Genomic DNA, 288,358 nt, shown 5'->3' with positions numbered 1-288,358 from the left:
CTCACCTAACTCTGTAATCACCTTACCCCCTTCCCACCTGCCCCCAGGTCCATCCAGCCTCCACCTGAAGGCTATCCTTTTTTTGTCTTTCTCTCTTTTCTTGTCTTTCTCCCTCCACCAAGGCCCATATGCAACTTACCCTTTCCACCAGCCCTCACCATGCTGTCACAACCAGAGCATCCCTGGCTCAGGCCTCCTGCTGTATTGGGCTCACATTGCCCCTCCCCTGTCACCATTTGACCAGCTGATGAACAGAGGGAAGCAAGCCCATACTACTCCCCATCGGAAAACTGTGCCCATCAGGCAAGGGGCTGTGAACTCTCCCACAGCACTGTGCCAACATCAGGAGGCAGACACTGACTGCCCAGTCCAACCTCAGTCACCTCACCAAACCAGTGACCAGTGAGACAGGGTTGCCCTGCCTATTGCTGTCTGCCCACCCAGACAAAATGATGAAAGCTATTGTGCCCATAGACAAGCAAGCAGCAAAGCACTCCTGGCCTGCCAGCCCTGACATATCAAAACAAAGCAAGGAAGTAGGATGAAACAAACATATGATCAATAAATGAAGAAAATAATAACTGTCTCAGAGACAGCAGAAATATCAAAACATATTAAAAAAAAAAAAAAAAGCAGGACAAGACAGCTCCAGCAAATGACCAAAATAAAAAATCAGATGACCTTCTGGTAGAAGAAAATTCAGTGGAACTACCTGATATGGAATTCAAAAGACTAATATTTAGGCCTCTCCAAGAGATTAGGAAAGAGATCAAGAAAAATGCAGACAAAACAAAGGAAAACATATACAGTTCTTGGAAAACTCAAGCAAAACCAATGAAAACATAACCAAATCAAGGAAAACACAGACAAAGCAATAGAAGAATCCACTAAAATAATACAAGAACAAAATGTCAAAATAAATACGCAGTTTGAAATCGTACAAAAACAGCAACTAGGAATCTAAAAGATGAACAAAATTTCAGAAATGGATAACCCAATAGAAGGTTTGAGGAGCAAATCTGAAACAATGGAAGACAAAATCAATGAGACTGAAGACAAATATAAGGGCTCCACTTTGAGAAAAAATAAGAGAAAAGAATGAAGAAAACCTAAAAATTATGTGGGATACAATCAAGAGCAAAAATTTTGAACTTGATCAGAGTTTCAGAACAGGCAGAGAAAATGGAAAACATAGAGAAAATTGCTGAAGATTTGCTGACAGAAAACTTCCCAAATATCATGAAAGATGAAAAGCTGACCATTTAAAAAGCTCAACAAACCCCATATAGGATAGACTTCAAAAGAAGTTACCAAGACATGTCATAATCATACTTGCCAAAATCAAAGACAAAGAAAGAATCCTGAGAGCAGCTTGAAAAAAATAAAAAGTCACTTAAAAAGGGAAAACAATAAGACTAATTTCTGATTGCTTGGCAGAAACTATGCAGGCAAGGAGGCAATGGGATGGCATATAGAAAACCTTGGGCAGGGGGGGTCTGACAAACCAGAATAATATACCTGTAAAACTCTCTCTCAAAGAGGATGGCAAAGTTAGGACATTGCCAGATAAACAGAAATTAAGAGAATTTATAAAAACTAAACCAAACTTACAAGAAATACTAAAGGGAGTCCTTTGGTTAATGAACCAACAACATAAGACAACAACCAGATACTAGGACACAGGACAGCATCAGCCAGATACAAACCTAGATAAAGGAGTCTCAGTAATAAAACAAAGCTAAAAGACTAAAACGGAAACAGCGACGTCAATCTGTACGTGATAACAAAGTCAAAAAAATGGGGGGGGGAATGGTGTAGGTGTAGAACTTTCAAATGGAGAGGAAGTCAAGACAATATCAAGTAATAGAAGACTGATTCAAACTTAGGAAGATAAGGTAAATTTCAAGGTAACTACAAAGAAAGTTAAAAAAAACCACTCATCAGGAAAAAAAAGAAAACAAAGCCTCAGTAGCATAAAATCTATAAAAATGAAAGAAAAGAAGATTCACAAACAAAAGGAACTCAGCACAGGAAGTTAAGCAGAACAATGAAAATTTCAGCACCAATAATAAATAAAACAATATGATAGCAATAAACTCATAGGGTCACTATGAGTTGGAAGCAACTGTACGGAAATGGGATTTTTTAAATTTTTACTTGTAGATAATCACACTGAATGTAAATGGTTTAAATGCACCTGTAAAGAAACAGATAGTGGCAGAATGGGTAAAAAAATCTTGAGCCATTACTATGCTGTCTACAGAAGAAACACCTTATACACAAAGATATAGATATATTAAAAATCAAAGGATGGAAAAATGTATATCAAGCAAACAGTAACCAAAAAGGGTAGAAGTGGCAATACTAATCTCAGACAAAATAGGCTTTAAGGCAAAATCAACCATAAAAGACAAAAAAAGGACATCATATAATGATTAAAGGGACAACCCACCAAGAAGACATAACCTGAATAATTATCTACACACTCAATTACAGGGCTCCAAAATACATAAAACAAAGTCTAACAGCACTGAAAAGAGAAGCAGATGGTTCCACAATGATAGTAGTGGAGACTTGAACATACCACTGTTGGTAAAGGACAGGACATCTACAAAGAAACTCAACAAAGATACAGAAAATCTAAAGACCATAATCAACCATCTTGACCCAAAGATATATATAGAGCACTCCAGCCAAGGGCACCAAAGTACACATTCTTTTCCAATGGAACATTCTCCAGAATGGACCACGTTTTAAGCCAAAGAGCAACCCTCAACAAAATCCAAAGCATCAAAATAATACAAAGCATTCTCTGTAATCACAACATCATAAAAGGAGAAATCAATAACAGAAAAGCAAGGGAAAAAAAATCAAATACATGAAAACAAAATAACACCTTGTTTAAAAACAACTGGGTAATAGAAGAAAGCAAAGAGGGAATCAAAATTCTTAGAATTAAATAAGAATGAAAACACATTATACCAAAACCTTTGGGACACAGCAAACACAGTGATCAGAGGTCAATTTATAGCGATAAACACACATCTCAAAAAAGAACAGGCCAAAATCAGAATGTTAGCACTATAACTTGAACAAATAGAAAGAGAACAGCCCATAGGCACCAAAAAAAAGGGAATAATAAACATTAGAGTAGAAATAATTGAAATAGAGAACAGAAAAATAATAGCATCAGCAAGACCAAGAGTTGCTTCTTTGAAAAGATCAACAAAATGGACAAACTACTGACCAAACCGACCAAACAAAAACAGGAGAGGAAGCAAATAACCCACAAAGGAAATCAGATGGGGGACATTACAACAGGCCCAAATGAAATAAAAAGAATCAATACGGTATACTATGAAAAACTATACTCCTCCAAATTTGAGAACCAGAGGAATGAACAAATTATTAGAAGCACGCTTTATCTATCCAAACTAATATAAGCTGAGATAGAAAGCCTACACAGACACATAACAAGAGAAGAGATTGAAGAGGAAAAAACAAAGCAAATACAACCCCTCCCCACCCCCTACCCCCCAAAAAAAGCCCTGGCCTCATTGGCTTCACTGGAGAATTCTATCAAACGTTCAAAGAAGAGCTCACACTGGTATCTCTCAAAGTATTTCAGAACACAGAAAAGGAAAGAATTCTCCCAAATTCGTTCTATGAAACCAGCATAATCCTGATACTAAAGTCAGGCAAAGGCACCACGATAAAGTTACAGATCAATATCTCTCATGAATATAGATTAAAAAATTATCAACAAAATTTTAGCCAATATAATTCAGTATGGTATCACAAAAATGATACACGACAACCAACTGGGATTTATAGCACATATGCAACATTTGAAAATCAATCAATGTACTCTACCACATAAATAAAACAAAAGAAAAAAATCTCATGATCATCTCAATTGACACAGAAAAGGCATATGATAAAGTCCAGCAGCCTTTCCTGATTAAAAAAAAAAAAAAAACTCTTGAATAAAATAGGAACAGAAAGGAAATTTCTCAGCACAATAACAGGCACCAAGAGTCAACATATTTCTCAATGGAGAGAGGCTGAAAGCATTCCTCCTGATATCAGGAACAAGACAAGGCTACTCTTTATCACCACTCTTATTTAGCATTGTGCTGGAAGTACTAGCTAGAGCCACAAGGCAAGAAAAAGAAATAAAAGGTATCCAAATTGGAAAAAAAGAAGTAAAACTATCCCTATTCGTAGATGATATGATCCTATAAATAGAGAACCCCAAAGATTCAGCACAGTAGCAAGATACAAGATCAACATACAAAAATCAGTTGGAGTCCTATATGCCAGCAAAGACAACTTTCAAAAGTAAATCAGGAAAACAATACCGTTTATAATTGCCCCCTAAAATGTAAATACTTAGAAATAAATCTAACTAGGGATGTAAAAGATCTATACAGGGAAAACTATAAGAAACCAAAAGGACCTACATAAATGAAAAACATACCATACTCATGGATAGGAAGATTTAACATTGTGAAAATGTCAGTCTCACCCAAAGTAAACTGCAGGTATAACAAGATCTTGATCCAAATACCAATAGCGTTTTTTAAAGAGATGGAAAAACTAATTGGCAACTTTATATGGAAAAAGACACCAGATAAGTGAAGCATTAAGGAAGAAAAAGAACAAAGTAGGAAGCCTCACATGACCAGATCTTAGAACCTACTGTACAACCACGGTAGTTAAAACAGCCTGGTACTGGTACAACAACAGACACATAGACCAATGGAACAAAATCGAGAAACCAGATATAAATCCATCCACCTATGTTCAGCTGATCTTTGACAAAGGGCCAAAGATCATTAAATGACAAAAAGACAGCCTCTTTAAAAAATAGTGCTTGCAAAACTGGATGTCCATCTGTAAAAAAAATGAAACAGGGTCATACCTCACACCATACACAAAAACAACTCAAAATGGATCAAAGACCTAAATATAAAACCTAAAACAATAAAGATCATGGAAGAAAAAATAAGGACAACTCTAGGGGCCCTATGAAAAAAAAAACTAAACCTAGTGCCATCAAGTTGATTCCAACTTATAGCGACTCTATAAGACAGAGTAGAACTGCCCCATAGAGTTTCCAAGTAGCACCTGGTGGATTTGAACCGCCAACCCTTTGGTTAGCAGCCATAGCACTTAGCCACTACACCACCAGGGTTTCCAGGGGCCCTATACATGTCATAAATACAATACAAACCATAACTAACAATGCACAAACAGCATAAGAAAAACCAGATAACTGGGAGCTCTTAAAAATTAAACACTTATGCTCAACAGAAGACTTCACCAAAAGAGTAAAAAGAGAACATACAGACTGGGAAAAATGGTTTTGGCTACTACATATCCGACAAGTGTCTAATCTCCAGGATCTGTAGAATACTTCAAAACCAAAACAAAAAAAGACAAATGACCCAATTAAAAAATGGGCAAAGGATATGAACAGACACTTCACCAAAGAAGACATTCAGGCAGCTAACAGACACATGAGGAAATGCTCCCTATCACTAGCCATTACAAAAATACAAATCAAAAGTACAATGAGATGCTATCTCACCCCAGCATTACTCGCACTAATCAAAAAACAGAAAATAACAAATGTTGGAGAGATTGCAGGGAGTCTGGGACTCTTATGCAAGGCTGAGGAGAATGTAGAATGGTACAACCACACTGGAAAATGATATGGTGCTTCCTTAAAAAGCTAGAAATAGAAATACCGCACAATCCAGCAACCCCACTACTAGGAATATATCCTAGTGAAATAAGAGCTGGAAGAAAATGGACATATCCACACCCATGTTCATTGCAGCATTATTCACAATAGCAAAAAGATATACACAATCTACGTGCCCACTAACAGATGAATGGATAAACATATTGTGGTACATACATACCATGGAATACTGCTCAATGATAAAGAACAATGATGAATTTGCCAAACATTTCAGAATGTGGATGAATCTGGAGGGCAAAATGCTGAATGAAATAAGTCAATCACAAAAGGACAAATATAAGACCACTATTATAAAAACCCAAGAAAACGTTTACACACAGAAAGAAAAAAAGCTTTGATGCTCATGAGGGAGAGGAGGGGTAGGGCAGGGATATCACTAACTAGATAGTAGACAAGTGTTAACTTTGGTAAAGGGAAAGGCAACACAACATAAGGGAACTCAGCACAACTTGACCAAGGCAAAGTTGTAGAAGCTTCCTGGACACATTCAAACACCTTATGGGATCACGTTACTGGGGTTGAGGGCTGGGGACCATGGGGGGACATCTACATCAATTAGCATAACATAGTTCATTAAGAAAATATTCTACATCCTACTTTGGTGAGTAGCATCTGGGGTCTTAAAAGGTTGTGAGTGGCTATTTAACATACACCTATTGATCCCATCACATTCAGAGAAAAGGAGAATAAAGAAAACCAAGACACAAGGAAAATATCTATCCAAAGGACTAGTGGCCATATGAACCACAGCCTCCAACAGCCTGAGCCCAGAAGAACTAGATGGTGCTTGGCTACCACCACCCATCCCTCTGACAGGGATCACAATAGAGAGTTTTGGACAGAGTGGGAGAAAAATGTAGAACAAAATTCAAATTCACAAAAAAAGACCAGACTTACTGGTCTGACAGAGACTGGAGGAACCCCCAAGATTATGGCTCTCAGACACCCTGCTAACTCAGATCTGAAACCAGTCCCAAAGTCCAGCTTTCAGCCAAAGACTAGACAGGCCTATAAAACAAACGATAATACACGTGAGAAATGTGCTCCTTAGTTCAATCAAGTATATGAGAATAAATGGGCAACACCTGCCCAAAAATAAAGATGAGAAAGCAGGAAGCACAGGAAAACTGGATGAAAGACAGGGAGAACCTGGGGTGGATAGGGAAAGGGGGAGAGTGCTGACGCAGTGAAGGGATTGCAACCAATGTCACAAAACAATTTGTGTATAAAATTTTTGAATGAAAAACTAATTCAAGTCATAAACTTTCACCTAAAACACAATAAAATAAAAGAAAATTAAACATGAAATGTAATATATGAGGCATTGAAATGTGTAGTCTAAAGTGGAAGCACGGGGTGGGGGAGCAGAATATAAAAGGAATAGAATCTAGAAAAATGATAAATTAAATATAAATAAATAGGAGGAAGAAAATGTTAAATATAAAATAAAATTACATATGCAATATAGGAAATCAACAGTCAAACATTGATTCTTTGAAAATATTAATAAAATTGATAACCAATTAGTACGACTAATAAAAAAAGGAGAAAACAGAAATTAACAATATTACATATGAAAAAGAAGACATCACTGGAGATCCTGCAGAAAAACCCACAAAAAAAATGTGTGAGACATCTAAAAAAAGAGAATACTATGATCAAACTTGTGCCAAAAAAATAATATCAATGAGATGTATAAATTATTTAATAAACACAGTAATACAACTTACCAAAATTGATAGAAAGAGAAATTATAAATCTGAATGCACTTATGTCTAACAAAGAAATTCTGTCAATTATTAAAAATCTCACAACTAAAACCCTTAGCCCAAATGGTTTCAACAGTGAATTCTTCCAAATTTAAAGAAGGAATGCCGATAATACTTAAACTCATCTGAGATAGAAAAAGAGATAACCCCTTCCCAACTTTTTTTTTAATAAGGGCAACATAATTTGGATACACAAACTGACAAAGAACTGAATATAGATGCAAAAATGCTTAAAATATTACTAAATGTTACCCAGATGAATATTAAAAGATAATTCATTATTTATAAGTAGTTTCAATCTGGTATTTTTAGGTTGGTTTAACATTTGAAATTCAATCTATATGATTCCACATATTGATAATGTTTTAGGAATATTCACTCAGACCTTGAAATTAAAATTCTGAGGATTTATTCAGCATAAAGATTCTTTTGAATGAAGGAAACTACTAACTCAGATCAATGAAAACATGATGATTTCAGTGAGAGTCTCAGAACAAAGGCTAATATACGGTTAAGGCAAGAAATTACAACAAAACCATGATTGGTTAGTTTTCAGTTGAGGCCCCAAGTGGGAAAAGGGCTTTTATTGGGTACACGTATACAAATGGGCTACAGGATCAGTTACAGGAGCTAATCACAAAAATTTAGGTGGGCACAGAGGTTACAAATTATAGTTATAGGATGCTTATTATATACATTTACAGAGTAGGTTACAGAAGTGTCTGATTTGATGGGAAACACCCCTTGGGGCTGTCATATTTGATATAAAACATCTTTCAAGGATTGCCTGATATCAGGGCTTTGCAATAAGCTTGGTGCCAGGGCTCCCTCCTTAGATACATTCCTTCCACCTTTCATTTTGACCACAGAGTAAACATTCTCCTAGTAACCCACAGTTGCTAGGCAGATAAGAGACCTGAAAGTCAGGCATTGTTAACTTCAGCTCTTAATTCTGCTGAATGTAGCCAAAACATAGATTTTAGTTTATCATTTTACTGTGGTCAAAAGTTTGCCAGAAAATTTCTAAAATAGAAAATAAAGAGAAAAATCATAAGATCACCCAACAGATGAAGAAAATGCCTTTGATAAAATTTGACTCCCATCCATGATAGAAGAGCTAGTCAAGATTTTTGGAAGTCCTAGCAAGTACAATAAGGCAAGGGGAATAAAGGCATAACGATTGGAAAGAGAGAAATAAAAGTGATATTATTTCCAAGCAACTGGAATGCACATACATTGCAGGTCAAAATATAAATCAGTACAACCACTTTGGAAAACTCTCTGGTAACGTTTACCAATGCTGAATATATGCATATTACGCAACTCAACAATTCCACTCCTAGGTGTATACCCAATAAGAATGGGAAACACCCCTTGGGGCTGTCATATTTGATATGAAATCATCTTTCAAGGATTGCCCTATACCAGGTCTTTGCAATAAGTTTGGTGCCAGGACTCCCTCCTTAGATACATTCCTCCCACCTTTCATCTTGACAACAGAGTAAACATATGTTCTTCAAACGACACATACAAAAATATTCACAGCACAATTTTAATAATTTAAATGCCCATTGATATTAGAATGTAAAAATAAATTGTGGTATATTCATGCAATGGAATACTGTACAGAAATTAGAATAAACTAACTGAAATTGCACCACAATATAGATAAATCTCACAAATACAATGTAGATGAAAAAACACAGACAAGGAGAGCACATACTTTATGATTCCAGGTATACAAAGATCAAACACATGAAAAACTAATCTGTGATGTTAGAAGACTGCCATTGGGGTAATAGTGAATAGATAATCACAAATATTAAAACAGTAACTTCACAAGAGGGAAAACATGTCAGTCACCACCTTAACCAAACCCTACACTTGGTTACAACATCATGGACTCTCCTGATGTGATTGAGAAGGAAACACTTACGTGGTTTTTCACCAAAAATGCAAAACCTGAATGTAGTCATAAAGAAAAATCAAACTCAAGGGAATATTCTTAATATTACGTGTTGTAAAAATAACAAGCTCAAAAAAGACAAAGAACAGGTGAGGAACTGTTAAAACAAGAACAAAAAAGACACGAGAATTAAATGCAATAAAGCTTATAGATTGAACACTGGACTGGGAGCATGTGAGAAGAGGCAAAAAAGGACATTTCTGGGCCAACTGAAAATTTGAACATGGGCTATGGATCAGATAATAGTACTGCATCAATGTTGAATATTCTGATTTTGATAATTGTACTGTAATTATATGAGACATTGTCCATTTTCTTAAGAAACACAGGCTGAAGTATGTAGAGGAAAGGAAGCATGATGTCTCCAAGACATCATTAGAAAAAATATTTGTGTATACACACACACACAAGTATGCATATATATCTGTATCTATGTCTATGTCTATCTATACAGATACAAACATATATGTATGTATGCAGAGAAAAAGATAAACCAAGTGGGAGAAAATATGCACAATTTCTAAATCTGCATAAAAGACATAATAGGAGTTTCTCAGATACTTCTTGTAACTCTCCTGTGGGTTTTAAGCTATATCAATTACATATAAATGAGAGAAAGTATACATAATTTCTCAATATGCATAAAAGATATAATAGGAGTTTCTCGGATTCTTCTCCTAACTTTCCTGTAAGTTTTAAATTATATCAAATAAAAAAGTTATTTTAAAGAAGGCTAAGATCTGTAGACTAGGCTTTCTTCATCATCCAAAGATTTCTGTGGTTGGGGAAACCAGGTTTCAGAGAAGTCTTAAAGGTCCACGAATTTGACCATTCAGGATCCAACGATGATAGTGTTTGAGGAGGCTAACTCATGTTAACTAAGATCATAAGAAACTGATACATCAAGTAGAACGCCGATTTATTAACTTAACAACAACAAAAAATGATACTGCCAAATTGGATGTAAAGCTTGTGTGAACATAGCTGTTACATTTTTCTTTTTGGCAGATGGAGATGAAAAGCCACTTAGTTATCAGGAGACTGCTTTGTGAGCACTGGTTCAGAGCATGCAGAGTTAGATGAGCGCATCAGCTGTTTAATGTTCAGGCCCTGAAAGTCCGATGTAGCTATTTCCACAGAGATTCTTCTTACCCAGGATATATTTTCCTTCTAAACCGTTCTTTTTGCCTAGAGCTGATCATATACATAATGTATGATTTTACAGTTTCAGGGGCGTCTTGTTCAGATCCAACCTACAAATTTAACGTATATATTTAGACTCCTTGTCCAGTCTGGAAAATCAGGATTTTTTTCCATGTTTGCTATTATACTGCTTTTTAACACAAGCAGAAAATAGTAAAGTCAAATGTGAAAGCTTGAAATAATCAGATTTTTTTTGTAAGATATTTTCACCAAATACAGAATTCTGAGTTAACTTTTTTCTTTTTGCCCTTTAAAATTTTTGTTTATCTTCTGATTTCCAGTGCTTCCAATGAGTCATCAGCCACCATTCATACTGTTGTTCCTCTGTATAGAAAGTATTTTTCTTCTCTGATTGTTTTCAAGATAGTCACATTATTTAAATTACATTTCATCATCTATTAAGTAAATTATCCTTGTATATGAGAGTGAACATGTGAAATCAGGGATATTCCTAAAAAAAAATTAATTATGGCTTCCATATTATACTCGATTCATATTTCAAAAATAGTTCTAATGATACTTCACATTGTTTATACATGATAATCACAGAGCATTGATATGCGTGTTATGTTTAAATTGTCAACATAACAGCAACATACTTTTCTGTGATACTGTGCAATTTCCTGAATCGTTGATTGGGCAAATCCTAAAGATTTAGTTTATATACTCCCAGTTGAAGCACTGCTGTTCATCTGCAAACTACAGACCCAGTGTCTATCAAGAATTATACCAAATTCAAATATATTAAGTGATGAGAAATACTACAAGTTCCTAGCATAGCGTTACATGTCAAATGTTAACACTCATGTGCTCTTGCCAGATAGGTATTTAATGGTGTTCCACAGGAAATATAATTCCTGTTGAGTATCTATCTGTAACTTGGACTCTAAGCAAGATGTAAGTCTGCCTGTCTACAAGGTCTATTTCTGGATTCTCTATTCAATACCATTGATTTTTAGGCAAATATCACATTCATTTCATTACTGTAACTTTATAAGCAAGCCTTGAAATTAGCTTGTGTAAGTCCTTCAATTTTGGTTTTATTTTTCATAATAATTTTGCCTATTTTAAATTCTTTGCATTTAGAATTTAAAATCAGGTTGAGAATTTTTACAAAGGAGCCTGATATTTTTATTAGGATTCCATCAAATCCATAGATCAACTTGGAGAATATTGCCACGTGTAGCAATGCTGAGTTCCAATCTGTGAACATGGTATATCTCTACATTATTTAGATTTTATTCTCTTAGCATCAGCTAATTATTCTACAGGTCTTGTAAATATTTTGTTAAGTAATGTGTTCCTAAGTTCTACATGTTTTTTGATTTTATCACAAATATCATTTCTTAAATTTTTTACTTTCAAATATTTGTGGCTAGTACACTGAAAAACAATTGAATTTTAAAAGTAGACTTTGCATTCTATGACATTCATTTACCAGTTTTAGTAGCTTCTTTTTTTTTTTTTTGATTAGTCAGAATTTTCTTTGCAGGCAATCATGTTTTCAAATAAAGACAGCTGATTTTTCCCTTTCAATCTCTGTATAATTTCTCTCTTGTCTCTCCCTCCCTCTGTTGCATTTCATAGTGTGCTACTTAGTACATGGGTTGGTTAATTTGTTGTTAAACAGCCAGACAGTAAATATTTTTAGGTAACTATATGGTGTCTGTTGAACCTTCTAAACTCTACCATCGAAGCAAAAAAGCTGCCATAGACAATACTGGTATGGCTATGTTCCTATAAGGTTTATTTACAAAAATATGTGGCTGGCCTATAGGCCTGAGTTTGCGGGCTGTGACCTGGGACTTCCCGTACAACTTTGACTAGAAGCAGTGAAAATGGACATACTTGCTCTATTCTGATCTTAACGGAAATACGTCCAGTCCTTCTCCCATGAAGTGTGATTTTAGTTGTAGCTTTTTTTTATAGGTAGGTGATAGGCAGACAGATCAATAAATATAGATTTTTTAAATCAATGTTTTCCAGTCCATAAAAATGCAGATATCTCCATTTATTTAGGCTTCCGTTACTTTATGTGGAGTATTTTCCATAAATAAGTGTTGAATTTTGTCAAGTATCTCTTCTTCATCTATTGAGATGATCTTTCTTGTGTGTGTGTATGAGTTTTCCTCCTTTATTTGGCTAATACGGCAAATAACATTAATAGATCCTTGAAGATTAAACCAACTTTGCATTGCTGGGATAAATTCCAATTGGTCATGATTTATTTTTTAATATATTGCTGGATTTGGCTTCATTGTTGTTGTTGTTGTTGTTGTTGTTGTTGTTAGGTGCTATCGAGTCGGTTCTAACTCATAGTGACCCTATGCACAACAGAACGAAATACTGCCCATTCCTGTGCCATTCTTACAATCGTGGTTATGCTTGAGCTCATTGTTGCAGCCACTGTGTCAATCCACCTCGTTGAGGGTCTTCCTCTTTTCCATTGACCCTGTACTTTGCCAAGCATGATGTCCTTCCCCAGGGACTCATCCCTCCTGACAACATGCCCAAAGTATGTAAGACACAGTCTCACCATCCTTGCTTCTAAGGAGCGTTCTGGTTGTACTTCTTCTAAGACAGATTTGTTCGTTCTTTTGGCAGCCCATGGTATACTCAATATTCTTCACCAACACCACAGTTCAAAGGCATCAATTCTTCTTTGGTCTTCCTTATTAATTGTCCAGCTTTCATATGCATGTCATGCGATTGAAAATACCACGGCTTGGGTCAGGCGCACCTTAGTCTTCAAGGTGACATCTTTGCTCTTCAACACTTTAAAGAGGTCCTTTGCAGCAGATTTACCCAATGCAATGCATCTTTTGATTTCTTGACTGCTGCTTGCATGGCTGTTGATTGCGGATCCAAGTAAAATGAAATCCTTGACAACTTCAATCTTTTCTCCGTTTATCATGATGTTGCTCATTGGTCCAGTTGTGAGGATTTTTGTTTTCTTTATGTTGAGGTGTAATCCATACTGAAGGCCGTGGTCTTTGATCTTCATTAGTAAGTGCTTCAAGTCTTTTTCATTTTCAGCAAGCAAGGCTGTGTCATCTGTATAATGCAGGTTGTTAACGAGTCCTCCTCCAATCCTAATGCTCTGTTCTTCTTCATATAGTCCAGCTTCTCATATTATTTGTTCAGCATACAGATTGAATAGGTATGGTAAAAGAATACAACCCTGACACACACCTTTCCTGACTTTAAACCAATCAGTATCCCCTTGTTCTGTCCGAACAACTGCTTCTTGATCTATGTAAAGGTTCCTCACTAGCACAATTAAGTGTCCCGGAATTCCCATTCTTCACAATGTTATCCGTAATTTGTTATGATCCACACAGTTGAATGCTTTGCATAGTCAATAAAACACAGGTAAACATCCTTCTGGTATTCACTGCATTCAGCCAGGATCCATCTGACATCAGCAATGATATCCCTGGTTCCACATCCTCTTCTCAAACCAGCCTGAATTTCTGGCAGTTCCCTTTCAATATACTGCAGCAGCCATTTTTGAATGATCTTCAGCAAAATTTTGCTTGTGTGTGATATTAATGATATTGTTCTATAATTTCCACATTCAGTTGGATCAGTTTCCTTGGGAACGGCCATGAATATGGATCTCTTCCAGTCAGTTGGCCAGGAAGCTGTCTCCCATATTTCTTGGCATAGATGAGTGAGCACCTCCAGCACTACATCTGTTTGAAACATCTCAGTTGATATTCCATCAATTCCTGGAGACTTGTTTTTCACCAATGCCTTCAGAACAGCTTAGACTTCTTCCTTCAGTACCATCGGTTCCTGATTATATGCTACCCCTTGAAATGGTTGAACATCGACTAATTCTTTTTGGTATAATGACTCTGTGTATTCCTTCCATTTTCTTTTGATGCTTCCTGTGTCGTTTAATATTTTCCCCAAAGAATCCTTCACTATTGCAACTCGAGGCTTGAATTTTTTCTTCAGTTCTTTCAGCTTGAGAAATGCCGAGCGTGTTCTTCCTTTTTGGTTTTCCATCTCCAGCTCTTTGCATGTGTCATTATAATACTTTGTTTTCTCAAGCTGCCCTTTGAAATCTTCTGTTCAGTTCTTTTATTTCATTGATTCTTCCTTTTGCTTTAGCTGCTTGACGTTCAAGAGAAAGTTTCAGAGTCTCCTCTGACATCCATCTTGGTCTTTTCTTCCCTGTCTTTTAAATGACCTCTTGCTTTCTTCATATATGATGTCCTTGATGTCATTCCATAACTTGTCTGGTCTTCAGTCACTAGTGTTCAGTGTGTCAAATCTGTTTTCAGATGGTCTTTAAATTCAGGTGGGATATACTCAAGGTCATATTTTGGCTCTCGTGGACTTGCTCTGATTTTCTTCAGTTTCAGCTTGAACTTGCATATGAGCAATTGATGGTCTGTTCCACTGTCAGCCCCTGGCCTTGTTCTGACTGATGATATTGAGCTTTTCCATTATCTCTTTCCATAGATGTAGTCAATTTGATTTCTGTGTGTTCCATCTGGTAAAATCCATGTGTATAGTCGCCTTTTATGTTGGTGAAAGAAGGTATTTGCAATGAAGAAGTCGTTGGTCTTGCAAAATTCTATCATTTGACCTCTGGCATTGTTTCTATCACCAAGGCTGTATTTTCCAACTACTGATCCTTCTTCTTTGTTTCCAACTTTTGCATTCCAATCACCAGTAATTATCAACATTTCTGTCAATTTGTTGTACTCTGGGGGTTTGCGTGTTGCTGTCATGCTGGAAGCTATACCACTGGTATTTGGATACTAGTAGGGTCACCCATGGAGGACAGGTTTCAGCTGAGCTTCCAGACTAAGACAGACTAGGAAGAAGGACCCAGTAGTCTAATTCTGAAAAGCATTCGCCAGTGAAAACCTTATGAATAGCAGCGGAACATTGTCTGATATAGTGCTGGAAGATCAGCCCTCCAAGGTTGGAAGACACTCAGAAGATGACTGGTAAGAGCTGCCTCCTCATAGTAGAGTCAACCTTAATGATATGGATGGAGTAAAGCTTTTGGGACCTTCATTTGCTGATGTGGCGTGACTCAAAATGAGAAGAAACAGCTGCAAACATCCATCATGACTTCATAATACTTGGTTAATAATTTTTGCACCTAAGTTCATAAAGGCTATCAGACTCTACTTTTCTTGTAATGATCACTGAAGCCATCTAGTACTAGAATTTTTTTCACGGGAATTTTTTTTTTTTTTTTTTTACAAATTGAATTAAATTATTACATGTAATGCTATTCATTTAAAAATTTTTCTTTTCTTAATTCACAACTGCTTATTTGTGTCTTCTAAGGAATTTTTTTCCAATTCATCTAAATATTTTTCAAAGTATTGGTATTAAAATATCATAATATTTCTTTATTAAAATCATATCTGTAGAGATGCATCTATTTTATTCCTGCTATTGGTAATTGATTTCTTTCTATTTTTCTTGATCATTCCAGCTAAAGATGTATCAATTTTATTGATTTTTTTCAAATAACAGATTTTGTTTTTACTGCTTTTCTATATTTCTTTTATACTTTATTAGCTTCCAAATTCATCCATATTTTGTCCTTTATTCCATTTATTTTGGCTTTAATTAACATCTCTTTTTATAGCTTCTTTAAGAAGATACTTAGATCATTGATTTTAGACTTTTCTTCTTTTCTGGTAAGGTATTTGAGTCTATACTTTTCTTCTAAACAATGTCTTCAGCTGAATCATAAATTTTTTATTTTGTGTTTTTACTTTCACTGAATACCAACTGAGATGTTTCAACAAACAGATGCAGCACTGGAAGTACTCACTCATCTATGCCAAAAAATTTGGAAGACAGCTACCTGGCCAACTGACTGGAAGAGATCTGTATTTATGCCTATTCCCAAGAAAGGTGGTCCCACCAAATGTGGGAATTATTGAACAATATCATTAACATCAAATGCAAGTAAAATTTTGCAAAGACCATTCAAAAGCAGCTGTAGCAGTATATAGACAGGGAACTGCCAGAAATTCAGGCTGGTTTGAGAAGAGGATGTGGAACCAGGGATATCATTGCTGAAGTCAGATGGATCCTGGCTGAAAGCAGAGAATACCAGAAGGATGTTTACCTGTGTTTTATTTGCTATGCAAAGGCATCTGACTGTGTGGATCATAACAAATTATGGATAATATTGCAAAGAATGGGAATTCCAGAACACATAATTGTGCTCCTGAGGAATCTGTAGAGATCAAGAAGCAGTCATTCAAACAGAACAAGGAGAAATTGTGTGATTTAAAGTCAGAAAAGGTGTGCATCAGGGTTATATCTTTTTACCATACCTATTCAATCAGTCTGTACGCTGAGCAAATAATATGAGAAGCTGGACTATACGAAGAAGAACGAGGCATCAGGATTGGAGGAAGGCTCATTAACAACGTGCGTTATGCAGATATCACAACCTTGCTTGCTAAAGTGAAGAGGACTTGAAGCACTTACTAATGAAGATCAAAGACCACGGCCTTCAGTATGGATTACACCTTAATATAAAGAAAACAAAAATCCTCACAACTGGACCAGTAAGGAACATCAGGATAAACAGAGAAAACATTGAAGTTGTCAAAGATTTCATTTTACTTGTATCCACGATCAATACCCCTGGAGGTGGCAGTCGAGAAACCAAAAAACACATTGCATTAGACAAATCTGCTACAAAAGACCTCTTTAAAGTGTTAAAAAGCAAAGATGTCATCTTGAAGACTAAGGGGTGCTTGACACAACCCATGGTGTTTTCAATCACCTCCTATATGTGTGAAAGCTGGACAATGGATAAGGAAGACCAAAGCAGAATTGATGCCTGTGAATTGTGGTGTTGGAGAAGAATATTGAATATACCATGGGCTGCCACAAGAATGAACAAATCTGTCTTGGAGGAAGCACAACCAGAATGCTCCTTAGAAGTAAGGATGGCGAGACTTCGTTTCACATACTTTGGACATGTTATCAGGAGGGCTCAAATCCTGGAGAAGGACATCATGCTTGGTAAAGTAGAGGGTTAGAGAAAAAGAGGAAGACCCTCAATGAGATGGATTGACACAGTGGCTGCAACAATGGACTTAAGCATAACAACAATTGTGAGGATGGCACAGGACTGGGCAATGTTTCCTTTGTGGTACATAGGGTCGCTATGAATTGGAACCAACTCGATGGCACCTATAAAAACAACAACAATTTCATTAAGTGAAAATGTCATTAAGTAAAATATTTTCTAATATTCATTTTTTTTTCCAAGGGTTTTAAAAGGATGCACTTGGGTTTTCCAATATTTGGGGATTATCTAAATAATTTTATCATTGAGTTCAAAGTTAACCCAGCTTTGGCTAGAGAGTATACTCTATTAGATTGAAATATGTTTAAAGTTATTGAAAATTGGTTTGTTGCCCAATGTATGGTCAATTTTAGCGGATGTTCTATATGCGGTTGAAAATACATGTATTCTGCTGCTGTTGGGTGGAGTGTGTGTGAGCCCTGCGAGTTGTTTGATTTAGAGTTTCCTGCTAGTTGTTCTTCGTCTGGTCTCATGGAGTTTCATCCTGCACATGCACACATAATTGCTCAGCAACAGATTCCCAAACACCTGTGAGTATTTTAGTAGCTCTGTTTCCTTGTAGTTTCTTGCTTTTTGGTACTCTGTCCTGAAAATTCTAGCTGTCTCATCCTCTCAAAGTCCTGGTCTTTCTCTCCTGAAGGCTCCCTGTGCTACAGTTCGGAAAGTGACTTCAGGCAGAAATCCAGAGATATCATAGAGCTCACCTCATTTGTTTCCCTTTTCTTATAGTTTACAGTTCTGAACTGTCTGTTGTCCAATCTCTGAAATGAGTCATTTTATATTTGGTCCAATTTTTTAGTTGTTTATAGTGTAGTGCAGGACCAATACCAGTTACTCCATCCTGTTAGAAGACTTCTATAAATATTCATATGCATGATAATGGTAACTCTACATAAATCAGGGTCTTACCAGTACCAGGAAGGTTATACATCTTCTTTCTGTTATACAGCTCTGTCTAAGAAGTCACAAACTATGTGCTTAGGCTTTCGCAATATTTAAGATTATTTTCCTCCTCGCTACTAGTTACAGCTGACCTATATATATATATGTATTTTTTTTTCTGGCTGATTATTTCCTAATGGTTTCTTTCAAACCTGTTCATTTCCTTTTCTACCTCTAGTTTAAATATACTCATCTTGGACAATTGCCAAATCTCCTAACCAGTGTTCTTTATTCATCTCTTTGTTTTCCATCCACATCACAAGTAATTTTAAAATTAACATTCTTCAGACACCACTTCCATCATGGTACTGCCATTTTCAGTCTGCTCAACAATGCTGAGTGATTTTGTGACCTATTACTTCAAATATCGAAGCCCTAGTGGAGCTTTTTTTTTTAGTGGAGCAGTGGTTAAGATCTCAGCTGCTAACCAAAAGGTCGGCAGGTCAGGTCCATCAGCCACTCCTTGGAAACTCTATGGGACAGTTCTACACTGTTTGGTTTGGTTACTTCAAATATCATCTGCCTCTCTCTTCACAGAAAGTATACATGTAGAGCTTAAAATATCAAGCAGGGCTAGTAGCCATTTATTTATTCACTCATTCATTCAATTAATGATCACTTCCATATTCCAAGTAACACAACACAGTCTGGTAGGGAACCCCCAAAATAAATACTGTCAAAAAATTTGATTGTACAAAGATAAAAATATCCAGAGTGAATTTCTCCTTCCTACATTGGGTATTCAGTGGAAGCTTCATAGCATTCATGGCTATGTTTAATCTTAAAATATGAGTAGCACTGCAAAGTGCATTCCAGGTAGAGAAAATAGCATGGAAACAGGGACATGTAAGGGAGATATACAATAATATATGTGGAAAGCTAAAGAAAGTTTTTATGTTGTATTAACATAAAATCAAAGACAGAGGGTAATAGGACATATGGCCAGAGATGAAGGCAGGGACACGTTCAAGGAAGGAATTGTTTATCCATTTACAGAGCTTGGAATTTAGCACGTTGCTTACAGATTTTTAAGTAAGGAAGTGGCATGTTCAGATTTTTTTTTTTTTTTTTTAAGAAAAAATCTCTCTGGACATGTTGAAGATAAATTTTTGTGGGATAGGAATGAAAGCAGGAAAATTGTTAAGTGAAAGCCTAGACAAGTGTGATGGCTAAGGTTGTGTGTCAACTTGGCTGAGCCATAATTCTCAGTAGTTTGGCAGTTATGTAATGATGTAATTTGGCAGTTATGTAATGATGTAATTTGGCAGTTATATAAGGACGTAGTCATCCACTGTCCTCACTCATTCCCGCCATTGCCCAATGGGCTCATGAACGGAGTGGCCATGGTGGCAGGGAAGGAGGTTACAGATGGGCTCAGCAACATGGATTTCCATTTACTAAGGCTGACTTGGTTACAACCAGTGCCGAATACTCAATCTGCCAGCAGCAAAGACCAACACTGAGTCCCCTGTATGGCACTATTCCTCAAGGTGATCAGCCAGGAGCCTGGCGGAAGGTTGATTACATTGGACTCCTCCCATCATGGAAAGGGCAGTGTTTCATCCTTACTGAGATAGCCACTTACTCTGGATTTGTCTTCCCTGCACACAACGTCTCTGCCAAAACTACCATTTGTGAACTCACAAAATGTCTTATTCACTGTCATGGTACAGACATGGCATTGCCTTGGATCAAAGGACTTACATTACAGAAAATGAAGTACAGTAATTGGCTCATGTTTATGGAATCCACTGGTCTTACCATGTTCCCCATCATCCTGAAGCAGCCACCTTGATAGGTCGATGGAATAGCCTTCTAAAGACACAATTATGGCACCACCTTGAGAAAACACTTTGCAGGGTTGGGGCAATGTTCTCCAGGAGGCTGGGTATGCTCTAAGCCAGCATCCAATATCTGGTGCTGTTTCTTTCACAGCCAGGATTCATGGCTCCAGGAATCAAGGGGTGGAGATGGAAGTGACACTACTCACTATCACCCCTAGTGACCCGCTTCCTGTCCCTGTGACCCTATGCTCTGTGGGTCTAGAGGTCTTTGTTGCAAAAGGAGGAAGGCTCCCACTTAAAGGCACATCACTGATTCCGTTGAACTTAAAGTTAAGAATGATAGCTGTCCACTTTGGGTTCCTCATGCCCCTGGGTCAACAGGCAAAGAAGGGAGTTACCATATTGACTGATTGATTGATCCTGAATGCCATGGGGAAATCAGATTGATGTTGCATAATAAAGGTAAAAAGATTATTTCTGGAATATAGGAGATCTCTTAGGGCGTCAATTAGTACTACCATGCCCTGTGATTAAAGTCAATGGAAAACTATAGCAACACAATTCCGCATGACTACTAATGGCCCAGGCCCTTCAGGAATAAAAGTTTGGGTTAGTCCACTTCGCAAACAACCACAACCAGCTGAGGTGCTTGCTGAGGGTAAAGGGAATACAGAATAAGTGGCAGAAGAAGGTAGTTCTATATATCAGCTACAACCATGTGACCAGTTGCAGAAATGAGAACTGTAATTGTTATGAGTATTTCTTCCTTGTATGTGCATATCAAATATTTTTGTTTTCTTCACTTATAAAATATAAGATGTAAACATGGCTAGTGTGTTTTTGGTTGTACACATTAGTTGTATTATGTTAGGTGAAAATATGACTTTGAAGTAGTTTTTATTTAGAGATTGTATATGGTTTTTTTTATATATATGGTTTAAGGAGATGCCAAGTAGGCAAGGGGTGGTCTGTGATGCTTAAGATTGCTTGTCAGCTTGGCTCGTCCATGATTCTCAGTCCTTGGGCAGTTATGTAATTACATAGTCATCCTCCATAATGTGATGTGATCAGCCAATCAGTTGTAAGGGGAATTTCTTCAGAGGTGTGGCCTGCATCCAGTGTATATATGTAGACTCTGGCAAGGCTTCTTGCTTACTCTGGATTCTGCATCTTGCTCATCATCATCTGACTTCCCTTTCTTGGACTTGAGCCAGTGGTCTGCCATATCACTTGCTGATCTTGGGATTCATCAGCCTCTGCAGCCTGTGAGCCAGAAGCCTGCTGTTTTACTTGCCAATCTTGGGTTCATCAGCTCTTGAAGTTACATGAGTCAGGAGAAGCCTCCAACCTGACATCTGACCCATGGACTTATGACTTGCCAGCCTCTACAACTACGTGAGTCATTTGAGATAGGCAGTGTCTCTCTCTCTCTCTCTTTCTCCCTCTCTCATTTTCTCTCTCTCTCAGCTGGTCCATGATTCTGGACCATATATATATATATGCACTTCACTGGTTTTGCTTCTCTAGAGAACCCAGCCTAAGATACTGATGAAAGGTCTGAACTATGCTAGTTATAATGAAGATAGAGTGGAGGAGTGTTGGTAAACTCGGCAATATTTAGTAATGTATAAGCTATGAGAGGTGAAGGAATGGCTGAAGTATCAAGGTTGAATTCCACTTTTCTAGATTTGCTGGCAAGTGGGTTACTATGTCAATTACTTAAGATAGAGAAGAAAAAAGGAGAAACATATTGGTGTTATTAAAAAAAATGATTAATCCAGGTTTGTATATCTGGAAATCTGAGGTACCCATGAGACAGTCAGTTGATTATATCAAATATATTTAGATGTGAGTCCAGAGTATACTGATAAAGACTTGAAAGCCGTCAATCCTATAGTAGATATCTGAAACCATCAAAAAAAACAAAAAGTTTCTGTCGAGTTGATTCTAATTCACGGTGACCCCATGGGTGAGAGAGTAGAGCTGCTCCATAGGGTTTTCAATGGCTGATTTTTCGGAAGTAGGTTCCCGGCCTTTTTTCTGAGGTTGTTCTGGGTGGACTCAAATGGCCAATCTTCTGGTTAGCAGCTGAGAGAGGTAAATGTTTGTGTCCCAGATGAAACCACGAGAGTGGGTGAAATACCCAAGAGACAATGTGTGGAGGGAAAGAGACGGCTGTCCGCATTTGGGGACCAGGCAAAGGAATGGAAGCATAGTGTTTCAGCTGAAATAAATATAACTTGGCCATAAAACATTACTCGTATTTTTATATTATCCTGGGGAATATAAGGGATATAAAATTTGTACTTATTTAATTAAGGTGACCTCCCATTGTCTTTATCTCAGGATGTGGTAGATGCCTGATCCATAAACAACCTTGTAATGTCAGGGAGCTAAGGTGCAACTTTTACCTTTTGAATTTTCTAGGCGGGAATCAGATACCAATGCACACTGTATCCATCCCAGAATTTGTAAGGCCAGGTCACAAATTCTTAGTGGTATCGATAAAGCCTTGCTCTCTTGACTTGAGGTGGAGTAGGGAGGGCCCTACTCCCCAGCCCCTTGGGAGAGGTTGTGACTGGAAGCATATTAACGACTCTCTGAAAACTATTCTCAGTCTCTCCTCTGTTAATGCTTTTTTATGTCCTGAACATGGGTGAGGGCTTTATAAGCCATCTGATTGCCGCTTGTCGTCCATTGGAATTGGCTCTATATCTCCTTTGTTATATGAAATCTACTGTCATTTGATGCCTCTATCAAAATTTCTGCCACAGCATCAGAGTATTCACATGTCTGTCTCTTCCCCAAGAGCATGAACTCGTAAATGACAGAGGTGGTGTCTTTTATAACCCCAGTATTTAGCACGAGGTGAGGATTGAGAAAACAATGATGTTGCAATAAACCTCCGGGAGGGAAGGCCTTGCATTCTAGTTATGATATCTAGTACTCTGTGAGGTGGATTCAAAGTCATCATGACAAAAGCATATTTAATTAATGGGGTAGAAAGAGAACAATTATTGCCTCTCAAGTTCGGAAGAAGATTAAATTGTGTTTAGAGAGACATTTTTGAATTCAACGATTTGAAGCTGATGATGATTCCTTATAGAAAACTCTATATTGCAGAGATTTATGAATGGACATTAGAAAAAGGTATGTGAGCTCAGAGTTGATAAGGTTGATTGTAATAGTTACACTAGACTGAGGGCAATTCATTGATCTTTAAGGCATAATTTCATAATTCAAACTTGAATATAGGTTTTTTACCACAAAAGAATATTTTTTTACAGATTTTTTAAAAAAGTAAATTTTAATTTTCTTCAAAACAAAATTTTATAGTGATGCTTACACATATAGGAATTTGTGTACCTTTGAATGAATACTTTGAAATGTTGGCCATGTCTCAGGAAAAGTATTAGAGGGGTGTGGGGAGCATTATTTGATCAAGAATTAAACAAATATTACTCCTGAATTCAATACCCTTCAAATTTTTTTTCACTGCTATATAAAATGATGCAACCTACTTTCAAAACTAAAATCTGAAATTACAATATCTTATTCAAGCGACCGGCATAGTTCATTTTTCATTCTGATGGATATCTCATTTATTAGGCACAGAATTCACTGTGCTCCAGTGCCAAGAATTACTAAGCAACAGAACATATGTAGGCGGATGTGATGTTTGCATATTCACACAATATGACATTTACACCAAGATCAGAAGTATATTATTGCTGAAAGGGAGGAACAGTAACAGAACTAGAGGTGGTAATATTCTTTTATTTTATAAGGTACCATTCACAAAAGTATCTCTGTGATCTTAACAAATAACCCTTTGCTATAGAAAACAAGCAAATTCAGAGGGACATTCACAACTCCCCATATGTAGTTTCTCCTAAATGCCAGGCAGGAAAACATGCTGCTTGAAGCATTTTTATCCTTCTATAGTATAACACCTAGTATGGCATGAATACAGGAATTGCCTATCAGCCTGAGCAGAATACTAACTGTCTTAGAGCATCAAAATTAGGAAATATTCTAGAGTATTCTACTCAATACATTTCCCTAGGGACCCTGAAACTTGGCAACTTCCTCTGAGAGTCAGCTACTTCTGTTCTCGGGCTGTCTCTATGCTGAATACAAGAACCAAAGATGAGATCAAGGTTGACTATCTGAAAAAAAGTGACTATTCCTCACAGGAAAAACAAAATGTTCCTGAGGCCAAACAATACGAGAGTCAGACTCATTCAAATTGATGTGTGGTTTGAGGCAGTGACCCCAACAAGGTGTCTCTTTGCATCAAACTGCTCACCTGCTCAATTCAGTTGTACAATTTCAACTTTTAACACAACTCACACATAGACTAAGTGAATCAAAAAATGTTTTCAGAGGAAAACTCTGAGAACACCTCACTGAGCAAGATAGGCCATTCATATTCAAGTGCCTTAGTGAAACATAATATTTCACAAGGTTAAAATTCTGAGTTTAATAGGAGGTACGTTTATCTTAAAACATGGAATTTTTCTTCATATAAAAAAACCCAGTGCCATCGAGTTGCTTCATATTCTTGCCTAAATATCCTTACCTAGTAGCTTCCATAGTTTTTTTTGATGGGCATCATTAAATTTCTAGAGAAAAGATTCTCTAACCATATTCTTCTGTAATGAATGTATTCACTAAGCTTGTTTTTAACAGAGCAAAAGGTTCTCAAAGAACTGGACGCCGTCTGCCTTCCCATTGAAGAGTCTGCAGTGGTTTTCACAATTTGCGTAAATATTTAAATATGCCAGCTGCAGACTCTTAGGGTACCCTTTCCTATTCATGACACTCAGAATCGCTGCAACAAACTGTTATTTGAGGGCAGCTGCAAAAGTAATTCTTGTTCCTATTCAGGAAGATCCGAGATTCATTATAGGCTACTACCCTGGATTACAAAATGTGTGTTGTTGTTCGCCACCAAGTGGATTCTGACTCATAGTTACCCTATAGGACAGAGTAGAACTGCTCCATAACGTTTCCTAGGATGTAAATCTTTATGGTAGCAGATTGCCAGGTCTTTTTTTCCCCAGAGTGTCTAGTGGGTTGAAATCACAGACCTCTTCGGTTAGCAGCCAAGTACTTAACCATTGCACAATCAGGGCTCCTTAAAAAAAAAAAAAAAATTTCTATGTCCTAAACTAGTATTTACAAAAGAAACAAGAAAATAGAAAGTAAGCAAAGAACTGCCGATATATTTGATTTTTTAAGAAGCGTCATGTGTTTTCAAATCACAATAGTCTGTTAAAAACAGCCCCACCTGTAGATATCTTCACCAGTATGGCAGGAATATGGTTGCTATTGTCACATGAACTGTCACAACAGTTTGTTAGAATGCAGCTCCATGTATTGTTCCTGTGTGCTCTTTGCCACCTGAAACAATTTCTGCAACTGGAAGTAGTGGACCTGTCTTACCCTCTTCTAAATTTATATGGACCTAATGGTTCAGTGTTAAAACAGCAAAGATCCCACCTTGAAGACTAAGGTGTGCCTGACACAAGCCATGGTGTTTCTAATTGCCTCATACACATGCAAAATTGGACAATGAATAAAGAAGACCAAAGAAGAACTGACGTCTTTGAATTATGGTGTTGCCAAAGAATATTGAATATACCACGGGCTGCCAAAAGAACAAACAAATCTGTCTTGGAAGAAGTATAGCCAGAATGCTCCTTAGAAGCGAGGATGGTGAGACTACGTCTCACGTACTTTGGGCATGTTATCATGAGGAGTCAGTCCCTGGAGAAGTACATTGTGCTTGGTAAAGTAGAGGGTCAGTGAAAAAGAGGAAGACCCTCAATGAGATGGACTGACACAGTGGCAGCAACAATGGGCTCAAGCATAGCAACGAATGTGAGGATGGAGCAGGACTGGGCAGTTTCGTCCTGTTGTACGTTGGGTCACTATGAGCTGGAACTGACTGAATGGCACCTAACATCAACAACAATGGTTCAGTGGTAGAATTATCATCTTCCATGCAAGTGACCTGGGTTCTAATCCCAGTTTTGATTTCCTGCCAATACACTTTCTACACAGTGGAGGCTTGTGTGTTGCTATGATGCTGAACAGGTTTCCACAGAGCTTCTGAACCAATACAAACTAGGAAGGAAGTCCTGGTATTTAATTCTGTTGCACATGGAGGTCCCCATGAGTCAAGATCAGCTCCACTGCAGCTAAGGACAACAATGCAAGTCCAACATAAAAGAATTTGATTTTCAGAGTATTTCAAAATAGCAAACTAAGCAAATTTCAAAGAAAGGTGTCAACAGTCAAATGGGATCTGTGGAGTTCATCCTGTGAATAAAGCAGAAGTACACAGAGATAACTCTCAGAAAAAAAAAAACGTTTCCGTTTTACTTTTAAATCTTCAGAGAAGATTTTTAATAATACACGTTTTTAAAAAGACCCTGAGTTCTACTGAGTAGGGAAAGAATTCTACTTAAAGACTATTTGTAGTAAAGTCACCTGTATTACTGATGCCTTGGCTTCGAGAGATTTCAAAGTTGGGGTTCAGTTATCTGCATTTCAGCAAGTTCTATTGCCATTGTGTTGCACTATAAGTCTTGAGAAAAACTGGATAAAGACTTGAAAAACCAGAAATTAAAATAATCGTTTAAGATATTTTATGGACAATCAGGTGATTTTAGATTCAATAGAACTCATCATCATAGCTGCCCTTTTATTTCTTTACCATTCCCTTCCCATGAAACCTTACCTGTTCTGAATCCCATTCCTCAGGGCCCTTCCTTCTGCAGAGCAATGGTCCCCATAGTCCTTGGACCAGAAGCACCAGCTCACCTGGAACTTGTTAGAAATGCAGGGTTTCTAAATCAATAGGTCTAGAATGGGTCCAGAGAATTTGCATTTCTAAAAATTTGGTTGCTTCTGGCTCTGGAAAAACAATCTGAGAATCCTGATAGTGATCACTGGTGTCAACTCAATTTGCCTGAAGCAAAGCAGGTGACAGTGACCCCATGGCCAGAGGATTTGAAAAGCAGTAGGAATGATATTTAAGCTCCTTCCTTTGTTAAATTTTTAACTCACTCTCATTACAAATATTTTTCGATTAACTGCAACAGGCCTTACTACCTTCTCTGTCTCTTTTTTACTCTTTAGCTAGACTTTCTATGAACACAGCAAACCTTTGACATCAGAAGGAAATTCAGTTTGGTATTATAGCACCTCACTTTCTCCAAGATGACTCATCTAACACCTTCACTTTTAAAAGTAAAAGAGATTCCCGAAAAGCAAGACAGAAGATACAAAGTAGAAAATCCATGTGGTCAAGATGACTCACTTCACTTAAAGGAGAGTACTGTAGGTTCTTGTTGTTAAATTGTTGTTATGTGCCATCCAGTCAGTTCCAACTCATAGGACCCTATGTACAGCAGAATGAAACACTGCCCAGCCCTGCACCATCCTCACAATTGTTATGCTTGAGCCCATTGTTGCAGCCATTGTGTTAATCCATCCTGTTAAGGGTCTTCCTCTTTTTCACTGACCCTCTACTTTACCAAGCACGATGTTCTTCTCCAGGGACTGATCCCTCCTGATAACATGTCCAAAGGATGTGAGACTAAGTCTCATCATCCTCATTTCTACAGAGCTTTCTGGCTGTACTTCTTCCAAGACAAATTTGTTTGTTCTTTAGGCAGTCCATGGTATATTCAATATTCTTTGCCAACACCTGTAATTCAAAGGTGTCAATTCTTCTTTGGTCTTCCTTATTCATTGTTTGGCTTTTGCATGCTTTTGAGGTGATTGAAAACACCATGGTTTGGGTCAGGTTCAACTTATTCCTCAAAGTGACGTCTTTGCTTTTTAACACTTTAAAGAGGTCTTTTGCAGCAGATTTGCCCAATGCAATCCATCCTTTGATTTCTTGACTGCTGCTTCCATGGGTGTTGATTATGGATCCAAGTAAAATGAAATTGAGATATTTCAACAAATGAATGCAGTGCTCAAAGTGCCTACTTGCCTATCTCATCTATGCCAAGAAATTTCGAAGACAGCTACGTGGCCAACGACTGGAAGAAAGCTACATTTACGTCCATTCCAAAGAAAGGTAATCCAACAGAACGCGGAAATCATCAAACGATATCATTAATGCCACACACAAGTAAAATTTTGCTGAAGATCATTCAAAGCGGTTGCAGCAGTACATCGACTGGGAAGTGCCAGAAATTCAAGCCAGATTCAGAAGAGGACGTGGAACCAGGGATATCATTGCTGATGTCAAATGGATCCTGGCTGAAAGCAGAGAATACCAGAAAGATGTTTACCTGTGTTTTATTGACTATGCAAAGGTATTCAACTGTGTGGATTGTAACAAATTATGGATAATATTGTGAAGAACGGGAATTCCAGAGCACTTAATTGTGCTCATGAGGAACCTGTACATAGAATAAGAGGTAGCCATTTGAACAGAAAAAGGGTATACTCAGCGGTTTAAAGTCAGGAAAGGTATGTGTCAGGTTGTGTATTTTCACCATACTTATGCTGAGCAAATAATCTGAGAAGCTGGGCTATATGAAGAAGAATGCAGCATGAGGATTGGAGGAAGACTCAGTAACAACCTGTGATATGCAGATGACACAACCTTGCTTGCTGAAAGTGAAGAGGACTTGAAGCACTTAATGATGAATATCAAAGACCACAGTAAGCACTTTGAGCACTGCATTCATTTGTTGAAATATCTCAAGTTCATTTTACTTGGATCCATAATCAACACCCATGGAAGCAGCAGTCAAGAAATCAAAAGATGGATTGCATTGGGCAAATCTGCTGCAAAAGATCTCTTTAAAGTGTTAAAAAGCAAAGACATCACTTTGAGGAATAAGTTGAACCTGACCTAAACCATGGTGTTTTCAATCACCTCATAAGCATGCAAAAGCCAGACAATGAATAAGAAAGACCAAAGAAGAATTGATGCCTTTGAATTACGGTTTTGGCAAAGAATAAGACAGGAGCTGCTGAAGGGCCAGGGCAATAACCATAACTCACCCAACATTTTCATTATTTATTGTTCAGGTTCTGTTCTGGCACTAACTTAATTTAATTCTCATATCACTCCCATGAAAGTCAACAATTATCTTTATGCTCACTTTATAAAAAAGATGAGGTAAATAAAGCACCAAGATTAAATTATTAGCCAACAATCACATAGCAAAAAGAGCAGAGGGGAGATTGGAACCTATAGAGTTGTGCTCCAGAGTCTATGTACCTAACCACTCACTACCTCTTCTGTTGTGGCAGCTTCGCTATTCACTGCTTTTATCATCCTGAGTAAGGCAGTTAGCCCAGGGGAGAGGGAGGTGTTGGAGGAAGGACAAGATAGGATAATGCTTGTTCTATATTAAAAAAATAAAAAAAGATAGTGTGAGACTATCTCTATATCTATCTAGCTGTCTTAGTCATCTAGGGCTTCTATAACAGAAATACCACAAGTGGATGGCTTTACCAGAGAAATTTATTCCCTTAAAGTTTAGTAGGCTACAAGTCCAAATTCAGGGCATCATTTCCAGGGGAAGGCTTTCTCTGTCAGCTCTGGAGGAAGGTCCTTGTCATCAGTCTTCTCCTGGACTAGGAGCTTCCCTGCACAGGAACCCCAGGTCCAAAGGGCACGCTCTGCTCCCAGCACTGCTTTCTTGGTTGTATGAAGTCCCAAACTCTCTGCTTGCTTCCCTTTACTTTTGTCTCTTATAAGATAAGAGGTGGTGCAGGCCACACCCCAGGGAAACTCCCTTTACATTGGACCAGAGATGTGACCTTAGTAAGGGTGTTACAATCCCACCCTAATCCTCTTTAACATAAAATGACAATCACAAAACAAGGGGCAACCACAAAATACTGGGGAATGTGGCCTAACCAAGTTGACACATATTTTTGGGAGATACAACTCAGTCCATGACTCTATCTATCTATCTGTCTATCTATCTATCTGTCTATCTATCTGTCTATCTATCTATCTATCTATCTGTCTATCATCTATCTATCACCTACCTACCTACCTACCTACCCAACTACCTATCTATCTATCTATCTATCTATCTACCTACCCACCTACCCCTCTCTTTCTATCAATACCACATGATACTGAAGTGCACTTGATTTTTTTCTTCTGGATTTTTATCATTTCTATCTTAAAAATCATGCCTGGGGAAAAAAAAAATAAAGTTTTTTCCAGAAACTTTGTTAAATCTTTTTGAATACACATATTCAGAACTGTTACAAAAACAAATTAAGAGATTTCTTTTTGTATCTCTCCCTGCCCCCCCCCACCCCCCCAGTGGAGTTATCTAGAGCCAAACAGATTCATAGCCATTGTGATTGTCAGCCAACAGCATACAGACTCCATGGGAAAGAAAACCATCCAAAGAACACAAGCTTCTGTTTGTTGAATTAAAAGAACAGTTCTATTAGCTTTGTGGTAGTGAGAATTAATAAACATTTGGTTCTGCTCTAACATTCATCCAGTGTAAAGCCACACTACAAAGCCTATGATTTTTTTTAACAATACATTCTAAAACTTTTGTTTGGCAAATTAAATGTGAACATTCCAACCATCAGGACAAAACATTTCAGTTAGAAATAAAAATGTAATAAATTAATATGTTAAGAATTCTGAATATTAAGAACTTCCTTGGATGTTCTGGATAATTCTCAATGCATATGGGAAAGAAAAGTCATTTGTGGGGGAAGCTGCTCTTATTTGGAGAATGTGGAATTCTTAAGGGATCAAAAAAAGAAAAAACAGTTGCTTTGGCTTCATTTGTCCTTTTATGTAGATCTATCTCTGCTTGTTTATTTATCTCGCTATCCCGAGTAAACCTATAAAAACCAAACCCACTGCCGTCGAGTTTTTGTAAGTCAAAAGATTAGTTGATACTATAGGTTTAAGTAAACCTATAGTATCAACTAACCTTTTGACTTAAAAAATTGTTTAGTGTTGTTATATCAAAATAAACCTTTGATTTTCTTTTTTTTTTTTTTTAATTGAGAAGGAGGAGTTACAGATTTGAAAATTATTCAGGTCAAAGTTCTTTCCACCATACTCCACACTTAAAAAAAAAAAAAAACTCTTTAAAAAAAATGCTTTCCTGAAGAATAATCATGCCATCCCTACTGTTTACTCCCTTTCAATGATGGGATGATTAACTTTTGGGTGAGAATATAGCTTCAGCTTCTTATTTTATTAACAGAATGACAACCCAACCAGTGCTCTTCTGGTCTTCAAAATTTTGGAACTGTATTAAGCCAGTATCATATAATACCAGGATCTCAGGAATTAGAATGATCTTAAATTCATACCACTTAACTTCTAAATAAGGCCTTCTGGAGGAAAGCAATATTTGAAAAGAATCTAGTAGATGTACTTATTTTCAGTTCTAATCTTGTATCACATAAAAATAAATGGAAGCCTTCTTATTTGAACTTCATTAGGTTTTCTCATATAATAAATTACCCTCCCCGAGTTGTACCCTTAAGTGCTCTGACCTTAAATTCGCCAAAGCTCCTTATTAAAAGAATCACATGACAATCACTTCTGCATTTATTTTAAAACTGCTGCAGGGACAATATTCATTGCGTAACTCTGTATCTCCTACATAAAATCCAAAATGATAAATTTGTCTTTAAAATCAGTTCTTCATTGACGAATTAGAAACTTCTCATATTTCTTTTTTTGCCACAGTTACTAGGAAACTCAGAGGCAAAACTAACACTCGGTGAAGGCAAATACATGAGACTTTTTTTTTTTTTCTCAAAGTTAGCATAATAATTTGCTTCCTTGATAACAACTTAATCCTTCTTCCTCACCTTTGGCATACCTGCCTTCGTTTTAAGTCTTCTCAAAATTCTTGTGAGAAAAAAGTGCACACATTAAGCCAAAATCAGTTTTCTTTTATGTTTTATGTGAAATTGCATGTAGGACTTTTAAAAGAAGTTTTGCGTGTCAAATTTCTTAAGCTGTTGTGATAGAATTTGAAAAATACATTTTTCCTCTTTATTTTATTTTTATTTAGGGGTATAATCAATAAACAAGCCCTCACTATCAATCTCCAAAATACATAGTCATATTTCATCTTCAAACCTAAACACCTCCGGTGATGAATTACAGTCATTAGCAAGATGATTGTCTGTGCAGAAACTTCAGACCACTCGGAAATGACTAAGCAGCTGACAGAAAAGGTGGGAGGGTGCAGAGGAGGTTCTGTTCCAATTAATTTCTAGTTCTCAAATGTAAATATTTCTAAACCTAGGCAAGTCAGCTTGACATTTTCTGATGGATTGAATTATGTCCCCTCAAAAATATGTGTTATAAATTCTAGCCTCCATGCCTGTGGTTATAATCTCACTTGGGAATGGGCTGTCTTTGTTTGTTAATGAGGCAGGATTAGCTAGGGTATATCTTGAGTCAATCTCTTTTGAGATCTAAAAGAGATTGAACAAGGGTCAGATAGAGACCAAGACACATGAACATCTCCAAGGAATCAGGAAGCAAAAACTGAAGAGACAAGGACCTTCCTCCAAAGTCAACATAAAGAAAGCCTTCTCCTACAAGCCAGCTCTGAATTTGGACTTCTGGCCTCCCAAACCGTGAGAAAATAAATTTCTATTTGTTAAAGCCATCCACTTACGTTATTTCTGAAATAGCAGCACTAGATTACTAAGTAAGACAGATCGCATAAAACTAAATTAGAAAAATGTTTCCAAGATCTTTTCTATTTCAAAATCAGGAGACAGAAGAATTTTCTCTCTAGTACCCAGCATGGGACACTCTCTCATCATCCAGTGCAGGGACAGATCCAATCCTGAATCGTTTAAAAAGGATGCTTTTTTATACACATTAATATTATATTATTTATGGAAAAGATGCCTCATCCTAATTAAGTTTTCATTAGTGACCAGAGTCTTAGAGGGGATTCATTATGAAATGCTGTCCTAAGAAAATACCAGGACCATGAGTAAGAAAATTAACTTAGTGAGACTTTCTACATTGTCTCCAACCAGAGTCCTCAAGATTTCTGGCCATAGAAGGAGGGTTAGGTAATATATCAAAGCATGGCATGGTCTTCTGCCTGGAATTAATTTTTTCTGATTCCTTTTAAACTTTTTGCCTTTGAATATTTAGCTAAAATCTAATCTTCCCCAGCCGATTTTCTCGCTCTGTTTCTGCTAGTTCGATAGTGCTCAAACTTTAGTGAGCATGAGAATCACCACTGAGAGCTTCTGGAACAAATCACAGGGCGCCACCCCAGAGTTTTGATTCAGTATGTCTTAATGGAATCTGAGATTTTGCATTTCTCACAAGCTCCAGGTTATACTGATGTTGTGGGTCGGGAACACTTGAGAATCAACGTTGAAAAGTATCAACTCCCTCACAGAAATGCCAGAAATTCTTACCTGACTTCCCAGAGAAGAATTGCAGATTACTTCAGTGGCCCTCAAATGGAGCTGGCAATTTTCTGTTATTTACAGTAGATACTTGGAGCCCTGGTGGCATAGTGGTTAAGAGCTTAGCTACTAACAGGAAGGTCAGCAGTTCAAATCTACCAGCCACTCCTTGGAAAACCTATGGGGTAATTCTACTGTGTCCTACAAAGGGTCACTATGAGTCGGAATCAACTTGATGGCATTTTTTTTTTTTAAATTGGAAGACTTGATCATTTTCTACATATGGCTAAGGGTTGCGAAATAGGAGAAGCGCATCCAAAGGCCATTTGAAGTTTTTTAGTTCTCGCTGTTCTGCAGTGTCCTGGTTCCCTCTCAAGTGGCAGTGTCTCCTGTGACCTCTTAGATAAAAATAATATATCAGGATCTATCTCTTACCTGTCACTAGCCTCTATTTCCCTCTCCCTTTTCTTTTTTTTTGACCCCTCTGTCAACCTAAAGAAAGTTAAAATATTATACAATCTCATGAGAATTTAATTCAAATAAAACCTGTGTATATGTAAGTCTGCATGCTCCAGGCCCATGTAAACATATAAAATTCTGAAAGGAAACATACCAAACTTCTCAAGTACGGGAGTGAAAAAAAGAAGGTGTACTTTTTTATCAATACCTTCCTAAGTCTCTTTCTACGTATTGTTAATTATATTTTTGTACTTTTCTTTTTATACTTTTTAATATATTTCAACCCCAAATTTCAACATGAGAAAAATCAAATAACAGCTGAGATTTTCTGATATTTTCTCATATTTATTAAATATCGCTGTTGTTAGCTATAGTCGAATCAGCCCCATGGTGACTCCAGGAACAATGAAACGGAACACCGCTTGTTCCTGTACTATCCCCATGATTGGTTAAGGATCAGAATGTTGTAATTTATAGTGTTTCATTGACTGATTTTTGGAAATAGATTGCCAGACCTTTCCTCCTAATCTGTTTTAATCTGCATGCTCTGCTTAAATTTGTTCAGCATCATAGCAACATGCAAGCCTCCACTGACAGATGGGTGGTAATTATGCATGGGGCGCATTGGCCAGAAATCAAACCTAGGCATCCTAAATGAAAGGAAAGAATTTTACCACTGAACCACCACTGCCCCCATGGTTTCAAGAACATTACTAGGCGCTGGGGGGAAAGGGGAAATTGTGGGCAGGTATATTGAACAAAATCAAAGACATATAGAAAGATAGCTGCCTTGGAAAGACACAAAAAAAAATGTCTTGGAGGGCCAGTGAGGAAAGAGATCACTTCACTTCTGATTAGAAATTTGTTAGGGGTTATAAAGCAATTAGTTCTTGAGATAGCTTTTCAATAAGAAATAGAATATTGACAAGTGGAAATGGGTAATGACAGACAGAATCAGATGGAATACATTCCATACTGAGAAAAATATCTGTGAAAATTGAAAAAAAAAATCACCCCACTCAAATAACCTGTGTTATTTAGAATTCATGAAAGTCAGGTAGAGGAGATGCTCTCTAGCAGTGCACTCCAACAGAGTATTTTCCAGTGATGCTGAACATCTAAGCTCAACCTAATCATAAGATATGTTAGCCTGGGTCCTCCAAGAAGCAGATGCCAAGATGGGATTCAATATACAAAGCTTTTATTAGGGTAAAATAATAATAATAATACAGAGAAAGTTGGAGAAGGCTGGGAGAGCTGTCAGGACACAATGCATTTCTGACCCCAGTAAAGGAGAGAGGGAGGGAAGGTCATGTAGAAGCATCCTAGATTGCCATGCAACCCCGAGGAGAAATTAGCAAGGCCATCAGGGAGCCATCAAGTTAAAGTTAAATATCAGAGGATGGGCCTGCCTTTTCATCCCTGCCATATTCTACTATTGGCTGGAAGAAACCCATACAAAGTCTCAGCAGTGATGCAGTGATGGAATCCAGAGCCATGAAGCTGGGCCCCTCTAGCTGAAGTTCTATTAGGTACCCTCTTATGACCACCACACTAAGCTACCAAATCATCACATCCAATGATCCAGGAAGACAAGTCAACATTCCCACACTGCCCTTATCACATGGGCTCAGTGTTTTTCAAGGAAAGTCAATATTTGGGATTAGAGGATCTGAGTTCAAGTCCTTTGGTCAGTATAATAGAACTAGTAATAAAAATTAACTTTCACAGGTGTAATATAAGGATCAAATGAGACAATGCCTATGAAAAGAGTTTCACAAACTGCAAAGTTCTACACAATGGTTTTTAGAAGTTGTATACTTCACTGGGCTGCCCACTGGGTAATGCATTTTCATACTTTACATTCACTTTGGCCTTGCAAGTGGAAGTAAGCTTAGTCTACTTCTCAGAGGGTAGAGACAGGCTCCTCATCAACCACTCAAGAGCTCTAGAACTTGCTTAATGAAGGTAAATCATACTGATAAGACTGTGACTTATCCTCTGGCAATGGCACATAGTGATGGGCTTTGAGTAACTCATACTTGGGAGGCAACATAGAAGAGGAAATAAAGCAAACCGTCTTCTCTGGGCTCAAGGTTATAAGTCTTCAGCTTCTGACAGCTGCCCTCGTAATTCTCTAATCTGATTTCTTTCTCAACCTTCCAACCTCCATGGAATTCTTGGGTTGGGTTTACTGTTTAGCTGAACACCCATAGCCACCATTTTCTTTACAGCTCCACCTAACTTCCCGACTCATCCACCAACTGCCAGGCTTGTTCCATTTACTTGGATTTCTAGACTTTATCCTTGGCCAACTTCCTGCATGGCAGCTTCCTTTATTTTCTATACTCGTAATGGCAGTTTATAATCATTCCCTTGAAGCCACTGAAGAAATTGAACTGATAGGACCTGAAAATCTTTTCTGCTGCAAGGCACTAGATGCAGTTGGAAATAGAGATAAGTATTGTATATTTTTATTACAAGACAAGAATTATGCAGAAATAATTTCCACATTTGTTATCAATAAGCATTTTTAACCAAAGGTAATTAGTTCAAACTAAATCACAAGTGTTAGGTCATTTAAGTGAGGCGGATGTTAAATTATCAAAATGATAGCAGCTGGTTTGCCATTGCCAAATTAACAGGAAGTTCAATGCAAGGTTCCAGAAGCAAGAGCTGTTCAGCAGGTTGGAAAGAAATCAATTAAAAACTAGAAGGAACAGCTCTGGGTGGAATTAGAGGAACCAGCTGATCCCAAAACCTGAATAGAAAGTAGAATTAAGATGATTATAAAAGCAGATGACTTTTTGGTGTGGATCATCTGCTACTAATGAGCTATGTAAACTCATCTGTCATGTCTCAACTGGATCAATTCAACAACAGGTTTCCTTGCCAATGATCTTAACCATCCTGAACCCTATAGCCAACGATGTCTTTCTACACGCAAATCTGATCATACCGCTGCCTGGCCTAAAGCCCTTTAGAGGCACTTTATCATCCTCAGGATAGAAATCAAGTTTCTTAATTTGGCCCAGAAAATGCTTCATGGTATGGTACCTGCCTCTCTCGTTAACATTACTCCTTTCCATCTCCCAAATCCCTCATAAATTCTTTCTTCTCACGTATATTTGTTACAGTACACAATTTATAGTAAAAATAACTTATACTTTGAATTGTGGCACCTGGGGTCCTAAATGCCAACAAGCGGCCATCTAAGATACATCAATTGGTCTCAACCCACCTGGAGCAAAGGCAAAGGAAGAACACCAAGGTCACACAACAACTAAGAACCCAAGAGACAGAAAGGGCCACGTGAACCAGAGACCTACATTATCCTGAGACCAGAAGAACTAGTTGGTGCCCGGCCACAATCGATGTCTGCCCTGTCAGGGAGCACAACAGACAACTCCTGGGGGAGCAGGAGACCAATGGGATACAGACCCCAAACTCTCATAAAAAGACCATACCCAATGGTATGACTGCAACTAGAGGAATCCCAGAGACAATGCTCCCCAGAACTTCTGATGCCACAGGACAGGAACCATCCCCGAAGACAACTCATCAGGCATGAAAAGGACTGGTCAGTGGGGGGGAGAGAGATGCTGATGAAGAGTGAGCTAATTAAATCAGGTGGACACTGGAGAGTGTGTTGACAACTCTTGACTGGAGGGGGGATGGGAAGATAGAGAGAGAGGGAAGATGGCAAAATTGGCACGAAACGAGAGACTGAAAGGGCTGACTCAATAGGGGGAGAGCAAGCGGGAGAAGGGAGTAAGACGTATGTAAACCTACATGTGACAGACTGATTGGAATGGTAAATGTTCACTTGAAGCTTAATAAAAATTAATTAAAAAAAAATAACTTATAGTCTCAAATCCTGGTTCTTCCATACATTTAACTTCTGGCAAGCTACTTAACCACTGTAAGATACACTTCCTTATCTTTGAAAATGGGTTCAATGTGACGATAATACTTACCATGGATATTTTTGAAGAGGATTAAAGATAACATGAGGGTCTAACATTGTATTTAATAAATAGCAGTTATTGTTATGCCCTCTAACCAATAGCCATATAAGAACTGTAATTGCTCAATAATCCACACACTCATGACATACATGTAAGCACTTACCTGTTCTCTGCCTTACTAATCCATTTTTTTATTTAGCCTAGGAGTTACTTTTTTGAGGAAGATCTCTTTGATGTCTCTTTTGCTCCCGTAGTGCTCACTCTGTGCTGATCTTCATACAATGCATGTCACACTATATTTTCATAACTGGTTTACATGTATGTCTCTCCCTTGTGGCTGAAGCTCTGTACCATGACTTTCTTCTAAAGAACCTCAGTGTCCATTGACTCCTAAGTTCATAGTAAAAGTAATATCAAAGTATCAGAGAGAAGATGTCAACAGTGATTTAATCCTAAAATAGAGTCAGGAAGTGGGTATGGAATCCAAACCTTTTTTTCCCTTCCTGGGCTTTATTAGTATTTGAATAAAAAGTCCCCAGATGTATCCTTCCTCTACTAACCAGAGGGTACAGAAGACTTGTAGACCATGGAAGATGCTGGCAGAGGCCATGTCCACTCAAAGCTCAAGGTGGTTTGTTATTGTTGTGTGCTATCGCCATGATTCCAATTCATAGCTACCCTATAGAACAGAGCAGAAATGTCCACAGGACTTCCTAGGCTGAAGTCCTTATGGGATCAGACTGCCATATCTTTTCTCCCTCAGAGTGGCCAGTGAGTTCTAACTACTGACCTTTTAGTTAGCAGCCAAGTGCTTAGCCACTGTACCACCAGGGCTCAATGCTGGTCTAGGCAGTTGAAATTATAGGTAGATTTTGTGGGGCAAGAGTTTCAATAACCCAAGGAAAGAAAAGTAATATCAAGAGAACCTCGTGAGGCCAATCTTGGTATGCCGTAAACTGGGGTTTGACTAAACCACCAGACAAAATTTCTAAATTTCATACTATTTTTGTCTTTCCTTATCAGCAAATTAGAATATGAACTTAATACCTGCAATAATTAATTAATTGTGCTGCATTCACCTTTGCAGCCTCAGAGCTAGAGCCTTGTGACCTCATATGCAAATTTATGCAAACTGAAATCCTTAGAGTGTTTCTTAGAGATGCTCCAAGCCCCAGCTACAATTCTTAATTCTGGTGGTATCCCTGAGGAGTTACTAATCTGTTCAGAAGAAGGGCTAGGGGTTAAGTCACTAGGCCTGGAAAAGTCTGCAACATGTACTGTCAAGCCTATTCTCTTTCCATATTATTTCTCAGGGAGGGGAGCTGAAGTGGACAGGAGGGGTATAGATAGTACATTTTATATCTGTGCGGTGTGATAAGGAGACATGGTAGCAGAAAAGAGGCCAGTAGCAGGAGCAGCACCATTGGCCCAGGAAATGACATGATGAGAACAAACAGAAATCAGCAGCTGGTGAACAGAATGTGTCTGTACATGGCACGGGACCGGAGATGTCTGACGGACGGCATGAAAACAGCATCTGAAACCCAGCTCTGCATCCTTTTCTGTGCCAACAAATGAACTACTAAATTCATGGAACCAAGATGTTCAAGCCCACCACTGCATCAATGGTTTGGATGAGGAGATCAATTTAGGTTAAAAGGTTAGACAGGAAACTCTTTTCTCCTTACGCTACTCAAAGGCCAATAATATTTAAGATGTGACACCAAATTGCTTATTCATTTATTCTACAAACAGTTATTGAGAACCTATTATGTGCCAGACACTGTGCTTGGCACTGGAGACATAAAGGTAAATAAGATACAATCCCTGTTGTATAGTCTTGTAGAAGATACCAATATGAAAACAGATAAGTGAAGTCTAGTCTCACAGAACGATACCACAGAATCACAGTATCACTATAATGACAGTATAGAAATACAAGGCAGAGCTGGGTATAACAATGATTATTAATAAGTAGTCAGTGATAGGGATGACTTAAATAGTCTTTCTAAAGTGGGCAAGGCTTTGAGTCTTGACAAGTAAGTAGTGCTAAACCTCTGGATGAGGCTGAGAAAGCCATGAGTGAGAATATGGGGAGATAGACACAGAATCATGTATTGGGGAACTACGTTCAAAAAAGCTTATATTTACTCCACACCTAGCTCCTTCAGTTTCTAATGTGAATTCTCAAATTGCTCTTAGATATTATATTTCCTCTCTTTTTCTGTCCTAAATGCTGCTGCACAAAAGCCACAACTTTTACGTGAAATGGAAACTAAAAAATAGGCCTTAGACTTGCCAAAGAAATCTGAAACTCTTTTTGAATAAACAAACACACTATTTCATATTAGCTTAGTATTCAGTCTGTGTCAGATATTTTGTGCTTGTTTATGATGCTGAGCTATTACTTTCTTGTTATGCTTGTGGTATTATTTTGGGTCTCCAAACATAATAAGCCTTGGATATAATTACCATGGCTTCAGCTACATTTCCAGTTTTTTCAAAAGCCAGTTCAAGTGTGTGTTCATTGTAAGGAACTGGTTAAAAATGAATGATGAATTTTAGATGAGTGAATTAACTGTAAGTGGACTGAATTATTGAACAAAGGAATGCATGAAAAAAAATAAGATTCAAATCATATCACGTATATTATCAAAAGTGACCCCAGGAGAGAGAAAATCTAAACAGGCCAATTATCATATAAAAATATAAAAATGCTGTTCTATGAAAGATATCCATAATTCATACAGAGAGGGCTAATTTTCCTAATACATAAAGAGCTTCTGAAAAACAATACAAAAAAGACAAACACCCCCATAGGAAAATAGGCAAAGAAGTCTTCTTCCTTCCTCCTTTCTCTGGTTTTTCCTACTGTTATCTGCTAAGGAGGTCTACAAGCAATAATTTCAAATAAAAAAGAACAAGTAGCTTCCAGATCTCAGTTTCTAAATGTCATTCTGCACTAAAGGAACCAAGACTCCTTAGAGAAATGACTGATTCAAGGATTACAGCTGGGAAAATATGAGTCTGGAACATCTTTCTGTGCCAGAAAGTAAGAAAATACTAAAAAAAATGATGGAGAAATATCAAGAGAATACAGAAGTTAGCTTGGAGAGCTCCCATAGGTAGTCTTGAATAATTTGAGCATCCAAATAAACAATGATAGTCATGAATAACAGCCCTTCAAGTAAAATAGCAATTCATGAATTCATATTGTTATAAATATTGTGTCAACTTGGCTTATCTATAAGCATATTTCCCAGAATTCCTTCAACTAAGTTAGCATGAGCCAGAAAAGATATTTTGCATGAGATTTGAAAGGCAGAGCAATATTTCTTTATGCTCAGAAGGTTAGTACAAAGAACACGGTGCTGTTGCCGGCCGCTCACATTGTTGCTTAGTTGTTGGTTCCTCTTGTTGTTAGAGGCTAGCAACCAGAACTGTAGCCCCCGCAGCTCCTACCAGAACTTTTGCTTCAGTTTATCAGATGACTGGGCCAGGTGCATGTTTAGATCCAGGGCAAAAGGCATTGGTTTCTCCTGCAGGACACCTCTTAATAGAAGTTAGAGGTCCCGGAGGTGATAGGAGACTGAAGCGGGCTCCAGGCTATCCTCATGAGCTCCAGTTTATCCTGATTTCCAGCTCCAGACACAGAAACAAGTACCTCACAAGACTGTGTAACCATCTCCCACAATGGCATAGGTGATATCCAAACAAATAAATTCCATAGTTGTGTTTATCTGCTCAATCCCTGATTGATACAAACACAGGTTGAGTGGATGGATGGACGGACGGACGGACGGGCAGATGGGAGGATGGATGGATGGATGGATGGATGGATAAATGAATGAATGAATGAGGAATAAGGGAGCCATTTACTTTTTAGTAAAAATCTCAGTGTCTTCCCACAAAATACTTAACTATTTATTAATGAGCACAAAATCCTTGTTATTAAGCTATGGTGAACAAGTGAAAAAAATGTAACATGATCAGTAACGGGACAAATTGACATTGTGTATCTCCTGATGTGATGCAATGAAAAAATATGACTTATGAAGTAATCTTACTGAAAATGAATATATCATGAGAAAAATTTTGGCAAATTCAAGATAAGGGACATTTTATAACTTAACTGGCCTGTAGTCTCCCAAAATGTCAGGGGCATGAAAGACAACGAAAAGACTGAGGAATTACTCAAAATTAAAGGGGACTAAAGAGACATGATGATCAAATAAAATGCATATGCTGTGAGGACAACAGGCAAAACCTGAACATACCTTGAGAATTAGATATTAATAATGGAACTATCTTAACCTCTTGATTTTGTACTGCAGCTATGCAAGAGGGTGCTTTTGTTTTCAGAAATTACACTCTTAAAGGGTATCATGCTTGTATCTCATTCTCAAATGATCCAGCATATATCTTAATATATGTTGCTGTTAGGTGGCATCAAGATGGTTCCAACTCATAGCAACCTTAGGTACAACAGAACAAAACAGTGCTTGGTTCTGCACCATCTTCACAATTGTTGTTATACTTGACCCCATTGTTGCAGTCATTGTGTTAATCCATCTCCTTGAGGGTCTTCCTCTTTTTCACTGACCCTCCACTTTACCAAGCATGATATCCTTCTCTAGGGACTGGTCCCTCCTAATAACATGTCCAAAGTATGTGAGATGAAGACTCGCCACCCTCCCTTCTAAGGAGCATTCTGTCTGTACTTCTTCCAAGACAGATTTGTTCATTCTTTTTGCAATCTGTGGTATATTCAATATTCTTCAGAAAGCCGTAACTCAAACGCATCATTTCTTCTTCAGTCTTCCTTATTCATTGCCCATCTTTTGCATGCATATGAAGTGATTGAAAACGTCATGGATTGGGTCAGGCACACCTTAGTCCTTAAAATCACTTTAAAGAGGTCTTTTGTAGTAGATTTGTCCAATGTAATGCGTCTTGACTGCTGTTCCCATGGGTGTTGATTGTGGATCCAAGTAAAATGAAATCCTTGACAACTTTCAATCTTTTCTCCGTTTATCATGATGTTGCTTATTGGTTCAGTTGTGAGGATTTTTGTTTTCTTTATATTGAGAAGTAATCCTTACTGAAGGCAGTAGTCTTTGGTCCTCATCAGTAAGTGCTTCAAGTCCTCTTCACTTTCAGCAAGCAAGGTTGTGTCACCTGCACAAGGCAGATTGTTAATGAATCTTCCTCCAGTCCTGATGCCCAGTTCTTCACATAGTCCAGCTCCTCGGATTATTTGCTGAGCATACAGATTACATAAGTATGGTAAAAGGCTGCAACCCTGATGCACACCTTTCCTGACTTTAAACCACTCAGTATTCCCTCATTCTGTTAGAACGACTGCCTCTAGGACTGTGCACACGTTCCTCATGAGCACTATTAAGTGCTCCAGAATTCCCATTCTTCTCAATGTTATCCATAATTTATGATCCACACAGTTGAATGCTTTTGCATAATCAATAAAACACAGGTGAACATCTTTTCTGGTATTCTCTGCTTTCAGTCAGGATTCATTGGACATCAGCAATTATGTTCTTTGTTCCCATGTCCGCATCTGAATCCGGCTTGAATTTCTGGCAGTTCCATGTCGATGCACTGTTGCAACTGCTTTTGAATGATTTTCAGGAAAATTTTACTTGTATGTGATATTAATGATATTGTTGGGTAATTTCTGCATTAGGTTGGATCATATTTCTTTGGAACTGGCATAAACATGGACCTCTTCCAGTCAGTTGGCCAGGTAGCCATCTTCCAATTTTCTAGGCATAAATGAGTGAGCACTTCAGCACTGCATCTATTTGTTGAAACATCTCAGTTGGTATTCTGTCAATTCCTGGAGCCTTGTTTTTCACTAGTGTCTTCGGTGCAGCTTGGACTTCTTCCTTCAGTATCATTGTTCTTGATCATATGTGATCTCCTGATACAGTTGAATTGAGTGGCCAATATCAATCAAATACCAGTTGACCAATTCTTTTTGGTGCAGTGATTCTGTGTATTCCTTCCATCTTCTTTTGATACTTCCTGTGTCATTCAGTGTTTTGCCCATAGAATCCTTCAATACTGCAACTCGAGGCTTGAATGTTTCTTCAAGTTTTTCAGCTTGAGAAATGCTGAGTGTGTTTTTCCCTTTTGGTTTTTCCAACTCCAGGTCTTTACACATGTCATTGTAACATTTTAGTATCCAAGTAAAATGAAACCCTTGACAACTTCAATCTTTTCTCTGTTTAACACTATATTGCTTGTATTCTTATTTTCTGGAGTTTTTACTTTCTTTTCCCTGAATTTCTTTTGCACAATTTTGCTTGTCTATCTCTCAGGTGTCATCAAGACCTAGCCTGTCAGAAAGGCATAATGGTAAGGCTTTATTATTTTTGCAGCAGAAAACAATTGTCCCAGTTATAATTAAAAAAAAAAAAAAAGATATATTTAGGGAAGAATTAAAACCCAGTGCCGTCTAGTCGATTCTGACTCATAGCAACCCTACAGGACAGATTAGAATTGCCCCATAGAGTTTCCGAGGAGTGCCTGGTGGATTCGAACTGTTGACCTCTTGGTTAGCAGCTGTAGCACTTAACCACTATAAAAAAAAATTAAAAAAATAGGCATCAAATAAAAATGCTCTATGTTAGGAAACATGTTTTCCCTCTGAGTTTCCTGTAAATTATTATAAAGTTTATTTAAGGGTTTTTTTGTTTGTTTTATTTTATATGTTTCTCTAAATCGTGAAAGGATACATATGAATATGCCTAAGAAATACAAGATTTAAAATCACCATCATTTTATGAAGGGTCTAGAAATTAAATTATTTTTCAGATAAGAGAAAAATCCCAGAAAGAAAATTAAAACTACAACTTCTTAAATGCCCTGACAGATAAATTGTACACAAAGCCATCGGGGCAGCTAAACCTGCTTGAACACCACAGCTGCAAAAAAAAAAAAAAGCCTTAACACCCTTTCTTGCTCCAGGTCAGTGGTCAACAATTTACAAAAATAGTAACCAACTTCCATATTCAATTTGAATACTTGAAATAAAGACACAGGGACCTCTTCATTCACCAACCCCTTTCCCTTCACTTATAAACTCTATTTTCTGGTTTCCAAACAGTTCCTTTGTCAACAACATTTCTGTATACCTGGGATTCTGGAAGCTAGCAATAGAATAAAAGCAAAAGAAAGGTCTCAGCGGAACTGTATTCAGAGCAGAGGTGCTAAAAATAATCTTGCTGTTTTATCTTGGCCTTCTCCTTTTCATTTAGAGATATACCCAGAAAATTTGCTGCCTAAAAGGATGTAACAGTTCAAAACCTACCAATCCCGGCAAAAACTGCATTTTGATCTCTGAGTGCCACCTTCTTCCTTTAAAAATTTTTATAGGCTTATTTTCCCCGTGACAGTTTCACTGCATTTGTTGGGTTGTAAAGCATGTAAAGCTCAGCAATAAAATGACTGCAATCTGTACAAGTAATAGCAAGCATGTCTCATAAACAAGATAAGTTGTGCCTTGCCAATATTGCTACACTTCATAAATATGAGCTCAAGTCTGTTTTGTGTTTTCTAGATCAGTAGCATAGTTTTATTTTAATTAAACACAACATATAAAATATTCATTTATGAAACAAACATCATTGTTTTTAAAAGATGATATTAAATTAAATTATACTGCTCTCGCCATAAAGCCAGGCACAAAAGAACCATTCTGAATTTTAAGTGGATTGATACAGTTCAAGTGTCCATCAATAAAAAGTATATTAGGAACACAGTAATGCTACCATGAATAAATGAGCTATTTTTATTTCCTGATAATTTAAGTGCTTATATGAACTCATTCCAATTTCTAAACACCAGGCATTTCAGCTGTGGTGGTAATTAAGAAGCTATAATATCTACAGACGAAAGGTAGCTGCTGTGAGAGCCATTTCATACAGCAGCTTTTAAGGGTTTCACTTTATCAATGACCTAATTTGTTGTCACATTTTATTAGATCAGATCCGGATAACTTTGATAAGGCAAACGAAGGGTCCTTCAAGGTGATTCCTATACAAGACCTTGCTCCCTAAAAGAAAGAGCACAGAACTAGACATGGATTTTGTTCTTTGCTCGGCTACTAAGTAGTTATGAATCAGTGGCCTCTTTGTAGTCTCAGGGGACGGCACTAAATTAACCTCTAACTTGCACATTGCATCACTGACTCCCAAAGAGAGGTGGAGCCAGGTTTTGTGAGGCCTGATTTATATAAATTAGGGGAGGGGGGGTAAGAAAAAGAGTATGATATTACAAATACAAAATTAGGTATGAAAGGGAGTATTAGAATGATAAAAGGAAGCACAGTACATACTGGAGCCCTTTGAGATTTCTTTAGGCCAATTACCACAAACCCTTCTGTAGATATGCTTTTGGATTACAATCTTTCTTCTCCTCCCCACCTAGAATACTCTACAATCCTGCACTCAAAGGGCCAGTGCAAGTTGGGGGCCTGAAGCTTCAGTCTCATGAACATAACAGTCAACCTACCACTGTTTATAAAAGACCAGAAGTCCTTATCATACATTATGAGTTTGTCAGAATGATTTTACCTGCCTTTTTTTTTTTTTTTTTCTACTCTTACGATTTCCTATATGCTCCATGAAGGTTTCCCTAGCCCATTATTTTTTATTGATTCCCCTTCTGAAATCCATAGTACTTACAATCTCCACGATGCAACTTATCACTTACAAGCATGACAAGCTGTCTTAAATTGTTCACCATTGTTTCTCAAGCATTGTCTTTTCAATAAGAAGAAACTTAAGGTGTATGTTTTCGTATTATACCCCACTGTAACAAAGATAGGAGTCCCTGGGTGGCGCAAAGGGTTAAGCGCTAGGTGCCTACTAACCAAAAGAAAGTTGGTGGTTTGAATACACCCAGAGGCATGGCAGAACAAATTCCTGGTGATCTACTTCCCAAAGATCACAGCCACTGAAAATCCCATGGAGCACAGTTCCACTCTGACACACATGGGGCCGCCACGAGTCAGAATCGGCTCCAGGACAACTTGTTCGTTTTGGTAATAAGAATGGCCTTTACTACCAAGTTGTTGTTGTTAGCCGCCATTGAGTTGGCTCCAACGCATGGTGACCCCATGGACAACAGAGTGAAAAGTGGTTCAGTTCTGTACCATCTTTACAACCTGGTATGTTGGAGTCCATTGTTGTAGCCACTGTGCCTTTCGAGTATCTTCAGACCTAGGGGGCTGATCATCCAGCACTATATCAGACAATTCTGTTGTGACTGAGAGGGTTTATTGGCTAATTTTTGGAAGTATGTCACCAGACCTTCCTGGTCTGTTGTAGTCTGGAAGCTCCTCTGAAACCTGTTCACTGTGGGTGACCCCACTGAGATTTGAAATCCTGGTGGCATAGCTTTTAGCATCACAGGAACTTGTAAGCCACACCATATGACAAAATAACAAATGGGTAGCAGCTACTATCAGCTAGTTGATCTTAAAAACTAGTTGATTTATTTTTCAACTTAGAGAAAACCTCACGTGTATTGATGGTACCGGTTATTTCAACTGAAATATCTTCCAAACTCAATACCTTTCAAGTACATTTCAACTTCTCATTTCTATGAAGAACAAAAATGCAGAATAGTATCCTAGATGCATATCATAGAAAATTGAAAGTTTGGAAAACAACCAATAATTTTTTTGCTTTACCATGCTGTAATGGACCAAGGTGCCTTTGAGCACTGAAGGAATGTTTCTTTTGGGGTATGTCACATTGACAAAAGCTGTTTCAAACACTCAGTTTCAATGCCATTGTAGATCCCACTTGCACATAATACAATTAACTCACATTTCATGTGGAAAACTTTCCCATACCTTAAGGGTTCATCTTGGGTGGACACATTTTTAGGGAGGAAATAAGGAGATGAAGAGTTCCTTTATGCTATTACAAATTCAACCTCTTTGCTATAAAGGATGTTTTTAAGGCCTTTAAATGGTTTATTTTCAATGTACTTAAAGAAAACTATATGTTTACTTGTTTGTTTACTAATTTGATATTTATGTAGCTGAGGCAAATTTTCTTTTAAAACTACAAATAAATGCATCTTCTCAGATGTAAGCCTATTGTTTCCCTTGCTTTGGTTATAAAAGATGGCCTTGGGGGAATAAACTGGAGCTGGTGATGAAATAAGGATATTCAGAAATATTCCTGCATATGGCATGAGTAGGAAATTGGGCATATGAAAAAGCAGAAAAAGAGAAGAAGGGTTAAAGGACAATCATGATATATGAAAGAAGGTGAATGTCCAGTGAAGGAGTGTACATCAGTCAGACATTCCTGGTGACAGAGACAGCCAGTGGGTCCTTTTATATCAGATTTGTTTATATTCACATTTTAACTTATTTGCTGGATAGTGGCTATGATACTATTCCCTCCACATCTGCCATTCCTATCCCCTCTCAGACATATACACCAAACCTTCAGTAAAATCTACTATACATATAAAAATCTTGTATAAATGTTGTTTGAGGGAAAACAAAGAAAAGGGTCAAGATTTTATGTCTTAATCATTATGGAGAAAAGAGCAGCCATTGGAAATGAGAACAAATAAGATTGAAAGTTTAGCAGGAAAAAAACTGAAAATAGATTTGATTGGGAGAATATATGCAGCTTAGAGTTTGGAAATCCTGAGGAGAGCATTTTATCTAAATCTCAAAGAGGGTCTGAGAGAAGGTTTTATTTTGCAAAGAAGGTTGCATCAAAATTTCCCTTCTCACTTGCTCTTCTAACAATGTGGCATTGACATTTTTCCGTTGAGAGGTACCAGTCTTTGTTCTCTCTCTTTGAAATTTAATAACTAACTTCTAACAAATAGAATGTGGCAGAAGTAATCCTGTGTGATTTCCAAGGCTAGGTCATGAGAGGCAATACAGTTTCTCTCTGGCTTTCTCTCTTTCTGGACACTTATCATTGGAATACTGCCACTATGGTATGTGGAAGCTCAGGCTACATGGAGAAGCCACACATAGATGTTTCCCCCAACACCACCATCTTAGGACTCAGCTGGCAGCCCGCACCAAACACCAGTCATGTGTGTGGCAAGCCTTCAGGTGATTCCAGTCCTCAGCCATCAAGTCATTCCAGTTAAGGACCCAAACATCATGGAATAGATAAGCCTTACTTGCTGTGCCCTGTCCACATTGCTAACCCACAGAATCTATATGCATAATAAATAATTGATTTATACCAGTAAGTTTTATGCTAATGCTTTATACAGCCATGGTAACCGGAACAGAGGATTATCTCAAACCAGGTAACATTACATTCATTCTCTAATGGTCATTCAAGTTTACTAACAAAGTCTGCTCCATCTTCAGAGACACCAGAAATGGAATTGAAAGGATTTGCAAAATGGTATAATGGTGGGTGTTAAAAAGAGTGAGCATTGCTTCTTGAGATGTAAAATATTCATAATGTTAACAAGATGGGACCTGGAAGTAGTGCAAGCCGTGCATGGTGGGTGGATAGGTAGGAGGGAAACTGTAATTTTATCTGTATTTATCTGTTCACTCAGTTAACAAATATGCAACTAAGACAGAGAAGCAAGAAGACAGATTTAACTGTCTTTATTTATCTGATTCGTCTTTGAGGAACAGTTTTCCAAATAACAGTAAAGTATGATGAAATCAGTTAACTTAAAAATGCTAAAAAAAGCTTATTAAATTATCATTTAATATAAAACTAATGTATTTATAATATATAAAAAAGAAAAGGTTGTAAGTTATGTTTATAACTAATATGAAAGGGTTAGTAACCTTAACATATAAAGGGCACACCCAAATTTTCACAAAGTAATTAGAAACAGAGAAAAATGGCTAAAGACTATGAACATGTAATTTACTGCAAATGATAACAACAGATATACAAAAACAAAACAAAACAAAAAATTTACTCTCACTGGTAAGCAAAGAAAGCCAGATTAAAACAATGAGAAAAAAAAAGGTTTACCTATGAGAGAAATATGTGATGGGCTAGTCCTCTCATGTAATAAAGACGGGAGCCAAAAGGGATCAATATTTCCAGAAAGGTAGCAATTTGGAAATTTTCCTTAAACACACCTATAACTCTTGGCAAGTAATAATGCTTGTGGAAATCAATACTAAGGAAAGAGAAAAAGATGTTCATTGAAGCATTTAAAATATATCTGTGCTATGCAAAAGCTGGCATGGCCAAGGGACTGCCCCCTGGTGTGATGGAGCTCATCCTAACACATTGGACCAAAGCATCGGAATGAACTCTTCATGTGAGTTGACTGGAAGCAAGAGCAAGCCGATTGGATTTATAAGTCTGAACACTAAAAGAACAAATTTCTCCAAACACAGAGATGAAGCTATGAAGAAATAAAGTTTCCCCGACAGGGCCTTTCTTCTCTTCTGAGTCCAAGGCTTCCGGATATGTTAGTGATAATATACATTTAAATTAAAAAGCCTGATTTGACATCTAAAAAGAAGAATTTTTTTCTTTTTTAATAACAGGAAGTGAGTGAACAGATCCAAGGAGACTGCACCCATCCTGATTTAAGTGGTTATTTGGCTTAAATAAATCTCTTCTTTTTCAAGTATATGTAAATAGAAAAAACAATAACCATGGCAATACATTACCAATACCAGTGGCCATCAAGTCAATTCTAAGTCCTGAAGACCCAAAGTGTATCAGAGTAAAACTGTGTTCTATAGGGTTTTCAATGGCTGGTTTTTCAGAAGTAGATCACTAGGCTTTTATTCCAAGGTACCTCTAAGTGAACTGGATCCTGCAACCTTTCGGTTAGCAGTGGAGTATATTAACTATTTGCACTACCCAGGGACTCATACCAAACAGTTGCTTTTGAGTCGATTTCGACTCATGGCAACCCTATAGGGCAGAGTAGAACTGCCCCGTAGAGTTTCCAAGGAGTGGCTCGAAAATTCAAACTGCCAACCTTTTGATTAGCAGCCTAGCTCTTAATCATTGTGCCACCAGGGCTCCATATTAAAAAAATAGGAGCCTCTAAAAACAAATCAGAAAGAAAGAAAAAGCATTTTCCTTGTAAAATAAACTTTCATATTGTGAATGTATAAATTCAATGATGAAAATTTAGAAAATACAGGCCAAAAAAAAAAAAAAAAGTAAACTTCACCATCTGTCCCCACCATCTCCAGAAAAAACCTGTTATCATTTTCATGAATATTAGAAGTCTTGAATAAACTAATTGCAAAACAGAGTAAAATTTTGTAAAGCATCTATATAGCGGTCACAACATTTTGAGAAGAAAATAGATTTCTTAGATATAGCACTAAACTTAATAAAGTTGAATGATTAGAGAGAGACTTAACCCAAGAGAGAATGTATCTTTTTCCTAGTATCCTGGAGTAATCATAATTGTTTTCCTACATTTCAATAGAAAGAAACATAAATGTATTCCCAAAAAGCAGAAGAGTACAGCTCATGTTCTCTTAACAAAATACAATAAACCTAAAAATTAATAATTTTTAAAAATATGTAATACAGATTATGTATTATTCTTTCAATCAATACATATTTTCTGAACACCTTTTGTAAGAGCCACTATACAGTCTCTGTTGTCATGGTTTTGGAGGGGAAAGATTATGCACAAATGATTTTTTTTCAATTATTTTAGTTTTCTCGCATAGAAGACCCTTGCCCTCCTTAAGCAAGAAATCAATCTTCAAGCCCAACTGTTGTCTTGAGTGAGTGTTGTTGCGTTATCTCTAATCTTTTATCTCCACCGCAGTTCTCCAACCCTTCAGCAATTTAACAGCAAAACTTTGAGGAATTCGTTCATAGAGTTCACCTGAAATGATACAAGTTATTTCTTTCCTTCATTAAGGTCTTGTTGGAGTCAGGATGAAGGAAAACATCATGTAGGATGGGAAAAGTAAAAGCCTACACATTTTCAGATGCCAGAAGATTTATGAAAAGGAAACCAAAAGCATGAAAATGAGCTTAAAAAAAAAAAAAGAGGAAAAGTTGCTCTTGTCCTCAGGCTTTGGTCTAGGAAAGGAGGTGAGTTAGAGAAGTGAGGACAACACCAAGAGCAGCAGAAGCTCACACTCTCACCTTTGGGACTCTGAGAAGAGGCCTGTTTGCATGCTGCCTTGTAACAATCTCGGCACAGATATATTATTATATGCGTAGTCTGGAAAAAGACTCTTCTGAGGCTTAGCTCTTCCCAGCTGCCTTTGATTCCTATGTGGTAAAGACAGAGCTCAGATCCTGGCTTAAAGACCTTACCAAAGAGGTCTGCTTATGGTAGGCAACACGACTCTGAGCAAAGACTGAAATGACCACCCAAGCCAAAGCCAGAAGGGGTAGACCCAGACCAACTTGAAATTAGTCAGCATTGATGTGGGTTACAGTGGGGTCAACTCAGTCAGACAGTGGTCCTGGAAGCATTCTGTCTGAGCCAAAAGGAGAAAACCACAACATTCAGTAGGACTTGCTTCAATTTGGAACGGTCCCCTCAAATGCATGCCTACAAATTTTTACATGGCATCAAACTCCTTATCAATTTTAAGGATTCCTAGGATCAAAAACACTTATACAAACAATGTCCTTCCTCTTGTTCTACATTGTTGTTCTCTGTAGTTAAGTGTCTTAGTCTGAGTCCTCTAGAGGAGCAAACTAGTGAAATGTATATAGACATATATACAGAGAGAAATTTACATCAAGGAAATGGCTTACGCAATTGTGAAGGAAGAAATGCTCACGAAATTCACAAATTCATGGGTCAGACAACAGGCTGTAGACCTCTGCTGGTGCACATGGTTGCAGCAGCTGACATACCAACTATCTGCAGGTCAGGTGGCGGGCTGGAGGCTTCTGTTGGCTTACGTCCGAAGAACCATAGGTCAGGTGATGAGAAGAGTACAGAGTCAAGAAAAGACAGCGAGCTTTGCCAAAACATTCATTTATGTACTGATTGCAGACCACACCCCCAAGGAAACTCCCCTTTAACTGATTGGCTGTGCACATCAGATCACAAAATGGAAGGTGATTACATGATGTCTGCCAAACCACTGAAGATCATAGCCTAACCAAGTTGGCACATAACACTAACCATCGCCATAGGTATGGCTGTACAGTGAGGTTATTTGGGGCTGTATGAAAAGTTTGAAAAATTTCTGACTAGTATTTTGCGTGCGGAAAATGAAAACAAGTAAGGGAGAGCTAGAGAGAGTGAGAGAGAACAAGTGTTAACAAAGTACTGATCTAATTTCTTTCTGCTTTTCATTGTGATAATATTTTAGATATGAAAATCATAGCACACAGCTGGAGATAGATTTTAGCAATACAAATCAGAGAATAAACCTATTCTCAAAATCAGGCAAGCAGAATCATGGCTAGTATTCTATTTTTGGTTGTTGTTGTTAGGTACCGTCGAATTGGTTCTGACTCATAACAACCCTATGTACAACAGAATGAAACACTGCCCAGTCCTGAGCCATCCTCACAATGGTTGCTATGTTTGAGCCTCTTATTGCAGCTGCTGTGTCAATCCATCTCATTAAGGGTCTACTTCTTTTTTGCTGACCCTCTACTTTACCAAGCATGATGTCCTCCAACATGGGACATATTTACACTATTGCATAATTATATAGTATAATAATGGTGTGTGCTTGCCAAAGGGAGGACTAACAAAGAAAGGTACTAATAAAGAAATGTACTTGCCTCAATATCTGTGCAATAGCATGGAGCCAGATCATAAAAATAAATTGTAAGCATTCACTTGACATTAAAATGACTTAGAGTCTACTTACCAATAAAGAATTTTATTATTATTATTGTTTTCACAGTCACATTTGAGCTGGATTAAATAATAACATTGACAATATGCTATGGCTAATGACCAAAGAGAGACCAATGCATCAATCAGATAATATCAAATGGTAAAATATGTTGAACTTAAATTGTTTTTTCCTTCCCTAAATTAATGAATCGACATCAGTGAGTAAAAACAACCTTTCCATTTCTAACTTCTGCAATCATGGTTGAATGGTTAAAATAATAAGCCTATAATATCATTTGATACTTCCTAGTGTCAATTTAAATCATGTTGGTTTTAAGGTTTATCAGTGCGTAGCACACACTGGGTACTCTAATAAATAATATTAATACTGTGCAATGGAATAACGTCTTTAGAGTTACAAAACACTTTTTTATACCACATCACCTTGTATTTTCCTAACAACGTGCCGTGTTATGAACAAAAGTACACCCTTCACATTGCAATCATGTAAAGACTTAAGTTTGCAATTCAGTCTACAAAAGGATACCATTTATTATAGATACATAAATAGAATTCATGTATTGGCATTTGTTCTTGATATTTGACAACCATGACATAAAAGCCAGCATACACAATATCTTCCTCAAATTAGTGGTAAAATTGATATAGTTGAGAATATGAATAAATAAACAATACAGAACTTCCATACTGAAATTTTAATGAATCCAAACATCAGACTTCTCTCTCATAATAAAGCTTTTTGGTATTCCATACACTCAATTAGCTCATAGTCACGGACTATGTGACCAAATTACATGCAAGAATGAATGGGCAGGATGATATCCACTGTAATTATGATTTAATACACTTGAAAGACTGTGCCTGCAGATTCTCATACGGAATAAGGTGATGACAAAAAAGCTGTATATTATAGCAAAGAAAATGTATATGGTATGATCTAAAAAATATTTGTAATAAACTAGAAACTTGATGAAAAATAACTATTCTATGTGTTCTAGTACTTTCATGGTTTTGGTACCTCATTTAGTCTCTGTGTGTGGTCCAAGTGAGACCCAGAGGATGAGTTTTCCTGACTCCAAGGCCTTTGACATTCCTCCTGACCCACCTGACCTCTCATAAACCACTCCCCCCCCCCAAAAAAAACCCAAACCCGTTGCCATCCAGTCGATTCTGACTCACAGCAACCCTATCGGACACTACTTCCCAACGGATTTATTAAAATCTATTACAGACAAAAAAAAAAAAAAATTTTTTTTTTTTTTTTTTTATTACGGACACAGCGTTTGTCATCTCCAGCTCTACTATGTCTGTATTCAGAGGACTATGTTTTGATAATATTTCTGATACTGTTTTTGTTTTTGTTTTGCAGCAGACCTTTTTAACACTGGCCTATAGAAGCCGAAGACGGCATCATTTTTATAACCCTTACATTACAGAACTGATTTCTAAAAATTATGTGAAGAATGAAACTTGGATTTGAGACCCTTCTATCACCATCTCATATCTCCATAGCGTTCTATGATTTTAAAACGTTTTTGTCTGTATTTTCAAATTAATCTTCACCACAAATATGATTTGAATTATGAAAATATGCATTTTCAAGAAAGATAAAAGAAATTTCACCCAGTTTAGAGAAGACTAATAAGTATTTAATTTCTGTCTTCCATTCATAAAACACCTTTGGAAAGAAAAAGAGTTGTCTGATCCCTGCTACCTCACTGGAAGAATGAAAAAAGTGATAGTAATGAAGTATAGATTGAAGCAGAATAATAGGTTTAGCCTACTTAAAAACTACATAATGATAAAAACTACAAACTTCCTGTGTTTACTTCTTTAAAAATTACATTCAAAAAGCATTTATAATTCCAAAGATAGGTTAAAAAAATAAATTTATTAATTTCAGAAATCTTAAATACTATATCCCATAAACAACCCTCTCTGATGTGTTCATTAAATGTATCTTATAGCAATGAATATTATCATATTCTACTTTTTTTTTAATTGAAAAAATTTGCTCTCAGGTGAGTTTATCATTCTTTCATCCAATATTTATTTACATCCTATTATGTAGCAGGTGCTGAGCTACAATATTTGTACATAATTTTATTTTAATTTTTAACCACTTTGATGATTTGGCTGCATGTAAATTTTTGGCTAATGAGAGGCTTGTGTTCCTCGCTGGCTTGCTTCTGCTATACATGACTTTTAAGCAAGGTAGCTATTGGTGGTACTCTCTGTGAGAAAATAACTCTGGTGAGAGCTTTAGCATTCTCCGTCACTTGGTCAGGCATAGAAATCTCCCATCAGTGCCTTTCTTTTACCTTCAATTTGCCAGAACTGTTCAGTGATCTGCGGCAGAGTTGGGAAAAATGTCCTATCTCTGCTAGAGCATTATCCCAATGCCCCAAAAGAGCTACATCTATCCCCCTATGTCTCAGAGTACCCTTAAATACAATGAGACCAGCTCGTTTCTACTTACTATCCTTCTTCTTGTGGGGCTTAACATAGTTCCTTGGGATAAACGGGAACATAAGCCATATCCTGTAGCCAGTGCTGTCGAGTTGACAAGCCGTAGTGATCACCATTATCACCTTCTACTCCCTTTCTCTCCCCTAAAGCTCTCGGCACCAACCTTCTTCACCCTCCTTTCTCTATAACCAAAATCCCCCATGCATATCAATTCTGGCAAATAAACTCTAAGTAGAATCATACAACATCTCCATTGTTTTAGATCAATGGAGGGAAAGGGAGAGAGAGAATGACGGAAAGAAGAATGAGACTCAGAATGGCAGAGAAAACACTACAAACAACTGCATAGAGCTGGAGAGTCATAGGAATATAAGGAATAACAGAAAGGGAGGGAAGAAGGAAAAGAGCTATGAAGAAGGGAAGAGGAGAAAGACAAACGGAGAAAATAAAAGAGAATTAGAATGAGAGAGGGAGGCTGTGTAGGTATGAGAAAGAAAAAAGACGCTACAGCAAAAATGACAGAGATAGAAATTTCTACAAGACTCCTGAAAAAAATCTTTCAAAGACAAGAGACTTCTTTAACATTGACCATGTGTCAATTTTTCATTCTTCTGTGGGAAAATATGTTATGACTACTATTCCTAAAGCAATTCAAAGCCAGACTTGAAACATTCCTTCTCCAAAATAAAAAGTTAGACCTATTGCTACAAAGGACAGGGATATAAATGGCTTACGGAATTCTTATGAAAACATTCTATGTATGCAGAAATTATGCTTGTTTGCTGTTTAACTTTTCTATTAGGAAATAGAAGGAAAAAGTTTCCCCAAACCAAATACCTTGAGTAAGAGTGGAACACTTCATTTTCCAACACTTAATTTTGGGGAATTCAGAATATCGAAATCTTTTGGGAAAAGAAGAAAACTCAGTACCAAAGGACCGAAAAGAATGGTAGGTTACATGCAAATATGTTTAATGGTAGGTTACATGCAAATATGTTTAAGGTGACAGGAGAAAAGCCAATTGACTGATCTTTGTATCTCAGTGTGCAGAAACTTTCATTTAATTGTTCTTAAAAAGAATCACTTAAGGACTAGTAAAGAGAAGAGACAATACAAATTTTTGCAAGGTTCTTAAAACAAATGCTGGCTGGCTGCCTGGTTAGCCAACTGGATGGATGGATGAATGATAGATGGGTGGATGTATGGATGGATGGATAGACTTTCTATTTCCCTTTTGCAATATTATATGACATTAGGTGAACAAGACTGCTGATACAGGAAGAGAAGAATCAAAGATAATCCTTAATCATGGCCTTGAGAAAATTGGTAGTAATAATATAATTTACTAACTTTAGGAAATTGAGGGACAAGCAAGTTGAGAGGTATAAAAATCAAGAGTTTTGTTTTGACAGGGTTAAGTTTTACATTCCTTTCAAATATCTAGGAGGACTGATCAAGTAGGCTGCTGAATATGTAAGCGTGGAGTTCAGGAGTCCCTGACCCATAACTAGTGTTTAACATCTTCTGATGTGTGATGTCACTTGGGTAGAAAGTACGGATGGAGAAGAAGATCCCTGGAGAACTACATATTTATAGAACAGGAAAAACAACAACAGGAAAGTATGGTATCCTAAGTCCAAGAAGGCATTTCAAAAAGGGGAGGGTGCTCAGCTGTGTAGAAGATTGCTGCTGAAGGATCAAGAAGATATGACCAGAAAAGTGAGACCCTTGAGTTTTACAACACAAAACTATTGATGGCCTTCACGTGCACAGTCTCAGTAGAGCTTAATAGAAACGTACTCGTGATATATTAAAAGGATACTTTTAATGGTGACTTAGCATGTCATTGTATCCAGTTTATGTCATATAAAGATTTATTTAATAAATATTGTATAATTACATATTTAGGTTGTATCCATTTTTTTCACTATTACAAATAGCATAATTCTGAATCTCCTTATGCATCTGGGATTATAGTTCTGATCACTTCCTCCTGATAAATTCATAGTTGATAAATTTTTAATTCAAAGATAACAAACATTGTAAAGGCTTTGAATATATATCTCCAATTTCCCTTCTTTCCGTGCAGATCAGTTAAAAATATAATTCTTAATCTGATGGTAAGGTGTAAATGACCTAAAAATTATTCATCTTTAATGAAGTTAAAGTGGAGGTCTCCTACAACACAACTCATTTCTATATGCTTATTTTGAAGCAGTAATCCCTGTTAAAAGCATTTTTTCTTTATACTGAAATTAGAGCCAGATTTATTCAGATTAATTTACATGTAGAAAGATTTGGAAAGAAAACTGATAATTTAATCCTGTAGTTTCAGTTATTACAAAAAATCAAAAACCCATTGCCATTGAGTCGATTCTGATCACAGCGACCCTATAGGACAGAGTAGAACAGCCCCCATAAGGTTTCCAAGGAGCTGCTGGTGGAATCGAACTGCCAGCCTTTTGGTTACCAGGCATAGCTCTTAATCACTGTGCCACCATATCTATATTCTGTGCTTCCCTTACCAAATAAAGGTGAGCTCTAAGCAAAGCCTATGCATTCTAAATTATTTGAGTTATTAGGTAAATCTACAATCAAAGATATTCAAATAACATTCTGATATATATATATATATATATATCATGGTCAGGGTAAAAAAAAATCCTTTATGTTTATTTACATTTCACAGAGCAATGACAGAGCTAAATTCAAATATCCTCAATGCTTAGCATATTGCCTGGCACTTAATGGGTGCTCAATAAATATTTGTTGCATGAATTAAAAGCCAATTCTGGGGAAAATAAAATAGATTAACATTATATTCTCACCTGTGAATGTAATGTTAGAAGAGCCCATTTCATGAAGTAGCCCAAGAGGCAAAAGTAAAATAATTACTTTTAAGATTCTGATGAATTTGAAAATAAAGTATAAAAGTCTGAATTAGGTTTTGTGTTGGTCTCTCTGTCATGAAAGAATAGCACCTCACTTTCCATAATGAACCTACAAAAAGCATTTTTTCTCCAAAGGAGTAAGTATTCTTTAGACACCAAATTAAACACTCGTGTTTTATCTTTAATGTGTGTGTATTCAAATAAATGTAAGTTTCCAGTAATACCCACAATTTAATCTCTCTTATCACAAATGTTCATCCAACATGAGCATGTTTCAGGCTGGTCAAAATCAACACCTCTATTAAACAGTATTTCCCTCCAATCAATATTTTTCTCATTCAAACATTTACTTTCAGCAATCCTAAAACTCCAGAGATCTAAATATAGGCAACCTCAACTTGAAAAAATTCACAGCTAAAACTAACATATACTCTCTGCCAATCTGTGCACCAGCTGTGGATTAAAATGTGCTGAAAAGCAGAACATTTTGTCTCTCTTCAATGATCAAATAGTCTCTTGCAACATACACAACTCTCCATTTAACGGGGTGGGGGAAGGGAGAGAAGAAACTGGGTACTTTTGTTTTGAGGGATCCGGAAGGCACTGAAATCTACTTAATTTATAGTTGTCGCCTCATTCTTTAAACAAAAAACCTGTGTGAGTATTAAATAGGAGCAGGGAGAGAGGTGGTAACTGAATTAAACTCTTGGAAGTAGAGTAACTTCTGACTTTTTCAAATTACTTTCAGATTTGTTTCCTGTTTATTTTCTGGCAAATGTTTAAAAATATCTGTCCAAATAAGGTCATGTTTACAGAGACTGTAAGAAATTCCATATAACTGCATAGTTCCAAGGTGCAAGCATTAACAAAGAGTTCAATTAATTATTTTAAGTCTTTTGAAAAATGCAGAATGCATTTTTACGTTAATATAGCATTTACCAAAATAAATTCTTTTAATATTTGTAGCATACAATTGTTCAAGCTTTTTCTAGAAGCACGTATTACGTATTCATTTATTCCTTGTAGATGGCCTCAACATCTGTACGGGAATTACCTAGCAGAAAGCAAACAAAACAAACAAAAAAACAAATCCATTGCGGTCAAGTCTATTCTGACTCGTAGTGACCCTATAGGACAGTGCAGAACTGCACCACAGGGTTTCCAAGGAGTGGCTGGTGGATTTGAACTGCTGACATTTTGGTTAACAGCCATAGCTCTTAACCACTATGCCACCAGGCTTACCTAGCAGAGGATGCCTTATTTACAAAGATGGGATGCTAACCTGACCTGCATAACAGACCAACGTGAAGCATAGCATCGAAAGGAAAAATAAAATTCTTAAACAGCAGACTGCAAATAATTCATGCCAAATGTTCTCCCAGTGGTTTGTAGAATGGTTATATTTTAGTAGAGAGTTTTGGGTAGTAGTGGCAGAACAATTTGTTTTACTTAGTTCGCTCCCTAAGGTATAAGTTCTGTTGTCTTCTAACCGCAAGGCAAAACAGAGGAACAATTGCAATCCTAATCAGAGCTTGTCTTTATTTTATTTTAATGAGCTTTAACTTAAATACTTCACCATAATTGTATGAAGACAAAGTGAATGTATGTTAATTAGACTGCCAAATTTAGAATTATTATTCACTGAGAGTCAAAATGAAAATCTTACACTAAACAAAAAGATTTTAAAGGAAAAATATTTGCATGTATACATATATCATTATACTTAAATATGTAAATGTTTTAATATATGTTTAGATATTGTCTTAACAAAAGGGGAAGATAGACACTGAATAACACATAGATCTATAAAATATGCAATTTAAAAAGTAAAATTATGAAAAATCAAAGCAATATATGTAATATCTTTTTTATGTTTAAATAGGACTTCATAATTTAGGGAGTCCTGGTGGGGCAATGGTTAAGAGCTATGGCTGCTAACCAAAAGGTCGCAGTTTGAATCCAACAGCCACTCCTTGGAAACCCTGTGGGGCAGTTCTACTCTGTCCTACAGGGTCACCATGAGTCGGACTTGTCTTGACAGCAACAGGTTTGGGGCTGTTTTGCTTTGTTTTTGATTTTTATACTTTAGAAACACTTTAACTTCCATTATCTCATTATGAACTTCACTACCACCTTCTGAGACACAAAAAGACAGATACTATTATTAATTTCTAGATAAGAAGACAGATATAGAATTAATGATTTTCACAGTCTCAAAACCAATCTCTGGCTAATTTTTTTTCCCTTTTTTTAAACTTCAAACTGACACATGCCTACATACCCACCCACCCACTCATTGAATTACAATCACATAGCCAAATAAAAAATAAAAACCCATTGCTGAGTTGATTCTGACTCAAAGTGACCCTATAGCACAGAGCAGGACTGCCCCATAGAATTTCCAAGAAGCAGCTGGTGGATTAGAACTACAGACCTTTTGGTTAATGGCCAAACGAACGCCTAACCCTGTGCCACCAGGGCTCCTAATAAAAAATAAAATAAACCAAAAAATTATATATGCATTAAAGTAAAATGACATAGGCAATCGGCTCATTTAAAGGCATGAAAAAAAGAAACAAATGATTATAGTTAAAAAAGTGGCTGTCTCCCTCCCTTCCTAACGCACACACACACACACACACACACACACACACACAAAAAGACCTAATCAGAACTCTAAATGTGGATTTCATACAAACAAGGCAAAGCCAAGGAAGTTAAAAGCAGTACAGAATAGGTTAAGGACAACCCATAATCAGCCCAATCAGTTGACATTGATTGACCTTTTAGAAATGATTAGAGTTTTTGTCACTAAGTTTCATAGTGGTTTTTTTTTTTTTAGCCAACTCAAAATTTTTTATACTTGCAAAATGATACCACATTGAACACACTATATCACACTACCTTACACATTAAAAAAAAAAAAAAGAGGCTTTCATTTATGCTAGTCCTTTGATGGGAAAAACCATGCAACATCCACCTTAATGAAACAGTATCAAAAAAGATTAGACAGTCTTTGAAATTCAGCATCAGAACCCTTCTGAAACTACCAGTTGCATTTTTTTTTTTTTTAACTATTAGGTACCGCACAGAAACGGGAGCAAACGTTGTTATTAATTCCAGAGGATACAGGGTCTCAGATTTGGTCTGAAAATAAGAACTGGACAAATGTTGAGCTCAATTACATAGCTGTCTATAGTATCTGGGGTTATGAAAGTCCCTTTCGCTCTCACATTTTTTTCTTTTTTTATCTTACAGCACCTCCTGGTCTCTTGATTCCCCAATAGACCTAGAAATCTGAACGTCACTGAGGAAGTGTCAATGTTATCCACGTACACATTAACACACCTAACACACCTAGTTCTTATCAGCTATCAACACCTCAACTTAAATTCATGTAACCAAAGAGCCTAATCAGTTACCTGGCAGCAACCTGAGAGAATAAAACAGAGCGATTGAACATTTTCTTTGCGTGAGAAATGTAATAGATATGCTTTCTTGTGAGGCAGGAAGAGCATAAGTGGGACAATAAGAGTAAAAAGGACAAAACATGGGGCTAAACATGGAAAGAATGGATAACCTTTTCAGCTTGCTGAAAAACTGCAGGTTTAGGCTCACTCTTGGTCCTAAACCAATTGCTACGATCTTTGAAATAAACCAACAGATTTAGTATTTGGTTTCTTGAATTTTCACCAAATCCCAGCATCCCCTGTACCGCAAGTAGAAGCCTATGGAGTTGCCATGGAAGCTGTTGAAGTGTTATCACTGTCAAGGTCTCTCTATCCATTTCCTAGCGCTGCAGTAACAAAGTACTAGAAAATGAATCGCTTAAAAGAACAGAAATGTATTGCCTTACAGTTCTGGAGTCTGAGATCAGGGTGTCAGCTGTGTTGATTTCTGAGGGCTCTGAGGGAGAATCTGTTCCATGCTTCTCTCCTGGCTCTGGAGACAGCTGGCAAACTTTTGATTCCCTTGTCTTGTAGATGCATCACTCGAATCTCTGCCTCTGTCTTCACATGGCCACCTTCCCTCTGTGTTTCTCTGGGTCCCTTCTTTTATAAGGACAATAGTCATACTGGATTAGGGTCCACTCTACTCCAGTATGACTCCATGTTAAAGATACCATCTTTCAAAGGCTATTTCCAAACAAGGTCACATTACCAAGTACCAAGGGTTAGGACTTCAACCTAATTTGGAGGGCCACAATTCAATCCATAACAGTCTCTAACACATATCAGGCATCAGGAGAATATTGCCAAAGTGTAATATCTGCCTCAATTTTCCTGCCTGGAATTATTTATCTGAAGCCCAGAATATTATGTCCACCACAACTGGGTGCTAGGTAAAGAGAAAAACAAGATAGGAGTAACTTCATCACCAAATATTTCCAGAGACAAGGAGTTTCACCTGTGAGCAGAGAGGCAGGGGCCTGAGAAAACAGGTGATAATTGGGGGATTTCAAGAGCCAAAGGGGTGGGTGGAAGAGAGGGGGGCACCACAGCCTGTAGTCCAGACAGAGACCCTGGAAGTACACTCCTATAGAAGAGAAAGAGAAATGTGAAAATTCTTCCCAATGGAGTCTTTTTGTTTCTTTGTTTCTGTTAACATACACATGGAACTATACTTCACCTGAGATCCTACCACCTAGAGATAATCACTAATATAATTTTCATATATTTCCTTCCAATCTGTTTTTTTTCTCTGCATATATATTTATAGATGAAAATATAGAGATAGTTTTGCATCATATGGTACATGGTTGCGTAACCCTTTTTATTGCTCAGTGATGTGTTGTGAATATTTTCTTAGTCATCCAAATTCTGTAACATGATTTAAAGGTCATAGGATTGAGTACGCCACCAGGTCATGCTCCTGACCCATACAAACTCACAGACAGACTTACATTGTCTAGTTCTTAAAGTCTCCTCCTTTGAACACTTGCACACTCTGGGTCCTGGCTCTTGCTGGAGTGAACCAGCCCTGATCTGAGCCCCTAGTAGGACACCACCACTCGTCTGACTTTCAGTATTATATACACTGCCTACACCTCCCTCGTTGCTAGAGAATGCCTTTGAGACTGGCCCCATCTGGAAAAAAATTTAAAAAATTAAATAAAATCTAATGAATTGTCCATAACCTTTTAATTGTTCCTTGAACTGCCTGGCCACCTCTGCCTGAGAGTCAGCTTCTATAGCCCCTTGTTCCTCAGTTCTGTTCTCCTCCTTGCTGGTTCATACCAGCACATGTTATTTCTGAGCCTTTGTCTATGGTGAGAAGGGCACCTAGGGAGTGTTAATAAAAATAAATGCCCAGCATGTTATAACTTGCCTGATGACCCCTATGTGGCACGTGGGTTTTATTTTGGCTGTGCAGCACCTGAGGTCGACCTCCACACTTACAGAGAGGATCTGCTTTAGAATTTTGTCATATTCATTCAACAGTTACGCACTGAGCACTCCTATGTGTCAATTGCTGTGTGACATGGTCCCGGCTAGAAACCAGTGAGGGAGGTTGAAAAAAAATAAGAAAACAGACAAATAAATATAATAACTACTATCAAGGAACCTCAGCTGCTAACTGAAAGGTTGGCTATTCAAACCCACCAGACGCACCATGGGAGAAAGATGTGGCAGTCTGCTCCTGTAAAAATCATTATAGCGTTTGAAACACTATGGGGCAGTTCTACTCTGTCCTGTCGGGTTGTTATGAGTTGGGATTGACTCAAGAGTATGGAACAACAACAACAACATCAAGGAACCAAAACAAGAGGCTGAGATTAAGGATATTTAGGGGACCAAATAAAGAGGGAAGTCAGGATACACTACCCCGAGGCAGTTTCCTGCACTTTGGGGAGCACCTGATATAGTACAGACTAGGACCTGCAGGATTTCTGCCTCACATCCCTCTTCAGCCCCACCAGTGCTGTCAGTGTCCATTCTGTGTTCCTTCTCATTAAAATGTGCCCGCTGCCACTCACCCAAAGTGTTTAAATGCCTGTAGAGAATGAGTTAAAGGATGAAACATGATAAAATGCATCCTTCTTCTCAGCCTGCAGCAGTTCAATACATAAATTATGTCTTTGATCCTGGCAACTCTGGCAACTAAAAGGATGTTTGAAACAGAAAAACAGGAAATGCCACAGAGGAATGTGCCTCTTTGTTACTTTGGAGAAAAATCTTCCCATCAGAGGCAGCAGTGAAATACACCAGAGTTTAAGATCAGCCAAACATTGGTTGGAATTCCAAGCCTGCCTCTTGCTTACTATGGGAATTAAGCCCAATTACTTAACCGCACTGAGCCTCAGTTTTCTCATCTATAAAATGATAGTGCAATACATCTTGCAGCATAATTCTAAGAATTTACATAATATATATAAAGTATTTAGCACGGTGCCCTCATTTAGTCCAAAATCAAGCCAAATTTCTTGCCTTTAAATCTATTCCAATCCACAGGAACCCTACAGGATAGACTAGAACTGCCCCATAGGGTTCCAAGGAGCAGCTGATTGATTTGAACTGTCAAGCTCTTAACCACTATGCCACCAGGTATCCCCTCACATAGTAAAACAAAGTGCTGGACAACCTGTGATGTATGTATGAGTTGATATCCCCATTTTATCTGCACATTATCTTCATATGCCCAAGACGATCAGAGAAATTAAATAACTTTCTCAGAGTTAGAATGGAGGCCAGAATTTAACTCCAAAACTCTAGCTCTTAACTATGTTTGGCACTCTGGAGGGACTTAAATGTGGAATGGCATCTTAATAGGTCCATAGCCAGATACTCAGGTATGAGGCCATTTAAAGTAACACTTGGCAAGTAGAATATTATGTGGTGCCAGACCTGCTTTAAAATTAAGAACCATGGCAGAGGGGGGCTGGGAGCACTCACTTGTGAGCAACTGTCAAAACTCAGGCAGAGTGAGCTCAAGGAACGGCAGAGAGCAGGAAGAGTAGGGAAGGTGAGACACAGAGCAATAGGGGTTGGTGAGATGAATCTGCTATTGAAGGTCCCCAAGGAGCACACACACTCACCAGACACCAATGAAGAGACCTAGACCAGATAGCATTTCACAAATATCTTACCTCTTATGGTGGGAAAGAAGTTTTATATCAAAAGATTGGCCCCAAAATGGCAATGCCCTAAACACCAACCTAGACTTTATATAGATCAGGAATATTTTCATAGATGAAAGAACTGGCACAAGAAAGACAGAATGTGTGTGCTGGGGTGGGGGTGGTGGGGAGCAGGAGTGGAACCAAGTGACTACTTACAGTGTTTAGTAAAAGAGTAGAAGCACTGGACTGGAATATCCAAGGTTCTTTCCAGTATGAACTCACCTTTAATAATGAGGATTTTTTTCACCCGTATCACTGTTTCCTCCATGCCCATTTGCCTTCTACTCTCTTCCCTATGATGGATTCTGGTTACTCAAGCTTTTCAGTATGGATTGAATTGTGTCCCCCCGCCCCCTCCCCCCCCAAAAAAAGTGGTTAAATTCTAACCCCTGTGTCTATATATATGACCCTGGTGTAGAGGTTAAGAGCTACGGCTGCTAACCAAGAGGTTGGCTGTTCAAATCCACCAGCTGCTCCTTGGGAGCCCTATGGTGGCAGTTCTACTCTGTCCTTATAGGATCTCTATGAATTGAAATTGACTTGACGGCAATGGGTTTGTTTGTTTCTATGGGTATGGAAATAGAAATTTTTCTTCTGTTATGTTAATGAGGTCACATCATTATAGGGTGGGCCCTAAACCTAATCACTTCCAAGTGATAAAAAGACTAGAATAGACACAAAGACACATACATAGGGGGGTGAGGAAAGTGGACCACAGAGACAGATGCTTCTACAAGAATGCCAAGGATTGCTGCCAGCTAGCAGAAGCTGGAATAAACAAGGGGGGCCCTCCCCTAGAACCACACCCTGAATTTGGACCTCTAGCCTCCTAAACTGTGAAAAAATAAATACCTCTCCTTAAGGCCACCCACTCATGGTATTTCTGTTACAGCAGCACTAGATAATTAAGACACATTTGATGTGGCAGCTCACCCATGTCGTCCCCCTGGAGAGGAAGGACCTGTAACGGTCATGATAATAGCTACTGCTACCACTATAGCAAAAAGTCCATTGCTACCACCAGTATTGTTGCTACTACTGATACTGTCTTTGATGATGCTACTACTGTCACTGCTACTACTTCTAATATTATTGTTATTACTATTACTACTAGTATTGCGCTATTATTATCAGCATCTAGAAAGCATCTGTGATGTGTTAGGTATTATTCTCGGCCATGTAAATACATTCTTTCTCAATTATTTAATAACACTACAATGTAGATATTATCATGTGTGTTAACAGACCAAGACACTTAGAGTGGTTAAGTTGCTTGACCAAAACCATTCAGTTATTAAATGTTTGAACCATATTCCAATCTAGTCATGCAAATTTTAAAATCCATGCTGTATCTCCCCTGCCATATTGTAACCCGTCAAGGAGTTCTCCAAAATGTTCATTTTAATTGGATTTTTATTTTAATATATTCTGTTTATAGGGTAACTCATTGTTTAATTATTTTTAATTTGAAAGAGTTACAACTTTACAGAAAATTTAGGAGTACAGGACAAGAACGTCTCTGAGAAATTCTACAGTAATTTGCCAACCTAGTGCCTCCTCGGCATTTAAAAATATTTTTTATAAATAATGGCATTCTCTTACATAACCACGATGCAACCACCAAAATAAGAAAATTAACATTGTTACAGTATTACCATTTAATCTTTAGATCTCATTCAAGTTTTGCCAATTGTCCCTATAAAGTACTTTTAAAGCAAAAGGAATTAGTTCAGAATTATGCATTGCATTTAGCTGTCATATCCTTTTATTCTCCTTCACAGTGGAACTGTTCCTTAGTCTTTCCTTGAGTTTCATGACCTTGATGCTTTTGAAGAGTTGGAAGCCAATATTTTGTAGAATGTTACTTGATTGGGGTTTGTCTGATATTTTCTCATGATTAAATTGAAGTTATTTATCTTGGATGGGAATATCAAAAGAGCGATGCTAGATACTTTCTAACGGCATCCTATTAGGTGTCACACAGCCTGGATTTTTCCCATAATTGATGACGTTCACTTTGATCATTTGATTAAGGTACTGTCTGCCAGGCTTCTCCTCTGTAATTTCCCCTTTGTAATTAATATTTTGTAGGAAGGTACTTGAAAAACCATGAAAATTTTCCATTTTCTTCAAACTGTAATTAGTGAATTAATATATGCATTTATTCATACCTGTATGAATTTATGGGTTGTTAACTGAAAGGTTGGCAGTTCAAACCCACCAGCCACTCTGTAGGAGAAAGATGTGGCAGTCTGCTTCTGTAAAGATTTACAGCCTTGGAAACCCTATGGAGCAGTTCTACTCTGTCCTATAGGTTCCTATGAGTCAGAATCTACTTAATGGCAATGGGCTTGATTTTTGTGTTTTAACTTATTGAATGAGTTATATTCTATTACTGTCATTATTAATTTTGATTCTCAAATTGTCCCTGATTTCTCCAGTGGGAGGCCCTTCAAATTGATTTTTGAAAATTTTTGCCATGACCTAATCATTCTTGGCCATTTTTTGCGGGGGAAGGGGGTTCTGAAACAAAAAAGAGAGATGTCCTAGACTCAACTTGGAGTCCTGGTGGCAGAGTGGCTAATTGAAAGGTTAGCAGTTCAAATTCACCAGCTGCTCCTTGGAAACCCTGTGAGGGCAGTTTTACTGTCTTACAGGGTTTCTTTGAGTCAGAATTGACTTGACAGCACTAGGTTTTTTTTTTTTTTTTTTTTTTTTTGTAGACTCAACTTGTATATTCCTTGCCTAAATTCTAAATCAACCATTTCTCCAAGGTACCTTGGCTCCTTTTAGTGGAGAATGATATTGAGAAGCCAAGACCTGGGCATTATATCTGTTTATTGTTGTTAAGGTTTTACTATTCCCAGTGGACAGAGCCAGGGAAGGTGTGTGTGTATTTACACAATTTATATCTATATTTATTTATCCAGATGTAACTTTATATATATATTGAAAACTTTAGCGTTCATTCTAGTTTTCTTCCTTTCCATATTTGTAACTCTCTCCTGACACCTGGATCACCTTATTCTTACCGTAGTTACCTATTTGATCCTATTTAATCAAACATCTGTATGTAACTAGTTCCCCATCTCCACTTTTTACAGAAGCCTTCCTTACTTCACTTAGGTTCTGACTCCCTATCCCATGCCAGCTGCTCAAGCTCTCCTCTTTCCTCTCAAGCTGATACCCCATTATAGCAAACTTATTTGAGTAAAAATAGCAAAACTTGTCTGTAGCTTTCTAGTATCTACATTTTATTTTTATGTACTTTAGAAAGTTAGTATAAGTGAATATAGCTGTTTTTACATTTGGTTTCTAGTAAAGAAGAAATCCTTCCCTGTGGGGAACATCACAACAGATCTAACTGAAATAAAAAGGATCATAACAGAATACTATGAAAAATTGTACTCCCACAAATTCGAGAATCTAGAGGAAATGGACAAGTTTCTAGAAACACATTACCTGCATAAACTAACACAAGATGAGAGAGAAAATCTGAACAGAGCCATAAAAAAAGAAGTGATTGAAGAGGTAATAAAAAAAACTCCCCTTCACCCCCCACTGGGTTACCCACCTACAAAAAAAAAAAAGCCCTGTCCAGGGAGGTTACACTAGAGAATTCTACCAAACATTCAGAGAAGAGCTCATACCAGTACTATTCAAACTATTTTGAAGCATAGAAAAGGAAGGAATACTATGAAGCTAGCATAACCCTCATACAAAAGCCAGGCAAATACACCACAAAAAAAAAAAAAATTACAGACCAATATCTTTCATGAATACAGCTGCATAAATTCACAATAAAACTCTACCCAACAGAATTCAGAATCATTTAAAAAAATAATACATCATAACACCACTTCATTCTATGAAGCTAGCATAACCCTCATACAAAAGCCAGGCAAATACACCACAAAAAAACAACAATTACAGACCAATATCTTTCATGAATACAGCTGCATAAATTCACAACAAAACTCTACCCAACAGAATTCAGAATCATTTAAAAAAATAATACATCATAACTGAGTAGGATTCATACCAGGTATGCAAGGATGGCTCAACATTAGAAAATCAATCGACTTACCCCACACATAAATATAAGAATCACACGATCATCACAATCAATGCAGAAAAGGCATTTGATCAAGCCTAACACTTATTCCCTATAAAAACTCTCAATAAAATAAGAATAGAAGGAAAATGTCTCAGCATAATAAAGGGCATCTATACAAAACCAATGGCCAACATCATTCTCAACAAAGAAAGGCTAAAAACATTCCTCCTGAGGATGGGAACAAGACAAGGGATGCCCTTTATCACTATTCCTATTTAACATTGTGCTGGAAGTCCTAGCTAGAACAGTAAGGCAAGAAAAAGAAATAAACGCCATCCAAATTGGAAAGGGAGAACAAAAACTGTCCCTATTCACAGATGATATGATCCTATATAGAGAGAACCCCAAAGATTCCACAAGAAAATGACTAGATCTAATAGAAAGATTCAGCAATGTAGCAGGATACAAGAACAACACACAAAAATCAGTTGGATTTTTATACACCAACAATGAAAACTTCAAAAGGAAATCAGGAAAACAATACCATTTATAATAGCCCCTAAAAAGGTAAAATACTTAAGAATAAATCTAACCAGGGACATAAAAGACCTATACAAAGAAAACTACAAAACAGTATTGCAAGAAACCAAAAGACACCAGCAATAAATGGAAAAACATACCACACACATGGATAGGAGACTCAACACTGTGAAAACGTCAATTCTACCCAAAGCAATCTACAGATATAATGCAATCCTGATCCAAATACCAACAGCATTCTTTAATGAGATGGAAAACTAATCACTAACTTTATATGGGAAGGAAAGAGGTCCTGGATAAACAAAGCATTATTGAGGGAAAAGAACAAAGTAGGAGGCCTCACACTACCTGATCTCAGAATTTGCTATACAGCCATGGTAGTCAAAACAGCCTGGTGCTTGTACAACAACAAACACATAGACCATTGCAACATAATCGAGAATTCAGATGTAAATCCACCCACCTATGCTCAGCTGATCTTTGACAAAGGACCAAAGTCCATTAAATGACAAAAAACAGCTTCTTTAACAAATGCTGCTGGCAAAACTGGATGTCCAGCTATAAAAAAAATGAAACAGGACCATACCTCACACTATACACAAAAAACTAACTCAAAATGGATTAAAGAACTAAATATAAAACCTAAAAGGATAAAGATCTTGGAAGAAAAAATAGGGACAAGTCTAAAAAACTAAAAAAATCCATTGCTGTTGAGTCATTTCCAACTCACAGCAAGCCCCTAATACATGGCATAAATACAATACAAACCATAACTAACAATGCACAAATACCAGAAAAAAAACTAGATAACTAGGCGCTCCTAAAAATTAAAAACTTATGTTCATCAAAAGAGTAGAGAACCTACAGACTGGAAAAAAATTTTGGCTACAACCTACCCGAAAAGATTTTAATCTCTGAAATTTATACAATACTTCGACATCAAAACAACAAAAAGACAAATAATCCAATTAAAAAATGGGCAAAGGATATGAACAGACACTTCAACAAAGAAGACATTCAGGCAACTAACAGACACACAAGAAATATTCGTGATCATTGACCATGAGAGAAATTCTATTCAAATCTAATCCCAGCATTACTGGAATGAATAAAAAAAAAAAAAAATGTTAGGTTGTGGGAAGACTGGAACTTTTATTCAATGCTGCTGGGAATGTAAAATGGTGCAAGCACTATGGAAAACGATATGGCACCCCTTAAAAAGCTAGAAATAGAAATACTATATGATCTAGAAATCCCACTCCTAGGAATATATCCTAGAGAAATAAGAGCTTTTACACGAATAGATATATGGATACCCATGTTCATTGTAGTATTATTCACAGTAGCAAAAAGATAGAAACAACCTAAGTGCCTATCAACAGATGAATGAATAAACAAAATTATGGTACATATATACAGTGGAATACTACACAACGATAAAGAACAATGATGAATCTGCAAAATATCTCACAACATGGATGAATCTGGAGGGCATTATGCTGAATGAAATAAGTCAATCACAAAAGGACAAATATTGGATGAGACCACTATTACAAAAACCCAAGAAAATGTTTACACACAGGAAAAAAAAATAAATGATTATGAAGGAGGGGATAGCTGGGGATGGGAGATCACTAACTAGATAGTAGATAAGTGGTAACTTTGGTGAAGGGAAAGACAATACCCAATATGGGGGAAGTCAGCTCAACTTGAACAATGCAAAATCATGGAAGCTTTCTAGATACATCGAAACACCTTGAGTGCTCGAGTTATGATGAATGTTTTGCAAAATCATCAGTGAGAACAAGATAGTGCTAAGGATAAAATCTAAGTCACCCCACTCCTTGTCATTTGATTAAGCATGCCAAGATCCATCTGCCTCTAATATGCATAGCCATTACAGGAAGGCTGGCCTACGACACTATTTATTTCAATCAACATCTTATGTAAACTCTTCATGTTGGATTATATGAGCTTGTACAGCTACAGAATCAATTATCAACCCTAATTCAAATTCAACATTAAGTCCATTTTGAAGCAAAATATGGTTTACTCCAAGAACTGTAGAACCCTAGAAGCAGAGTGTGTCAAGAGAACAGGGTCATTATTTCTAAGTTACATGTCAAATATTAATAGATTGGGAGGACCAAATTGTCACCTTTGGATTAATATAGAATCCACTTACTAATGAGCTTTGCATAGTTGGTTTACTGCTTTGCATTAGAAACCATTGGGCCTGGTTTTTTAGAGGCAGAACTGAAGTTTCTGGATGAAGAGCAGGAAATCCTATTTGCCTTAATACAAGAAAAAGAGGGAGGTATATATTTTTTTATATAGGAATGGTTCCAAAGCACGGCTAACAAAGGCATGCCTGGTGAAATGTCCTTTTTTCACCAACACAAGAGGAAGGAAAGCTGCACTCAGGATCGCTTATCAATTTAGGTGCATCAATTCTGTTTTCCACATATGATTTCTTTGCCTTCAAAAGAAAGAAGACAATCTCTCTTTTCAAAGAAAGGAGACAATCTCTCTTTTCAAAGAAAGGTTTTCAATGGCTGCAGTCTGTTCCCTTTATTTTTTTTTTTACCCAAGCAGTGCCCCAGACAGTTGGTGGTATATAAAGGAAAGGTAACAGAGAGGGGAAAACAACAACAACAACAAATAGACAATTTTCACAATGCTGTGAATTCATATTCCACCGTTAGTTTATTCTCACTTAACAGCTTGAGCTGAAATGTGAGTTCCAGCGCAATGCTCCTGCTAATTGCCCTGAATAATTCAGGTTTTACCACTCTCTAGAGCTGGCCTGCTGGAAGCCATGTTTGGTGCTTCGGAGCCCACAAAATGATGACTCTTTAGGCTGCAAACTACACAGTGAGCTAGCGTTGCATGATTGATAAGCTAAAAAGCCCAAACAGAGTAATGATGAGAGAGCATCAGCCTGTCCAAGGAACCAATCAGCGTTCAGTGCATTTCAGACACCTTGGGCCTGGAATCTTACCTGGGTTCATGGATTGTTGTTGTATGGGCTTCTCCTTTAACAAGATTACAGAGAATTCTAATTTTAGTGTTCGTTTTCTTTGGCTCAAGAGAGAAATTCTGAAGCTGCTGATGACTCGAAATAGGTCCTAGAGAGAATAAAGGAAGAAAATTAGACGGAAAATATATATATATATATTTTAAAATACCTCACTCAACTAACTGCCTTGTCTGCGTAATAACGTTGAGCATGACTGTCACTCTGAAGACATATTAGCTCATTTAGGTAATTAGTGTGAGCAGCATGTTTCCCTACTTATTCCATTCAATTATAGGGTTCTCACTTTGTCATTACTGGAGTGTCTTAATGTGACTTGTAATTAGTGTAATTACAATCCAATGTTAATTATATCTGCCACTTAGACATAATTTTATATAGTAATGGTCTCTAATCTCAATAACCTTATTATGTTGTTTATTCAAACAGGAATTAAGTCTTCTTTCATGCGTCAAATATGGAGATTACAAAAAAGTACTGCTTGTGTCATTTTTGTAGTTATGACAAGGGAGTCTCTGAATTAGCAAAATCATATTTGAGACAATGTCTGCATGTGCAAACAATTACAGCAGTTCCTCCCAGTTTCCAGAAATACGCCTGTGTATCTTCAAATGACTGTGTTCAGAGGCAGTTTGAGCCTTGACTTGCTCATGAATTCTGGGAAAAACTAATGTGTGTACATCTAGAAGAAGCCTATTACCGCGGTTCAGCTTATTAGAATACCAAATACACTCATGGCTGACCACTTAATAGTCCATTGCTCTGAGTGACTAACCATTGTATACAATGTAATAATATCACCTCCTATTTGAAGAGCACGTGATCTTTTAAAGTGCTTTAAATATATTTTCTCAGCTGATCCTGGAAATAACTTTGTGAGAGTAGGGATGGTGGGTATCAAATCATTTGAATAGGCTGAAAAAATAAATAAGTAAAGGATATTGGCCACATTGGCGTAGCAAACTGCTAACCAAAAGGCAATTTAGCAGAGTGGTTAATAGCGTGGGCTCCAGAGTTAGATTTCTAGGGTTTGAATCCCAGCAATCTCACTTGCAAGTTCCATGTCTGTGAGTAAGCTGCTTAAGCCCTCTGGCCCTCAGTGTCCTCATCTGTATAACAGGAATAATAGCAGTCTCTCCACCATAGAGCTGTTGCAAGGATTGAATGTGCGATAGGGAAAAAGCCTAAAACAGTTCTTGGCACACACTAGAAATTACAGAAATGTTGTCTGCTATTATTGTTACTCTCAATAACAGTCCTCTTTTCATTCGTGACCTGGTGTTCTTTCCCATAAATCACATCATTTCCTTATAGATTTCCTTATGGTAATTACTAATTAAAGTTTTGATGTATGCTGTACTTACCCTCTACGTTTGGTTGCCCACCATGCCCTCCCCCCGTGAGGTATTTTCCTATGTACCGCTGTCCCTTTTTTTTTTTTTAACACGTTGCTGTAAAAAAAAAAAAATTAGCAGAGAGCACTTATGAAAATACCTGGGGTTGGGGGGGAAGTGGACAAGCTAACACATGTGTGTTATTTGCATAAAAATACAGTGCACTGCATGGTTTTATATACATATCTATATGGCATATTCATGTAGAAATAGATAACCCAGATCAAAGACTATTCAGTACAGCTAAAAAGAAGAATTCTTTGGCCAACTCCACTGTTATAAGAATGCAATACCATGAACTGTAAAAAAATTAAGTGGTTTACCGCTTGCTACAAGCACCAACACTTCCTGAAATACTTGGGGTGGTACTTCTTATTGCTATAATATTCCATGAATCCTCAAAAACTTAGTAAGACCAACTATGATGGTGTACGTGAAATACTGTTAGCACTAAGTCCTACAAAAGTGTTGGTTGTTATTTATTTAATGGCTCTCTGTATCTGTATTCTAAAAAGAAATTTTAAGTCAGAATGTTACAATGTACAAATTTGCCCTGTTGAGATTTTTGATTTCCTCTACACTCTGGCTCCTTTCCTAATTTTCTCAAAACAAAAGGTTGCATATCTAATTTTGAAATAACTTGGTCTCTTCTGACAGATGATACCGTCTCTGATGAAGCTGGCAAGAATTGGGTATTCCCAGCTCTTTCTTCAGTAATAGGAGCTACAGCAAGCTCTGGCTGCTAACCAAAAAGTCAGCAGTTCGCATCCACTAGCCGCTCCTTGGAAACCCTATGGGGCAGTTCTCCTCTGTTCTATAGGGTCTCTAGGAATTCCAACTCAATGGCAATGGGTTTTTTTTTTTTTTTTTTTCCTAATTCAGTGATAAACATGAAGATGATTTTTGCTGGTAACCTCTCTCAGCTAACAATAGTGACAATATCAACAATAAACCAGCGCACACTGGGTTCTGAATTTTCAGAGCATTTTTTTGAGTTCTCAGGTAGTCGAATTATCATCAGCTTTTGAAGCATGCTCTACGCTCAGAGAAAAGGTGGGCCTGCTGGAGTTTACAGCAATATAAACACAACTGGTCGGGAAATCTTTGCAACGTGCACTGCTGTCAGGGAACCAGTCATTAAATATTAACTAGCAGCTCTTCTGTTTTTTTTGTTTTACTTATAATTATTTACATGCATAGTAGAACAATTTTGCTGAAATGACAAAAAGCACTGAAAGGTATCATTGTGTCTCTTTAAATCCTTCACAACTACAATGTCCCAGGTTTGACATGAAGCTTCATAAATGTGTGAATTTCTCACTCCCAAGCCAAGCCTTCCTAAGAAGGCATCAGATTTTGATGGTCTCAATTGCACAAAGACTATAGCTACTTAAAGCTGTGCTTGAATTAGAAGCCCACAAGCCCTCCAGCCTGCCGGCCATGCTCCCATTAGGCAATTTTGTCCCTTCTCCTAGGGTACGTGTCTCCTCCATTCCTGCCAGGAGGTACATCTCTGGAGTACTATTGGTGAGTGATTAAATCAGAGGCCACAATATTCCCGCAAAGAAACTCCCACATGAGAGGCAGAAGACCATGGTAGGAAATGTCCTTGGTCAGAGGCGTGACTAGCCTTGTCACCTTGAACCAGTCACTTGGTCACCTTGCATATTACTTTCCTTGTCTGAAATTACCTGCTCCACCCAGTCACTTAGCAAATATTCTATGAAGATATACAATTAAATCGTATTTATTGAATACTTTATGCTCCTAGAAATAGAAATAAGAAGAGGTATTAATAACGATTATGATTTCATAGGTAAAAGAGTTATGTGAGAAGAAAAACCTTGTTTAAAATGAAGGTAAGAGTTTGGAACTTTTATACAAGTAGACATATTAAGAACAGATCGGGTAGTAGTGTGTACGCAACTATGGAATCAGCAACACTAGGTTCAAATCCAGTCCCTGCTCTGGTGTATGACCTTAGGCTAGTTACTTAGGCTCACTAAGACATAATTTCCTCATCTGTAAAATTGTGAAAATAATAGCATTTTTTGTGAGGGCCATTGTGCCTTTGAGGAAAGGCCTGGTGATCAACTTCCAAAAAAATCGGTTCTTGGAAACCCCATGGAGCACACTTACACATGGATGGCGTCACTATGAGTCTGATTGACTCCACGGCCACCTTGTTGTTGTTGTTATTTTTTTTAGGGTAAATTAGCTCGTTTCCAAAGAAGGATGATTCTCAACCATAGTTTAAGTTTGTTATGTCATGATCAGGGCCGTGACTGACAAGGAGTGGGACCCAGAGAAGTAGGTGGTGTGGAGCAAATATCTGGAATGATGTATTTAAAATCTCGAATCCTCAAGTTGCCCTGAACTGACTTCCCTGCAGAAATGTCCTGCTCCTCTCTGTCAAAGACAAGTGCCCCACTCCTGATCAACAATAATACAAAGGTGTCTGCCTTATAAGACCCCCTCAGGATCTGTCCCTACGTTCCCAACTGGCGACTAGAGCAATAACTGTGAGAGTGCAACACAATCCAGCTGCACAACTACTGGCTTCTTTAAGAGAAGAAAGGGAATATACACTACAGAAACTTCAGGTTCTAGCAAACATTTTCCCGGGGAAACAGAAAATGCATACATGGGATTGGATTCTGAGAATGCTGGGTCAAGGGGATTGAGGTTGAATACAAGGCTGGAAAATTTATTGATAGGGAAGCAGTATCCTGTGATACAGGATTTAATCCTGTGTAAATCAGGGTTCAGCCAAAGAGGCAGAATCAGTAGGAACTGACATATGTCATTGTAAGGGGCTGGTTAATAATTCCAAAACTTGTAGGGTAAGCAGTTCAAGAAGAAAAGATCATAGACAGACTGGGCACTGGCCAAAGCTGTCCTCCACAGTAGAGGAGTAAAAACTTGATGCATAAATGCCTTCCTCCCACAAATATGCTTTACACAGTAGGGCAGAAGGACATTGAAAGAGGAAGTAGAAATCAAGGTTAAAAAGGGTGATGAGGATCAAGGGGAGGACAGGTTGGTAAAGTCGTATAAGGCGTGTGCACACACACAAAAAGACATCAGAGTACAGACTTTAGAAGAAATAGACAAAATGAGAAGAACCATCACCCATGATCTCACTAAACAGAGTAAAAAAGCCTCTGCTAATTGTGTTATACCATTCTTCCATACATATTCCTTGTTTATTTAAAATACCTTCTTCATAATCTTTTACTTCTTGTATGTATCTTGAGCATGTTGTGGTATCTGCTAGGTACATAGTAAATAAAAAAAAAAACTACACCCATTGCTGTCAAGTTGATTCTGACTCATAGCGACCCTATAGGACAGAGTAGAACTGCCCCGTAGAGTTTCCAAGGAGAGCCTGGTGGATTTGAACTACCAACCTTTTGGTTAGCAGCTGTAGCTCTTAAGCACTATGCTATCAGGGTTTCCATAGTAATCACTGCATAAGTGTTTACCGGACTGACTTGAAGCCTTTTGATGAATTTCCATGTGAAGTCTGATAAGAGGTTTTGATTTTCTTCCACTTAAAATGTTAAGTTTGGAGAATGATTTGATTTTTCCCTTAGGGCTTATTTTTTCTAAGCTAAAATCATCAGAAGTAACATCAACTTTGCATTTCATCAGTTCTCTTTCAGGTTGTATTGATACTGTGGTTGAAATCCAGTGGCTTGTATTGACCTTGAATAACTACGTATTGTTCCATTCCAGTTTCTCTAAAGACAGGTTGCTTCATGATTGATCAGGGGAATTAAGTATCCACAAGTCAATTTCTTGTGTGTATAGAAACCTATTGGGAATTTTCTTACATCTGTTAAACAAACACAAAGTTAAAAAGTTTAGAATATTTATGAAGTATAACGAGTAAGTTAAAAACATTTATAATTATATAACTCAGAGATAACCACATGAACAGACAAGAGTGGAAGAAAACGTATGTTCGACTTGAAAACGTATAGATTGATATACACTATGAGAGATGTTTTCCTCTCAAAGCAGTAGCAGTATGGCCAGCCAGCTCAAAATTATAGCATTAGGCCGAATTAACTTACCATATCTGACACTCAGATATATGTATGTCTCTACCTCTATATGTATTTGTATTGGCAAGAGTGAACTGGTATTCCCACTTATCACAGCTATACGCATTCTTTATAACCTCACTACCTTCCATCCTTCTACAACAGTACCAAATATGGACTTTTGAAAGTTCCTGGGTCTTTACCTATTGATTTGACAGGTACAGCCATTATATTAGAAAATAATCAGAAAACAACAACTGCCTCACAAAGGTAATAAATAAAAATGTCTATTGTTTCAACAGTGTTTGAATTTTCTGAAGTCATCTGTAAAATACAAAGATTTATCCTCCCAAAATAGTCCTCTAATATCAGGCATTATAAGGAGGAGATATTGAGAAACAAGGATACTTTTGAGAGCCTCTGAAATCTCACCACTCAGATGGCAGCCTCCCTTTTCAACCACAAACCCAGTCTTAATTAAAATGTATTCCAGTTCAGATGGACCCCGGAATAACCAGACATCCCTAGATCAATTAAGAATCCTGCTTTCATTTATATACTAGGCTGGAGTCAACCCTATGGTGGTCCAAACACGGTTCCATGTGTATCACATTCCACAGATTTTTTAAAATAATATTAAAATGAATATCAGAGGCATCCCTGGAGGGGAAAAAAATTACAAAATAATATACAGCTTAAACTTTATTCCATCACAAACCGGCCAATTGGTCTCTTTTTCACCCTGTGACTACATACTGTAGTCAATGCTACCTTGATTCCAACAGCAGTCTGGTAAGTATCTGTTACCTGATCATCCCTGAAAAGTGAGAGGTCAGTGACAAGATTCCCAGTTTATCATCCTCAGAGGAAACTCCAACCACATAAATTATAGTATTAATAATGACAATAGCTTAGTTTACTAATTGCTTAGGATAAACCAGACAATATGCCAAGTGCTTAGTAAATGTTACCATTTTTAAGTGAATCCTTGGGTAATGTAAATAATTAAGCAGATAACTTGGACATTTGAAAACATCCAGAGGTGCTTTGGAAGAATGACCAGGCCATCTGCTTCTAAAATGTCGCAGCCTTGAAAACCCTATGGAACAGTTGTATTGTGTTTGCATGGGGCTACCATGAGTCGAAATTGACTTGACGGCAACAAACAACAACAACTAACAACAACAATAGATTTTAATCCTCTCAACAACTCTATGAGGTATATACCATTATTATCATCCTTATTTTACAGATGGGGAGACTAAAAGTCAGAACACTTAGGTAAAAAAAAAAACCATTGCCGTCGAACACTTAGGTAACACTGGGAAAGTCAGAAGTGGTAGAATTAAAATTCAAATACATGTGAGCTCCCAAGCTCAAGTTCTTACCTTGCTTTGTGGAGTTACCAGTGCTGAAAAGAGAAGACAAACACATCTTTATTATGTCATTATGAGTTAACCCTGAGCAACATAGATGGCCTCCGCCTATTATTAATTAAAATAATTTCTAAAATCTGAAACAAACAATACTAAAACTAGCTCTGCTGCTTTGGAAATTACTACATTTTGCTCACAACCAGTATATTTACTTTCTTAGCTGAATTCAGGACCCAGAGATACCCATATAAAGTATTCGAAACAACTTATTGTTGTTAGGTGCCATCAAATTGGTTCTGACTTGGTCCCTACATACACCAGAAAGAAACACTGCCCAGTCCTGTACCATCCTCACAATCATTGCTATGTTCGAGACCATCATTGCAGCCACTGTGTCAATAAATCTCTTTGAGGGCCTTCCTCTTTTTCCCTGACCCTCTACTTTACCAAGCATTGTGTCTTTCTCCAGGGACTGGTCCCTCCTGATAAAATATCCCAAGTACATGAGACAAAGTCTCAGCATCCTTGCTTCTAGGGAGTATTCTGGCTGTACTTCTTCCAAGACACACTTGTTCATTCTTCTGGCGATCCACAGTATATTCAATTATCTTCACCAACACCATTCAAAGGCATCAGTTCTTCTGGCTGTACTTCTTCCAAGACACACTTGTTCATTCTTCTGGCGATCCACAGTATATTCAATTATCTTCACCAACACCATTCAAAGGCATCAGTTCTTCTTAGGTCTTTCTTATTCATTGTCCAGCTTTCATATGCATTTGAGGCAAATGAAAATAGCATGACTTGGGTCAGGCACATCTTAGTCCTTAAAGTTATATTTTTGCTGTTTAAAGCTTTAAAGAGGTCCTTTGAGCAGATTTGCACAATGCAATATGTTGATTGATTTCTTGATTGCTGCTTCTGTGAGTGTAGACTGTGGATCTAAGTAAAATGAAATCCTTGACAACTTCAATATTTTTTTCAGCTTATCATGATATTACTTATTGGTCCAGTTGTGAGGACTTCTGTTTTCTCTATGTTGAGGTGTAATTCATACTGAAGACTGTAGTCTTTGATATTCATCAGTAAGTACTTCAAGTCCTCTTCATTTTCAGCAAGCAAGGTTGTGTCATTTGCAAATCTCAGGTTGTGAATGAGCCTTCCTCCAGTCCTGATGCTGCATTCTTCTTCATAAAGTCCAGCTTCTCGGATTATTTGTTCAGCATACAGATTGAAAAAGTATGGTGAAAGGATACGACCTTGATGCAAAACTTTCCTGATTTTAAACCACTCGGTAGCCCCTTGTTCTGTTCAAATGACTACCTCTTGATCTATCTACAGGTTCCTCACGAGCACAATTAAGTGTTCTGGAATTCCCCTTCTTCACAAGTTATCCATAATTTGTTATGATCCACACAGTCGAATGCGTTTACATAGTCAATAAAACACAGGTAAACATCTTTCTGCTATTCTCTGCTTTCAGCCAGGATCCATCTGACATCAGCAATAATATTCCTTGTTCCACATCCTCTTCTGAATCTGGCTTGAATTTCTGGCAGTTTCTTGTTGATATACTGCTGCAACCATTTTTAAATTATCTTTAGCAAAATTTTACTTGAGTACAAGATTAATGATATTGTTTGATAACTTCTGCATTCTGTTGAATCACCTTTCTTTGGAATGGGCATAAACATGGATCTCTTTCAGTTGGTTGGCCAGGCAGATGTCTTCCAAATTGCCTGGCATAGGCAAGCGAGCAACTCCAGAGCAGCATTTGTTTGTGGAAGATCTCAGTTGGTATTCTGTCAATTTCTGGAGCCTCATTTTTTCGCCAATGCCTTCAGTGTGGCTTGGACTTCTTCCTTCAATACCACTGGTTCTTGATCATATGCTACCTTTTGAAATGGTTGAATGTCAACAAATTCTTTTTGGTACAGTACTTACGTGCATTCCTTCCTTCTTTTGATGCTTCCTGTGTCATTCAATATTTTCCCTGTAGAATCCTTCAATATTGCAACTCAAGTCTTGAATTTTTCCTTCAGCTCTTTAAGCTTGGGAAACGTTGAGCATGTTCTTCCCTTTTGGTTCTAACTTCAGGCCTTTCCACGTTTCTACTTTGTCTTCTTGAGCCACCCTCAGAAATATTCTGTTCAGCTCTTTTACTTCATCATTTCTTGCATTCTCTTTAGCTACTCTATGTTCAAGAGCAAGTTTCAGAGTCTATTCTGACATCCATTTTGGTCTTTTCTTTCTTTCCTGTCCTTTTAATGAACTTTTGCTTTCTTCATGTATGATGTCCTTGCACAATTCATCTGCTCTTCAGTCATTAGAGCTCAATGCATCAAATCTATTCTTGAGATGGTCTCTAAATGTAGGTGGTATACACTCAAGATCATACTTTGGTTCTCATGTACCTGTTTTAATTTTTTCTTCATCTTCAACTTGCACTTGTATATGAGCAATTGATGGTCTGTGCTGCAGTCAGCCCCTGACCTTGTTCTGGCTTATGATATCGAGTTTCTCCATTGTCTCTTTCTACAGATGTAGTCAGTTTGATTCCTATGTATTTCATCTGGTGAGGTTCACGTGTATAACCAAAAAAACTCAAACCCGTTGCTGTTTGGTCAATTCCAACTCATAGCAACCCTACAGGACTGAGTAGAACTGCCCCAACAGGTTCCAAGGAGTGCCCGGTAGATTCAAACTGCTGACGTTTAGTTAGCAGCTGTAGTAGCTCTTAACCACTATGTCACCAGGGTTTCTTTTATGTTATTGAAAACAGATATTTGCGATGAAGAAGTTGTTGGTCTTGCAAAATTCTATCATGCAATCTCTGGTGTCATTTTTATCACCAAGGCCATATTTTCCAACTACAAATCTTTCTTCTTTTTTTCCAACTCTCACATTCCAATCACCAGTAATTATTATTGTCTCTTGATTGCATGTTTGATCAATTTCAGACTGCAGAAGTTGGTAAAAATCTTCAGTATCTTCTTTTTTGCCATTAGTGGTTAGTGCATAAATTTGAACAACAGTTGTATTAACTGGTCTTCCTTGTGACCTTATCCTATCATTGACAGTGTGGTACTTCAGGATGGATCTTCATATGTTCTTGTTGACTATGAATGTGACACCATTCCTCTTCAATTTGTCATTCTTGGCATAGTAGACCATATGATTGTCCTATTCAAAATGGCCAATACCATTCCATTTCAGCTCACTAATGCCTAGGATATTACTCTTTAAGTGTTTCATTTCATTTTGATGACTTCCAAATTTCTTAGATTCATAGTTCGTACATTCCATGATCTGATTATTAACGGGTGTTTGCAGCTGTTTCTTCTCATTTTAAGCTGTAACACATCAGCAAATGTAGGTTCCATGTCATTAAGGTTGGCTTTACTTTGAGGAGGCACCTCTTCCCCAGGATCATTATGAGTGCCTTCCAACTAGAGGGGCTTATCTTTCAGCACTATATCAGACAAGGTTCTGCTGCTATTCATAAGGTTTTCACTGGCCAATTTTTCCAGAAGTAGACTGCCAGATCCTTCTTCCTAGTCTGTCTTAGTCTGGAAGCTCCCCTGAAACCTGTCCCCCACTCATTACCCTGATGGTGTTTTAAATACTGGTGGCATAGCTTCTAGCATCATAGCAACATGCAAGCCCCCAGTGTACAATAAAATGACAGGTTAGTGGTGGTTGACCTACTAGGTTCGACCTAATACTTTTGAATCAATGGTTTTCCAGCTCAAAACCTTAAGAGATATGGCTTAATATAAACACTCACTATTTACTTCCTTCATTAAATCAGCTAAAAATAATACTCGTTGAGTACCAGTTCAGGTCCAATTCAAACCAAACCTACCACCTTCAAGTCAATTTCAACTTGTAATGACCTTGTAGGACAGAGTAGAGCTGTCCCATAGGGTTTCCATGGCTGTAAATCTTTATGGAAGCAGACTTCCGCAACTTTCTCCTAAAGAATACCTGGTGGATTTGAACAACTGACCTTCCAGTTAGAAGCTAAATGCTTTAACCACTGAACCACCAGGTAAGACACTGTTAATTATCTGAGTTGTGTCAATAAACAGATCAAAGTCCCTGCTCTCAAGATTATAATCTAGTTGGGAAGACAGAAAGCAAAAAACAATTCCCATATTGCATGGTGATTAAGTATTATAAAGAGTTAAATAAGCCTCATATTTAAGAGGGATCCTGGTCCAGCCTATCGCAGGGGAAGATTATAGAAGAATTTGTGTTGGTGGTTATTTTTAATCTAAGGCCTGAATAAAGATAAGTTAATTAGTTAATGTGATAGAACACTCAACATGATTTTAAATTATGAGAAGACACCCTGCCTTCCATTTCGTTGTACTTCCTACTTCTTTAAAGAAGAAACTCAGTAAATACTGATTCACACTGTTTCTATCTTCCTAAGGCTCTAGACTCATTGCCCTCAAATTCACAAATTCTAATTTGATCATCCCTGTTGCCTTGATCAATGTTGCCAACACAGAGGATATTTTATAAACATTTTCAAACTATATTGATAGAGTTGTTCCTCTAACTCTATCAGCAGATTCACAAAGCTATGGGGATCATTGCAAAAGTGTTGGGGCAAATGTATAAACTATATCAAGTACTCATTCATAACAAGGCATCATTAAAATATAAATGACCTCTAAGAGAGGACACATTTCGTTTATCTGATTACCTTTGGTTATTTAGAAAAGCCGCAGAGCGTCAGGCACAGGAACAGCAGTGAAGAGGACAACACAGAGGTGAAGAAATTGTTGACAGTATATGTTGAATTAAAGAACACTGAAACAAATTTCTTTTCAACACTGTTAATATGCAATACAAATAAATTATTTGATTGTAGAAATAATGTGAGCTCAGTAATCAAATAAATGTTTTAACTGAATTATCTGGTCAGGACCATATCTGAACAACCCCATATGATTATTTTAAATCTATTTTTCTTTCTTCATGAAAAGTTAGGTGATAATACAAAGTACCAAGTGGTAGGGAAATAAAGTCTACCAACTTTGAAATTCGAAACTCTGATTTAGTAGTTGTATAAAAGCCTGTGTTAGGATTCATGCATGGTTTAATCTTCTAAAACAAGATGTAGTAATTATTTAAAATTGGCTATTTGCTTTACTGGGGAATGTAATCATTTATCTCTTTTGCTTTACTACTATATATACCTCAGAACGGAAACCCTGGTGGCATAGTGGTTAAGTGCTACAGCTGCTAACCAAAGAGTTGGCAGTTCAAATCTGCTAGGCACTCCTTGAAAAATCTATGGGATAGCTCTACTCTGTCCTATAGGGTTGCTATGAGTCAGAATCGACCCGACAGCACTGGGTTTGTTTTTTTTGGTATACCTCAGAACATTATGATGATTTGGTGTTAATAAAGAGTTTTTAAGTACTAAATCCTGGAAACTGAAAAGCCATGTACAGGGTATAGCTCTCATGCAAATGTCTGTCATAGTCCTAAAGAAACCTCACCCCTGAGTGCTAATACTAATACATGGGAGTGGTGTGAAGTGCTAAGTGAGAGAAGAAATTATGTGCACTAGGCACAGCAGAAAACACAGAGATAGCTAAGAATCAAAGATAATAGCTGCCACATGAAAATCAATTACAAAAGCAAACAGCTCAACAGAAAACCCAAAAAATATATGAACAGGCAATTTAAAGAAAAATAAATGTAGTCAATAAACATTCAAAAGAAATGCTCACCCTAATTCATAAGCAAAGAAATGCAAATCAAAACAAGTATGTAATGGTATTTCACTTACTAGATCAGCACAATTTAAAGAGCTTGATGATAATGCAAGCAATCTCATATATTGTTGGGGAGAATGTGATTAATGCAACCCCTCAAGAATGCAACAAGGCAATAGTTATAAATATTATAAATTTAAAAAATGGATGATTCTGCAGTCTGTCCCTAAGAAACTCAGGCTATAAACATACAAAAAATTCATTTAGATATACATGCAAAAATGATCATTAAAATTTTGTAATAGTTAAAGTTAAAAATAACCTGCGGTGTAGTGAACTACTTAATATGGTCTTTCTAGCCGTAGTCTTTGTGCCTCCCACAAATGATTGCATAGGATTATGCAAAGAAGCTGCTTCTGGCATACCAGGGGAATTGGACAGCTTGCTAATAATACAAATAAGATACATGGTAACCTTGTGTGGGGGCATGCAAATAGGGTGTACAGAGCCCTAAAGAGGGAATTGGTCAGTTTTTCCACCCAGCTAGGCTTAAAATCAACCATCCCAGAGGCAGAAAGGGGGGACTTCACCGCCAAGACAGAAGAGCTAGGAATGGAGTGCATCCTTTGGACCTGGGATCCCTACGCTGAGAGCCTCCTAGATCCAGGAGTTAGAGAGAGAGAGCTGTAACACTGATGGCAAGAGATGGCTAGAAGCAGCAGCAGAGAAACAGTGGCAACAGAGGCAGCAGAACCAGAAGACTAGCAGGAAGTGGTACAATTGGCTTCCCAGCCCACTGAACAAGAAAGCTGAGTGTCTTTGGCAGAACTGCTGGCAGAGCTGGGTGCCTCTGAGCGCTTGGCAGAGCTAGACTCATTGACCCATGAAGTGAGAGAGCTGAACACCTTTGGGTAGAAGGCTTGCTGTTGGAATAGGGTACCTCCAGGTACTTGTCAGTGAAGCTAGGCTTGCTGACAGAGCTAGAGAACTGATTGCCTTCGGCCTGAGCTTCCTGATGGAGTAGGTTGCCTCAGGGCACTTGCCTGAATAGAGAAGAGGCTGAGAGGTCAAGTGCCTGAGGAGCTGAGGGGCTGAGGGGCCCAAGATCAGAGAGACCCCTTTCTGTGGCCACAGCTGAGAAGAGATTATCCTAATCAAAGAACTGTGTCCTGAGTCCTTCCCGATCTTGAGTTTCTTGGCATAGACGAGTGAGCATTTCCAGCACTGCATCTGTTTGTTGAAACATCTCAATTGGTATTCCATCAATTCCTGGAGGCTTGTTTTTTGCTAGTGCCTTCAGTGCAGGTTGGACCTCTTCCTTCAGTACCATCAGTTCCTGATCATATGCTACCACCTGAAACGATTGAATGTTGACCAATTCCTTTTGGTGCAGTGACTCTGTGTAATTCTTCCATCTTCTTTTGATGCTTCCTAAGTCATTTAATATTTTCCCCATAGAATCCTTCAATGTTTCAATTCAAACCTTGAATTTTTTCTTCAGTTCTTTCAGCTGGAGAAATGTTGAGTATGTTTTTCCCTTTTGGTTTTATAACTCCTGGTCTTTGCACGTGTTATTATAATACTTTACTTTGTCTTCTTTAGCTGTCCTTTGAAATCTTCAGTTCTTTTACTTTATCATTTCTTCTATTTGCTTTAGCTACTTCGACATTCAAGACCAAGTTTCAGAGTCTCTTCTGACATCCACTTTGGTCTTTTCTTTCTTTCCTGTCTTTTTAATGACCTTTTACTTTCTTCATGTATGATATCCTTGATATCATTCCACAACTGGTCCAGTCTTTAGTCATTAGTGTTCAATGCATCAAATCTACTCTTGAGATGGTCTCTAAATTCAGATGGAATATACTCAAGGTTATGATTTGGCTCTCATGGATTTGCTCTAGTTTTCTTTAGCTTCAACTTGAACTTGCATATGAGTAATTGATGGTCTGTTCCACAGTTGGCTCCTTGCCTTGTTCTGACTGATGATATTGAGCTTCTCCATCATCTCTTTCCAAAAATATAGTCAATTTGATTCCTGTATATTCCATCTAGTGAGGTCCAAGTGTATAGCCACCATTTATGTTTTTGAGAAAAGGTATTTGCAAAGAAGAAGTAAACTGATACTTCCCTAGTAAACCCCGTAATCGTAAGTATTGTCTCTGAGTCCTGCGTAATGCTTGCAATGAATTTTTGAACTCACCAGGGAAGTAAAGTGCAGTGGAAGGAACAGCTAGTGTCAGAATTGCTAAAAAAATCTGGAGGGCGGAGGTAGGTCTGACCGTCACCTCATAGGAATCAGCCTTGGACTGTTGATGCTGATAATGATTCTCCCTGCTGGTGAGGTTAGAGGTTCTCAGCACAATTTTTACATAACCAAACACTCATCAATATGATTTTTGTTAAATACATTTTGGCAAATTGACTGCATCGGTTAGGGTCCAGTCAGGAGTCAAAAACAATCATAGTTTTACTAACAGAGAAAATTTAATATCAAGATATGTTAACTAGTCCCATTCTGCTTATGTAAAGGATCCATGGTGGGGCCAAGTGCTCGGATGTTAACATCAGAGGTTGGAGTCTGCCAGGGGCTCCGTGGAAGAAAAGACCTGGCAATATGCTCTCATAAAGATTACAGCCTAGGAAATCCTATGGGGACTTTCTACTCTGTCACATGGGTTGCCGTGTGTTGAAATTGACTCAACAGCACACAAGCATTTCGATACTTAGAAGTAAGCAAAAGAATAATGCTTGTAGCCTCATGATAATAACAATAAGTCAGCTAATCTATAAAAATCAAAATTTATTTATTCCATCTGAGAACTGAGCTAATAAGGCAACCAGGTAAACTGAATTCTAAAGAGTGAAAGATCCTTCAAAGGAGAGATGGGACATACAAATTTTGTCATAACACAGGAGAAGGCGGCGACTGGCATAAAAGTAAATAAGAAACTAAGCTAAAATGTTAACAAATTCTTAATGGCCTAGTATAGACTAGCATGTCAGTATGGAATAGCTCATAGCCCCTAACCCAAGGGGAGTTTGCACTCACTCACAAGTCTTCTATGGGCTTCCACCATGTACTTCTGGAAAATTGGGGGCAGCTCAGGAGAGACTCCTTCAATGGAGCAGGCATACAAGTGAAGATTAATTGCTGTTGGAGGAAAGCCTATATCTTGCCTGCTTCCCCAGACCTGTTTCACATAGAAGGAAATGTGTTATGCCTCTGGGATAGGGAAAACAAACCCTCTAGTCACCAGGGCCTAGGCAAAATCCATTGCTGCTGAGGGAAGTAAAGGAACAAAATTATCCTTAGAAAGAATATAGTACCAAATAAAGATTCGACTCTACACAAAGAAATGAAGAGTTCCATAAAAGTTAAAATATATATATATATATATATAATTATTAAAGATATTTTTCTTGCTTTAAAATTTAATTGACTATTTAAAGAATTGTTAAGGGGTTATTGGGGATTTGAAAAGGACAAAAAGGGAAAAATAAGATAACAAAGTAAAAGTAGCCACACCTCTAGGGCTGAAAACCAATGGAAGTAGTTAGAATTATCCCAAAGCTTAAATTGGAAGAATGGCACCCATGGTTCTGGGGCTGAGGGCTCTGAGGAGGAGGCGCTTCTTGCCTAATACTGCTGCTTCTGACCTAGGAGGAGGAGCACTGTGGGTCTAAGACCATGACCCAAAATGGACTTATCCATTAGGCACAGTAGGCGCAATACTTAGCCCATGATATTTTTAGGAGCCCACTAGAATATATTGATTTTTTTCAAAATCAGAAGAAAAAAAAAAACTTTTAGATTGCAGGAAATGTTTTAATATATAACATTATTGGTCTTTATACCAATGCAGTTATATAGTGTTTATTATTGCTTATAAGAAGGAAGGAGCCCACAAAGGCATAAGAGCCTAGCACACATGAAGGACATGATATGGCCCTGCCAAGACCTCTGAGAAGTAGCTCCATAGCTGGCAGCTGTGTCTCTAAGTGGTTTAAAGAAGTGGGTTCTGGGTAGAAAAAAGAAAGAAAGAAAGAAAGAAAGAAAGAAAGAAAGAAAGAAAGAAAGAAAGAAAGAAAGAAAGAAAGAAAGAAAGAAAGAAAGAAAGAAAGAAAGAAAGAAAGAAAGAAAGAAAGAAAGAAAGAAAGAAAGAAAGAAAGAAAGAAAGAAAGAAAGAAAGAAAGAAAGAAAGAAAGAAAGAAAGAAAGAAAGAAAGAAAGAAAGAAAGAAAGAAAGAAAGAAAGAAAGAAAGAAAGAAAGAAAGAAAGAAAGAAAGAAAGAAAGAAAGAAAGAAAGAAAGAAAGAAAGAAAGAAAGAAAGAAAGAAAGAAAGAAAGAAAGAAAGAAAGAAAGAAAGAAAGAAAGAAAGAAAGAAAGAAAGAAAGAAAGAAAGAAAGAAAGAAAGAAAGAAAGAAAGAAAGAAAGAAAGAAAGAAAGAAAGAAAGAAAGAAAGAAAGAAAGAAAGAAAGAAAGAAAGAAAATTGGAATCAACAGCTGCTACTAGAATGGAATGCTGTTTTCAGGAAAAAGAAAGGATGCTAGGGTGAGAGACAAGACAGAAGGCTAATAGGAATAGAAGGAAATAGGAACAAAAACAAACCAGGAAAGAGATTCTTCATTCTCTAACCTTCCGTTCTCCCTCTACTATGCCCTATTCACGGAGATTAACAGGGAGTTGGATGGAAAGAAAAAAAACGTGGTTTGTAGAGTGCCAGCCCTAGAATCATAAAGAGATATAAGAGGGTGGGTTTGAAACTGAAAGACAATAACTCAATTACTGGTCATCTACGTAATGACATAATATATAGCTGCTAACAAGAATTAGATGACTGTATGTGTTGACATAAATATGTAAAGTATGCTATAACGTGTAAAATTTAGAGGACCAATAGTACTTGATAGAGTAGAATAATGCACAAAAATAAATAAAGATAGATAAATAGGTAGAGAATTATATAAATATTCCTATTTTCCACCCTGGAAAAAACTCAAAAAACTGTAAAAGGTGGTAAATTTCAGGGAGGCTTATTAGGCCCAGGGATGGAGGCTTTTATTTTTGTTTGATTCTTTTCTGTGCCAAGTGAAATTATCAAAATTTGTACATGTAGTTTTTGTTGCTATGATTTAAAGTCAACAGAAGTCGTTTTGGCAGTTAGGTGAGGTTCCTTTTTAATTTATTTTTAAAAAAATAATCTGCATTAAATTTAATAGATATTATTTAAAAGCCTGGTGGCTAGTTGTTAAGAGCTACTGCTGCTAACCAAAAGGTCAGCAGTTCGAATCCACCAGCCACTCCTTGGAAACCGCATGGGGCAGTTCTAGTCTGTCCCATAGGGTCGCTATGAGTCAGAATTGACTCTACAGAAACAGGTTTTTTTTGTTTTTTTTTTTTTAATATAGTGAGAATAAAGTTTAAAAAACAATTTATAAAGAAGTCTTCAAGGGGTGACCTCTATTTGGTGTTCTCTCTGATTTCATCTCTCACTGCTCTTCTTTTTTGTACTCTGCTCCAACAAAATTAAACTTCTTTTTCTTTCTAAAACGTGCCTCTTTCCTCTCCTGCCGATCTCTTCTTCAGCTAACTCCTGTTCATAATTTAGCTTTCAACCTAACTTCATTTCCTCAGAGAAAAAAAAGAACCGTTGTGGTGGAGTGGCTTCCGACTCATAGTGACCCCGTGGTATAAGGTAGAACTGTGCCATAGAGTTTCCAAGGAGTGCCTGGTGGACTCGAACTGCCGATCTTTTCAGTTAGCAGCCGAAGCTCTTACCCACTATGCCACCAGGGCTTCCTCTTCAGAGATATGGTCTGTAATTTTTAATTTAGGATGTTTGACTACTATGTTTTCATAGCTTCCTGAAATGCTTTCTTTTTCTGAACGTTAATTTTATTTATTTATTTTATTGTGCTTTATGTGAAAGTTTACAGCTCAAGTTAATTTCTCATTCAAAAATATATATATGTGTTGTTTTGTGACATTGGTTGCAATCCCCCCAATGTGACAACATGTTCCCCTTTTTCACACTGGATGCATTTGTCCAGTTGTTGTCCCTTCCTGCAAACTCATCTTGCTTTTGGACAGCAGTTGCCCATGTGGTCTCATATATTTGATTGAACTAAGAAGCATGTTCCTCACGTGTGTTATTTTTTGTTTTATAGGCCTGTCTAATCTTTGTCTGAAAAGTGGGCTTCAGGGACGGTTTCAGTTCTGGGTTAGCAGAGTGTCCAGGAGCAACACATAACATAGGGGAAGTCAGCACAACTGGACCAAAGCAAAAGCATGGAAGTTTTCTTTAAACACGTCCAAACACTTTGACTGAATTTTTTTCTTGTAACACTCAATACATTTTTTTTTTTTTCTATTTATTTCATAACAGTTTTCTCTAGCACGGTGTACCTGGTTTACCTAGAAAAGTACCTGGGTATATGGATGGATGGATGGATGGATGGATGGATGGATGGATGGATGGATGGATGGATGGATGGATGGATGGATGGGTGGGTGGGTGGGTGGGTGGGTGGGTGGGTGGGTGGATGGATGGATGGATGGATGGGTGGGTGGGTGGGTGGATAGATGGATGGATGGGTTGGTGGGTGGGTGGATGGGTGGATGGGTAGGTAGATTAACACACACACTTAAGGCTTTTACTATTTAGTTAAGAACATATATGTAGTTGTTACTTTAAGGGCTAAAGGAAAGTGTCCCTAAAACTATTAAATAAGTTTAGCTTCAGGGATAAATTAATTCATTTAATTAAATATAAATGGATGGGGGTAACTGTCTTTGAAATCAACTTAGGGAGAGAAAAATCTTGTATAATAGCTGAGCAAAGTAACTAGAGTATAAACTCAAAAAGATGTTAAAAATACCGTGTAGAATTTTTTTTAAGCCATAACCTATCTGAGAAAAAAAATAATCTAAGTTAAAAAGATGATCTCCAAAGATTTTGGAAGGAAAAATTCCTAACCATATGAATTAAAAAAAAAAAAAACAGTATCTGCATTTATCTATAACTCTTTAAGGGAAAGTGTATGGAGAACAGTCTTCAATGTTTAAATCACTAAGAAGCACTTCCTATCATGGATTAAGGGTGTTTTTTTAAAGGCTTTTCAGCTTGAATGAATTATTCGTTAATACAATGAAATTTATTTTACTATACTAAACAGTCTGTTTTTAACTAAGTTCTTTTTTCAGAATTCATAGCACCAGAAAAATTATGTCTTGAAAAAAGGACATGGATATCACAATCATTAGAAAAGCATATTCACCATTGTATGATAAAGCAATAGCAACTTCAATTTATACATCAGTTTCTTATAATTTTGGACAACATGAATCAATTCCCAATACTTGATTGTTATATATGTTAACAAAACTTAGTTTCTGGACCTGCAAAACTGAGGTCAAAACTCCAAGTCTTTCTTTCCATTAATATCTTATTCTGAATAATGATCCAGCCTGAGAAATAGTTTTAATTCTCCTGGAAGCCATATTGGAAATGCTGGTGGTATAGTGGTTAAGTGCTACGGCTGCTAACCAAAAGGTCAGCAGTTTGAATCCGCCAGGAACTCCTTGGAAACTCTATGGGGCAGTTCTACTCTGACCTATAGGGTCACTATAAGGCGGAATCCACTTGACAGCAATAGGTTTGTTTTTTTCTTTTTTTTTTTTTTTGGAAGCCGTATTCTGGGGCCCATGAAGTTGTGGTGACTCACCCAGACCATTGCCCATGAGATTTTCTTTTGAACCTTAAGCATTGAGAACACGGGTTTCCTAAAGTCATCTTTAAGTCAAACAATAGGCTAGTAAGCAGCTTAGTGGAGAGCCTTGTGCCTTAGCCACTGGGCTCTTTTGAAGAATTATCTATATGTATTCAGTTTCGAGAAACAGAAACTCCAGGGTCAGACTGGAAACTGTGTTTTAGGGTAAATTGTTACATATATAAACACTGTCCCCCACCCTTTTTCCATGATAATGTCACTAAGATGGGGTATAAGAGTGTTTGGAGGATCTCTTATCTTGAGAACACTTTGACTCTCTAGTCAGAAGTGTTGCCCAATTTGCAAATTACATATTAAATAAACTTTAAATAATTTTTATTATTGTCTTAATATGATATTCACTTTACTAAGCCTGTCTCTCTGAACTTAATTAAGCAACCATCTAATGAGTACATACTATTCTCTAGTCACTAGGCTCGCACCAGAAAGAACAGATTTAAAAAAAAAATTGTTTTTTCTTCCCCTGAAAAATTTACAATCTAGTTAAGAAGGCAGACACATAAGCAGATTATTTTAATTTAATCTAATGAGTAATAAAGAAGAGGTGTATTTTGAACTCGTAGATAGCAGGGAAGAGAAAAACATAATCTAACCCAATTGGGCTTCAGCAAAGTACCTAGATGAAGAGAAAAGTTGAGTTAACCCCAAGATGACCTGGGTGTTGAAATTAGCCAACAAAGACTTCAAAGCAGCTAATTATAATGATGCTCAATGAGGTAAAAGAAAATATACTCACAATGAATGAGAAGATAGGAAATTTCTTAAGAGAAATAGAAAATATGGAAAAGGTCCAAACAGAAAACTTAGAACTGAAAAATACAATATTTTAAATCAAAAAACAATCAGTTGAAGGGCCTCATAACAGATCAGAAATTACAGAAATAAGAATCAGTAAATTTGAATATACAACAATTGAAATTATCTGATCTAAAGAGAAAGAAAATATTTTTAAAAAATGAACAGAGACTATAAATGTATGGAACAAAATCAAAAGTTCTGACATATAGCTAACTGAAGTCTCAGAAAAAAAGAAGAGAGGGAAAATTGGACATACATATACTTGAAGAAATAAATGCCCAAAATTTGCAAACTTGGTGAAAAACAGAAACTTACAGATTCTAAAACCAAACAGGATAAACTTAAAGAAAGTTTCTCTGGGCACATAATAGTCCAATTTCTGACATTAAAAGGTTTAAAGAAAGTATTGAAGGCAGTCACACAGAAATGACGCGTTACATACAGAAGAACAATGAGTAAACTCACTCGGGACATCTCAAAAGAGGGAGAGTACAATTGAAGTAAAAATGGTAACATGAGGTTCAGGAGAAATATTATTGAGAGAAAATTCCATGGAACAGTAGGAGTAAGAAGATAAATTACAGTGAATTAAACATTGCCTTGTTTCTTAAACAATATACATAACAGTAATTGAAAGCAGAATTGTATAAACCCCGTAATAGACGTTAAAAAAAAAAATTAAAACTGAGAAAAAAGATTTAAAACATTTAAAAAAACATTCAATTGTAACGCTAGCCTGAAATATTTCTTACGCATAAACAATTATATCTTATCACTGAAACGCAACATCCACAACTGCCTCGTAAATGTGACTTCCATTACCTGGAAACTCTTAACAAAGAAACTAATGCTAATCTTACTTGTCAGCTGCTGCAAAGCCAGTTTGGGCTAAGTGATTCCTGTGATATATTATCCAAGGTCTTTGTTAGAAAATGTAAATAAAGCTCTTAGAATACAATGAGTGACATTATGAAAAAATTAGCATTAAAGGGGGAACTCTCATTTCCCTGATCACTGTGTTTAGGGCCCAGAGTTTTCCCCTTCAACGATAGTGGAGGAACGCACATTAACTATTTCACCTTTGTGTTAAAGAAAAATGTTTTGCGGGAGGATGATCAGTGGAGATAAGATAGCCAGAGACCTAAACTTTCTATGGCTTTAGCTGACATTTTTATTTGCAAAGTAGTGCACATCTTTTTTGGTAGTTTAAACATAAATACAGTTCTGCAACTTTTTTTATAATAAATAATAATAACACACACAAGATATTTTGAGAGAACAAAGATTTGTTATTTTTTTTTTAATTTCATTTATTGCACAAAATTAAAGTAATAGTTTAGGTATAGAATATAATGGTATCAAAGATAGTGACAGGAATAGAATAATTACTATTTCATCAAATATTTAGCACACTATGCATAAGGGGAGCCCTGGGGGCTCCGTGGTTAAGCACTTGGCTGCTAATGCAGTAGAAAGATGTGGCAGTCTGTTTCAGTAAAGATTTACAGCCTTGGAAACTCTATGGGTCGGTTCTACTCTGTCTTCTCTATGGGTCGGTTCTACTCTGTCTTAAAGGGTTGCTGTGAGTTGGAATCAACTGAACATCAACAGGTTTTATTTTTGGTTTATGTATAAAGGGCCCCGGTAGTGCAAACAATTAAGTGCTAGAGTACTAGCCAAAAGGTTGGTGGTGGAAACCCACCCAGAGGTACCTCAGAAGACACATGTGGCCAACTGCTTCAGAAATGTCACGGCCTTGAAAACCTTATGAAGCTGTTCTACCCTGCACACACAGGGTAGCCAGGAATCAGAATCAACTTGATGGCAACTAACAACAACTTGTATAGTCTATTTGGATCAGCTCTAACGATCAAAGAATTAAGATAAATGCAAATACTAAAACTATTGAAAATAGTTAAATTGTCAAAATTTCTGCTGACTAAGGAACTTCTTTGCATACATCAATTTTTAAGTTGGAGATTTTGGAAGTGCTGATGGTTACTACTTTTAGCATCTGCAACCAATATTTACTTCTTTTCCTTGGCCACTTAAAGATTTTTCATACCTGTATCTATACTCAAGTGTTCTTCATAAGTTCACCATATGCTTTTAATTTAACAAGCAATTGTTTATATTTCAAAAACAGAAAATCTGAAGCACAACGAAATTAGATTATCACTAGTCAAAAAGTAAATACACAAATCAACATCAAAGATGAATCTAAACCCAGTGCCGTCGAGTTGATTCCTACTCATAGTGACCCTATAGGACAGAGAGAACTGCCCCATAGAGTTTCCTAGAAGCGCCTGGTGGATTCAAACTGCAGACCCTTTGGTCAGCAGCTGTAGCACTTGGGTTTCCAAAGATGAATCTAGAAGTGATTAAACTTAAGCAAGATATTATAGCTACACACTGATAAACTAAACTTACTTTGTTAAAGGCATGGACTAAGCATTGCTTGGTTTTATTTAGAAAATTAGGATGTGGATACAATATCTCAAATTTTTCATCAAAAGTACTTTATGATTCACTTTATTTATTAAACAACTCATACTTTGGGGCTCAGGTAAGACAAAACACAGTTTTAAATCCATGTAATTGCTTTCTAAATTGTAATGGTGTTTCTTGGTTGTAGGTAAACTTCAACCCATAAAATAACAACAGATTTATTTATTTAATGGTTCTAACCATATTCTGTTATATTTTTTTTAACCATATTCTGTTGTCAGGAGAAGGACATCATGCTTGGCAAAGTACAGGATTAGTGGAAAAGAGGAAGACCCTCAACGAGGTGGATTGACACAGTGGCTGCAACAATGAGGTCAAGCATAACAACGATTATGAGGATGGTTCAGGACCGGGCAGAGTTTTGTTCTGTTGCACATAGGGTCGCTATGAGTTGGAACCCACTCCACAGCACCTAACAACCACCACCACCATATTCTGGAAACCTTGGTGGGGTAGTGGTTAAGTCCTACCACCACTAACCAAAAGGTCAACAGTTCAAACCCACCAGCCTCTCTGAAAGAGAAGGATATGGTAATCTGCTTCATAAAGATTAAACCAAACCAAACCCATCACCGTTGAGTCGATTCCAATGATGAGTCTGTAAAGATTACAGCCTTGGAAATCTTGGAGCAGTTCTACTCTATCCTATAGAGTCGCTATGAGTCAGAATTAACTTGATGGCAATAGGTTTCATTTGTTTTTTTAACCATATTCTAAGCTGGTCTGTATTGCAATTTGAAAGCTTTAGAAATAATAACCTTAATAGTTATGCTATCTTTCAGACTTGTATGACCTTTCCAAAAGGCCACTCAAATTAGTTCTCAATTATTTTAGAATTAATTGTCAGTGAATGAACAACTATTTACGATTTGATGGAATGTTTATTCATATTTTATTATCCTGCTAAGATTTCGGAGGCATATTGATGCCCAATAATGATTTCAACCAAAGATAAGGAAAAGTAGATTTGTTGTTTGGTCTGAGTCCAATCAGGACAGAGAAATCACACAGTAAGTTGAACAAGGAAAAATTATTATAATGAATTATTAACAAGAGCTTAAAGAATTGGCTAAGAGCTAAAGAGAAATATAAAGAATAGAGGACTAGCAGATATAGGGACCAGCCACAACCTCCAGGACTGAGACTGAATGCCCATGGAAGAGCCAACCACTCCAGCTCTGCCTAACTAGAGCTGAAACTGAGATTTCATTGGAATGGATATGGCCATGGCTTTTTAGATGGTGGGGAAGTTCTTAAGGTGCCCTGTTGATGGGACTTGTTGGAAACGTGCCCTTTGTGTGGTTGGGGAAACCATCTACAATGAGATGTAGCACCTCAGAACTTGCTGCAAAGTCACATAAGAGGTACCAGAAAAGTCATTCAAGAGGAGGTGCCTCATTAACAACACTCCCTCATGAAGCAGCTGGAGGAGGTGCTGGGGAAGCTGCTGGCCACCACATGCTTCAGGAAAAAGAACTGGAGAAACCACCCACGGTAGAAACTGGACATGGGGGAAATGGAAGTCTACACGAACTGCATACTGGAGAAAACCATTCTTTGCAGGAACCAAGCACTGGAAAAAAATTAAACCTTGCATGAAGCTGACCAGCAAGGCTCATTGCAACGAGAAAGAGAAAACCTCTCAGTCCTCCACTGTTCCTCCTATCCCCCAAGAAGCAAGGCTTAATGTCATACCAGCTGGCAAGTGAGAAATATTTACAAAGCCTACCTCCATTATCACATAGCAGGCAAAGAGAAGCAGATTTGTTGTTAAGAGACAATAAATTTAAACCTGGAATATTTTTTTTCATAATTAATTGATGTTCCCCTTCTATGCTTTAACATCAAAACATCAAAAGAATTAATGATTTCATTATCTGTGTAATAACAGGAGCCCTGGTGGCACAGTGGTTAAGAGTTTGACTTTGAGCCAAAAGGCCGACAGTTCAAATCCAGCAACCACTCCTTGGAAACCCTATGGAGCAGCGCTACTCTGTCCTATAGGGTCCCTATGAGTCAGAATCGACTCAATAGCCATGGGTTTGTGTAATAATGAAATCCATAAAAATTATTATTTTTTTCTTTCCAAAGATTTCTTTATTCCTTCTTTTCTGTAGAGCAACAACTAGGATCTGGATTGGTTAGGGTTCTTGCAGAAAACTAAGACATGTGGCATGCACAGTAAGGTGCCATTTCAAAGAATGGAAACTATGACAGAGTTTAATACCCATATTAGTGTGGTGAGTTCAGAGAGACCAGAGGCACCTCTATTATGATTATTTGTCCACCCATTGCCAGGTTTTCCATCATATACTGAGTTGTCAATAACCACTAGTAACTGATTGAATTGCTCTTTATTGGATACAAAATATTCTTACGTTTTTGTTGTTCGCAGTTGCTGTTGAGTGGATTCTGACTCATGACACCCCATGCGTGCAGAGTAGCACTGCTCCATAGGGTTTAAAGGCTGACCTCTCAAAAGCAGATTACCAGGCCTATCTTCTGAGGTACCTCTGAATGGACTCAAACTGCCAACCTTTGAGCTAGTAGTCAAGTATTTTGCTATTTGCACCACCCAAGGACTCCTACTTTCATGTTAGAACAATATTGCTATTATTAAAAAAAAAAAAAAAAAACTTTCTGAAATTTCAGCTAGAGACTTTATGGCTTAATGTTTTGCCTGAAGTGACAACACTAATAAAAGCCAGAGTTGAAATTCAAGCCACAAGTGAGTATATTAAAACTAGTACATTTTCTAAGGTCCTTGTTTGCCTTCAAATGAGTACTTCTAGCTAACAAAGAAGTTAAAATGATTGAAAATTTGCAAAGCCAGGGCTATCAGAAATTGCCAAATAAATTGTGATAGCCTCTAAGGAAGAGAAAACACTTGAGTATATGAAGCTTGGCCCAAGGCTGTGATCAATACTTCTCCAATTCTGTTTTGGGGAAAAATATGAAATAAGAATTAAAACAATGGCTCAAGTTACATAAGAAGATGAATCAGATTAATACAATTCACTTCACGTTGAATTTAATAATACAGTGGAAAATCTGAGTTTACAGATTTTAAATGTTAAGTTACCACAACCTACTTTGGTTCATGTAAACCTGTATTGAAAGAGTTAAAATTTTTCCTTCTTTTTATACTGGGGAAGCTAGCACAACTTGTCCAAGGCAAGGCCATGGAAGCTCCATAGACACATCCAGATTCCCTGAGGGACCGAATTAGTAGGCTGAGGGCTGTGGAGACCATGGTCTCGAAGGAACATCTAGCTCAACTGGCATAACATAGTTTATAAAGACAATATTCTACATTCTACTTTGGTGAGTAGCGTCTGGGGTCTTAAAAGCTTGTGAGTGGCCATCTAAGATACTCCACTAGCCTCACCCTGTCTGGAGCAAGGGAGAATGAAGAAAACCAAAGACACAGGGAAAGATTAGTCAAAATGACTAACAGACCACAAACACTACAGCCTCCACCAGACTGAGGCCAACACAACTAGATGGTGCCCAACTACCACCACCAACTGCTCTGACAGGGATCACAATAGAGTGCCCTGGACAGAGCTGGAGAAAAATGTATAACAAAATTCTAACTCACAAAAATAAAAAAGACCCGACTTACTGGTCTGACAGAGACTGGAAAAACCTAGAGAGTATGGCCCCTGGACACCCTTTTAGCTCAGTGATGAAGTCACTCCTGAGGCTCACCCTTCACCTGAAGATTAGACAGTCCCATAAAACAAAATGAGACTAAATGGGCATATCAGCTCAGGGGCATGGAAAGGAAGGCAAGAGGGGACAGGAAAGCTGGGGATAGAGAGCCCAAGGTGGAGAAGGGGAGAGTGTTGACATGCCATAGGGTTGGCAACCAATGTCACAAAACAATATGTGTACTAATTGCTAATTGTTTAATGAGAATCTAGTTTATTCTGTAAACCTTCATCTAAAGTACAATAAAAAAAAATTAAAACAAAATGGTGGGATTCAGAAAAAAACATTTTTTTCCTCTTTTTTCATGAATTAACTAAAATTAACGTAATGAACAACATAAGAAGCAATTTCACCTCTTTGCTGTAATCATTGAAAAGACAAGGTTAAGAAGAAGACATGAAAATATTACACAAAGGTGCTTTTAGATTCTTTTCCAATAATATGCTAAAGAAAGATTTATAAAGAAAGGAAATTAAGTTGCCATTAACCAATAAACAGGTAACTTCATTAACAATCCTGTAATGATTTAAATGACAAAAGAAAACAAATGTGTCGGTAATCATAATTAAAACTGTGCTATACTTACTAAGTATCAGCGTGACTTGCACGTTTACCATGTAGTAATTGACCTAATTCATCATCCCGTTTTGACTTGACACTAAGGTTCTGGCCTCACTAAACTCCCAAGCAGAAGACGCACAGCCAGATTGGCAAAGAGTGATGTCATAGTTCACCATCTAGGGCCTCTTGGCCTTATTCAATCAGTATTTGCCCCTAGACCTTGCCTGCCACCCCTCAAATCATTCTACAAGGTTATATTCCATCAGTGCTGCCATAATCTTAGGGCAAGAGAGCTCCTATTAAAATCAGGAGTAAATGCTCAGTGTGTTTCAGCTAATGAGAACCAAATTTTAGCCTATGAAAATTGACTATCACAATGTACCTATTAGATTGCCCTGAGCACAACCCGTTAGAGGGAGCCAGGGTAAAATTGGATTCTTAATAGGCATTTAACAGAAGTCAGTCAATAGAGGTTAATATAATTCTCAGTGTGCACTTTTAAATTGCAAACAGTTTTAGAGTGACCATTTTCATAACAGGCTGGACTGACATGCCACACAATGGGCTGCTGGCCTTCCTAGCAGATGGGCCTCCTTTGGTTTTGATCCTGAATACAGCATTAGTTGAACATGCATTCAGTTCAGAATAGAATGGCTTTTTTCTTTTTTGTGGAAGAGCTGGTTTATTGTTTGATTCAGACAAAGAACCCTTTATCTGGTGAGTGACTTGTCATCTTATGTCGATGTAAGCTATGTAAAGAATGACTTTTCATTAAAGCAAGCTTAGCATATTTGCAATTGTCTTGGTCAGATGGGAAAGTTTCTGGCTGAAATAGTGGAATTATATTCTGTGGCTTATGCAATCCACAAGTTGATTCTATGTGGGAAAGCAAAAATAATAATAACACAAAGGTTTTGCTTTGTTTTTTTTTTTTTTCCTCTTGGCTCCACAGGATAGCTATGCTAACAAGCAATTTTTTGACCCACTAAGGAAAATCCACTGCTTCTGCAGGTGACAAAATTCACCAAGTTATCTGGGGACTGAATACATATACCCCCCTCTCCAGACCAGATAGTAGTTTTCAAATTCCTGCACTTTGTTACTCTAGATTACAAATGTCATTATTTGCTCACCCAGCTTCTGGCACTTTCCTATAAGCTCCTGTTATATACCAGCCCTCATTAAACTCCCAGTGCTGCTTCCCGTATCCCACCCTGAATCTAGTGCTTGCAAATACACTGTATACTGTCCCCATATATCCCAAACTGTCCTGTGTGCATGATTTCTATCTTTCCCCTGTTCACTGGTAAAAACATAATCCCCCCTGCATACCAAGAACACCTAAATTTGAACAAACAAATTAAAAGGGCTTAACAGATGATGCTGCTCTGTGGACAAAAACTATAACTTTCCCAAGCACAACAGTAATTCTCCTCCTTGGCTATTGAGGATCCCACAGAATTCTCAGTATTTCTTCTCCCGTGTACCCCCTTTTCATCAGTAACATTGAGGCGTGAGGGCCACTGTCAGGAAACCTGCTCTGATTTGAACCAGTCCAATCATTTTGCACTATTCTATCTTTCCAAGTGGAGTCCTTGAGTAGTGCAAATGGTTAAGGCATTTGGCTGCTAACTGAAAGATTGGAGGTTTGAGTCCACCCAGAGGCACCTCAGAAAAAAAGGTCTGGCAATCTACTTCCCAAAAAACCAGCATGGACAACACTATGGAGCACAGTTCTACTCTAACACACATGGGGTCACCATGAGCTGAAATCTACTCAAGAGCAACTGATTTGATTTTTGGTTTTATATCCTGCCAAGTAGCCCTATAAAGAACCTTAGGTGAAGAAGACCTGACAGTACCATCTTGAAAATATGCATCTTCTTTATCTTTGATCTATAAGGGGCCAGGAACTCAGAGAAGATCCTTATCCTCCCCAGCAACCTCAGGCACCTCCATCCTCTCAAGCAGCTCATGAAGCCTTAGGTGATGTGCTACACCCCTTTCAGAGATACACATTTCACATAGACATGATTTTGAACATCAGAATGCTAGAACTCACAAGATTAAAAGGAAATATGTTAGAGAATATCATCTGTCATGGTGTAATTTGACATGAATTTGTTCTCATAGTTTTCATCTGTTTTTTGAACCTATCATAACAAACTTAGGATTTTCACACACGCCATCACAGAACAACCAAAAGTTTACACACTTACTTAATAAGCCTTGCATTCTTTCATATTTCCTACTTCATATCTTTTCAGTTCCTTTTGTTCTCCCTTCTCTGATGTTTAATGTGTTGAATTTATGTCGAGGGACACATAATAACTCAGAGATCATATTGTAATATGGGATGGTCATATGTTCTTCAAGTCCTGTGACTAAGCTATTGGCCAAACCAAAAAAGAAATCCATTGCTGTTGAGTCCATTCCAACTCATAGCTACCCTATAGGACAGAGTAGAGCTGCCCCATAGGGTTTCCAAGGAGTGCCTGGTAGATTTCAAACTGCCAACCTTTTGGTTAGCAGCCGAACTCTTAACCACCTGCACCACCAGGGTTTCTAAGCTATTGGCCAGAAACGACAAATACCCTGGCCAAGATGTAGGAAGAAGCCCTGCAGGCTCAAGTTCTAGATTTCTCCTTTAGCTCCTTTAAATATTTACTTTTAAGGTCTCATTATCTCACTGAGATCTTAAACTCAGTAGACCAACTCATTTCCTCAAGCATATTTTTCTAGGTTGTAAGTTGTTTTTCTCACCCAAAATGCCTTAATACAGTTAAGATATAGCTATCTCCATCAAAAAAAAAAAAAAAAACCTCAAAGAATTATATATTTGAAATAAATATCAAAGTCATTACAAATTGATATGGAACTCTGTGGATTACACAATATAAAAACATACTAATCCTTGCTCTGATATGTATCTGATGCAGAATGTTTTTTATCTTCCACAAAGCCTTTCCATCTCCATGGCAAGAATATCTTATTCTTAGATTGACCTACCAAAATGTAATTAAACCACGAGTCACTCATCTTCAAACATAGCCCTTTAACCAGGACAGACTGAATTACATAGGTATTTTAAATGCTGTTCCTTCTAGACTAACAGTTCTCAAATTTAGCATGTAACTGAATCATCTGGAGGGCTTGTTAAAACACAGATGCTGGGTTCCATTCCCAGAGTTTCCAATTCAATAGGTCTGAGTGGCTATTGTTAGCTGCTGTCGACTCGTGACCCCCAACTCATGGCAACCCCACGCATAGCAGAACGAACTGCTGCCCAGTCCTGGGCCATTCCCATGATCAGCTGTAGATTGGATGGTTATGATGACAGAGTTTTCATTGGCTGATTTTCAGGAGTAGATCCCCAGGCCTTTCTTCCTAGTCTGTCTTAGTCTGGAAGCTCTGCTGAAACTAGTTCAGCATCATAGCAACGCGCAAGGCTCCACTGACAGCTGAGTGGTGGCTAAACACGAGGTGCGTTGGCTGGGACTCAAACCTGGGTCTCCCTCATGGAAGGCACAAGCTCTACCGCTGAACCACCACACCTTCACAGGTCTGAAGGCGGAGCCCGGGATTCAGAATTGTAACTAGTTTCCAGACGGTACTGATGCTACTGGTGCTAAAAAAGGGTTAAGAGCAAAGAATTTAGTAACATTACTGCATTTGGTGGTGCCCTGGTGACGCAGTGGTTAAGAGCTTGGCTGTTAACCTAAAGGTTGGCAGTTCAAATCCACCAGCCGCTCCTTGGAAACCATATGGGCAGTTCTACTCAGCCCTACAGGGTCGCTATGAGTCAGAGTCAACTCGATGGTAATGGTTTTGAGTTGTCTTTTTTTTTTTTTTTGCTTTATTATATTTGGTATGCACAAATTCCAACACCAACCGTGATAAGTTTTGTATAGCTTAGTGAGTTATTTGACTGACAAGCATAAATCATATATCAGATTTAAATTTATTTTTTAACTGAAGTTATAAAAGCTTTTGGATAGTCTTACATCTGTGTACATAGGCTCACAGGAAAATCATCAAAAGATTCTTCATGCTGCTGCGGAGGGAACTCTTTGTAAGGTGAACTATTTATTCTCAAACATCTCGTGCTCTATGTGAATTTGCCAACATTAGCTGAAATTTTTTTTTTCACTATAAACTATTCAGGTTACATATGTGATTGAGAAATCATTTAGAAATGATGATCTGTTTTTATCACAGCTGGCAGCTACAATACTCTTAAGATAACACAGGCCACTAAAAGGGAAAAAAGACTAAAGAAAGTTGGGCAATAGGTTTGTCATCCTTATACACCCCATCCACACTCTGAAACTGTATATCCCAGACATGTTCTTCTCACACAATTTTTAAAAGGTCTCTCTTTTACTTATCAATTCAATTCCTTCTTGATGTTCAACAAAATCTTTATCCCAATGTTCGTAATATCATGCCTTTCAAACATGGCCCTCAGAACCCAATAGGTTATTGCTGAAGAGTTCCCCTCTCCTACACACAAAGGAAATAGAGTCAGAGACTCCAAACACTTTAACCTTTGGTGAAAACTGTCATTTACAAAGGGATATTGCTAGCAGAGTTCCTTTTACTCTGCCATGAAATGCCTGAAGGGGAAACCTCATTCTATTTTCCACGTGCTAATACTGACACTTCTTTCAAAAAATCATTGATCAAATAAAATGCAAATTTGGGATCATGTTAAAATTTTCAAAACAAAATCACTGCAAAACACGTAATTGCACTGGATGAAAATATAAAGACATCATTTATCTCGTAGGTAAAGAACGACCATGATCTACTTTTGTGTAGGTGAATGTTTAAAATATGGAGCACCCATGTTATTCAATCTTTATTTGGGGACATTTAAAAATTGTCATTTCATTGCAGAAAATTTGGAAAATATAGGAAAGCAGAGGGAGAATAAATAGAAACAATCCACAAACTCAACACACAGAGAAAAACATGTACTTTATATAGGGATTTAAAAGAGATGAGGTTAAAGAGGCTAACAGAGAATATTTCACTGAAGAAAGTTGCTGAATTCTAGGCTGTTTGCCTACTAAAGTGTAGTAAGTTTGAAAGAATTTGGGGTTGTTCAAGAAAAATATATGACCACAATAGCATTGCACAAGATATTCATTGGAACCCAGGCGGAGCAGTGGTTAAGAACTCAGGCTGCTAACCAAAAGGTTGTCAGTTTGAATCCACGAGCCTTTCCTTGGAAACCCTATGGGGCAGATCTACTCTGTCCTATAGGGTAGCTACGAGTTGGAATCAACTCAAGGACAACAAGTTTTTGATGTGGGTATCCAGTAATAGCTGCATAAAGAGGTCAATCCCCACAGCAGGAGATCTACCACAGGCAAGCAACATAGGGAGCCCCCAGAAGGGGAAAGGGCATGAGCTTCGCCCAAATGAGGGAAAAAAAAAGGTGGCTTGTTGTTATTGCTGGTTGCCATAGAGTCAGTATGTCCCAATGACATCCTCCTGCAGCAAAATGGAGAGTCTCTGGCTCAGGGACCTCTGAAGGACAGCTAGGGGTCCTTATAACTACAGGGTTTTATCTTATCTAGGGCTAGCAGACACTGAGTTCAGTTTCGAGAGTATGTAAAAAGGGCAGGTTTAAATGGCTAAAAAATCTGCTTATTTGAGCTATTTTTTTAAATAATTAGATAGGCACAAATTTGAGTTTGTTGCCAGTGAAACTTTCCTCTTGGTTACTTTAGATAAGTCATCAGGAAAGAACAGTCCCTAGCTAGGGCATCCTGTTTGGAAAAGCAGAGGGTCAGTAAAAATGAGGGAAACCCTCAGTGGGATGGATTTACACAATAGCCATAAAAATGAGCTCAAACAGATCAAATACCTGTTTCATACCATGGACAATGTTTCATTCTGTTATACGTAAGGTTGCCATGAGTCGTGGCCAACTCAAGAGCAATTAACAACAACAACAACTGACGGGCCTCAGTCTGCTATGTGGAAGCAAACAACTTGGGGCCAATATGCAGAGGCCATTTATAACGTGGGAGAAAAGAAAAAAATGCTTCCCTTTCATCTCAAGAAGTGAGAGGACTTTGAAAGGACCTTGCAGCATTTGATATTTATTCTGGAATGTGAAAGTGATTGCAGTTTGAAGCCCATCTGAGAAGACTAAATTCAAAAGTCTGTGACTAGAAACAGAGAAGACGGTAGTGGGAGCAGCTACATTCCTCCATTTAGTATGGCAAGGACATGTAGGGTCTTCCATGGTCCAAGTGCAAGGACATGTAGTGTCTTCCATGGTCCAAGTGGTTACTGAAAGAAAGATGCAATTGGGCTGTAGATCTCTTGAAGAAATCTCAGCAGTAAGAGGCTGTGGGATGCACAATCGGGGCAGGAGCTGGTGAGGTTGGGGGGCGGGCAGTACTATAGCCATGTCAGAGATCTACGCTGCCAGGTTCCCTGTGGTGAGCCTCCAAAGAACATCAAGACAAGTATCAAGAAAGAAACTTCTGTGACTATCCACCAAGCCCAGAGTGTGCCAGTGCCAAGTCATAAAAACACATATGAAGTAACAACTTTCCTGCTCCTTCCTTCTCCTTTTCCCACACCCTGGAAGGACCTGAAAAACCTCAGCTAAGGAGCAGGGAGGAGAAGGAGAAAAGCATGCTGGGGAAAGGAAGAGCTGCCCACACCTGTTTCCCACCATAAGCTTCTAGACTCAGCCAAGGAAGAGAAGCATCTTTAACTGTAGTTCAGAGTTTTGACTGTGGCGATGGTTGTTTTAATTATTAAAATTAGACTAAAAGTGCCTGGAGGACTTTTAATTACCAGAACATTACCAGAAAAATCATCAGACCTCCCCTGGATTTCATTCAAAGAATGGAGAAAAGCCTACACAGAAAAAAAGGACAAAGTTGCTTTCTCTTGTTCCCTTTGCACACCTGCTCTTTTATTTAGTATAATGATTACACATTATGTTCTATTGTATGGTTGTACCGAAATATATGTAACTAATTTCCTAATTCATTGTTATGGGTGCAAGCATTATGATAATTGTGAGGATAGCACAGGACCCGGCAGTGTTCCATTCTGTTGTCCACAGGGTCGTTATGTTAAAATATATGACCACAAGATACCATTGCACAAGATATTCATTGGAGCCCTGGTGGTGCAGTGGTTAAGAACTCAGGCTGCTAACCAAAAGGTCTTCAGTTTGAATCCACCAGTTGCTTCTTGGAAACCGTATGGGGCAGTTCTACTCTGTCCTGTAGGGTCGCTATGAGTTGGAATCAACTTGATGACTTGACTGCACCTAACAACACAATCTCCTAATCTGAAAATTATATTATTTCTATTTTATCAATCTTTCTGGGAAATCCCTACAATTTAAACACGATTTTCTTTATCTTCTTAATTGAATGTTTCATCACATTAATAGTCAAGAAATTCTTCCTTGTTTAAGAAAGATTAAAAATCTCATTTAAACATAGTGCCTAAAACAGAAACACAGTAGATGATTAATAAACATATGTATGAATAAAGAGATGAGCATAACCCATTACTTTTTGGTTTCTCCTCACATGTAAAAATAATAATTAAAAAGGAACAAAATAAGTATTCCTTAACTTTAAAATAGACGAAGAGGCAGTCGTTCAGGCAGAACAAGGGGATACTGTGTGGTTTAAAATCAGGAAAGGTGTGTGTCAGGGTTGTGTACTTTTACCATATTTATTCAATCTGTATGCTAAAAAAACAATCCCAGAAGCTGGACTATATGAAGAAGAAAGGGGCATTAGGATTGGAGGAAGACTCATTAACAGCCTGCAATATACAGGTTACACAACCTTTCTTGATGAAAGCGAAGAGGACTTGAAGAACTTACTGATGAGGATCAAAGAGTTCAGTATGGATTACACCTCAACATAAAGAAAACAAAAATCCTCACAACTGGACCATAAGTAACTTCATGATAAATGGAGAAAACATTAAAGTTGTCAAGGATTTCATTTTACTTGGATCTACAATCGCCTATGGAAGCAGCAGTCAAGGAATCAAACAATATGTAATATCGGGTAACTCTGCTACAGAAAACCTCTTTAAAGTATTAAAGAGCAAAGATGTCACTTTAAAGACTAAGATGTGCCAGACCCAAGCAATGGTATTTTCAATCACCTCATATGCATGCGAAAGCTGGACAATGAATAAGGAAGACCAAAGAATTGATGCCTTTGAATTATGGTGTTGGCGAAGAATGTTGAATATGTCGTACTGCCAGAAGAACGAACAAATCTGTCTTGGAAGAAATACAGCCAGAATCCTCCTTAGAGGCGACCCATCTCACGTACTTTGGACATGTTATCGGCAGGGACCAGTCCCTGGAGAAAGTCATCATGCTTGGTAAAGTAAAAGGTCAGCAAAGAAGAGGAAGTCCCTCAATGAGATGGATTGACATGGTGGCTGCAGCAATGGGCTCAAGCATAACAACGATTGTGAGCACTGCACAGTGTTTTGTTCTGTTGTACGTAGGGTCTCTATGAGTCAGAACTGACTTGACGGCACCTGACAACAACTTTAAAATTAGCATTCAGTTATTCTTCATCATTTTTAGAGCCCTTTCATTTAACTATATCAAAAAAAATTAAGGTACAAATTATTCTCTAGGATTTTAGAAATATAATCAGTGGTATAACATAGCTGTGTGATAAGACAGGCAGAATCTTTCCACATTATAAGAGAACTAAAAATCCAAAACACTAAGAGAACTATGAAATACAAAATAGGAATGGAATGGTGTAAAACTGTTAAAAAAGTAAAATAAGCTAAGGGTACTAATAAAAAAGCGATTGCCGTCGAGTCGATTCTGATTCATAGAGACCCTATAGGACAGAGTAGAACTGCCCCATACGGTTTCCACGGGGCACCTGGTGGATTTGAACTGCTGACCTCTCGGTTAGCAGCTGTAGCTCTTAACCACTACGCCGCCAGGGTTTCCAAGGGTACTAATATCTAGTCTAAAGCAGAGGATGGGTCATGGCCAGAGAGGCACTTGCATAAATGCCTTGAGAAGTCTCAGCTGAACAAAGGAAGTGCTTAAGGTCTTGAGTTATTCCAGGGCCACAGAGTTAATACACAGAAACTACAAAATGAGGCCTGAGAATTAGAGTGAATACTTGTCATTGCCAGGGTTGTTAGGAATCAATTCTCTTCGAGACTCGGGATTATACCTCCATTAGAGTGACTGAGTCCATCTCAAGCGTTACTCTACTAGGATGGTGGCCTGTTACTCAGGCCTTTTCTAAGGGTACTAAGTTCATACCTTATGTGAGAATTCTGTTACCACTTCACTACTAGATTTGTGAAATCTAAATCTGTTTAAAAATAAGTTCAGTGGGGGACAGCAAGACAGGAATGAAGTTGAGAGAGAGCATGGTCTCAATATGAAATGTTGGTGGCAGGGCATTGTCTTTGTGGCTAAAGAAGGGGGTGGTGATGGGTAAATGTTTTTTTGCCAAGGACAACTGCCTTGGCAACACCTTTCCTCTTCCTCCCAGACAAGACCAGCCTCACACTCTAGTTACATTTCTTAAAGTGCCAATTGGCTAATTCAAGTGGTGATCAATTTATACTTCCTAGAGCGTGGGGGTGGTGTAGTGGTAAAGTGCTATGGCTGTTACCTAAAATATCAGAAGTTCAAATCCACCAGGTGCTCCTTGGAAACTCTATGGGGCAGTTTTCTGTCCTATAGGGTCGCTATGAGTCCGAATTGGCTCGACAGCAATGGGTTTGGTTTGGTTTTGGTTGGGGCTTGGGGGAGGGGGGTATTGTCACAAAACCATTCAAATCTAAAAAGAGCCACTGATAACCCTTGAAGTTATGTGACTAGAAAGTTATTGGAGCCAAATCTGGATCATTTCCAACAGTATAACTTTTTCTCTTGGATTACAAAGAGAATTTTATGACACTGGCAGGCACATAGCTTTCTCCAGAGCTCTAAGTTTCTTCCTGTCGTTCTTGTTCCCACACGTTAAATCAGCAGCGCATGACTTACAATTTGACTTGCTTCCCTTTTTGCAAAGTAGTCAGCAGTTAACTCCATTCATGAGTGACCTTTCTCCTCCTTCTCAGATGCTGATTTGGGCAACATTCAGATCACTTTTATTTCATCCCGAGAGATAAAAATTCAGTTGCCTCAGGAGTGGGAGAACTTAATGACTGTTTCAGCAAAGCTTTTACCAAGTCACTATTCAAAGCCATCTGAAATAGTTGGCACAGTTAAACAATAAATGGCATTACTGTAATAAATAGGGAGAGAATAAGACTGTCCATTGTGCCTAGCAACTGTTAAACATTATGTTCTCTCTTGGAATCTAACAATGTAATGTTTGTTTCATTCATCGCTCCGCATTGTTCCTTAAAAATAGATTTTGAGATGAACTGTATGAGTAAATTGAGAATATATATGTAAATATTTTACATGCATATGTATATATATAAAAGAATTATATGAAAACAAATGGATGCCACTTTAAATTGCTATTTAATCAGCTGGCCAACCCACAAATAGATAACCGCGTCTCAGAATAACCAGGTTTCATATAGCTGTGATGAGTATACAAAACAAAAACAATAGAAGAGAATAAAAAACTGACACAAGAGAAGCAGAATGATAAATAGCTAAGAGCTTAGGCCCTGCATTTAAAGGAAACTCTCCATGTAAAAGTAAGTCTTAGCTTCTCCAGCTTTCTTAGATGTAAAATGGGTACAATAATACAACTTCATCTCAAGGCTAGTAAGGGATTAAATGAGTAAGACTCAAAATGCTTTGCAAAAAAACTGGCAATTAATAAGCACTTGTACTTCTAGCTTTCAAGATGGCTCAATGAAGGTTATAACCATACTTGGTTTTAAACTTTAAATATGTTAAATTAGGTCTTCCTTTACTGATCCCAACATAGGGTACTATTGAGTTATATATCCAATATCAATCTCCACCAGATCTATAATTTAGTTTGTAAGTTACTCACTTTTTTTCTATTATTGGCTATGTTTATTGAGTAATAGAGTTTCTATGATATCGGACAATTCAGATAGAACAATATCTCTGGTATACATAAGTCAAGCTACATAAAATAATAATAAATTTTAGAAACAACCTTGTACACAATGCATTTTTTTTTGAGTGTGTGTGTGTGTATATGCATGGACACATATGCATATAATACACTCAAGGGATGCATATAAGAAGTCACACTCATTCTTAAAATTTGATGTGTTGTTACAATCCTGTAACGTGTTCGATAATGAACAATGGTTTAATTGGCTAATATACTTAACGAAGCAATATTTACTATCTAGTTGGCTCCTTGTACAAAAAGAAGATATTGGAAAGACTAGGGGTGATGATTAGCCAAAGAATTAGGAACAGAGCAGCTGCTCTTCCCTGGACACCTTTTTCTTTCTAGACTGTAAACAGTGCGGCGAATCCATTTGAATACTTTGTTTGGGAGTTGTAAGATTAAGCTTAACACACTTGCCCTAGAGACCATATCTGACACTGCTTAAATGTTACATCAGAAATTTCAGTTTCTTAGATAGCTTGAAAAACATGTAATCAAAGGACAAATGTATTCCCAAATCTTCTATTATTACAAGAAAATCAATGGGTAAAGCAAAGGGAACTACTACCTCCTTTTCCTTCATGAAATCCAGGGAGTTTCTGTCCTTCTATGAGTCGGAATCGACTCGACGGCAACGGGTTTGGTTTTTTGGGTTTCTGTCCTTCTACCCTATCTATGCCTGGCTCCTCTTCCGACAAGGAAGACCTGATAATCTGATTGGTAGGCTCTTGAGGCATTGATTGGGCTACATTTTACTAGTAGCTAAGATCACCGTGCCTTAGTGGCAATAGTCCGTGTTCTGCCTGGTGTCTTTTGATTCCAGTGTCCCATGTAGTGAGCGTACATGAGTGGGCAGCTGCAGCAGAGGCAGGGAAACTGTTCTCTTGCCTCTTGTCCATCATACAGCTGGGTGAATAAATGGACTCAAGGTCCATGAGAGAACCCAGAGAGAGGGTCTCTCTCTCTCTTCAAGTATTCTTTAATATAAGAGTTCCAAAATTTTGGGCAAGAAATAGTACCCATTGGGTTTTTGAACCCAAGCTAATTTCTCTTAAATTTAACAGAAAGTCTTGCCTTCAGATCAGGTGGAGGGTGAAGTGGGAGGCGGTGCTGGGGTAAGGGAAGTGTGTAAGGTGCTTGCTTAGCCATGAGTAAAGCAGTGATTTGTTTTCCACATGACTATTGTTCTATAGTATAATCCTAGAAGAGAGAAGGGTGCTTATAGAGACAGAATTAACTTCGGCCGGATTCTTTAACAAGAGTGAGAATAACTAGAAAATCCTCCAAAAATTAAAGCTGAACTTCAAAATGAATAAAACTCAAGGGTTTCAAGAATATATATAAATACATATATATATAGGGGAAACCCCGGTGGCGTAGTGGTTAAGCACTATGGCTGCTAACCAAGAGGTTGGCAGTTCGAATCTGCCAGGTGCTCCTTGGAAACTCTACGGTGCAGTTCTACTCCATCCTATAGGGTCGCTATGAGTCGGAATCGACTCGACAGCAGTGGGTTTATATGTATAGGAGCCCTGGTGGTGCAGTGGTTAAAGTAATCGGCTGCTAATCGAAAGGTGGGCTGTTTGAAACCACTAGTGACAACATGAGAGACAGATATGGCAGTCTACTTCCATAGAGATTTATAGCCTTGGAAACACTTTGGGGTCACTATGAGTCACGAATCAACTCAACAGCAGTGGGCTGCATGTGTGTATATATATACACACATAAAATACATTTATGTTTGTAGTTGAAATTAAATAGATCAATTAAAGTATCTATCTAAATCAGTCAATAACATAAATCAATTAAGGTAAATTACATACAGAAATTAATGACAACACAAAATACCTGGGATATTAAGTGATGGTTATTTTGTGATCATCTACTGGATTTAGGTATTACATTTAATTTTTTCACCTTCACAAATATTTCAGAAATGTAAACTCCAATTCTGGGTAACACATTGTGAAAAACTTAGGCAATCTGGATGTTCTCAAATATCTCCACCCATTGTTCTAGCTTGATGTGGGTGTAACTATTGATTCCTGAGGCTTTCCTTCAAGAACCACCCTTGTTTATGCATTCATTTATTCTTATTTTGCCTCATCCAAAAAGGATGTGAGGCAACAAAACACCATGACTAACTATCTGAGAGGAAGTGTCCCGTCCTAGGATTGGTTAAATTGCCTTTTTCTTTCTAAAAAATGTATTTTAGAAAATTAAGGCTTTAAAAAAAGTTCATCTGCTAAAATAGGAAGAAGATGGAATTTTATGTTAATATTTCACTTGGTTATTTAATAATCACTTAATTAATTTTATTGATTTCCTGCTAACCAAATTATTGGCAATTTGAGTCTACTTAGAGGTACCTCGAAAGAAAGGCTTGGTGATCAGCTTCCGACAAGGTACAGCCATGAAAACCCTACGGGGCAGTCCTACGCTGGCACACATGGGGTCTCTGTGAGTTGTACTCAGCTGGGTGTCAACTGCTTTATGTAGATAAATGGCATTTTACTAATATTACTTTACATAGGTGTGATGCCTGATGTGTTTTACTTTCACGTTAATATCTTATCTGTTCTTCCAAACTCTGAGTGGGGTCAACATGAAGAAAATTATCTCCCTCCCCTAATTTAATATTAGTAAAAACCAAGCTTCAAAAATATTGAGAAAATTGCAAAATCATATAGGCTCCTGACCAACAGTCTAGCTTTCTTTCCATCATCCAGTAACATGCTCTTGATGGTACAGGGACTGCCTTGATTTTGCTCCCTCACCTATGTGACATCTCTTTATATAAAAAAAAAAAAAAAAAATCCAGTTATCTTACTTGAACAATGATGGAATAGAACGTACAGATCATTGAATAAAAGATACTATAAATTTGATCAATTTTCTGTCTCGGAAGTCCCCATGTCCCCTCCCAAGAAAGTTTTCTAAATTTCATATGACCCTTCTCCTTTTCCAAGATGTCTCATTCCAACTGTCACCTGACTTGGTAGAATGGAATTACCTCCAGAAAATAAAGTAGCAATAAAGTGGCTCTATGTATAACAAAAAAAAAAAAAAAATTTTTTTTTTTTTTTATGTGTAGTTATTACAACATTCAGTGCTTTTGCCTAACACAGCCTTCAGCCTTTCCTAGAAGGTAAGATTTTTCCCAGGTTGGAAACATGCAGGCACGAAAAACGAAAGCAACCGACAGAATTTGTGAAGAAAAGGAACAATGCCTGAGGTTGCTTAAGGATGGGAGATCATATCTCGATTCTCTCTCTCTCATATAAAACCCAGCTGAAAAACTTTCACTTCTTCACCAAGCCAACCAACACTGTAAAAGTATCATTTTCAAAAACAAATTTGACATCTAGTGGTTAAACCAATTGATAGGTAAAGATAACACTTTTGTCTAAGAATTCTAGAGAACATCTGACTGAAAAAAGCTGTGAGGCCTGGAAGATAAAAAATTAGGATTAATTATGCAATGGAAAAGAGACAGAGGGAAAAAAATTAGAATTAGCCATAGTTAGGGTAACAGCATGTCCTAGTTTTCCTGGAACAGTTTAAGCCTATTACCCTAGTGTAATTAAAAAGTATTCTTGTTTGGACATAATATTATATATGTGGTCACCCCAGCTGTAGAAGATGAACAAACTAATTCCTATGCATAACAAAAAGAAAAAGAACAGAAGGAATTCCTCAGAGTGCCCAGGACATGCCACTCTCTCTGTGACAGTTCATTACAAAAAGGCTAATGCAGTGGACTCAATCAATATGCTTATTTACAAAAGTGAGTAAGAACCCACAAAACCATTTTGAATTACTTAGTGGAAATCAAGATCTTTCATCACAGAAATAAAGAAAAGCCTAGAAGGGGAGAAGAGAAAATTGGCAACGTGCTCTGAAACTCAAGCTGAAAAGCTTGTTTCAACTAAGGAAACACGGAATCCTCAACCAATGCCATGGCACACACCAGAGACGTTCCACGCGCCAGGCATACCATTCTAGCAAGAACCCCAGTCCAAGCTGGGATTGCGGATCTATTTGTATTTTCTCTACTTTAGGAGAAGACTAGCAGAATTTTTCTTGTAAATTTAGGGATGCATAATCACATGTTGTTTTACATAAACATGTATTCCAATTTACATAAATTTGCATCACATTTTCCAAAGAAACCTGACTCTGAATATGTAAAACAAATTAATCTGTACTCTCTAATATATTGTATTCAAATACAAGATCCAGGGCTACCACAGGACATAGGTTTAACAGAGGTAGCAATGGCATCACTCCAGAACTCTTTATGGAAAATAGTTAAGAGTTAGAGGTTAGATAAAAATCAGGTATTTCCAGAAATTAATTAGAAACAATCAACAAACTGCTGATTAGATAAAACCAGTTCAGGATAAATAAATGGAATACTTGACACAAGTCATTAAGGATTAACATTAGGGGGTCTATTTGCCAAGTTCTTCACAGCCCTTTTCAATGCAAGTTCTTCAAGTTAAGTTTGCTCTAGAATTGGATGCTCTAAGTTAAAAAGAATTTTTTTTTTAATCAGTATTTTAACAAAAGGGTATAAGACAGTATTATTGTCTTAGCTCAAAAGCAATGGCATTAAGCTTCTTTTCTGATTCAATAATCTGGTTCAGGATTGGTCCTTTGCTTTTATTATTAAGGAAAAACACAGAAGAGGGGAGAAGTAGTTGTTTCCTCTCTATCTCTCATAAATTAAACTGCCAATTAGTAAGTAATTATTTCTGTTCTGTAAAATAGTCTAAGTACTGTGGCTTATTTTTAAAGTGTGTGTGTTTTTAAAGAGCATTTCCATAAATATGAAAAGCACAGTGAAGTCATATGAAGACTTTAACTAAAACCCTTTTATGTCCCACACAAGAATGGGGTTCCTAACAACTTAGATCAATAGTTGGCAACTCCTGGGATCTTAACATGCCAAAGAAACTTTCAACAGGAAAAAAAAAAGGAGGGCACATGATAAAGCTGAAGATTGTAAACAACTCAAAAAAGGAACAAAGATTTCAGTAATCCCATTAATATATAAATCAGATATACCATTTGCCATTTACCAATAGCTTCTAATAGCATCCTGTCACCCTCAGAATAAAATCAAAATTTACCAGGACATATAAAACCCCACAGATCTGGTCTCTAGCTTCCATGCTTACCTCACTGCACTCTTCCTCTCACTCTGCTTCCTCAATACAAGTCTTTATGCTGTGTTGTAAACAAGCCAAGCAGGGTCCTGCCTCAGGGACTTTGCTCTTTCTACTGCTTGAGTCTGGAATTATCTTCCCTCAGGTGAGCCCATGGACATTTCCTCACCTCATTAAGACCTGTAGGCAGATGTCATGTCCTCATCCCTACCATATCCCCAGTGACTATAACAAGGAAGTGATGCAGTACATAATTTGTTGAATAAATGAAACTTAACCTAATCAATCTAGCGGTAAGTAATTTTCATAGTTTAATGTTAAACAGAATACATGAATTTCACTGCTACAGTTTGAAAAATCACATGCAACTTTTTACGTACCTACAACTTGTCAAATTTTAGTGATTTTTAAAGAAGAATATTCAGAGAAGCACTTCCAGAATGACAAAGTTAGGACCTCCAAAAAGACACTCTTGCATAAAAGTAATAAGAATACTGGCAAAAATGGTCAAAATCAACATTTTTATAACTCTGAAAATTAGCCAAGGGCTTGCAACACTCTGAGAAAGGATCATTCAAGAAAAACGGCTGAATATCAGTACTGATAGTGAGTTTTACAGCATTTTAACTTGACCTATTCCAACCCTCTTCTCCTTAGCTCAACAACAACACTGGAAACCAGGGGCCTTGCAACTATAAGCCCGTAGTTGTTAAATGGATTCTGACCCATAGAGACCCTAGAGGACAAAGTGGCACTGCCCCATAGGGTTTCCAAGGAGCAGCTGGTGGATTTGAACTGCCGACCTTTTGGTTAGCAGCTGTATCACTTAACCACTGTGCCACCAGGTTTCCCTTGCATCTATGGTAGCAGTGAAAACTAGCAGCATAGCAATGACCTGAGAGGTCAGAATAGATTTGGAATATTCTGAAAAGCCTCATCCCCAGAGAACTGTCATATTTGATCTGTCTGGCAGGTCCTGGGAAATGTCCAATTCACAGGGTTTTCTTTATTTACCTACCTCAGTGCTACCTCAGTGATAAAATTCCTATTCCCAGGATGCTTGTTAAAAATAAACAGTGGCAATTTTTAACATCACAGCTGCCTATGGTTGCCTTTTAAGACGGCCACAAAACTTAAAAGGAAAACCTGTCTTATGAGATATCCACAGAAGGCTTTGAAGAGTTCTGACATACTCCTGAGGATCTCTAAGTCCACATACATGTACAGGGCTAGGTGCATGCCCAGGAAACACCTGGAAACATCTGAATTTCTCTGGCTGACCTTTAGGCCCAGGGCAAACAGAAAATGAAGATTAAGACTGAGTTGTAAGTTATCAAAATGTTGAAGGCATATGCCAATAGACATGCAGAGCCCCTCAGCAGAGAATGAAGTACTTATCGAGTTCAAAGGACTTAAGAAAATTTCTCTTCAACAATCAGTTGGCCAATAAGCTAAGTAGATACTTGTGTGGATGCACGCAGAATACGGACTTTACAGAATTAATTCAAGAAAGTCACTAAAAAAGCAAATAGCAACAACCCAACTGATCCTGGAAGAAAAGGGGGATCTAATTTTCAGAGCTGCCACATTATATGTTTAAAATGTCCAGTTTCAATGAAAATTATGAGACAGACAGGAAAAAAAAAAAAGAACATATAGCTCACACACTGGGATAAAAGCAGTCAATAGACTGTTCCTGTGGAAGCCTTGACATCAGACTTAAAAAAAAAAAAAAGTTAAAATTAGCTATTATAAATATATTCAAAGAATTACAGAAAACCATACCTAAAGAACTAAAGGAATGTATAAGAATGAAATCTGGACAAATAGAAACTATCAATGAAGAGATAGAAATTACAAAAAAAGAAATAATTCTAGAGTTGGAATTCTAGAGTTGAAATACATAATAGCTGAAATTAAAAAAAAATCAATAGAGGGGCTCAACAGAAGATTTGAGTCGGCGGAAGAAAGAATCAGTTCACTTGAACAATTCATGAAAGATTATGCTAAGTGAAAGAAGCTAGTCACAAAAGACCATGTATTGTATGATTTATTTATACAAAATGTCCATTATAGGCAAATCTATAGAGACAGAAAGCAGATTAATGGCTGCCAGGGTAGTTAGTAGTGGTGAGTGCCTACTAATGGGTATGAGGTTTCTATGGTGGCACAAATCTGTGAAAATACTAAAAATCAATGAATTGTACACTTTAGAAGGGTAAAATTTAAGTTATGTAAGTTTTATCTCTATAAAATGTAAGCTTGTGTGTGTGTATATATATTTGTTCTGGAATCCACAGTAACTATCACACCACAACACATAAGCAACTGCTTGCAATGATTTCTTTAAGGAAAAAAGAGAGGGGTAGTGTGAGAAGGAGTGTAACCATTTTCCCCATTTCATACTGATCTGAATCCCAAAAGTGAGAGAGGCCAAGTTGTATCTGAGAAATTGAAATGCATATACTGTAACTGGAGCACAGAGAAGCTGTGTGCTAGTAGAGGAGAAGAATTAGAGGGAGGAGTGTCCTAAGAATATCTGTCTTACAGGAGACATAAGAAATATTCAAAAATCTGTAATATAAGGAAATAATAAATTCCCTCTTGAAATGCAGAACCAAACCCACTAAAATGTTATTAACAATTTCAGCAGTTTCAAAATATGTACACTCTCATGTAATCTATGGATGTTATTTAGCTCGTTCAAAATGAAAACTATAAGACTGCAGGTATTTTTAGTCTAGGCAAGTGAAGAGAATTTATGAATGTGTAGTTCTACACTCAGAAAGCAATTGCCATAAGGGGGAAAAAAAAAATCCCTTCAAATAAAGAAACCTGCTTCCCCCCCTCCCACCCTAATTCTTTGGGTTTAGGAAGGCCTAGCCCCCATCATTTTCTAATCTTCAGCAAGGATCTCATACCTAACAGCTGCTATTTAGGTAGTCCCTTATGCTATGAAATTCAAACCTTCGTTTTATCTACTTTCCTTACTGCAAAAATTGCAATATCTCACACCCAAGCTCCAGCTGTCAGATTCACACACCATTTCTATTTCAATGACTAGAATAATCCCTTGCTCCCTTGTTTTCATTGAACAAGAATGTGCCAGCTTAAAAAAAAAAAAAAAGGAACAGGGGAAAGGCATTTGTCTCAACTCACATACTCAAGGGGTTGAAAACAGCTTGAAGAAATGTGAAGCTTTGTAACAGGCATTTTGTATGTGCAGCACACTTCTTTTTTTTTTTTTAAGAACTTACATTCACATATTTATAAATATAGATAGATGGGCATGAAACTTTGCAGAGCTTTCATTTTCGGAAACCATGTACAAGTCAGAGAAGATATACCCATATACCAGTGCCAAGGAACTAGACAAGGTGACCATATCCATGGCAGCTATTCTTAACTTTTTTAAGAAATGAGAGAAAAAATATTTGTATGTTATCAACCTTTCTCATCCATTATGATACTGACAACCTATAATATGATAGTTGTTGCTTAGTATTTACAGGATTGGAAACCCAGATTTCAAGGAAACCTTGAAACCAAGGTGTCCCTATTGATAGTTAAAATAAGCAATTCCTCAAGGCACCATTTGAAAATTGACACACAGATGTAATCTCAGCAGTCTCTACCCTAATGAGCAAAGTCATCTCTGTTGGGAGAAAAGAAGCTCTAAGAGTTTGATGTCTGATTCTTCATCAATACATGAAAAGAAGAACTAGAGAACTCCTTATGTGCTTCCTAAGATCTGTGCCACTGTCATAACAGCCAGAAACCAAGAATGTTCTTCTAGTAGTGACAAAGAACACAGATACAAAGGAAAAATTAAGAATGCCTAGCCTTTAAAACATTGAATTCTTTGAAACAAACTATTAACATTTGTAAGAGAATCTATTTCTGAATGGTATGAAAATCAGTTAGAATTATATAGTAAATTGTTCTTTCAAAATGTTTCTCATAGCTATCATGTTTTAATTCCTACTGCTTTGGACCCCATCGTCAGCTAGTGCCCATGGAATCATTTTAATGGCCTCCTGATTGGTCTCCCTGACTTTGCACCTTTCCCTTCCTCAGTCCACTGAATGGCTCTTCCATTTCTCTTCTCACCACTCTTTTGTTCTAAAAGATTCTGTTGACTTCCTGTAACTTCAGTCTGACATACTAAATCTTCTACAACTGGGTTCATTTTAAGCTAATCCAACCTCTCCTCCTTAGGCTTTTGATGAAAAACCACCATTTTCTTCCTCACCATTTTCTCCCCAAACCACTCTCATCCTCAAGTCAGTGTATTAGGAAGACAGTGCCATTTTCCCTGTACATAATGCTTCTTTCCCTCCTCCAGGCCAAATTATACCCAGTGTCCAATTTGTCTCCGAGGTCCACAAGGCACATGCCAACAACATCACCTCTCATTTGTTTCCCTGACATCTGGAGTTTCATTTCATTGTGTTATACATAAGGGAGCCCTGATGGCACCGTGGTTAAGAGCTACGGCTGCTAACCAAAAGGTCAGCAGTTCAAATCCACCAGCCACTCCTGGAAACCGTATGGGGCAGTTTGACTCTGTCCTATAGGGTCGCTATGAGTTGGAATCAACTCGACGGCAATGGGTTTGGTTTGGTTATTACAGATAAGAACAAATGAGCTTCAGTGATAAATAATTAGGGTAATAATAAGGGAATGTTTTCTAAACATAATATCTTAGGCATTGAATTAAGACCCTAAAGAGTCTGAAATCATCCAGAATGGTTTCTTTAAGTGGTTTAGGGCCCACCCTCCTCCTGTGACTTCATGTTAACTCTTTACATATGCCAAGACACTATGTCTAAATAAACTGATAGACTATGTCCAAATAAATGATTACAATTACTCTTAAAAGCAAAATGGTGACAACCAGAGGAACCAATTTATCTAAAAAGTAGTAATAATAACAATAATAACCTTTTTGGCATTGCAAATACACATGACAGTATCTCTTCTTTTCCAAAAGATTTGTCTTTCTATAATAACTGTTAATGAATTAGAAGTATTTTCTTTTTTTTAAATATGGAGGTCAAGAACCTTAATAAAAAAAAACTGAAAACCAAATCCAGTGCCATCGACTCGATTCTGACTCATAGCAACCCTGTAGGACAGAGTAGAACTGCCCGATAGAATTTCTAAGGAGCGCCTGGCGGATTTGAACTGCCGACCCTTTGGTTAGCAGCCATAGCACTTAATCACTATGCCACCAAGAACCTTAATAGGTCCTGTAATTTGTTGTTTTATTTTCCTTTACAATGGAAACCTTTACCTTCATTAGCACACAGATATAATCTTTACTTCTAAAACTTATAACTTTAAGCAGAATGAGAAACAATTCATGTTTTGGCATTAAGGTAGTTTGCCAACTTTAGAAAAATATCTTTGATTCTTCAAACAGATGGCAAGGCCACCTTTAAAAAATATTAAGCATGCTAAAATAGATACAAACTGATAGTTCTACCCCTGATAAATGCCGCTGTGGCCAACAGAACGCCGCCCGTTCTGTTTCAGTGATAAATCACTTTCCCGACTTGAGTTAGTAATGAGATTTTTAATCATGTGGATTGAACATATCCTCCAGTTAATAAAAAACGTATCACCTCCTTTTTATCTTTAATAAAAGATTTGTACACTGCTCAAATGATTGGTATTACATTTTTAAAGAACCTGAGATTGATGTTTTTCAATTCTCCTTTCCATTTTTCTGGGCTTTTATAATTCAAAGGTAATATGCCCTGTAATTAATAATTCATAAGGTAATTTTAAGGCTTTTATTCAGAAACCTCTTTCCTATTGACTTTAGAAATGTGTCATAAAAATGCAGGTATTAATACCATGGCAATTCCCAGCCCTACACTGATGAGGTTCTTGAATTTAAACAAGTCAAAATTGGTGCTTCAAAAATCGGGCTACATAATTTTGAACCTTAAGGTACAGAAAAGACAAATATCTTTTTTAAAGTGCTATTTACACCATTATGTTTCTCTCAACTGACAATTAACTACAGGCAGACTTTTCTTGTTATTCAGGTAATTCTGAGGATTTCTTTTTTTTAGTGCAAGAGTTATTTCGAGGAATAAATCAGGGACAAACTGTTTTGTCTGAAAAAAAATTTTTTTTTTTTTCATTTACTGCTTTAAATGTGCTTTTAAGCATATGGAGTCTCTAAAAGATACATTCAAAGACACTCCTACCTGAAGGTGAAGCTATGCCTTTTTCTCATTATTAGTTTTCATTCACAAGAGTCATGTGTGTGAGGAGAACACAGGACAATAATCAGCATATTTTTCTCTTTTAAATATTTTCTTGCATACCATTCTGGAAATTCATTTGGTCAGAGTGTGTGAGAATGTCATTTAGCCCAGTTTGTTAGAAAGTGATCCTTACAAGGACACACAAAGGAGTCTGCTAACATTTACTGGCCAGTAAATTTCACTCTGTCATCATAAAACTGCCAGGCATCAAATAAGGGTGGTTATGCATGGCAAAGTGCATTGTAAATATAAAGGGCCTCAGAAATGTGAGGTGTTATCATTATCTGCCAAATTCCCAACGTTAGTCTCGCGGACGCTTGGTTGAGTGCTGATGGAAAAATACAAAGTTATCCCTATTGGCTGAAGAACAACTTAAAATACATCAGGGCACTGAATAACCCACGGCCCACTTATTTAAAAAAAATAAATCATGGCAATAAATAAACAACACATTACTCTTCCCCCACTAGTCTGTGAACAAGATTAGTGATGGACTCACTGAATACCTTGAGCAATTCACAGGATTTGGAATACATTATAAGGCTCAACTGGCATTGGGTTAAAAAATAACTGAGATACAGAGAGCAATAGAGGGCCTACTCAGACCAGCTAGAAAAGCACTTGGACTCTCGGTTTCTCTAATTCTCCACCTATAAAAGAAAACAGCTCCTTCCTAATCTAAATGTTGTAAAAATAGTTCAGATAAAACCAATAAAATTGAGTTATTCCTTTACTATTACAAAATTTGACTAGTAATCACTTTCTTCCCTTAGATATAAACAAAGCTTGAAACCATCGTAAATCCAAATATATATGCAAGGAGGAAAGTGAAGCGCTTAAAGTTTTTTTTCTGCCCAAGAACCAGTATCTAAAATATACCGCATTTAGACCAAGAATCTACAAAAGAACTCAGTTTGATCCCTAACTGTTAAAGAAAAATATACAGACTATCATCCAACTGGAGCCCTGGTGGTGCAATGGCCAAGAGCTTGACAGCTAGCCAAAAAGGTCCACAGTTCGAATCTACCAGCAGTTTCTTGGAAATGCTGTGGGGCAGATCTACTCTGTCCTATAGGGTTGCTGTAAGTTTGAATCAACCTGACAGTAAGGGGTTTGGTTTGGTTTGGTGTCACCCAACTTAAAAAAATACCATATTCTACTTTTGATTTGGAATGACAAAACTAGCAAAGAAAAAGCGTTTACTAGAGCAGAATAAACTATATGGAAAAAAAATCCATACGTCACAAAACTTCCATTTACACCTCTTGATGAATCATTATTTTTATCCAACCATCCATTGAGGCATTCGTTTATTCAAGACTGGGCATACACCATACTCTCTGATAAAAATTTCTATACAGAGCAAGACAAGATCCTTGTTCCCAAGAGGCTTGCAGACACACACAAATGAGACACACAAGTGAAGAAATATGTGTCCTAAAAGGTTATGTATCATAAATTAGAAGCATTATGGCAATATATAGGAGCATTAAAAAAAAGTCAATTTCACAGAGAGTGGGAAAGTAGGGCGGGGTGTTCAGGAAAATTTTACAGCAAAATAAATCTTGAAACGTGAGCAGGTGTTCATCAAGTTGACATGAGTACAAAAAGGCCATTCTAAGCTATCAGGAGCAAAGGCAAATGGATTGAAAAGCATGATTGAGTAATGGCTCAATCGAAGTGTGTTAGATGGTTGGAGGAGGTTCTGTAAGAGGAAAATCCTGGAGAGGTCACCAGATCATGAATTAACTAAACCTTAACACAAAATTTTTATTTCATTCAACAGGAAATTTTGAGTCGTTTTTTTTTAAAGGCCTATAAGCAAGGGAGTTACATGAGTGGTTTTTAATTTTAGAAAGATTACACTGGGAACGGCACAGAGGGTGGACTGGAAGGGCAGAACCTAGAGATTCTGAGAAAGGACCTAAGATTCAGACACTGGAAATAGATAAGATGGTGGCTAATGGGTCTGACCTAAAGCAGAAGCAATGGAGATGGTTATAATATTATATTTTATACAAATAATGCACATCTTCTATGTTTGATTGCCAGCCATGTCCTCCCTCTGCAAGGTATTTTCCTAAGCACTATGCTATTTTTCTGCAAAAAAAATTAGCTTAGTGTGCTTAGGAACATACCTCTAGGAAAGAGGGTGTGTTTGGCAAATAAATATAGCAAGTACATGTTATTTGCATTAAAATACTGTAGATTTTAAGGAGGTAGCACCTAAAGTATGTGATGACTGACTGAAGTTGTGGAAGGACTAAGGAGGTTTTATTAGTTTCCTAGGCTGCCGTAACAAAGTGGCACTGGACGGCTTAAAACAACAGAAATTGGATAAACTTCCAATTTTTTCTTTAGTAAATAGAAAGTGACGTAGTTCACTGAAATAGAAATGTAGAAAGCGCTGTAGGTTATGTCTGTATTTTACATGTAGGATTTGGGCCATAGGCAAAGACATTCAGTAGACAATTTTAAAATAGAGGTCTGGAGCCCAGGGGAAAGGATTGAGGTAGGGAGGTAGAATGAGAATTCTAAGAGCAACAGTTGATGCCATAAGAGTAAATGAGATCTTTTACATGTAATATATAAATACAATATATATATATTTTTGGTATAAGAGTCACCTAAGTTTATATTTAAAAGTACATATTTCCAGGCCCTTTCACAAATTTGCTGGGTCAGAATACATGGTTGGGCCCATGGTTCTCCATTTCAACATTTTTTTTTTTTAGGATACTGTCTTTTTTAGTAAGTTTACAAAGAGCAGGAATTTTTATCTCTTTTGTTCATTACTGAATTCCCAGTTCCTTGAACCTGACACAGGGCAACTTATAAATATTTGTCAAATGAATGAATGAGTGAAAAAGGATAGAGTTGCAAACATTTCAAAAGCTTCTTATCTCCTGTTTAGCCTTCAAATAAACAATTCCTCTTTTACATTCTAAAAACACGTTTATGTTTATTTTACTCCATGTACTCTGCTCTTTACATGTATATTTTTCTTCTTTCTCCAACATTACACGTGGGTTTCTAAAGAAAATGTGGAGAACTCTTCCATGGAGCTGTTTCAAATTATATACATTATTTTCACCTTTTAATGGCTAAATACTTGGAGACATGAAACAGATCATGAATCCTTGAAATTCCTATTAAGGCTAGATATCAACTGTATAATTCTTCCTTCTCTGTATCATTATATCCATTCACCATCCCTCTACTCCTATTTAAAAAAAAAAAAAAAAACACCTACAATATTTCTTGAAACTCCAGTTGCTAACCTTATTGCCCCTGACTGCAGTTCCTGAATTCCAACTCCACTTTTTTTTTCCCTCTTATAACACTGCTTTTTATCAGTTTCTTTTTCTCTGGCTGATTTTTTCCTCTCATTTCAAATGCCCACCTGCTTTTTCTGCTCTTGAACTCCAATGGGCTGTTAGCAAGCGTAAAGATGAGAGAACTTTCCAGCTGCTGGAAGGAAGTTCTGAAGTGGTGTGGATTGTCTGGCTTCAGACTACAGATCACCTCCAACCAGCAGGAAAAGAAATTAGACCCTCCACTGTATGCACGGAGGCATTTTGTCTGCAAGTCAGCACCCCAGGGGTTAGCCCAGGCACAGATTGGGGACATGCTGAAAACTGTCAACATCCGAACTTCATATTGGATAGACACAAATTAGAAAGAGACTTGCTTTTGAAAGATAACTTAACCTTCTTGAAAAGTAAATCAAACTCTGAATCCTCCCAGACCCCGGTTAACTCATTTTCCAAGCGTCCTCCTAGCCAGAATGTTTGACCTCACTTATTTAGTGGGAGTCCTTTGGGGCATCATTTTTGATTGTATCCAGCTGCAGTATAATGGCCAGCTGTCCTCTCATCCTCTGATCAGGACCTTCCAAAGGTCTAGTCAGAAACTCCTGGTGAGTGGTATACGATATCAGAGGCCCTGAGTGTGCTCCAATTTGTCATGGTACTGATTAAGTGGATACATAACAGATGGTGTCTTGTTTTAGATGGAGATGAGTAGGTGAGAAATTGTCTGGCTACACTGAATTTTTTTTATTTAAAAAAAAGGAATGGGAAAAATCTGCAGCTGGTATGTCATTTTTACCCCATAAGCACATAAGCATTATTTTTCTTTATTCAGTCACAAAAAAACAAGAGGAGAAACTCAAACTCTTTCATGGGTGTTTGTTTTTCATTTTGTCCATCCTCAGTCTCTGTATGTCTCTCCTGTTTTTTTCTTGAAGTATTTTGTTGTGGTTGCTATTGTTGATGAAATCAGTTAATTTCGTCTTCTTAAGCAGGAGTTAGGAAAATTTTCTGTAAAGGGATAGATAGTATTTATGCTTCATGGGCCATGTGATCTCTGCTGCAACTTCTCAACTTTGCGGTTAGAGTGTGAGAACAGCCATAGACAAGATGTAAATGAATGAAGAAACTGTGTTTCATGGAAATATTATTTACAAAAATGGATGGGGGGCCTAATCTGGCCCACAGGTCAGAGTTTGTTGACTCCAGCTGTAGTATTTCATCATCTGTTTTTATAATCACACACCCATGGGATTCTTTATCAAGTCTTCTGTTTCTTGTACTTTCTGTAAATTGGTATTAGGTCTAGAGGCTTAATTAGATTCAGTTTTGATTGTTTTGTTTTTTCAAGACAAATTTGTATATGGTTATATGTATTTCCATTAGAGGACACAAAACAAAACCAAAATTCAAATAAACGAACAAAAAACAGTATACATCATCATAATGTAACTCTATCAACTTTTTGAGATATTATTATTATCAATTAATGATTGTTGTCCAGATCTATTAATTCACCAGGGGCTAGACTATAGTGATATTCTATCACTTCTTTATTTATTAGATGGAGTAGTATTATAAAGACAGCCTTCCTTTCATCAACTATTTGATCACCCAAGGGGCAGTTCATACAGAAAAGGTAGAATAAATGCTTGGTTATTGGGTTTGTGTGTATGCCTGTTTAAATAATGTGTTAGTTTTCCTGCATCCTTCAAAGATAATTGAGGTTTCTAAGTATACGAACTTACGATATAAATATATCTGATGTCTTTCAGTCATTGCAGTTGTTATTGTCATCAGTGCACACATTTTTCCATCTTTGGTCAGTGAGATCTTATTCAAATTGGCTCTGAGTCTCTTTGAAATAACTCTAATAGTCTTTGATAGCATCCTTGTTTTTTGTTACGACAGATTCACCTAATAAATTACCTGCCCTAACTCTGAATCACCCATTTTTCCAAGATGCTTTGGTTTCTTTTAGTGAGAATTGGCATTTAGACACCATAATCTGAGCATCAGGGGTGCTACTGTGTTGGCCATTGTTTATAGTCCATTTCAGTGAACAAATTTAGAAAATATTTTCCTAAACAAACATACATGACAAATTCACATAGATGTTTCAAAAATTTTTAACATAACTTTATGAACATTCAATTTAAATCTTCTTCCAATCATGCCAAAAATTTGTGTTCTCAAAGATACAATCATAATTAATCATTGGATTTATCTCACAACATACACCAAACAATACCAATATTATTATCAAAATTAGTACTATTGAAAACAGTTTAACATTATTTTGAAGTTGTTTTTGTCCTTAAGGTATTACCCTACTAGGGATACACAGTCAAATTATTCTATTATTATTCTATTTCTGTGCTGTCCAAGATAGTAGCCACTAGCCACATGTGGCTATAAATTTAAATTAATTAAATATAACTAAAAATTCAGGCAGGGCCAAGATGGCTGACTAGGTAGAAGCTACCTCGGATCCCTCTTGCAACAAAGACTAGAAACAACAACTGAATCGATCATATACATGACAATCTACGAACCCTGACTATCAAACACAGATCTAAAGACTTGATCTGAGTGACAGAGACTCAGCCAGCACAAGCAGGCTGCACCCTGACACTGCTAACGAGAGAACGAGCAACCACGGGGAAGCAGTGACTGTTTTCAGAGCCTGGAGCCAGTGTCCCAGTCAGAAAACCTTGGCAGCGGGCTTTGGACTGGGCACAGCGGAGCTGAGCACGGCATCCTGAGATGGCGCAAACAAGGGACGCAGCCCTAGCCCCCAGAAGTGACCTCAGGGGAAGCCCAGCCAGTGCACACAAGCAGCACAGTGATGTGGCTGACAGGAGGAGAAGTCACTGGGAGGCAGTGCCTGGTTTTGGAGCCTGGAGTGCGGTGTCCCAGCTGGGGAACTTTGGCGCTGGGCTTTGGACTGGGAGCGGAGGAACTGACCATGGCTTCTGAGACAGCACAAGCACGGGACACGGGCCTGATCCTCGGGGACAATCTTGACCCAGCCAGCCAACAACACCCAGGCTATACACCCCTCGGGAATCTCAGATAAAACAGTCATCACCAAGCAAGATAACTTTGTCTATATTCCTGGGTGCTACTCTTTCCTATCTATCTGATGCCTCCCCTCCCCTTCCCAGGTGGCTGCATTAGCATTGGAATTTCCTGGGCCAGAGAGTGAAGTGCTCTGCATTTTTTTTTTTTAATCTTTTCCTAACCCATTCTCCTGACCTGAGAGAAGTAGCTACAAAAAACCCAGGGACCAAAAACATTTTCCTGACTTCCTGAAATTGGACTAAAAATACAGAACCAGCTCCAGCCAAACATATGAGATCCACTGTCTAGGGCTTTCATCCCTACAGGGAACAAGGTGGCTATTACAATGCAAAGGCAATTCTGATAGTGATCTGACTGTAACTGTTTTAGTGGATTACTGGAAAGACAAGTTTCCCAGGTCTGATATCTCCACCTATTAAACAGAGCCCTCACTGACCCACAACAATGGGGAACTGAGGGCTGAAGCTCCACCCAAACCACCTAGCCTCCTGCCATAGGGGTCTGAGGATAGTGACATGCATTGGGTGCCTAAGGTACAGCTGCAGAGCCCACCCACCAAAGTGCTTTAGGAATAGAGACACACCTACCTCACTGGCACTTGGGGGAAGACTGTCAGCATCCTGCCTCCCCTGGAGTGTGACCCCCTGCTGCTACTAGAATCTGGTGCACACAATTATCACCACTACTCCTCTAAGTGAATAGGTGACAGTCTACAACACACACTTGGTAACCCAAAATCAGATTCTACTCAGGAATAGTGAATGAACTCTTAGGCTTCTATATCTGGTAACAGCCCAAACCAGGTGGTAATAGGACATAAGTGATTCAAAGGCTACAACAATCAAGACAGCGCAATCTAGTAGCCCAACTACGTATATTGAAAGAAAACAAAACAAGATAAGACTCAGTGAGTAAATATAAAATAAATCATTACAATATCTTATAGATGGCTCGGAGACAGCAGTCGAAATCAAACCACATAAAGAAGCAGACCATGATTGCTTCTACAACTCCCCAAACTAAAGAATCAAAATCTTTCCCAAATGAAGACATGATCCTGGAATTGCCAGATGCAGAATATAAAAAACTAATATACAGAATGCTTCAAAACATCAGGGATGACCTCAGAAATGAAATAAGGCAATCTACAGAAAAAGCCAAGGAACACACTGATAAAGCAGTTGAAGAAATCAAAAGATTCTTCAAGAACATAGTGGAAAAATTAATAAGCTGCAAGAATCCATAGAGAGAGAGCATTCAAAAATCCAAAAGATTAACAGTAAAATTACAGAATTAGACAATTCAATAGGAAGTCAGAGGAGCAGAATCAAGCAGTTGGAATGCAGAGTGGGGGAGATGGAGGATAAGGCAACTGACACCAATATAGTTGAAGAAAAATCAGATAAAAAAATTAAAAAAAAATGAAGAAACCCTAAGAATCATGTGGGACTCTATCAAGAAGAATAACTTGTGTGTGATTGGAGTTCTAGAACAGGGAGGGATAACAGAAAATACAGAGAGAATAGTTGAAGATCTGTTGGCAGAAAACTTCCCTGACATCATGAAAGACGAAAAGATATCTATCAAAGATGCTCATCAAACCCCATATAAGATTGATCCAAAAAGAAAATCACCAAGACATATTACCATCAAACTTGCCTAAACTAAAGATAAAGAGAAAATTTTAAAAGCAGCCAGGGATAAAAGAAAGGTCTCCTACAAAGGAGAATCAATAAGTTCAGACTACTCAGCAGAAACCATGCAGTCAAGAAGGCAATGGGATGACATATATAGAGCACTAAAGGAGAAAAACTGCCAGCCAAGGATCATATATCCAGCAAAATTCTCTCTCAAATGTGAAGGTGAAATTAAAAAATTTACAGATAAACACAAGCTTAGAGAATTTGTAAAAACCAAACCAAAGCTACAAGAAATACTAAAGGAAATTGGTCAGAAAATCAATAATGTCATATACCAACACAACACAAGGTCACAGAACTGAACATCCTGATATCAACTCAAATAGGGAAATTGAAAAAACAATTTAAGATTAATTTTAAAAAGAAAAAAAATGCTCAAAACAGAGAATCATCGAAGTCATTATGTAAAAGATCACAATAATCAAAAACAGGGACTGAATACAGGAGGCATAGAACTGCCATATGGAGAGGAAAACAAGGTGATATAGGACGATACAAGTTAGGTTTTTACTTAGAAAAATAGGGGTAAATATGAAGGTCACCACAAAGAGGTCTAACAATTCCATAACTCAAAATAAAAACCAAGAAAAACATAACGACTCAGCAAACATAAATTCGACTACTATGAAAATGAGGAACACACAATTTACAAAGAAAAATGTCTCAGCACAAAAAAGTAAGTGGAAAAATGAAATTGTCAACAACACACACAAAAAGGCATCAAAATGACAGCACTAAACACATACTTATCTATAATTATGCTGAATGTAAATGGACTAAATGCACCAATTAAAGAGACAGAGAGTCTCAGACTGGATAAAGAAACATGATCCATCTATATGCTGCCTACAAGAGACACACCTTAGACTTAGAGACACAAACAAACTAAAACTCAAAGGATGAAAAAAATATATCAAGCAAACAATCAAAAAAGAGCAGGAGTAGCAATATTAATGTCTGACAAAATAGACTTCAAAGTTAAATCCACCACAAAGGATAAAGAAGGACACTACATAATGATTAAAGGGACAATTGACCAGAAAGATATAACCATATTAAATATTTATGCGCCCAATGACAGGGCTGCAAGATACATAAAACAAACTTTAACAGAACTGAAAAGTGAGATACATACCTCCACAATTATAGTAGGAGACTTCAACAAGCCGCTTTTGGAGAAGGATAGGACTTCCAGTAAGAAGCTCAATAAAGACACAGAAGACCTAATTGCTACAATCAACCAACTTGACCTCATAGACTTATACAGAACTCTCCACCCAACAGCTGCAAAGTATACTTTTTCTTCTAGTGCACACGGAACATTCTCTAGAATAGATCACATATTAGGTCATAAAACAAACCTTTGCAGAATCCAAAACATGAAAATATTATAAAGCATCTTCTCAGAACACAAGGCCATAAAAGTGGAAATCAATAACAGAAAAATCAGGGAAAAGAAAACAAATACTTGGAAACTGAACAATACCCTGCTAAAAAAAGACTGGGTTATAGAAGACATTAAGGAGACAATGAAGAAATTCATAGAAGGCAATGAGAATGAAAACACTTCCTATCAAAAACTCCGGGACACAGTGAAAGCAGTGCTCACAGGTCAATTTATATCAATAAATGCACACATACATAAAGAAGAAAGAGCCAAAATCAGAAAACTGTCACTACACCTTGAGCAAATAGGAAGGGAGCAATAAAAGAATCCATCAGGCACCAGAAGAAAACGAATAATAAAAATTAGAGCTGAACTAAATGAATTAGAGAACAGAAAAACAATTGAAAGAATTAACAAAGCCAAAAGCTGGTTCTTTGAAAAAATTAACAAAATTGATAAACCATTGGCCAGACTGACTAAAGAAATACAGGAAAGGAAACAACCTGAATAAGAAACAAGATGGGCCATATCACAACAGACCCAACTGAAATTAAAAGAATCATATCAGATTATTATGAAGAATTGTACTCTAACAAATTTGCAAACCTAGAAGAAATGGATGAATTCCTAGAAAAGCACCACCTACCTAAACTAACACAATCAGAAGTAGAACAACTAAATAGGCCCATAACAAAAAAAGAGGTTGAAATGGTAATCAAAAAACTCCCAACAAAAAAAACCCTGGCCCAGACGGCTTCACTGCAGAGTTCTTCCAAACTTTCAGAGAAGAGTTAACACCACTACTACTAAAAGTATTTCAAAGCATAGAAAATGATGGAATAATACCTATCTCATTCTATGAAGCCACCATATCACTGATACCAAAACCAGGTAAAGACACTACAAAAAAAGAAAATTACAGACCAATATCCCTCATGAACATAGGTGCAAAAATCCTCAACAAAATTCTAGCCAATAGAATTCAACAACATATCGAAAAAATAATCCACCACGACCAAATGGGATTTATACCAGGTATGCAAGGTTTTGGTTTAATATTAGAAAAACCATTAATGTAATCCACCATATAAATAAAACAAAAGACAAAAACCACATGATCTTATCAATTGATGCAGAAAAGGCATTTGACAAAGTCCAACACTCATTCATGATAAAAACTCTCAGCAAAATAGGAATTTAAGGAAAATTCCTCAACATAATAAAGGGCACCTATGTTTTTTTTGTTTTTTATAGAAAGCTAACAGCCAACATCATTCCAAAAGGAGAGAGCCCGAAAGCATTTCCCTTGAGAACGGGAACCAGACAAGGATGCCCTTTATCACCGCTCTTATTCAACATTTTGTTGGAGCTCCTAGCCAGAGCAATTAGGCTAGACAAAGAAATAAAGGGCATTCGGATTGGCAAGGAAGAAGTAAAATTATCTCTATTTGCAGATGACATGATCTTATACACAGAAAACCCTAAGGAATCCTCCAGAAAACTACTGAAACTAATAGAAGAGTTCGGCAGTCTCAGATTATAAGATAAACATACAAAAATCACTTGGATTCCTCTACATCGACAAAAAGAACATCAAAGAGGAAATCACCAAATCAACAGCATTCACAGTAGCTCCCCTCAAGAAGATAAAATACTTAGGAATAAATCTTACCAAAGATGTAAAAGACCTATACAAAGGAAACTACAAAGTACTCGTGAAAAAAACTAAAAGGGACCTACATAAGTGGAAAAACATACCTTGCTCATGGATAGGAAGACTTAATATAGTAAAAATGTCTATTCTACCAAAAGCCAACTATACATACAATGCACTTCCGATCCAAATTCCAATGACATGTTTTAATGCGATGGAGAAACAAATCACCAACTTCATATGGAAGGGAAAGAAGCCCCAGATAAGTAAAGCACTACTGAAAAAGAAGAAGAAAGTGGGAGGCCTCACTCTACCTGATTTTAGAACATATTATACAGCCACAGTATTCAAAACAGCCTGGTACTGGTACAACAGGCACATAGACCAATGGAATAGAATTGAGAACCCAAATATAAATCCATCCACATATGAGCAGCTAATATTTGACAAAGGCCCAGTGTCAGTTCATTGGGGAAAAGATAGTCTTTTTAAAAAATGGTGCTGGCATCACTGGATATCCATTTGCAAAAAACTGAAACAGGACCCATACCTCACACCATGCACAAAAACTAGCTCCAGGTGGATCAAAGACCTGAGCATAAAGACTAAAATGATAAAGATCATGGAAGAAAAAATAGGGACGTTAGGAGCCTTAATACAAGGCATAAACAGAATACAAAACGTTACTAAAAATGACGAAAAGAAACCAGATAATTGGGAGCTCCTAAAAATCAAACACCTATGCTCATCTAAAGACTTCACCAAAAGAGTAAAAAGACCACCTACAGATTGGGAAAAAATTTTCAGCTATGACATCTCCGACCAGAACCTGATCTCTAAAATCTATATGATTCTGTTAAAACTCAACCACAAAAAGACAAACAAGCAATCAAAAAGTGGGCAAAGGATATGAACACACACTTCACTAAAGAAGATATTCAGGCAGCTAACAGATACATGAGAAAATGCTCTCGATCATTAGCCATTAGAGAAATGCAAATTAAAACTACGATGAGATTCCATCTCACTCCAACAAGGCTGGCATTAATCCAAAAAACACAAAATAATAAATGTTGGAGAGGCTGCGGAGAGATTGGAACTCTTATACACTGCTGGTGGGAATGTAAAATGGCACAACCACTTTGGAAATCTATCTGGTGTTTTCTTAAAAAGTTAGAAATAGAGCTACCATACAACCCAGAAATCCTACTCCTCGGAATATACCCTAGAGAAATAAAAGCCTTTACATGAACAGATATATGCACACCCATGTTTATTGCAGCTCTGTTTACAATAGCAAAAAGCTGGAAGCAACCAAGGAGTCCATCAATGGATGAATGGCTAGATAAATTATGGTATATTCGCACAATGGAATACTATGCATCGATAAAGAACAGTGACGAATCTGTGAAGCATTTCAAAACATGGAGGAACCTGGAAGGCATTATGCTGAGTGAAATTAGTTAGATGCAAAAGGACAAATATTGTATAAGACCACTGTTATAAGATCTTGAGAAATAGTATAAACTAAGAAGAACATATTCTTTTGTGGCTACGAGACGGGGGAGGGAGGGAGGGTGGGAGAGGGTTATTTACTGATTAGTTAGTAGATAAGAACTACTTTAGGTGAAGGGAAGGACAATACTCAATACAGGGAAGATCAGCTCAACTGGACTGGACCAAAAGCAAAGAAGTTTCCGGGATAAAATGAATGCTTCGGAGGTCAGCGGAGCAAGGGCGGGGGTTTGGGGACTATGGCTTAAGGGGAATTCTAAGTCAATTGGCATAATAAACTCCATTATGAAAACATTCTGCATCCCGCTTTGAAGTGTGGCATCTGGGGTCTTAAATGCTAACAAGCGGCCATCTAAGATGCATCAATTGGTCTCAACCCACCTGGATCAAAGGAGAATGAAGAACACCAAGGTCACACGATAACTATGAGCCCAAGAGACAGAAAGGGCCACAGGAATCAGAGACTTACATCATCCTGAGACCAGAAGAACTAGATGGTGCCCGGCCACAACCGATGACTGCCCTGACAGGGAGCACAACAGAGAACCCCTGAGGGAGCAGGAGAACAGTGGGATGCAGACCCCAAATTCTCATAAAAAGACCAGACTTAATGGTCTGACTGAGACTAAAAGAGTCCCGGTGGTCATGGTCCCCAAACCTTCTGTTGGCCTAGGACAGGAACCATTCCTGAAGACAACTCATCAGACATGGAAGGGACTGGACAACGGGCTGGAGAGCGATGCTGATGGAGAGTGAGCTACTTGTATCAGGTGGACACTTGAGACTGTGTTGGCATCTCCTGTCTGAAGGGGAGATGTGAGGGTAGAGAGGGTTAGAAACTGGCAAAACTCTCACGAAAGGAGAGACTGGAAGGAGGGAGCGGGCTGCCTCATTAGGGGAAGAGTAAATGGGAGTATGCAGTAAGGTGCATATAAGCTTATATGTGACAGACTGACTAGATTTGTAAACTTTCACTTAAAGCACAATAAAAATTATTAAAAAAAAAAAATTCAGCTCCTTAGTCACACTTTTCATGTTTCTAGTATTAGTCATATGTGGCTAGAGAGGTAGTCGCCATCACGTCATCTCTGACTCATGGTAACCTTATTTACATACAACAGAACTCAACATTGCCTGGTTCTGCATGATCCCCACGATTGCCAATATGTTTGAATTCGTTGTTACGGCTGTTGTACCAATCCATCTCACTGGAAGTCTCCCTTGCCCTTGCTGGCCTTCTACTTCACCAAAGGTAGTACTCTCCAGCAATTGATCCCTCTTTATAACGTGTCCAAAGCAAATGAGTCAGACTATGTTCTATTGTGATCCATAAGGTTTGCACTAATTTTTCGAAGCAGGTTGTCAGGCCTTTCCTCCTAGTCCGTCTTAGTCTGGAAACTATACTAAATCCTGTCCATAATGGGTGACCCTGGTGGTATTTGAAATACCAGAGGCATAGCTTCCATTATCACAGCAACACACAAGGCACCACAATACAAGTGGCTGCCAGATTGAATAGTGCAGGTATAGAATATTTTTGTCATTGTAAAGAGTTCTATTGCACAGCACTGATTGTTAGATGTTGTTGTTAGGTGCTGTCGAGATGGTTCTGAGTCATAATGACCCTATGCACAACAGAACGAAAAGCTGCCCGATCCTGCATCCTACAATTGTTGCTATGCTTGACCCCATTGTTGCAGCCACTGTGTCAATCCATCTCTTTGAGGGTCTTCCTTTGATTTCTTGACTACCGCTTCCATGGGTGTTAATTGTGGATCGAAGTAAAATGAAATCCTTGAAGACATCAATCTTTTTTTCTGTTTATCATGACGTTGCTTATTGGTTCAGTCATGAGGATTTCTGTTTTATGTTGAGGTGTAATCCATGCTGAAGGCTGTGGTCTTTGATTTTCATCGATAACTACTTCAAGTCCTCTTCACTTTCAGCAAGCAAGGTTGTGTCATCTGCATAATGCAGGTTGTTAATGCATCTTTCTCCAATCCTGATGCTCCATTCTTCTTCATATAGTTCAGCTTCTTGAATTATTTGCTCAGCATATAGATTGAATAAGTACGGTGAAATTTTCCTGACTTTAAACCATACAGTATTCCCTTGTTCTGTTCAAACATGTACAGATCCATGTACAGATTCCTCATGAGCACAATTAAGTGTTCCGGAATTCCCATTTTCCACAGTGTTATCCATAATTTGTTATGATCCACACAGTAGAAAGCCTTTGCATAGTCAATAAAACACAGGTAAACATCTTTCTGGTATTCTCTGCCTTCAGCCAGGATTCATCTGACATCAGCAAAGATATCCCTGCTTCCACATCTTCTTCTAAATCTGGCTTGACTTTCTGGCAGTTCCCTCTTGATATACTGCTGCAGCCACTTTTTGAATGATCTTCAGCAAAATTTTGCTTGCATGTGATATTAATGGTATTGTTTGATAATTTCTGCATTCAGTTGGATCATATTTCTTGAGAATAGGTATAAAATTAGATCTCTTACAGTTGGTTGACCAGTGAGCACTTTCAGCACTGCATCAATTTGTTGAAACATCTCGATTGGTATTCCACGAATTCTTGGAGCCTTGTTTTTTGCCAATGCCTTCAGTGCAGCTTGGACTTCTTCCTTCAGTACCATTGGTTCCTGATTGTTAGATACATGGTTAAATTAATTTCTTTATTTTTTCCCTTTTTTATTTTCCTTAATTTTAATAATTCCTTTTATATGTATCTCATTTTGTTTTGTAATTAGGTGAATACGTACATAGTTTCAAATACAAATCTGCAAACTAACATGTTTTCAAAGAAGCCTAGCTTCTATCCCTGTCCCCTCCACCCTGTTGCCTCCCATCGCCAAAGTTAAACGTTTTTAAAAATAAATTTTATGGTTTGTCTTCCCATTGGTTTTATTTTTAATGTAATAGTGGATGTTGTTGTGTGCCACTGAGTCAATTCCGACTCATAGAGACCCTATAGGACAGGGTAGAACTCTTCCACAGGATTTTCAAAGCTGTAATCTTTACAAAAGCAGACTCACATCTTTCTCCTGTGGAGCAGCTGGTGGGTTCGAACTGCTGACCTTCTGGTTAGCAGCCAAGCTATTTCCCCTATTTTCTTAAATAAACAGTAGTATACAATATACACTTTTTTTTTTCCATTTTAACAATGTATTATTGACAGTCTCCCTTTTAAAATACAGAAATATTTCTCATTTCATTTTACACCACATGGTATTTACTCCATTGAGGGACTGCGACACAGTTTATTTATTCATTCCCCTGTTAATGAACCTTTGAGTTGTTTTCAGTCTTTTCTATTACAAAATCATGGTGAAGAAACTAACATTATATAAAAATATATTCATATTTTTTCAGTGTATTGTTGGAATAAATTCTTCAAAGTGGAATCACTGAGTCAAAAGGTAAAAAAGTATATGTAATTTTGCTTGATATTACCAAATTCCCTTCCTTAAGGGTTCGTACCATTTGCATTCTAACCACCAATTTTTTGAGAGTGCCTATTTCCCATAGCTTCACAAAAAAAATGTACTGTAAAACTTCAGAATTTTCTCACTTTGATAGTTGAAAAATAATAGCTCTATGTACTTTTAGTTTAAATTCTTTTGTTATGGCTTAGGCATATTTTCATATGGTAAAAATACATTTATATTTGCTTATGAACTGTATGCTTAAATAATATATTTATGTAGGCTTCTTGGTCTCTTCCTTCTCTACTTTTAGAAACTCTTATAAACTGAGAATTTTAATATTTTGACTGTGATAAAAGTTGCCAATATTGTTCCCAGTCTTTCTATTTTATGGATGATGCTTTCAGAGCCGACCTTTTGTCTATTTTGTATACTAGCATATCCCCAGAAACCCTGGTGGCATAGTGGTTAAGTGCTACTGCTGCTAACTGTAAAGGTTGGCAGTTTGACTCCACCAGGTGCTCCTTGGAAACTGTATCCTATAGAGTTTTACTCTGTCCTACAGAGTTGCTATGAGTAGGAATCAACTTGACAGCAATGGGTTTTTCTTTCTTTCTTTTTTTTTTTTTTAATTAGTATATCCCCAGTATTTGGCACATTGCAAATGCTAACTAAAAATTTATTGTAAAAAAAAAAAAAAATGGATTGAATTATGTCCGCCCCAAAAAACGTGTGTATTAACTTGGTTAGGCCATGATTTCCAGTATTCTGTGGTTGTCCTGCCTTTTGTGACTTGAATTTTATGTTGAAGAGGAGTAGGGTGGTATTGTAACACCCTTACAAGGTCACCTCCCTGATTCAATAAAAAGAGAGTTTCCCTGGGGTGTGGTCTGAACCACCTTTTATCTCTCAAGAGATAAAAGGAAAGGGAAGCAAAAAGAGAGTTGGGGACCTCACACCACCAAGAAAGCAGTGTTTGGAGCAGAGTGCATCCTTTGGACCTGAGGTTCCTGTGCTGAAATGCTCCCAGACCAAGAGAAGACTGACGACAAGGACCTTCATCCAGAGCTGACAAAGGGAGAAAGCCTTCCCCTGGAGCCAGTACCCTGAATTTGGACTTCTAGCCTACTGGGCTGTGACAGAATAAACTCTTTGTTGAAGCCATCCGCTTGCAGTATTTCTATTACACCAGCACTAGATGTCTAAGACCCGAATGAACAAATGAAGTCAAAATAAATAAATAGCGTTGAGAAATAGAGTGAAACTGAGCACGGTTAAGTTCTTTGAGCTACTGAAAGAACCCTTGCCTTTTCATTCACATTTGAAAATAAATTCCTGTTATTATTTAATTGAATAGGATTTTCTATTACTTGCAATGAAGAGCGTATTGTATAATAGAAATAAATCAATCAGACTTGCCCTAGTAGTCTTTTAAAAAAAAAAAAAAAGCCACTGAAGAAGTGGGGAGATCAGTGAAACACAAACTCCCAGGGAAGCTTAAAGTTATGGAGCAGTTTTTCACAGAGTAACTTAAAACGCAAGTCCATGATCAAAAGTAAATTCTGCATATCCCAAGAGGTGAATGAAGGGTATGCTGGAATGCAAGGACCACCAGTTCAGCCCAGAAAGGATGCCAGAGAGGGGTACTAACTCTCTCTCCAATAAGAAAATTTCAAATCCATCGTGTTGGTTGCCAGTAAACGGATTTTTTTTTTTTTTTTTTGAGAGGGTGGAACATGTTCATATTTCCTTAGTTTTTGTCAACAACTTAACAGCTGTGTTCCAAATGGACTGAAGTTGAGCCAAAATATTGTCTGGCAGCCCTGCCAACAGAATCTGACAATAATTGATTTTCAGGGCATTCACAGTTTGAATCCCAACATTCCACAGTCTGGGGACGTTGGAGAGACAAGGGAGAGATAACATAGATCTTTATTTTCTTAATGCTGTAAATAGATAAGACTTGACCACAGAAAATCTGAACAAGAGATTGTTTCCATCCTTTTGCTTCATTTCTCAAGACAGAGTGAAATATCTATGATAAAAATAAAAGTAAGTCTTTTTGCATGGATGCTTTCTACTGATGGACGAGAGGCCTGGGTTACCACTGTGCCTTTGCCTTAATGGATGACCCAAGGCATAAAGTTTAAGCCCATATTAAAACAGGAAAACACCAACTCTCAAATCTAATTCTAAGGAAGATATGGAATGCCACTCTCACAGGTTCCTGGAAATCTGTGATTCTTATAAGGAGAAAAAAGTGAAACGGTACAAACTCCCTTAGAGATCTCTTCAGAGTTTTGAAAGGCATTGCAGAAATGTAAAGCATTTGTGGTGCTATTTAGTACTTCAGTGTGGGGAAGAGGGACTGCAACCCAAGACACCTCCGAACACCCTCATAAATCCCCGCTTTCCATCCAAATTTTGAGATCAAGTTGGCTGACTCGATGTACTTGAATTTCTACTTTAAATATTTACTCAGTTCTTGATTTAAAAAAAAAAAAATACAGCCTTTATCTATTAAAGAAAAATGGCTCTCGTTTCCTCAGTAAACCACTGGGGACAAAATTAATTCATCCTTGTGGCCTCTAGCTTTCAAATTTCAAATTTCCCCCCAGCTGTCCAGAGACAGCCACATGTGAATATTTTCACTTTGCCTCACTCAGCATGAATGAATACCTACCCTTGTAAAATACTCCCTTTATAAATGTGAATGAGAGTGTAAGCTTTAACCTTTTAACCCTATATAATAATTTGTTAAATTCTTTTAACTTGTTAGCCCTGTATTCAGTTAATTTGTGCACTTGTATGTCAAGTCTCCTATTCATAATTTTAACTTATCTGGGCCAACCAGTTAAAAGGGTTAAAAAAAAAAAAAAGATAAAAAAGGAAAGAAAGAATGATCAATGGTTAATTTTTTTGGAAGCAGGTCACCAGGCCTTTCTTCTAAGGTACCTCAGGGTGAGCTCAAACCTCCAACCTCTCAGTAAGCAGCAAGTGTGTTAACCTTTTGCACTACCCAGGAACTCCTCTTTTCCATAAAAAAAAAAAAAAAAAAAAAAAGCCTGTTGCCATCAAGTCAATTCCAACTCATAGAGACTCAGTAGGATAGAGTAGGAATTGCTCCATATGGTTTCCAAGGAGTGGCTGGTGGATTCGAACTGCCAGGCTTTTGGTTAGCAGGTACAGCTCTTACTACTGCACCACCAGGGCTCCTCTTTTTTAATTAACAAGTTATAAATCTTCAGTGAAAAACGTATGAAGTGCAAATGGACAATCACAGAGACAGACCAATAAGTTGGAAGAAACCTCCTCAAAAGCCAACTTGTTCAATCCTCTTGCTCTTTTATTCCACATTGTTTACTGAGGAAATGAAATTCTTTTTTCGTTACTAAGCAACAAGTTTTTCAGTTTGTTTGTTTGAATTAAGAGGGAATTGAGGTTTCAAGAGTATACATGATCTGCTGATGGTTTTCTAGCCCATCAGTGGCAAAATCAAGCTAGGCCTGGGGGTTCCTGCCTACCTGTCTAGAACTATCTCCTCTCACAGCTTCAGGTTGTGCATTGTCATCTAAGAGCAGGTACCTGTTCAAACAAACACCATCAGTGATCATCCTAACCGAGGATGTTCTGTGCCAGGACCACGTCCTCTTTCCGGTTCACACTTCCTGGCTGGGAGAACACCAACCCACACTGCTGGCATCTCACAAGCTGGCGGAGTTTAGCTGACCTGGGCTAGACGTGGTTGGTTGCCAGTGCTTTGGCTCTATGGACCAGTTGAAGGGCTCTGATCTCAGGGCATATTTGCTTTGCTTGCTGCAGCCAAAAATGTGCTTGTGTCTGGTCAGCATTCTGGAAAGAATTGCCTCTGAGTCACACTTTTTCTCTGGACTCTTGTATTCATACACTCCACTCTTAATCATCATTTAACACTCATTTTAACACTCATTTAACACCCCTAATGTGTCACTGGAAACCCTGGTGGCATAGTGGTTAAATGCTACGGCTGCTAATCAAAGGGCCAGCAGTTCAAATCCACCAGGTGCTCCTTGGAAACTCTATGGGGCAGTTCTACTCCGTCTTATAGGGTCACTATGAGTCGGAATCGACTTGACGGCACTGGGCTTGGTTTTTTTTGGGGCAATGTGTCACCTTAGCACATACCACTCAGAAGGTCCATAGAATAATGATGTTATTTAAATGCTTAGAACCAACAGTAATAAAAATAGTAGCAACTACAATATTTTGAGCACTTATTTTGTGTCTGGCAATTTGGACCTTTTATCTCACTTAATCCTCAGATCCATTCAAGACACAGTATGAAGCAGATATTAGTAAAACTGATTTTACCATAAGAGAAACTGTCTCAGAAAGTTTGGGCAAATTATCCGAGATAAAGTGGGAAAGGCAGGGCTTTCTGACCCCAATAATTCTGCTTCTAATCACTGCATATACTGTCTCTAGATTTAAAACTGTCATCTTGTCTATGTCATGTCTTACAGCTGGATCACAGATTATCTGGAAAGAGATGGGACAGCAAGGCTGAGATGGATCATCTTCAAGAGGGAACATCAACAATTACTATATTAATTACATCCAACCCTCCTAAGGAATCTCTCTCTCTTAGGATAACTTAAAGTCCTTCCTCTACTCTTAACCAGAGAACATAAAGCCCATGATCACCAGTGCTGCATGTAGCCCCACCCCATCCCTCTAACCCCCTGTTTTTTAGCACTCCATAGCTTTTCTCTGTTCTAGCAGCATCTTTCTCAATCTGCTTAGCCAAACCACCCTATTCCAATCACTTTAACATTTTTCATGTTTTATTTTGATATGCATGCCTGTTGCTGGAGACATCACTAGAATAGGAAACTAGGACAATTGCTTGCCGTCCTCTCCTTCTCGTCCCCTAACGATTTAAGAAAGCTGATGTGAAAGAAGATGTGTGTTTCAGCTAGTAAGACACTGCGAGCTCCTGGAAGCAGGGACTGTGTTTATCATGCTTGCTGTTATAGCCCAAGTGCCTTGCCTGATGTCTTGCTTAGAGTGGATGCTCAATAAAATATGTTGGATTAATAAACAAAATAATGAATACACGCCTACTAGGACAGATTTGAGTTTTTGCTACCATGCGATCTACCCGTAATGCTGACAGCTATCACTAAGAATAAATTGTTGGATATGGCAGAGACAATGCAGTGTGTTCACCAAACTCTGGTTCTGTTTTCTCCAGGGCACACAACCAGATTACATTTCCTGATCTCTCTGCAGAGTCATGAAGCTTAGATCTGGCCAATGAAATACGAATGAAAGTGAGCTACACTATTTCCAGGGCTGCTCCCTGAGAACCTAAATGGCAGTTCTCCAACTCTCTTCCTTCTCCTACAAGCTGGGGCAGAGAATCCAATGGTGGAATCCAGAGCCCTAGGAGATGGTGAAGTCACTAGATAGAAGGATTGTGGGTCCCTAAGTGACCGTGCATGGAGCAAGATATCACCACCACCACCATCATTACCACCAATTCATACTGGACACTGGCATGCGTGAAAAACAAACTTCAATTGTATTAAGCCATTGAGATTTTTGGATCTATTTGTTGTAACGATTTGCCTCGTCTTCCTTCTTTCATACACTCTCAGGTTTCCTTTATCTGACTTATTTTCCCCATTTACCAGTTGCCATCAAGTTCACTCTGACTTCATGAGATTTTCAATGGCTGTGATATTTTGGAAGCAGATCTCCAGGCCTTTCTTCTAAGGTACCTTTGGGTGGACTTAAACTGCCAACCTTTCAGTTAGCAGCTGAACTGAGCATGTTAACCGTTTGCATCACCCAGAGACTCCTTTCCCAATTTACCCTTTCCTCAGTGTTTAACTTAAAAGATCACTTGTATAAAGTATTTAGAACAGAGAACAGAGCAAGGAAAACATCCTAGGCCTGAGAAATCATGGAAACGGAAGTCCCCAAAACAAGCCTTACTCCTTATGATTCCTTATCTTCGCTGACACGAAAGCTGAGGAGACACAACACATGCAATCTTCCTGGCCTTGAAATTCTTACAGATTTATAAAGGAGAGAATACAAAGCTAAAACTTCCACCTGGGAACCAAAAACTGAGGATATAGCCAAAATTGAACATGATCTCAGTGTTAAAATCCATTCCTTTTTGTTTGTATATAAAAAGACTTGGTCTATAAGAATCAATGGTTCCATAAGACAGGTCTTTTGTTGAAAAGACAATTCAGATTTAAACTTGAGGGTGAGGTATGGTGATGTGAAGAGATCTTTAAATGTTTTAACGGATTGTGTGTAAATCCGGTATCAGTAAAGCCATATTTCTTTCTGAAAGGCCATATTTCTTTCTATCTTTTACTGCATTTTGATTATCACCCCCAATAATTCGTGTGATTTTTTTCCAGTTGTGAAATGTCCCTGATTGCCAGTGATTGAGACTAAATGAAAAGATGGCGTGCCTCTCCCAGGTAGTTGTTAGGAAACATCTGAATCACAGTGATTTGCTTGGTAAACTAGGAGAATGTTTCTCCCCAGCAATCTTGGGTTTATGTCCATAAGCATCCAATATACACCACACTAATTTCTTATCAGGTTTCTGGTTAGAAGTATCCACTTTCTTTATAGTTTCACAAATCATAAACGTGTTTGAAAAAACAAGGGCTTGGAGTTCAAGAGTCTTGATTTTGCACATATTAAATAAGTCAGATCTGCACTACTGGAGAATGTAGACATTTGAGCTTTCTACACGTGAGGGCAACGTATTTCTTAATGAGTGATGACATCAGTCACGGTTCAATTATAGAAAGGCTAGGAAAATAGCTATTCTTACCTTTCCGACTCATTAAATAACAAAATCAAGGTAAAACAAACAGACAAAAAATGATGTCCCAAGATATGATTACAACATAGCCCCCTGAGGGAAATATAGAGATTACAATGTAAAGCAATGTAAGGCTTAAGCACTGGATGAAAGGAGAGGGGTCATCCAAGAGTCTATTTACGTTTAATAATAACACAGACATCAAAACTCTAGCAAAATATAAAAATCCACAAAACCCTTTGGAATCTTGAAAATCATTAAAATAGTATCGTTTTGCTATTTTTCAGATAGTTGTTGTTGTTAGGTGTCATCCAGTCAGTTCTGACTCATAGCGACCCTATGCATAACACAACAAAACACTGCCGGGTCCTGCCGCCATCCTCATTGTTGCAGCCATTGTGTCAATCCATCTCATTGAGGGCCTTCCTCTTTTCTGCTGACCCTCTTCTTTAAACCAAACCAAAACAAACCCAGCACCCTCTACCTTGTCAAGCATGACATCCTTCTCCAGGGACGGGTTGCTCCTGATAGCATGTCCAATGTACGTGAGAGGAAGTTTCACCACCCTTCCAAAGAGTACTCTGGCTGTTTTTCCTCCAAGACAGACTTATTAGTTCTTCTGTCAATGCATTGTATTTTTAATATTCTTTGCCAACACCATAATTCAAAGTCATCAATTCTTTGATCTTCCTTATTCATTGTCCAGCTTTCACATGCATGTGAGGCGATCAAAAACACCATGGCTTGAGTCAGGCCCACTTCAGTCCTCAAAGTGACATCTTTACTTTTTAACACTTTAAGGAGTTTTGTTTTTTTTTTGCAGCAGATTTGCCTAACGCAATACATCCTCTGATTTCTTGACCGCTGTTTCCATGGGCGTCAATTGTGGATTCAAGTAAAATGAATTCCTTGACAATTTCGACATTTTCTCCTTTTCATTATTGGTCTAGTTGTAAGGATTTTTGTTTTCTGTTGAGGAGTAATCTGTATTGAAGACTGTGGTCTTTGATCTTCATCAGTAAGTGCTTCAAGTCTTCTTCACGTTTAGCAAGGAATGTTGTATAATCTGCATAACACAGGTTGTTAATGAGTTTTCCTCCATTCTTGATGCTGCGTTCTTCTTCATACAGTCCAGCTTCTTAGATTATTTGCTCAGCATACAGATGGAATAAGTATGGTGAAAGGATACAACCCTGACACACACCCTTCCTGATTTTAAGCCACACGGTATCCCCTTTTTCTATTCAAACAACTGCCTGTAGGTCTATGTACAGGTTCTTTGTGGGCACAATTAAGTGTTCTGTAATTCCCATTCTTTTAATTGTTATTCATAATTTGTTATGATCCACACAGTCAAATAACTTTAACTAGTCGATAAAACACAGGTAAACATCTTTCTGGTATTCTCTGCTTTCAGCCCAGATTCATCTGACATCAGCAATGATGTCCCTTGTTCCATGTTCTCTTGTGAATCAACTTTGAATTTCTGGCAGTTTCCTGTCAATGTACTTCTGCAACTGGTTCTGAATTATCTTCAGCAAAACAAGGCTCCAGGAATTGATGGAATACCAATTTAGATGTTTCAACAAATGGATGCAGTGCTAGAAATGCTCACTCGTCTAGGCCAAGAAATTTGGAAGATAGCTACCTGGGCCAGCCGACTGGAAGAGATCCATGTTTGTACCCATTTCAAAGAAAGGTGATCCAACAGAGTGTGGAAATTAATGAACAATACCATTAATATCATGCACAAGTAAAATTTTGATGAAGACCATTCAAAAGCAGTACATTGACAGGGAATTGCCAGAAACTCAAGCCGGCTTCAGAAGAGGATGTCATTGCTGATGTCAGATGGATCCTGGCTGAAAGCAGAGAATAGCAGAAAAATGTTTACCTGTGTTTTATTGACTACAGAAAGGCATTTAATTGTGTGGATCATAACAAATTATGGATAACATTGAGAAGAACGGGAATTCCTGAACACTTAATTGTGCTCATGAGGAACCTGTACACAGATCCAGAGGCAGTCATTTGAACAGAACGATGGGATACTGGGTGGTTTAAAGTCAAGAATGGTGTGCATCATGGTTGTATCTTTTCACCATACTTAGCCAATCTATATGCTGAGCAAACAATCCAAGAAGCTGGACTATATGAAGAAGAGGGGATCAGGAGTGGAGGAAGACTCATTAACAACCCTGTAATATGCTTTTTTTTATTTTTTAATATGCAGATGACACAACCTTGCATGCTGAAAGTGAAGAGGACTTGAAGCACTTACTAATAAAGATCAAAGACCACAGCCTTCAGTACAGATTATACCTCAAGGTATATAAAAATCCTAAAAAATGGACAAATATGCGACATCATGGTAAATGGAGAGAAGATTGAAGTTGTCAAGGATTTCGTTTAACTTGGATCCACAATCAACACCAGTGAAAGCTGCAGCCAAGAAATCGAATGACAAATAGCATTGGGCGAATCTGCTGCAAAAGACATCTTTAAAGTGTTAAACAGCACAGATATCATTTTAAGGACTAAGGTGTGCTTGACCCAAGCCATGATGTTTTCAGTCACTACATATGCATGTGAAAGCTGAACCGTAAATAAGGAAGACTGAAGAAAAATCAATGCCTTTGAATTAGGATATTGGTGAAGAATATTGAATATGCTGTGGACTGCCAAAAGAACAAACAAATCTGTCTTGGAAGAAGTACAGCCAGAATGCTCATTAGAAGTGAGAAAGGTGAGACTTTGTCTCACGTACTTTGGACGTGTTATCAGGAGGGACCAGTCCCTGGAGAAGGACATCATGCTTGGTAGGGTAGAGGGTTAGTGAAAAAGAGGAAGACTCTCAACAAGATGGATTGACATAGTGGCTGCAACAATGGGCTCAAGCATAATGATGATTGTGAGGATGGCGCATGACCAGGCAATTTTTTGTTCTGCTGTGCATAGGGTAGTTATGAATTGGAACAGACTAACGGCACCTAACGACCACAACACAACAATGGCCAGGGATGGCCAGCTTTTCCTCATGTGTCTGTTACCCACATGAATGTCTTCTTTGGTGAAGTGTCTGTCCATATCCTTTGGCCATTTTTAAATTGTATTGTCGTTTTGTTGTAGTGGTTTTGCTTTTTCCTCTAGATTTTAGAGATTAAACATTTTTCAGATATGTCATAGCCAAAAATGTTTTTTCCCAGCCTGTAGGTTCTCTTATTACTCTTTTAGTGACGTCTTTTGATGAGCATAAGTGTTTATATTTAGAAGATCCCTTTTATCTAGCTTATCTTCTGGCATTTGTGTATTGTTAATTATGGTTTGCATCCTGTTTATGCCTTATATTAGGGCCCCTAGTTTTTTTTTTAGTGTTGACCCTGTTTTTCCTTCCATGATCTTTATAGTTTGGGGGTTTATATTTAGGTCTTTAATTCATTTTGAATTAGTTTTTGTGCATGGTGTGAGGTATGGGTACTGTTTCATTTTTTTTACAAATGGACATCCAGTTTTGCCAGCACTATTTGTTAAAAAGACTGTCTTTTCTCCTTTAATAGACTTTGTCAACGATCAGGTGGCCATAGGTAGAGGGATTTACATCTAGGTTCTCAACTCTGTTACTTTGGTCAATGTGTCTGTCATTGTACCAATACCAGACTGTTTTGATTAGTGTAGGTGTACAGCAGTTTCTGAGGTCAGGTAGCACGAGGCCTCCTAGTTTGTTCTTCTTCAATAATGCTTTACTTATCTGGGACCTCTTTCCTTTCCATATAAAGTCAATGATTAATTTTTCTATCTTGTTACAGAATGCTGTTGGTATTTGGATTGAGATAGCCTTGTGTTTGTAGATTGCTTTGGGTAAAATTAACGTTTTCACAATGTTGAGTCTACGTACCCATGAGCATGGAATGTTTTTCCATTTTTGTAGGTTGCTTTTGGTTTCTTGCTGTAGTGTTTTGTAGTTTTCTTTGTATGGGTCTTTTACATCCCTGGTTAGGTTATTCCTAAGTATTTTTTGGTGCCCTGGTGGCTCAGTGGTTAAGAGCTCAGACTGCAAACTGAAAGGTTGTCAATTCGAATCTACCAGCAGCTCCTTGGAAACCCGATGGGTCAGTTCTACTCTGTCCTAAAGGGTTACCATTTGTTGGAATCAACTTGACAGCAAAGGGTTTGGTTTTTTGGGTTTTTTTTTTAGGGGCTATTATAAATGGTATTAATTTCCTGATTTCCTTTTAGATGTTCTCACTGTTGGTGTATAAGAATCCAATTGATTTTTGAATGTTTATCTTGTATCCTGCTACCCTGCTGAAACTTTCTATTATATCTAATAGTTTTCTTGTGGAGTCTTTTGGGGTTTCTATAAAAAAAAAAAATTCTATATATGGTGTCATATCATCCAGGAATAGAGATAGTTTTACCTCTCCCTTACCAATTTGTATGCACTTTATTTCTTTATCTTGCTTTTTTGTTCTAGCTAGGATTTGCAGCACAATATTAAATATGAGTAGTGATAAAGGGCATCCTTGTCTTGTTCCCATTCTCAGGGGGAATGTTTTCAGTCTCTCTCTGTTGAGAATGATGTTGGCTGTTGGCTTTGTATAGATGCCCTTTATTATGTTGAGAAATTTCACTTCTACTCTTATCTTTTTGGGAGTTTTTATCAGGAATGGGTGTTGAACTTTATCGAATGCCTTTTCTGTCTAGTTTTATTGAGATGGTCATGTGATTCTTTTCTTTGGTTATGTTTATGTGGTGGAGTAAGTTAATTGATTTTCTAATGTCGAACCGCCTTGCATACCTGGTATGAATCTGACTTGGTCTTTTTTTTTTTTTTTTTTAATATAATGCTGAATCCTATTGGCTAGAATTCTGTTGAGAATTTTTGCATCTATATTCATGAAAGATGCTGATCTGTAATTTTCTCTTTTTGTGTTGTCTTTGCCCTATTTTGGTATCAGGGTTATGCTGGCTTCAAAGAATGAATCCAGAAGTATCCTTTCCTTTTTCTATGTTCTGAAATAGTTTGAGTAGTACCAGTGTAAGCTCTTCTCTGAATGTTTGGTAGAATTCTCCAGTGAAGACATTTGGGCCAGGCCTTTGTTTGTTGTTGTTGGGAGTTTTTTTTTTTTTTTTTAATTACCTTTTCAATCTCTTCTCTTGTTATGGGTTTGTTCAGATTTTTTACCTCAGTTTGCATTATTTAGGCAGGTAGTGTGTTTCCAGAAATTTGTCCATTGCTTCTAGGTTTTTGAATCTGTTGGAGTACAGTTTTCCATAGTACTCTGTTATGATCCTTTTTATTTCAGTTGGATCTGTTGTTATGTCTCCAATTTGATTTCTTATTAGGGTTATTTGCTTCCTCTCCTGTTTTTCTTTTGTCAGTTTGGCCAATGATTTGTCCATTTTGTTGATCTTTTCAAAGAACCAACTTTTGGTTTTGTTGAGTCTTTTTATTGTTTCTCTATTCTGTATTTCATTTATTTTTGCTCTCCCAGAACCCAGTGCCATCGAGTCGATTCCAACTCATAGCAACCCTGTAGGACAGAGTAGAACTGCCCCATAGAGTTTCCAAGGAGTGTCTGGCAGATTCGAACTGCTAACCCTTTTGTTAGCAGCTGTAGCACTTAACCACTACAGCACCAAGGTTTCCATTTTTGCTCTAGTCTTTATTATTTCCTTTCTTCTGTTGGCTGTGGGCTTCTCTTGGTGTTCTGCATTTGTTCTAGTAGTAGTACTAACATTTTGATTGTGTCCCCTTTCTTCTTTTTTGATATGTGCACCTATTGGCGTAATGAGCACTCCCTTTGCTGTGTCCCAAAGGTTTTGGTTTGATGTATTTTTATTTTCATTTGATTCTAGAAATGATGGACTATCTTTGATTTCTTCTATTATACAGTGGTTTTTAAGCAAGGTCTTATTCAGTTTCCATGTATTTAATTTTTTTTCCTTGCTCTTACTGTTATTAATTTCTACTTTTATGGCTTTGTGTTCAGAGATCCCTTTTGGATTTCTAACTCCAGATCTTTGCGAATTTTATTATAATACTTTACTTTGTTTTTTTGAGCTGCCCTTTGAAATCTTCTGTTCATTTTTATTACTGCATCATTTCTTCCATTCGCTTTAGCTACTCTACATGCAAGAGCAGGTTTCAGAGTCTGTTCTAACATTCATTTTGGTCTTTTCTTTCTTTTTAATGACCTCTTGTTTTCTTCATGTGTGATGTCCTTGATGTCATCCTACGACTCATCTGGTCTTTGATCATTAGTGTTCAATGTGTCAAATGTATTCTTGAGATGGTCTCTAAACTTAGGCGGGTTATAGTCAAGGTCGTACTTTGGCTCCCGTGGACTTATTCTAATTATCTTCAGCTTCAACTTGCACTTGCATGTGAGCAATTGATGGTTTGTGCTGCAGTCGGCCCCTGGCTTTGTTCTGACTGATGATATCGAGCTTTTCCATTGTCTCTTTCCACAGATGTAGTCAATTTGATTCCTGTGTTTTCCATCCAGTGAGGTTCACATGTATAGTCACCATTTATGTTGTTGAAAAGATATTTGCAATGAATAAGTTTTAGATAGACAGTTGAAGAAATAAGCCATTTCCTGCCATGTTTTCACATCTTTGCATTTTGTTGTTCCCTCCTCTTGGAATGCCCACTGCTTTTGTTTTTCAGACAAGCTCCTTCTCAATCTTCAAGTCTTGTCTCAAGAATCACCATCCTGGTATAGACTTCTCCCGCCCTTGAAGATAGACTCAAGATGTCTTTCTTCTCAGCTCTCATTGCACACTCTACCTTACTCTGATCCACTCGATTAATACCATGTGCCCTGTTTAGAAAAGCCAGGGTTGTTTGAAGGCAGGTACTTTGTGTTTTCCATCTTTATATTCTCAAAGTCTAGAAAAATGTACTGTACATACTGGGTGCTCAATAAATGTTTGATCCATTTATAAGTCCTTCTCAAAGTGTAGTTTTTGAACTTCAGGTGGTCCCTAAGAACTTTCTGAGTATCTGTGAGCTCAAAACTATTTTTACATTAATACTAAGAAATCATTTTCCTTTTTTCATTATGTTGGCGTTGCACTGATGGTACAAAAGCAATATTGGATAAAAATGTTGAGGTTAAAGCATAAATCAAGTCAATGGCAGAAAATTCTAGTAGGAGTCATTGTATTCTTCACTGCCATGCACTCACAGCAAAAATAGTGCCATCTCACTTAGAAATGCCCTTGATGCAGTAAAAACATTAATTTTATTAAATATTAACTCCTAAGTACACATCTTTTTGTATGATGAAATGGTAGGTAAGGATTCAAGGTATTTCTGCTGTATTCTGCAGTACAGTGATTTTCACAGTGAGACGCCATTCTCAGATTTTCTGAGTTGCAAACTGAACTAGACACTTTTTTCTTGGGATACCATTTTTACTTGAAAGAACCTCTGACAGACAAGCTATGGTTATTTAGACTTGGGAATTTAGCAGAAATTTTCATTGAATTAAATGAAGTAACCCTGCCATATTAAGGAAAACCAGAGACAGTGTATGTTCCAAACAACAAAATTGAAGTTTTCAAGAAAAGATTAGAATTTTTGAAAAACTTGTAGCTGCCACTTTGGACTTCACAGCTTTCTAAAATACAAAGAGTTTTCTGATAAAATCAGTGATGATATAGATGTATGTGAGTCTTTGATATTTTATGACAAAATATTTCAACATTTGGAAGACCAGTGTATTTGTTCTAGTCCTCTGTAACAGGTACCAAAATGAGACCAGAAATGCAAGAGAGTTATTAAGGGAAATACCTGTGAAGGATAAAGGGGAGAGAGCCAGAGAAGGCAGGGAGAACCTTCAGACCATGTAAGTCAGACACCTGGGAAGGAGGGGGAAGAAAAGCAGATGTGGTAAAAACAGTTTTGGACTACAACCAGTTCCAGAAACACTTTAGCCAGGCCAATAGCAAGTCCTGGAGTCAAGATCACCAGTTTAAAGAGGTCTGCGTCTCAAAGAGATGGACTATGTTCAGTCCTTGGATGGTAGCAGCCCTTATGAAGTATGAACTTCGTTCCAACATGGTGGTAGATGCAGAAGGGCAGCAGCAGGGGCTGTCGGTCAGTTGTGTTCTCCACAGGAGTTCTGAGCAGTGCATTTTTGTGGATGCCACAATCCGTGTAACTCAGTGAATGGACATTTTCCAAAGAACCAATTCACATTATTGTACAATCATGCATGGATAAAACATTCACCTAAAGTGAATGCAAAAAGTTCATGATATGGTTGCAGATTGCACTTTGCAACTAGCATTTAAGTAACATTTAATATTTAGGAAACCATTCTTATTTTTTTTATCAGAGAATAGTCACAATCAACCGAAAAGTCTATGAAAACACTCCTTTTTCCAATGACATATATATGTGAGGCTAGATTACCTTCATATACTATTGTTGTTGTTGTTGTTAGTTGCCCATCGAGTCAATTCTGACTCATGGCAACCCCATGTGTACAGAGTAGAACTGCTGCATAGGGTTTTCAAAGCTGTGACTTTCAGAAGCAGATCACCAGGTGTATCTTCTGAGGCACCACTGGGTGGGTTTGAGCCACCAACATTTTGGCAAGTAGTAGAGTGCTTAAATGTTTGTGCCACTAAGGGACTCCTTCCTATACTATAAAAATACTTCAACTAAAATAACATTTCTCAACAGATTGACTGAGAAGCATAAATGAGAATCCAGCTCTCTTCTATTAAGCCAGAAAATAAAGAGATCTGCAAAAATGTAAGACAATGTTAAAATAATTTTAACCTAAAATTTTTTTGAAAACAGGGTTATTATTGATTAAAATATATGTTATGTTAAAATGCAAAGGATTTGTTATTGTTATTTTTAAAATGTACTGATATATATAAATGTATATTTTTTTTATAGTAAGTATAAGTGGATATGAACCCGTAATGGAAGCTCACTGGGGTCCTCAATAATTTTGAAGAGTAAAAAGCTGTACTGAGAGACAACTGTTCGAGAACCCCTGTGTTAATGAACCATCACATTCAGGTACAAGCCGTGGAAAGAGTCAGTGTGCCGTGGGAGGAGGCAGAGCTGTAATGGCTGAGAGGGTGGATCTGGGATCTGAAAATTAGGATTTGATTTCTGGCTTTAATATTTACCAAAAGTGTAACTTTAAACAAGTGACTTAAGCTTTCTGAGTCTCTATGTCCTTACATGTACGTCATCATACCTACTCTGCTGGACTGTTGTAAGGACCAAATGAGGGCAAAGGAGTAAAAGTGCAATGAAGTTTAGTTTCTGCTAGTGATTACTGATAATATTATTATTCTACTTCTAGTAATTTTCTCTCATAGGAAAGAAAAATGAGCACCCACTCGCCTTTCCTCCACAGTAAAAAAAAAAAAAAATTTTTTTTTTTTTTTTTTTTTTTTTACAGTAGTGTGTATCAAACGAGCCTTTAAAGCTCTTCATCAGAATCACCCAAAGTGCTCACTGAAAATGCAGAAAAACCAAGACGCCAGGCTAGAAAATTCATTGTTGCCAGAATAACTAATTATCTGTATGGAAAAAAAAAAAAAGAATCTCAACACCTACCATGTTACATACACACACACACAAATTCAAATTGATAAAAGACCTAAGCTCAAAATCTAGAACTCTAAAGCTTCTAGAAAATAACATACAAGAACATCTTTGTGATTTTGAGGTAAGCAAAGATTTCTCAACACAGACCAAAAAAGGTACTAATGATAAAAGAAAATAATTGATAAATTGCATTTAAATTTTTTTTACACTCTGCTTATTAAAAGCAATCTTTAAAAAATGAATAGACAAGCTATAGGCATATGTATATATATAACACATATATCTGACAAAAAAAAAAAAAACTGTGTCTAGAATATAGAAAGGAGTCCAAAAAATAAAAAGACAAAAGAAGCCAATTTAAAAATGTACAAAACTTTGAATAGATACCTCACAAATGAAGATATTACAATTTGCTTGTAATTTGTAATTTTTAATTAAAGAAGAAGAAAAAAAATCTACCAACATCATAACTTGGCAAGGCATAGAACACTCCTGCATTGTTGTTGAGACTGTAAAATGATGCACCCATTTTTGAGATGTGTTTGGTTATTTCATATAAAGTTAAATATATATCTACTCAATATGCAAGCAAATTCTTTCCTAGGTATCTAGGCCAAAGAATTAAAAACATAAGATCATAAAAGGAAATGTATAAGAATGTTTTTAAGCAGCCTTATTCATAATAGTAAAAAACTGAAAACAACTAAAATGTTCATCAACAAGAAAATAAGAAACAAGTTGTGGATAATTCAGGCATTAAGACGCATCAAAAAAAAAAAAAAAAGAATGAATGACTGATATACACAACAATGGGGGTGAATCCCACAAACTTTATGTGGAACAATGGAAGCCATTCCTAAAAAAGTTTATATTGTATAATTCCATGTATATAAAGTCTAAGAACAGGCAAAACTAATATATAGGGTAGAAATCAGAAAGGGCATAGGTTAGAAGAAATAGAATTTTCTTAAAAGAGCACAAGTGAACTCCCTGGTGTGAGGGAAATATTCTGTGCCTTGTTCTGCAAGGTGGATACATGACACAACAGTTAAAACCTGTAAGGCCCCTAGGAGTCAGAATCGACTCAATGGCAACAGGCTTGGTTTTACTGAACAAAAACAAAAAGAAATAGAAACCTTAATGCCAAAGATATGTGCATTTCTTGTTAATTATATGTCAATAAAATTAATAGTAAAGTAGATATCTGGGACTCACTGCAAACTTGTTAAAAAAGAAACTTTGAGGGTAGGAATCAGGGATTCATATGCAATAAAAGCCTCTCAAGCAAACCTACTGAACTCTAGGGTCTTGACCAACATTGTCCTTGTCATTGTTCCTACACCTATGAAAGCATTTAAATTGTTAGCACCTGTTGTAAGTGAGAGAGGGTTAAACAGAGCTTCTCCTCAGAAAGCCTCCAGTCTTAGGTCTCCTAAAGCACTTTCTACCATATCGTTTATCAGGTCCTTAATATTTTTTTACACTGGCTTGTGGAATATCTTTTAAAAGGCTTGTCCTGTCTCCTGTATAGATTATAAACCCTTCAAGCTCAGGGCCTCTCTCATACATTTTGGTTGACTCCCCTAAGTGCTATTGTGGTGAGTTTTCTGGGGGAAATTTTCCCTGTTAGCTCTCTCTACCACTAAGCTTGTACTCACAGCATTACCCTGGGACCAGCTACAGCCCCTTAATACCCAGGAGCCCTCCCATCACAAGGAAAGTCCAGGCAGAGACAAGTTAAGCACCATCCAGCCCAAGCCTCGGAATGAGTCAGCTGGAGCACCAGGGTGACCATCCAGAGGGCAGTCCAGGCCAGGCGCAGGCTGCAGAAGGGGGAGGTGATTCTGGACTTCTCTAAGAAAGCCCACAAAGCCAGGAGCTTAGGGAAGGAAACTAGACCGTTGTTTCCAGCATTCCTGAGTTCCTGCCCTGGCTTGGTCCTTTACTCAAGCATATGGGTATAATCCTACTTTCACAAAACATCTTCCCAAAAACCTAACATGAAGCTCTCCTGGCACCAAGTATTAAATCAGGTGAAACAAAGGGTTCAGCAGCCAGATCTCTGAAAAGAAAGCCACATTACTGGCAAAAACAGCGAAAACAAAGGCAGCCTACAGGACCTGAGCATGTTTTTGTCACATGTTCTATCAAAGGCCATTGTGCAATCTCTAAGCACTGAGATCCAAGATTTTGTACAGCTTGAATTAAGAGCTGAGCCACCCATTCCATTGACTGCATGTTCTAAATGGATGGGCATGGTTCCACTAAAAATAACAAAATTGCATTTTATCCATGTTCTTTTTTCATGGGCAGCAGGGTCAAGAGCTGTTGAAAAGTTTTGAGTGTCTATTCTATGTCAGGTACCCATGAAGCAATGTATGTGAATGATCTCACTTAAAGCTTGCAGCAAACTAATAAGCCAGGGACTACTATCATTCTATTTTACAGATAAGATAACTGAGGCTACAAGAATTTAAATAATAGACCCAATGTCATCTAGCTCAGAAATAGCACAGTATGTTAAGACCCGGTGGTCTTATTCCATGAGTCACTCATTCCTTCAACAAATTAAAAAATAACTAAATGGAACAGTTGCCATAGAGTTGGTTCTGACTCCTGGTGATGCTATGTGCATCATAGCAGAACTGCACTCTGTAGGGTTTTTAAGGTTATGGCTTTTTGGAAGCTGATAGCCAGGCCTTTCTTCTAAGGCACTTCTGGGTGGTCTCAAACCTCTAACCTTTACAATTAGCAGCCAAGCACATTAACTCTCCACCACCCAGGAACTTCAACAAATTTACCCTCTGAGGAAATATTTATTCCATACCTATTACATATCAGATACCACTCCAGGCACTAGGAACAAAATGACAAATCAAACAGACAAAGCCACTACCCTCATGAAGCTTACATTCTAGTGGAGAAAACAAAAAAGTGAATGAATAAACATATTTATGATATAATAAGCAGTGATAAGGGATAGAGAGTGATGGTGAGGATTGCATGCAGCTTAGTTAGATAGCATAGTTCCAAAAACTCTCCTTGCAAAGATATCTTTGCAATGAGACCTGACTGAAGGTAGGAAGGCAGCCACACACACATTTGTAAGGAAAGAGTACCAGGAGATGACCAATGCTTACAATGAATGCTTGTCGTATTGAAGGGATGGAAAGGACACAAGTGGGGCTCGAGAGGGTAAGTTGAGGAAGGAGTGGTTAAAAAAAAAAAGTACCCAGGGGCAGATTTTGTAGGCTTTTGTGAACAATTGTATTCTCAGGGTAATCAGGAGTCATTGGAAGATTTTGAGCAGGGAAGGGACAGGTCTGTCTTCTGTGGGGAGGTCATGTTTGGGAGGGGGTACAATAAGAAAGTAAGCAGGGGGATCAGTGAGGAGCCTACAAGAGTGTAAACTAGAGATGGTGAGAAGTGGCTGAACTTAGAATATACTTTGGATAGAGGGCCACACACAGTATGTGCTTAAGGATTGCATAAGAGGTTGTGAGTCAAGGACAACAATGATGCTTTTTCACCTTTATGTAGTACCCTCTCCACACACTCACCAAAGAGAAGTAAATATTATTATTTCCACCTTCCAGGAAAAGAGAATGAAAATTAAGAGAAGGTCTTTCCCCAGAGATGAGCAAGCTTCTGTCTTTAGAAAAAACAGTAAATGAGTAGCTTTCTTAGCAGGGGGGCCTTAGGTTGGTGTTACAGCAGAAGGAAAATTAGACTACGCGTCCGGAGAAGTGGGCTCCATTTCTGACTCAACCACTTAAGGAGAGTATGACCCCAGTACAATACCTAACCTCTCTGATTTTATTTGCTTTAACTATAAAAAAGGGCATAATAAATCACATCCTACATACTCATGAGGTTTTTGTGAAAATCCACTGAAATAAAGTAGATGAAAATATCCTGAATATACTAAGATTTAAGATGCCCACAGCACATAGTAAGCATTTTAGGAGCCCTGGTGGTACAGTGGTTAAGCATTCGGCTGCTGGTAGAAACGTCAGTGGTTTGAACCCACCAGCCACTCTTCTGGAGAAAGATGTTGCAGTCTCCTTCCATAAAGATTTACAGCCTTGGAAACCCTACATTCTACTCTGTCCTATAGGGTTGCTGTGAGTTGAAATCAAATCAACATGAATTTTTTTTTTTTTTTTTTTTTAATGTATCTTCAGGGGCTGTGGTGATTTGGTCCTAGAATTCTCACTACCTATAGGGGAGATCTGGGTTAGATTCTTGGCCGATGTACTTCATACTCAGTCACCGCCTGTTTGTCAGTTGTGGATTGCATGTTGCTATGATGCTGAGAAGGGTGCATCAGAGCTTTCAGACTCAGACAAACTAGAAAGGCCTGAGGATCTATTTCCAAAAGTCAGCCAATGAAAACCCTATGGCTCACAACAGTCCTATCCTAAACAAATCATGAAGATGGAGCAAGACTGGGCAGCAGTTAGGGATCAACTCGATGGCAACTAACATAAAGATATTGTTAGTAGAAGAGTTAACTCTTGTTACATGTTCTTCATAATCTGAGTTTTAACATATCTGTGATTGGGACTTGCCTGAGAGCTGGTAGATTTTCCTTTCAGCTACAGAATAAAATGCGGAACTTTCGAGGACTAAGGTGCTCCTGACTCAAGTCATGGTGTTTTCAATCACCTTATATGCATGCAACGGCTGGACAATGAATAAAGAAGACCAAGGAATTGATACCTTTGAATTATGTATGGTGTTGGTGAGGAATAATGAATATACCATGGATTGCCAGAACAAACAAATTTGTCTTGGAAGAAGTACAGCCACAATGCTCCTTAGAAGTGAGAGTGGTGAGACTTCATCTCACATACTTTGAACATGTTATCAGGAGGGACCAGTCCCTGGAGAAGGATATCACGCTTAGTAAAGTAGAGGGTCAGCGAAAAAGAAGAAGATCCTCAAAAAGATGGATTGACACAGTGGCTACAACGATGCGTTCAAGATTGTGAGGGTGGCACAAGACTGGGCAGTGTTTCATTCTGTTACACATAGGGTCATTATGAGTCAGAACCAACCTGACAGCATCTAACATCAGTAACTGCGTTTCCCTATTCAATGTAACTTTCCTTAACCAAGCCAAGCCCATTACTCTGTTCTAATATCAGTTCTGCTGTCTACATTTTCTTTGTAGCTTTCAGCTGCTTTTGCTTATATGCAAAACATGATTGAGAAACAAAAAAATAAAAATTGCAATGAGAAGGAAGAGAAGATGAGCAAAAGGTATATAAAATTCAAGCATTAAAAGTGAAGTTAGAAGTTTTAGCTCCATTTGAACAGTTGGAGCCTCAACATCCCAAGAGCACTGGGGCTACATAAATCTAGAGTGAGAACACATCTAAACAATAGAGGAATGCCCACTCCAGCAGGACTCTGAGTATTTTCTGAATTACAAGCCACACTCTGAGCCTGCTGTAAAAACCCTAACCTGTTGTCATCAATGCCCACTTAAATCCATAAAGGAATCAGGTATCATTCACTTTCCATTTCACAAGTAACTGACTTTGATAGACATTTTCAGAAAATTCATACCAGCACAAAAGGGAAGTCAAGTGGAATGCCTTGCTTAGCCTTAATTCTCATTTATGGGTAGTTCTTATTTGTGCTTTCACTAAGTAACAATTGCCTACATATTAGGGGTTTTTCAGTATTTACTTGCTATTAGTTGCCATCCAGTCAGCTCTGGTTCATAGTGACCTTATTTACAGCAGAACGAAACAATTTCCAATCCTGCATCATCTTCATGATCTTTGGTATGTTTGAGTTTGTTACCGTGCCTATTGTGTCAATTCATCTCATTGCAGGTGTCCCTAATTTTCGATGACTCTCTACCAATCATGACATCCTTTTCTAAGGATTGGTGTTTCCTGATGACATGTCCTAAGTAAATGAGCTGAAGTGATTGTATTTCTTCTAAGACCGATTAGTTTGCTATTCCAGCAGTCCACACTACATTCAATTTTCAGTTTAGCCATCCTAAAATTTAAAGAATTGGAGGTAGTCATATTGGGCCCTGTACCTTTAGACATGCTGTTTGTATCTGAATAATTATGTGATTATGTGAAGAAATAAAAAGCAGAGAAAAATAATAAGTGATTTTACTAGCTGCTATTAAAACAAAGAAATAGACGAAAACCAGAGAGAGTGAGCTCCTGGCTTATAAACAATATACAAGTAACCTGACCACATCTTTCCTGGTGCTACCTACATTACTCATTCCTTTCCATTTTCCAAACTGCTGCACTATTCTCTCCCACCCCACCTTCCCGGTCATTTCACTGTCTACGAGGTTAACCAGGTTAAAATGCACACACACACAAACGCATACATACACACACAACATAGATGCCACTGCATTAGGAGTTGAGAGGAAGGAACTTTAGAACTTCTAGATAAATTCCACTTTCAAAGCAGATTATTTCAGGGACAAATTCCCATGGGTAGGAGTGTGAGGATATTAACGCTCGCCATATCTTCCCTTCAATATTTCCGGGCTCCCTTGCAGTTGGATTGGACCATGGGATTGAGTGTGACCAATGTAAAATGGGCGGGGAAGCCATGTATGTGCAATATGCCCCAGAGCATCCAGCTCAGTCTTCCATGCTTTCTCTTCTGTACGTAGAATTGCGGGAACCTGAGATGATGGAGCAATCTGGGTCCCTCCTTGGAGAAGAGCTCTCTGACTCCACTGGACTTTGAATGAAAAGAAATCAACTTTTACTATATGAGCTCATTGAGATTTTGGAGTTCTTTGTTTCAGTTTATACCATTAATTACCCTAAAATAAAATGCTTTTGATGACAAATTACATATTGTCTTCAGGTGTCGGAGCCAGAACCAAGAGCTAAAGCATTTGAATCTGTAGCATAAACCCAGATAACAAGTTCAGGGCACAGTGCTTTACTAAGCACTAGTTAGATGGTGAGAAATGAGTTGGCTTGCTTCTGTGGTGCTTCCCACAACCCCGCAAACCTAGCTTCTCCTCTCATGGCCTTAATTACATTATTATGCCTGTATTTATACATTTGGGTCAACAATCCCTTTTTTAAAAAAAGGCTTACAGAGAAATTGTTGGTTTCCCACATCATAGTGTGATTTAGTTGGTTTTGATTGATTTCTTCTTAGAATGTATGTGAGAGAAGATATGCTGAGGAAATTGGAAATTAAGGGTTTAAAACAGGCACATACTTTAAAATATTGTAGGAACAGTGGGTGGGCTGCCCCAAACGAGGGTCTTAGAGCAGGTGAATGATGTTCTAGGACTAACAGAAAAGCACTGTGTGGAGGGAGAACACAGCAGATATAAATGATGTAAAATGATGTCAAGGTCAATTGTTTGCTTAGGGCCATTCCTGAGAAATGGGAAAAACACATTTCTTCTTCCATTTAACTTTTAAGGCTGCTTGAGTCCTCTTATCAGGTGCTGTGACAATGTAGACGACAGTTTCACCAGATGAATTAAGTAAGTTTTTGTGAGTTGGTCTGAAACCCTAATTCCCGTCCAGCACACTGTGTCTCTGAGAAAATACGAACACCAACCAAACATTTCTGGGATACTAGCTCTTTATACAATTCGAGATTGCTTGTGCGTAAAAAAGTAATATACTTCCTTGCCACCACCAAGACTAAACAGTTTGCTCCCATTGCACTTATTTTTGGATGCCATTTTTAAAAAGTTTATGATTTTTTTTTTCCTTCCTTAGGTTGCCCCTGAAATATTTATTTTAACCTGATCTTATCTAGTTGGATGCATTTTAAAAATTAAGTACTAGAAAAAGAGATTAAGGAGAAAAAGGCCTGTTTCATGGTTCAGAGAGTTTACATAGATTAGCAAACAAATCAGTTGTGAATGCATAGCAAATATCTGATAGGGGGGGAAAGATCTTATCATTTAAGAGAGGAAAAGCCACCGCCAAAATCTCTCTAAGGATAGCTGCTAACAGAAGGCAGAATACACAACACAGTGCAAATTTTCTTTGACAGTATCTGAGGGGAGTCAAGCAATTTTTATACCTGGGGTGCTAAGTGAATGACTGGGTCTTGATAAGAGGGAATATGCAAGGAGGCAACCCATTAAGCAACTGGAATACACTTCCTCATCCATAGCCCCTCCACACAGAAACACCAATAAGAGCTGCTTTCTATAACCAAGGTAAAAGCCAGAATAATTGTCTTAGTTATCCAGTGCTGCTATAACAGAAGTACTGCAAGTGGATGGCTTTAACAGAGAAATTTATTCTCTCACAGTCTAGGAGGCTAGAAGTCCAAATTCAGGGTACTAGCTTCAGGAGAAGGCTTTCTCTCTCTGTCAGCTCTGGGGGGACAGTCCTTGTCACTAATCTTCCTTGGTCAAGGAGCTTCCCAGTGCAGGGGCCCTGGATCCAAAGGACATGCTATTCTCCTGGCTCTTGTTTCTTGGTCTTATGAGGTCCCCATGTCTCTGTGCTAGCTTCTCTCTTTTATATCTGAAAAGAGATTGACTTAAGTCACAACCTAATCTTGTAGATTGAGTCCTGCCCCATTAACACAACTGCCTCTAATTCTGCCTCATAAACATCATAGTAGGATTTACCACACCTAGGAAAATCACATCAGATGACAAAATGGTGGACAATCTCATAATTCTGGGAATCATAGCCTAGCCAAGTTGACACACATTATGGGGGACACAATTCAATCCACGACAGTAACGTTGCAGAAGGTGGTAGGGATGATGTGGGAGATTCCCTTCTCAAAGCTTTCAATCTGATCTTCACTAAAAGTATGTCATATCAATAGCAAAGATCTCATCTCCTTATTGGCAAGAGCTCAAGTTTCATAATGGAGAACATATACCTTTGAGAGCCCAAACCAAGAGTCCATTCAGTTTCTAAATACCAGGCTCAAAAGCACAAATTCAAGATAGGTCTCATCAAAGTCAATCCGTTTTGCTTCTTCAACACTTCCTTTTACTGCCACCCCATCTCTTTTAAGCATTATACAGAGCCATTACTTCTCTGACCTAACTCTGAAGTGCTCAGTGGCCTCAGGTCATCTGAGGTTCTTCACGGAAGCACGTGACTGTATTTGGATGGAATTTGCCACATATAATCAAATATGGGCAATGTACTAAAAGAGCCAACCAAGGAAGGTTATCAACATTTTTAAACTGCCCTGTGAATGAACTCCTGTTCCTGAAACCTGACACTTGACTGAGTTCTTTACTTATCAGTTTCAGCTTCTTCCCTGGGTTATACTCCTCAGAACATCCAGGATAGGCTTCCCTGTTTCCCTTTTTGCCCCCAAGTCTGCTTGTCAAAATCAGTCTTCTCTTTCAAGCATGATGTTGGTCTGGTGACTGTTAGTGACTGTGACTGCCCTTGCAATGAAAACTTTTCCATCCTTGCTCTTATTTCTTCATAATTCTAGGCTTCGACATGTTATTGTGGAAATGAGTTCTTCTAACGTGTGCATCTATCCAGTTAAAATTACCACATGTTCTGAATGTTATTTCCTTTAAACTAAATTAATTTAGGCTGGTATTAACTGCTAACTACATGCCAAAAACTAATATGGGAGTTTGAGGGAATATAAAGAAAATACAAGCTCATCTACGCCCTCAAGTATTTTTTCATTTGGGTTAATCGGACATTCACTGAACAAAGGACACGTAACTGGTCAAATGAGCAACGCTGAGGACAGGAGTAGAAAAGAAGTGCCTAAGATCTTGTTTTCACAGGGTGGGTGAACAAAGATTTCTGGAATTGTGAAAGTACATTCCACTTGGATGAACACATCTTTCTGTGCGAGAGAGTACTATAACTGTGAAGGCTTCATGGCTGCTTCTATCTATAGGGACTTACGATCAAAGGAAGAAAAGCCATAGTTGCCCCTTATTTGGGGCTCCTTCACCCTAGATTGAGGCTGCCTGCTGAACAAGATCTTTGGAATCCTAGCCATCCCAGATCAACTGTGGGTCCAGAGAAGTTTCTTTGAGGAGCATCAGAAAACTGTGACTACAACTTGAACCAGCCAAAATAGTTAAAAATACTATTTACACAGGTACTGGGGGAAATAATGCTGCTCAGTTACTAGGAGAACGTGTTGCCTTGGGCAACATCATTAGGGACATTTTCTGCTATCCTCACGGTGCCTAGAGTTAAATATATACTTTGAGTAATACAAATGCTCAGCTCTTTACTATCCTAGAGCAGTATTACTATATTGTTCAAAGCTTTGGGTCCATATCTACACTGAAGCATAGCATCTCATTTCTTATCTGATATCAATTTCTATAAAATTCAAATTGCATCCATTTGCTCAAAACTTGACTATAACAAACACATAATTTGGGCAGGGACCAGTTGAGTTGGCGGTGCTGGCTAAACACAGTGTGTTACAGTACATTCCAGTCTGTCTACCAATGCACCTTCACTTAGTGCCTGTCCTCTATTACAGGGTTTTCTTAATGCTCTATTGGGGTATAGTTTCATTACCTCCTTAATTTGTTATTCATTCAATTTCCCATGTTGCTTCATCAAAACAGGGTTTTCCTGTATGCACCTTCTTATTTCTTCATGCTATTTCTTTCACTAAACTCCTTCACATTGTTTCTTCCCTTGAGTGTTTAGGCTTTTGTTGTTGTTGTTAACACAGTTTCTGGACCTGCTCAACAATTTCCTTTACACAAGTCAAGAGGTCTTCTTCACCATTTCCATTCTAATGTTTCTTTCAAAATCTATTGCCCTAATCCTAAACCAGTCATCAAAATCAACGAATGCTTCTTGGAGTCTTCCCCCATGACCTTAAAATCAAGATTTCTACAACATATTCTGAGTGAACATTTATGGACATTTTCTACTGATGAATCACCATGATGATTTTTTTTTTTTTTTTTTATTGTGCTCTAAGTGAAAGTTTACAAATTAAGTGAGTTTTTCACATAAAAACTTATATACACCTTGCTACATACTCCCACTTACTCTCCCCCTAATGGGGCGGCCCGCTCCCTCCCTCCACTCTCTCTTTTTGTATCCATTTCACCAGCTTCTAACCCCTTCCACCCTCTCATCTCCCCTCCAGACAGGAGATACCAACATAGTCTCTAGTGTGCACCTGATCCAAGAAGCTCACTCCTCACCAGCATCCTTCTCCAACCCACTGTCCAGTCCAATCCATGTCTAAAGAGTTGGCTTCGGGAATAGGTTCCTGTCCTGGGCCAACAGAAGGTCTGGGGGCCATGACCACCAGGGTCTTTCTAGTTTCAGTCAGACCATTAAGTCTGGTCTTTTTATGAGAATTTGGGGTCTGCATCCCACTGATCTCCTGCTCCCTCAGGGGTTCTCTGTTGTGTTCCCTGTCAGGGCAGTCACCGGTTGCAGCCGGGCACCATGCACTTCTTCTGGTCTCAGCATGATGTAGTCTCTGGTTCATGTGGCCCTTTGTGTCTCTTGGGCTCATAATTACATTGTGTCCTTGGAGTTCTTCATTCTTCTTTGATTCAGGTGAGTTGAGACTCATGATGCATCTTAGATGACCACTTGCTAGCATTTAAGACCCCAAACGCCACTCTTCAAAGTGGGATGCAGGATGTTTTCTTAATAGATTTTATTACGCCAGTTGACTTAGATGTCACCTGAAACCATGGTCCCCAAATCCCTGTCCCTGTGACGCTGGCCTTCAAAGCATTCAGTTTATGCAGGAAACTTCTTTGTTTTGGGCTTAGTCCCATTGTGCTGACCTCCCCTGCATTGTGTGTTGTCTTTCCCTTCACCAAAGAGGTTATCTACTAGCTAATTAGTGAATACCCGTCTCCCACCTTCCCTCCCTCCCCCCTCTTAAAACCACAAAACAGTGTTTTCTTCTCAGTTTAAACTATTTCTCAAGTTCTTATAATAGTGGTCTTATACACTATTTGTCCTTTTGCAACTGACTAATTTCACTCAGCATAATGCCTTCCAGGTTCCTCCACGTTATGAAATGCTTCACAGATTCCTCACTGTTCTTTATTGATGCGTAATATTCCATTGTGTGAATATACCATAATTTATTTATCCATTCATCCATTGATGGGCGCCTTGGTTGCTTCCATGTTTTTGCTGTTGTAAACAGTGCTGCAATAAACATGGGCGTGCATATACCTGTTCGTATAGAGACTCTTATTTCTCTAGGATATATTCCGAGGAGTGGGATTGCAGGGTCGCATGGTAGTTCTATTTCTAGCTTTTTAAGCAAGAGCCAAATCGATTTCCAAAGTGGTTGTACCATTTTACATTCCCACCAGCAGTGTAGAAGTGTTCCAATCTCTCCACAGCCTCTCCAACATTTATTATTTTGTGTTTTTTGGATTAAGGCCAGCCTTGTTGAAGTGAGATGAAATCTCATTGTAGTTTTGATTTGCATTTCTCTAATGGCTAATGATAGTGGGCATTTCCTCATGTATCTGTTAGCTACCTGAATGTCTTCTTTAGTGAAGTGTCTATTCATATCTTTTGCTCATTTTTTAATTGGGTTATTTGTCTTTTCATAGTTGAGTTTTTGCAATATCCTATAGATTTTAGAGATCAAGTGCTGATCAGAAATGTCATAGCTAAAAACTTCTTCTCAGTCTGTAGGTAGTCTTTTTACTCTTTTGATGAAGTCTTTGGATGAGCATAGGAGCTCCCAGTTATCTAGTTTTTCTTCTACATTCTTAATACTGTTTTGTATACTGTTTATGCCATGTATTAGGGCTCCTAACGTTGTCCCTATTTTTTCTTCCGTGATCTTTATTGTTTTAGATTTTATATTTAGGTCTTTGATCCATTTTGAGCCCATTTTTGTGCGTAGACTGAGGTATGGGTCTTGTTTCATTTTTTTGCTGATGGATATCCAGTCATGCCAGCACCTTTTGTTAAAAAGACTCTCTTTTCCCCATTTAACCGTTTTGGGGGCTTTGTCAAATATCAGCTAGCTGCTCATACATGGATGGATTTATGTCTGGATTCTCAATTCTGTTCCATTGGTCTATGTATCTGTTGTACCAGTATCAGGCTGTTTTGACTACTGTGGCAGTATAATAGGTTCGAAAATCAGGTAAAGTAAGGCCTCCCACTTTGTTCTTCTTTTTCAGTAATGTTTTACTTATTCATGTGGAAGGGCCTCTTTCCCTTCCACATGAAGTTGGTGATTTGTTTCTCCATCTCATTAAAGAATGTTGTTGGGATTTGGATCAAAATTGCATTAAATGTATATATCACTTTTGGTAGAATAGACATTTTTATAATGTTAAGTCTTCCTATTCACGAGCAAGGTATGTTTTTCCACTTATGTAAGTCCCTTTTGGTTTCTTGCAGAAGTGTATTGTAGTTTTCTTTGTGTAAGTATTCCACCTCTCTGGTAAGATTTATTCCTAAGTATTTTATCTTCTTGGGGGTACTGTAAATGGCATTGATTTGGTGATTTCCTCTTCGATGTTCTTTTTGTTGGTATAGAGGAATCCAACTGATTTTGCCAATCTGGATGCCCTTTATTTCTTTTTCTAGCCTAATTGCTCTGGCTAGGACCTCCAACACAATGTTGAATAAGCGTGGTGATAAAGGGCATCCTTGTCTGGTTCCCAATCTCAATGGGAATGATTTCAGGCTCTCTCCATTTAGGGTGATGTTGGCTGTTGGCTTTGTATAAATCCCCTTTACTCTGTTGAGGAATTTTCCTTCTACTCCTGTTTTGCTGAGACTTTTTATCATGAATGAGTGTTGAACTTTGTCAAATGTCTTTTCTGCATCAATTGATAAAATCATGTGATTCTTGTCTTTTGTTTTATTTATATGGTGGATTACATTAATTGTTTTTTTAATGTTGAACCATCCCTGCATACCTGGTATGAATCCCACTTGGTCATGGTGAATTATTTTTTTTGATATGTTGTTGAATTCTATTGGCTAGAATTTTGTTGAGAATTTTTGCCTCTAAGTTCATGAGGGATATAGGCCTATAAATTTCTTTTTTTGTGGTGTCTTTACCTGGTTTTGGCATCAGGGATACGCTGGCTTCATAGAATTAGTTTGATAGTATTCTGTCCTTTTCTATACTCGGAAATACATTTAGTAGTAGTGGTGTTAACCCTTCTCTGAAAGTTTGGTAGAACTCTGCAGTGAAGCCGTCCAGACCAGGGCTTTTTTTTTGTTGGGAGTTTTTTGATTACCCTTTGAATCTCTTCTTTTGTTATGGGTCTATTTAGTCGTTCTACCTCTGTTTGTGTTAGTTTAGGTGGGTAGTGTGTTTCTAGGAATTCATCCATTTCTTCTAGATTTTCAAATTTGTTTAGAGAACAATTTTTCGTAGTAATCTGATATGATTCTTTTAATTTCAGTTGGGTCTGTTGTAATATCGCCCATCTCATTTCTTATTCGGGGTTTGCTTCCTCTCCCATTTTTCTTTTGTCAGTTTGGCCAGTGGTTTATCAATTTTTTTGATTTTTTCAAAGAGCCAGCTTTTGGTCTTGTTAATTCTTTCAATTGTTTTTCTGTTTTCTATTTCATTTAGTTCTGCTCTAATTTTTGTTATTTGTTTTCTTCTGGTGCCTGTGGGTTTCTTTTGTTGCTCTCTTTCTATTTGTTCAAGTTATAGGGATAATTCTTTGATTTTGGCCCTTTCTTCTTTTTGTATGTGTGCATTTATTGATATAAATTGGTCTCTGAGCACTGCTTTTGCTGTGTCCCACAGGTTCTGATAGGAAGTGTTTTCATTCTTATTGGATTGTATGAATTTCTTTATTCCATCCTTAATGTCTTCTGTAATCCAGTCTTTTTTTGATCACGGTATTGTTCAGTTCCCAAGTGTTTGATTAGTTTTCCCTGATTTTTCTGTTATTGTTTTCCACTTTTATGGCCTCACGGTCAAAGAATATGCTTTGTGATATTTCAATGTTTTGGATTTTGCTAAGGCTTGCTTTATCACCTAATATGTGGTCTATTCTAGAGAATGTTCCATGTGCACTAGAAAAGAAAGTATACTTGGCTGCTGTTGGGTGGAGTGTTCTGTATATGTCTATGAGGTCAAATTAGTTGATTGTGGCATTTAGATCTTCCCTGTCTTTATTGAGCTTCTTTCTGGATGTCCTGTCCTCCACCGAAAGTGGTGTGTTGAAGTCTCCTACTATTATTGTGGAGCTGTCTATCTCACATTTCAATGCTGATAGAGTTTGTTTTATGTATCTTGCAGCCCTGTCATTGGGTACATAAATACTTAATATGGTTATGTCTTCTTGGTGTATTGTCCCTTTAATCATTATGTAGTGTCCATCCTTATCCTTTATGGTGGATTTTAACTTTAAAGTCTATTTTGTCAGAAATTAATATTGCCACTCCTGCTCTTTTTTGATTATTGTTTGCTGGATACATTTTTTTTTTCCATCCTTTGAGTTTTAGTTTGTTTGTGTCTCTAAGTCTAAGGTGTGTCTCTTGTAGGCAGCATATAGACGGATCATGTTTTTTATCCAGTCTGAGACTCTCTGTCTCTTTATTGGTGCATTTAGTCCACTTACATTCAGCATAATTATGGATAGGTATGAATTTAGTGTTATCATTTTGATGTCTTTTTTCGTGTGTTGTTGACAGTTTTTTTTTCCCACTTAATTTTACGTGCTGAGTAGATTATCTTTATATATTGTCCTTTCTTTATATTTGTTGTTGTTGATTTGTTTCTGCTGAGTCTCTATTTTTTTTTCTTGTACATTATTTTGATGAGTAGGATAGTTTACCATGATGAATCTTATGACTCCATTTGAAGGTTCTGTAACTCTTATAGATTTTCTTAGGGAAATAAATTTATTTAACATATTCAGCTAGGACCACCCATCTGATATGAAATCCTTATAAACCAGGAAATGACTTCCAGACTTTAGAGCTATGCAGATAAAAATTTCATGCATTTCAATCTGTAAAAAGATTAAGTGGTCCTACAGATTCTTGTAGTCTTCACCAAGTAAGGAATGTTGATCCAAATCATGCCCTTAGGGAAAGAGATTAGACTGGGTAGGGTAAGGGCTACCCTGGGCAAAACTGCTAAGAAATATCAAATAACTTGGCATCTGCTATGGCCCGGAGGCCTCTCTTTGAGAGCCCTAATCATTGAGCAGAGAAAGAAGGATTTTTGGCATTAGAGAGCACTCCTCCCAGACCCTTTTCTGTTGGAAGGCTAATTAATGACTTATTATCTGCTTAAATCTTCACCCTGCTTTAAGGAAAACAAAAGTATTAAGGATAAGGGAGTTGAGGAAATGTTTTTTACTCTCTTACTTTCCCAACCTGTAGACTAAGAGGTGACTGGACAAGTTAAGACAAAAACCCTTGAGTTCCTAGAATTGTAGGAACCACGTACTTCTTTAGAATCTACAGGGACACTGTGTTTACCCACAGAACAATAATATAAGGTAGCATCAAATGCTATCTCAACATACATCTATCCATACAAATGAAAATAAGATATGGCTAAGTTTATGAATGGTACTATAACCACAGAAAAATTTGTGTTAAGACATACTTTAGTAAAATGGGTAGACGGCAATAGTCGGAGGTCTTCATGAATCTCTCCTTTGACTTGTAGCACATCCAGGGTCTCAAAGGCAGGAAAGGAGGAAGGGTGTTGGAGCAAGAGAAGGGAGAAGTAAACAATCCACTTAGGTGTGTTCATAGATATTTCAACAAAATCAGCCAAATTGAGGATCAAGGTTGTAATACACCATTAGGTACCTTAGGGAAAATGTTTAAAAGTTTAATATAGCAAAATGGTACTGCTTGATTTTTGTTAGGAAGTAAGGCTGGAGAGGGGAGCAGATATCATCTGTGTTCACAAACCTGGTTTCCAACATACAGATAAAAGCTGAATTTTACAACTGAAATTTACTCTGACAATATTTGAAATGGGTATCATCATGCTTTTACGCTGTGTCAAAAATTTGCAAAAAATTCTACCATGCTAAGAAACAAATTGCAGAAAACGTGACAGAACAAACAATATGATTTACTTTTTTTATATTCATAGTATGGTTGCTACCTTACTCTGTTTCCTACTGTTTACCATTTAGATAAAATTTATAGGTTGGTTCATCTGGCGGGAATCATAAGCAAAACTACGACTTTTTTTAAAGCTCACAGCCTTGCTTTATGTATTTGCATTTGTCTATTAGAAACATTCCCAGTGTTATGTATTTTATTCTTGGGCAGAGAAGAATAATTACAAATAAAAAATATTGTTTTGGAAAGAGTATGTAATTTGATTTTTTTCAGAGCTAAACCTCTGAGACTCAAGAGAACTTAGAATGAGAAAACCTTGCATTGGCTACAATAGGAAATTACACAGGAAACATTCCTGGGGGAAGCAGAATGAGGATGAGGAATAGAGATCAAACTCCACACTGGTAGGAAGAAAACCAGGGTCATTCTAGCAACGCACTCAACACTCACACATGCACGTACATGCACTGTCAAATTCAATCAGAAAGAAAGATTCCACCATTCTAATTAATAAAACCCAGACTCTCCAGGGTAAATTGCTGGGTTATTTTTCCATGGCTATTTTCTTTCTTTCTTTCTTTTTTTTTTTTTTATTACAGAGAGATTAGGAATATTTGAAACAAGCAGAACTTTGGCCATGTCCAATTGCTCCAAGTTATGTCTCCTTGGGGCCAAAAAACAGATTAAAAATATGGTTAATAAGTGAATTTAAGTGGCCTCCTGTCAGTCAGTCTGGTCTACATTTAAACTGAATTGATCTGTTTTTCATGGAGATGGCTACAGATACTTTTTATCTTGACAAAGATGTTGTCATGTTTTCTATGTGATCCAAGCAAAAGTGCCATGAAATATTGTTATAGAAAGGTACAGTAAGGTAAGTGTTGTGGCATTTCTAGTGCTGTAAAAAGGGCCATGGGACAAAGTACTAAATGGCTGAAAGAAAACCAATCATATACATATACATATATATAGAGAGAGAGAGACATAATACGGAAATGTGGAATTAACCCTAGAGCAAAGTTCTCAACTCATCCTCCCACGATGTGCCAAAGCTTACTTTCATTCTATACATGACTTACCTACCTGCTGGAAAATGGATAATTTAACTCTGACTTCGAAATCAGAATATCTTGGTACTATGCCATTAAAAGACTTTTTTAGAGTGATGCAAAATTCTGGGTTTCATTCTCATTTCAGTTCCCCCCACTTTAGACAGAAGCTTAAAAAAACAGAACTAGGTACGTCTTCAAGGAAGAAGAAATGTGTGTTTGTAATCACGTGCACACTGAATGTCTGGGATGACATGGTCAGAATGAAAAGATGATTAAACCAGTGAGCATTTGATGATGTCAAGTTAAGAGAAAAGAGACAGTCCAGCCTCTGGTTCGATTGAAAATGCTCATATATATTGAAAAGGAAACAGTAGGCAACGTCATTGCTACGGTTTCTGTTAATCTGAAAACATAGAAGATGGAAAAGACCACTGGAAATTTGAGAATGTTGGATTCAGTGATTGTACTTACTGATTTTCATGTATCTTAAATGAATGGGCAATCACCTTAAAGCATTTATTGAGCATCCATGATGCCAAGGATTTTGCTAGGTCATCAAGGTGCAGTTAGCTAGAACAAAGAGCCATGTTTATAAATACTTAGAAAGATCTGATAAGTGAAACAGCATAAAAGTGTGCAAGCCTCAGTATAAAAAAAAAAAATCAGTATAGTGCAGTGCATTTCAAAATAGGGCTCTGTAATGAACCAGCAGTATGACCTTGGAGAACTTATTTAATAACCACTCAGTGACTCAGTTTGCTAGTATGTAAAATGGGTAACCTCTACCTTATAAGTTTATAATAAGGATAAACTCATAACACATCACATTATGTATGTAAACATATTACATATTATTAACACATTACATTAATATATGTAAAGGAGTTAGAATAGAGCCTCAAACATTATTCACTTTATTATATATGGATTAGCTTATTTTTTTTATTAAAGTGACAATATGAAGGAAAAAGCCTAAGTATTCTTAGAAGTTTTGTTAAACAGAGCCAAAGTGTAAAGGCTGAGTCATAGTTTGCTACCTGGGCTGGGAGCGGAGGCAGAGAGTGGAGAGTGAGGAGTTGGAAAGACAGAAAACAGCTTTTGTCAGGTACAAAGGTGAGAGTTGTAAACCTCTGGTAGGTTTGATATTTCTAGAGCTAAAGCAAGGGTGACGGGAAGAACTGATAAGAGATTAGACAAAATAGGATAGGACCAGACCTTGAAAAGCTTTGTATGCCAACTAAGGCACATATATTTTATCCTGTCCGGATGATGGAAAGATTCTAAAGAGCTCTAATCAGGGAAATGACGTGATCAAATAGGATTTATTTCTGGAAATGAAAAGATTGATTTTAGAACATCTTAACTGGAAGATACTGAAAGAACATTTGTTTATGACTATTTCTGAAGTTAAATGACTATTAAAGGTTAATGTTTAGCTTCTTATCAATAAATGGTAATTTAATGCCTATACCTAAGTGCTTCCTATAGCAAATCTCTCTGGTGGAAGATCTTGGGAACCATTGTGACCATAATTTTGTTCAAACCTAATGAAAAAGTTTTGCAAAACAGAATCTATATGAAAAACAGCAATGTGGACCAAATACTGAGCCGAGTGCTCAATCACTCAATAAAATTTATAGACCAGCCACAGAATATGTATCTGAACTCTTTTCATGAAAAGCAAATCATAAGGAATGTCAACTTACATTGGCATAATGCTGTATAAGCTACTTTCGCTGACATTCCTTCCTCCTTTTCCTATTAACATTCAAATTTCTACCTTACTGGAGAGGGTTGAAGATTATATTTACTCAGAAAACACTTTTAAGGAGCTTGCTTTGTGACAGACTCTATTGTAATTACTTCACAAATATTAGCTCTGTTAAGCCCCATAATGACCTATGACATAGATGGTATTTTTATCTCTGTTACACATATTAGGAAACTTACTTATAGAGAGGTGAAGAAGCTTGCCCTAGGTCACAGTTCAGAGCCAGAATGTGAACTTAAGTAGCCAGGCCCCCAACTATATGTTCTTATGCATTACACTATGACCTTTCTCATATATGGAAAATCTTATTCTGAAGAAAATCTAGGTAACTTTGCCTATTGAAAAAGGTAATATTTTTTTCCTCATATATAACACCATTCTGGCACTGCTAAAGGTGAAAATAATTCAACTTATTTGTTTATAGGCTTCAAAACAGAATGAGAAATTCAGCCTAACTTCCAATCGTTTCTCTATAAGCTAAGAGACTCACTGACTTGAAAGGAAAGCTCTTCCCTCCTTCCTATGTTCAATCTGCCCCTCACCCCACACTGCTGACTAATTCCAAAGCCCATACTTCTACTGAAGACAGAACCCTGCCTTTTCTTGAATAAATAAGGCTTCATGGTAAACTTGTTTTTACAATGGTCATTGCTGACCTTGCCTTCTTAAGACTGCAATGATCTCCATTCAGTCTTACCTAAAGAACCCACAGTGTGTACAATCACTGCTGATGAAGTGCTCACCTCCATACAGAAGAAAGGTACTACATTTCCAACAAACCATAAGCCAAGCCAGGCTCCATGCCCAGAAAAAAAGCTACATATAAATAAACAGAATAGACAAAGGAAGGATGAAAAAGCAAGGAGGAGAGGAAGAAAGAAAGAAGAAGTGAGGGAGGGAGGGAGGAAGAAAGGAAGTTTCCACCTACCTGCAGAGATTGTGAAAAAATGGCTGACAATGCACTAAACTGAGAGGGGAAATCCAACCTGTTCCTAGAGCCTAACTCAGGCCTGTTAGGGGGCCTGTACAAGATCCCCATGTATAGAGCTCTCAGTGAGAGGTAATCCTGCTTCTTGGCCACATTCAAATAGGGAGCAAAAAGATCAGAGTGATGCTATCTCCTTAAAAGAGCCTGTCTTGGTCATTTAAAAAATAGTACTGCCATAATAGAAATGCCACAAGTGGGTGCCTTTAACAAAGAGAAATTTATTCTCTCGCAATCTAGTAGGCTACAAGTCCAAACTCAGGGCATCAGCTCCCGGGCAAGGCCTTCTGTCTCCATCGGCTCTAGAGGGAGGTCCCCTAGATCAATCTGCCCTTGGTCTAGGATGCACTCTGCTCCTGGCACTGCTTTCTCGGATGGTATGAGGTCCTCATGTCTCTCTGCTCACTTCTCTCTTTTATATCTCAAAAAAAGATTGGCTTAAGACACTCTCTAACCTCGTAGATCTCATCAGTATTACTGCTGCTAATCCATCTCATGAACATCAAAGTGATAGGATTTACAACACATATCAGATGACAAAGTGACAGACAATCATGCAATACTGGGAATCATGATCTAGCCAAGTTGACAGACAGTTTTGGGGGACACAATTCAATCCATGACAGGGCCCTATGGGAGAGATGATTTCCTAAAGGCCTCAGACATAAATGACTATGGATATTCCAAAAAGATGATTGTAAACTGGCCTACTGGCAGCCAGCACAGATGGCAAATGGTGAGTCTTGGTAATTGTCCTATCCCCTGTGTCTGAGAGTAGTAGTGTGTCCTCCAAGTAAATTTCAAGGGAAGACTGATTAGAATAGGTGAGCTGCCTAGAGGTGGCAACTGCAGCAATGGCCTGGGAGGGCTCTATGTAAATTAGGAAAGAGCAAAATCTCTAAGCATTCTTATAAACATTAAAAACTTTACATGATAGCAAGTGCTGAGGTTTGCCATCATTAGCACCCTTTTTTCATTTATAACATTTTGGGTGCAAGAATTGCAAAAAGGAGGCTCATAAAAGGCTCCTTAATTTGCCCCGAGTATATTGCACATCACTACATTAACATTAATTATTGTAACTGCGTAATCCGAGATCATGAAAATGGCAGGAGCATTATTTTTAATTGCTGTATTAATGGCTTCTAAGAATTTATTCCTGTGTAAAGATACCAAGTTCAACAGAGAAGAGACTTCCAAGTTAGCCAAATCTGCAAAAATGCAGCAACAGCTGATACAATTGTCCAAAATTATCCTTCTGTGCAGCCATGTTTCATAGAGAGAAATGTAGCCCAGAATCAATGACGTCATTGCCTGTTAGGCTAATAACTGTGACTTCAGCCAATTTAAACGCGCTGAAGACACTAGAAGTAGAGGTGAGGTGTTGTGTAGCACATCTAATTGTCTATTGACAGATTGAGGAGTCTGGAGCGCTAGCTCTAACAAGCACTTAACGGAGTTAACAAGAGGAGTTCTCCTCCACTTATTGTAATCACGAAGGGCTCTGAACCTATCTAGTGCTTTTTTTTTTAGAGGAAGCATAAAGTTCACTTCCAATATTAACCAGGTTGTTAAAATGTCTCTATTGAGAAAGTAGAGATTTGTCTCTATTGAGAGAGTAAAGATTGTTATGTTTATCATATAAAAGGTGAGATGGAAATAAGAACAACCCTTTTATTGAGAGTTGTGTTTGCTGAGAGAGGTCATGTCTCTGCAATATCTTTTTAGAATCTCTTGTTCATGTTTTGAAGGGCAGGGGCATCAGAAGGGGATGGGGTAGGAGAGAGAGTGAGAGATTATGCTTGTGTGCATGGTGATAGAACTCTTCCATAGCACTGAGTGATCGAAAGGATATTTTACGTGCATATGTGTCTGTCTGTGTGTCTGTGTTTACTAGAATAATCCAACTCTGCCTAACTACTTGATCGAGTTGTTCTAAAATTTCTATCTAAAATTACAAGTATACCTATATAGTCAAAACATAAAGGAGAGATTACATAGCAACACCATGTACTCCGTATCTATAATTACATTCAACATATAGCTTTTATAAAGTTCTATCCTTATCATCCTTATCACTCTCTATCATGACCAAGTAGAGAATAGATGAAAAATTACACAGAATTCAAACTTGAAGATAAATTTTGACTACATTCAGAAAATATTTAAGAAAAGGTGGGAGGGAGAAGAAAAGGAAATAGCGGAGGCACTTTTTGAGGAATTTGTAAAGCTATTTCTTTTTTGTGAATACTTTGTATGATATCAAAATATAAACAGAGAATGAACATTTTTTAATGTTTTACCTTAAGTAGAATATCACACCACAAAAATCTTTTGTCACCAAGGCTTGTATTTGAGAATGTTGGATGGAGAACTGCAATATAATACCATATTTTCTCATTTTCTTGGGCTCTTGTCATGATACCCCTCTGGGGTACAAAAAAAAAGTCTTGGACCTTCTTGGATTGAAATATTTCTGAGCAGGAAATAGTATGCCATAAAAGTAATGCACTCGGGGCGTTAAACATAATGTTAGACAAACACAGCTCCTTCACTATGTTCTTTCTTGTAAGGTCATGTCCACTTAATATTTAGGGAAAGGAGAGCTAGACATTGAGCATCCATAGACTGTAGTACTTTTTCATTTTTCTGAATTAGAGCCAAGAGGAGTTAGGCATATATAAGTTGATCAATTTCTCCTTTTAAACAATTACATTCTAAATACATTAAAAAGAACTCTTGGCATTGGTGACCTGTTGAGCAAAAAGTCAAAAGAAAACTATTTTTAAAACAGCGTAGTTACGTGTTCTTTTTATTTTCTTCCTTAAATGTGAACAAGTTCATGTAAGTTAATCTATTTTTGACATTTTTTAATTTTGTTTTTGTGTTTTTAACCATTAAGAGAGAAGGGGGTACAGAGATCAGGGCAAATGCCTGCAGCAGCTAAATGTTGACCTGGCCATGGATTCTCTTTCAGGCTTTGAGATATTCTTGGACCCGAGACCACTAACTTCACCAGCTTTCGGAAGTTAGAAACAATAGCAAGATAGTACTGTACCAGGTTGGTGATTCTGAACACTCTTTAGGCTTTGATTTTAAGCCTATTTATTACTTTCTAGCTCACAGGAGAGTGTATACATAAATTGCCTTCACTACAGCTAGAACAGAGGCAAGACGGACAGATGAATTACTGACAATTATTGTCTATGGGGCACAGTGCTCCCCTAATTGCCCTTTAGATTAAAATAATTCACAATTGGTCACTGCCCAAAGCTACCTTAACACATGTTATATTTTTCTTCTATGCTTTAATTAGTTGTAAAATAATTCAGTCATCATACCAATACTTTGGAAACATATGCGATAAAAGGAGCTTGAGAGAGACACAGAGGTTACTGTGAATTGGTTGAAATTTATGGTCAAATAGTTTAGATCATCCAAATGACAATTTATGGCAACCCTGGTACTAGGAATTTAGTAGTTGAGAATAACTTAGCATTTCATTACCATTTTTATTGCCATTTTGGAAAACACATCATGAACTCTGAACAGCCAGTCAACCACATTTACTGAGCATCACAGCAAAAAGAGCTCAGTATTTTACAGTGTGGGAAGAATACAAAAGAATTTTCTGTCTATATATCCAAAACCTGCCTTGCAGAAGCTTATAATCTTATGTAGATTTGAGACACACACCCCCATAACAAAATTGTGACTACGATTGCCTCCAAAACCATCTATGTCAGTATTTAAAAGGACCAATATAGTTAAGGACATATTGATACGAGGAAGGCTATGGAACCGTGCATACAGAGTCACATAAATAACATGTACAGGTAATGCCATAATGATAATGGTTATTACCTGCCATAGTTGAATTACATACGGTGTTTGGTCTCTATGTGCTTCAACGTTTTCTACATTTTTAATACTGGGCATGAACACGGTATTAAAAAGGGACAACAGATTTTATGTTTAAGAATAAAAGAGTTCTTATTGTTATGGATTTAGGACAAAAATATATATAACCAGTATTACTGATTTTTTAAATATTAGAAAAATATTATTAGTGCAAGATAGTAGAAAAAAAAGATTTTTTTTTTTAATTGAAGAGAGTTGTAAATGACAGAGAGAAAGACAAATGAAGAGAGAAGAATTATCTTTCCTTCCCTCCAGGAAGCAAGAATAGAAGACTGACAAAATGATCTGATGCCTAGGTTTCGCTCTCACCCTTCAGTATGCAAACCAAAAGGTCAATTACTCCTTGGGCCAGGAGGGGGCAGCAAGGAGCTGATCATGGCAAGAATCCCATTCCAGAGGTTTTTAGACTGGAGAAGTGGAGGTGTGGGGAGTTAGGCAGAAGTGACACTAGGTCAGCCAGGCGGAACACAGAGTGGAGGCAAAATCAAAAACAGACAAAGAAAGGGACCTGATGAGGAAAGACATAGTTCCAGCAACTGAGAATTGAAAGCAGTCATGGCAGCGCAGGCTAAAACTAAATTCTGTGGCAGGCTTTTTACCAGTTACTACTTGCCATCAAGTCTACTCCAACTCATGATGACCCCATGTGTTTCAGAGTAGAACTGCCCTCCATAGGGTTTTTATGGCATGACCTTTCAGAAACAGATCCCAGGTTCTTCTTCTGTGGTTCTTCTGGATGGGTTTAAACCGCCAACCTTTCAGTTAGTAGTTGAGTACTTAATGGCAGGTTGAGGTACCAAGAGATAAAGAATCATGGAAAGAGATTGCTACATGGGGTGGAATCTAGTATGGGGAACCAACTGCTCTTTGCATTGGTTCAGTTCAAGTGTTAGGAGCCGGTGCGGCTCTGTTTAAACAACATACTGGTAAACAGGGCTGTAAATGAAGCCTTCTAGGCACAGGTACACAACTCCTGGCCTTTGTCTTCCTCTCTTGTCTGCCCATCCAGGGACTCACAAAATCACTTCTGACAAGAGTAGAGCAGAGCATTAATATACGTGTTCATGGTGGGTCAGGGACTTAATCTAGAGACACCTCCCATGCCCAGTCATGCCCAGCCAGATTCACAAATCAAAGCCTCCCGGTTACCAGGCGTGAGCTAGATTTTTAACCTAATTAATTTTTAATCCTTTCTCTGGTACCTAAAATTTTGGTCCGAAACTAGTGATAAAACATACTTGCATTAGATAGGCTTAGAATATGTTTAACTGCCCCTCCCTGGAGAGATGCTAGCCCTCCTTCTCTTCTTTCCCTCTTTGCTTACCAGTCTTGAGGCACTATGACATATATGTTAGAAGCATAGAAACCAAAAACCAAACCAGTTGCTGTCAAGTTGATTACAACTCATAGTGACACTATAGGACAGTGTAGAACTGCCCCACAGGGTTTCCAAGGAGCACCTGATAGATTTGAACTGCTGACCTTTTGGTAGTAGCAATAGCTCTTAACCGGTACACCACCAGCGTTTCCTAGGAACATAGAGGTAGGGTTCAAATAAAAGTTTGAGCAATTAAAAAGCCTAGCTTTACTGTCTGTGTGATGTTGAGCAAGTTACTCTCTGAGTCTCAGTTTCCCTATCCAAATATCAAGGAGTTGAAAATAAATCATATAATGAACATGTGTAAAGCAATTTGTAAAATGTCTGGACTATTATAAACAATAATTCAATAAATGCTGGCTGTAGTTTCTCATCCTTTTCTAGATTTCCTAAGAAATCTAACAAAAATCCAAGCAGAGTTTATTTTCACTGGACTCATTAGAAGACTGACCATCACACATTCGCTTCACCTCTCTATTCTTCCTAGGGTATATTTCCAGTATTTGTAATTAGTATTCAGAGTTGGTCACAAGTTCCATTTCGAAAATGTCTTACAACTATGCCTAAAGTCTTCTGTAAATGGTTCTTAAATATATTAATTATGCAAAATTTTACACCTGACATAGCAAAAGGATAAATTAAAAATGATTGCAGAGTAAGTGGAGTGCCAGCTATTGAATAAATAGCTTACCTCTACCAGTGATGGAAACCCTGGTGGTGTAGTGGTTAAAAGCTACATCTGCTTACCACAAGGTCAGCAGCTCGAATACACCAGGCACTCCTTGGAAACTCCATGGGGCAGTTCTACTCTGTGCAGTAGGGTCACTATGAGTCGGCATCAACTAGATGGCAACAGGTTTTTTGGTGTTTAACCAGTGATAGCAACGTACTTGTTTTAAACCAGGTCATGAGCCTCCCTTTAGAAGTGAGAATCCCTAAATATCTCTGAACCAAATGGGCTGGTGTTTCAACATGCAAAAAGGCAATATCCACTGTGGGGAACAAGACAAAATCAGGGCAGATAGAGCATGCTGCGACTATATATATTTTGTCTTTATAAGAATATCACTTAACCCCTTGAGATTCTCTGGATATAAACTTCAGTCGTGCTGACAAGATGATCAAGCCAGTCTGCATAGATATTATGAGTCTAGGATGATAGTTATACAGCACTTTGGAAATAAGTGTTAACTTCTTCCAGCATGTTCTTCAGCAAGAATAAAAATTCATTTTTTAAAACCTCAAAGAAGTATCTCAAACAGGCTGTGAAAATAAAGCCTCTGGGTCAATTTAATATTACTGACAAAACCATGGTAGTAATACGAGTGCTTGAAAGTACAATTTGAGTTTACTCAAATTTGTGTCCTTAGGAGACAAAAAGTAAGTTTATCATTTTGACAGGTAAGATCACCTGAGGTGCTTTGAACAGAAATAGGAGACTCTGTCTTTCTGAGTGAATGCTTTCATCTGAGGACTTCACTTCTTATATCCACAATGTTGCCTTGAATTCAAATGTCATTTGTCTTTTTTTGAAAAAAATATAAATGAGTCTCCCATATCCTGGTCTTCATTTACACTAATTTTCAAACAGTTTTCCCTACACCAAGTAGCAGATCCTATAAGCCTCACTAAATTAACACAGCTATAAAGCAGTCAAAGGTAGGGGGATGAGCCCAGAATTCAAGATGAAGGTCCATCAAAGAGCTACACCAGTGTCTGAATGGCTTTGCTAAGAAGCAAACAGAAATATCTGCCCTACTAACTCCACCTTGCAGCTTGAATAAAGTATGCTTATGGTGCCATAGACTCCTTAAGGATGCCAGGGACAATTTAATTTAACGTGTAATAGAACCACTTACATTTGTGGGCCACTCCTGGCAATCTATTTCTGAAAAATCAGCCATAAACACCCTATGGAGCATTGTTTTACTCTGACACACATGGGGTCGCCACGAGTTGAAGTGAACTCGATGACAACTAGTTTTATATACTTTTCAAAGCATTTTCATATATATTATCAAGCATGTCAAATATTATTTTATGCCTTTTACAATCAAGGTAACTGACAGAGAAGTTAAACACCTAGTCCTCAATTTTTATATCAGATTTATTCATGTAAATTCATGAAGAGAAGCATCCAACCAGTGGTTACAGATATCACCCAAAAATGATTTGCAGCTTGGAAATAGAAAATTTGAAAATGCCCTTATCCCTATGCATGGAGCAGTTCTGCTCTGAACGTGTGGGGTTGCCATGAGTTGGAGTCAACTTGATGGCAACTAACAACAATAAGAACAGTATTTTAGAGGAACTTATACATTTAACAGCAAGGATCAAACACAGAATGACACTTAACGAAGTAATAATGATGTGTCTGGGAAGCGTCACTGTATTTCTGGATGTTCTCTGCTGGGAAGGGGGCATCACTCTTTCTTTCTCTGAAACCTTCCTCTTGTAAAGCATGTTTGATGACAGCATAATTGATGAGATAGGAAATAAGCTATGGAGTTTGCATTGTATTTTTGTAGAATATTTATGTCACTTCATTCCTACCAGAAATAGCCCTTCTTTGGCACAAGAAGATCAATTTGGTGCAGAAAACAGGTGGCAAAATTAAACTAGTTAGGAAGTTTCCGGAAGAACTCCAGGCACCCAAAAACTCAGGAACATGATATACCAGTGACCATAATTATGCCAAAATTAATATTTTAAGTATTCTCTTCCCCTCGAATATGCCAAACATCTACCATAATTTGTATGTGTGTGTGATGTTAGCTACTTAAATCACAATCTCAAAAGCATTGTAATAGCAAGAATGGAAAAGAGTCTTTGTGGAATATATTATTGTTCAGTTTATTAAACGTGCTGTAGGGACAATTTGCTTATGAATCCACTGTGGCAGAGGCTACTTTTGTCTCATTCTATCAACCTAAATAATAGTGATGGAATAAAGACTGGCAACATTCTATAAAACATTCGAATTGCACATGACATTTATTTAGAAGTGGTACCTCTTTTCTCAGCTCCTCTAAAATATTCTCTCAGAAGGAATGTTAGTAGGGTTGTGTGTGTGTGTGGTGTGTTGTTTTGTTTTTTTACACAGTGCGTAGTACCTATACATCAAGCACGTAAGTGATGCTATTTAGTGTACCCACAGGTATGGGACTGCAAAGATGTTATTTCACGTAATATGTAATAAATTAGTGAAAGGGTCAAACAACTAAGGATAGGAAGCTATTTTATGAATTTCAAATGTGATATACGAAATGGTTGTTGGACAAACCACAAATAGAAAAACACCTTGGTTTAAAGTCTGTGTTTTGAAATAAAAAGCCCTGCCTTTCCTGGTTCCTCTCTGCCACCTATTAAGTAAGGTTGTCTCTCAACAGGTTTTTCTTTTTCCTCCACCCATTAAATGTCAATCTCATCAAGTTACTGTTGTCCTTTGATACCTACTCTGCATGTTCCTCCAGGTCTACTCCACCCACACAGACCTCAGCTACCATCCACAGAAGGGATGGGTTCCCAAGATTTTATCTACAGCAGAGACTTCTTCCTAGGACTTCTGTCTCAGGATCCAACAGACCACTGGGAGTCTTGACCTGGATGCCTTCAATAAATACCTCAAAACCACAAGCACATCAGTGAACTCACAACTTAGCTCCCAAACACTTCAATTTTTTTCAATATTCTCTAACTTTATGAAAGTTGGCTGGTGGGGAGGCAGAACCAACATGGTGCCCTAGACAGGTGCATTATGCCATCCCTCTGCAGCATAGAAACCCTGGTGGTGTAGTGGTTAAGAACTACAGCTGTTAACCAAAAGGTTGGCAGTTTGAATAGAGCAGGTGCTCCTTGGAAACCCTATGGGGCAGTTTTACTCTGTCCTTTAGGGTCTCTATGAATCATAATCAACTTGACAGCAATGGGTTTTTTTTTTCCTGCAGCACAGACCCAAAAAACTAAGTAAAACAGATACAAACCTCTATCCTAGGACCCTAAGCATCAAATGAGGGGATAAAAACCTGGATCAAACACTGAATGGTAGAAGAAATTGAAGGAAAAAGAACAAGAAGAGATACAGAGTGGAGGTCCCCTGCCAACTAACACAACACGTCATGACCACCTTGGAGCAGAGCCAACAACAACTCCAGACAGGGAATACAAGCAGGTAACTTCATGGAGCTGAGAACAGGAGACAGAGAACCCAGTAATCAGACAAGTATGCTTTCTCACCCCTCGCCCTTCAGCCCTATATGCCACCCTCAATCCCACCCCTTCCTAAGTGGCCACACCACACTGCCTGGTGAGAGAGCTATTGGCCTACTGCCAGGCTGAGTTCTCTCCGCTCTGACCCACTGGCTCCTGCTGAGCTTTTTTCCCCCCCTTTCTTCCTTCCTTTTCTCCTTCCCACTTACTTCTGTATACCACCTCAACCCCTTCCCACTGAGCCACGCTGCACTGCTGAAGGTAGAGAGCTACCAACCCACCACAACCCTGGGTCCCTCTCCCTGTCGCCACCCACCAGCTCTTACTGTGCCTTTTTTTTCTTTTTCTTCCACTTTCTTCCTTTTCTTTTTCCCTTCCACCTAGCCCCATCAACCACCTCCACCTGTTCCTGTCAGGTGACTCTGCACCACCTTGGGCAGAAAGCCACTCACTGACCACCACCTTGGATCCTCTCCACTCCCACCCACTGGCTCCCACCATACCATTTTTTCTTTTTCTTTCCCTTTCCTCCTTTTCTTTCTCCCTCCCACTTAGCCCCATATGCCATCCCCCCTTCCCACCATCCTTCATTGTACTCCCACAGCTAAAGCATCCCCAGCTCAAGATGGGGATGTGCAGCACCAGGCTTGCCCTGCCCCTTCCTTCCCACCATTTGACCAGCTGCTGAATGGTGGAAAGTGAGCCCATACTACTCCCTGTCCAACAACCCTGCCTATCTGGCAAAGGGCTGTGCTTGCTCCTACACCACTGGACTACCATCAGGAGGCAGACAGAGCCCACCCAGTCCACCCTCAGCCACCTCATCAAACTAGCTCCCCTTGCCTGCTGCTGCCCTGCCCACCTGGAAAAGGTGGTGAGAGCTATCATGCCCACAGACAAGCAACCAGCAAAGCATGTCTGGCATGCCCACTAAGACATATCAAAACAAAACAAAAAAGCAGGATAAAACAAATGAACATACAATCAATCAATAAATAAAATAATACTTTAATGTCTTGGATGCAGCAGACAATATCAAAACATATAAAAAAGCAGGAGAGGATGGCTCCAGCAAGTTATCAAAATAATCAGATGACCTTCCAGTAAAAGGAAAGGCAGTGGAACCACCTGATCTGGAATTCAAAAGGCCAATATTTAGGGCTCTCCAAGAGATTAGGAAAGAGATCAAAGAAAACAGAGGAAAAAGAACAGAGGGGAAAAAATAGACAAAAAACATAGAAAACACAGATGAAACCAAAGAAAACATAGCCCAAATCAAGGAAAACACAGACAAAGCAGTTGAAGAATTTAGGAAAATAATAAAAGAACAAAATTCCAAAGAAAATAAAGAATTAAAAATGATACAAAAACAGCAACTAGAAATCCAAAGGATAAACAACAAATTTCAGAAATGGGCAACTCAATAGAAGGTTTTAAGGGTAAATATGAAACAAAGGAAGATAGAATCAGAGAGATTGAAGACAAATCCATGGATGGTGCTTTGTTTGAGGAAAAGTCAGAGCAGAGAATGAAGAAAACCTAACAATTATGTGGGAAAAAATTGAGAGCAAAAATTTGCATGTGATTGGAGTTCCAGAACAAGTGAGAAAGTGGAAAACACAGAGAAGATTGTTGAAGAAATTTCTGGCACAAAACTTGCCAAATATTATGAAAGACAAAGAGCAGAACATCCAAGAAGCTCAATGAACCCCATATAGGATAGACCCAAAAAGAAAGTTACCAAGACATATCATAGTAACACTTGCCAAAATCGAAGACAAAGAAAGAATCCTGAGAGCTTGAGAAAACTTAAAAGTCACTTACAAAGGGTAAACAATCAGTATAAATTCTGATTAATCAGCAGAAACTCTACAGGCCAGAAGGCAATGGGATGATATACAAAACCTTGAAAGAAAAAAACTGCCAACCAAGAATAATATATCCTGCAAAAATTTCTCTAAGATGATGACAAATTTAAGACATTTCCAGATAAACAAAAATTAAGGGAATTTGTAAAAAAATAAACAAAGAAATATAAAAGGAAATCCTTCAGTTGGAGAACAGACAACAACTACAGTCTAGGACACAGGACAACATCAACCAGATACCAACCTAGATAAAGAACTCTAAATGATAAAACAAAGCTAAAAGACTTACAGCAGGGAAACAGAGACATCAATCTGTAAATGACAACAATGTCAAAACAATAGAAGGGGGAATAAACGGTATAAATATAGTACTTTCAAATGGGGAGGAAGTCAAGTTGATATCAAGTAATAAAAGACTGGTTTAAACTTAGGGAGATAAGGTTAAATTTCAAAGTAACCACAATGAAAGTTAAACCTACTCATCAGAACAAAAAGAAGAAAAATATAAAGTCTCAGTAAACACAAAATCTATAATAATGAAAGAAAAGAAAATCTGCAAAGAAAAGGAACTCAGCACAGAAAAGTAAAAGGAATAAAGAAAATCTCAGCACCACAAAAATATTTTAAAAAGCACACCATACCAATATGACAGCAATAAACTCGTAAAAAAAAAAAAAAAAAAAAAACTCATACCTATCAATAATTGCACTGAATGTAAATGGCTTAAATGTATAGAAAAAACATGACTTATTAATATGCTGTCTACAAGAAACACACCTTAGAAACAAAGACATAAATGTATTTAAGATCAGAGAATGGATAAAAATGTATCAAGCAAACAGTAACCAAAAAAGAGCAATAGTGGCAATAGGAATCTCAGATAAAATAAACTTTAAGGCAAAATCAATCATAAAAGGCAAAGAAGGACATCATATAATTATTAAAGGGAAAATCCACTAAGAAGATGTAATCTTAATAAATATCTGGGTGCCCAAAAACAAGGCTCCAAAATATCTAAAAGAAACTCTAACAGCACTGAAAAGAGAAATAGTTCCACAGTAGTAGTACGTGACTTCAGCACACCACTCTTGATAAAGGGCAGAACATCCAGAAAGAAACTCAACAAAGATGCAGATGATCTGAAGGCCAAAATCAACCAACTTGACCTCATTGACGTAGGCAGAACACTTCACCCAACAGCAGCAAAGTATACATTCTTTCCAATGCACGTGGAACATTCTCCAGGATAGACCACATCTTAGGTGACAAAGCAACCCCCCATAAAATCCAAAATATCAAAACAATATAAAGCTCTCTCTCTGATCACAAAGTCATAAAAAAAAAAAAAAAAGAAAGAAAGAAATCAGTAACAGGAAAAGCAGGGAAAAAAAAATCTGTTACATGGAAACCGAATAACATCCTGTTTGAAAATAGCTGGGTAATAGAAGAAATCAAAGAGGAAATGAGAAAATTCCTAGAATCAAATGCGAATGAAAACATATGCAAAAACCTTTTGGACAGAGCAAAGGCAGTGCTGAGAAGTCAATTAATAACAATATACACACAATGAAAAAAAGAAGAAAAGGCCAAAATCAAAATGTTAGCCCTACAACTGGAACAAATAGAGAGAATAGCAAAAGAAACCCACAGCCATCAGAAGAAAGGAAACAATAAAGATTAGAGCAGAAATAAATGACATAGACAATAGAAAAACAACAGAAAGAATCAACAAGACTAAAAGGTGATTCTTCAAAAAGATCAACAAAAATTGACAAACCATTGGCCAAACTAACAAATGAAAAACAGGAGAGGAAGAAAATAACCCACATAAAATATAAGATGGGGGACATTACAACAGGCCCAACTGATATAAAAGGATCATAGCAGAATACTATGAAAAATTATATTCCAACAAATTTGAGAACCTACAGGAAATAGACAAATTTCTGGAAATACACTACCTACCAAAATTAACACAAACTGAGATAGAAAATCTGAACAGACCCTAAACAAGAGAAGAGATTGAAAAGGTATTTTAAAAAAATCCCAAAAACAACAACAACAAAAACAAAGCCCTGGCCTGGAAGGCTTCACTGAAGAATTCCATCAAACATTCAGAGAAGAGCTCCCACCAGTAATACTCAAACTATTTCAGAGAGTACAAAAGGAAGGAATTGTTCCAAATTCATTCTATGAAGCCAGCATAATTCTCATACCAAAGCCAGGCAAAGATACCACAAAAAAAAAAAAAAAAAATTACAGACCAATGCCTGTCATGAATATAAAGGCAAAAATATCAACAAAATTCAAGTCAATAGAATTCAGCATCATATCAAAAAAAATAATATACTACAACCACGTGGGATTCACACCAGGTATGCAAGGATGGTTCAACATTAGAAAACCAGTCTAGTCCTAGCTAGAGCAATAAGGCAACAAAAAGAAATAAAGGGCATCCAAAATGGAAAGAAGTAAAAATACTCCTATTCACAGATGATATGATCTTATACAATGAGAATCTTAAAGATTCCATAAGAAAATACTGAAACTAATAGGAAGATTCAGCAGAGTAGTAGGATGCAAGATCAACATACAAAAATCAGTTCAATTCCTATACACCAACAAAGAGAACTTCAAAAAGGAAATCAGGAAAACAATACCATTTACAATAATCCCTAAAAAAATAAAATACTTAGGAATGAATATAACCAGGGACTTAAAAGACCTGTACAAACTACAAAACACTATTGCAAGAAACCAAAAGAGACCTACATAAATGGAAAAACATACCATGCTCATGGATAGGAAGGCTCAACATTGTGAAAATGTCAGTTCTACCCAAAGCAATCTATAGATATAATATAGTCCCGATCCAAATGCCAACAGCATTCTTTAAGAAGATGGAAAAACTAATCACCAACTTTATATGGAAAGGAAGGAGTACTTGGATAAAGCAAAGCATTATTGAAGAAAAAAACTAAGCAGGAGGTTTCAAATTACTTCATCTCAGCCACAGTAGTAAAAACAACCTGGTACTGGTACAATGACAGACACATAGACCAATGGAACAGAATCAAGAACCCAGATGTAAATCCATCCACCTATGGTGAGTTAATCTTTGACAAAAGCCCAAAGTCCATTAAACGAAGAAAAGATAGTCTTTTTTAACAAATGGTGATGGCAAAACTGGATATTCATTTGTAGAAAAATGAAACAGGACCCATATGTCACGCCATACACAAAAACTAATTTCGGATGGATCAAAGACCTAAATATAAAACCTAAAGTGATAAAGATCACAGTAGAAAAAATACAGAAAATGCTAGGGCCCCTAATACATAGCATAAATTCAAAATGAACCTTAACTAACAATGTACAAACACCAGAAGAGAAACTAGATAACAGGGAGCTCCTAAAAATTAAACACTTATGCTCATCAAAAGATTCCATCAAAAGAGTAAAAAGAGAGCCTACAAACTGAGGAAAATAATTGGCTATGACATGTTCGACCAGGGTCTAATATCTAAAATTTTTAGAATACTTCAACACTTCAATAACAGAAGACAAATTGTCCAATTAAAAATGGGCAAAGCATATGAACAGATCTTCACCAAAGATCTGGCAGCTAACAGACACATGAGAAAACGCTCATCATCATTAGACATTAGAGAAATGTAAACCAAAACTAGAGTAAGATACCATCTCACCCCAACATTACTGGGATGAATCAAAAAAAAAAAAAAAAAAACGGAAACTAACAAATGTTGGAGAGGTTGAGGAGAGAGTAGAACACTTATCCACTGCTGGTGGGAATGTAAAAATGGTAAAACCACTACGGAAATGGTATGGCACCTCCTTAAAATGTTAGAAATAGAAATAATACATGATCCAGCAATCCTACTGCTAGGAAGATATCCTTGAGAAATAGGAGCAATCACGCAAATAGACATATGCACGCCCATGTTCACTGAAGCATTATTCACAATAGCAAAGAGATGGAAACAACCTAAGTATCCATCAACAGATGAATGGATAAACAAATAATGGTACATACACACAATGGAATACCATGCGATGATAAAGAATGATGAGGAATCTGTGAAATATCTCATGGTTTGGATGAATCTGGAGGGCATTATGCTGAGCGAAGTAATAAGTCAGTCACAAAAGGACAAATACTGTATGAGACCACTATTATAAAAACTCAAGAAAAAGTTTACACACAGAAAACAATCTTTGTTGGTTATGAGGGAGAGGAGGTGTGTGGAGTAGAAATCATTAACTAGATACTAAAAAAATACTAAACAAGTGTTAACTTTGATGAAGGGAAAGACAGCACACAATATAGAGGAAGTTGGCACAACTTGGCCATGGCAAAGTCATTGAAGCTTCTTGGACACTCCCAAACACCTTGAGAGACTGAGTACTGGGGCTAAGGGCTGGGGACCATGGTCTTGGGAGACAGCTAGGTCAATTGGCATAACATAGTTCCTAAAGAAAACGTTCTACATCCTACTTGGGTGAGTAGCATCTGGGGTCCTAAAAGCTGGCAAGCAGCCATGTAACATATATCTACTGGCCCAGCATGTTGGGAGCAAAGGATAATGAAGAAAACCAAAGACATAAGGAAAATATTAGTCCAAAGGACTAAGGGACCACAGGAACCACAGCCTCCACCAGCCTGAGCCCAGAAAAACTAGATGGTTCCTGGCTACCACCACCAACCACTCTGACAGGGATCACAATAGAGGGTCCCAGGCAGAGTGAGAGAAAAGTGTAGAACAAAATTCAAACTCACAAAAAAAGACCAGACTTGCTGATCTGACGGTGACTGGAGGAACCCCTAAGACTATGGCCCCTGTACACCCTGCTAACTCAAAACTGAAGCCACTCCTGAAGTCTACCTTTCAGCAAAAGATTAAACAGGCTTATAAAACATGCAATAACACATGTGACGAACATGCTTCTTAGTTTGGTCAAGTATAGATGATCAAATGTGCGACACCTGCCCAAAAGCAAACAGTAGAAGGCAGGAAGGTACGGGAAACTAAACTAATGGACACAGCGTACCCTGTGGTATACAGGGGAAGAGGGAGAGTGCTGTCACATTGTGGGAATTGTAACCATTGTCCCAAAACAATTTGTGTAGAAAATTTTGAATGATAAACTAATTTGCATTGTGAACTTTTACCTAAAAAACAATAAAATTAAAAAAAAAAGTTAGATGGTGGATGGCTCTACCACCCATACTGTGTGCTAGAAAGCTGGGAGTCATCTTGACCTTCTCTGCCTGTAATCACTAATTTTTATTACCAATTAGTTCAAACTCATCATTTTTCTTGTTTATTACTATAACAGCCTACTAATGGGTTTCCTTACCTATAATATTTTGCCCCTTAAATATTCCCTTCACACAGCCAACAGCATGCTCCACTCAAAACACAAACACTGCCAGATTGCTCCTCTGCTTTAAAATTTTCAGTGGCTCGGCAGTGCCTACTTGATGCTGTTCAAGCTTCACAACTTTGATTCTAAGTCTCCCAAAGCCCTGGTGTCCTCACCATCCAGCTTCATCTTCTATGTAAGCTCCAGAACACTGGAGACCATTGAGGTGTTCTGTACATACCATACTGTTTTTTCTCTCTCTGCTTTTGCTTAATCTGTCCTTTTTGCCAAAAAGACAGATGAAGCAAAATCTGCTTACTTCTACATTCTTTATCTTCAGTCACATTGCCTGGAAACAGATTATGAGTTGGAGAGTTACAAAGAGAGGGTTTATTGGAAAGTACTCTCAGGATCAACACCAATAGGAAAAGTTAAGACAGGAAGAGTGGGTAGGGAGAGATGGAACTGCACAACAAAAGCTTCAGCTAATCTCAATGGGAGCTCTGGAGCCTTTAGTGCTTTCCCGCTTTGAGATAGGAAGGGTAAGAGTTTAATTAGCCCTACTCCTAATTCAGTTGCAGAATTCTCACCTTCCATGTGGGAGGTTCAATTCCCAGTCATTGCATCTCAAGCGCAGCTACCACTCGTCTGTCAGTGGAGGCTTGCATGTTGCTATGGTGCTAAACATATTTCCACAAAGCTTCCAGTCTAAAGCAGAGTAGGAAGACAAGCCTAACAAGCTACTTCTGAAAAATCAGCCGGTAAAAACCCAGTGGAGCACAATGGTCTCATCCCTTTGTGTGTGGGGCCGCCATAAGTTGGGGGCTGACTTGATGGCAGCTAACTTTTTTAACAACAATAAGCCCCAATGATTAAGCCATTGGTTACCAGTGTTTCCCATGTGGATGTGACCTTGGTCCAGACAGTTTTCTTCTGATGAGGTAATTCCTCTCAACTAAGAGCCATCAGCTCAACACTCTCAGCATCTAGGGGAAAGATTGCCTCAGTCCTGAACGGGAATCTGCATGGTTAACCCTAGCATCCACTACACCTAGCAACTTACTGTTCATCCTTTGAGGCTCTCGGAAAAACCGTGCAGACATTCCCCAGGCCCTGGCTGAGGCCAATATATTCTGAGTGCATAAGACTTCTGTCTATCTCCACCACTGATTGTTCTATCACACTGTGATTATCTACATATTTCTGTATATCCCTTACTAGGACATGACCTTTGAGAACCAGGACCTTTCCTGGTTCATCTCATTATCTAGAAGTTCCTAACACAGAGTCTGACACATAGCAGGAACCCCATGTACCTGCTTAAGTAAATAAATGAGTGTGTGCTTAACCCTGCTCTATGAATTCTTTGATCATCTCATGAAACTGTAGTTTTGGGACACAAATGGGTTATCCAGCCTGTATGAGATGTATTAAAATGGAGTGTTAAGATTGTACTAAAATGTGACATTAGTTTACTTTTTTAAAAAACACATCAGAACACATTCAAGAGGAGCCCTGTGATACCATCACTTGCTAATATTTGCATTTCAGTGTGAGTGGGAGGGAAAGGGTGAGGTTAAATCCACAGAGGTGGGGCACGCATAATCCCAAGCAACAGTCAATAATGAACAACTTCTCCTAGTTGTGGAGATTGCAGGTTATTTATGATGTTTCGGTTTTCCATAAAATTTTTGTGGGTTTTGTCACAACCTGAGCACACCCATGGGAGTTCCTGGGCATATGAACATCACCTTTCCTTCCTATGGCAATAAGGAATCCAGAATTGTGAAGAGTGCCTCACAGCATTCTTACAGAAGAGAGTACTTCGAGTTTGGCGAACAGCTTCCATGTTCTATTATTTCAAAGCCTGCATAAAAGCACAGATATTTTACTTCCTCTTGCTATCGTGCCCAGCTCCTGATGGATACTTTATCAAGCAAGAAAAAGGTCAAGACAGCACCATAAGAGAAAGAGTAAGAAGCTATTCTAGGAGCTCAGTAATCCAGCTCTTTTAAATCTTTGTAGTCCATTTTCTCCAAAGAAACAGAGAGATGTAGGGATAAAGGATAAAACAGAGTTGTACTCTTTATTTCAAAACAAGTATTCAAAGGCATACTTCTTGGAGAAAACCCGGTCTTCAGGAAAAATGAATTTTGAGGAAAGGAGTGTTTTCTATTGAAATGTAAGCGATCTCCTCCTCTGAGCTTCCAGCTGCTTCCGGGGTCATTTGGCTAATGGCATATACCTCATCTACCACTAAGTGGCCAATGACAATTCTAGTTAGTTTTTCTTCAACTGACTAACTCTATTTAGACAGAAGAAAAGACAGAATGATCTAATTATAAATGTTTAAAGCCATTATTAAGCACTTTGCTTTTCCATGAAAAAATAGAGTCAGAGTTCTCAAGTGGGACTCAAGAAATCAGAGTTTTGTTCCTGGTTCTGCTGCTAGTTTGCTATAGGATGTGCACATTTTTCACCTCTCCAAATTTCAGATTTTTTATCTGTAAAATTAGGAGACTGGACTAGATCACTTTAACATGCTTTCCAGGTTCTTTGAGTCAAGAGAGGAGATTTTAAGTGCTGGGACCCTGGATCCATACTAAAACAAAACACACACGCACATACACACAAACCTGTTGCCATCAAGTCAATTTCAACTCACGGTGACCCCATGTGTTACAAAGTAGAACTGTTCCATAGGGTTTTCTTGACTGTAATCTTTATGGAAACAGATCTCCAAGCCTTTCTTATGCAGTGCCGCTGGATGGATTCAAACCGCCAACCTTTAAGTTAGTAGTCAATTGCAAACCACTTCTGCCACCCAGAAGTCCATACTGCTTGGGCTTAAATACAAATGTAGCCCTTCTAACTGTGCATACTTGGGCAAGTCAGTCCACCTCTGTGCCTAGTTTCTTCATTGTAAAGTAAGGAAATAATGATACCTGCCTTATTTGTGCATTGTAAGTATTAAATACGTTATAAATATAAATGTAAACAGTCCTTAAAACATGTTAAAAAAAAAAATCCATTGCCGTCAAGTAGATTCTGACTCATAGTAACCCTGTAGGACAGAGTAGAACTGCCCCAGAGAGTTTCCAAGGAGCACCTGGTGGTTTTGAACTGCCAGTCTTTTGGTTAGCAGCTGTAGCGCTTAACCACTATGCCACCAGAGTTTCCAAACAGTCCTTAGCCTGTAATAATTGCTATGTAATTTTTTTTATTATTACTAATTTATAATCTGTAAAGAACATTGTAATTCTTTAGGTTTGTTTCCACTGCAGATTAGAGGTTTTTTTTTTTTTTTTCTCCTATTTTACTATACAGTAACAAAACTTACTATAAATTTACTATAAAGTCAATAAAATTTATCCTTGCTGCTGTGTACTCAAATTGCGAATGCGAATCCATCAAACGTGGTCCCCACCCATACGCCCTCTGAGAAGTCTCCTTACATAAGTCTTTAGAATGGTGGGTTCCATTATCATCCTACTCTGCCACGTCCTAGGCCCTCCTTTCAAGTTAGTGATGTGAGAAATTACTTTCTCAGCTTGGCTTTTCTAAGAAATTGTTCGTTTCTACTTGACCCATTACAAATACGTTAATCAACTGTTAGAGGCTACTTGATTATTCAGAAAGTCTAAAAATATATTTTTACTGTCTTATTTTACCTAGTCACCAAAAAAAAGATGGATAATGTTGAAATATTACCAGAAAATGTCTAGAGTTCCAAGATTATAGCCCTTAACTGTAACAGACCCAGCATATAGAGAAATCGTATTACTGGAAGAATTGCACAATCTACAGTAGCCGATTGTTAGCAGGGCTGCCAGAAAGCAATGTGTTCCCTCCTGAAATTACATGCTTATTGCTCATGTTGTTTTATTTGTTCTAAAGGTTAAACTTTTTGCTGCCCTTAAAAGGTTGTGTGTCATTCTTTGGAAACCATATTCAAAAAATGCTGAATTCAGGGTTTCATTTCGATATAACTTATCAGGGGAAAGAGAAAGACAACCATTCTTTATATTCTGCCTGTCAGTGAAAAGGGATCATTTAGAAACAATAGTATCTACTTTTCTTCAACAAGGGAGTTATTTCCAACCTGCGGCTCATATGTTTGAGAATAAGCCAAAAATGTAATGGTTTTTCATAGAGCCAAGAACTATGCGAAATGTGGTTTCAACCCAAAGGAGAGGCGAAAGGAGCAAAAGAGAACTTCTGCCGTTGACTTTAACTGGAAAGAAAAATAAAAGGTGCTCATACTGTGGTCTTTTGAAAGTTATTTCAAATCTAACCAAACAACAAATGTTTTCCAGGTGACATGTAAGAACCTGTTGAATTCAGAATTTATACAAACAGCCCTCTGGGCTGAAACACAGGAGTAGACTCGTTTCAACTCATCTTTCTCGTGAGCATTTCTGAAAAGATACCTCCAGAAATAATGACATATTTCAGCCAGCACCGTCCTTCCCTTTTCTGAAACCATCGAGTTAATATAAGCTAAGTACATATTCTCTGAATTAATAATATACTATTTTCAAAGCCAACAGCCTTGTTAATTTGCGTGAGTTTCTGTTTTCCTTGGAATAAACACATCCTGGATGTTTCCCAGCACTCTCCTGCAAACACATCTCCTCCTAATTACCCTCACTATAGAACTGGTGGTTCAGCAGGCTCTACACAGGGAAAAGAAAGCGGCTATTATTCCAGGGGTGGGGTGGTGGGCAACTATTGGAGCTTGCCTTAAGCTATTTCTGCTTTTTCGAGGATTAGTATTCAGTTTTGAGTACTTATTTTCTTTCCCCCTGGAAAATTTGGAATTTCAATATTTTATATGCAAACTATATGAGCCTTATCATTATAAAATGGAATCATAGAATATTAATGATCGTCAGAACCTCTGATACTGTAGCCCATATGTCTAATTTTACAGATAAGAAAATTGAGTTAAAAACAGCCAAAATATTGTGTAGCTTAATGAAGAATAAGATCGGGAAATCAGGTCTCCTGATTTTCTCTCCTACGGTCTTTCCACTGTGTCTTCTTGACACTCATGCCTTTATATTTGCTAGACAGATTGGGTTATGTGGCCAACCTAATTGTGTCCTCTTTTTTCTTGGTGAAACCAACTTTCTATGTCTAATATGGTTAAACCATTAGCTATGGGTTCCCAAATGAACAGGATTACACAGGAGGTGATTGTATGATACATTTCAATATTTTAATTTAATGTGACTCTACCAGTTGGTCTTATGACCTTGCAGTTCAAAATGTCAATGGAGAACTAACATTATTTTGGACAACTTTTAGCTTCAGAATGTGGTCAAGAATAAATGACACAGGAACTCTATTTGGGCAGATGACTGAGGTAACCATTGGGTTCATCAAAATGGAACAGGCATGTGGATCACAAAACAGAGGTGCAGAGGTAGATCAAAACAGACATCAAGATGCTGGTTAGTCCCAGAGCTCTCTGTCCGTCCTTGCCTCTTGTCTACATTTTATGATAGATATTCTCAGTAAACATCATCTGACCACATACGGGCTCTGCATACCACCTCCCTTCAAATCCAGAAGAGGTTCTCCAGGAAGGCTATAAGGAACTGCTAAAAGCTTTCAGTGTCAGCTCTGATGGTGATGGGGAGAAGCAGAGCTTATATGGAGGAAGAAGGGTATCTGTCAATCTGCCTCTTTTCATATGACCAGGATTATCGATTATCTGGACGATCTTGTTGAAACTTCTCTGTCTGATACCTTGGCACCTGAAATTGATGGAAGCCTTGTTGTCCTCTCTAGTCATGTACCTGAGACCTGCTTTTCTGTCACAGCCCTTTCCCAACATCCTACGCATCCTTCCAATCCTCCTTGCTCCAAATTACACTGGAGTCTTTGTTTAACATTTGTGATGAACTTTGGCCTTCTGCACTCTTGCTGTCCAACCCCCACCTGTCATAGAATTGAACGGGAGTGACCATTCCTTTGTTTGGCATTGAGTTCTACTTGTCAGACTTTCCTGGAGACTGTTTCTGAGCCCATGTTTTCCTAGAACTCCTCCTTCTTCATAATATTTCATAGCATACTATGCAGCCTGTGTGTTAACACCTGGTGAGAGTCTAGGATGGAAAGCTGTCTTTGCTTTAAGCTTGCCCAGATGTGTTTTTACACTTCACAGGCTAAGTTTTTTTTTTTTTTTTTTTTAAGATAGCAGCCTTTCTTAGAAGAGTTGGCTGTTGCCTAAAACTCTGCCTTTTTACCTGTGGAGAGCCATCCTATCCCCTTTGGCTAGTGGTCTTCAAAATGGGTTAAAATCACCTCATGCTTGAACCTGCTGGTCCATTGGGTCACATGTGGGAAGGAAATATTAAAACTACCATTTATACATATTTTTATCTCTTAATATTTTTTTGTCTATTTTTCTAAGGGCTGAATAATTTATGAATAAATAGGCATGTATTAGGGATAAAAGCAAAAAAAAAATTTTTTTTAACTGATAGAGGTGCACAGCCAAAACCCTTGTCAATCAGCTGTGTTACTGAAACAAGCAGAGTATGCCTCATAAAAAAAAAAAAAAATTTTTTTTTTTTATTGATTAACTGATGGATAAGCAAGGCAAATGAAACTATCAGTTTGTGCTGTAATGTACTCTTAAAGCATTTCTTTATGACCACCTCACTTACCTCCAGTTCAGTTCTTAGGATTGTCCATTCCTATGAGTGCCCAGGAAACGAATTTTGTAATCAAGACCAAGGTGTGTCAGTAGGTTGGTGTCTAATAGGATTATTAAGTGAAATGGATGGAACTAGTGAGGAGTCAAATTTGGTAGGCAAAGACCTCAGTCTTCAGCCTCAAAATAGATTTTCATTGATTATAAGGGCTTTGAGTTCTCCCTTCATAATTAGTGAGAAGCTCAATTCCCCAGCACTTAACCAAACCACTCTTTGTGGATAAAAAGGAACTCTCATCAGGGTAGTTTATTCCTTACCACAATATTTCAGGGTGTTCAGCTTGATTTAGCACTATCCAAATGTATGGAGGGATAAACAATAACACTCTGAGTTCAGAATTTAAATGAGGACTAAAATGACAGATTGATTGTCCTGTGTAGTTATGGGTTAGAGTATTTGAAGTTGTCATATGAGTTTTCTATATGAAATGTAGGCTAGACTCATGAAATTTACATATCTAGTGACAGAATTTTGACAATTACAGACAAGAGGTACTTAATGTCAAATAACTTGGCTGAGGCCTAAATTTGAAACACAAAGTCTAAAAACCTGGTTGATTGAACCCTATGTGATTAGTCAGCCTCTTTACCTCAACAGGATTTTGTAGCTTTCTTCTCCCTTTTTTAATCACAGTAATTCTAATTTTACTATAAGAAACAACTGTCCAATGAGAGAGAAAACTTTAATCAAAGATATTTCTAGAGAACACATGCATTCTCACGGAAGTGTGATTTTGGAGAAACACAAGTGTAGAAATAGGGAACTCATGTGGATCTTGGGAAAATACCTCACTTTTAGTACTAATACCAATAATCTCATTTATTGAGTGCCTGCTATGTGTTTGAGTCTGTACTAAGTGGCTTAATTGACTTTCTCATGAATTCTTCACAATAATACAATGGGACTGGAAACTGAGATTCTGAGAGATTAAGAGATTGCTCAAGATTTTCGTTTTTGTTTTTGGTGTGTGTGTGTGTGTGTGTGTGTGTATATATATGTAAGTGGTGACACCAGGTTTTGAATGTAGGCTTATCTAATTTCAAATCCTCTGCTCTTTCACATTAAATTTCCTTCCCTAACAATACTTTAATCATTCAAAACCTAAGAACTGTAACAATAATACATGTACTTTATCCATATACCTTTTATCCAAACCAAATCCAGTGCTGTCGAGTTGATTCCAACTCATAGTGACCCTACAGGACAGAGTAGAACTGCCCCATAGAGTTTCCAAGGAGCACCTGGCAGATTTGAACTGCTGTCCCTTTGGTTAGCAGCCGTAGAACTTAACCACTGCACCTCCAGGGTTCCCATACCTTTTATAACTTGGGGCATTTCCAGGAAAGAAGGGGGGATATAAGCTTGTAAAGAGACATAACATCACCCTAACATTCCTCTTTCATCCATAGCGTGAAATTGCCTCTCCACCTAGAAAAACATACAAACTGAAGTTTATTTCAAGGTGTTTAGTGGTAACATTGGAGTGAGAGGTAATGACAAGGGTGGGATGATAGATATGAAAACATCTAAGGAAAAATGGTTGTGAATTTCTCATCCTAAGGAAGGGTGATCTTTTGGGGGTATGGGAAGGGCATGAATTTCTGACCTTAGAATAGTAAATGAAGGAACCTGGGCTTTCAGTTCATAAGAAAAGAGAGAAACTAAGTGGTCAAGGCCGTGGGAGAGGTACTTATTCCCTGACTCCGACAGAGGAAACCAGGCCCACATGGAATAAAAGAAGAGGAGATTAAACCAGTGCTAAGATAGTTTTGGAAAAGCAAGCTCTGCAAAGTGTGTACAAGAGGCCCCCTAAGCTCTGCAAACCGAGTACAAAAATTCTGTAAAGACAGCCAGTCCTCTAAAGATATGACCACCGCCCTCACCTGTTGATTCTGTTCAGTGAACATCTGAATAGCATTGTTTGAGGGGTGTGTCAAGAGAGATGGGAGATAAGGCACGTAATCCTTTCTCTGGCTGCTAGAGCATGGCATATGGCCTCAATGCACCCAGTGAGAAGCCCTGCCAGAACTTCACATCTTTAGAGAGTGACAAAAAATGGGTCCTATCAATTAGAGATTACTCACAGTAACTGCCAGGTAATCCACCTTCCTAGGTTAATTAAAGATGGTCTGGATTTGCCTGCCTCCTTTCACTCCTGCCAATCCTGGCTCTTAAGCCTTCCTGCTGATTCTTTGAAGTACTTTTCCAGTAAATTGCTTAGCAAACATTGTTTTCTGTTGCTCACAATAAGGACCATGATTATTATACACTGAAATGGATGCTCATGTTGAAAATGATGCTTCTACTGAGAAATATTTCAATAACTTGGATGAAGAATGAATCCTATCCCAAAGCACTATTTGAATAAAGGTCAACTGGGGTCTCTATAAAGGGGAAGGGAAATGGTAGAAGACGGCCTGCCAAACTATCCAATTGAAACTAAGGGGATATGAACTTCATGTGTGTAGAACAGGTCTGTACAGGTGATATGAACTTGGATAATGGAGGAACTTCTCTCTGTGTTTCCTGGTGACTCCCTTGGAGTCATCACTGGTCGCTCAGTCTATATTTTATCTTACCCTTCCTTGTCTTCTCTATATGGGAAGAGTCTCAAGTTCCCCAATGTCACTGAAATCTACACAGGTCTAGAAAGATAGAGACTGAAATAAGCTCAAGGTTAACCCTTTAAGTTTCTCAGCATCATTCTCGACATGCTCCACTGAAGACTGTCTTGAGAAATTACCAAAGTCATACTGGCTCTGTATAAGTTCATATGCCAGATCATCAAAATAAGAACACATAACTGAATTATGTAATTAATGCACATTGAGGAAGTTTGTGACTTATAATTGATAATTTATAAGTTATAAACTTAATATTGAATGCAGCAGTACTGTTCCCAGAGTATTAATGGTATGGCTCAATCCCTAGAGCAATCTTTCCATTTGCCCATAACCTCCCAACCAAGCTCTGTTTGTCAGTGTAAAACTTTGCAAGCCAGTATTTCATTAAGAGCAGAATAATTCTGTGAGGTAAAACTTATTCTCATTTTCCAGGAGAACTAGATGATGCCTGCCTGTCATCAGCAGCTGCTCTGATACGGGTCACAACATAGGGTCCTGGACAGAGTGGGAGAAAAACGTAGAACAAAATTCAAATTCACAAAAAAAGACCAGACTTGTTGGTCTGACAGAGACTGGAGGAACCCCTGAGACTATGGCCCCAGGACACCCTCCTAACTCAGAACTGAAGCCACTCCCAAAGTCTACCTTTCAGCAGAAGATTGGACAGGCCTATAAATCAAACAATGACACATATGAGGAATGTGTTTCTTAGTTCAATCAAGTATATGAGACCAAATGGGCAACTTGTCCAAAAGCAAAGACAAGAAGGCAGGAAGGGAGAGGAAAACTGGATGAATGGACACTAGGAACTCAGGGTAGAAAGGCAAAGGGGGAGAGTACTCACACATTACAGGAATTGCAACCAATGTCACAAAACAATTTGTGTATAAAAATTTTTGAATGAGAAACTAATTTGCATTGTAAACTTTCACCTAAAGCACAATAAAATAAAATAAAATAAAACAAAACAAAACAAAATAAAATAACTTCTCATTTGAAGATGGGAAACTGGAGTTCAGAGTGACTAAGTGTCTCATTCAACATCACATAGCTATGGCAATTCCAGAAAATAAATTCCCAATGTTTCTAAATTGAGCTTAGTGATATTGTCAGAGGACCTCTATTTCTCTGTAGATCTGGGCATTATGATTATTATCTTTTAAGGAAAATATCAGGCATAGTTTTGGTAGGAGGGGCACTAGAAAATCTTCCTGACTAAAATTATCTTTCTTACAGTGACCTGAAAATTCATTCTTAACAATGTATTGCTTTGGGATAAGGTTTTGTTTTGTTTTGTTTTGTTTTCTCTCTCTCTGCCTACCTTCTTTCAAAATGCAAATGCCCCTGGAAAGATAATGCACTGTATAAGTGATTTTTATCATATTACTCTTTTTAATACCTAGTTAGTCAATGTTTTAGGTTGAATGGTGATCCCCTAAAAGATATGTCCACATCAAAACTCCATAACCTGTGAATGTTACCTTATTTGGAAACAGGGTTCCTACAGATATAATCAAGAATCTTAAGATGAAATCATCCTGGATTACTTGGTTGGGTCCTAAGTTCAACATAAAATGTCCTTGTAAGAGACGGAAAACACAAAGCATAGGAAAAGGCCATGGAAAGCTGGGGGCAGAGATTGGAGTGAGGTAGCCACAACCCAAGCAATGCTGACAGCTACCAGAAGCTGGACAGAAGCAAAGATCCAAATCAACTCTAGAGCCCTGCTTGATTTCAGACTTGGGGCCTCCAGAACTGTGAGAGAATAAATTCCTGTTATTTTAAGGTATCAAGTTTGTGGTGATTTGTTGTAGCAGCGTTAGGAAACAAAGACAGACAACAACAAAAGAAAATAAAGCCAAAAAAAAAAAAAAAGGGAACAAAAAAGTTGAGGGTTGTAAGAAGATGCTTAAAGGGTGAAAATGAAAGGACAAGATTAGAAGACAAGCGTCTACTATTAACAACTTTGTGGACCATGAAGTGCTTGTTTGCTCTCCACCTCCTGCCCTAGATACTCTTATGTGCAGTCTTACGCCCAGAAGCACCCATGGAGAGCTCAGGGCTACAGGTTGTGTAACTAATCTTCACCTGTGAAACTATGCCTCTTATTGTAGAGCAGAAGATAATAAAGGCAGATGACTAACCTAAAAGCATTTCTCACAGACTGGCTTCCTTTTATCAGTTTAGTAAAGGTATAAAAACTAAACCAAACTCATTGTGCCATGGAGTTGATTCCAACTCACAGAAACCCTGTACGTCAGAGTAGAACTGCCCTCTAAGGTTTCCAAGGAGCGATGGGTAGATTCAAGCCACCAAACTTTGGGTTAGCAGACAAGCTTTTAACCACTACAGCACCAGGGCTCTGAGTAAAGGTATATAGCAGTTCTATCCATTCTTGTAATTCTTCACAGAGCAGCCACAAAAATTACACCAGAAGACCATATGTGACTCACTCACAGGTATTAGTTTTGGATAGTCCTTTCTGAATAACACTCTCCAAGAGTGTGGAGAGACGGAATCCAAGGAACCTAGGTTAAGAATTCCTCTGGCCAAAACTGAGGCTTTGTTGAAGTCTATCTATTTTTCTGACTGGATATCAGGTAAGATATTATTTTTACTTAAGATAAAATGATTTAGAAAAATGCTTATAGTCTAGCATCCCAAGTTATCACATTTATAGTTTGCAGTGAAACTCTAGAACACTGAAGAAATATTTCCTACATTCCTGGGGTACAATCCATAAATATTAAGAAGATTAATAATATAATAGTCTTCATCTCAAATGCAGGTATAAAACCAGGAAATGCTACACATACCAGGTGGGTTGTATTGACGTCACATAGATCAAATACTGAAAAAGTCAAACAAAATATTCATTTAACTATAGGACAGATATTTATTTCTTCTTCTTTTTGTTCTTTTCTTCCTGCTTAAAATTATTTGACTGAAATAGGCTATCGGAGAAACATTTTTCCTTTGGAGATTTGTGTTTCCGGCTGTGCTATTTTATTGAGCAATAGTGTGTCCATTCATTTTCTCATTTAGTCTTTCATTTAATAAGTACTTCTTAACCATCTTTAGGCATCTCATCAGCTGCTGGGGCCATAGGATAAACATGATTTGGTGTCTGTCCTTAAAAGACATAAAAACCTAGTGGGGATTGTAGTTCATAAAAGAGGTAACTAAGCGAACCTTTAGGAAATGCTCTTAGCCCTGACATGGCATCTCTTGTGAATGCTTGGTTTCTGTCTTCCTCCACTGTATCTTTTTTTTTTTTAAAAAACAGAAGTGATTAGGTTTAGGACCCACCCTACTTTGGTATGATTTCATTAACATAACAGAAGAAAACCCTATTTCCAAACAAAGTCATATTCACAAGCAGAGGGGATAGGATTTCAATATATTTGGCGGGGGGGGGGGTGGGGGGTGGGGAACAATTCAATCCACAACAAGAAGTTAGTTGGATGAAAGTAAGAAGAGAATGGCACGCAGAGATTATTTTCTGAAAAGATAAGTTTGAAGTACAGAATATTGGATGAAAGAGTTTAGCCTTAAATCCAGTCTGTGAAGCAAGACTATACAGAATGGTGGAGAGGAAAGCAGGTATGAATAAAATCAGGTGCATAACCATAGGCTAATATTTGGTCCTCTGAATTTAAAGCTTGTTATGGTCATAAACTTAACCTAGTGTGTAGGACAGATAATAGCATAGACAGCCAGCACACCTTTGTTCAACCAATATTAGAAGGAATAAAGGAATAAGATTTATTTTCTGAATAGTTGATTCCCAAGTAGTTTTGGATAATATGCCATAATGAGAAAGTTACAAATCCTTATGGATTTTTTTCCTTGCAAAGCTTCTTTATTGTGCTTGAGATATTGTAAAAGGCATGATTCAAATTGCAAATATCAACTGAGATTCTGAGGCAAGAGATAGATTATATCTAAATTATCAAAAACCTTGGGATATCCATTGTGTTCTCCAGACCTCCTTCCTCCATTAAAGTTTATGGTTGGGAGGTGATAATGAGACCCATCTGTATGGTTCAAACATCTCTTAGAGAAATAGGACTTTTCATTTCAAAGTGCTCAAAAATATGAAGTCATAACACCTCCCAGGGTGATTATCAGTGAATATTATCTACTGGAGGAGGCAAAGTCTAGGACTCAGGGTTCGTCAGTTTTATAACTGGCTTCCTGCTTACTCTGAAGAACACTACCTATATCTTATGGTATTGAGAAAACAACACTCTTTTCCAGCAGTGAATTTGTTCTTACTAGTTGATACTAGAAGAATTTACAATCCTTAGAGTTATACACATTCCACTACTGAAGTTTCTGCATTTCCTTGTTTTTTGTACTGAAATCTTTATGGGAAAACTAAGGTATATAAGCTTTATTAATTTGTTCCAAAGTTAAGAGCTTCCTAAGCAGGTAGCAGAATGATTCAAGGTTCTTGTCTTACTGTTTAGAGTAGAACATTATCACTTTGAAGCACATTTGGTAAGTAAAAAGCCCCCGCAGAATAAGAGTGCATGATGTTTTTGTAAACCCTTAAAAGGTTCTTGAGTTATTTCACATGTTTTAATGTGAAGTGGGTAGAGAAGTAATTCAGGTCTTGATTTCTTATATCACTGCGTTTAACACAAAGCCTTCCTCCAATGGTTAATTTCTTAAGGGCTCATTACAGGGAAAATATTTCAAGGCAATGGTTTGCCTAAATCTGAGCAGAGTATACTGCTGAGCCCTTATTCTTGGATCCCATATGTGTGCAACCATCCACTTTTCTTAACCCCATTTCTTTCAAATAGAAGTTATGAAATTTTGGAAAAGAAAACTTAAGTTCAATTTAGAAAACTCATTTTGATTCTTTGTTCTGCCATCTACCTACCAACTGTTCATTCTCGTAAAAATTGTTTAACCTAAGTCTTATTCCCTTTTACTGATGGGGAAGCTAACACTGGCTCACAAGAGTTTAAGGACTAATGAATAAAACAAAATATTTCATAAAGTACCCATGTGTAGTTTTATCAGCTAGTTCCCTTTGTTAAGGCTGGAATATGTAAGTATGTTTTCAATTTATACATAAAATATTCATTACTTTAAGCCTTTTAATCTACACGCTGGCCCTAAATCCCAAGTTAACTGAACCATTAGAACTATATACCATTCCAAGCATTCTTTGTAGAGTAGCACTGTTCTGTAAAAATAACTTGGTTATATTTTTTAAAATATCTGAAAGATCTTGGAATGGCATTTCTTTCCAAAAGAGTAGCCATATTTGAATTTTCTTAGCAGCTTGCTGAGAGAGTGCAAAGCTAACAAGAATCAAAACAGACTCTTTACATAGTTTGTTTGGGTCTAGAAGAAATCTGTCCATGAGCTTTTGTGAGGGGGCCAACATGTCAGCATATGCCTGCCTACAAGTGAGTTTATCTTTCAATTGATTTAGTCCATTCTGGGGAATCAAGATGATGCAACAGTGTGGCATGTAACCAAGCTCTTTCTCTTTTCATTGAAAGAGGTTATAGAAATCTTCTTCTTGTGGAACATGTAACTAGAAATAATAGAGTCACAGACTACATTTAAATTCCTATTAGACTTATTTTGCTCTTGCTTTAAAATGTTATTAACATATGGTATAATTTTTGCATCAATAATAGTTGCCAATAGTAAAAAGATGGGATGAATCCATAGTTCTGCTGCGTTGAGGTTTACGTACAATTTCATGGAACATACGCTTTATTCGTGGAGTCTGAAAAAAGGCTTTGGCCTTCTATAAATGCTTGAAATTGGCCTGCAAAGACAATGGACATACTTTTGAGGTATTTTCACAAACAGTTCTCAATCCTGAGTGTTTCAAGAAAATTTTCACCTCCTATTAAACTTTTCTATTTCTTTGAAGTCTACTGGTATCACAGAGAGCAGGGACATGAACTCAGGTAAATTGAGATTAAGCAGCTGCTTTAGGGACATTGAAGGCTTCCATTTCTCTAGATTATTTGTACAAAGAAAAGATGACCTGTGAACAGGCTTCCTCTGGGGCCAGAAGAAATCAGAAAAGGCCACATGAGAACTGTTCCCCCCATCAGTCCTATGGCTAAATGATTTTTATGGGGAAGGAAAGTTCCCAGTCTCTGCACAGAATATAGAATAACTCAAACACAAAGGACAGAGGTCACTTTTGTACCTCAGGAGGTTTTTGAAGCATTGAGAGTACCAGAAGACAGCAGCCTCAGCAGGTTTTCCCAGAGTCACCACTCCAGATCTCTAGAGAACTGTGATGGTAAGTGTCAGAGAGGTGCAGCCTACACCTCGCTGGAAAGCGGTCATGCCCAGGTGGCTTGTCCTCATGTGGAAACATATGTGAGCATTACTGCGAGGACCATAGAAACATCTGGAGCTGGAGGAATTATAGAGGGAACTGAGGTTTCACAGATACAATAAAAGCATTGTGAGGTGTTGAAATATTGCTATAAATGGCAATGCAATCTTATTCCTACCTATAAGTTGGTGAAATCTGGGGATATATGGTGATACGTAAAATCAACAAATATTATTTAAGAACCTAATAAGCCCAAAGAAGATATATCTGTATATGTTGTTAGTTGTAGTAGATACACATATGACAAAGTTTATGGTAGAAAAAGGATTTTAAAAGTGGGGGGTGGGTTTAATTAAGGGTCTAACAACTTCCCACATGCTAATCTTGTTTCTAGCTAAGCATCTTTTGAATGATGTTGGGCCTCTGAAAAAAAACATTAAAAAATCCCCAGGTCTTAGTTCTGAATCTTCTTAACTTTTCTTGACTAAGGGTATATTTTCCTATGTATATTTGGTACATTCTTCAGCTATACACTGGCATCACTTTTGGAAAAGGGAGGCTGAAGAGAACCTACCCCATTCCACCCTTAATATTGGGAAGCCAAGCTTGTTCTTGGTCCATCACTATCGATGCAGTTCCCTCTCCCTTTGTTCTCTGTTGCTTGTAATTGTTTTTCTCTGAACAAACGCTGTGCCTAGTAATCAAGGTTGAGAAAGCTGATTATCAACTGGCGTTATGTCCACTGACTCCTCCCCATTAGCACCTGGAAACTTCTGACTCTCCACCATGTCCTCTGCTTACCTATTCCCAAAGATGCCTCCTCCCACATCTTTATTACTAAATCACATTTGCTATTACCTTTACTTGAGGTACAGCCTTCCCTAACCTGTTCTTGCTTCATCAATCACATTGGTCCAATGGTATTTTCTTTCTCATACTCAAGCAAGCAGACCCTTGTACTGAACTTATGAGGTAGAAAATAATTTAACATGTTCAAAATTTCTAGAAGCTAAAAGTCACTGGTGCATGATCATGCAGAGATTTGCACAGGATCAATTGGAGAAATAAGGTTTAGAAAAGACAGAATCTTGTAATTCAGTAGTGAGAAGTTTGAATTTTTATTCAAAGTGCAATACAATGTCATTTTAAAATGAGAGGTATAAATAATATATGCTGAACATTCATGGAGGAATGAGATCATTTGGAGTAGAGGCATTAGGGAACATTTTGCAGAGAAAGGGCCTTTAAGAGTAGGTAGAAAGTTATTGGCAAAGAGGAGGCAGGGGTGTCATGAATTTAAAAGCCATGTCTAGATAGTGGTAAATAGTAATTCTGGCTGAAATAAAAGGTGTGTTTGGGGAGAGTAGTAAAAGAATGGAAAACCAAGGTGGAGCGATATTACAAAAGGCTTTGAGGATTCTACTGATGAATTTGTACTTACTCCTTGAGAGCTGGCCTTCTTTCATGCCTTCTACTTATTTGCCTCCCAGAACCAGCTTCAGGTCCTGTTTGCTCTCCCTATCCATCTGCCTCATGGTGAAAGGATGCATGCATCTGTTCCGAGTCTCTTGTCACTTTCTCCATGAGGCAGATGGTCTGCTTCTGTTTCCAGACTTTGCCAGAACCTCCTGAGTTTTTCATTCTTTGTCCCTTTGGATTTATTGCCACTGTAGCAACAGATACCATGTGGCTGATGAGTCTAAGGAGTAAGTTTTCAGTAGATGTATTCGCCAAGAAGCCATTCCAGCACATCAACTCATGTCTTTTACAATAGGTAGCATCTCCTGATCATAAGATGAAATGGCAAAACTGAAAGTCAACACGATTTAGATTGGGATTAAGGCAAATTCCTTTATTGGTTCTATTTGTATTACTTTGTTATTCTCCCTAAAATGATTTCATTTTAGATTCATCTTTTTGGATGAACCAAGAAACAAAAGAAGTAAAGATAGTTCATCTTTGAAATTGGGGCCTATGACCCTGTTCCATATCCACATACAGATTTAAATCAAATATGATTAAAATCAGCCTCACATGCTTCTAGTCTGCCTCTCCAACCATGACCAAGCAATATAAGAAGTCCCTCCATTGTCTCAGGGAACACCGTGCTCAACTGGTATAACATAGTGTATAAAGAAAATGTTCTAGATTCTACTCTGTTGAGTAGCATGTGGGGTCTTAAAAGGCTTGGAGCATCCATCTAAGATAGAACACTGGTCTCACCTCTTTGGAAGCAAGGGAGAATGAAGGAAACTAAAGACACAAGGGAAAGATTAGTCCAAAGGGCTAATAGACCATATCTACCACAGCTTCTACCAGACTGAGTCCAGTACAACTAGATGGTGCCCAGCTACCACCACCAACCTCTCTGACAGGGATCACAATAGAGGGAACTGAAGGAAAATGTAGAACAAAATTCTTACTTACAAAAAAAGACCAGATTACTGGTGTGGCAGAGACTGGAGAAAGCCTGAGTATGGCCCCCAGATACCCTTTTAGCTCAGGAATGAAGTCACCCCTGAGGTTCATCCTTCAGCCAGAGATTAGACAGGCCCATAAAACAAAACAAGACTAAAGGGGCACACCAGCCCAGGGGCAAGGACTAGAAGGCGGGGGGTGGGGAATAGGAAAGCTGGTAAAAGGGAACCCAAGGTCAAGAAGGGAGAGTGTTGACATGTCATGGGGTTGTTAACCAATGTCATAAAACAATATATGTACTAACTGTTTAATAAAAACTACTTTGTTCTACGTAATTAAATATATATATATATGAGGTACCCTTCTTCCTTATAATTCACCCAAAGCCAGAATCTCCTTCTTCTACCACACTATTAACTTTAACCAGATCTCTCCTATACCATAAGGCATATTATGTCTTGATAAGAGTAGCCGGGTCATATGTTCGTCACATTAAACCTGCCATCACATTTCCTTGAGTTCCACAGCAACGAATTGCTTGAATCTCTAGCTAACCATCACGAACTATATACCGATAGTCAGCAGCCAAAAGGAACCAACCAAAACTGAGCGGGATCAGTATAAATTAATTTTCTACTTGAAAAAATAAAATCCTGGATGCTTTCCCTAGAGATGGAAAGCCAATGACACTTCAACATGCAAATGGATGTCAATGTATATAGTCCTGAGGATTAGATTTTCTCCAGCTATAGCCAACCACATGGTCTGACCACTAAGCATAATATCAACCTCTTACTTTGTATTTTGAAGTCTATAGTTATTAACAATCATTCAATTAGGATGTATTCAAATCTGATCTAAAAGACTCTGAGCTATCACTGATGTGACTGGACAAATTTCTCTCCAGCTGGAATTGCATTTTTGCTGGTAACCAAGAACAAGTTTCAAGACTTGTATCTGAGTATTGAGAACAAACGATGTGCCTGCTAATTTTTCAGACTATCCTGATCTTTAGCCTTACCTCCATTAATGGGTCTAGTAGAAAGGTGCATCTAGGGAAGACTAGGGGAAAAGAAGGGAAAGGGAGGAAAGGAGTATTGTACTTAGAAATCAAATCTGTGATCATATGCAGCTGAGAATATCGTCTTTGGGAGAAGATAAGATCTTTTTCTCTTCCTTTATAAAGCTTAGAATCTTTTCTTTTTTCAGAGTTCAATAAGATATTCACTAGTTTCTTCTAAAGCTTTTGAGATCTTTGCTTCAAACATTCTAGTAAAGAGCTATGTATTCTCCTTAAATATTATAAAACTATTTTAAAAAACTAAAAAAGGTTTTTTTTTTTTGAGGATAATATTTTTAAAGCAGATCAAAGATTGGCCTAGAGCCCTGACAGCTCACCTTCATAACACTTACCTGTCAGATAAGATCTTCATCTCATTTCACATACAGGATTGGAATCCTGGTTTTTCCATTTAAAAAGTTTTTGGTAGAATGCATGCTGATTTACAGTTAAAATGGAGGGGAACTCAATGACATACTCCTTCCTTTGTCATTTTCATACTTGCTTAAAAAGGGGCCAGACAGATGATATACACATGCACATGCATTTTTCCTTTTGGGTCCCTGACACTCATGACCCAAAAATGTTTATTTAACATTTTATGGAATCCCAGAATCAACATCATCTCAGTATGTGGGTTCTATTGAGGGGGACATAAGAAACCAGAATTTAAAGAAGAATGCAAAAATATAACTTCAGGAAGCTTAACTAATACATGTTAGCCTAAAGATATGCAAGTGACTACAGTACTTTGACAAGAGGCCCTGGCGGTGCAGTGGTTAAGTGCTCAGCTACTAACCTAAAGGTCAGCAGTCCAAACCCACCAGCCACTGGATGGGAGAAAGATGTAGCAGTCTGCTTCTGTAAGGATTACATCTTTAGAGGGAAAATGCAGAACAGAATTTCAAATTCTCACGGACTCTAGACTTTCTAGAGCCATGGAGACTGGATTAACCCCTGAAACTATTGCCCTGAGATAATCTTTGAACTTTTAACTGAAAATATCCTCTGAAGTCTTCTTAAAACCAAATAGTAGTTCGGCTTAAAAAAAGCTTAACTAGTAAAAAAAAAAAAAAAAAAAGTCTGCCTTGAGCACTAAGCAATTTTAAGAACTATCTAAATGTGATCAAATTGACAACAAGGACTCAAAAGATTAGATTGTAACCTTAGGGGGTGGTGAGTTTATGTTAATGGGAGAGGTACAATTCAGAAAATGAGGGTGAGAATGGTTGCACAACTCCAGTACTATAATCAGTGTTACTGAATTGTGCGCATAGAAACTGTTGAACTGCTGTATGTTTTGCTGTGTACAGTCTCAAGAGCAAAAAAAAAAACATTCTTGGAGATCCTATGGGGCAGTTCTATTGCATCTTACAGGATCCCTATGAGTCCAAATTGACTCGATGGCAATGAATTTGTTTTATTTTTGTTTGTTTCTATGGTTCTTTGAATGAAAATGGTAGCCACTTAGCTTAGTTAAATTTCTTATTACCCAAAAACCTGGCAGAGTGCATTCCAGAAATCTTTCTTACTAGGTCATTATCCAGGACAACATATATCTGTGCCTAGACAAGACCTCTCTAGAGTGTGAAATGAAGCCTTTTCTCACCAGAAATGAAGAAATTTAGTTCTCACCTTTGCCATACCTCAGTCTTTCTCCCTCTTGTGTGTCTTCCCACTCTGGTTTCAAGCAGAATGTTTGAGAGGTGGACCCTAGTTTGATTTTGAAGTTTTGTTTGTTTTTGTTTTATTTTTTTATAAGAATGGAAATAAAGTTGTTAAATTGGTTTAATATTTTCTGTCCCTAACAAAGACAAAAATTCCACATAAGAAGGGTGGGCTGAGGCTAGCATGAATTGCCACAGAAATTTGCTGTTGACTTAATCTTAAAATATCTTCATTCAGGATCTATTTGAAATGAAGATGGCTTGGGCTTCTAGGAGACTAAAGTCAAGCTAGTTTATGATGCTGTGTCTCACAATATCTTGCACTATATTTTATCTTAAAGAATTTTTGCCCCTGCAGAGTAGATTACTGACACCAGAATGTGAAAGCCAGAGGATTATAGTCTCCAAGAAGCAAAACGAGCTGGGAGAAAATGTCCTTGCTCTTGTCACAGTACATTTTTAGAACTAAACAGCTGATTTTATTTTCTAATGAAAAAAAAAATCTGTGAGTGAGTTTTAATTGTACTATGAGGGAATAAACCCATTTGCAATTGAATCCAATTACAACTCATTTGTGATTAAGATTTAGTATTTGATATTGATGGGGTTTGTATTGTTTTCTTATTGCTGTCTATGGAGGATTCAACATGAGCAATATATTGAACACAAAATGCATAAATTCCCATTGCTTCTTTCTTCTATAAATATTGGATTGGATTTATATTGTAAATATAGAAGAATTATTTGTTAAGACTATTTTAAATAAAAATATGAATATGCATAAATGAAGAGCACCAGCATTCCTGACCAGTGAAGCTCCATAAGAACACATTACACAGCATTCAACTTAGAGACCCACTGGGTTACCTTCAGATAATCAGGTCCCTGGGTGGCTCAAGCAAATTGCATTTGGCTGTTGATCTAAAGGTTGGCAGTTCAAACCTGCCCAGCAGCACTGTGGAAGAAAGGCCTAGCACTCTGCTTCCATAAAGATTACAGCCAAGAAAAATCCTATGGAGCAGTTCTACTCCGTAACACATGTGGTCACCATGAGTCAAAATTGACTTGATGGCAACAGATTTGGTTTTGGTTCTTGGATAACAAATCTCTCCGTTTCCAAATTTCCACTTGGCAAAACATGTACAGAAAGATAATTTTCTAAGTGATATGTAGAAAATTAGACTTGACAATCGATATTTGATTTAATAGCTAAGCAGTTCTTTGTCTATCTTTGAACTTTATTATGGCCAAACAAAAAATTGTTATATCACCCTTTCTTGTATGACTTTCACGCCAAGCTCATGGCCCCCCAAAAACCAGGCGTATTGTCATCTTCTTGTCGATTCCAACTCATAGTAATCCTACAACAGGACAGAGTAGAATTATCCCACAGGCTTTCCAAGGAGCAGCTGGTGGATTCAAACTGCCAGCCTTTTAGTTAGCAGCCAAGCTCTTAACCACTGCACCACCAGAGCTCCCATGGATGGGAGTTACACTTAGTTTGTATATGGGAGAGAAAATGAAACATAATTGCAAACAACCACAACCCCAATGAGTAAACAAAGCATAGTGTCTTTATCTAATGGAAATCAGAGTGGCACGCAATACATACAGAAAATCCATCTAGAAAAAGAAGAATGGGAAAACACTGTATTTTTAAGTGACAAAAAGCAGGATATCATGATCACAGGAAACCCTGGTGGCGTAGTGGTTGAGAGCTATGGCTGCTAACCAAAAGGTTGGCAGTTCTAATCTACCAGGCACTCCTTGGAAGCCATTTGGGGCAGTTCTACTCTGTCCTATAGGGTCCCTATGAGTTGGAATGGGCTTGATGGTGGCAGGTTTTTCTTTTCTTTAATCATGATCACAAATAAGTTAAAAGATATATAGACAAAGGACTGAAAGATATATATCAAATATTTAATAATTGCTATTCTTAGGATAGAAAATAAAATTTTCCTCTTTATTACTTTGAAATTTCCTAATTTATATAAAATGCATGCACTTTTTTTTTAAATTGGAAAAATACACATTATTTTTATTAATAATAAATGTTAATTAATAGTATCTTCTGTGCAAAAGAAAGCTCTCTCCACCCTGAAGGGGGAAAATGGTTTTAGGTGCTCATTTATTGTAACTCATTTCCTTGCACAGCCAAAGGACAATGAAAACCAAAGGGAAAGAGTTAGGCTAATTAAGATTTTGCTCCACCAAAGCTGAAGCCATAGATGTTGCATTCCCTCTGTCCAGCACCAGTGTGTTTTCCTGGCCAAGGCTCATTCCATAGGAGTTGCTTCATTCCACTCAAATGTCCTCAGCCAATCCCTAGTGCCCATGATTCAGCTGAGAAATGGCCTTTCCCAGTTCTCTTCCCAGCAACTCCTGCCACTTAAGCCTTCAAATCACACCAATCACTCTTGGGGAAAATCTTCCCATAATATTTTGGCTTTTAAAATGTATTAGAAGGAATAGATTTTGTAAATCTAAAATTTACTAAAGTTCCTACACTGAACTTCCTCGGGTATCTTGCATAAAATATGATCATTGTCCAAGCCTCATAAAGTATATTTTCATTATACGAACGAGATTAGGCAGAGAAGTTGTTTTTGTGTGACTTTCTTAGACCAGCAATGGGAACTGGGTTCTCAGGAGACTGAAGATGGTGTGGAGGGGGAGAACCCAGAATCCAGAACAAAGTGGAGTTGAAATTAAAACAATAATTTTCATAGAAGGAATAGTGAGAGTGATGAGGCACGACCAGTTGCCACTGAATTTGATTTCGACTCATGGCAAAAGTATGTGTGTCAGACCAGAACTGTACTCCACAGGGTTTTTAATCGCTGAATTTTCAAAAGTAGATTACCAGGCCTTTCTTCCAAGGTGCATCTGAGTGAACTTAAATCTCCAAACTGCCAGTTTCCAAGTGAGCACGCATTAACTGTTTGTACCTCCCAGGGACTCGGCTGGGGCATTACTGGGTCAGAATTTCAAATTACTTCCAGAATGCTAGGTCTCATTTATGAGACAGCAAAGGTTAGAAGTCAGACAAGATTGAAGAGCTGGAGTGTATCATGTGTAGTACATGGACCATTTGAAAAACCCTGAATGCCTCGTATAATGAAGATACTCACTTACAGATATGGTGAAACCTGCAAAAGCTGGGACATGTATAAGTAGAAACTTGTCACAGAAGGAAAAGTCAAATATTATCCACTAAAATGAGCAAAAGAAAAGTGATAAGACTGCACCGTGTCAGAGGCAGAAAACTTGCAAGGCCCAGAAAAACGAGGCAGTCTCGTCGAGTTCCAGCTCTCACACGTTTCACTTTACATACTTTGTAGCTCACCTAAGTTTCTCCATTCGAGTGTTAAAGAAAAATTAATGATTTAACTTTATTTAGTCTGCTTGAAAAAAAAAAAAAATTTTTTTTTTTTTTGGCTCCTACTTCAATAGACTACCAAGTAAATAATCCTAAGTCTCATAGAATGGTCAACACAAGCATATAAATATTTCTTTATGTAGCAAAAATTGAACTATCAATTCCTATATGTTATTAAGTTGTAATGCATTGCCATCCTTGAACGCTAACCTCCACAAAAAAAAAAAAAAAAAAAAAATTTCTCCACAAAGGAGGGTTAATTAAAAAAAACACACAGAAAATATCATCATCATCAGTATAAATTAACATTTACACTGAAACCAAAATAAATATAATGTTATCCATTCATTTTCCAAAATCTATTACATGTATAACTTGGTGTTAAGATATAGCGGAAGATTGTATAGAAAATCCAACACAGTTCTTGCCTGCAAGAAAACTTAAAATTTAATGGGCAAGAAATGTATTTGAAACATTTTTTTAATAACGGTAATATGGGCCAAATCAGTTCTTTAAGTTTTAATGGTCTTGCCACTATTATTCTTTCCTTGTTCACTGCTTGAAGAAACCACCCCTCCACCTCTACCCCCAACAAAAACCATGTTCGCTGTGAAAGAGAGAATATGTGAAGTAGATTCAGCACTAATTAGCTTCTCTGTCACTGTAGAACCCCATCTGCTTCTAATAAGGTGCAAAGGAGTGGCTGAGAAGGAAAATAAGAACTACCTACATTTATTACGTGTTTACTATATGCACAGCACTGCATTAAATACTTAATGTTTGTTGGACTAGTGAGCATTTCCTGAACTCAGGACCTAGTTCTGTGCAAGAAAAACTAGCTGACAAAGGAGCAGGTCAGAGTTGGTTATTACAATGGGACGTTTTGATCTGCAAGATGCTAACAGGCTAGCAAACACGCTGTTACAAAGCGTGGCGTCTGTGGTTCCATAGCTCTTTGAGGAAGAAGCTGAGGACAGGAGAATCAGACATTCACCTCCCAGAAAGCTTGTAAAAGAAGTCCCGCAGACTGTGAGCCTATGAGAGAGGGAAGCAGTACATCATATTTAGGGTGAGATGATGAGAAATAGGAAGTCCTTGGGTGATGCAAACAGTTAACCAAACTGTTTAACACTTGGGTGCTAACGGAAATATTGGAGGTTTAAAGTCCAAGTCCACCCAGAGGCACACTGGAAGAAAGGTCTAAAGATCTACCTCCAAAAAATCAGCCATTGCATATCCTAGGGTACACAGCTCTACTCTGCCACACATGGGGTCACCATGAGTCAGAATCTACTCAAAGGCAACTGTTTTTTTAGTGGGCAACAGAGTTTGAAATGCAGAGTGAAAGGACGAAAAAAAAAATCTAATCTAAAACAGTTTGGGGGTACAATATACCTTTGTCTGGCTGGGTCCATTACTCTTCAGCATCTCTTGTGTCTTTCATCGTTCTTCATATTTTCTTCAGGTTTAAGTTGTAATTAACTGCTAGCAACTTGATTTTCCTAATTTGCCCAAGAAATATAAAAAACGTGTACATAATCACCTGAAAACACTTTTTGAATGCTGGCTCTCTGAAGCCCACTTTTCCTCTGTGTGTGTTTGTCTCCAACCCGAGGGTTGAGAGTAATAGTAAGTTGTGGACAGACAAAATTAGACAGTTGCCTTTATTGCAGGGCTTCAAAGATAGTGGTATGGCTATGGACTCAGTGTATCTTAGATCCAGAACTACTTTGACAGAAAGAATGGAAAGATTAGAGAAGAATTTGTGATTAGCATACAGAGTTAAAGCAAAATCTCTGCATATCAATTAAAGTACAAGAGCACATATTCTCAAAGGATTTGTATCCCAAATTATTCCAATAACTGTGGAATTTACTACCGTAGCCTTAGTTTGTTGACTTAGATTGTGGTAAATCTCTAATCACAAATGGTGGGTCTTAGGTCTAGGTCATATCTGGCTGACGGATATATTCTGGAGCATGAAAAAGTGTTTGCAAAATTAGGAGCTATACATCTACCAGCTGCCATGTAGTTGATCGTGACTCATGACGGCCCTATGTGTCTCAGAGTAGAACTGGGCTCCATACGGTTTTTAACAGCTGGTTTTTTAGAAGTAGATTGCCAGGCCTTTCTTCCAGGATGACTTTGTACGGACTCAAACCTCAAACCATTTGATTATCAGCCAAGAGTGTTAACCATTTGCATGATTGAGGGGTCCATGGAAATATACATCAGAGTACAAATTTCTGACTTCTGTAGGACATTACCACTGGATACAACCAAGTCTTGCTCAGTTGTATCTGCTGCCTTTAGAGAGGACATGTGATTAACATTTTGTCACAGTCCCCATGACACCCTTTTTACCCCAGAACCACTTCACTCATTTAAGTGGCCTCCTTATCCCTGTTTAAGGAGCCCTGGTGGTACAGTGGTTAAATGCTTGGCTGCTAACCGAAAGGTTGGAGGTTCAAACCCACCAGCTCGCTCCGTGGAAGACAGATGTGGCAGTCTGCTTCTGTAAAGACTACAATCTAGGAAACCCTATGGGGCAGTTCTACTCTGTCCTGTAGGGTTGTTGTGAGTCAGAATTGACTCCATGGCAACGGGTTTGGTTTTATTCCTGTTTGCATTTGAATTTACAATTCGAGGTATAGATTCTGACATGAAATTCATGTTTTTTTTTAAAAAGTGATAGACATTCTGAAAATTAAACGGCTTGATACCTGTAGCATTGATGTGACAAAGAAAAACAACGCTTACCTTCAAATGAATACTTAGTTAAAAAAAAATAATAAAACCTGGAATATTTTGGATCTTGGCTGGGCAAATCAGGTGAGTTTACTCCATTGTCTGCTGCTATGAATGGTTACATTGTATTTTCATTCATCTGCATAGTGAAATCATAATGCCCTGGGCATGGTAGAATTGTGTATACCCTAAAACTGAGAACCAGTTTCCCCAAGCCATTGAGATGGTATTTGATCTATTAGAGATGGTATTTGATCTATTAAGCTCTATACCTTTCATCTATTCTGAATTAATCTGTGCTGAAAAACTTGGAGCTTTTGTTCTTCAAAGCAAGCTGCAGTTTGCATTGTTTCCATTAGATGGCACAGAAGATTCTTAAGGCACCAAACAAACACAAGCAGCTGAGAGTTCTGTGTGTCATCAGCTAGTTGTAAACACCTGCAATTCCAGTGCCACCGCAAGCACCTTTGTAGCAGGAATCTAATTTAAATTATTTCCAGGGAGGAGTTATTTTGTAACTCATGGACCATTTTTTCTAAATACACTAAGAAGATATAAGAGCATTCTCTTTGCAACTGTTGTTTCTCAGTATATAGTCCTCTTCCTTGCCAAGCTGGAGAGAAATAGTTACACTCAGTATTGTGAAAGGTGAAGGAAAAAGAGACACTTTTACACCACGGAGAGAAAAGCTCAAAGCTAAATCCCAGAATATAATAAGCAAACATCTCTAAAATTTTGCAGTTATGTATAATTACCAGGGCATTTGTTGCCAATCCATTTATAGCCATTTTTGTCCAACTGCCCTCTGAGTCTAATTCTCAATGATACACCCCCTTTAGTAACTTAAGATAGCAAATGGTTTTTAATAGTCTGATAAACTGGAACTTAGTTATATCCAAGGTCTTGAATTATTCTAAGTGGCAATGCTCTGACCACTGCACATCCTCAATTGGGGTTTTCAGGGACTCTTGGTGTTCCTTCAGAACCCTTCAGGCTTTTTTTTTTTTAAGATTCTAGGGTAAACTCTCCCACATTAATTTCACTGGAAATTAAAGGAATTCAGCTAAACCCTGAACATTGTTTTGGGCCATCTGTAGAAAAAGAATTTGAGACTGACTGTTAAACTCTCTGTTAACCTGGCTTGGATATCCTTCATTTTTCACTTCACAGGTGTTGAAAGGTTTAACAATGGCCTACGAGACTCTAGGCACTGGCCAAAATGCGGGCACTATGTTTTACATAAACAGGAAGAAAGCTTAGAACTCTTGAAACAAATTCTGTTAGACTGAGTAAAAGTGCACAATATTTGTAAACTGTTCACATAGTCTGCTGTTGGTGGGTGCCATCCAGGTGATTCCCACTCATAGCGACCCCATGTGACAGAGTAGAACTGCCTCACAGGGTTTTCTTGGCTGTAATCTCTACGGGAGAAGATCACCAGGTCTTTCTTTTGCAGAGCTACCGGGTGGGTTCGAACCGTCAACCTTTCAGTTAGCACATTAACTGTTTGTACAACCTAGGGGCTCCATCCTCTTCTAAACAGTAAACAAAACTTCAAAGTTTCAAAGCCAGCCCACCTTGGGAAACCATGGCTTGAACTTAACATAGAGCCATGGCAACAGTGCTGAAAAGTGAACTACTTCAGCCATATCTCCATGGGGAAGTGAGCACAGGAGACAAAGGGAAATTATAAGGAAATATGGAAGCAGAGGAGCTGCATTTTCTTGTGTGTTCTTTCCATCCCCTTTGAGGTCATCTGTCAGTACTGAAAAATGTGAAAGTTATTATCTACACACTATGAAGGCTTGGTTCAGAAGAAATGAAATCGCTATAAGGTGAATTAAGGACTCGTGGTAAAATCTGAACACCTTGGAAAAACAGTACAGTGAACAATGAGTCATTGTTCCAGAGGATGTCTTGGATACAGAACAATTAGAAATAAGGGGATTGCAAGTATAACTGAGGTGCCTCGCTTAAAATTGGAAAAACAGACAGAGAAAGCCATACAAGGTCTTTATTAATATAAATCGACAGATATTAGAACTTTCTCATATGATGATGCTAATGGCAGATTTCATTTAGCACAGTTAGCATAGCTTACAAAACTGGAGGAAGCAAACGTTTAACTTAAAGAAATCTGAGTAGGCTAAAGAAGAATATTATGACATTCATTTAGACCTTGGAGAAGGTATCAAAATCTAGGTTCAGTCCCTATTCTTTCATTGAGTTAAAATTTGTCTCACTAAAGCTTCCTTTTATTGATTCTGTTTATAATCACATACATAGCTGTAAGAACAGGCACATGATTTAGTGAATTTCTGCCTTTTAGGGCGGATTTTATGATTTTATTTTTTGCTGTTCACTTGCACACACACATATGCACATATATACCTTTAAATCCAAAATTCTTTGACCATCTCGTTTTTCAATTTATAAATAATAATTGTAATTTGGAAACCCTGGTGGTGTAGTGGTTAAGTGCTACGGCTGCTAACCAAAGGGTCAGCAGTTTGAATCTGCCAGGCTCTCCTTGGAAACTCTATGGGGCAGTTCTACCTTGTCCTATAGGGTTGCTATGAATCAGAATCGACTCGACAGCACTGGGTTTGGTTTGGTTTAATAATTGTAATAGCATACTTTAGACCACACAGTCTTGTTTAAATTGGAATGCACATGTTCACTTCTAAATAATAAAATCTGTGGACTTACTGGTAAGCCAATAGCACTAATATCAATTCAATAAAACAAGAAATATTTCAAAAAATAAGACTGACTTTCAAAAAATGGCAAGAAGCAAAAAGACAGGAACACCAGGACAAAAAGTTAAGAAAAGGAAAATTTCAAATTGATTATTTGGTTACTGGAATCAAACAATCAAATTTTCACTTTTAGTTGTTTAGTTATTATTCTTTATTCAAAATCTGGAAGGAAGGTATGTGGTTGGATCAACAAAATCAGATATTGCTTTATATCTTCCACTCCAAGTTTTTTTGCAGATTTTATTCTTTTTTATTTCTGGGTGATGAAAATGGTTGTGGAGAGAGATTTAAGAGAAAGGCTAACCATTCTTGTATGGTGAAAGTCTTTCGGATGCGAAAGACCGGGTTGCTAATCCAACTTGGGTTTGGTTTATACTGTGTACTGTCTTACCCAATGCTGGAGTTAGATTTGGACTGATGCAACAGCACCATCGCTTCTGATCTCACGTGCAAACCGTAATGGAAATGTGGACTGGAGTGAGACAGAAGTTCAAGCTCACAGAGAAGAGCAAAGTTAGCTAGTCCATGTAAGGGCTGAAAACCTGACCGTGGGATTAATGACAACAGCACAGTTTTCCTTTTGTTTTTAGAGAAAATCTCTCAAATTGTTTTCTGAGAAACACCTGTGCTACAAGAGCTATAAATAGGTGTTCTAGAAGAAAGAGAAAGATTTTTCAATCAAGTAAGTTTGTTAATCCCTGGAAACACTATATCTCTCTTTAAGATTCACAATGTACATTAACATAGTAATGGTTCTGAGAAAAGTTGCTCCAAAGAAACCTGGTTAACTGACTGTTTCCTTATCTGATTGACCAACTCCATATCTAAAATGACATTTAAGTAACACTGGCTTTAGGCTTTTCAGGGGAAGTGTTATTGTTTGTTGCCATCCAGTTGGCTCCCAACTCATGTTGACCCTGTGCGCAATGGAGCAAACACTTTCCTAATCCTATGCTGCTCCCATTACCGGTTGCAGATCAGACCCTTGTGATTCATAGGGTTTCCATTGGCTGATTTTCAGAAGTATGTTGCCAGGCCTTTCTTCCTAGTCTGTCTTAGTCTGGAAGCTTCACTGAAACCTGCTGAATATCACAGAAGCCTCCATCAGCAGGCAAGTGGTGACCGTCCATGAGGAGCACTGGCCAGAAATTGAACTCAGGTCTCCCACATGGAAAGCAAGGATTCTACCATTGAACCACCACTGTCCCCTTTAAAAAAAAAAAAAATAAAGGATGCTTTTCGACAACAACAACAAAATTTAAATAGGTTCTAAAGAAAAGTCCACTTCCTTTACATCAGTTCTAATCCTCCCTTAAGCAATACCTAGACGAGCATATAGCAATTACCACAAAATAGAGCAGACTGATTTGGCTGTCTTCTCAGACCATTATCAAATTATTTCAGTTAGAAAAATAATCACATTTCAATTCCATGTGCCATAGGCTAAAGTGTAAAACGTCAAATTTTACTATGAAAGCTGTGAAGTTTGTCTTTGATTTGTTAAAGATCCTCTTCTCCACACTTTTACACCTCTTTCTGTGGATTTCCACCATCATACCCATTATTCAACTTTCTTTAAAGGAAAGGAATTTTAACTGCCAATAAACCTTAGTGTGAAGACACCTATGTTGGTGATATGCTTGTCATAGGTACTTGCATATTAAACCTTTTAGTGATTACTGAAAAATAAAATATTCTTTCCCTACTAAAGGAGCCTTACTGAAAAAACAAACCCAGTGCCCTTGAGTTGATTCCAACTCATAGCGACCCTATAAGACAGAGTAGAACTTCCCCATAGAGTTTCCAAGGAGCACCTGGTGGATTCGAACTGCCGACCCTTTGGTTAGCAGCCATAGCACTTAACCACTACGCCACCAGGGTTTCCAAAGGAGTTTTAGGCATACATTAAAAGTGGGGAAAGAGTCTTGAAATGGGAAATTATATCATACACGGATCTGTTACTAATCTTTTTTTATTTAATATAATATAATATATTATAATAAATATAAAATTAAGCTACACCTTATTCCTTATAGTTTTTACTTAAAATAAATGGATTTATCCCATGACTAAGAACTGTCAGTATGGAGAATCTACAATCCCTGTGAGTAAATATACATACTCATGAAGTAACATTGACAATAAATGAGTAAGATTTTGTCATAAATAGACTTTACCTGGTGAGAAAACATGCCTAGGCAAGCTTCAGCTATTCTGTTCAAATCTGTGTATGAGTGACACAGATTTCTCGATTCAACTCCCTGGATTTCTTCAGGGCAAATTGTCAGGCGGATGTGCAACAGAAGACCAAGATTCTATTTTGTTTTTATTTTCAGCTAGCACTAGTGCATTTGAGATTTGTCGTCACCATTTTGCAAGATCTGCTCAGGATGTTCAAGGGAGAAATATATCAGGTAAGAAAGATGGACGCAGGACAGAGGATAAATAGAACGGTCCAGAGTATGAAAGATCACATAACAAGTGCAGTCACCAAATGAGAAGTTTGCCCAACTGTGTATTACCTATAATGATTCACCTTCATCTCTCACAGGCTCTCTCTGAATAATCAACGAGAATCGTTATGAAAAGGAAAAGATATGTTACTTAGAAACAAAAATCATGATCAAAGAATGAAGGGAGGCACTGGAGAGAATGAGCAAGACAATCATGTGAGAAGCTCACTAGCAACATGGACTTGGGGAAATTACAACTTGGAATCTGGTAACTGAGGGAAGCAAAGTGTTAAAGGGTAGGTAGGTATAGGCCCAGCTAGCCCTGGGCAACCTTGTGAGATAAGAGATCTGTCTTTTCTACTTGTTTATCTTTTCCTTTGACTTCTGCAATTTGCAGATATTTGGGTTTCGAGCAACAGAAGAGTCAATCCAGACAGGCTTCATTAATAAGAAATAACAATAATTTATTGGCGGTGCAGTGGTTGAGTTCGGCCACTAACCAAAAAGATCGGCCATTCAAATCTACCAGCAGCTTCTTGGGAACTCTATGGAGCAGTTCTACTCTGTCCTTTAGGGTTGCTATAAGTCAGAATCGACCCGAAGGCAATAGGAAGGAGTCTAGGGTCAGGATAAGACTTATTCAGGGGCCCAACTGTGCTCAGGATGCTGTTCCTATTTTTGTTGTTGTCATCTTCACTTCAAGTCCTTGATGTTGGCCTTGGTCATAGGAAGTTTCTCATTTCGTGGTCCCGAGATGACTGCCAGCAAGCACTGGGACCGCGTGTTCTTTGTTTGTGTCTAAGAAGGACAAGAGGAGTTTATGTCCTAGCATTTTCAGAAGTATCTTCTAGGTTCACTCTGATCAACCAAACTGACCAATATTCTTGGACCAATGCGTGTCCAAGGCAACATGATGTGATGAGGTGATTGCTTTAAACCTGTACTGTGTACCCATTCCTAAACTTTTCATTGTGACTGTAAGGATGGTTTACTCAGATCCACTTAATGCAGTCAGGGTCTACTTCTGCAACTGGGAGTGGGTTCAGTCCCACTCAAAGTGTGATGAACAGTTAGGCAAAGGGCAGGGAGTGTTGCTTAAAGAAACAAAGATTTTGTACCAGGAAGGAGTAGATACAGTGTTGGGCAGTAGATCAGGGAAGCTTGGCACCCATTATAGAACTTTCTTCCTAGATTTCTGGCCCCTGACTCCAGATATCTAGCCAAAATTTCATTTTATGAGGCACAACACAGTTAGCCTCTTGACTCATGTCTTTGACTTTAACAAAATCTGAATTGGTTTAATTTCTGAAACAGCTCAAACCTCACTTGAAGGCCTACCTGAAGAAATATTTTTGAGGTGGGGGGGAAACTCCGTTGGTAACTTATTTGCCTTTATTGCGTATGTATACATACAATGTATATCCTTGGGTATGTTCATCAAAAATGTAGGATATGGCATTTAAAAACTTAGTAAGAAATTATAACAAGATCACTTTAAAACAAAAGCAAGAAATTGATTAAAACCTGAATGTATTCATCTTTTATTGTTGCATAACAACTGGCCACCATTTTAGCAGCTTAAAACAATGTACGTCACAGTTTCTGGAGGTCAGAAGTCTGTCATGGCACGTCTGGGTGCTCTGCTTAGGGTTTCACCAGCATAAAGTTAAGGTGTTACCAGGGCTGCAGCTCTCATCTGGAGCTCGGGACCTTCCAAGCTGACACGTTGTTGACAGAATTCAGTTCCTTCTGGTTGTAGGATTGAGGCTCTCGTTCCCTTGATGCATGGCTCCATTTACCTTCAAGCTAACAATGGTATATCGAATCTTTCTTGTGCTTCAAATCTCTGTGACTTCCCTTCGGCTGTTAGGGATTAAAGTGATTACATTGGGCCCACCCAGATAATCCAAAATAATCTCTCAATTTTGAGACCAGCTGCTTAGTGACCTTAATTACCTCTGCAAAGTTTCTTTTGTCAGGTAACATAACCACAGGAATAACTGGAGGTGAAGATCATGGAGGCCGAAATTCTGCTCCCCACACTGGATAAGCTTAATTTTCCATACTAGTTAAATCAAGTGAAAGTGGAAGAAATCAGAGTGGGGAGAAATCCAAGTGTGAGTCCTTTAGCTTACACATTTTGGCAAATAACATTCTTAAATCTGCTACCTGTACACACATACATAAATTACAAAAAAATACAAGTTGCTGAAACTTTTCATTTTTTCTGATTCAGCTTTCTAAAACCTCTGTTCTCCAGACTAGGAATCAGTAATAAAGACAACTTTGAAAGAATCTGCCTGCATTTATCTTGTGTTTCTTTTTTGTCAGACAGTACAAAGAAAATTATGGTTTTTTTTTTTTTTTTCTTCTTCTTCTTTGCTATACATATAATACTCAGAAGTGAAAGCTTAATTAACTTGTCAGAATCACGGCATCTCTTTTCTTGAGCTGCTGTATCCACCTTCCCAAAAGATTTGAAAAAGGAGGAATAAACTCCCAGAACATCTTAACTGGAGAAACCGCACAGCCACAGCAATCTTGCCCTCTAATATGGCTTCCTGTCGTTACTGGTGGCGTTTTCATCCATCTGGGTGAGCACACGCTTTCATCATTTGTCAAGAAATGTCTACAGTGCAGAAAGCCAATTGTTCCATGAAGTAGGGCCCGTCAGGTTGCAAAGAGGAAGCAAAGCAGAGCAGCTAATTACTGTGTACCAAATTCATCTTTTTCAGGAAGACCAAAAAAAAAAAAAAAATTAAAAGAAGGGAAGTAGTTGACAATTCCAATGTCTCCTGTAAAATAATTTTCACTTTCTCACAGTTGACTTCTTAGTATTCTACTGCCTCCAAAAGTGAAGTTCCCGGAAGCATCTCAAATATTGAACCAGATCCTCTCAATGTGTAAGCTTTCCCCTGGGCCTAAATTATTCACCTTTGAAAGCTCTATGAACTCCTTCCAGAGGCAAAGAGACTGCATGTAAATTGCTTCTTTTACTTCCTGAGTATAATTCTAGGGATTTGAGGTACTTCTGTCTAATGAAAAAGGTTGACAAACACTTTTCTTTTCAATCTTTTATAAAAACCATTGGAACTTATCTTTTCTAGGAACTGCTTGAATTTCCCTGAGAACTCCTTTATTCTGGAGTTTATGCATTTGATTTTCCCAGTGTTTACATGCTTGCGTCACTGAGTTATGTTATAGAGTTTCTTAAGCCACCAGGTACCAATATATCCCATTTTGTCAACTAAACTACAATATGCATATTGTACAAGAATAGAGACCATACATGTTATTACTAATTATTTGCAATTATTGTTATTTGCCTGATGATACTTCTAGTATCTTGGGCTATTAAAGATAAAATTATCAAGTTATGATTTCTGAGATTCTACACAATAAATCAGTAAGAGAAGCACTTCATCATTATGAATTCATGTTTTGAGTGCCTACTGGATTTGGACTCCTCCTTTGGAATCTTTTGGTCTCTGCTTTGTTCAGCTAAACCATGGTCCAACCTTGATTAGGTATTTTCACCATCTGTCTTCCACTATTGGAAACCCTGGTGGCGTAGTGGTTCAGTGCTACAGCTGCTAACCAAAAGGTCAGCAGTTCAAATCCACCAGGCACTCCTTGGAAACTCTGTGTGGCAGTTCTACCCTGTCCTATAGGGTCGCTATGAGTCGGAATCGAACTCGACGGCAGTGGGTTTGGTTTTGGACTTCCAGTACGCAGACATTCTCCTCTACAAACTAAATTCTCTTATCCAAATGACTTCTTTGTTTGTCTTACTTTTCACCAGTGGGGACCTTATGGTTTACAGGATGTATAAAACATCTCTTTCCAAAACATAAATAATTCCGTAAAACAAAGTTTTATCATCATTCAAGATGTTCACAGGAAAAAAAAAGTTGTCAGATAAAATATGCCTTAAGGAGAGAAAGACGGTTTAAAATAAAAGAACAGAGGTAAATGTCTTTGCAGAAAAGAAATATTAGCTAATTTACAAATTAAGTTAGGTATGTATTTATTCCTACCATGGAAAAATAAAATCTCGGCTGACTTAAGAAAGACCACCCATCTTCAGAAGCTTCTCTGCTAATAACATACCGGGTAGGTTCTGAAAGGCTGGCTGTAAATTCATTTGCAGATAGGTCCAAAGAACTACTACACACTGGGCATAGCATACCATCTGTTGGTGGAATGCAAAGTTGACACATTTTTTTCTTTGGAACGTAGCATTTCTTTCATCTATGTACATTTTTAAGTGAAAGCTTTATAACTAGAGGGGCTTCTGTATCATGATTGAAGTGTCAATATATATAAATATTTACCAACTTTATCATTTTTCTTTGGCATAATAAGCAAACAAATCTCAGTGGCATCCAAGAACTTTCAGTTTTGCTCAGGAGCCTGTGGGTTGGCTGGATAGTTCTAAATTGTCTGATGTGGGCTGAGCTTGTTCCTACATATACGATCAGCTGCAGATCTGCTGGGAGGTAGCCAGTCTAGAAAGACCTCAGTTGAGATGACTTATCTTTGTTCCACGTGGTCTCTTGTCCTCCAGCAGGCAAATCTGGGCTTGTTCTCATGGTGGATATAAGTGCCCAGGAGAAAGAGCAAAAGTACATAAGGTTTCTTGAGGCCTACAGAACTAGAGCATCTTCATTTCTGACCTAGTCTATATTGGCCAGAATAAACCACAAAGCCAGCCAAGGTTTAAGAGTTGGAGAAAGAGGCTCCATCTTTTGACAGGAAGTGTTGTAAAATCACATTGTAGGGGGTGAAGAGATGGGAAAACAATCGTGACTTTTTTTTGCAATTATTCTTCCACACTAACCAGTAACAGTCCAAACTCCTAGAGGCAAGTGAAACACATTTTCCTTTACTACATCAAAAAAAAAAAAAAAAAAAAAGATTTAATTCAAACAAATAATTTGCCACAACTAATGAAAAAACATAATAAACACGCTTGAAGAATTTGTTTGGCCCACAGAGCTAGCCTTTTTTCTCTCCTCTTAAAAAAAAAAAAAAAAACAAAAACCATTGCTATCAAGTCAATTCTGACTCATAGCAAACCTATAGGACAGAGTAGAACTGCCCCTCAGAGTTTCTAAGGAACGCCTGGTGGATTTGAACTGCTGGCCTTTTGGTTGGCAGCTGTAGCACTTAACTACTATACCGCCAGGGTTTCTTTCTTTCTTCTGTAAGTATAAATAATTTTGCAAAGCTTATGAAGTTCAACCAAGTAAGAATTTTTGCTTAAGAGAAAAATACCTCTGTCAGTGCCTTGCTTATTTATTTTTGAAGCTAGTAGAGAAATATCTTTATGAAGGGAGAAAAATATTCTTTCTTAGAAGGTACTTAGATGAGCCTAAAGTAAACCAAAAACCCTTTGCCATCAAGTTGATTACGACTCATAGTGACCACATAGGACAGAATAGAACTGCCACATAGAGTTTTCAAGGAGTGCCTGCTGGATTCGAACTGCAGACCTTTTGGTTAGAAGCCATAATTCTGAACCGCCACATCACCACGGTTTCCTAAATGAGCCTAGTAATACCTAAAGCCATCGTGGCTTTCAGAGAGCCCTGGGACTAACCATATAGTTCTATCTGCTCGTAAACTCCAGGGCTACTGTATATGATTGTGGGCTTACAGACCCTGACTTCTGATACCCTGTTGAGAAATTCTATTCCCTACTCTCATTATGAATAACGCACAAAAATCTTAAATTACTGAGTCACACATTTATTTCTACACATGTAACTAATTAGATTTGGCTTTTTTTTTTTTTAATGCAATACGCCAGGGCAATGGGCTGAAAATATTTTATCTCAGACATTTTCTTAACCATATGAATATTTGGGAACAAGACAGTTTTGAGAAAGCATCTTTTGTTGTTAGCAAACATGTCCTCCCTGAAGAAGAAAGCTTTCACTGGGGACTAAGAATAGAACATTCCACTTACATTGTAATTGAGAAAGACATAATCTTTCAAGTTACTGGGGCTCTCATTTAATACACTGAAAGGGTAACTTATGAAACAAGTGTTGACCACATGGTGCTATATGGCCTTACACACAGCCATGTCCCTGTAAACAAAATGAAATATGACCTATCCACACTGGGTGTGTTCCTCAAGAATAGTGTTCCATCCCAGATCCCCAATAAAAAGTTCCTTTAGGGAAATGAGTGCTAACAGAAAACACCTTTCTTCAAAATAAACTAGAGTAAAAAAGCTTTCTTGTGCATGGCAAGCAAATAGCTATGCCAGTTAGACAAACACTCAGATTGAAAAAGAGGGAATTCACAATGCCCTAGGTGTTCTCCTGTTTACAACTCCCCTACTTTTAACTTCTAAGATATATCTGTGAGAGAAAGGACAGTGATAAATCATACCCATTAGTACAATCCCTCTAGGGAGAGTTCTAACTATTTCTAAACCTGCAGGAGGAATAAATAACAATTCAAGCAGTGACCAGCACAGTAGAACTGGCTTCTTCCTGTTGTTTTGATAACCATGTCAAATAGCTAACAATGTGTACTGTATGACGGGTGGTCTGGTAGAAAAAACATAACATGAGTTAGAGGGACTTTCAATGACTAGCTTTGAGACTTGGAACAAATTGTGGAGTTGTCTCTATTTGGTCATCTCTAAAGGGGGAAATAGGGTCCCCTCTACCTACTTCAGATGAGTAGTGCAATTATTAAATGAGCAAATGAACGTCTAAATGTTACTAAAGTTGCTAAAGAATTTAAAAGATCACTATAATCATTAGACAGTAGGCAGAACAATGAGGCAGGAAAAGCAGTGGATCAGAAATCAGGTTTCTAATCCCAGGTCTGCTCAGAACTAGTTGGCTATCCTTGGGCAAGTCATTTTAACATTCTGGGCCATAGCATCCTCATTGGGCAACCATATGAGATTATAGCCAGAACTAAATGAGGTTCTACAAAACAAGAACAAGTAAGGCAGTCTCTGTCCTGGAGGGGTTCACAGTCCAGTGGGAGACAGAGGTGTAAAGAGCTGGAGATGATATAATGTGATGGATTATAAAGGGCACTATACACTCTTCTTGAAGAGCATGGAGGAGTAGTGATTCATGTTGCCTAGGGGAATCAAGGAGAGTTCCACAGAGAAGGTGCCATTTTAGCTGGGTCTTGAAGGTTGAGTAGGCTTTTCCCAGACAGCTGGGAGGGAAGACCTAGGAGATGGGGTTGGAAGCTTGAGCTGTGAAGGACTTTTCATGTCATGCTAAGGCGTTTGGACACCAAGGGACAGGTGACATCACAAATGTGTGTTAATTTCTGTTATAGCCAGCTACATATCTGATATTGTCAATGGATCATTTTCAGTTCTGGTTTTATCAACACGTGTGAAGGATATAACCAGTAGCCTATCAGGCCTAGCCTCACTATCAATATCTAGAGTCTCCATTGGGTTACCTGTCTACCGCTTGCAATGTCCATGTACTAAAATCAAGTGTGTGAGGGCTCATGGTGACCTTAGGTTTGGTGTGAGCAGAGGTGAGAAGGTAGATGTGTTCTCAGGAACTCCAATGCAGTGCTCAACATCTTATCATTATTGTTGCAGAGTCACCTCTGACCCTCAGCGCCAGTTCTGTCTTGTGATAAGACCCTATCACCCTCTTTAACCTTGAGAACCTGTAGTTTGAACTTAAGACTCTCTAGGAAACTGAGGGGACTTCTTATTGCTTATCAACAACTTTGTCAAAAGTTTGTTCTACTGATGACTGTCCACTGAGGCATCTGATTAAATGTTGAATATTACCCTCACTTAGATTTTTGCTACTTAGCATTACAGTGCTCAGCCCACTTGCCAAGGCAATCTTGTACTTCCTATTGACCTCTATGACCTCAGCTGTTTACCACATTCTTTAAATATTGTTCTATATTCTAGCCTGGACTTTGTTCCAATACCTAAAGGTAGGTTTATCCCCCATGACCTGCTTCTGTCCATCAGGTGGGTCTAGTTCTAGGTCTTTGACTTCCCCAGTGCTGCCTTCCATCCCTTTTAGCTATCCATGCCCTTCCAGTTCAAACCACAAAGTATGACACACACTGCAAAACAAAACAAAATAAAAATCTTTCATAATGAACCTGAGGTCCTTCAAACTCAGTTACTTGATACCCCCAATAAAACTGAAAATATTTCCTAGCTGGAAAATTGGTGTAAATAATTATTATCACGAATACATCTGTCAATAACTACTTCCAGTTAAGCTCATTCATTACAGTTAATTCATCACATACAAAGGTCTTGAGGGTATGTAACCTAAAATAATACCTGCTGAGGGGCCTACAACAATCTTGCAAGATAGATGTCATTATACCCACTTTACAAATGTGGAAACTGAGACAGAATTTAATTTGCCAAAGGAAAACACTGAGTTAGTAAATGAAAAAGCCATAATTCACCCTCCCGTGCTCCATTCCTTCTTTGTTTTGTATGTATAACAAATTTTACCGATGGTTATATGAATCACAGCTATAGCATAAAAAAATAATTCAATATAAGATATCAAAGTTCCCAATATAATTAGGAATATCTTATTCATCTTGTTCTTCATAGGTTCTGGCCTCATGCTATGTTTTCTGTGCAACCACACTCTATAAACTCTTCCTCAGGCTTTCTCTTTCTTTGTCTTTTAGAGTAGCTTGCCTTCCAATCCCATGATACTTTATGAATGGGCTGGTTTCAATAGAAGTGCCAAAAAAGCATGGATAACCAAAAAAAAAAACCAAACCCATAGCATAGTGGTTAAGTGCTATGGCTGCTAACCAAAGGGTCGGCCGTTCGAATCCACCAGGCGCTCTTTGGAAAGCATGGATAGGAAAGATAAATTCCTACAGCATGCGGCACACCCAGACCGTAGGCCACATGTGCATCTTCAGTTGTGAAGGCGTGTGCATTGTGAGGGTTGGGGTTGGCGTACAAGTAAGGAGATGGAAAGATAAATAAATTACATGTGTTTCACAACTGTGTTAAGAGTCAGTGCAGGACTATCTGTAGGCTGGTGGGTGGGTGAGTGGATAATTGACTAAAAAAACTGAATGTAAAAGAACTGTGCAAAAGGACATACAGAGTATTAGATTTTGTAACTAGAATCAATCAGGTGAATAGAAGCAGAGTGTCATCTGTCTTTCAGTGTATCTGCCTGGTTAACCTGTAGATCAGTCTAATCTGCTTTTTGAATTTCTTCTTGCCTGCCTGGAATCACTGAGGAAAATTACAAGTCCATCCTGATTGCAGTTGTTACAGACCCACAGCTCTCAGCTTCAACTGGCTCCCTTTCCTTTTACTTAGTCCCTCACTTACCCATTACTATATTGCAGACTCTATCACCACTCTGCTCAAGATTCCTCCTGCACTCCCACCTCATCCATTCTTGGCAGAAGGCCTTGCTTCCTATACTAGGTCATATTGTTAAACAAGAACTACATCAATGTTCCTCTTATTTACCCCATTGCATTCATCCTTATATTCTTTTCTTCTATCTCAGAGAAGAAGCCCTGGTGGCACAGTGGTTAGGAGCTTGGCTGCTAACCAAAAAGTCAGAAGTTCAAATTCAGCATCCACTCTTTGGAATCCCTATGGGGCAATTCTACTCTGCCTTATAGGGTGCTATGAGTTAGGATCAAAGGCAATGGTTTTTTTTTTTTTTTTTTGGTGGGGTTTATCTCAGAGAAAGCTTTGTATCTCCTCTTTTCTAAGGCTAACACTTCCATCTGTGCTTAGGATATCAGTTCCTCCATATCACCTGACTACCACTTGTCTATCATTTTGTCATACTGTGGTGCAGTCTGAAATTGATTAAATGTACACTCAAGATGTACTGGTAATTATTGATGATTGGCATATGAAAGTTGGAAACAAAGAAGAAGGACTGGTAGATAGAAAAGATGGTCTTGATGATAGAAATGATGCCACGATGCCAGAGATTACATAATAGAATTTTGCAAGACCAATGACTTCTTCATTGCAAATATCTTTTCTCAACGACGTAAATAGCTACTATCGATGTGGTTCTCACTGGGTGGAAAACACAGGAATCAAATCAACTACATCAGTGGTAAGAAACAATGGAAAAGCTCGAATATCATCAGTCAGAACAAGGCCATAGGTCCACTGTGGAACAGATCATTGATTGCTCATATGCAAGTTCAAGTTGAGGCTGAAGAAAATGAAAACAAGTACATGAGAGTCAAAGCATGACCTTGAGTATATCCCACCTGAATTTAGAGGCCATCTCAAGAATAGATTTGGCTCATTGAACACTAATGACTGAAGACCAGACTAATTGTGGGATGACATTAAGGATATCATATATAAAGAAAGTAAAAGATCATTAAAAAATACAGAAAAGAAAGAAAAGACCAAAATGGATGTCACAAGAGACCCTGAAACTTGCTCTTGAACATAAAGCAGCTGGAGGGAATGAAAGAAATGACAAAGTAAATGAGTCATACAGGAGATTTCAAAAGGGCGGCTTGTGCGAAAACCTGGAGTTAGAAACCCAAAAGGGAAGAACATGCATGTCATTTCTCAAGCTGAAAGAACTGAAGAAAAAATTCAAGCCTCGAGTTGCAATAGTGAAGGACCCTATGGGCAAAATATTGAATGACACAGAAGCATCAAAATAAAATGGAAGGGGGGGCGGAGCCAAGATGGAGGACTAGGCAGACGCTACCTCAGATCCCTCTTACAAAAAAGACACGGAAAAACAAGTGAATCGATCACATACATAACAATCTACAAACCCTGAACAACAAACACAGATTTAGAGACGGAGAACGAACTAATACGGGGAAGCAGCGATTGTTTCCAGAGCCTGGAGCCAGCGTACCAGTCAGGTATGGCACAAGCACAGAGAGCTGCTCCACCCCCCTGAACTAACCCCGGGAGGGGGACCAGCCGGTTCCATGGGCGGTGTGGGACGCAACCAGTAGGAGAAGTCCCTGGGAGGCAGTGACTGGTCTTGGAGCAGAAAGAGCAGCGTCCGAGCCGGGGAACCATCCCGCAGGGATTTGGACTGGATGCAGGTACGGCATAAACACGGAGAGTTGCTCCACCCCCCTGAACTAACCCCGGGAAGGGGACGAGCCGGGTCGCGCGGGCGGCGTGGGACACAGCCGGTAGGAGAAGTCCCCGGGAGGCAGCGACTGGTATTGGAGCGGGGAGAACAGCGTCCCAGCCGGGACACTCGGTCACGGCACAAGCATGGGGACCTGCTCCACCCATCTGAACTAACCCCGGGAGGAGGCCCAACTGGTTCTCGGAGGCGGCACGGCCACGCGGCTGGAGGGACAAGAAGTCCCCGGGAGGCAGCGACTGATTTTGGAGTCGAGAGGGCATCATCCCAGTAAGGGAGCCTTGACGCTGGGCGTGGGGCTGGAAGCGGAGGATCTGACCGTGACTCCAGCAGGCCAGACCCCCCGGGGGCAATCTCCACACAACCAGCACACATAGGCGACGCGCCCGAGGGAATCTCAGATATAATAGTCATTCCAAGCAAGACAAGCAACTCTGGCTATATTCTGAGGTGCTACTCTCCTATCTCTCTGTTCCCTCCCCCACCCTCCCCAGGCGGCTTCATTAACATCTGAATAGCCTGAGCCAGAGGGAGAACTCTGATAGGGATCTGACAGCACTTTTTTTTTAGTGGATTTTCTGGAAAAACTAGTTTCCCAGTGATGGCTCGGAGACAACAATCCATATCAAACCACTTAAAGAAGCAGACCATGACAGCTTCTCCAACCCCCCAAACAAAAGAATCAAAATCTTTCCCAAATGAAGATACAATCTTGGAATTATCAGACACAGAATATAAAAAACTAATTTACAGAATGCTTAATGATATCACAAATGAAATTAGGATAACTGCAGAAAAAGCCAAGGAACACACTGATAAAACTGTTGAAGAACTCAAAAAGATTATTCAAGAACATAGTGGAAAAATTAATAAGTTGCAAGAATCCATAGAGAGACAACATGTAGAAATCCAAAAGATTAACAATAAAATTACAGAATTAGACAACGCAATAGGAAGTCAGAAGAGCAGACTTGAGCAATTAGAATGCAGACTGGGACATCTGGAGGACCAGGGAATCAACACCAACATAGCTGAAAAAAAATCAGATAAAAAAATTAAAAAAAATGAAGAAACCCTAAGAATTATGTGGGACTCTATCAAGAAGGATAACCTGTGGGTGATTGGAGTCCCAGAACAGGGAGGGGGGACAGAAAACACAGAGAAAATAGTTGAAGAACTCCTGACACAAAACTTCCCTGACATCATGAAAGACGAAAGGATATCTATCCAAGATGCTCATCGAACCCCATTTAAGATTGATCCAAAAAGAAAAACACCAAGACATATTATCATCAAACTTGCCAAAACCAAAGATAAACAGAAAATTTTAAAAGCAGCCAGGGAGAAAAGAAAGGTTTCTTTCAAGGGAGAATCAATAAGAATAAGTTCAGACTACTCAGCAGAAACCATGCAGGCAAGAAGGGAATGGGATGACATATACAGAACACTGAAGGAGAAAAACTGCCAGCCAAGGATCATATATCCAGCAAAACTCTCTCTGAAATATGAAGGCGAAATTTAGATATTTACAGACAAACACAAGTTTAGAGAATTTGCAAAAACCAAACCAAAGCTACAAGAAATACTAAAGGGTATTGTTTGGTCAGAGAACCAATAATATCAGATATCAGCACAACACAAGGTCACAAAACAGAACGTCCTGATATCAACTCAAATAGGGAAATCACAAAAACAAACAAATTAAGATTAATTAAAAAAAAAATAACAATACACATAACAGGGAATCATGGAAGTCAATAGGTAAAAGATCACAATAATCAAAAAGAGGGACTAAATACAGGAGGCATTGAACTGCCATATGGAGAGTGATACAAGGCAATATAGAACAATACAAGTTAGGTTTTTACTTAGAAAAATAGGGGTAAATAATAAGGTAACCACAAAAAAGTATAACAACTCTATAACTCAAGATAAAAACCAAGAAAAATGTAACGACTCAACTAACATAAAGTCAAGCACTACGAAAATGAGGATCTCACAATTTACTAAGAAAAACGTCTCAGCACAAAAAAGTATGTGGAAAAATGAAATTGTCAACAACACACATAGAAAGGCATCAAAATGACAGCACTAAAAACTCATTTATCTATAATTACCCTGAATGTAAATGGACTAAATGCACCAATAAAGAGACAGAGAGTCACAGACTGGATAAAGAAACACGATCCATCTATATGCTGCCTACAAGAGACACACCTTAGACTTAGAGACACAAACAAACTAAAACTCAAAGGATGGAAAAAAGTATATCAAGCAAACAATAAGCAAAAAAGAAGAGGAGCAGCAATATTAATTTCTGACAAAATAGACTTTAGACTTAAATCCACCACAAAGGATAAAGAAGGACACTATATAATGATAAAAGGGACAATTGATCAGGAAGACATAACCATATTAAATATTTATGCACCCAATGACAGGGCTGCAAGATACATAAAACAAATTTTAACAGAATTGAAAAGCGAGATAGATACCTCCACAATTATAGTAGGAGACTTCAACACACCACTTTCGGAGAAGGACAGGACATCCAGTAAGAAACTCAACAGAGACACGGAAGATCTAATTACAATAATCAACCAACTTGACCTCATTGACTTATACAGAACTCTCCACCCAACTGCTGCAAAATATACTTTTTTTTCTAGCGCACATGGAACATTCTCTAGAATAGACCACATATTAGGTCATAAAACAAACCTTTGCAGAGTCCAAAACATCGAAATATTACAAAGCATCTTCTCAGACCACAAGGCAATAAAACTAGAGATCAATAACAGAAAAACTAGGGAAAAGAAATCAAATACTTGGAAAATGAACAATACCCTCCTGAAAAAAGACTGGGTTATAGAAGACATCAAGGAGGGAATAAGGAAATTCATAGAAAGCAACGAGAATGAAAATACTTCCTATCAAAACCTCTGGGACACAGCAAAAGCAGTGCTCAGAGGCCAATTTATATCAATAAATGCACACATACATGAAGAAGAAAGAGCCAAAATCAGAGAACTGTCCGTACAACTTGAACAAATAGAAACTGAGCAACAAAAGAATCCATCAGGCACCAGAAGAAAACAAATAATAAAAATTAGAGCTGAACTAAATGAATTAGAGAACAGAAAAACAATTGAAAGAATTAACAAAGCCAAAAGCTGGTTCTTTGAAAAAATTAACAAAATTGATAAACCATTGGCTAGACTGACTAAAGAAATACAGGAAAGGAAACAAATAACCCGAATAAGAAACGAGAAGGACCACATCACAACAGAACCAAATGAAATTAAAAGAATCATTTCAGATTACTACGAAAAATTGTACTCTAACAAATTTGAAAACCTAGAAGAAATGGATGAATTCCTGGAAAAACACTACCTACCTAAACTAACACATTCAGAAGTGGAACAACTAAATAGACCCATAACAAAAAAAGAGATTGAAACGGTAATCATAAAACTTCCAACAAAAAAAAGCCCTGGCCCGGATGGCTTCACTGCAGAGTTCTACCAAACCTTCAGAGAAGAGTGAACACCACTACTACTAAAGGTATTCCAAAGCATAGAAAATGACGGAATACTACCCAACTCATTCTATGAAGCCACCATCTCCCTGATACCAAAACCAGGTAAAGACATTACAAAAAAAGAAAATTATAGACCTATATCCCTCATGAACATTGATGCAAAAATCCTGAACAAAATTCTAGCCAATAGAATCCAACAACACATCAAAAAAATAATTCACCCTGATCAAGTGGGATTTATACCAGGTATGCAAGGCTGGTTTAATATCAGAAAAACCATTAATGTAATCCATCACATAAATAAAACAAAAGACAAAAACCACATGATCTTATCAATTGATGCAGAAAAGGCATTTGACAAAGTCCAACACCCATTCATGATAAAAACTCTTACCAAAATAGGAATTGAAGGAAAATTCCTCAACATAATAAAGGGCATCTATGCAAAGCCAACAGCCAATATCACTCTAAATGGAGAGAACCCGAAAGCATTTCCCTTGAGAACGGGAACCAGACAAGGATGCCCTTTATCCCCACTCTTATTCAACATCGTGTTGGAAGTCTTAGCCAGGGCAATTAGGCTAGACAAAGAAATAAAAGGTATCCGGATTGGCAACGAAGAAGTAAAGTTATCACTATTTGCAGATGACATGATTATATACACAGAAAACCCTAAGGAATCCTCCAGAAAACTACTGAAACTAATAGAAGAGTTTGGAAGAGTCTCAGGTTATAAAAGAAACATACAAAAATCACTTGGATTCCTCTACATCAACAAAAAGAACACCGAAGAGGAAATAACCAAATCAATACCATTCACAGTAGCCCCCAAGAAGATAAGATACTTAGGAATAAATCTTACCAAGGATGTAAAAGACCTATACAAAGAAAACTACAAAGCTCTGCTACAAGAAATTCAAAAGGACATACTTAAGTGGAAAAACATACCCTGCTCATGGATAGGAAGACTTAAAATAGTAAAAATGTCTATTCTACCAAAAGCCATCTATACATTTAACGCACTTCCAATCCAAATTCCAATGTCATATTTTAAGGGGATAGAGAAACAAATCACCAATTTCATATGGAAGGGAAAGAAGCCTCGGATAAGCAAAGCACTACTGAAAAAGAAGAAGAAAGTGGGAGGCCTCACCTTACCTGACTTCAGAACCTATTATACAGCCACAGTAGTCAAAACAGCCTGGTATTGGTACAACAACAGACACATAGACCAATGGAACAGAGTTGAGAACCCAGACATAGATCCATCCACGTATGAGCAGCTGATATTTGACAAAGGATCAGTTTCAATTAACTGGGGAAAAGATAGCCTTTTTAACAAATGGTGCTGGCATAACTGGATATCCATTTGCAAAAAAATGAAACAGGACCCATACCTCACACCATGCACAAAAACTAACTCCAAGTGGATCAAAGACCTAAACATAAAGACTAAAACGATAAAGATCATGGAAGAAAAAATTGGGACAACCCTAGGAGCCCTAATACAAGGCATAAACAGAATACAAAACATTACCAAAAATGATGAAGAGAAACCCGATAACTGGGAGCTTCTAAAAATCAAACACCTATGCTCATCTAAAGACTTCTCCAAAAGAGTAAAAAGACCACCTACAGATAGGGAAAGAATTTTCAGCTATGACATCTCCAACCAGCGCCTGATCTCTAAAATCTACATGATTCTGTCAAAACTCAACCACAAAAAGACAAACAACCCAATCAAGAAGTGGGCAAAGGATATGAACACACATTTCACTAAAGAAGATATTCAGGCAGCCAACAGATACATGAGAAAATGCTCTCGATCATTAGCCATTAGAGAAAGGCAAATTAAAACTACCATGAGATTCCATCTCACACCAGCAAGGCTGGCATTAATCCAAAAAACACAAAATAATAAATGTTGGAGAGGCTGCGGAGAGATTGGAACTCTCATACACTGCTGGTGGGAATGTAAAATGGTACAACCACTTTGGAAATCTATCTGGCGTTATCTTAAACAGTTAGAAATAGAACTACCATACAACCCAGAAATCCCACTCCTGGGAATATACCCTAGAGATACAAGAGCCTTCATACAAACAGATATATGCACACCCATGTTTATTGCAGCTCTGTTTACAATAGCAAAAAGTTGGAAGCAACCAAGGTGTCCATCAACGGATGAATGGGTAAATAAATTGTGGTATATTCACACAATGGAATACTACGCATCGATAAAGAACAGTGACGAATCTCTGAAACATTTCATAACATGGAGGAACCTGGAAGGCATTATGCTGAGCGAAATTAGTCAGAGGCAAAAGGACAAATATTGTATAAGACCACTATTATAAGATCTTGAGAAATAGTAAACCTGAGAAGAACACATACTTTTGTGGTTACGAGGTGGGGAGGGAGGGAGGGTGGGAGAGGGTTTTTTATTGATTAATCAGTAGATAAGAACTGCTTTAGGTGAAGGGAAACACGACACTCAATACATGGAAGGTCAGCTCAATTGGACTGGACCAAAAGCAGTTTCCGGGATAAAATGAATGCTTCAAAGGTCAGCGGAGCAAGCGCGGGGGTCTGGGGACCATGGTTTGAGGGGATTTCTAAGTCAATTGGCAAAATAATTCTATTATGAAATCATTCTGCATCCCACTTTGAAATGTGGCGTCTGGGGTCTTAAATGCTAACAAGCGGCCATCTAAGATGCATCAATTGGTCTCAACCCACCTGGAGCAAAGGAAAATGAAGAACACCAAGGCCACACGACAACTAAGAGCCCAAGAGACAGAAAGGGCCACATGAACCAGAGACCTACATCATCCTGAGACCAGAAGAACTAGTTGGTGCCCGGCCACAATCGATGACTGCCCTGACAGGGAGCACAGCAGAGGACCCCTGAGGGAGCAGGAGATCAGTGGGATACAGACCCCAAATTCTCATAAAAAGACCAAACTTAATGGTCTGACTGAGACTGGAGGAATCCCGGCGGCCATGCTCCCCAGACCTTCTGTTGACACAGGACAAGAACCATCCCCGAAGGCAACTCATCAGAAATGAAAGGGACTGGTCAGCGGGTGGGAGAGAGACGCTGATGAAGAGTGAGCTAATTATATCAGGTGGACACTTGAGATTGTGTTGGCAACTCTTGTCTGGAGGGGGGATGGGAGGATAGAGAGAGAGGGAAGCCGGCAAAATTGTCAAGGAAGGAGAGACTGAAAGGGCTGACTCAAGAGGGGGAGAGCAAGTGGGAGTAGGGAGTGAGATGTATGTAAACTTATATGTGACAGACTGATTGGATTTGTAAACGTTCACTTGAAGCTTAATAAAAGTTATAAAAAAAAATTGTTGGGGGAAAAAAATAAAATAAATTAATTTAAAAAATAAATAGATAAAACGGAAGGAATACAAACACGCAGTTGCTGTACCTGAAATGGTTGACATTCAATCATTTCAGGAGGTAGTGTATGATCAAGAACTAATGGTAATGAAGGAAGAAGTCCAAGATTCATTGAAGGGAATGGTGAAAAACAAGGCTCCAGGAATTGACAGAATACCAGTTGAGATGTTTCAGCAAATGAATGGAGCCCTGGAGATGCTCACTAATCTACACCAAGAAATTTGGAAGACACCTACCTGGCCAACTGACTGGGAGAGATCCATATTTGTGCCCATTTCAAAGAAAAGTGATCCAACAGAATGTGAAAATTATAGAACAATCTCATTAACATCACACTTGAGTAAAATTTTGCTGAAGATAATTAAAAAATTGTTATAACAGTACATCAACATGGAACAGGCAGAAATTCAAGCCAGATTCAGAAGAGGATGTGGAACGAAGGATATCATTGCGGATGTTAGGTGGATCTTGGTTGAAAGCAGAGAATACCAGAAAGATGTTTACCTATGTTTTATTAACTAAGCAAAGGCATTTGACTGTGTGGATCATAAGAAATTACAGATAACGTTGTGAAGAATGGGCTAGACCAATGTACATAGACCAAGAGGTAGTCATGTGAACACAACAAGGGGCTATGGAGTGGTTTAAAATCAGGAAAGGTGTGTATCAGGGTTGTATCTTTTCACCATACTTATTCAATCTGTATGCTGAGCAAATAGTCCAATAAGCTGGACTATATGAAGACGAACTTGGCATTATGACTGGAGGAAGACTGATTAACAATGTGTGATATACAGGTGATACCACCTTGCTTCCTGAAAGAGATGAGGGCTTGAAGCACTTACTGATAAAGTCCAAAGACTACAGCCTTCAGTATATATTATACTTCAATATAAAGAAAACAAAAATTCTCAAAACTAGACCAATAATCAACATCACGCATGCTAAATGGAGAAAAGGCTGAAGGTGTCAAGGATTTCATTTTACTTGAACCCACAATTAACACCCTGGGAAGCAGCATTCAAGAAATGAAACAACTTATTGTATTGGCAAATCTGCTGCAAAAGACCTCTTTAAAGTGTTAAAAGCGAAGATGTCACTTTGAGGACTAAGGTGCGCCTGACCCAAGCCATGATATTTTCAATCGCCCCATATGTATGCGAAAGTTGGGCAGTGAATAAGGAAGACCGAAAAAGAATTGATGCCTTTTACTTATGCTGTTGGGGAAGAATATCAAATATATCATGGACAGCCAGAAGAATGAACAAGTCTGTCCTGGAAGAAGTACAGCCAGGATGCTCCTTAGAACCAAAGATGGCAAGACTTTGTCTCACATAATTTGGACATGTTGTCAGGGGGGACCAGTCTCTGGAGAAGTACATCATGCTTGATAAGGTAGAGGGTCAGCGAAAAAGAGAAAGACTCTCAGTGAGATGAATTGACGCAGTGGCTGCAACAATGGGCTCAAACATCGCAATGATTGTGAGGATGGCGTAGGACTGGGCGGCGTGTCGTTCTGTTGTGTATAGGGAGGGTATGAGTCCAGACTGACTCAATGGAACCTAATGACAACATGTCATCGGAAACCTTAATCTTTCAATAATTACTCCTTTTTTGTAGTTAGGTTTTTTCCCTCTCTACTCACTCATTCTGCCCAGCCAACACAAAACATGTTCAGGTATCTCTTGCCTTCAAAACAATTTCCTTATTTCTTGCTTCCCTTCAAACAGGTGTGCTTTCCTTTGACTTTCCTTTACCAGGCTTTTTGAAAAGTCATTTTACGTTCTCAGCCTCTATTTTCTTATTTTCCATTCAATCCTCAGTCTGGCTTCTGTTCCCACTATGTTGTTGTTGTTAGTTACCATGGAGTTGGCGCCTACTCATGGTGACCCCATGTACAACAGAATGAAATGTTGCCTGGTCCTGCTCCAGTTCATCCTCAAGTCCATTGTCGCACCCTCTGTGTATTTGGGGTGCTTTCCAACCTAGGGGACTCATCTTCCAATACTATATCAGACAATATTCTACTGTAATCCACAGAGTTTTCATTGGCTAGTTTTGGGGCTTAGATCACCAGGCCTTACCTTCCTACTCTGCCCTAGTCTAGAAGCTCTGCTGAATCCTGTTCATCATGGGAGATCTCACTGGTACATGAAATACTGGCGGCATAGCTTCCAGTATCACAGCAATACACAAGCCACCACAGTATGAGAAACTGACCAACATGTGGTGGAATTCTCACAATAGTGCTATGCTAAAACTGCCCTTGATAACACTATCAATTGTTTAATCTCAGATGGGGTCTTTCTACTGCTTGGTCGCTAGACGCACAAGCTTGGAGAAGACAGGGAGAGATCAGGGGATCAATGGAATGTGGTTAACATGAGCCTACTACTGAACCTGTACTGGTAAGATTGACAAAGTAGCCCAGGGATTAACACAAATCAACATTAGAAGAATATTTACAGATATATAAAATGTAATGTATCTATAACCAACCAAAAACTAAACCCACTGCGTCGAGTCGATTCCAATTCATAGCGACCCTATAGAACAGAGTAGAACTGCCTCATAGAGTTTCCAAGGAGCGCCTGGCAGATTCAAACTGCTGACTTCTTGGCTAGCGGCCGCAGCACTTAACCACTACGATCGGAAATCATACATTCATTCAAATAATATTTTGAATAAGTTAAATAAAAAATAAATGTGAGACATTGAGTGAGAAATATATACATATATTTCATAATAGAAAAAGTGTCTCCGGAGAATTACATTGCATTAGGCAAATCTGCTGCAAAAACCTCTTTAAAGTGTTAAAAAGCAAAGATATCACCTTGAAGACTAATGTGCGCCTGACCCAAGCCATGGTGTTTTCAATCGCTTCATACGCACGCGAAAGCTGGACTACGAATACGTTAAGACCGAAGAAGAATTGACCCCTTTGAATTGTGTTGGCAAAGAATACTGAATATACTATGGACTGCCAAAAGAACGAACAAATCTGTCTTGGAAGAAGTATAACCACGATGCTCCTTAGAAGCAAGTAAGGTGAGATTACATCTCACATACTTCGGACATGTTATCAGGAGTGATCAGTCCCTGGAGAAGGACATTATGCTTATAAAGTAGACGGTTAGCAAAAAAATAAAAAAAGGAAGACCCTCTTGACATAGTGGCTGCAACAGTGGGCTCAAGCATAGCAACAATTGTGAGGATGGTGCAGGACCAGGCAGTGTGCGTAGCGTCACTATGAGTCAGAACCAACTCAACGGCACCTAACAACAACAGAGAATAAAAGACTGACATATCATTCACCAAATTGTTCACTTTTATAGTTTCTTTGTGTGTGCAATTTTGGGTGACTCTGTTTTCCTATTTATAAATGTTTTAATTATGTTGTAAATATTCATCAATAAATCTGTACGAAATTTGTTTTTTGGAAAAAAATGTTATAAGGAAAATATTATCTTGAGCTTTGTCAATCTCCCACTTTTTAAATTGTCTAGTGTCCATTGTGGAAACCCTGGTGGTGTAGTGATTAAGATTTCAGCTGCTAACCAAAAGATCAGCAGTTCGAATCCACGAGGCAGTCCTTGGAAACCCTGTGGGGCAGTTGTCCGTCCTATAGGATGGCTGTGAGTCAGAAACAACTCAACAGCAACGGGTTTGGGGTTTTTTGGTTTTTTTAGTGTCCCTTGTAGGTTTCTTTTCCTCTTGCTTTAAATATATGATTCACAAATTTAAGAGTGTCCGTAAGAATCATGATACTTATTAAAAAAAAAAAAGAAGAAAGAAAGAAAATACCCTTAGATTCTGATTCTGTAGATCTGTATTGCAGCCCAGAAATCTGTATTTTTTTAACAAGCTCCCCTATTGATTCTGATGCATAAGATGGCCCATGTATCACACTAAAAACACTCCTGAAATTTTAGCTATTATTCTCAATGTATAATACTGGCTCTTGCTCCTTTATAGGTAGAAGCCTAGCAATAATACAGGTGGGAAGAAGGACAGAATAGCTCTCACCTTTGTAGTGATTAGGACCACTGATGAGATTCTAAGAATAGAAACTTAAGAAGACCAGGGTCCAAGCCAGGAGCTAATCAAAATCCAGGTTGCTAAATCCAAGGAGTAAGAAAAGAAGTAGATTTAACACACTGAGCAGCTAAAGCAAAAGCTACTATCCAGGTTCAGGATAGGAGCACATCATATGAATACTTTCCTTACAAAATTAGAGACGTAGGAGTAGTCAAGTCAGCTAATTAAAAAAAAAAAGTCATGATATAAATGGTCAGAGGGACTATGTCTAGACAAATTCTCTAGCTACATAATGGGAAATTACTATGGTTTTATTTAACTTCTGTGGCTACAAGCAGAATAGAAGGTAGAATAAATTTGAACTGCTTTTCTGAGATCTAGGTCCACATCTCCAGCTGCCAATTACATACTGCCACCTGATTATCACACAAGCACTGTGAACTCATAGTTTCCAAATTTCTAGTCATCACTTTCCCTGCCAATCAGACATCTACTCTTTTAATCTCTGCCTTCATTGAAAATATCACTCTGCACCCATTTGTCCCAGCATAAAACCTTACTCATCTTATACTCTTCCATTGGTTACCCAACCTGGTATCTTGCTTCCACCATAACCAGTGTAATTGTGGTGTATGCTATGCATCAAAGAAGATAGAGAATTGAAAGCACCTCACTTAGTGGCTGAAATGGAGAACATGCTTCAATAAATTTTAGTCCCTCTATCTCCTCCTGGTCACACTGGGCTGCTTGCGACTTGATCTCTCAAGCCCACATTTCTTGGCACATACTTTTCTGTCTAGGGCCTTTTTTTTCTGATTGGTCTTTTAGGTAAGTCTTCAAAAAGACCCAACCCAAATGTCACTTTCTCTGTTACACATTCTAATATATCACCACATACCCCTATTATAGCACTTAAAGTTTATTGAATTATAACTATTTATCTGTCTCTAGGAGCCCCAGTGGTGCAGCGGTTAAGTGTTCGACTGCTCAACAAAATGTCGGTAATATGAATCCACCAGCCATTCCTTGGGAAACCTATGGGGCAGTTGTGCTTTGTCCTAGAGTGTCACTATGAGTCAGAATTAACTCAATGGCAATAGGTTTGTTTTTTTGTTTGTTTGCTTTTATCTGTGTCTATGGCCATTGGACCAAGAGAAATAGATTGCACACTATAAGGACTCAAGCCACATTTATCTCTGTGTAACAGGTACTTCATCAAATCTCTTTAGCCTGGGGCTTTGTGCAAGGGTCCAATAATCAGAAATCTGACTTTGTAGCTTGGCTTCCCTGGGACTTCAGCCCTTGCCAAAGTCTTCTTGACTAGTTTTCAAGTGTGTACATGATATCAGAAGGAGCTTACAATGTGCAGCCAGTCTCTGTATTACATTCAGTCTCTTGGTCCACCCAGATACCAAGGCGCTGCCTAACCATGCCCAGTGATGTTGTGTTCTCAGTGCTACTGCATTGTTCTGCTACCCTGTGCCAGTGCTGCTTCTCCAGCACTGCTGCACTCAAACGGATACCTGTCTTTGTTCAGAACCGTGTTGTTATGGATTGAATTGTGATGCCCTAAAATATAAATTGAGATCCTAACCCCTATACCTTTGGACATAATCTTGTTTGGGAATAAGATCTTCTTTTTTATGTTAATGAAGTCATATCAGTAAGGCTGTGCCCTAAACCTGATCACTTCTGATACGTAAAAAGAGCAAATTAGACACACGAGGAAGCACAAACAGAGGGAAAATAGAAGCCACATGGAGATTGACAAAGAACCAAGGAACGTTGGGACTACAGAAGATGAAAGAGTTGAGGGATCTTCCCGCAGGGCCCACAAAGAGAACAAATTCCCCCGCAGCCAATGACCTGAATTCAGATTTCCAGTCTTCTGATCTGGAAGAAAATAATTCCTGTTCTTTAAAGCCACCGACTTGAGGTACTTCTGTTACAGCAGCCCTAGCAAACTAAGATACCTGTCTACTCTTCTGGTAACAGAAACCCTTTTCCAGTTCAGAACCCATTCCTTGTGGTGACCCAGATTTCCAATCAGAATCTTCTATTCTCATTTCAGCCTCAGGGAGTGCTTCAGGAAGGAGCATGTGAACCAGGGCAAACAAATCAGAGCTTTTGCTGGGACTATTCTCATTTTTCTAAGCAGGGAGGCTGTGATTCTTCTGCAGGCAGCTATCTTACCAACCACATAAAGATCGCATGCTTGAAAAGTGAAGTTGCACAGACCAGCAGGACATAGAGATGAGCTTCAGCTCCTGAAACCTAACATGTAAAGTCCCTTATGGTTTAAGCTAGAGTAGGGTTTTTATCGCTTATAACTACAAGAATTCCAGTAATTTCTAATACTGCTTTAGCACAAAACCTAGACTGCTTATTCCTTGAACTTGTAGCATTTACGCATTGACAGAGCCCTTGGAATAGTTCACCCTCCCTCCTTTCCCAGCAGAGGTTCCCTTTTCCTTCCTTTCCTTCTCACCATGTAGAAGAATTCATCTACAAATTCTTGAGCCCTAGCTTTCAGTCATCGCACTACAACCTGGTGCTCCACAGTTGTTTATTTTGTTTCAGTGTCTAGAGAGTGAAAGGGGAATTCAACTCTCTTTCTTAATCCATTTTCAAAGGCCCAAAACCAAAAACCAAACCAGTTTCCATTGAATCAATACCACCTCATGGCGACCCCATGTATTTCAGAGCAGAACTGCTCCATAGGGCTCTCAGTGGCTGTGATCTTTTGTAAATAAGTTGCCAGGTCTTTCTTCCAAAGCACTTCTGGGTGAATTCAAACAGCCTACCTTTTGGATAGTAGCCAAGCCCTTAACAAGTTGTGCCACCCAGGGACTCCTTCTCAAAAGTCAGGGGTCAGAAAAATTTTCTTGTAAATGGGTAGATAATAAATATTTTAGGTTTTGTGGGCTATGATGTTTTGGTTGCAACTATGTAACCTTATCACTGTAGGGCAAACATTGACAATACATAAACAAATGAACATTATTGTGTTCTGACAAAACTTTATTTATGGGCATCGAAATTTGAATTTGGACATTGAAATTGAATTTCATTGAATTTTCATTTGTCACAAAATTTATTCTTCCTTTGATTTTTTTTCCATCTATTTAAAAATGTAAAACCATTCTTAACTTGCAGGCCATATACAAATAGACCATAAAGGCTTTAGTTTGCCCACCCCTATGCTAGGTCACAGAGTTCTTCCATAGCTTCTGGGATCCATTCTTTTTCCCTTTCATCCCTGCCAACTCTCTTCACCAGAGTTCAGTCGACAGATTCAAATGAATTCTTTGAATCTATCCCCAAATTTGTCTCTCTGGTACACAGCACATGTCTGGGGAGAAGTGGCAGCATAAGAGAGAGAAAGAGACAGAGAACATTCCTGATTGTTTCTTAAATTAAGCAGTTTTATGGATTCCTAACATCATGGTCCTTTTCTAGCATAACTTCACCAAAAAGTGAAAGAACTACGCAGAATAGTGCTTCTGGAGGACCCTTTCCCAAAGCTGTCATCTCAGTTAGGGGAAGGGTTCTCCTAGCTAGCCAATTGGAAATGCCAAATATGGATGCTAAATGAAAAGAGTGGCCAGCTGGACCCCTGCACTCTGAATGTGAACTCTGCAGAGTTTACTCTGGAGAACAAGAGGAAAGTTCTAAACTGGCAGCATACTCACGATTGAGTGAAGCCAGACACAAGGCTGGAAAACAACTAATTTATCATTTTCCAATTAATCTAAAGTTTTCTGACATTCAAACACTATTCTAATTACCAAATCAATTTCCCTATGGAATTTAAGCATTCGTGGAGGAAATGAAGTAATTTCTCATATTTGAGTTCACCTATCTTGTGTTTTAATATAATAAAGATAAAACAATAATGGTTACTGCCAAGAAGGAGAAAAAGCCGTGAATTCCATCCCAAGCCCCGCAGTCACTGGCTACCCTTATGAGCATGCTTCACCCACCAGAACACATATTACAGGCATAAATGTGTGTCTGTAGGTACAAGAAGACCTTTAAGGGTGTCTGGCGTTTTAAATAATTACAGCTCTAAGAGCCTGGAAAATCACATCTGGCACTCAAGAGTGAGAGTCTTGGGACTAACGATATTAACAAAGGTGGAAAGTTTATATTTTCAGTTTGTGTGAAATAGAATGTCAGAGGCTCCCATGAACATAACCTTGGGTATTTTCTCACTCTCTCCTGACCTTGATTCCTCCTTGGCTCTCCAACTTTTCTTCTTGCTTCCTCCTTCTGTAATCCTGATTCTTCCCCTTCGAAGATCAATACACACACAAGCACTTCTTTATGTTCCAATGCACTCAAATTAGAAGAATTCAAAAACTTTTCTTCCAAGTGCAACAGGCAAATAGCCAATTTTTTTGCAAACAAAACCTCTAGCTCAAGTATCCACTGTCAGATATTCTTTCATCCATACCATGTGCCAGAAAGACACAGCTCTTCATACTAGGAAGTATAGTAGCAGAATTTGGGCTCCTATCCTTTACTCCCTGATGCTACTCTTGTGAATATGTTACCCTGCATGACAAAAGAGACTTTGCAGAAGCAATTAAGGTTACTAGTCAGTTGACCTGAATCTAGAGAGGTTATTTTAGATTATCTAGGTGGGGTCAGTGATTCACATGAGCCCTTAAAAGCAGAAGGAGAGGCAGAGGGAAGTCAGACAAGTTTGAAATGTAAGAACTCATTGTGCCATTGCAGGTTGGAAGGTGGAGGGTCCACCCATGAAATGAAACATAAGAGGTGGAACGTAGGAGGCCTTATGGAGCTGGGAGAGGACTCTGTCCGAAAGCCAGTGAGGAATGGAGACCTCAATCCTACAACTGCAAGAAAGTGAATTCTATGAACAAGATAAATGAGTTTGGAAGTGGATTCTTCCCCAGAGCCTACAGATAAGTGCCCAGCCTGACAAACGCATTGATTTCAGTCTTGTGAGATCCTAAGGAGAGAACCCAACTGAACCATGCCAGACTTCCGACCTACAGAACTTTGAGCTAATAAATCTGCATTGTTTTAAACCTCTACATTTACTGGTAATTTGTTAAGCAGCAACAGAAAAACTAAAACAGAAAGCATCAGGGAATCAAATGGGGAGAGAGCTCTGCCCCATGGAGTTTACATTCCATCAAGTAAGGATAGATAATGAACAATACTTGTCATTAAAAAGTAAATGATATAGTCTGCTAGTCATTAATAAGTGCTATGAAAGAAAGAAGATACTGAAGTAACATAGTAGGCAAGTGGTAATGGAAGAAGGAAGTAAAAAAGTACAGGTAACAGGAAAATATAAGCAAGAGGAATCAGAATGCCTGTTGGTCTGGTGCTGGTACAGATTGAAGTGGGTTTAATAGGTGGTCAGGGCCACATTGCCAAGGAGAGTTGAAAGAGGTGAGACACTAAGGCAAGCAAATATCTGTCTGGGCTAAGAACATTTCACGCAGAACCAACAGCAAGTATAAAAAACAAAAAACCAAACCCAGTGCCGCCCAGTCGATTCCGACTCATAACAACCCTGTAGGACAGGGTAGAACTGCCCCATAGAGTTTCCAAGGAGCGCCTGGCAGATTCGAACTGCTGACCCTTTGGTTAGCAGCTGTAGCATTTAACCACTACGCCACCAGGGTTTCCACAGAAAGTATAAAAGCCCGAAAAGCAGAGTGGAGATGGTCAAGTTCTAGGAATAACAAGGAGGTCCTGTCAAAGGAAGCGGACTGGTCAAAGGAAGAGAAGTAGGAGATGGGTCAGAGAAGCAACAGGAGGTCAGATCACATGGGGCCTTGTAGACTACCCTGGGCCTTTGACTTTTACTCTGAGAGAAATGGAGAGCCATTGCAGGATTTTGAGCAGAGGAGTGACATCATCTTACCAAGATTTTAAAAGGATCTCCAAATAGTCTACAAGGTAAAACAAGGGTAAAAACCTACAAACCAAAAGGATGCTACTGCAGTATTCAAAAAAGACTGATTATGGCTTAGACTAAGATGGTAGCAATGATGATGGTAAGATGTGGTCTGCATGTATTTTGAAAGTAGAGTCAACAGGATACAGTGGTTGGATGTGGGGTTATGAGAGAAAAAGAAGATTTAAGAGCGGCTTCAAGGATTTTGGACTGAGCAACTGGAAGGAGGAATTGACACCAACTGAAATGAGGAAAGCTATAGATGGAGTAAGTTTTCTGGGAAAGAGAAGTCCAGGCTTTGGGCATGTTAAATTTGAGATGTCTACGAGACATTCAAATGGTAATACTGGTGGCGTAGTGGTTAAATGCTATAGCTGCTAACCAAACATTTGGCAATTCAAATCCACCAGCTGCTCCTTGGAAACCCTATGGGGCAGTTCTACTCTGTCTTATAGTGTCACTGTGAGTTGGAATTGACTCAACGGCAATGGGTTTGGTTAACAGGTTTATGAGACAGTCAAGTAGAGATTCTGATTAAAAAAAAAAAAATTAGGCGGTTATAAAAACTCAGTCTGCCATTTATGAGAGAGCCCTGGACTAAAGATTTAAGTTGGGGAATCATCAGCACGTAGATGATATTTAAAGACACTGGGATGAATGAGATCACAAAGCTGTAGCTAGATAAAGAAAATAACTTACAATGGGACAATGAGATATACCAGTATTAAGAGTTCTGTGAGAAGAAAAGAAACTTACAAAGGAAAACTGGGAGGAGCTACTAGTAAGGTCACTAACCTCATAACTTTTCCCCCATTCTTTGGCATTAATTTTGCCTTTTGGTCTCACTCTCCCTTCATCCCAACACCCAAATGCAAGTGATAGAAAAGCAACATTTCAAAATCGCCAAAATGCAAATTGAGTAAGGGAAATCTGGAGAAGGTCATTCCTAATTAAGCCATTTTGGCTAAACAGATCGATTTACTGTTTGCCAGAATATACTCTGTATTTTCTTTTCCCATTGTTCTGTCTTCAGTTTGGTTCTGCTCTTCTTGACTATTTTAACTTCCCATTTTCTAAATGCCAAAAGAATGTTTGCTTACACTGACCTTCCCACACGTTGTCAGATTTCCTGTATTCTCTTTATTCATTGAATCTTCCCTCATCACTAGAATAAAGATATCTCGACAGTTGGAACCATGTTCTCTACTTCAAATAACCCTGCAGCTGATAATGAGAAGAATCCCACAGTATTTACTGAATATGTAGGTATGAGTTTACCATCTCTGAATTTCCACATTTCTAATTTGTAGAAATGTATTGGATCAAAGGGTAATTAAGCTGTCTTGCCAAATGACAGATAAGAATGATGAACATAAATGTGTTTCTTCTTGAATCAGATTTGAAAACTGAGCTTATTCTTGAGCCAAGTGTTTTCAAATCCAGTTCAAAATTCTTTCACCTGTCTCAGATACCCCTTAACATGGCCATCGAGGCAAAAAAAATCCCAATTGGAAGAAAAAATTTAAAAAAAAAAAACCACAACAGCACTGCCCCCATCTGCCTTCCACCTAATGTGTTCTTGCACTCATTATGATATTCACAAATCTAGAGTTCTGTTTTTTTTTTTCTGTTTATACATATCACAGACAAAGTCATAATCATTCCAATGTAATTATTCAGGCTTCACAGAATTAACTGCATTGACAAAATCCTACTCAGAAAACTTTGGAATTCACTAGCGATTTCTGACTAAATTCTTTTTGGAAGGAGTAGGTTTCCCCGGAAGCAAACCCTGAGACCCTGAGTACAAGTACAGGCAGTCCCCACATTATGAAGGCGATCCTTTCCTAACTGTATCTTTAAATTAAATTTGTAGGTAAGTTGGAACAAGTGCACACAGTTTTTATTTAGCCTTACTTTAGTGCAAGAACGGGCTCGAGGACTTTTCAGTGATTTAAAAGCTGCATGTACAGCAAGAGAAAGGGAAAGTGATTGTGATGAGGAGTTTGTTGTAGTAGGGGTTGGTTCAATCAGGTCAAAGAGAGGGCAAGTTTACATCACATTAAAGGGCGAGCACAAGTTGTCCATAAGTCTAACATTCTTTCGTAACCCAGGGGCTGCCTGTAGTTAATTTGAAAGACTATTCTAGGGAGAAGGGGAATGAAAGAGTGAGCCAGGGAAGGGAAGAGAGCCATAAAAGGGTATGTTATCAAATGGGTTAGTACTATGACAACTGGTGCTCAATCTTGCTCAGGAACTCTGTGAAATGGTTAAAAAAAGAAAGAAATGCCTCAGATATCCAAACGCAGGGGAGAGAAGAGGGAGCTGAACTATGTGTCCAACGACTCTCCTTCTGTCATTGGTTGAGGTTTGCTTCCAGAAGCATTAACCCTCCAGAACTGCATTCTTGCCCTACAGGGCAAGAGAAAACCCTTGAATGAAGGTAACAGCACTCACTATAGGACACTGTCAACTTGTTACTCAATAGTAAGTGCTGAAGGAATATAAGTGAGGTGCCAAAAATACGTTACACCAGTCCTGGAATGCCCATGTTCCTTCTACTTCACTTATCTTTAGAAACAGTACCTGTTATTTTATATCTGTCCTACATCCCTTCTCTTCTAGAGCTAGTGGAAATGTCTGTTAGGGTCTTTGCCTCTTCCACCAAACCCTGAGCAACGATGGACACAGTGATTGTTTCAGGGGTAGGCATTTAACTCAAGAAAGGTCAATAAAAGTCCTTGGGGCCTGACATGGATACTGATAGAAAGGCCCCCATATGAGCATACTAGTTAAAACAGCAAAATAAGCCAGGTGCTGTTTATGGTCCTGCTGTCTGTCCCTTGGAGACAAACTGCCTTTAAGAATGAAGCCAACACAGAGGGAATGAAGAGATGGCAACGGACAGGCAGTGGAGACGTTATCTGTGCATCCGAGATTCATCCATGTCTGAACCAAATCCTACCCTTGGGACTTTGTACTTGCTTGACCAATGAATTTTCTTTCTCTCTCTAATTTTTTTTTTGACTTTTTTTTTTTTTTTATAATAGTTGGAGTTCAGCTTCAGTCATGTGTATCTAAAAAAGTCTTCAGTAATATAAATTTTATAACATTTGGTCAAACAGATACTTTGGTTAAATATTGCTTGTCTGAGTAATACCCAAATTATATGAAAAAAAACAAAAACCCATTGCTGTGGAGTGGATTCCAACTCATAGCGACCCTACAGAAAGCAGAACTGCCCCATAGAGTTTCCAAGAAGCAGCTGGTGGATTTGAACTGGTGACATCTTGGTTAGCTCTTAACCACTGTGCCACACAGGTGACAATTAGAGGTGAAGCTTAATTAATACTATTTTTTTTGTCAATCTTTTCTGTATTTTTTTATTAAGAAAATATTTATTGGAGATGAAAATAAAAAGCAGTAACATATATTGTCTGGTAGGATACAATAATCATGTTACATTCATCATGTTACATAATCTTCAGAGAGGCTCAATTTATATTTGTCCTGGGTCCCAGAGAGTAGCATCACTAGAGTTTCTGTCACCTTGCATGGTACCTCATGGTGTCATCCCCACTCACCACCACCCCTCTCACCTCCACCTGGGGTGGTCTGGGCCGGCCATGAACCCCTCCAGTGGACAGAGCAGCTGCCCTTGCTCCACCCCATGCATAGGGTCCAGTGCTGCTCCATGTGTCCCTGCCTCTCATGGTTCCCCACAGCTCCTCCCTTCTCCCACTGGCCAAGAGGGAGACCCTCCTTTCCACCCAGTGGTGGGTGTCATCATTGCACCCTGACTGGTGAGTGACGGGGAGGGGGTAGTGTTAAGTTACTACACCAGGTCACATCAACCCTAGTTACTGGTGGGTGATGGGGGAGAGGGGACAGTGTTACCGCACCGGGTGGTGGCTAGTGACGCCTTTGCCTTAGCGTCACCCACAGATCCTGGGATTATTTTGGTGTCACAGCGTCAGGGGGTGTGGTCCATACCTGGGCGCTTCTCTAGTGATGACACTGATCCCACAGCTAGTAAATTACAGGTAGTGGGATTTGAAACAAGTCTTCCTGATTTCCTTCCTTATGGTACCTTTCTAGTAGACGCCTACTATGTCTAAGCAAAGTGCTATGGGAAGGAGGTTGGAGAGATATAAATAAGGCAATCTTTAACTGCAAGGGACAAAGAAGGGGACCGAATATCCTCAAAAAAGTGTATACTCAGTGCCGTGTCAGCATACGAAGAAGGCTAACTGGGAAAGGTTTGATGAAGAAGATATCACTTAATTGGGGTTTAAAGATCTCAACAAGAAGGATTGGGACAAGGTGGGCATTCTAGTTGGAGAAGGCAGCACAGAGACAAAGACACTGTTCAAGTTAAATATTGTATGGGAACTATCAGGAAGCAGTTGGCAGAATTATAAGGCAATATAGTGAAATATAGTATTTCCTCAACTTTAATCATCGGAATAGCATCTTCACACCTTTTTCCACACCCATAGGCCACCTATACTATCATTTAAAATTAATAGTTTATTTCAAAACAACTTTGACTCAGCTCACTTTAACTTAATAATATCTGTGACATTACAGGTTTATTGTACCATATATTTTTAACGCATATTACAATAAACATGTAACTATGAAAATTTTACAAATCGGCTTAAACATCACTTAAATTACTTCACATGTGGTTTAGTGGGAAGGGCAAGGACTTTGGAACCAGCTTGGCCTAGTTTTCTATCTTAGTTTTTCCCTTTAATTTTGACCTTGGGAAATTTACTGAACCTCTCCAAAGCTCTATTTTCTTATCTATCAAATCTATCTGATAATAATATTTATATACTTTGTGGTGTTGTAAAGATTAATTGAAATAATGTATGTGTGATTCAAAATAAAATGATTTGTTATTTATACCACTGCTCCCAGCAGTACCACCATCCTCACACGGGATGGATGCTGAGGCAGGTGCTTTGTTTTGCTCAATCAGAGGAAGAAGTAAGAATGAGATGACAGAAGAGAGATAAAGTTTTCTGAAGAAGAAAAGATGATGTAAATCAGTTGCCATCCAATCTATTCTGACTTGTGGCAACCCCATGTGTGTCAGAGCTCAACTGTGCTCCATAGAGTTTTCAATGGCTGATACTTTTGAAGTAGATCACCAAGCCTTTCTTCCAAGGTGCCTCTGGATGGACTCAAAGCACCAACCATTCGCTTATCAGCTGAGCATGTTAACTGTTTGCACCAACCACAGACAAAGACGAGATGGTGCCTTGGAAAAGAGAAACTTTGGGAAGAAAACAAAGATGTTTTAGAGCATATTTGTGGCCAATTTTACTATGTGGATTGAATCTAAATTTATACATTTTCTTCATGAAACAAAAATCAGTAAAATCTATATTGCTTATAAATATTTTTAGAGTTTTTTTTTACTTGTATTGTGAAGGGAACACAGTAATGGGCTGAGGACAGGTCTTAGAGCAAGGACAGACAATTGGAGGCCATTGATGGTGTTTTTAAAGGAGAGCAACATGAAAAGGAGAAAATTCATTGACAGGAGTAATCAGGACAAGTAGGAAGGACAAGATTCTTGAGGCAGAGAGAAAAGTATGTAATCTATTAGCCCAGACGGTGATAACAGTGTATTAGCTATGGATGAGGAAGTAGGTACAAACAGAAAGAAAGATGAGAAGAAATACCAATTTGTTGCCAAATCTTGTCCTGTTGATTATTCTACTGCAGCCTTAAAAAAAAAAGTCAAGAAAATAAGACTGGCAATGCGTTCACAAGACTCACAAAAGAAGATGAACAGTATTGACTAAACAATGTACAAATCGGTTCAAGTTTTTTGTGTGTTTGTTTTTTTAAGAGTTTGTTTTATCCAGTGCTTGGAAAGTTTAAACCACCCCCACAGGACCTTCCATTTTCTTCGTCTGAACTGTCGTTGATCCAGATTTCCCACAAGTGATATGGTTGTGCCCAAAGGCCAAGTGAAAAACAAGAATAAAAAATAAACTAACGTACAACAGCCCTCCACTCATCCCGCCATGTTCAGAACCTGGTGACGTATCCAGTGCTGCTCGTAGGATTAGTCTTTAAAAGGCAGTTAAGTTTGACGCAAATCATTTCGGAATCTCCAGACTCCCTTTGGCTTTCCTCTATTAATGACCCAGCTGGAGTTAATTACAAAAATGAAAATCTAGCAAAATGTATTGGCAAAACTTGGGGAACATTTTCCTAAAACCTTGGTTAATTAATAATAAATTCTGAGCTTGGCCCGTCCCCTTAACGTGTAGAGATTCATTATGCGTAACAATACATAAGTGAAATGTGTCGCATTAGACGCATCACACACAAAAGAGCTAAATGCAATGATTACATTACGGTACTGAATGGCTGGACCTGGCTAAGCCATCTGACTCATGAATGCTAATGAGTGGCACGGCCCCCCACACCAGTGGCTATCAAATACACATCAGTCCTGCAGCTGGAGCCGGGGCCAGTGGGGATTTATGGGATGTGTAGTAACCTGCAGAGTTGAGGGAGTAATAATTTCCTTGGTGAGGACTTTCAATATTATCAAGAAAGTGTTTAGCATTCAGCAGATTGCTGGATGTTTACTTGCAAGAGCCCAGTGGAGAGTTTTGCATATATTCTCTGGGCGTTTGTAATCATTCAACTGAAAATGCTCTCATTTTCAGACCCTTTATGCATTCACCTCGTAGGGGTCAAGGAGCTGGCATTAGTCAGAAGTTTTAGCTTGAGGTTTTTTGTTTCATTTTTTGAACTTGATTGAATTTAATTAACTGATTGTGTATTCACATTTTCTGTGAAGAAAGGACAGTGGGCATGAAAAGAAAATATCATATTCACTCAAACTCAGAGGACTTAATGAAACTCAGAGACTCGAATAAATGCCTATAAACAATGCATTTCAGTAATTTTCGATGATTCTTCAAGTCTTGTGGCATGAAAATGAATTCTTATGTCATTATACCAGATATTTGATACTTAGTGGTAAACAAAAAAAAAAAAAAAAAGAGAGAGAAAAAAAATCAGCATCAAGCCTATGAAGCGTCCAGTGAAATCTAGAAATTTGTTGAGTGTCTACTATGTCCCATATTCTGTCATCTCATTTGACATTTGCTGTTAGTTAATCATTGCAACAACACTGCCACAAGAAATTTTTATTCCCTTTTTCAAAAGAGAAAACTGAGGTTTAAAAAAACTAAATAAATTTAAAAGTCACATAGATTGTGGCAAAGCCAAGATTCAAACTCAAGTGTGTCTCCAAAGTTCATATTCATTCTGTAATTGCCAGAAGAAACAAACTAACAAAAATAAAATCCAAATCTCACAACATTTTAAAAAGATGAGGCAGATTTTCAGACAAAAACAGTACAGTTAACAAACACGGCATTACTAAATACATTTTACTAGACTTGAAACACTTTACGAATGTGCTCTTTCTTCAAACAACGCATTTTAAAACCACTTCATTTTAAATATGCAATTAGAAATTCAGATCACCAGCAAGCAAAGAATGACATCTTAATAGATATGTATATTTAGCATAATTGATGTTTGTAAGATGTCACAGTATGACATAATCCAGTCTAGAACATCTTTGTCTTGATTTTGGTTTCTCGAATATGAAGCTTAATTTTTCTTAACCTCAGGTTTTTATTTAAAGGACAATTAGCCTTTGATGGAAACCATGGTGACATAGTGGTTAAGCACTAAGGCTGCCAGCCAAAAGGTCAGCAGTTCAAATCCATCAGATGCTCCTTGGAAACTCTATGGGGCTGTTCTACTCTGTCCTATACTGTCAGTCAATGAGTTGGAATTGACTCGATGGCAACAGGTTTGGTTTTTTGGTTTAGCCTTTGGTAATGTTAGCTTGATGCTAAGTAGCATTTATTTTTAAGGCCCATTCACAAAGAAGACTAAGTGCAAAATAATTCTGTGGAAGAGACAACAGGGTGCAGACCACATCGGGTGATAGTGCCAGAGAGGGTGACACCAACATGACTGAAAAATTTTTGTGCACTATTTCAGCAGAATTTTTTTTTTTTGTAAAAAAAATTCCTGTAGTTAGTTATAAGAGCACAAACATTTTTCATAAGCCCAGCTTACATGTATCAATATACCTACAAGGCCAAAACTCTATGCTAGTTTACTTTTTGAACCTTCTGAGGCTCTCTAGTCAGAGCTATCATTATTACCCAAGCACGATGATGCTTCAAATCACGTGGTTCATCTGCACCTGCGACAAGCACGAGCTATTGTTTTCATTGCTGCCCCTGTTTTTATAGTCACTGATTTTGGAAACCCTGGCGGCGCAGTGGTTAAGTGCTATGGCTGCTAACCAAAGAGTCGGCCGTTTGAATCTGCCAGGCCCTCCTTGGAAACTCTACGGGGCAGCTCTACTCTGTCCTATAGGGTCGCTATGAGTCGGAATCGACTGGATGGCACTGGGTTTGGTTTTTTTGGTTTTGATTTTGTTAAATTTTCTGGCGATTTAGCTATGATATTGTGGTAATTAGTGTTTGTGAATCTATATCCATAACTTTTTCGCGATGAAGTAGTAATTAAAGGAAAAGAAGGACCGATGCATGGGACTCAGGATTTGCGAGTAATAGTAGTACGAAAAGCATTATTAAGGATTCTGTATCGCCTGGTATGGGAGCAGATCCATGAGGGGTGACATCGTGAGTTACCACACTGGGTGGCACCAACCCTCGTGACGCCGCTGAGAGACAAACAACTTTCCCCCTCTGAAGAAGGCAAAAGAAACCTCGTGTGGAGCTTGTGGAAACAACCGTTTTTTTTTTTCTGGTTTAATATACACTTCAAGAAGGCAGAGGAGCGCTGGTGGTGCAGTGGTTAAGGGCTTGGCTACTAACGGAGAGGTCAGCGGTTCAAATCTACCAGCAACTCCACAGGAGAAAGATGAGGCAGTCTGCTTCCATAAAGATTACAGCCTTGGAAACCCTATGGGGCAGTTCTATCCTGTCCTATAGGGTGGCTAGGAGTCGGAATCAACTCGATGCAGTGGGTTTGGTTTGGTCAAGAGGACAAATTCTAAAAAGGCATATCAGAACAGGTGAAGCTTTTTAAGTTCATTATTTACTATGGGCCCCTAAAGAAACATGCAGTTCACGAAGGGTTATTGAGCCAGTTTCAGAATTCCAAATGAAGCTCCACCAACAGCTTTCTAATTGAATCTCAAAAGACTGTAATTGTGTTCCTCTCTGTAGCTAGCCTCCATTCCATGCGGCTACAGTCGGTTGTAGGTAATCAGATTACTCACGGGTTACTGCCTGCAGCCTGCAGGAGAGTGCCAAGAGTAAGAAGGCAACGTGTTGTAGGGTTAATGAAGCTTAATATGGTGCCAATATCACACTGAGCCATTGCCTACAGAGTGAGAAAGGATTATATCCCATGTTAATATGCCATTTGACCCGTGCCAGAGAAACAGTCTAAATCACTGAATAAGTATGTAAGTCACCACAGAAAAGTGTTTGTCATGCCAGCTCTCATTGCTGTGAAAACAAGTTGTTCCCTAGCTTGTGAATTTTAACTTTGATGCTCTTTAAAGTACAGTTTCAACATTGGCTCCTAACATCCCTGGAAAGGCCATATAGGCATCAGATTATCTTTGTTGGAACCACTGCAAGTAAACTCACAGGCTTTTTTCTTCAGCATGACAGAAACTTCTCTGGAGAGTAAATCTAAGGGCCATGTGCTGTAATTTCCCAACATCCATCAATGAGTTCATTTCTACCAACTTATCCTTAACAAAGCAATTTAGGCCATCTTGAGCCTTGGGATTCTTACTGCTAATTAATTTTTGGCCAAATTATGTTCTGAAATTTTGACCTCACAGCCTCTGCAAAAAGTAAAGAAGACTCAAAGACTTGATAGAGAGATCAGCAAAAGCTAGCCCAATGAGTACTGCAAAATGCCAGCCTCATATCAATAGCGGTATAGTGACTTTGTAGTGTCTCCTGGAACAAAGGTACCCACAGTCTAAAGTCCTCTTATCACTCACTATGTTCTTAATATTTTAGGATGAGAAAGAAGGGAGTCTCAATGATGTTATGAATACATTCAGAAATAGTTCTATTAGAAAACCTTGTCTGTGTTCTTAAATTCATAAATATTTAGCATTAAAAGCTAAATCCTACACAATTTTCTACATTCTAAATTAGGTTGTTTAAAAATAATTTTGAATTATTTCAACTCCTGGGTTTTAAAAGCAGAAGATTAATATAAGTTAAGAATACTCCAGCACAAAGGTGCAGTATTTTGTTAATATTTTCTTCCTGTCACCCCTTCCCCTTTATTTCTTGTTTTGAATGGGGAATAAACAGGTTACAAATTTCAAAAAGTGCAAAAAGGTATAAAATAAAAAGCAACTATAGCTCCCATTCCTTATTGTAATGAGTTGCTTGAGTATCCTTCCAAAAGTATTCTACTAATCTACATGCTTGTTACTAGTATATAGAAAAAAAAAAAAAAAATTTTCCATAATGACTTAATGTCCTGCAACTCTATTAGCCTTACATATTCATTCTAGTAGCTTTTTTTTTGGTACATTCATAGGATTTTCTTCACTATCGGTGAATAACAGCCCCTTTCCTTTTTGAATATGGATGCTTTTTATTTATTTTTCCTGCCTTATTACACTGGCTGGAACATCCAGTGCAGTGTGAAAAAGAAGTGGTGAGAGCAGACATCCTTAACTTGTTGCTAATCTTAGGGGAAAACATTCAGGCTTTTACCAGTAAGTTTGGTATTAAACCTGCAAATTTTTTTGTAGATGTCGTTTATCAGGTTGAGGGAGTTACTTTCTATTTTTACTCTACTAAGAGTTCTTTTTCTCATGAATGGAAGTTGGATTTTGTGAAATCCTTTTCTGTAATTATTGAAATAACTCTATGATCTTTCCTCTTTAGCCTGTAAACGTGGTGAATTACTTTGACTGATTTTCAAAAGTTAAACCAAACATGACTTCCTGGAATAAATTCCACTTGGCCATGATGTATTACCCTTTTTATATATTGTTGGATTTGATTTGCTGTAATTTTGTTAAGAAGTTTTTCATCTATGTTCATGAGGGATATTAGCCTGTAGTTTTCTTTCCTTGTAAATTTTGGTTTTTGTATCAAGATAATACTGGTCTCTTAAAGTGAACTGGGAAGAGTTTACTTCACTTCAATTATCTGACAGTTTGTACAGAATACAAAAAATTCATTTTCTTTAATAGGTATAAGGTTAATCAGCTTATATATATATTATGGAGTGAGCTTTTGTAATATGTACTCTTCAGGGTACTTGTTCATTTTCTTTAAGTTATTAAATGAATAAACAAACTTGTTTATGATATTTCCTTATTACCTTTTTCATTTCTGTAGGATGCATAGAGACTGCCCCATTCTTATCTGATATTAGTAATTCTTGTCTTTTATTTTCCTGGTCAGTCTGGATAGAGGTTTATCAGTTTTCTTGATCCTTTCCAAAAACATAGCCTCTGATATGTTCTTTGTTTTTGTTTTCTTTCTCTTTTGCTTTTCTATTTTTTATTTGATTAATTTCTATTACTTTTTTTTTAATTTACTTTCTTATGCTTACTTGTGGTTGAATTTTCTCTTTTTCTTTATTTCTATTTTCCTATGGTAGAAGCTTAGGTCTTTAAGTTAAGACCTCTCTTCTTTTCTAATACAGGGGTATATAGTGCTATAAAACTTTTCTCCAAACACTCTTGTAGTTGGATTCCACAAATTTTGATATGTCGTATTTTCATTTCAGAATAGTTTTGAATTTGCCTTGAATTTTTTCTCTCTTCTGTGGGTTAGTTGGACATGTGTTGTTCAGTTTTCAAATTCTTGGGGGATTTTTCAGATATTCTCTTGCCGGTCTATAATTTAATTCCTTTGTGGTCAGAGAGCACACTTTGTACTATTTAAAATTTTGTAAACATTTACTGAGACCTGTTTTATGGCCTATGCTCTATCTTAAAAAAGGTTTCTTGTGCATTGGAAAGAATGTGTACTCTGCTGCTTTTGATGGAGTGTTCTATAAATGTCAGTTAGGTCAAGTTGGTTGGTAGTGCTGTTCATATTTTCAGTATTTTTATTAATTTTCTGTCCACATGTTCTATCAATTATTGAGAGATATTTTGAAATTTCCAACAGTAATTATAAATTTGTCTATTTCCCTTTGCAGTTTACCAAGTTTTCTTCAAATATTTTAGAACTTTGTTTTTAGATATATAAAGTAGTGGGATTTTTATGTCCTCATGATGAATTGACTCATTTATTATTATTAAATGGCCATCTTTACCCTGGTTGGTGATCTAACCACATGCAGAAATTATTGAACAATATCATTAATATCACATGCAAGCAAAATTTTGCTGAAGATCATTCAAAAGTGGCTCATTCAATAGGCCAGATTCAGAGGAGGATGTGGAACCAGTGATATCATTGCTGATGTCACACGGATCCTGGCTGAAAGCAGAGAACACCATAAGGATGTTTACCTGTGTTTTATTGACTATGCAAAGGCATTCAATTGTGTTGATCATAAAAAATTATGGATAACTTGTGAAGAATGGGAATTCCAGAACACTTACTTGTGCTCATGAGGAACCTGTACATAGACCAAGAGGTAGTTGTTCAGACAGAACAAGGGGATACTGCATGGTTTAAAGTCAGGAAAAGTGTGCATCAGGGTTGTGTCCTTTCACCATACCTATTCAATCTGTATGCTGAGCAAATAATCCGAGAAGCTGGACTATCTGAAGAAGAACAGGGCATCAGGATTGGAGGAAGACTGGTTAACAACCTGCATTATGCAGGTGACACAACCTTGCTTGCTGAAAGTGAAGAAGGCTTGAAGCACTTACTGATGGTGGTCAAAGACCAGAGCCTTCAGTATGGATTACGCCTCAACATAAAGGAAACAAAAATCCTCACAACTGGACCAATAAGTAACATCATGATAAATGGAGAAAAGAATGAAGTTGTCAAGGATTTCATTTTACCTGAATCCACAATCAACACCCACGGAAGCATCTGTCAAGAAATTAAAAGACACATTGCATTGGGCCAATCTGCTGTAAAGGACCTTTTTAAAGGGTTGAAAAGCAAAGATGTCACCTTGAAAACTAAGGTGCACCTGACCCAAGCCATGGTATTTTCAATCACGTCATATGCATGTGAAAGCTGGACAATGAATAAGGAAGATCAAAGAAGAATTGACGGCTTCAAATTATGGTGTTGGTGAAGAATATTGAATATACCATGGACTGCCAAAAGAATGAACAAATCTGTCTTGGAAGAAGTACAACCAGAATGCTCCTTGGAAGCAAGGACGGCAAAACTGCGTCTTACATACTTGAGACATGTTGTCAGGAGGGATCAGTCCCTGGAGAAGAACATCATGCTTGGTAAAATACAGGGTCGATAGAAAAAAGGAAGACCCTCACCAAGAGGGATTGACACAGTGGCTACAACAATGGGCTCAAGCGTAACAATGATTTGTAAGGATGGTGCAGGACTGGTCAGTGTTTCGTTCTGTGGTACGTGGGGTCACTAGGAGTTGGAACTGACTCAACAGCACCTAACAACAATAATATCATCCCTGAAAATATTTCTTGACCTGAAACATACTTTGATATTAACATGCCTAATCCAATTTTTTTTTTAATTAATGTTAGCATAGTATATCAATTTGTTTAAACCACAGTTTGGCAAACTTTTTCTGTAAAGTGTTAAATAGTAAATATTTTTGCCTCTTTCTTTTCCTCTGGCTTCACTGGTTATCTGCCTAAGTTCTTTGAATGGCAAATACATTTGCCAATGGCTCTTTTGTTGGTTACATTTGTGATTTGGATGTTGGGGGGGTAGTGTGTTACAGAAGAAAGTACAGTCATGTGCTGTATAACGTCGTTTTGGGCAATGTCAGACCCATATACATCAGTGGTCCCACAGGTTATAATGGAGTCCAGAAATCCCAATCAGAGAACAGGATTTAGCAGATATAATTATATTATGTACACAATATTGTAGAGCCCTGGTAGCACAGGGATTAAGAGCTCGGCTGCTAGCCCAAGGGTTAACAGTTTGAATTCACCAGCCCTTCCTTGGAAACCCTATTGGGCAGTTCTCTGTCCTGTAATGTCACTATGAGTCAGAATTGACTCAACAGCAACCAGTTTCATTTTGGTTTTTATAAAATATCGTATAGTATTAATGTATTTAACACATATATTACCTTTCCAGACACATTAGCTGAAATATAGTACTATATGTGTAGAGTATCTTGGCTATTTAGTCAATACAGGTATACTACAGCATCTCATATAGCTTTGCTAAGTACAAAAAGTCCCTGGGTTACAGAAGAGATCTTTTCCTAAATCAGTCTTTAAGTTGAATTTGTAGGTAAGTCAGTACAGGTCCATAAAGTTCTTATTTAGCATCAGTCAAATGTTTATATTAGTATACAGTATATATTTTACCTTCCTATGCACATAAAACACTTCAGAAACAATTCTGAGTACACTGAAACATCTTAAACCTGGGGACTGCCTGTAGTGCATGCATTCATTATTACGAACTATTGTATTTAACCCAAATTTTAATACAATAGGCTTTATGGCAGTCTCTTTTTAAGTATGAGTTGTCTGTAAGTGGGACATTCATACCCCGGGGACAGCCTGTATATAATATGGTGTTTGAACAACATCCAAATCACATAACATCCTATTTCACAGAACATATTGTGAACATTAAGTGACACATGACTGTAGTAATACTTCACCCTCCGTTTCATATATGAATATGGCCTCAATCTGAATTCTTCTGTATCTCGCTTACCTCCCATCCCACAATACATTTCATATTTTCTTACTGCTGGAAGTGGTTCAACCTTCCACATGTCCACATTACTCATATGCTAGTCATACATCATTGGCATGAAACGCACTACAGAGCAGACTAACATACTGCTGTTTCCTCGCTCCAATCCTGTGCCTCTCTCCAAAACTCTTCTACAGACATCCAAATAAGCACAGAAGGCAGATCAGAAACTCCATTGTATAAGCAGGTTGCCTAGTTTGGGAAAACATGCCACCCCTTCTTGCTAGCCACTCAATGTTTGCAAGTTTTTGAGCCCTTCTCATTTGGATTGGGGATGGGACTTCAGGAGACATCCTCTTCTTCCCTCCATGAGGAAGGAGGGAGAAAGTCCAGTATTCTGTTTGTAACTTTATGATCAGAGTTCAGATGATTTTTTGAGTGTCTGACCAAACCTTCCCAATTGTTGACATAAAGGAGGTTTTGGCTAACATAGCAGAGTAAGTTCAGCCGTCATTAGATAGGCCCTGAGGAGGGTATGACCCCAGTTGTTTTCAGGTCTATTCTGAATGCAGATTAATTAAAGCCTTTTTTATTTCTGTTGTTAGCTTTACACACTACTCACAAATTTTGAGATGAAAGAAAAAGTCTCAAGCAACATAGTTAAAAAAATCAATGTCACTGAATTGTACATGTAGGAAGTATTGAATTGGTATGTGTTTGCTGTGTATATTCTCAACAACGACAAAATAAATAAAATTTTAAATAAAACCAGTTGCATGTTGTACACTCATTTCTGCTCCTTGTTCGTTTTTTAATGATATTTGTTGCAGATTGTTCCTTACCAACACACACACACACGTATATATATGCCCTGTTTCAGTTACCTATAGTTGTAAAAAAGTTGTCCCAAACTTAGCACCATAAAATCACAGCAATCATTGATTATTTTTGTCCCTTACAGTTCTAAAGGTTGACTAGGCTCAGCTCAATGGTTATCCGTTGGAGTCTCTCACTTTGCTATCAGACTAAAGTCATCTTGAATGTTTCTTCACTCACACGTCTGGTGGTTGATGCTGATTGTTGGATAGGCCTTCAGCTGGGGTGGTCAGCTGTAACACCTACAAGTGACTTGCCCACATAGCCTGGGCTTCCTCACTGCATGGCAGTTAGATTCCAAGAGCAAGAATCTCAAGAGAAAATTGGGACAAAGGAGCGTCACCCTCTATCACCCAGATTTGGAAATTATGTAGCCCACTCCTGCCACATTCTGTTTGTTAGAAGTGAGTCACTAAAGCTAGCCATTTTAAGGAGAGGAGAATTAAATTCTACCTCTTAATGAAAGGATTGTTGGTGGGCCTTTCAGACCAAAATTATTTCCTTATTCCCACATGCTAAATATACTTCGCCACTCCCTCAATAGCCCCTAAAATTTAGTTTATTAGACCTTTAGTGTAGGGGTAAATATCATTTAAGTGAGATCCAGGTGACCTGAGAGCCTTCACATATGATTTCTGAGGTACAACATCTGATTATCCTTCCTTTAGGTCTGAATATATATGAACAAAAGAAATGAATTATCTACATCACATACACTCAAAATACAGGGATGAAACAGACATAGGACAGATGTTTCTGTTTATGGAAAAAAACAAAGGAAGAAATTAAAAAAAAAGAATAGTAGATACCCGAGAGTCCATTTCAGCTCACTAATGCTTGAGATATGCTTAGAATATTGATCTTTATGCAGTCCATTTCATTTTTGATGACTTTTAGTTTTCCTAGATTTGACTTTGTACATTCAACTTTCTGATTATTAACGGTATTGGGCATTTCGAATCAGAAAATCATATGGTCTACTATGTCGAGAATGACAAACTGAATAAGAATGGTGTCGTGTTCATTGTCACAAAGAACATTTCAAGATCTATCCCGAAGTACAACACTGTCAGCAATAGGGTAATATCCATACGCCTACAAGGAAGACCAGTTAATACGACTATTATTCAAATGTACACATCGAACACTAAAGCCAAAGATGAAGAAATTGAAGATTTTTACCAACTTGCTCAGTCTGAAATTGATCAAACGTGCAATCCAGATGCATTGATAATTACTGGCAATTGGAATGCAAAAGTTGGAAACAAAGAAGAAGAACTGGTAGTTGGAAAATATGGACTTGATGATAGAAATGATGCTGGAGATCGCATGACAGAATTTTTCAAGACCAACAACTTCTTCATTGCAAATACCTTTTTTCAACAATATAAACGGTGATTGTAGGTGTGGACCTGACCAGATAGAATACACAGGAATCAAATCAACTACATCTGTGGAAAGAGAAGATGGAAAATTTCAATATCATCCATCAGAACAAGGCCAGGGGCTAACTGTGGAACAGACCATCAATTGTTCATATGCAAGTTGAAGTTGAAGAAATTTAAAGCAAGTCTACGTACGAGAACCAAAGCACGACCTTGAGTGTATCCCAACCTGAATTTATAGACTATCTAGAGAATAGATTTGATGCATTGAACACTAATGCCTGAAGACCAGACAAGTTGTGGAATAACATCAAGGACATCATACATGAAGAAAGCAAGAGGTCATTAAAAAGACAGGAAAGAAAGAAAGGACCAAAATAGATGGCAGAAGAGACTCTGAAATTTGCTCTTGAATGTAGAGTAGCTAAAGTAAAAGGAAGAAATGATGAAGTAAAAGAGCTGAACAGATTTCAAAGGGTGGCTCAAGAAGACAAAATATTATAATGAAATGTGCAAAGACCTGGAGTTAGAAAACTGAAAGGGAAAAACACGTTTGGCATTTCTCAAGCTGAAAGAACTGAAGAAAAAATTCAAGCCTCAAGTCGCAATATGGAAGAATTCAATGGGAAAAATATTAAATGATGCAGGAACCATCAAAAGAAGATGGAAGGAATACACAAAGTAACTATACTAAAAAGAATTGGTCAACGTTGAACAGTTTCAGGATGTAGCATATAATCATGAACCAATGGTATTGAAGGAAGAGGTTCAAGCTGTACTGAAACACCAGCGAAAAACAAGACTCCAGGGATTGAGGAAATACCAATAGAGATTTTTCAACAAATGAATACACTGTTGGAAGCACTCACTCAACTATACCAAGAAATTTGGGAGACTGCTACCCGGCCAACCAGTAGGGAGAGATCCATATTAGTGACCATTCAAAAGAAAGGTGATCCAATAGAATGCAGGAATTATAGAATAATATCATTAATATCTTACACAAGTAAAATTTTGCTGAAGATCATTCAAAAGCAGTTGCAGCAGTACATTGACAGGGAACTGTCAGAAATTCAAGCCAGATTCAGAAGAGGACATGGAATGAGGGATATCATTGCTGACGTCAGATGGATCATGGCTGAAAGCAGAGAATACAGAAAAGATGTTTACTTGTGTTTTATCAACTATACAAAGGCATTTGTGTGAATCATAACAAATTATGGATAATATTACCAAGAATGGGAATTCCAGAGCAGTCAATTGTTCTCATGAGGAACCTGTAGTTAGAGCAGGAGGCAGTCATTCAAATAGAACAAGGGAATATTGAGTAGTTTAAAATTAGGAAAGGTGTGTGTCAGGGCTGTAGCCTTTCACCATACTTATTCAATCTGCATGCTGAGCAAATAATCCTAGAAGCTGGACTATATGAAGAAGAATGTGACATTATGATTGGAAGAAGAGTGATTAACAACCTTTAATATGAAGATGACACAACCTTGCTTGCAGAAAGTGAAGAACACTTGAAGCACTTACTGATGAAGATCAAAGACCGGAGCCTTCAGTATAGATTACACCTTGATATAAAGAAAACAAAAATCCTCACAGCTAGACCAATAAGCAACATCGTGATAAATGGAGAAAATATTGAAGTTGGGAGATATTTCATTTTCTTGGATCCGCAATCTACACCCATGGAAACAGCAGTCAAGAAATCAAACAACACATTGCATTGGGTAAATCTGCTGCCAGATGCAAAGCGTTAAAAAGCAAAGATGTCACTTTAAGAACAAGGGTATGCCTGAACCAAGCCATGGCATTTTCAATTGCCTCATACATATGTGAAAACTGGACAGTGAATAAGGAAGAGTGAAGAATTGATTCCTGTGAATTATGATCTTGGCCAAGAATATCGAGTACACCATAGACAGCCAGAAGAACAAATAAATCTGTCTTGGAAGAAGTACACTCAGTATGCTCATTAGAAGCAAGGGTGGGGAGACTATGTCTTACATACTTTGGACATATTATTAGGAGGGACCAGTCCCTGGAAATGGACATCATACTTGATGAAGTAGATATCAGCAAAAAAGAAGACCCTCAATGAGATGGATTGACAAAGGGGCTGTAATGATGAGTTCAAAAATAGCAATGATTGTGAGAATGGCATAGGACCAGGCAGTGTTTCGTTCCATTGTACATAGGGAAGCTGACTTGATGACACCTCACAGCAACAACAGCAACAACACACAAGAGTCACTGCTCCATTATAATTCTGAAATCCAGCCAAGCACATAGCTCCAGTTCTTTGATTAGAGGTCATAGCTACTGTCTGGCAGTTATTCTCCATGGCTTTTGGTTCTGTCCTCTTGGCCTTTAGTTATTTTTCCTTTTGCATAAAATGTAACCCATGATTACAGCTGAATACCTTCTCAGCCTGGCTCCTTCTCAAAGAAGTTTGGGTATTCCAAGGCTCTTTCTATTTTGTACTGTCTCTTTCCCTTTTAGTCCAAGCTGGCAGTGTTTCTGTTAGTACAATTATCTTAAAAAATTGTATGGATTCCCTATGAATCTTTCTGAGGTTCACGTCATTAAATAAAAGCCACACACACAAACGGTTTTGAGGTAAGTTCTTCTCTACATTGGACTCTCTGTAATGTTCCTGTGATACAATATCCTAAAAACTAAGACTGTAATTTTTAATGGAAAGGAACTGTGAAATATGTGCTTAAGATACTTAGAGCACCTTTTTATCTGTTTGAAAAGGTATATGAGGCACCACGTTAAATCCTTCAGGAAGTCTTTAAAAAAGGGATTTAAGACTTTTGAAACACGTTTTCTTGACAGTGTCCTGGATTTCATCTTTACCTGAAAGGTATTTCCTAATTTGAGAAGAGTTTGCCATCTGGAAAAGCTGAGAATGAGAAACTATTTTATTTTAGAGCCCTGTTCCTGGCTTATTTATATGTAACAGTTTTGTTTGTTTCTTTGTTTTTTGTCTTTTTTTCCCCAAGTCCTTAAATATTTAGTTCCTCTCTCATTTTATTATAGGCAGCTGGAAAAATCAAGTGGAGCCTTCAATAATATCCCTGGAAATAGCCTTAGGTTTGTTTTTTTTTTTATCTTCCAGGTCATTAGGTATATTTATTTTTCAAATTGCAATGGATGACAGTGCCTCTAACCTGCCCACATAGCATAGATCTCCTTTTCTCCTATTTATAATATCAGTTTACTCACTTTTATTTAAGTTCTCACTGACATACTCCTCTAGGCTCTTTAAGCTTTGCTAACAATAGCCTTTCCAACTATTGCTCACCTCTCAGTCCAAGGTAAATGGCCCATGTTTTAGGTTTAGTTATGACAGCACCCCATGTCATACTAAAATCTTTTCTGGTAATTGATAGTGTCATAACAAATCACCCTAAAGTTGGTATCATATAAGAAACAGCCAACCGAACTGTTGCTGTTGAGTCGATTCTGACTTATAGCAACCCTATAGGACAGAGCAGAACTGCCCCATAGGGTTTCCAAGGAGTCCCTGGTAGATTCGAACTGCTAACCCTTAGGTTAGCAGCCATAGCTCTTAACCACTGTACCACATATTGGTATTATCTTTCAGAGTTCTTAGGGTGAAGTGGATCCAGTCAGTTTTTACTGGGGGTCTCTCATTAGGATACAGTCAGATAATAACTGCAGCCAGAGCCACCTCAAATGCTTCCTCCCATGTCTGGTTGTTGATGCTGGTTGCTGCCTGAGATTTCAGCTATGGGCTGTATGTCAGAACACCTACATGAGATCTCTCCATGTGGCCTGAGTTTCCTCACAGTATGGTGTCAGGGTTCTAAAAGCAAGTGTCCCAAGAAAGAACCAGACTGAAGTAGCACTGTCTTTTACAACCCAGGCTCAGAAATCCTGGAGCATCCCTTCCACTGCATTCTATTTGCATTCAAATTCCACCTGTTGATGGGAAGGGTGTCAGAGAATCTGCAGACATTTTAAATACCTCCCATTGATAGCTTTATTTAAAAAAAAAAAAAATTTTTTTTTCCTTTTCCTTATATGGAGCCAAAATTGATCTCTCTATAGTCCCCACACCTTGGTTTGGGTTTCTTCGCTGAAGCCACATAAGTGTAATGTGTATGTTTTTATTTCATTTTTTAAAATGTCTTGAAAATAACATGTGATTTCCTACAGTAAAAATAGCCCCCTTCTTTTTAATGGCTGTATAGATGTATCATACTTTCAGTAATGGCTACATTTAAAAATTGATAAATTTTAAATAAAATTGAAAAATATAAGTGGATAAAAAAGAAAAATGGAATGTTTTCTCTTAAACATCTTAGGAAGATTTTTGAAAAGCATCAGTAAAATAACAAGTGAGTATGCCTTTTATGCCTACATTCACACAGCCACAACAGAGCACTAATTAAGAGGTGGAATGTCACTGACCTAAAAATGTGAAAACACAAGAAAATGTCAGTTCATATCACTGTATAAGAAAAAGCTGCAAACAGGGTGGTGATGATGTCTTATGAAATTTTAGAAACCAGAAAAAGGGTTATCATATGGTCTATTGCCATCCTGAATGCAGCAAGTCATATGTTATTCTTAAGACATTTAAAGAATGAAATTAAAAAAATACATATCAGTTACATTTACATGATTTCAGGAGGAAACCAGAGCCAAGGTGTGGAAATTATAGAGAGGGCAATTTGAGTTCCACATAAAATGTCATAACGAAAAATATTGGAAATTAAAATTCAGAGGATTTATTCAGCATAAAAATTCATCCGGTTGAAGGAAACCACAAGCTCACAAGTGAAAATATGGTGTTTTTCAGTGAAGGGATCTGAGAGCAAAGATTATATAGGGCTAAGGCAGGAGGTGACAGTAAAATCATAGTTTTAAATGAGGTCATAGATGGGGAAAGGACTTCTATTGGGTATGTTATACAAATGGACTATAGGATTGGTTACAGGGGCTGTTTGTAGAAACTTAGGTGGGCACAGAGGTTACAAATCATAGTCACAGAATGCTTACTATACGTGTTTCTAGAGTAGGTCGTAAAAGTGTTTTGTTTGGGGCTGTCATCTTTGATGTAAAACATTTCTTAGAGATTTCTATACCAGGTCTCGCCGGCACTAGGGCCCCCCCTCCTTAAACCTTGTTTGTTTAAACGAAAGCTTTCTGGTTGCCCGAGAGCTTCAGATAAGACTGGGCCCAGGTCATAAATGCATTTACATCAAAACCCCTTCCTTGGAATGCATTTCTTTCACATCTCGGCTTGTCCATAGAAAAAATACCTCTATAGCTGCCCATGATTGCTGGTTTTGATAAAGAGCCTGAAGGGTAAACTTCGTTAGCTTCAGTTTCAACTCTGCTGAATGCATTAAAAATACGGGTTTGGTTTAGACATTTCTGTTTGGTTAAAGGTTTAGGAAAATTTCTCTCTTACAAAAGAAATATTTTTGAGAAATAAAGATATGTGTCAAGCTGTTTTATGTTGGAGTATGTTCTCCATCGGTACAAATGTTCATGCAGAACAAGGAGAAAGTTGTCTAATAGGGTTCATTCATTAGGGAAACTTTATTTCTGACTCAGAAATTCCATGATAATGTGATTCTATAAAGATAAAAGAAAAAGTTAAGGAATTATAAGTGTTTATGACTACATAGTTTGTGATTTATTTTGAATAGGAAAAAAATCTTCAAAACCTGTCTGACACAGAGATTGGACTGTACTATGTGCTAGAAAATAATACTGGTGAAGAGTGAGCTCCTTGGATCAAGTAGGCACATGAGATTATGTTGGCAGCTCCTGTCTGGAGAAGAGATGAGAAGGCAGAGGGGAGCAGGAGCTGGCCGAATGGACACGAAAATAGAGAGCGGAGGGAAGGAGTATGCTGTCTCAGAGAGAGATCAACTAGGAGTATATCCTAGTGCCCTTGCAGTCGATTGCGACTCATAGCACCTATAGGACAGAGTAGAACTGCCCCATAGAGTTTCCAAGGAGTGCCTGGCGGATTCAAACTGCCGACTCTTTGGTTAACAGCCATAGTACTTAACCACTACGTGACCAGGGTTTCCCAGGAGTATATAGCAAGGCGTATATAAGTTTTTGTATGAGAGACTGACTTGGTTTGTAAACTTTCACTTAAAGCACAATAAAAATTAAAAAAAAAAAGAAGTCTAACAAGGATTCAAAAGAACCTGGGCAATCCTATTCTACTGTCCACCCTAAAGGCCATATAGGACTCTAATTAATTCAGTTACAAAGTGATATAGAAAGTACTTTCATCCAAAGTCACAGATCCTACCAGAAATTAGCTTTAACTAGCTGAGTAAAGGGGTAAACAATGAGCCGGTTTGGCTTATTTTGGTTTACTTGCTTTACCAATTCTCTAACACAAATCTCTGTCAGAAATATAGCTGAGAAATATCTGGGAGAGGGCTTTTCCCACAGGAAAAGTGATGCATTTTTTAGGCTAATGCCTTGAGGTGAAAGTTTTTAAAAACTATGACAGAAAATGAAGCATTTTGAAATCAAGTTCCCCACTGTCATCAAGTTGATTCCGACTCATAGCGACCCTATAGGACAGAGTAGAACTGCCCCACAAAGTTTTCAAGGAGCACCTGGTGAATTCAAACTGCCAATCTTCTGGTTAGCAGCTCTAGCACTTAAGCACTATGCCACTAGGGTTTCCCTGAAATCAAGCTCATCCTCTTTAATTCAGAACCTGGCTATTTCCTTGGCTATCCCCCTATTCTTTCATCACATACTTACCAAATACCATAGGGCGTAAGAAGATGACTAAGACATGGCCCCTTTCCCTACAAGACTAATAGAGACTAGAGACTAATAAGAAAAGCAAACCTAGAGACCAATAAGAAAAGCAAAATATGTACATTACCAACAAACTATAACACAAAACAGAAAAGTAATAAGTGCCACATGTTGTACTTGAATAACTGTATCTCACTGTAATACAAGTTATAAAGTGACATTGTGACAGCTATCACTTCCAATTTTATAGGAAAGAGTTGTTTTATACATCCTTTAAATCCTAATGGATAATTTTTCTAACTAAAAATCAGGCATCATAGTCCAAAAAAAATGTTTTTTTGTGTCAGAGGTGTAAGAACACCTGGGAGATGTAGTTTAGATGCTGGAAAAAATGGAATTCTTCAGGGAGTTCGTTGGCTTTGGGAAGAAATGGGAATGAATATTTGAAAATGGGAACCATTGTTTAAAATTGGAATGAAATGATACAGAAAATCTAGTTCTCATAACCAGCAAAAATGTACAGATAAAATGACAAAGTATTTCAGAAAAGATTTTCACATGCAAGGCACAAACATTATTTATTGAATGCCTGAAAAATGATGGGAGCTGTACTACATACTTTCAGTAGCATTACCTAAATTAGCTTTCATAATAACACATGCAGCAGGTGTTATCACAAATGGGCCCAAGAATTTGGAAAAGAGAGAAGTTAGATAATTTCTAAGAGCTAAGCTTTGAAATTAATTTAGAATAAAAAAATATGTAAAATCATATAAATAAGAAAAAATGGCTCCTTGGCCTTGGAGTTATGACAACAACTTGAATGAATGTTTTTTCATAGCTAAATAAGAAAATGTCAGCTGTGAAAAGGATGGTAAGCCATTGAGTATGGAAAGACTTCACCCAAGCACTACATCTGGGGGAAAGTAACCAAAATTCTTAGCTGCAGCTCAGTCCCATTGACAAAGCCATTTTAATATGAACATAAGCACAAAGAATTGTGGCCAATATATCTGCAATATTCCTGCACCAATGAGAAAACTATCACCATTTTGAGATGGATACATCAGACTGCCTTAGAGTTACGCTATTAAATTTTCATACTATTCAACTCCCCTTATTTGAATCTCGTGCCTCTTAAGCAATTTTCTTATTCATCTTGACTCCCTTGGCCTTCCGGCAAAAGATGGACTGCCAGTGTTCCCATTATAAATTAATGCATTGCCATTCCTTATTTACACAATACTTGGGTCTTGGTTAATGTAAATATTGTCCTCAGATATGGATCCACTCTTTCTGTGCCAACAAAATCAGGTTTCTGCACTGCGATGTATTTACTGGCCTGTTCCTGTGTGAGCACATAACCCAAGATCTTAAGATGAGAGAGTGCTCAGGAGCAAGCATGCATCATCCTGTGTTTCACTTCCATAATAGTCGTCATAATTCCCAATTTGCAGATGAAGAGCGGAGGCTTGGGGAGATTAAATTCTTTTTACAACATCACATAGCTAGTAGAGGCAGAAGATCCAAAAACAATTTCTCCAACAATAGTCCAGGACTCCGATTAGCTAAGGAGTCTTACAAATGCTTTAAGAATCTCAAACATGTTATGCAAATCTACATTGACTATCAATTAATAGTTCACCTTCATGCTCATAATTGCACAAAATTGAATATATCACTCCATTCCCCCAACTCTTCATCAAAAGATATTCCGCAAAGAGTGGCAGAAATAAGTCATTGGAGGGCCAAATATGGAAAGTATATTATATGTTGTAATTTTAAAGATTCTGGATGCACCTTTTGCTTCTACAGTTGAGTTTCTATTAAAAATTAATGACTCGTACATGACTATATGAAAGTGCATTTATGGGTGTAACTGTAGACATAAATATATACATATTTATACGTGCTGCATATAGTTTCAAATATAAAATAAAGCACATGGGGACATAGTTGTGGATACTTACTAGACAAAACCAAATACCTCCCAAGATTGGCTTACTGGGTTTGAAGGCTTAGGACCATAGTCTTGTGGAGCAACTTGATCCATTAGGACAATGTTCTACATCCTAGTTTGGTGAGTAACGTCTAAGGTCTTAAAAGCTTGTGAATGGCCATCTAAGATACAACTATTGGCCTATATTTGTCCAGAGAAAAAGAGAAAAAAGGAAGCCAAAGACTCAAAGAAGAACCTAGTCTACAGAACTAATGGTCTATACTGACAGTGGCCTCAACTACTTTGAGACCAGAACTAGATGGTGCCTGCCTACCACTATTGACCATTCCAACCACGGACTCAATAAATAGAAGGGGAGAAAAATGTAGAGCAAAACTCAAATTACTGAAAAAAAAAAAAAAAGGCCAGACTTACTAGACCAGTAGAGATTAGATGAACCCCTGAGATTATCGTCTGGGGATACCCTGTAAACTTGGAAGTTAAACCACTCCCAAAGGTCACCTTTCAGCCAGGTGATAGATAGGCCCAAAGAATAAATAATATTGCCTGTAAGTACTGTAATCCTCGAAATAATCACGTGGATGAAACCAAACAGTAAACATTTTCCCTATACCAAATCCAAGAAGGTAAGGGGGTGGAGGTGGACAGGGAAGCTAGATTAAGGGAAACAGAGCAACCAGAATGGAAATAATGAGAATGCTGATATGTTGTGAAAAATTTAACCAATGTCCTGAATAATATGTATAGAAATTGTTAAATGAGAACTTAATTTGCTGTGTAAACTTTCGCCAAAAGCACAATAAAATATTTTTTAAAAAATGAATGACTCCATAAATTTTGTCACTTAATAAAAAAGCTAATATGAAATATTAATAATACCACCACCAAGTAGTATATTTCTTTTGCTAATGGATCACTCATTTTTAAGTGACAGTGACAGAGACACTTCCAGAGAAGGGATAAAAAGCTCATAGACTTAAAAGGACTTAAAGGACAGGTGAAGTATGTAAGTTCCATTGGTATTGTTCTTTTTACAGTTTTACTTACATTTTTAATTACTTGCATTTTTAATTCTCTATAATCTTAGCTATTCAGAAAATGAGCCTCAACTACTCCAAGGTATCAATCATCAGAGGGAAGAATCAGAAAGTTTCATAACACCATCATATTGAAGCAAAGAGCATAATAGATAACCTTGAACCTGCCACAAGGCTCAGATAACAAACACTTCTCCATCACTGAAGCCCCCTGTTGTTGTGAGGTGCCCTCGAGTAGGTTCTGACTTACAGTGACCCTGTGTACAACAGAACAAAACACTGCCCACCCCTGCACCATCCTTATGTTTGTTGTTGTGCTTGAGCCCATTGTTGCACTCACTGTGTCAATCCATCTTGGTGACCATCTTCCTCGTTTATACTGACCCTCTACTTTACCAAGCATGTTGTCCTCCTCCATGGACTGATCCCTCCTGACAACATGTCCAAAGTATTTGAGACGAAGTCTTGCCATCCTCGCTTCTAAATAGCATTCTAGCTGTACTTCTTCCAAGACAGATTTGTTTGTTCTTTTGGCAGGCCATGGTGTGTTCAATATTCTTTGCAAACATCATAATTCAAAGGCATCAATTCTTCTTCGGTCTTCCTTATGCATTGCCCAGCTTTCCAATGCATTTGAGGCGACTGAAAACATCATGGCTTGGGGTAGGCACACCTTAGTCTTTAAAGTGACATCTTTGCTTTTTAACACTTTAAAGAGGTCTTTTGCAGCAGATTTACCCAAATACAATGCATTCTTTGACTTCTTGGCTGCTACTTCCATGGGCATTGATTGTGGATCCAAGTAAAACAAAATCCTCGACAACTTCAATCTTTTTCTGTTTATCATGGTGTTGCTTATTGTTCCAATTGTGGAGATTTTTGTTTTATGTTGAGGTATAATCCATAATTAAAGGCTGTGGTCTTTAATCTTCATCAGTAAGTGCTTCAAGTCCCCTTCATTTTCTGCAAGCGAGCTTGTGTCCTCTGCCTTGTAGTTAATTGAATTTTTACTATTTGAAAATAATATCATTGAGTATTGCAACTTCTGTATCTTTGAGCTAAAAATCTCTCATGCCCTTGACCTTTTCTTAAAAATTCAAATCAGTAACTGGATTTATAGACATGTTGCTAAATTACCTATTTTACTCTCTTTATAATATCCTTCATAATCTAGTGCTATTATTTTTAGTCATGTCATCATGGAAACTACCTGAGAGGATGGAGGAGTGTCAAAGGTACATCAATTTGTCACCTTTTAAAATAAAGATACGTGTGGACCTATTTGCCTTTTTTTCCTGTGAAATATCTACTTGGGATGAATTAGAGTTAAAAATAAAAAAGGCAGGGAACAGCTACTAAAAAGTATGAATATTTGTATTCAAGAACTATGCAAATTAGCTGCTCTAAATGGAACTGTTAACTGGTTTGAAGGTACAATGATAAGGGGCTTCATGTTCTCAGCACGTGTTTCTGAACCTTAATTTTGTTCAGCTCCTCCTCCTTCAAAAAAGTAAGGAGCTGAAGCAAGCATTGGTGAGATATATAGAATATGACTTCAAACAGGTGTGGAAAAAGAAGATTAGGGAGAGCGATACCCAAAAAAACACATTGCCATTGAGTTTCTTCCAACTTATAGCACTCATTTTCTTACGTAGTCAAACTGAGAAGAGTTAGATTAATAGAGAGGGGGGATATTTTGGAGACAACTTGTGGCACTGTAGTATATTAAAGGCACAATTAAGAGTGCTAGTTTTGGAGCCAAGCTGCATTAAAATTCTTACTTCACCACATGAGCTCTATACCCATTGCCATTGAGTCGATTCCAACTCATAGCGACCTTATAGGACAGAGTAGAACTGTAGCATAGGGGATCAAATGGGTGACCTTTTGGTTAGCAGCTGTAGCTCTTAACCAATTTGCCACCAGGGCTCCTTATGACTAAGGGGTCGTTATTCCATCTCTCTGATCCTCAGGTTTCTTAATACGAAAAGGGAACTAAGAACAGGAATTAGTAGGAGAATTATAATTCTCCTGCTAGAGAATTGTCCGAATTAAATAATGCATGCAACATACCTAACAAATAGCAAGTAGCTAACAATTGTAGCTATTGAGTTACCATTGTTAATTTCCCTCTTGCTTGAGGGTCCTTAAAGCCTCCAGGAGGCAACACACTTTATTTTTTAATACTCTAAGTGCTTATTCCAGTCAGGAAATTACTCAACACCTTAAAATAAATAAATAAATTTCCCTAAGAAACTTAAGAAAAAATCTTTTCAGTTACGACTAAATCAAAATCATTGAGCATCTTTAAAAATGTCCTTCATTAAGACTAATCCAACCTTCATTTTGGATTTTCTTTTTGGCGCTGGGTGGGCATTTTCTCTTTTTCTGCTTTTTGTACAAAAGAAAAATAATGACCTTACCCATTAAACACTTGTAAGGTACACTTGGAAATGGGTAAAACATGGAAGGATCCAATAGAGAAAAAATTCACACTCCCCACGTGCAATTCAAGAAGAGTGGCTTTCACAGTGAGCCTGGCTCTTGTGAGTCCCAGTTTGGCTGGTGGGTTCAAACCCACACAGGTAGAGTGGAGCTTCACCACCGTCTCAGTGGCAGTGGCATGTGTCTGTGTGGGGTATTTTAAATGTAAGCAGCAGAAGAGTTGTTATACCAACTGCTGTCATCTAAATAAAACTTCAGCCATCCGCATCGCTGACACCAGCTGTTCCTCAAGGGAAAAAGTGTAATCATTTTCTTGTAAGGATTCTTGCATGAATTCATGAACCTAATAGATGGAATATGTCTCTACTCCATCTCATTGACCACAATCATGGCTATGAGAATTTTTTAAAAAGTATGGAGTCAGTCTTGTTCTCCCGGTTTTTGTATAACTTGACCATCCACAGCAAACATTTAGGCACAGACTGAGGAAGCCTGAGGTGTTTAGTAAATCTCTGTGAACCAAAAGTAATCAATCAAAACATATTTAAGGGGCCTGAGGGGAAATTAAAGAGAACAAGGCAGTCTCCATGTGTGAATAGGTTTAATCAGCATAATTAATATTTTTGTCTTTTTTTTTTTTCCAGTTAGCAACCAAACATACAATATTATCGTGGCTAACCACCCAGGCAGCCCAAGAAAGTCATTTTAACCAGTTATATATTTGAAATAGAAAATTTACACTCTAAAAGAAACGGATCATGATGTAGAAAAGTGTTCTTATGTTGAAATTGATTCCCAGTTCCCTCTAGGGATGCCTGAATCAGCTCCACACATCTGCGACTCCAGTCTTCATCACCTCTTGTCTTCCCCTTCTTCCTTCGCCATCCAACAGGAGCTAAATGACTCTACCCCAACAAGGCAGGAGCTAGAAATCAAAGAGTTTGAGGGCTGTTAGGAGCTAAGACCACAGCACTAAGCCCAAAGAGATGAAAGACTGGGGATCCTGGACCTCCTGCTGCAGACGTCTTTAAGGACTCCTGTCTGTCTCATCTGGCTACCTGTCAGGTCCTATTCTTCTAAGGGCTCTGAGGATTAGCAAATCCCACTGATTATCTTATATAGGATTATTCCCTTACTCTGGCTGAAATGCAGTCTCACTCCCTTCCCTGATTACTGCCCACAAAGCAAAAACCAAACGCGTTCAAGTCCAACTCACGGTGACCCCATGGGTTTCAGAGTAGAACTTCCCTCCACGGGGTTGTCAGAAGATGTAATTTTACAGAAGTAAATAACCAGGAAGTAGATTGCCAGGCTTTTCTCCCACACATGCCTCCGGGTGGTTTCAAAACACCAACCTTTCAGTTAGTAGTCGAGCGCAAACTGTTTTCACCACCCAGGACAGCCTGCCACAGACCAAACACAGCTTTAGTTGATGTTTTTGTTAAGAGTTTTGATCATTAGGGACCATGGGAAAAACTCAAAAGAAGTCTTGCAATTCCAAGTTAGTTAATTTTTGCTCTTAGTTTAGTGATCCTTTTGGACATTTAAAAGCTTTCCAAACTCCCATGTAATATCTACTGAATAATAAAATACAAAATGTCAAAAGACTACTGTGTATTCACTAATGCATTTAAATGATATTGGATACTGGGAATCATGGTAATTTCCCTATCCAAGTGATATGATCCACTTTATAAGTTTGGGATACAAATATAAAGTTTTTCTGATTAATCACTGAGTTCCCATAACTCCCTATTAATAAACTCCCCCCAAACAATACTGAATAATGACGGAGCACTGTTCCAAACACCTTTATCTAAACACTGGGTGGAGAGAGAACTTAAGATCCTGTTAGTTCATGGTCACTGCCATATTGCCATTGAATGGTTGGTATTGAGCCACATACTCTGTGGTACAAGGAATGCTAATGTACTGTTCTGTTCCCATCACTTCTTCAGTGATTCCTCACACAAGACTCCTAGTACTTTCAATCATTCTTCCCCAAAATGTGGCAGAACTTGGAGGTGTATTCTACCTGAGACACATGCTGTGCTTACTTTAATCTCTCATGGAAACACCTAGCTCCATATTGTAATCAGGTTGCCAGCCATCTCTGTCATGGTGAGGTCTCTTCTAGGACTTTGGCATCCTTTTTTACCAGTTAGCTTTCAACTGTGCCACCCTTATCCACCTGGACAAGTTACCCTAACTTCCAATCTCAGGGAGAAGAGGTTGAGATCTCAGACCCACCCTTCCTAGGCAACATTATGGCTTCTAGAGACTAGCCCTGAAAACCAACAAGTAAGGAGCCACAAACAATTACTTTCAAAGATTTCCCCAGGACAACAGGAACTTCTTGCCTTACGATTGGCTACCTAACAGGAATCACTCAAGTAAATCCTCCCATAGCGAAAGAACTCCGCTCCAAGGTGATTTGCAATCTTCATCTCTGCAACTAGACGCTATTACCTGCAATATAGTGTTTCATCTACTACAAACATACATTGGAAAATAGCATATGACTGAATAGTTTTTCATAATATTATATATAAACATATATAGTGTATCTGTATTGCTAGACCTATTAGTTATGCAGTCTTCACACCCTGCTTGCTACACATGTGATACCTCCTGGTTGGGAACCACTGACTTTGATCCTGTAGGTTAAAAGACAGGTGACAATAATGGACATTTGAGTTGGCACTTCAGAGGGAAGCCTCAGTTCTGTGTGTTTTCTGCATATTTGACTAAAATGACAGGATGAGAAGGAAAAGTACAACGAGGATTTATAGAAATATTATGGGACTGAGGAGAACATCTACCAGGCAATGTTGAACAAGGGACTGGTAATAATGATTTCAGGAAGAAAGGAATATTCTCTGACCTTTCACCATCTCTGCCATTCATTTTCCTGTAATGTAAAAAACCCCTGGCCCCAACTAATAGTCAGTGTAGTTAGCTGCCATCAAGTCGATTCCATGGTAATTCTATGTGAGCAAAGCAGAAGTGCGCTCCATATGTTTTCAAGAGGTGTGACCTTTTGGAAGCAGATTGTTGGAACTTTCTTCCAAGACACTGTTGAGTGGGCCCAAACCACCAACCTTTCTGCTAGTAGTTGAGTGTTTAGCTGTTTGCACCACCCAGGGACCCCTCAGCAAATAATAGTCTATCAAAGGGAGGGGAAAAGATGATATGAGAGAAACTCAGAGAGATGCTCCTTTAGCTCCAGGGTCACCACAATGAGTCACCATTCTTGGATGGCTATTTATAAGCTTGAGGCCACCAGTATAGTGTCTGTTTCTTTATCTAGTCTACTGAATAACACAAACGCACATAGAAAGGAGGGAAATTAAGTGATATTATCAGTTCTTATCAAAAGTTTAATACAGAATGGAATGGAGAGCTGTGTTATGTTACTTTTCTCTTCTGCAATTTCCCATTTCCCTCAGGTGTTTCTTCCCCTTGGAAGCTTCCCAGTATTTTACGGAATAAGGTGGCATTCCATGTGAAAGCATTTGGTAAATGTTCTTTGAGTCTAGGAGGCTGCAATTTAACAAATGGCTTTCTCTGACAAACTATAAGCATGATACAGAATGATTGACAACTGTGCCAACATTTGAAAAGCAGCTAAGAGCTTTAAAGCACACAGTAGCCGAGACCAGGACCGGAGTTTCTCATCAGCCTTGAAGATTGTGGTTTATGTTGGCAATCTAAAATATCTGTCATTTTAATACAGCTCTCACAAAGATTTTTAAATGTGTCATTAAACAAACACACCAGAAGGATGGGCCCAGAAGAAACCGGTTTTAAGATAACAACAATAGAATCAAAATACATTATTACCAGATAATAGTCTCCTACTGTTTGATAAAGGACTCAGCTTCTAAAGCCAAAACAAACACAGAAGCACAGCCAA

Source organism: Loxodonta africana, chromosome 6 (genome assembly GCF_030014295.1).
Source record: "Loxodonta africana isolate mLoxAfr1 chromosome 6, mLoxAfr1.hap2, whole genome shotgun sequence".
Taxonomy (NCBI): domain Eukaryota; kingdom Metazoa; phylum Chordata; class Mammalia; order Proboscidea; family Elephantidae; genus Loxodonta; species Loxodonta africana.
The sequence above is the reverse complement of the archived record's forward strand: the minus strand, read 5'-3'. Positions refer to the sequence as shown.